Genomic DNA, 219610 nt, shown 5'->3' on the forward strand with positions numbered 1-219610 from the left:
GTCCGGGGCTCCACGTTTCCTCCCCTCCTCCTCTTTTACCTTTTCCTCCTCCGCTTCTTTCCGCCTCTTGCCCTCGATCCGCTCCCCCTGCCCCCGCCCCGCGGGCGCAGCCCCCCGACGCCGCGGCCGGCCCGGGCGGTGCTCGGCGGGGCCGCGGGAGGGAGTGGCCGGGCATCTCCCGGCAGGGAGACGGGGTCTGGGGCTGGCAGCCTGTCCGTGCGTGTGCGCCGGGGGGGAGGGAGGCATGGGGCCGGGGGGTGCCGGAGGAGGGACTATGGGGAGAGGAAGGTATAAGAAGGGATGCGGGCAGGAGAGGGGGGTGATGGAAGGAGGGGGTGCGGGGCCGAGGGGCAGGCGCTGACAGCTGCTTTCCCCGCACCCGCAGTCCCCTCCCCCGGTGCCGCCGTGGGGTGGGACTCCCCGGAGGGCCACCGTCTCCCGAACTGCTCCCCCCCCCCCACCCGCCCCCGCTGCTGCCCGGCGCCGGGGGTCGGTGCCGGGGGCGGCCGGGCTCCGCCACCCGACGGCGCGTCCGGGACGCTGCCCCGCAGCCGGCGGCACCCCCGGGACCATGGCCCGGCTCGGCGGGGGCTGCCCGGCGGTGCCGCGCCCCGTCCCGGCCGCCGCCTTCTTCCTCCTCCTGCTGCTGGGTGCCCCGTGCCGCCGCGGGGCGCTGGGGTCCTCCCTGCTCACAGGTAAGGGGGCGCGGGGCTGCGTGGGGCTCACCTGCCGCGGGGCTGCCCGGCCGCCACGGGGCGCGGGGGGTGGCGGCTGGAGGTGCAACGGCGTGCGCTGGGCAGGTGAACACACGAACCACCCCCCACCACCACCCCCTGCCTTCCCCCCCCCCCCATCCCCCCCCCCCCCCGCTTTCCCTCGACGGTTATATTTTCCTGTTATCTGGGGCACGGAGGGAAACGCTGAATCGATTTCTAGCACGAGCAAGGAGCCATTAGATTTCGAGAAGAGATTCCAACATGACACAATACCGGCTCATAAGCGCTAGGGCCGTAAAGGGATTTCTAATTTGATTCCGTCTGACAGTCAGCCTGCTAATTTTGACTCCTTTGCCAATTGGCTGTCGCCCGTTAAAAGGATGCTTGGGTCTGGGCTCATGCTGTACTCCTGGTCCAAGCCCTCGGAGCGTAGCAGACAGCTTTCTGCTGATTTCAGTGAGCTCTGGGTCTACCGTTATAAAAGCATTCTGCTTTGCGTGGAGTACTCGTTATTCTCCACACGTCATCTGAGAAGAGGAAAAGCGTCCTTCTTTGCCGTAATCGGGGCACAAAGAAAGTCGAGGTTTGTGTGGCAATAAAAGGCCAGTCATTTCCCTGTTCCCTTTGGAATCTTGCAGAAACACTGAACATCCCTGCTTGCTTAAAGAGGGCAAATTAAGGCAAGATTTGAAATCAAAGGCTAGGAATGGAGCAGGGGTTAAACGTGAGTGCGATGAGGATGGTTTCCAAAACCAGCTGGGGGAATTGAAACATGTCAGTATTTTCAATTTTCTATTTCAGGATCCGTTGCAAAATGTGAAAATGAAGGGGAAATTCTGCAGATACCATTTATCACAGACAACCCTTGTATAATGTGTGTTTGCCTGGTAAGTTTGGATTTCAGATTGTAAGAACATTCAAGCCTGTACTAAAAGTAACTGCACAGAAAGGGGAATATTTCACATAATCAAATCTTGGGTGCTACTGTCACCTTTTGTGTAACACAAGGTTATCTCAGAGCTGAGCTAATGGAAAGTAATCCAACCCACGATCTGGCAATCGTTTTCTTTGACTTTAAAACTCTCAGGCACAAAGTTGTACATGACTTTAACGTGACATTGTGAAAGCACATTTACCGTGTGAATTTGGAGGGAGAACTGTTTTCACAAAGTCAGGGTGCAAACAAAAAGTCTTTGCTTGTAGCTCAGCAAAGAGAGCGAAAGGTAATGTTTGGAAACGCCGCTGCTTCGAGCTCCCATGTGCTTTAGTTGCACACAGCCGCGGTGCAGGGTGAAGGCTGCAACGTGACTATACATGCTGGAATAAGACGACAGTGAAAGCACAAGCGATGCTTTCATCAGAGCGCTTTGTTCCAGGGATGACACTGCCTGCTGTGCTGGGAATTCAGTGGTTAATAACGTTACTAGCTGATACACATTTTGGGGAGAAACATTCCCTTTCCTTGTAACTCTGCTTCGGAGTTAAGCATTTTTGGGAGCAATTCAGCTGGACAAGCCAAGGCTTAGGAGATATTGAAAATCAGTTGTTCTAAATAGAATTTCCTACAATGTATTTAAAAGAAAGCCATAAACCTTAATTTTCTGTTGAATGCAAAGAAAAGCATAGACCAGAAAGCACTACGTTTTGCGTTTTGGAAGTTGTAAAGTAGCTGAATGCTCAAAATGTGCTTTGCTTTAGGACTGAAACACCAAGACAGCCTCTCCCTCCCTTCTATTATTGCTATTAATATTATTAGCATTAGCCAGCATTATTATAAGTCTATAAAAGACTTAAAGAATTGTTTCAGGCTGCCTTTTAGAAGGCAGTTTTGGCAGCTGTGGGACCCTGATCTTGAGCCCCCTGAGGCTGATGTATATTGCTGCAGAGTTCAATAGATTTTAAGTGAAAGTGATAACTTTCCAGCTAATAGTGATAAAGAATAAGTTATTGATTTTTCTGAGTAGAGGGGGCTGGAGAAAGGAGAAGCATGGGATGTGGTGAGTAAAGAAATCAAAAGGAAAACAAAAAAAAAAAAAAAAAAAGAGATGAAGCTGTGTTTTATCATGGATCACCTTCCCAAATATGTCTGCCACCACTCTTGCTAATGGAAGTTGGTGTTAACCAGCAAGGAAGCAATTTATCTGTGAAGGAGCAGAAGTTCAGTCTTGGGCATCAGGGCAATAATGCATCAGGGTAAAATACTTGTATTTATAGATCTCTCTAGACCTTGGCTTTATTAAATCAATGAGCACCCTTTTAGTGCGTGAACATGAAGAACTGCAAAAACCCTTGGATGTAAAAACTCTAGATCTCTGCCATTTGTAGAGCTTACCTTAGTGACATGGCAACTGGGGGCATTTGGCTTCCTTCTGTGCAAGGGGGACACTGATTTATTAAGAGTGCAGATGCCTAGCAATTTGCTGCAGTTACCTGCACTGGACGCGCTCGGTTTTACTTCTGCCAATGGAAAAATGTGATCCCTGTTTTGTGAGTTGGAAGCTGGGAGACCTGGTAGAGGAGAAGGAAACCGGTCTGGAGATACTGACTTTAATGCTGTGCAGCATCCAAAGCAATGACTTATTGGACAGCCTGTTGCGGAAATCTTCGTTCAGGCCTGCCACAAGGGAAAAGATCAATTTTAAGAGGTCTGGGGAGAACAGAAACAAAAGAAACCATGTGGTGATTTGTGACCAGGAGGGAAGAAAGAACCAGGTATCCTTACATCCAACTAGAAATATTGATTGTTTAATAGCAGTTCAGTGAGGAACTTTCTCTGGAAGACTGATCTTATGCTTCAAGGGCAAACCTGATGGATGTTCATATCATAAGAAGTGAACAACTAAAAAGAGAGCTTAATCAGCTGTTCCAGGAAGGAACCTATTGCTGTTCATGAGAGGACAGAAAACTCAACAGAGGGCACTTGTGTTAAAAACACCAGTAAAGCGAGTAACTGAAATATTGGAGTACAGCAGGTCTCCCCTAGCAGTGATACATTCCCATGCCTGCAAGCTGCCATAAATAACTGCACAAGTTACAGAACTCTGAACAGCTCTGCAAAGAAGAGGAATATCTAAATAACTCCCTTCCAGGATTTTCCCCATCTCACAAACGAGAGGAGACAGAATTGAAATGCGAGAACCGAATGATCAGGTGTTTGACAGAACCGACTCTGTGGGTTGTATCCTGCTGGAGCATGGGGATGCATCCTAGCATGGGGGAAAGAGGGAGGCAGGGTAAGCAAAGCCATCTCCAGCTTCCTCTTAACAAGCTAAATCAGTTGGGAGGGCAAAGCAACAGGTAGTACTCTAAGAGGAAATGTGGTAAAAACTGGAAACTCATAGGTTATGAGTAAGTTGCAATAATGCAACAAAGACTGCGAAGAGCAGTTGCAGATTCAATTCCATATACACCACTGAGAAGTCTTAGCAGGAAGACCAAAAACAAAAGTCGTCTTTTCTCATTTATTAGTGGAGACAGGGCAGATTGCTTTTCATGATAGGGACATGAATAGGACCAAGGCAGATAGTGCAGGGACTGGCTTTGGACAGGGGGTGCTGCTGTAGTAGAGCTTCTAGCTCTTGTTTTAGAGTTATTGGTGATGCAACCCCCTGAATCTTGAATACAAAAGGGAAGCTGTTGGGGATATCCTAGAGGCAGCCAAGTCTAGCTACCAAACAAAATGAGTTAATTCTTGACCATCTGCTGTAACATGTGGAAAGAGAAGTCGTGGTGACAGGGGAATTCAGATGGGGGGGCGTGCTGGAGGTTTTGAATACAGTACACAGTAAGCTATTCACTTCTAAAGTATAGGTAACACTTTTCTAATAAAAAGCCATTGCACCCACCATGAGATAATTCTGTTTTGGGCTTCCCTGCTTGTAGAAATGAAATGTGGTGGAGTGCACGGCACAGCACTGATGCTTGCCCTTAATAGAAGGGAACAGGTAAGACTAAGAGTGTGTGTGTAAACGTACAGTGTAGCTCTGTATGTGAGAACTACCAGCTGAACAAGCCACAATTGGCTAAAATCTAGAGTTCCCTGATTTGTGATTTATACATCTCTGCTTTATGGTCTTAGTAATACCCATTAAAAATGGTCATTTTTAACATCTGTAAGACAATAGTTTCAATGTGAGCTTTTACAGTTACAACACACTAGCAGTGGTCTATTGCTGTCCAACTAATAATCTCTAAGTACTTAATAAACAAGGATGAATTTGATCTCCAAAGAACATCATTAATTACTGCAAGATTTGTAACAATACAAAAGCTGACTGCAAGAATTAGCCATTTTAATTTTTTTTAAAAAGACAAACATCAAAGTCAAAGAAAGATTGTGGTTTATCCACAAGGAATTTCTTGTAGGACTGTGCTGAAAGCTCAGGTCACCTAACTGCTGGTGTAATGGTTTGACTACAAAGCCATCCCTTCTCACTTTATGCTCGTCCACTTTACAAGTGGATGTGGGTGGTACAGTCACAGTATGAACACACTCATCATCTTCTTTGTCTCTCTGTCAACAGGCAGGCTGCAGAGATGCCAGGTTTTTGGCATGTCTGATCTCCAGTGCGTGATCTGTAGCATGGATGGGCAAAGGCAAATTAAAGCTGACTTCACAATCCAGCGGTTTTGAGAACTTTGATTTATGGCTTGCTGTTTCTATCTGCAAAATGCTGTTAGAGCTAGTGCGCCTTGGGCTTCTGCACACTTCCACCTTGAATGGCTGTGGTTCCGCATCTCTGAGAAGATACACTCTCCCCAGAAAGCTGCCACGCCACCTGGCTTTCCATAGGGTTCAAGGTACTGGAAGAGCACAAAGCAGGCAGCAGGCAACTGAAAGTACCTGCTTTCTTGTGCGTTCGCCTTACACGCTGTTAAACACAGCAACTGGAGGAAGCACTGGCACCCTTAGTGCTTAGGGCTAATGGGTAAAGCAGATACACAGAAGCTACACAGGAAAAATTGTTATTCTAGGTCACGTAAAAAGTGCAGGGTGGCCTACTGGTGCGGTGTCATGGCTGAGCCTCCCATTGCAGCCCTGTTTATAGCTAAATACTCCTCTGATGAAAGGATGGAAAATGCTCTAAGCTGCAGCGAGCTCTGTGTCAGAGGAGGGGGAAGAACAGAAAGTGATGGATGTGATGGGCAGTACCAAGGACTAAGTCAGTCAGCTTTGTGAAGAAAAAATATTGTTGTCAAAAAAGGTAAATTATTATTTCAGATAATGATGTGGCCCTTGACAGTACCAGAAAAAAAAAAGAAAAAGATAGAGAGCATTTGACTGTGAAATTATTTTATGCTTAGTGATAAGTAGTAAGAAAACCTCACGTCCTGCTGGCTTCTGAAAATCAAAGTGATGAAACTGGGTTATAAAGCTGACTGAAAAAAGCTTGCGTTTTAAAGAACTTGTCTGAATTGGCAATGATGTTTATAGGTAAAAACACATAATCTTGATGGTATCCATAATGGAATTATTTTTATTTGGTTTGAGAAATCGAGTCTTTTATTCCAGTTATTAAATGTTTTAAGACCACAAGCGTACATATATATATAACTACACTACCTAATGCGAAGATTCTCTTCTAAAATTTTCTCCCACATCTGTGGAAAAACAAGTTTATTTAAATCCCTATGAGTATTTCCCATACCTCGTGCAGTTTGAGGAACTCAAACATATCATGTATGACAGATTCAGATCTTTATATTTGAAATGTGAAAGTTTTGGGCTGAGGGTAGTGGGGGCATGAGTAAATTTCTGTTAGTACAAACAAACTTCATAAACATGAAAACTTCCCACAGTTTGGTAAGTTTTTTGTTATCTGTATACTGATGATTTCAAAATGTTAGGGGAAAAATGCTATTAACAGAATACTGGGAGAACTTTCGATTAGATTTCTTTTATATGGGTGTCAGGATATAAAATAGGCATGGAATATTTAAGCTCAACTCTGGTACAAGTACGGTAAACGATCAAGTGTAGCAGGGTTTTTGTTGGTACAGCTTTCTGGCTGGAAGGCATCTAAAACTCAAAATAGAAGTAGGCTCGCACCTGATATTATGGCATTTGCTTTCAAGAAATATGTACTTCAACACACATGTGGAAAAGACATAAAAATGCTACAGTCCATCGGAAATAGGTGAGATGAGAATCTGTGCATAATTATAGGACAAGAATTTAAAAAATCACAGAATTAACTTCGCTTGAATTAAACCTCTGAGTGCTGAGTTTTTGAAGGTGAGATGAGCTCAGCAGTGACAACGATGACAGGTGGTGGTGCCAGTGGTGGCGGTGCTGAGAGCCACGTCATTTTATGCTCATTTATCATCATCTGCATGGACTCTGAGCACCTTGCCAGAACAAAGCAGAGGGCCAAGAATAACCTGTCCGTTGGCCAGTGGTGTATATATTTTTAAAACCCAAAAATGCCAGCTGAAAGGGACAGGTGAGAAGCCAGGAACTGCAAGGGAATAGATAAGTATACCTCAGCTAAGAGTGGTCTTCAAATTGCAAAAGTGTGGTGGTTTTTGGGGTTTTTTTTTGGTTTTGTTTTTTTTCCCAGAGAATGAAAGGTTTTATTCTCATTGTTCTTTGTGGGGAGAACAGGTCTTTCACTTTTTTTTTTTTCATTTTTCCAAAATAATTTAGAACAATGTGAGTTGTATCAAGAAACAGCTGATAAAAGCCAGTAGTGATCTTGACAAACCACATCTAAACCAGTACCATTTCCCCTGCCTCTTTTCCAACCCCCTTCCATCAAGCCTGCACCTCAAACGTGCCAACTGCACCTGAGGAGTGGTAATCATATGTCTCAACCTTTTATCACCTAAATCCAGAACAGAAGGAAATAAATGCGAGCCACAAAGTGTAACCAAGTGTCGGAAACCTGAGAAAAGTTTGGAGACAGGAGCTCAGGAAACTAGAAATCAGAGCTTTGCTTGGCGTAACTTTTATTCAGCATGAAACATCATTCTGTAGTTTAAATTTCCACTTTTAAATCCAAATGTGCAATGTAGAATTTGACCTTTGCTCATAAAAAAATTATGTTAAATTCATCATTATAAGACCTAGTGTTCTACCTAGCTTGAACCAACAGAGCAATGAAACCAGTGCAAGCAAACCACAAAGTGGAAGAAATAACCTCAACCCTTGTCCCCGACCTCCTTAAAAAAAAAAAGCAACAAACCATCTCCGTATTGCAGACTAAAGCAAGAAAGCTACTAGATTTGCTGGGATTCTTTACCTATAGCATGGTTGGTTTCTGTGGCCAATGCACAAGCACACAGTTAGCCTGAGAGCAAGTGCTTGACACGTGTTCAGTGGAGATGGCAGTGTTTTAGTACAGCAGGATTCAATTGTTGTTGCGTCAAGGTATAATGCATCCCAGATGGCTTTTAGTGGAGTAGTGCATATTAAAAAAAAAAATAAAAAAAAAATTCATCAAACAATTCTTTCATACCTATTTGATTTAATTTAATTTCGATAGTTTACATATATCAACTACAGAATCTTCCAAGACCGCATCTTCTTTCAATTTAAATATTCTTGGTCTTTATTACTGTATAATATAATCAGCTTTCTCTTCACCCACAAAAATAACAAACAAAGAGACAACAAAGTCTATGATACAGTAGTGTACTGGTAGTTTTCACCCTCATGTTACTGCAAAAGAGAATGTTGTTTTGATCCGTGTATGAAGGGTTCCTGGAACACAAACATGCTCCAACATGATGAAAGCTTTATTAGTTTTTATCCAGTTTAAAAAAGATACAGATGTATATGCCCTCTCTTAAACGAAAAACAACCCAACACCCTACACCCCAAAAACAAACCCTGAAAGCAAAACCCAGTCATAACGCCATGTCTGGCATGGTACAGCTGGGTGTCCCACGTGTGCTTTGTAATGGAGACTGAAGAACAATGTGTGTGTTTGAATACGTTTATGAAGATGTTTTTGCAAGTGCAAAGCGAGTTGCATGAAGAGCCTAGAGATGGTTAAATGACCTGTTGTGGAGGTGATTGCTTTGGTAGACTCTCCTGAAGGACAATTCAGGCACGTTCAGTTGTACTTGCTCTTAGTTCATGCAACACCTGTAAGAAAAGGCTTTGGCTTGCCTAAGAGTGAAACAGAAACTGTCTAGGGTAGAAGATGGTGACTCTAGCTTGATTCTCAAAGTTTCCAGCAGCAGTGTTGAGGCAGTGTTCAAGTCAGTTTAGTCCCATATACAGGTATGGCCCCCCTGGCCAAGTACTACCTTGTGCAACATCTCATCTAATTTTCTCCGCTGAGGGCTGAGTACAGATTGTATAGCTGGGTGCTGTGTCTGTGCCATCTGTGGACCTTCTGAAGTCCACTTTCTGCACTTCGCTTCACATTCCAGAGCTGCCTCATTGTGGCACATTGCTGTGCAGGCACATTTGCCTTCAGTTCGCTATGCTTTATTGTGACATCTAGTTTGGAGACATGATGCACAGTCATATGTGACTTATGATTATGATGAGGCCTTTCTGGAAATCTGCAGGCTTGAAGGAGCCGTTTCATGTTGTTCTCGAACCACATGGGATAGTGAAGAGTTCACCACTTGCACATTTCTAACATAGAAGCAGCTGCATTGAGCGAATGTACGTATGCACACAGTGCTGAACTGATTATAGGTCTTGGCAAAACCTCCTTGGAAGACAGCTGGTGATATGTCACTGTAATGATGATGAAGATCCTATCCATCAGGTATGGAAATGAGATTCTTTTTGGCATAAATAAAGGATTAGAGAACTTGAATACAAAAGAACATATTTAAAATGTATAAATAATATGTGGAAAAATATGAAGGGCACAAAAATGCCGTAAACTAAATGGAAAAATGTAATATTAGTTGCAAATGTCCTTGGAATGTGTCTACAATAAGTGCAAAATGGATCAGTCTAGGTTAAGGCACTTTTTTATTGCCAATAAGAAAAACATTATTAAAGAACTGGTCCAATATCAAAATGGCATTTTAAAAGCATACAGTTACCTGTATATAGTTTTTATTAGCTTTCAAGTTTCTTCCGTTGACTTGTTAATGGTCTTTTTAAGAATTATGATCCTGTAAGTGAATGGCTTACAGTGTCAGTACTTCTGCTGTTCTGCTTTGTGCTGCTATATAGAAATAGATATTTTTTTCCTCACCAAATATCTGGTTTTATTTCCCCATCACGTTTTAACAGAAATTTTTGAGGTAAGAAAAATATTAAGCAACAACCAAAAAATCAAATGAAAATGCAACCTTTTTATATTGAGCTTATGGTCAAATAAAAGGCGGTTGTGAAGAAAAGACAGTATTGTATAAAAGCTTTTACCTGTAATACTACTATTAAAATGGCTGTCATACCAGTGCTTGCTCATATTGTACCTAATAACTGCTGTAATTACTTCCTCTGAATCTTACCATCTTATGCATTAAGCTGCAGATAAAAAATTCCTGGTCTGACCTTTTGTCCGACTGGGCTCTGTGCAGCATTTTGCATCCAGGTGAATTCAGTGCTGAGCCCCCTGGTGCCAAGCACAGTGTGGACCCCAGCCCTTCTCATCCCCAGGAGCTGACCTTGAGACCTGAGTATCATATACTTTTTTTTTTTATCTCTCCCATATATTTGTTAGACTTTCTTCCTGCTTTTTTTTCCCCTCCATTTTCCCCTTGCGCCTGGAATCCACTTGCTCTAGGTAGTGGTCCAAAATGGGATGTTAAACTAGAGCCATGTACCACCGCCTGACTGAAAAAATAACATGTCTTCATGCGTTGTCTATGATTTGCATCCTCTTTACTTGTTTCCTTATCCGTTCCACACACATCAACCTCCTGGCTGTCATTTTCATTTTCTGTATCGTATCTTAGATCTTCCAGAGAGGGAAGCATTGTATGTTTGTGCTGTGAAGTGCTATGGCAAAAGGCTATACTATGAAATAGTGTTAGAGTTGGAGATCTACCTGTGCTTGTAAGCACAAAAGATGGAAATGTGATAAAATGCCATGAAAATGATGGAAAAGATGATGTTTTCCCTGACAAACTGAGGTCCCAGTTTTTCTGAGTCCCTGTTTTAAGCAAACCTTTTTGCAAAGCTTCAGTGTTAAGGGTTGAATCAGGCTGTCTTTAGCTCTGCCTTAGAGCTATGATTACATTGCATTTTGCTCCAGAGCAGGTCTAGTTCATATAGGGCATCTGCAGTCGGTTGCACGGTAGCAGTGCTGCCTTATGTATGCATAAACCCCAACCTGCAGTGTTGAAATTTTCTGTAAATCAGATATTTAGTGCAAATTCCTCAATTATGTAAACACTTCCATTTCAGTTTTAAGTTTCTCTGTGCTGAGCACTGCGTTGGCTTCAGTGTCCAGAGCTGTGCCGGACTTGAGAAGTTGAAGTCTGCCGTTTCTACTTCACACTGAAAACCCCAGGTACTGCTCATCCCTGGGCTGCTAAGGTGCTCAGCATCACCTCAGCTCCCCTGCTGGCTACAGCAGTTGCCAGTTGCCCCTCTCCCCAGACAGCCGTGGTATGGCTCGCCTCCTCTTCTGTAACTAAACATCTCGCTTGAGCCATGAAAACAGCAGCTCTGCACTCCTCCTTACCCAGGGGGATGCAAGCCAAGGTGTCATAGACCCCTGGCTGGGACAATCAGATTTCTGATAGCTCATAGCCTAAACATTGTGTGTTTGGGGGTTTGTTTTCTTGTTTTGCTTTTTTTAGCTATTCTGACATCTTTATATTCAATTATATTAAGTGGCTTCAATGGGAATTGGATCTTCCTCAAGATTTGGAACCGTCAAAATGCATTCTGATGGCCAGCTAGAGGCATACATTTGCATCTGTTTTTCTGGTTTGCCTTATGATTTATTAGTGGCTGAAGAATAACAGAGCTTGATTGCCCTGAGGTTGTCTCCTCCTCCTTTTTTTTTGTCTGGGCGGTGATGTGCCGTTGGGGCATGGTTTGGGAGAGATGGGGAAGAGCTGATAAACGGCTGCTCTAAGGCTCTGTAGTGGTTATGATCCGATTGTGCCAGTTAGTGAAACACCTCGAGGTTGTGCCGCTTGGAAATCGTTAGGGCAGGAAGGAGCCAGGCAGGGTGGCTGGGCTGGAGATAAGGCTATTAGCTGAAGGATTGCCTGTGGGACCTAACATACTGATAAGAGCAGCAGGCTCTCCTACTACTGTTGATCATTTTCTTGTGACAGAGAGTAAGAGAATAATTGTTTTCTGTTCTGTATATGGCAGTGCACAGTTGATCATTTTCATATTTAGCAGTTGTTTCCCTCCCCCCCATCCCTACAAATACTCTGTTCTGGGGGGAGCAGTTACTTGGGTTAGGTGGATTGGTGTGCAACCTGGCAAATGCTTTTGATTACAATAAATGAATAAAATTATGTTGGCAGGTAGACTGCATAACATGCAGGCTTTTTAGCCTGTAAACCAAAGGGTGTTGGATGGGTTGTTTGTAAAAGCAGTGGATAAAAAAATGCTGGACAATTAAAATCATTATACATTAAAATGTTGACGGTGTGGTAGTGCAAGAAAACTTTTTAACAGATGCATGCTTGAGGCTTAGTTTGTGATCTAAAGGGATTAAGCATTTCTGGAGAAATTTGCTGATGTGGACATGTAAGATGCAGCATAGTGCACTGATGCTGAACCAGAGATTGTTTAACATGAAAATGCCGAGGAAACAGAAAAAACGTGCAATTTGTGTAGCTTCTGGAAAAATGTGTGTGTCCAGTTTAACTTGGGAAGGTTTCCAATTCCCAAGCAAAAACTCTTTGGCCCAAAAATTAATCTGAAGTGGAATTTTAAAAAATATCTAGAACTCTAGGCTGTGGTAGTAAGAAGTTTGATTGCTTTTATGTATTTGTTACACGAAGGGTACATATTCAGTGCCTAAAATTATGTGTAATCATTTTATTGTAAAAGGAGTATCTTTGATGCCATCAGGTTTCTTGGCATAATTAAATCAATCCACATATGGAAACATACAAAGGTGGGAGCCAAAAAGGAGAACAGAAAGCCAATTGCCTACAAGAAAAGGGAGGGTTGCTGGAAGGCGGTCATCTCCAGGGATGGGTAGGCAGCTCCAGGCTGTTCACTGGGCAGTGCCTCTTACATACAAGACAGCACAAAACCCACTGGTGAGACAGAGCTTTAGTTGAGAGGATGTGGATGTGATGTGACTCAAGGAAACCCATGTTTGACTCTGGAACCAGAGGTCTAAAAGGGTTTAAAGCACCTTCTAGAGACTTATTGTTACTACTGTGTGTTTGTGGACAACTTGTGACTGTGGCCATAAGGTAGTTGCCATCAAAGGATTTAGGTTAACTCACTGAGCAGTGCTGTGGTTGGGCTGTTGGACCAAGCAGCCCGTGATAAATCTCTGGTCTCCTCCATTGAGAAGAAAACTCAGAACAGGAATTCCTTACAGCTGGCGTGCCAAGTAGAGCTGACAGCAGTTGCTGGCTATAAGCCCTTACCCTAAACTTCACTCTCTCTCTGTTTTGGGGCCGAGTGCCTCACGCTGTTCCACTCGGGGTTCACTGCTCTGACCTGGGAGACAGGAGCACCTCCTCTTGTGTCATACAGCTTCGCAGCTGGCAGCTGTGGAAGAAAAGCAGTTTATTGTCAAGTGTATCGAGAGTCATTGATGCAGAGATTAGTGATTTCGTCTTGGTCAGGAGATTCTCCTCTGGGCTAGAGAAGTGCGTTTCAACTGCCCATGTAAAACTCAGCGGTGTGGACAGGCTGGATGAAATGCTGTTCCTTTTCCAACCCAGATCGGGCAGTGACTTGGCAATGAGGGCTTTCTCTAATTGCAGAAGAAGGTACAGTTAATAAAACCCTAAGTTTCCAAGACCTCAAGTGGATACTTCTTAGTTTTCTTCAATTTAGTCCCAGGTTCTCATTTGTACATAGCACTTGAGTCTCTCATCACAAAGAGCCCTTCCTATGCTAAAGGTGTGAAACCTTTGGATTTCAGGCTGGCTTTCCACCTCTCCTGTGTTTTGCCCCCAGCTGCCCGGGTAGCAGCGTTGCTGCCTGAGATCTTGCTCTTCAAAGAGAACAGTGCTATCCCACACAGTGAAATCACCTCTGGCTGCCTGGTGAGCGCTGTGGACTTCGAGCCAGGCATAATCCCTTTCCTGACATTTGAATCTCATTAATTGGGTTAACAAGATGCTATCTGCGCTCCATACTTATGTAAATATAACCTGCTAGCAAAGATCTTAATAGCACCTGATCTGTCACGTTGCCTTTACAACTATCAAGAGGTACCACTGCAGGAGTCACTTCCAAAAGCAGGTTGTGTTCGTGGTCCCATGGGTCCCTTTATAAGCTGTAAGAAATGCTGGTGGTCAAGGCCAACTGTTCAGATGTCTTTAAAGTGTCCCACTGGTGACCGAAAATCACTTTGTCAAGATGACAAATGGCTCGCGCATACCCCGTTCACCTCAGAGCTTCAATCTAACGTCAGCTCCATTTACTTGTCAGAAACAGGTATTTTTTTTACTTCCAGCAGAGCAAGTGGGGCAGGGGAGAGGAAGGAGCGAAGGGAACACAGGCTGAGGAAAAATCTGCTTGTATGGCTTCTATTCAATGTATTATTGTAGTTGAGATTTGCAGGCTTTGGACATAGCAGAATCTGTTTGTTTGTACATGTGCAAAACAGAAAGAAGGGAATTTGCTGTTCAGAAGTGAGAACTGTCCCTGCAGGGCTACGATTATGCAAAAACTTGTTTTAACCACTGGATTTTTCAAGCAGAAAGTGGTTGTGCATTGTGAGTTTCTTATTTTGGACAGTAGACTTCTTTCCAGAGCAACATTGAAGAATAACTGTTTAATTAACTGGGTCTACGCAGTGCATGGGGCATTGTGCATGTGTCTGCGCTGCAGAGCTCGGCTCAAACCTCTGAACTCGCGTGGGTGGTTTCATTGACTGCAAGGGTATTGTCATGTGGCGAAGCGATCAGGGCTGCAAGTGAGGGCTTCTACATCTCACCCAGAAGCAGCGAGGGCCAGGCCACAAAGTACGGTCAAAGTCAGCTTGAGAACTGTGAAAGCAACTTTGACAGCTTTGGCTTTAAGTTTCCTCTTAGTGACTTCCATATCACTTTTGCTTAGCTCACGAGTCAAAATAAGCTTTTTCTCCTAGTAGCTCTAGCGTTGGCTCAAGTTTTGAAAGTCACAGTCTAACTTCATTTGGCAATGCAGTTGATCGCAACAAAGGAAAGCTTATTCCACCTTCCCCCTCTGCATCTGATGGAAGCTTTGCATCTGTCAGAAGTGTGAGTAGACACGAAGCATAAACACATAGAAATGAGATGTGTCAAATAAAACATGATAGTGGCATACATTTTTTGGACTAAATTCTCCCATGATCTTGAGCTTCTCTCGCTGGCACCAACTGGATGAAGCCCATTTGAGGATAACTGCTGCCACGAGCCATCCACGAGTCAGGATTCCCGGCTGCCCCTTGAGATTTTACTAGCACGGAGCAGTTGCAGCAGAAAGGAGTGAGCCCCTGCAAGTTGAAGGCAGCGTTAAAAGACCATAAAAGCTCTTGCCCCCTTGAAGGAGTCCTCCCTGAAATGCTCTTGATCCTTGTTTCTTCCCCCTTTTCTCTATACAGAGCAACAAGCTGGGGGCTGCCCCTTCTCTCTGCAGACTGCTGTGAGTGGCCTCTGCTTTTTTTTTTGCTAATACCACTGTGTAGCACAGGCAAGATCACGTAAGAAAACAAATGCAAGGTCAGCGCTCAGTTTTCTTGCAAGTTCATTAAACCAGCAGTGTCTGGAGGCGTCTTCCCTAAATAATTTTGTAATAGAAAACAGACTCTTGTTGCTTTCTTTTGGGCTACTATTTTTATTTGGTTGTTGTTCCTCAAGCATTTTGGTCCCATTTCAAAACTTGCTTCAATTAAATGAAGAGGGGTTTTTTTGGTGCTTTCCAGTTTAAAAGCTGTGCTACTACTGCAAAACTTCTAGGAGTCCTCTGGATTATGAAGCTAGGATTGACAGGGATTTTCCTGACAAAGTAACATTAAAAAAAAACCATGTAGATTAAAAATTTGGAAGAAAATAAGAAAACCCTCCCCCTTCCCTCCCCCAGCCGAGGTCTCCTGTTGCTGCTTCTGGCATGCATCACATCTTTGAGGATACAGTATCATGAGAAAACTGTCACTTGGTGATGTATTAGGGTAATATATCATGAGAGCATCGTTTCTTTAGAGGATATGGGCAGTAAAAGACATGATTCTGGCCAGACAGAGCAGCAGGGGACCTTGCTTTTTTTTCTTCCCGTTTCTTTAATCTAGCTCTGTTTTTGTGTTGTACAGAAGTGAGTTTCTTCATGGGATATGACTTGTTGCAGAGTAAGTTAGGAGGCCCATTGGGCTTTTTAAACTCTTGAAGAAGTACATGGCCTCAAGGGCTGCTTTGTTCAAAGTTTTTAGAACAGGCTCAAGCCCAAAACTAGAGCATTTGCCACTGCCTAAATCTCCAGTGTAAGGGTTGAGTAAGCAGACTTCAGATAGAGAAGGCAATAAAGATGCAACAATTGTTTGGATAATATATTTGTAGATTTAGCCCATCAAAATGTGATGAAATTATATTTATAAAAAAAAAAACAAACACCAAACAACAATAACCAAACAGTCAATGCATCTCTTTTAAATAAATGCCAGATTAAGTTTTTTAATTCACATAAGTAGAAGAAATATAACTATTGGTCAGTATTCACTCTGTAATAGAAGATATAGTTATCTCATCCAAAAACCAGGAACTCTGAAGTGACGGACTCAGTTTTAGGTGTTCTTTTATTGTTTTCATGGTTTTGTTTTTCTCTCATTGGCAACATCTGCAGGAAAATAAGCTGAACACGGTCTATAGGGCTAGGATGGCAGTAGTGAAGAAGCAAAAGTGTTGTTAGGACACTCTCGATGGGACTGAGTTAATTTTTGAGATGGGCTAGAACGTGGCACAGTGGCTTCATCTAAAAAGTGTTGAATTCAAATGATTTAATAAGTTATTTTAAACCTTTGGCACAATCTTCTTTACCTTCTATGAACTTGGCTTGATAATACTTCAGTCCCTTCATCAACAATTTTTTGGGGCTGTCGCTTACTCTGAGTCAGAATTTTCTTAGATTGTTTTCAGACCAGTTTGGCTGGGGGATAATATGAGGCAACTTCTCCTCCAACCCGTCCTATGGCCCGTAAGGGGGATCAGCAGAGCAGCGTGCTCCAGGAGCTAACGCACCCAGGGCACAGATGCTCTTCCACATCTACTGACTTCAGCTGTGTGTGGATGGCTTCTGGATCAGCCTGAGGCAGAGGAAGATTTTACGGCCCTCAGCTGCCTGTTCACTTCTCTGGGAGAATGAATTCTGCCCCGTCAGCTTCGGTCAGGGTAAACCAGGCTAAGCTGCACTACGCTTTTAAGACACTCATTTAACTTAAAATAAATTGGGCAGTGATGATCTGAAAAGTTTTGCTGGCTGATCTGAATGACTGGGAACATCTAGCAAGGGGGAGATCGTAAGCTCATAGGGTTGAGTCAGTGAGCCATAGCCTCTTCTAGCGGCACGGGTACAGGTTTGCACACTTGGCTTCAGATCGACAGGTATTGCCTGTGACTACTGTTTTCTTAGGCATTGGCATCAGATTTGGGTGACTGATAATTAATACGAATGCTTCATTGACAAAATAGAAAAACTATTAATTTGGGGGTTTTGTTGGTTTAAAAACATATTTAAAATTCACGGGAAAAGCCATGAATTTGAAATGCATGCACCTTGTGAAATGCAAAGGTGTGTTCTCCCACAGTAACCCCGGTGCATACCCTTTCCCTGAAAAGCTGGCTCCTGGATTACTATAGGTAGTTTTTCAAACTACAGTATGAACTACTGTGAAACACGTGAAGAACCTATCTCTTATTCCTAGAAGACTATCCTGCTATTCTGGTGATGGGTAAAGAGTTTTGCCTTTAACTTTACAGCTGAAGAACTCTAATGCGAAGTGGCACTTGGAGGTTGAGGTGGAGGCAGGGAGATGGAGAGCTGAGCAATCTGGATCCTGCTCTGGCTTTCTCACTAAGTTAATCTGCAGTTACGGTCATTGCGTCTGGCTGCGTCTACTTTGCCGTAAGCTCACCGGAGCAGGCATGTACTCCTTGCACGTGCTTATACAACGTCTGATGTAATGGGACCTTGATCCCAGCTGCAGCCTTAGCAGTTACATTAACGGAAACAAATATTAAGAGGAAGAAAGCGCTTGCTTTGCACCACATAGCAGTGCAGCGGGCTGCTGTTGGGGAGCGTTGGGATTGCAGCAGGCCACCGAGGTCACTTTCCTCATGCTGGTGAACATCATTAAGCACAGTGAAAAAAAGAAAGAAAAAAAATATCTGTTCAGTCTATAAGGGGTTGTGAGTGATGTGTCCTGAATGACTTGCGCATACTCATGCCTTCCTCGCAGCGGTGGGGAATACCCGTCTGCAGTGAAAATTGGTGTCATCTTTCAGCGGGGCCTTTGTTTTAATCATCTTTCCTGGGGAGCAGGGAGAGCTTGAATTATGAAGGGGATGGCTGATGCTGGCTGAGCACCACCACAGGGAGAGGCCAGATAAGCTAAAGAGATTACGGGGATGAGGGGATAAATCGGAGGCTACCAAGTGCTCTGCTCAAAAAAAACAAAAGGAAAGAAAGACTCCGTGAACTGACCTGGCATGTTTTGTTCCTTATGAAATACTGTCATTTGCATCGAATGCAATTCATTCTGAAAGCACGGTCATGTTGTGCCACGGGCAAGGATCTAATGCTGAAAGTACTGAAGCATATGTTTGGCTTCACTCCCATCGAAACTGAAGACATGCTTAAAATCATAGGGCTTTTCTCTCTGAGGGGAGAAGCATATGCCTTGGTGTTTGTAGGTTTATGTGGGTAAACAGAGAGAACTGTATCATTTTGCAGAGAACAGACATTGTTTCATAGGGAAATATTTTTTCCACCTTGAATTTAAAAACACACCTACTGTGCTAAACCATTTTTGTTTGCTTTTGCAAGGAAAAAAGTACTACCAGATAATTGGAGGGGAACAAGGGAAATGAGACCTTTTGCTCATCTCCCTTAACAGTGGTTCGAAATGTCTGCAAACATCTCTTCTTCGGGAGTGGTGTCTCCTCCCTGAAGCCAAATCATGTGGCTCTTGCTCAGGCAGAGAAAGGCTGATGGAAGACAGCAGCCCCCCAGTATGAGCAAGGGTGGCTTGCTTGCATCAGCTCCACCCGCTAAAGGAAGGTTTGTAGGTCAGACCCGAGACACTGAGTTCCAGGCAGGAGTGCCAAGGGAGCGAGGGTGTTATTTTCAGAAAACACCTCAGGATTTGTCTAGACCATGACTTACGCACATGCCTGAGCCTGTTCTCCATAAGCGTAGGTGCAGCACACGCTTGGGAGCCTGAGGCTCCTGAGCTTTGCTGAGGGACAGAGCCTGTGGCCAGCGCTGGCCCAAACCTTTGCTCCTGTGGCCTGCATGGGCTAAGCATGGCTCCAGGCACACTCAAGAGGATGCTCTGGCCACGTGTGACATCTGGCAGAGAGCCAGCAGGGTGGCCGGAGAACGTGTGGGTCATGGCATGCAGCGTGAGCCTGCCCTATGCCTTTGCAGTGGAAATGTTGCCTATGTGACTCGAGTGCACTTGTTTCATTAATTTTAAATGGCTTTTTCTTCTCCTGAGGTCATATGTGCATATTTGAAAGCCGCATCCCAAATTCCCTGGGGGTAGCTTTTGCCATTGTTTGCAAATTTTTATTGTTTTGGTGGATGATCCCACAGGCTTCTCCTGGCAGAAACCTAAGGACACTCTGAACTACTTGGTGGGGAGTCCTGTTAGAGTTACTAGTGGGACTGTGATGAACAATGGTAAAAACCAAAAGTTTCCAGGATTAGCCATTAGTGGTAGTTTGTATTTCTACCTAATCTGTCTCTGTTGCTTTTATTATTTTTCTCTACACAGCCTTTTTTCGTTAAATGAAAGTTTAAACAACATTTTTTCCTATTCAATATAAATAGTTAATAACTTCAGGGTACCAGAAATGCAGTGCAAGCCTCTAAAAGCATTTTCAATGCATTAAAAAAGAAAAAAAAAAATCGGACTCTCACCATAGAAATCCAGCCCTCTGAGAACCTGCATCTGCAAGGTCTTCAGCAGCCAGCTGTGACAGCACCACAGCGGGCTCAGGGTACTGCTGATAGAGGCACTCCTTGGTACAGCCCTGAAGAAATGAACTCCGGATTTTACTTTTTTTTTCCCCTTCCAAGCCAAATCCAGGTTGAAAAGAGCCATCCTCCTGGTGGCTGCTGTGAACCGGCAGGAGCCCAGTGGGGAACCCTGTAGAAAGTTGGCTGTGGCTTCCAAGCTGTGGTTTGGCACACGTCCTCTCCAAGACCTCTGCCAAATATTCAGATTTCTTTTTAGTGGTTTTTTTCTTTTTCTTTTTTTTTTTTTTCCTTTTCATGTTGGTATTTTATTTAACTGTACCACATGAGCTTAGGGCCGTTAGCTTGATATACTTTGTCACCAGAATGGGCGATTTTGTGTGGAGTTCTTTGATGGAAGGTAAAAATATGAGGTGTATGTAGAAGGTGAACAAATTGCGTTGAGAGGAGGTTGTAGTAAAGGTAACACGAAGCAGTAACACTGCTATTAGGTCTGGTTAGTGTATCTCTCCTGTATGGGAATCTGACATCACCTTTACGTGCCAAGTTAAAGAGACCTCTGGTTCCCACTGGCAAAGCGTGGGAGAGGGGAGAAACACTGGCACCCAACAAAATGTTCTGATCTTTCCCCAAACGCATTAAAAAGCAAGTTCTCCAGCAGTCGGGCTCGGTGAGCACAGGAGAGGAGTCCAAGGTGATCCTCCAGCACTTCTTTAAATTTTCCTTTCCAAGGGAGTCTGGGATTCCAGTGTAAACCCTTCGCCGAGCGGAGCGCTGGCTGGGGAGTTGCGTCAGCTGTGGCAGCATTGTTCTGGAGCAGCCTGACCTCTTTAAAAAAAATACGTATTTTTCCAACACTAATAAAAACCTTAGCTGAGGTTCTGTCCCTTTTTGTGTGTGTGCCTGAGCACTAAATTAAAAAAAAAAAACAACAACCCAGATGTGAATCTATAAACCATCTGTTTAAAATAACTATTGTGCAGGACTGTAATTAAAAGTTATTTATTATGAATCTTGGGATCCTATTATGGATTTGACTGACTCCCAGGTTTCTGATTTAGCAAACGGTTTATGTATTTATGAGCCATGTGTCTCTTCCGCACTTCTTGGTGCCAGAGTGCATGTCCTTTAAACAAAAGAAAAAAAAATCCCCTACCCTCCCATAACTGTTGGCTTCTGAATGTTGCCGTCTAAGAAGTTTTCTCTTAAGAACAGCAAAAATCAAAGTATCTGAGAGCTTTCAACAACTCCAGAGACGCTGTTGACAACACAGATGGAGGTTTGGTAATACAGCTCTCCTGCATGCAGCTACTTAGCGACTTTTTAAATGTATGGCTGGGACAAGTAATGAAATGTTACGATGACTGGGGGCAGGAGCAGAAATATTTGGAAGGAAAGGATTTGTTGCTGAAGTGCATTTGCTCTCCCCCTCTGCCTTGCCCTTGTGAAATGGGTGGGAAGGAGGCAGCAAAATCGAAACAAGCAGGTGGACAAGTAGACATTAGAAGCAGTGATTTGGGCAACCAAGCGAAGGCAAAAAAACTAAGAAAAAAAAAAAAAAAAGCAAGCTCCTAATGACAATTGCTCTTTGTTTTATCTTTGTACTTTTACACCCAGTGGGCCCAGGAGATCTGCACTGGATAATGCCTGACTCCAACAGACTAAACAATGATTTACCAGCCCTGTTTTATCTGCTGCTGTCCTATGATTGATCAGCATGGTACATTAACCCTTTCCTCCACATCTGCTGGCCTAGTTTTCCGCAACATATAGCACTGCGATAAAACAACAGGGTTTTTTGAAAGAATTTTGCAATTAAATCCGGTCCTAGAAGCAGCAAGAGGCAATTGGATGTGTTTCTCCACAGCTACACCCATCTCTTCATAGGACACGAGAGATTTTGCTGTGAAGGCTACGCCAGGGCAGTGTGTTGCAATTGTGGCTCTACCATATATCTGTTCAGCAGAAAGCTCCAAAAGGAGCAGTGCTGGGCTGTGCTGTGCGTCGCACCCTGAAGAGCATCCCAGCCCCGATGGGCAGGGACTTAGGCATCTCAGGGTGGCATCTGAAACAACTGGTTTTGGAGCTGGCTGGGGCTTGCCCATAATACCAGCTAGAGAGGGGGAACATCAGCTTTGCAAATCCAGCCCCACCGAAGTGCTTAGCTGCCCTTTTCATGCGGGCAGGGATTAGCTCTGTTTACCTGGGAGACACAGAGCTGTCGCTGCAGACAGGAGGATGCAGCTCCTCCTCCAAGGGACAGAGCTGCTCTTGCTTCTTTTCTTTAAAAAAAGGATGGAGTGGAGGGGCACAGTCAGTGTGGCACCTCCTGCCCGCCTTTTAGCACCATGCTGTAACAACTCACCTTTGAGATTGGGATCCAGGTTTGGTGCCCTCCATGTCCAGAGGCAATTCAAAGATTCATCTCCTCCTTTCCCCACAAGCATCCTCCTGGTCAGGACCGGTGCCTTTTGGGAGCACGAGGAACAAGCCCCTCTGCTGCTGAAGCTGGGCCGCTGAGCAGCAAGTGGTTCAAGGTCCATTGGGATAGAGAAAGGAATTATGATGTGTAGCCTACTGCTTAACACACCCTTCAAGGGGGAAGGACCCTTCATTTCGCATTGCTGCACCATGGGCTGCTAATGTTCTTTATGTGGAACAGCTGCTTAATGTAAAACAGCCCTTGGCACCAGGACATGCACTCCAAAATCTTCCCTCACAGAAAACATGGCTGCTAGGGTGTACAGCCTGGGTCAGTTTTGCTTTCTCTTTCCAGTTACTCCCATCCTCACCGGTAATGCAGGTCCTGAGTTTGGAGTTGGGCTGCCAGCATTGCTGGTGATAAGGGCAGAAAAGCAAGATCCAAATTTTCCTGCCCCCTGGGTTGGCTCAACGGCTCCGAACTCATCACTGGCAGAGAAGATTTCTGGTTTAAGTGATGTGGGGGAAACAGGAGGCTTTTCCTTAGGAATGGTAGCTAGCAAGTATCTCCTGTTTGAAATATGCATGTTGGGGTCGTCCTTAGGAACATTTTGCATCAGCAACAAGAAGCAGCCGTGTCAAGGTATACCTGAGGGCAAAGGGAGGCAGCTGGTGTCAGGGGAGAGGCTTCGAGGCTGCCTGGGATGCTAGGCTGAGCTAGCAAATGAGGCATTTGCCCCAGAAGTCCCCTGGGAATCAGGGAGTGGAAAGAAATACAGAGCTGTGCTCTACTTTTTGTCCCTCTCGCTGCCATCTGCAAGAATTATTTCTTCCTTTGAAGAGGGCGTCCGACAGGTAGCTTCCCACTGGACACCACAGTGTGGGGCCAGCCCAGCTGGCTCGGCCCAGGAGGGCACTGTGCATCTTGCAGGGGTGCAGGATAAGTGCTGTGGCTGGGCAAATCACCTTCTACAAGGAATATACTCCAAACTGGATTCAATCCCCCTTCCTTCAATCCTGCTTTCACCATGCAGATTTTCCCACAGATAAGGTAATGGGGCCGCTGGGCTTATTAAATCTTTCCCTGAGTAAACGCTCATTAAAGAGAATCAGAACTTCACAGAGCCCTTTAAAAGACAGACTGTTTATAGTCGATCTGGTAAATTTGATTCTGCTGCCCTTCAACAGGCTGTACGGAGGCAAAGTCAGGGGCACTGTGTTTGCCTAGAGGGAATCAGGATTTCACCCTGCACTCTAAAAAGAAGTTGTTGGGCTGTGCCATGGCTGCTTTGTGCCACTCCAGAGCTACAGACCTGCTGTAAATTCAGCTTAACTCATCAGTTAAATGGCATTGATGGTTGCTCTGCAATGCTGGAGCGATGCAGAGCTGCCAGCACGTAGCAGTAACCAGCAGTAACCTGGCTTTTTACAGTAGTCATTTGTGTGGCTGCAGCTGCACTTTAGGGCCTGATTCTCATTTGCTGATGTCACACCAGCTTGGCCAGAGCGAGTCCTCATTTACACTGATAAGATTGAAATGCCTTTATAGCTCCCATCAGATCAGGCAGTGACTTTGAAGAAAATAAACGTCTGATTTTAGACAAAGGGCTGGAGTGTAATAAAAGCTGCGTGTTGTCCTTCACAGGCACCTTGAATAAGGCCACAGGGAGCAAAAGAAAAAGACTGGAAAGCACAGCTTCTTTTCCTTGAGTTTTATGATTTACATTTTTCTAGCCCTTTGATTTTTTGGTCTCTAATTAAGTCATAAGATTGGGCGAGGTGGGTGCTTGCATTTAGTAGATGGCCACCTGTGTCACTTAATGAACTGAGCTACTAATTATAGGTGGAGGTGACTTCAGAGGGCTACTCTTAGCCAGGAATTTCAAATAGCAAAATTTTACTGAACAAAACGCCCAAAGTATTTGTTTTCTGCCCTTATTTAAAGGCAGGGTTGACACCACAGGGGCAAGGCAGGCCATAAATTGGACTATTTCTCCTGCCCGCTGTCGCACATCCTCTGTTGACAACCCTTAATGTGGTCAACGTGCTCTTTGGCCTTGGCCATCGCTGGCTCTTTGCCATAGAAAGATGACACTATAATGCACAGTGATTCCAACTGCTTGCGGTGTTTCATTGATTCTCAGCATTTTGGGAAGAAAGATGAATTACGGGAGTCTCTTTTCTAGTATAGTAAATAGTAGCCTCCTTTGAAGGACCTCTAGGTAGCTAAAAATTACTTTCAGCAGTGGCAGAGTTTTATTTACTCTGAGGTTGCCACCTCCTCCTCAGCCGTCTGTCCTTTTGTCACCCTGAGAAATGGTTCCTGAGCTGTGTGGTTCATGGGGCAGCACCTCAAGACCCCGAGGGTATTTTAACAAGCACATTGTGTAGCTAGTTGTTCGTTTCAGTGAAGCGCATCTCTTCAGTGGGGCATGTTTTCTGTACCATGATGGGTAGCGGTCATGAATTACCATCTAAGTGGAGTTTAAACAACGTTTACTTGGCCTCCTGGATAATTCAGAGACCATTTGTTTTCCACTGCATTCCTTGAAAGGGAGAAAGATGTTTTGAGTCACAAGGACCTCTCCTAATTGAAAGAGTAGGTTGCTAGCCTCATGTTTTATTTCTCAATCGCAAGAAATGGTAGCCGTGGATTTGGTTTGCTTGCAATAGCTTTTGTCTGTCTATTTCTTTTTTTTCCAGAATAAGGAAGTGACATGCAAAAGGGAGAAGTGTCCGATGCTCTCCAAGGACTGTGCTCTCGTCATTAAGCAGAGAGGAGCTTGCTGTGAGCGTTGCAAAGGTGCGGCTCCCTTCCTATTGTCTCCCTCTTTTTAAAATGTTATCTTTTCACATTTACGTTGCCAGAGATAGAACAAAGTCAGGAGCTTCTCAGCTGGGACTTGGCTGTCATCAGAGGCTAGAAAAGGGCAGTAACCATAATTAAAATAAATATGTTTACAGAGCTGGTGGGGATGCATAAATTCACATATTTGTCCAGTAATTATTAGTTCTTGCACAGCGATAATCCTTTAGAAAGACATCTTTATTGTACTTCATGGGTATATTGTCAGTCTTTGGAGAGATATCTCCTGCTCTGACTTTATCAGAATTATTTTAGGTCAACGTCAATCCACTAGTAGTCACTGGTCAATAGGAATTCCTTAAATTTTTTGTGTGGTTGGACAGAATACAAGTAATGTTTCTGAGTAATAAAGAGCAGAGTAATGATCCATGACTATTTCTATTTCTTCTCATACTGCAAACAAACCAACCAAATTGTATTCATTTTACTAAATATCTCTGGATTCAAGTAATAATATTGTAATAATATTTTTATTAAAGCCAAAATGGAAAAAAATCTGAACATTATACATTTATTTATTGACTAGCATTCTTCCAAGCTTTTTAGAATGAAATTATTATAAAATATATATTAAAACAATTAATTGTGTAAGCATGTATGGCTTGTAACTACCATGCTTACCCACATGAAAAATGTACAAGTAGATGAAAGTGAAAGCTACTCTTTTTCTTTTTTTTTAATATATATTGGGGTACTAAGTAATACGCTTTAAAAGACTACTTTTGCTGAGGCACTGCTGATGCAGTCAATGAGGTGGAGAATATCAGATTCAGACAGCTTTTCTTTTCTTTATTTTAATCTGATGTTTAATTCCCCAGTGGTGATAGAGTGGTTTTGAGAGGCAGATAGGGTAGGATAAATTGTTGGGAAATGCAAGCATTTATTGTCTTCTCAGAGGAAATACAAATTCGGATAGAAGAGACGTATGTTGGATATGTGTTTTTTTCTGGATGGCTGCAGAGGTGTGTTAGCTGCTGCGTTCATGATTTGCTTCTATGCTGCAACTTTGGAAGAGGCTTGGCAAGCCCAAATTCGAGGATTTTTCTAAAAGTCTGACAAAAGAAAAGGAAATTAACTGGGAAAAAAATTGTAGCATTACTGAAACAGTAAGAATTTGTAGTTGCAGGTTTCACACAAATTAAATATAATTTATTTCCTTTGTCAAATTGTGTTTAGTGTCAGCTTTAGAGCAAAAGATTCCTAAGTGTTAGTTAGGCTGGAGGTTGATTTTTCATTTCCATAATGGGATATATTGTTGGTTAACGGTCTGAAAATTTTATATGTGTAGATAGGCGTATGTGCGTGCATGCATACAAAATAATTCTACACTAGAAGAAAATTAGTGTTTCAAAGTTGATGATACACATATTATTTTAATACATTACTTTAATTCAGACTTCTTGTAAGATTTTTCTGTTTAACCTGGATTGGGGTGATTTTTGTCTTGGTAAGTTTTTGTTCTAGACAGATGCTTTTGCATCCATCCCATCCACAGGACATTATTAACAGGCTTGGGCCTTGCTCTGCAGACAGGTATGCCTGAAAGTGTCTAATAGGAAAATTAACAGGAACTGTTCAAGCATGGAAGTAGGAGCCACATGGATAATCGTGATATAAGGAAAAGGAGTTGTGCATTACAGAGATGTTAGAATCCTTTGGATGTATCAGTTAAGTGTATGGACGGAGAGATCCAACAAGATCCCTCACCCAAAACTACTAAAGAAACTAAGCACCCCTGATTTGTAGAGAAACTCTTTTCATCAACAAATAACTAACAGGTGGTGACAAGGAATGGTTATTTTCATAATGGGAAAAGATTACCAGCAGATCCTTGCAAAGATCTCAACTTGCCAACATGCTCAGAAATGATCTCGAAAAGGGTGAAAAAGGGCAGAAAGGTTGCTGCTGCTGCCCTGATCTCTTTAGCGCAGTAAAGGAGGAGGGCTGCCTGCGGGGAGCTGCAGGAGGTTCTTAGGACACTGAACAACTGATGACAAAATGGCAAAGGGAGTTAACGTGGATGGGAATAAATGGGTGCAGGCAGGCCGAAATGGTCCTAACTTTGCAAATATAATACTGGGTCCTGAGCTGACAATTAGCCATTAAGAACTGTTTCTCAGTGTTATAAAAGTTACTTTTGTGGCAGGATCAGCTCAGCCCCCAGTAGCTCTCCAAAGGGAAAACTGAACGTTGAGGGTATTAGGAAAGGAGTAGGGTACCAAACAACGTGCCCCATTATCACTCTGTGTGAGTCCATGGTGTGCCCACTGAGGGAGTACCAGGCAGGCTGCGTATTTTTGCTCCTCTGGAGGCTAAAGTAGAGCTAAAGAACTTGCCCTGTATTTTTCCCTTTTCCCTAGGTGTCTGTTATTGGCCGTTGTCAGAGAGAAGATATTAGCCTAGAAGGACATTTGGTCTGATCTAAGATGTCAGCTCCTATGTGCTTAAGATGCAAGAACAGCTTTAAATTTCAGAATTAAAAAAAAAAAAAAAAAAAAAAAGGGCTCTCAAGGGCTTAATTTTCAAAGTGAGTGTGAAATTTCTGAATAAGGTCTTCTGCTCTTTCTGAAAGGGAAAGCAAAATATGCAGCCATATAACTACAGCAGTCCCGACACCACACATTGTCACTGGGTTGTCCTGGTGCCAGGGGAAGAGGCTGATGGAGACACCTCTGCCCCCGGGGAGGCTGCTTGCTCTCCTGCCACTCCGAGCACTGCTGAAGCTCCTGCTCTGTTCTGTGCAAAATCCCAAATTAGTGTCCTGTGGGAAGTATTTGGGGAATCAAGGGTGCAAACAGCAACCTGGCTGGGTAAAATTTCAGCTACTCCCTTTGGTGTCCCAGCGGCTCCTCGGCACTCCCTGCGCGGAGCTGGGCTGCAGCCGGCACTTGGCCCTGCAGCGCTTGTTCTCAGTTGCTATTTTGTCAGGCTGCCAGAGTGCCTATAGGGAATGCAAGCGGGAAAAGGGAAACAGGGATTTTTTTTTTTTTTAACTGGTTGCATTTCATTCAAACGTGAACAAAATGTTAGGATGAAAAGACATCAGAACCTGATGGCTTTTTTTTTTTTCTTGGCTTCATCCCCAAAACCTAGAAGAGCTTAATCAGGCTTTATGGGCTCTCGCCAGCTCTTTTTGAGAGCTTCACATCTTCCTACCTCATGAAGGAATGAATGAATGAATGAATGAATGAATGGCTTCTGTCATTTGAGTACATCGGGAGGATAACATCAAGACCAAAGGGTACATTTCCAGAATTGGCTTGTGTAGGGAAGGAAACCACCACTCATGAGTCATTTGTGACATTGCTGCCAGGATATTTGATTCTGTTCTGAGGAGTGCGTGAGGGCTGGGTATGTAGGCCCAGTATCTCCGATAGCAAAGAAATCATCTGAAATGCAGAAATACTGTGTGCCTGCTATGGTGCATCCAGCCGAACTCCCGTATTTAGAGCCCTGCGTACAGGAGAAATGGAATTGTTAGTAGAAGATTTTTCCTGCAAATGATTGTGTGCTGAGTGTAACCCCCTTCCTTCCATCTGGGTATTTGTATGCTATTTAGGTAATTCCTAGCACTTTTTTTCATTTTTCTTAATAAACCAAAAAGTAAGAAACAGCAGCAAGTACAGCTTTTGCAATCAGAACATCCACTGTGGTGGAAACAATATGTTATCCCTAATGAATTAAAAACCTGGGCTTTACTTAAGATCTTAATCCAGACTAGTAATGTGTTTTAATACTATTCTTGACTTCAGGCCTGTAGGACCTTGAATAGTAAGGTTGGTGGGGCAAGGCTCTTGATGGGTGTTTGCACAAAGTCTGGAGCAGAGAAACGTAGGCTCCCTGCTACAAGGAGAGTGCAAACAACTAAGTGTAATAGTTAAGATTTTTGGTGAGATTATTCTTCTGTCAGGTACTGTAGTTTATGAAACATACCATATACCTCTAACATACTATTAATTTTGAAAATATAAAAAAATTAAGCCCTCTTATTACTTTAGCATAGGCTAAATAGGCCACTTTTCATCTTTCGTTTTCTTTAATATGTTTAATGAAAACATATGAGATCATTGAGATTATAGAAATAGATTTGGCAATGTTTTCTCATTTAGTTGGACGGAGACCTGTCACTTGGATATAGAGCTCTCCGCACCTCTAATAATAAGTTATTTGCTCTCTGAGTCAGTGGTATTACAGGCTCAGGGCTGCATAAAGTTTGCTTTTTAAAATGGTGCACCATATTCTACTCTCTTATCCTAAGAATCTGAATCTTCTATGGACGTACAAAGACAAAATTGGTGGGTATTTGTTACAACAGATAAGATTTGTTAAGTTTCTTCCACCTCCCGTGTGCAATTTTGCTTTTTCTGCCTTTGTTAACTTCCGAGAGTTACTGGGGGTGGGGGGGTGGGGGTGGGGGGTTGTTGTGTGTTTTTTAAAAAATTAATTTAGTGATCTTAGAGGTTCATGTGCTATGCTTCATTGATCTGGAGTCTACCAGAGAATGGAATCACAGCCCAGGCAACAGCAGCGCTAGTTCCCCTGAATAGTGAATATCCAAAGCTATTGTAGTTAATTGCACATTTCTTGGAAAGAATATACAATATTATGGTGGAGGATTGCAGCCAATTTCAACTATTAGGCCTGGCTTAAAAAGGAAGTTAGAGGGAGGTTATGAGTTTATCAGTGATCTGGCTATTCTACGGACGCCTTGCAGGAGCCATACACACATTTGGTGCCTTGTTGACCTGTGGACGCCCCTAGTGTGAGATAGCTGGTACCAGTTTGGTGCCCTCCTGTGAGACTGGCCAGGTGGGTATTTGTGGGGGCCCTGATTGGGGCACCATGCCTTGCCACCCATCCTCACATGCTCTAAGGCAAGCTGTCAGAGGCAAGGGTGCGACCTAATACGTGAATGGGGGGGGTGGATGGGGGTGGGCTGGGAAGATGGTTATGTATTTTCCTGCTAAAACCTTTTTCACCTTCATCTGAATAATCTAGTCCTGGCATCTGTCAGAGACTGCTTATGGAAAAAAATAGTCTGGGGACATAATAAAGACTTTTCTCTTGGCTTTTCTCACTGCCTCTCAGTCTTCTGATAACTTGCTCCAGCTCTGAACCAGGAGGCCTGTTTGTTGAGGCTGGAGATACAGGTTGTTCTCAACGTTCATTCAGTTTCTAGCTTTGTTTTTCAAGTAAAGGCAGAAATTTTGAAGCAGTGACTTACAGATGCTAAGGACAGTGTCATCTGGTACCATCACAGTGGCAGCTTTGATTACTTCTGGTTATGCCTAGGAAAAGGTCTCTATCTCTCCATCCTTCGAGTTAACTCTTCTTACAAAGGCCTTAGCAGATACATTTCACATCCCTTGAACATCTGGTGTATACTATCGAGTTCAATAGCACCTCAAATTTCAGTTTTTCTTATTACCTTGGCTAATACACTTCTCCATTTATGTAAGAAGCTTTTAATGAACTGTCTTGTCATGTTGTCATAAATACTTTTGCAAACACCAGTCTGCAAACATCAAACATCGGTTACCCAGACTTTTATGATCACAGGGAAGTCCTTGAGGATGCTCATGTTAGAAAACAGCACAAGACCTCCATGCTGATATGTTGATGCACTTGTACCTTGTGTGTGGACATTGTGTCCAGTGCAGCATAATCAAAGGAAACTGAAGACCAGGATGGAGGCTTCATGCAACATCCACATGTAACGTTTCTCTGGAACAACATGATAAACATCTTAGGACACTTAATACAGGAATAAGAATTTCTTTCACTGTTTGAAACTGTGAGCTGTACTGATCATGAATGATTTTTCTGGTGTGAGGAGATTGGGTATAAATGGCAAGTAATTGTGTCACCAAGCAACATCATTCATGACACCCCTCATAACCATGAGACGTCACAGTTCTCCAGCTGCCAGGCTTGGCAAGCACATCCAGTATCAGCTCAAGATTCAATGGCAGCTCTAACTTCGTGGCATTTTGGATCGCCAGGATCTTATGGATCCCACAGAGCAACTTCCCCCCCATATATATTGTGAAACACAAGACATTTGAGAAGGTGAAATTCAGTCCCAGTGGGGTGCAGGGGGCAAGAACAGCACTGGGAGGAGCTGATTGTTCCTGCTACTATTTGGTCAGTGAGTATGAGCTGCTTTGCATCATGTGCCTGTGAACTGTGCAGTTCTGGCACAGTTTCACCCCATGGTCACCTTGCTGTGCTGTGCTGCGCGCCCTTTCCGTGGCCCCTGCGCCTTGTGTCCCCTGGGTATTGTAACTGCGATGGTGCAGCTGCAAATAGGTTTGGTTGTGCTCAGTTATAAAGGAAAGAGCTGGATTTTCACTGCTTAGAGTTACACTCAATAAGCATGGGAGATTTGGTATATATTTTCATGCTTCTGTGTTGACAAATGAAGACCAACGTTACCCAATAGGAAGTTTAATTTTCTAGCAGCTGTCAATGGCTTTACCATCATTAAAACATGTAAAAGTATATTTCATAATAGGTGTATGTATGATTCACAGTTCTTTTATTTTGGCCAACAGTTTTCATGCCAGGGAAATACTGCAGAATGTGCAAATTATTGGTGGGTGGGTTTTTTTTTTGTTTGGGGTATTTGGATTTTTTTGTTGGGCTTTTTTTTTTTTTTTTGTACTTTATTTTATTTGATTTTTGGTGTGGTTTTGGGTGTTGTTTTTTGGTTTTTTGTTTGTGTTTTGTTTTTTTTTTTTTTCTAGAACTGCTATTTAGTGTTAGCATGCCTGAATACCTCCCTGAGGATTAATTTATCAAACACTAAATAAAACATGTCTTCTGACTGTTTTCTTTTTCCTAATGTTTATTTTCCATGCCAATAGAGAGGTTACTTTTCTAAATAGAAAGTGGAGGGAAACCAAGAGAAAGACTTAATAGGAGAAGAAAGATCCTGAAGAAATGAGGGATGGGGAGCCAGTCTATTGTGCACCAATCTATCACTTTCTCTTGGGAGAAAAAGGAAATGACTTGTCTATAAAATTCTCATTAGCCTAAAATAAGCAAAAATCTCTTCTGGAATCTTATTAGGCAATGTCAAATTGAGTAATAAAGGCTTGTTTTTAATGAACTCCTGAGGACACTGGTTGAGCTTTAGCGCTACTAAACTGTCTCTCACAGTCAATTTCCCTATCGTCATGATACTGCTTGGTGCTGGGGTGTCTGGAGTAAGAAAAAAAAAGGGTCATTTAACAATGTTATTGGATTTGGAAAGACAAATGACTTCCTGATTGCCAGCTTGTCCACATGCCAATAACAAAATCTGCTATCATTTGCCTTTTTTGTTATTCCAGTCCAATTCCACGTGAAGATGCTTTTTTTGGAATTAAATTGCTCTCTTTCAAACTAAATTGGCCAAAGGTTGATTTATTATGTTTCCAACTAAGGCACTCGAGTAAGGTATGCACAATTTTGAAACAAAGTAGCTCAGTTCGTAAATTAGAAGTGATTTAACTATTTTATTGTCATTTTTTGTGCAGTAATGACTCAGTTCTAGAGGATCATTTTGCCTTTATGAGGTGACTAGAAGGTAATTAGCAACTTCCATGGCATATACAACAGTTGACCAACTTAAAAGTATTCAGTGGTTTGGTTTGATTCAGATAAGCAACTTTCAGCTTACTTGTTTATCCAGGACTTATCTGAACTATTTGGCTTGAAGTAGGTAGTAGGAACAAAACCTGCAGCTAACTGAAAGTTAATATGTTACATTAATAAAACACCAACTATTCTTAAAGAAAGAAACAGGAAAGACTAAAAAATTAGGACACACTCCTTGAGTGATATCAATCACCTTAGCTCTGTGAAAATTCATATAGACCACTGCTATTTAACTTCCTTCTGTGTGTAGAAATCTAAAGGTTTTCTTTACAGGGTATATGTCACGGGGTCAAATTTACCTATTAATGTCAAATCTGTTACTTTTCATGTACTCCTTAGAATATTCTCAGGCTTTTTGGATTCCCCTCTTGAAAACCTCCTCTGTAGCCCTTTCTTTTAAAGTTTTCTTTAAAGTGTGTATTCAGGCAGAAGTAAGTGGGTGGCATTTGTGACTATGCTAAGCTCTGATCTTTCTTGATTTATTCTTTTCTCCTGCTCTCCCTTTCAAATGGTGGATGGAGACAGTAAGTTAATGTCATAACAATTCCTAAGGGAATTAAAATGGCTTTTAGGAACCTGAAGTATGTTCCGCCATACATCAGGGACTTTGCTGATGCCTTTGGACATGTGATATTCAGTGACTGCTACTTTCCAAACTGAATGTGGTGGACCTTTAACCATGGGCAAGCTAGATCAGCTCAACTGAGTTGGCACATGGAGCGAGGCAGGTTTCACTCAGCTGAGTTTAGGTGAGGCTCGTGAACTTCCATGCTATGAGTAGGTGGGTTAGGAGAGTCCGGGTATATGTTTGTGGGTGTCAGCTGAGAGATTTGTACATTGAAAGTGAGGTTCAGAAAAACTTAGCTGGTATGTGGGCTTTATTTTGTTTCCCTTTTGAAGAGTGAGTGGTGAGTGTAGCTCTGCAGCATCCAGAGGGCAAAGCGTCAGGGCATGCCTCATCAGAGACAGGCTAAAATCTCACCTGGAGATTGTAAAGCCCTTGCTTTCTTGCCCTCTCTTCGGTTTGCCTGATGTTCAGCCTTCCCCCAGCTCTCACCAAGCCTGCTTGCATTACTGGCTAACTCTCCCCTTCCTTTGTGCCGTTTTCCTTAACTGAGCATCTGCTGAAATCCAGCTCCCACCGTGCCTCATGCTGGTGCTTGCATGGTACTGCTCCATCTCCCTTATCCAACTGCTGGCCTGTGCCAAAGCTCAGGAGCGATCTTAGTATTTCCAATGCTTCCACAGACTTCTCCATCGTGCTGTCCATTTCCAAATTTCCCTTTTCTCGCCTGCAAGCTCTCCCTGCTGTGGTTACATCTGGTGTGCTGTCCCCCAGCGCTGGCTACCGGTGACAGAAATGGCTTGTGGGTAGGTGGAGCTGGGCTTCCCCCTTGCTCCCTTGCTGCTTTCCACAGGGGCAATGGCTGGTGCTGCAGGGCAGAGGATTTTGTAGCATACCTCAGTTATGCACCTCAAGGGAGAGCAGTGGTGACTGCACAGATGCACCACCTTCATGCTTTCTTGACCAGACTAATCCTTGAACTGAAAATTTCAGTTTAATGTGCACAGCGATGCATGCAGATTAGCCCAGGGTAATTAGCTTTCTTACAGAGGAAACATTTAAAATGAAAGAACATAATTGGTGAGCAAATATGCAAGGTATTTTGCAGCTGCTAGTTTCCAACATAGCCCTTGATTCTGTATAGTGCTGAAGATACCAGCCCCATCTGGTAAACCACATTTAACATTTATTTGGGTATTTAACAACACAGCTCGTTCCATCTGGAGTGTCCAGCACACATGTAAACTCTTTCTCAGACTGGGACCAGTATGTTAGTATGGCCTTGGCTACTGCAACTTGAGGATGCTAAAACACGTTGAGCAGGCTCTTGACATATATTAGGGTTTGCACTGAGCAGAGAGACTGTGCTACAGGCTTAGCCCGGTGTTTTTCAGAATGGGACTTCAAAATGTATGAAGGGAGTATATGGCTTCGTGCTCGAGTATATGGCTTCATCCTCCTCCCTTGACATGTTGGCCTGTGCATGTCAAGAGCTCCCACAGAACTGTAATATGCTGAGCATCTGAACATTTCTTCATTATTCAGAATTGCTTCATAGGCACTTTGCTACTTAAAAAAAATGCATGCTTTGTGCCTTTCAACATTTGTCAAAGACTGTTATCACAGCCAGCTCTTAGACTACTGACCAACTCTTTAAAAGACATACCTGTTACAGCTTAGGGAAATGAAATGGCCACAGCATCTGCAAAATTTCTCCTGTGTTGCTCTGCATTTAGCTTGGAAAAATTTCTGAATACTGCAGATCCTGAAGTACAGGTCTTCTGTTGTTTAAGATCTGAACTGGAGGCAGTTAACACATTTGTACATGATCTTTATATATCAGGTTTCCTTTACATTTTGGGTTGCATTCAAGATGGTTTTTGTGGGGATTTGAAGTTACTCAGCAGTTCACAGCTGTGACCCTCAAGTTTTCTTGTACAGTGGGCTGAAAGGTTTGCTGTTGTGAGGCTGATAACTTGCATTTGTTTTCAGAAGGGCATAAAGTGTAGCCCAAGGCAGTTCAGGACAGTGCAGCCGACACAGCAGAGAATGACCCAGGGCAGCTGCTGAGGCAGGGTGTGGAAGGAGAGTGGTGCTTGCGGCATTGTTTGACCAATCATAGTTTTCTACTTGGTGACTCTATGTATATGATATTTTTTCAAAGTCTTTGGCAAGACTCCTGTTGATTTCTTGGGCTCTTTGATCAGGCCCATTTTGAATAAAATAGACTAGGAAAAAAAACCTCGAAGCAGTAAATGGAAAATGGGCATTTTTCCTGCAGAAAACTGGGGTATGTGTTCCTTCTAATTTTTTTCCAGAAACACTTTAAGTCGCCAAAGAATTAATTTTTTATTGAAACAATTTTGCATTAATAAACTAACTCTTTTAAAACAAGTATTTTATTTCTGCTTAATATGTCTTTTGTAGTTTTGTTTTTCCCATGAGTTATGCTTCTCGTTTTGTTCCTTTTTGCTTTTCCCTTTTGCAAGATACCAGAAAACAACTAAAGAATGGGAAGGGAAACTAGTAGGAACATGTAATAAAAAATGTGAAAATTAACGTTTGGGTTTTTGGTTGTTTTCCAAATGGCTCAACGGAACTTCATTTTGCGCAAAAAGTGTGTGCTGATCCTATGCATGGGCAAACCAACCTATTTTTCTGTGTACAAAGCTGTCATATAGCACACAAAGATACATAAAGCCAACCTGTGGGACTCTAATATGTCCTGCTCAGAGCTTCACCACCCACACAGAAGAGCTTGATGGCTTTTAGTTTATGTGGATGTTGATCTCTTCTGTCATGAAAGTGAAAAGGTATAAAGGAGGGGTAGCTCTGCCAATGTCACTTGGTCCATGCCAAGCTGTGCTGGCTGAGAGCTGTCCTGGGGGTTTTGGTTAATGGGTGAGGATAGCATGGCCAGGCTGGATGATGAATGTTTGCAGCTTTTCTCTTACCGTTTCTCCTCCCTCCCTTCACTCCAGTGCATGAGTGGCTGAGTGGCTCCTGAACAGGCTGCGGAATAAGCATCGACATCCATTTTTAGTTAAATTGTTACTGATTCAGGTTTGTCTTGAGCGGTGGTAGTAAGGAGTTTGGCCAACCATGCATCAGCAGCAGATGTCTGGGGTAGTGATGGTGCCAGCCCTCCCAGGACATGGTCCTTCAGGTCTGTTCCAGCTCCCAGCTCTACCTCTTCCCTTAACGGGGGGAAGAGGATGGGTTGTATTTGGCGTGGTGCTTTGTGATCCTCAGCAGCAGCCTCCCTCAAGATCATTGCGTTCGGCTGAGCTGACCAACTTGTCTCTTCCTCTAGATTGCAGTTTTGGAGGAAACACGTACAACAGCTCCATGAAATGGCACCTCCCTAGTAACCCCTGTGTTACATACCAGTGCCAGGTAAGGCTGTCATCAGCGTCGCGCTAATTGAGTTGTGAGCTTTACTCATGAAATTCTGAGCCTTGTTTTATCCAATTCAAATCAGCTGAAACATTTTATACCCAAAGCACAATAGGGACCTTGCATTTAAAGTAGTTTGAATCCACTCAGACGTGGCCAGCTATAACCAGACATTCAGAAGGGTAGGTGTTATCTGGCTTGAGTACTGTGATACTGAGAGATTGCTGAAGGAGGGGTACGCAGCCATGCCATTTCATGCTGCCTTGACCTTGAAATAAGTCCTCCTTTTTTTCAGCATGCTAAGCCTTTTGTGAGATACAAACTATTACTGTAATAATCAGACACTTATGTGTGTATGTGTCCACAGGTTTTACCTGGGATGTTCTTTAAGAGAAACCCACAACCATATCTTCTTTTCCTAGGCTCCTGTGCTGTTACCACTGTGGTATTTTTGGTAGTTTGCCTGTTTGCAACCACAACGTTTGCAAGATTGTCCATTTTCAGGCACAAACCAAGTAATTACATAAGGAATTTTAGGTTCTGTCTGTGAACAGGTCTGCCATTTTTGCTGACAGTTGGATCCGGTTTTAGTAATAACACTCAGGCAGCTACTAAGAATTGCAGCTGTTGGAAAGAGGAGAGATGGATGAGTATGAAGACCTGCTACAAACAGGAGAAAAGAGGTTCAAGATTTTTTCTGTGATACTTCTGTTCTATGAAATTCACCTGCATTTTTAAAGTAAACTACGCAGAATGAAGTTGTAGCAGCAGTACTCTGTATCCTTGCACTTAATGAAAAGATACAATGTGAATTTAGATACTCTTATTGCTACTAGCTACTCATGGAATGAGCAATTCTTTATTGCCTGCTTCAGTGTCTAAATGCAGTACTGGGTGATCCTCTTTACCTTAGATCCACACATTTGAAACCAGGTTTCCCCGTCCTTCAACTGCAAAGCTGCAAGCATTAAAAAAAAAAAAAAAAAAAAAAAAAAAAAGAAAAAGTAACAGCCTTTTGTGCACAGAACCTCACACCCAGATTTGTTCAGGAGGACTCTTGACTTCTGGGACAAGAAGTACAGGAAATGTTAATTTACTAATACTTATCAGGCAAAGCATCAAAGATAAGTGTCTCCCCTCTACAGAACAAGATGCTTTTATCTGCTTTCTAAGTCTTTTTTTTTCCTCCAATGGGAAAAGGACAAGAATGCCTCACGACCTGCCTGTTTTCACCAGAGCCACATGGCAGATTACTGAGCCTAAGAATTCCTGATAAAGAAGGATTCCTTTTCCTAAGAAGGTGCTTGGTTTGTTACCTGATGCATTTTAAGGCAAAGCCTGTGTCTGGAGTCAGGGAGACTCAAGTGGATCTTTTGACTGTGGATTAACCTGAATTCTGATAGCAGGCAGCAGGTACAGACAGAAAAGATGTTTTGAAATCCAGTGCTCCACACCATGTGCCGGGCTTTAATTGCACTGCTAGTAATTGTGGATTTTTGCCTGTTAAAGCAACCACAACGCTAACAACGAACATGTCTGATCTGCATCTTTTTCAGGAAGGAGTGATAGTAGAGTCGGAGGTACAGTGCGTTGTTCATTGCAAAAACCCTTCCAAACTCACAGGAATGTGTTGTCCTGTGTGTCCAGGTGAGATTTCATGGGAAGATGCTGTTCCATATGTGCAACTGTATTTCTGATGATAAATATCATTACCTGGGAGGTTGCCTCTAACTTCTCCGTTATGCTTGACAAGTTACTAAAATGGGGGCCAGTGGCTCACAATGTACCAAATGACAGAAGAAGAGAGTGCTTAATATTTTTTAGTAGAGGGCATGCAGACTAGGGGATTCATGGGCAATAGCCTGTGATGATATCCACAGATGTATTTACATAATTTTTCAGAGGTTCTGTCAGCTCCTTTTGCCCGGCTGATGACTGGGATTTTGTTAGAAGGGGAAGTATAAGGGTAATCCTGAAAAAAAATTAAAGAGAATCATTTCTGGAAGGGGAGTGGGAATAGGTTACCTTTGTGAAGCATGGTAGCAAACTAACATGATTTTATAGATTAATCTGATTTTTAACAGAGGTTTTGTAAGCAAGCACTGCTCCAGTTGTGATCGAATGGGTTTATTATATTCTAATAGGTTATAATTTTTGCCCACATCTAATATAAACTCAGGGAGTAAGAACGATTAGTAAAAAGCAAACAGCTTGTTGCAAAGCCACTTTTGATGGAAGACCTGGCAGCCTTGACTTCACTAGTGCAAATTTATCTGCTGTAGAAGGATGCTTGCTTTCCCCCAAAAGATACTGAGGGGTTCTCAAGCCTTTGAAGGCTTCCAAAGTGATTTGTATCAGAGAGGATGGTACCATTTACTTTCCATGTTGTCCTATGGTGGGGTGTATTATAGAGAAAAGACAGTCTTCTATCCTGAGCTAAACTTATTCAAATGCTGTTTTCCAGGTTGTATATTTGAAGGGAGACTTTACAATGAAGGAGAAGAATTTAGGCCTGAAGGAAATAAATGTACCAAGTGTTCTTGTATTGTAAGTATTTGCCTTTTGGCATTGCATCTCCCTGTATGAACTTCAAAAGCCACATTATTATTGCCATAACAAAGCAAAAAATATAAGGAATTCAACACTGTTATGCATTCTTCTCTTGGAGTTCAGGTTTCTGTTGAAGATTTCACTGCGCTAATACATTTTATCACTCATATTTTGAATTTAGCACCTTTTCTGTGACTTTACGCTGTAGGCAGAGCAGGTTATTTGAGGGTCAATGTGTTACATTAGAGATGCTTTTTTGTGATGGGATCATGCAAGAAGAGACAGAAAGCTTTTCGGGCTTCATCTATTGATCAACACTACTTATTAGATGTTTCCTTAAACCGATCTTTCACAAGGATTCCTTTCAGCTGTATGCAGCAACGGTCTTTGCTCTGAATTACTGAGTGAAAGGATGAAGGGTAGCCTACTTAGGCTGTACCAGGTGGATGTTGGCTTGATGTTTAATGAAAAGGTCATATCCTGGATTTTATTCTTGACTAGCAACAATAGAGAGAGGAAGTAATAATTGCATCCTTTGGGTAATGAGCACAGGCTTCTCATTCACTTCCATTAAGGCAAAAGATAATGCTGTGTGAGTTGGGGCAGATAACTTGGGCTTCATTGGTGTGATCTGTGAGACTGGTAAAATGCAAAGTTCAAACCACTACTTTTGTTACAATCGATGGGCTGGTTGTCAGCAGATAATGCAAGGCTGGGGAACTCTGCATTTCAGTAGAATGCCAAGAGTTCTGTCAGTACCAGACACAGCTCTCCTGCATCATGAAAATAAAATAAAACAGGGGAGAGAGAAGGGTGGAATTCAAAAATTAATAAGTTTATACACAGACACATATGCACATTTAATGAAACTACTGCAGAGAACTTGGACTGGTTTGTGGGAGAAAAAACCTGGTAATCTGCAAAATTAATTTACGTTAAATCATTACTTCTCCTGTAGAGAATCGGGCTACTCAGGTTGTTCTGTTTCATTTGGTTTTTTAAAGTTTTAATCCTGTAATAGTGAAAATATGCTGTCACTCATGTCACAGAGATATATGCCCTGGGCTTCTGCTCTGCTGAATGCCTCATGTCCCAGGCTGAGGAACATTGCTCCCTTTGTACTTGGTGGGTCCCCCTCTCAGTTCAGCTTCAGCTGCAAAGCAGTAGCTTTATGCTCCAGCTTTCCTTAGTCATGTTCCTCAGGGGAAGGCAGGTCTGAATGGTTGAGAAGTCTGTGGAGACATGCTTGAGTCTTCTCGGGCTGCACTCTGCTCTTTCGTAAGTACTGTACAGATGTTGCCTATTGCCTAGTTGTTGGTGTGCCAATATTTCCTTGATCAACTTTCCTTTGTTCCCTAAACAGCAAAAGCAACTGTGCTGAGAAAAGCATGGGAGGTGGGAGATACTTGAAGAGAGCTATATAAAGAAATATAGGAGTATAGGGTCAGACCTGAGGGTCTTTCCTGGACAGCACACATCAGCAGACCTCGGCTGCAGAGCCCAGTCTTTGGAAAGCTCTCTGGGAGTTCAAGTTTGTGGGATTTTCAGCTCCAAGTGGTGCCTACTAGATACTGTTGAGCTTCTAAAGAATGCAAATTGGGTGTTAAGATGGGTGTTTTTTGTTGTTTTTAACATGCATTGCTTGTGCAAATGAGGAAAAAATGGGCATCTTGGGAGCTGGGGATCCCGGTCTCCATGGAGCAGGCTGGCTGGCTGCGGGGCTTCCCTTGCGCTCCGAAGGGTGGGGGAAGCCAGGGCACAGTTGCATGGGGGCGATGCGCTCAGTCCTTACCTGCTGTGCATCCATTAATATGGTTTCTGCTTAACACCCCTTGTGGTTCTGGTTATTGTCACTGCAAACCGGACCTAACCCACCCAACTGATTTCATGGAGGTCACCCAAACAGCCGTTAGCTAATAACTTTTGGGTTGCTACTGAGCCAGGCAATGCCGGCAGCAGTGAGACAGAGATGAAAGGCCCTGTATTCCATTACCAGTCTCCTAAGCAAGCCGCTCCTTGGGGCGACTAAGATTTCGCGCTGAAAATGAAAATGTATCACCTCTCACTCAATGCATATTGCCTGTCAGGAGCGAACGAGCTGGCTTTTAATGACTCGGTTTCTCTGGGGAGAGGCATTTGTGTAAGGAAGGTGGACGGGATAATAGGGATCTCCTCGCACCCCGGCTGAAACCCAGCTGTCTCGCAGTAATTCATCTGTCTGGCCCATTCCTGCTTTTCGTGATAGGCCAGCAGCCTGTTCTAGAGAAACTTTGGATATTTTCCCTGCCATAAGCACCTACTTAAATGAAGGACTGGCTGCTTTAATCAAGTGTTATTTCTCAGATACTACTTTTATGAGGTCGAGAGTGTGTTTCTGCTTGAACAGTGAGAGCACTTGGCTTACATGTTTCCTTTCCTACAGCCGGCATTAAAATAGTCAGACTGTGATTATCTTAAATGTTTTCATTTTCTCTTTTGATGTAGCACGTTTTGGGGGGAGCAAAAAATACTGGAGGGGGAAGGAAAGCGAGCCAAGGAAGGAGGAGAGGAGGTTTGGCAGGAAAGTGACCTTGCGTGAGAGTGGTAACCATGGAGAAGCTTATCTTTAAATGGTAGTATCCAAACTCATAACTAGCCCCTTTTGACTCACACCGCTGTTACCCAGAGCATGGGCGCTGCGCGTTTTGGCATGTGAGGCATGCGGCGGTACGAGGTACCACCATGCTGAGAGCCAGCAGCGCTATGGAGACGCCGCAGCCCAGGACCTCTCTTCCTCCACACCCCCACGGAAAGAAGGCAAGCAGACCTTCTCAGGAAAGGGTTGGAGGCTGGGTTATGGCATTGCCGGGATGGCCAAGGGCCAGGAGAGGGAAGGGTCGCATGGTCTGTCTGTACTGCAGGGAGGCATGTCATGGGGATGATTGTCAGCAGGGTGTCCACACAAGTTTGGTCCCCAGGCAGCATCGTTTCACAAATGCAACACCGGCTTCTTAGCTGCTCTTCCAAATGAAGCAAATAAACCCCAAATGGCTGGAAGCAGAGCGTGGGGATTCGGGGCCCTTGGAGAGCAGAATTTAAAAGCATCCTCTGCTGGATTTCCTTTGCAACACTGGGGGCTTTTGTACACCACTGCTCGGGCATGCTCAGAGGGACTCAAGAGGCACACAGCTCCTGGTCTGCAGTTATATTTGTGGGTCTGTGAAGGAGATACCTTGTCACTTATGTTCCTGAGAGTTAAGGTGCAAAAACTGCATAATGAAAGTTTTGCATAATGAAAGTTTTGCACAAAGAAAAGGAAATCACACTGAGAAAATCTGTTTCAAAATCAATGAGTAGCAGGCGTTGCAACTGTGATAAGTAATGAGAAACTACATATGTTAGTGTTTTGGACACTGAGGATGGAATTCATCTCGTCTAGGTCCAGCCAGTCAGAAGTAATGTGTCTGGTCTGAACTACTTACTGGAGCTCCTTTTCAGTTAATGGAGAGAGAGAGGTGGGATGGATTACTCTCTGCAGATGCCTATCTTCCTCTGCTAACTACAGGGGGAGTCTGCCCGGCTCCCTAGCCTCTGTGGTGCTGAGGATGGCTGAGGTGGGTCCCGCCTGTGCAGTCAGCAGGGTGATAAAGCACTCTGATACTGCTTTGAAGGCCTAGCTTTAGCAGGTACCACGAGCTGCCGAAATACGTTCCCACCACAACAGGCTGGGGGGCAGATACTCCAGCCTACTGGGAAACTCAGGGGAACACGCATCCTGAGGAAATGTATCCTCAGTGAAGGCTGGTAGCAGAAGCTATGTCCAAATTCAAATTGCCATCCTCAGTGCAGTGCCAAATGCTGATCTTCCCAAATTTCCCTGTACTCCAGCAGCTTTGATTCAGCTCCAAACTGCAGCAGACACTGTCTGCCCCCACTCTGGGGGCTCAGGAATAGAGACGAAGGGTTGTAGTCTGGGGTGAAAAAGCAAAGACTCGGTAGGAGGAGTGTTTGCTTTCTGAAAGTTAGTGGCATAAGTAGAAGTGGTTGGCTTGTGGGTGGATGCAAATGGAAATTAGTAATACTTCAGAAATATGGGATATGGAGGGGTTGTCACTGTGTCTCTTTAAGACACAACCCCTCACCCCACCCCCCACCCCAAATTTTGCCTGCAGATTTTTTGCAAGGCTAGAAAGTCTGATTTTCTGACTAGCCTAATAAAAACACAGTCTTCCAGGCAGGTGAAGAAGTATGGCTGTGCAGGTAGGTGTGGAAGAGCAAGGACTTGGTATGTGCTGAACTTCAGCAATAAAAATAATGCAGCAGAGAGACATAGTGTCCTGTTAGTTATTCTTTCTTTATCTGATTTTCTTCAGACTTAAAAAAACATACCCGCTTCTGTGGAGATGGTGCACTACATGTGCCATGTCTGAAATATTAAATTCCTTTCATTTTGGAAATATCAAAGTTTAAAAAAATATTTTGACATTTTAAAAAAAAATGTTGGTTAGAAAACAAAGTGAGGCTTTTTCTTTCCTCTCATTGACATGCCTAGCCATTTTTAATGTTGGTTTGTTTTTTTTTTATTTCTCCCCAAAAATGAAAAAAAAATCTCAAAACATGTGCCTGTGAAGAAGTTAAAAACAATTTTAATAAAAGTCTTGGAGTAAAGTTAAAAATAAAATCAATCACAGTTTTTCTGAAATACAATTAACTCTGGAATAGCAATGCAAGTGGGCGTAATTCAGAGTAATTATTCAGTGTAAATGATCCGTATTCATAACCACTTCAAATCTCAGACTTTGGAAAGTATCTTTCTGTGGCAAGCTCTCATTTCCTCCCTCTGTGGACATTTGAATTTCATCCTAGATCTTTCCTATCTGCAGAGCATCCTAGCTCACCTAGTCCAAGTGTGTTCCCAGCTCATGCTGCAGAAACCCTTTCTCACACTTTTACTTTTGGTGAGGATCAAAGGGGTCTTTCTATGCAGCAAAAGACTGCCCAGTTCGGGCACCTTTCCAGGGGAGCAGAGAGATGACTCTTTAAGCGTCATGGGTCCAGAACATGCAGCATCTTTCTCATATCCCTTCCTTCCTAAGCACCTTTTGCTCACCCCTCCTACCCTTCAGGGTTCGGTTCAGATTTGCTTTCCATGCATCAGCATAGCCCGTGCTCCTCTGGCCCTGCAGTCAGAGGGGTCTGCGCCAGCTGTGCTTCCTTCTCCTCCATCGTTCCGCAGAGGTAGTGCTACCCAGTTGTTTTTATTTCTGAGAAGGCATCTATGGCACCCAGTCAATGTATGAGTGCCTGTTGTGCTTCATATCATAAGGACATGTATTTCTGTCCCCAAGAGAAGAGAACATGGAAGAAGAATGTGAAGAAAGATAAAAGTGGGATTTGGCAGATTTCTGTGGGGAATTTTTCCTGCTGGAAAGGGAGGGTGGAAATGCCGAGGAATTGGAGGAAGGAGCTCTGCCTTTATAAGGCTCTTGTTTAGGCAGCGACTGTCTTTCTGGTTTGATGATCCAAGACAGCATTGTGATAATTAATGAATTAAGCAATACTAGAAGCCGTGAAAGACTTAAAACTTCCTGGGTACCTGAAGGGCCTTAAGTAAATGCTGATAAACACCACCCCGACTGTGTGTTGCATGAGCAACCTCTTGTGTACAGAGAAAAAGTGTCCAGGACTTTCTATCATTTAAAAGAAATGAATGCACAGAGCAGGATCTATTTTGCATTCCTAAAGCATATAAAGAAAAAAATAGTGCAGATCGACCACATTTAAATGGTGATAATAAAGGCTTATACCTTGAGTGTAGGTTGCTGTCACTTTTGAGAGGAAAGGAACAGAGCTTATGCTGTCAGGTGTCTGTCCTCTGTTGCGTTAAACTTTCCCTAATTAACAGGCTGAGATTGATTGTTCTTATTGACAAAGAAGAATTAAGTACACAGAGCTTTAACAATAAAGGAGAGCAGTTAAAAGGCAGCCGCTGATGAGGGGACTATTTTTATTGGCGTTGGGCTGCAATGAAGACTACAAAATTCTCTGCTGTAACTCACTCCTTGCAAAGGCAAGTAACTGTCTTGGAGGGAAAACAAAGAACCTGGTTAAAGTAAGCAAACAAATAAACAAAAAAAGGACCTGCTGGCCAGCAGGGGATGAAAGGGTTGCACGTGGTTTCCGAAGCGCCCTGCCAAGACAAAGGTTTTATGTGAGAAATGTCTGTAGCACTTCTGGTAAGTGGCTTCAAATGGGAATGCGTGTGGCATCTCGTGGGAACGCTTGTGTGCAGAATTGATTTGGGTCTAAAAGATTCCCACAAGTGGTGGTAGGAAGCAGTAAAAGCAATAGCTTGTCAATTAACAGGGCTTTTGTTTGCCAAATATTTTATGGGGAGTCCGAGACCCTTCTGGCTGGTGTTACAATGAAGGAAAGGCTGAGAAGAGGAGGAGTGCTTGGCTTTCATGTTTGTCACCCTTTGGGTTTAAATAAACTTGGATGTCACAGGTTTGGGTCTTGTTATCAGGTAACAATGGTTAATGATTTTAAACTTGCGCACAGCCCTCTGTGTCCTGAGACAAGATGTTGTAGTATGCACAGGCCTGCTAAATGAATTTACACAGGAGACCTTCATCAACTGCATAACACCTACTGGTTTTCCTTTTTCAAAAGCAAAAAAGAAAAAAATAATTAAAGGTTAGAGAGAATACACTGTTACCTGCAGGTCTTTGGGTTTTGTTTTTTCCCCTCTCTCTTAAGTCTGAGATCACTTTGGATCGTGCATTTTTTTAGTTAATTGTTCTGAGCTGTCGACTTTGTTCATATTGAATGTCTTTTGTAGAAGACGTAAAGTGAAACTTGGGATCATCAAATCTGAATTGCTGTTGAGCTCTCGTGTGATTGCCAAATTCCATCTTGACTCACTATCAGTCTGCCTAAATTCTCCTTGCTCTTTCCACTGCATCCTACAGCTTCACTTTTGTTTTCTGCCCTGGAAGCATTTTGTGTGTTGATAAGGTAGCAAGTTTCCAACCCTGCCTGATAAACTGTTCTCCAGCTGGCATATGTGATGAATTAACATTTCTTGCAACAAACCAGTCATATAGAAAGGCTAGTCAAAGCTCCTTGGATTCCATCAACTTTTAAAATGTTAATGAACATAGTTATTACTTTTGTTGCCTTATTTAATGATGAGAGACAAGCACATTGGATAGTCAAGGGGAGGAAAAAAATACCCAGCAAATTATTTTCAGGACTGTGACAGGCTGTAACTTTTCTATACAAGCCATCCTCTTAGGCTGAGTGCAGGATAGGCAGGATAATTCTTTGGCTGTCAAAATAGACATGGGAAACAGAAAAGGGGGGAAATAAGTACTTTGAGACATGACAGTGATTTACTTATTCTGCCTTTAAGCTGTCAGAAATAAAATTTGACTAGGAGCCAAACTATCATAACATCTTTGGCACTCTTCTGTGGGTACATCAACCTGAAGGAAAGCTGCAGAAATCCTTGCGGGCAACTTGGGGCTGGGGTCAGCAGTGGGATGAAAGCTTCCAGCTTGTACTGTAGGTGCTTGAATACGGAAGGTGAGTCCTTAAAAAAGCAAAAAGCTTTCTAACTCTAGTGATAGAAATTGCCTGGATGTCTTAACTTTCTCCCAGGAAGTCACACTCCCATGGTACCTAAACTTCTGTCCCAAACATGACTGGAACACCATTGAACATGACAATCCTGAGCTTCATTGAAAACCAAAGAAGTTTTCAGCTCTCTGCCAGAAGCTTTGTAACGAAGCCTTGAGATTTTCTTCAGAATGCAGATGTGTGTGGGGGTTGGTTTGGTTTGGTTTGGTTTTTTAAACTGGAGTTTAGAGGCATTACTCAATATTTTGTGCTCTAATCATTGAAATGGAAATTTCTTTATCGCCTCTACTTGGGTGTCAGAGCCAATGCAATTGAAAGTGCAAAGTCCAGATTTCCAGCAGGCTCAGATCTGATGTTTGAGGCGTCTAAGCCCAAAAGGATTTGAGTGGCTCGCATGCTTTGTCTGGTTTCTTTTCCCTTTTTTCTTTCTCCAGAACACAGCACCAGGAGAGTAGAACAGAAGCTAATGTGCCAATAGTGTCTTTCTTCACAGGAAGAAGCAGAGCTGGCCTCAGCACTGAGAGCATAGCAATGAGGAGAGTCTTGTTCCTTTTACTATCCTCTGCTTTGCACCCAAGTATTCAACATGCTGAGTAAAAATTTGAAAATGAGAAAATAATTAATTCCAAGCAGTCTAAGGATTTTGTGCTTTTCAGCACTCCGTCTGCTCTCTTCCTCCCTCTCCTAGTTGCAGCATAACTTTCCTTCCCCTGGATGCAGCTGAATAGCAATTCTTCCTCACAATCCCAGTTGCTGATGCACTATTTATTCTTTCAGCAGGCAGCTGAACTGCCCTGCTCTCTGTCTTTTGAGGTCAGGGATTTTTTTTAATTCCCCAAGGTTCCTGCAATTACCATTCCTCCCCCATCTAGGTTTTTTAGTGCTGCACTTAAGCAAGTATGGGTATGTACAGGGCATCATGCAAGGAGGGAAAATCCTATGTTTATTATATCTTCTACTACCTGCTGCTCTTTGTAGTTGACGCGCACACGTAATGTCTCTTATGCATAGTACTTGGCCGGCATCTGCTACTATGACTTTGTCTTTGTGACTGTGAACCTGATTCTAACGCAGTGAGTATTTTATGAAGTAGCTAAAAGGGAATAGGACCCATAAAAGTTGACACCTGGTGGAAAGCAAGCCAGGGAGGCATTTTCTTTCCCTGTGGTGTTGTTACATTCCTTGTGGTCAGCAGTAATAGCTCTGCCTCTTGAAGTATGGGCTGTGGGGTTTTGTGCCATGTTCAAATGGACATCGCTCGAAGCTTTAGCATTTATGGTGTTTGGAGGACACGTTCTCACTTCCTGAGTATTTAGTAGAGCAGAGGTAACAGCAAGCAATTATATGAAATGAGAAGAAAGTTACAGGCTGATTTGAGGGCTGAGGGGCATGGAGGGGGAAGAAACATGCCTGTACATCAACAGAAATATCGTCAACCTGTGTAGCATGCTTGCTGTTGTTCCCCTGAGACTGTTTTTGCAGTATTTCTCTGAGTCAGATAGGAGGCTAATAAGGATACTATTAATACGCCTAATGACCGAAAGTACTTTTTGCAGCTGTCATGAGCGCCTTTGTTTCTATTTCTAAATACCTTATGTGGCTGCCTCTCATTGCTGTCAGTCTCTGGGAAATCCTTTATCTCAAACTTTCTTCAGTCTTATGGGAAGAGAAGGTGGCAAAGTTCCCAAAGCAGACATGGATTTTGCTTGCTTGTTCCCTGATGCTGCTCTTCAGGCTTTAGTGAGAAGCCCAGTATGCTCCGATTACAATGCATTTTTGATTCCTTGTCTAATATTTAATGTGGGGCAATGGGTTTCAAACAGAGAGGATGCTCCCTTCCCAGGATGTGACGAGGTTTAGCAGAGGGGAGCCAAGTCAAGCTCAGGGATTAAGTTTTTTCCTTCATGATGTAGTGGTTGCAAAACAATGTGTAAAGTGCTTGTTGCTCCAGGGGAAGCAAGCAGGGCTCACTGGGACCCTGGAGCTGCTGCAGCAAGGAAAGGTGCCAGCTTGCCCAGGAAAACCCAGGAGTATCCAGGTGGTACAGAGATAAAAATCTGCCATTTCCAGCTCCCCACAAATTCCTTCATCTCTCCTTCATTTTGAACTCTACCTTTTTCTAAATACTGACATTTATTAAAGTGGGGAAGCACACAGAAGACGTGGCCTGCAAGTGGGCAGATGAAAGCAAAGGCAAAACAAGAATAAATAATTTCTGTTATACAGGATTTATACAGTATTTGTGCTCCTGCACGCAAAGTAAGCCAGTTATACTGGGAGTAGGAGTTTTAAAGTCAGTATGACAAAAATAATTTCTCAAATCTTATTTGAAATTCATATCAACTTTTATCAGATGGAAGACTTTCTCTTAGGGGTGATACTTGCCCACAGAAGGAAAACTAAAATAAGATGTAGCATACCACACATGCCCAGTCAGAATAGCCTGAAATATTCATATCTAGAATGTCAACCAGCATATTTGTGGTTTGACTATAGAATAAATACCATTTAATATTGTTAATTAAAAATCATTTAAGCACACAATCCCTGGATTAGCATATAATATTGAATGCATTAAACTCAGCTTCCCCACTTTCCCAATACTGAACAGTAATTTGGATGAAATTCTATAATAGCTTGCAAAATTACTGGTTTAATAAATCAGAATCAATACATTGAAAATGTGTAGGAGTGTGAACAATTTGTCTTCAGCAGCTGGAACACCAGAATGAGGACATGTCAGCCCTATGAAATATTATCAAGATGTTTCTTCCCAGCCTGTTGACAGAAATTTTTATTTTTTTTTTGAGGACTCAGAGTTTCAATGTTTCAGTGTCAAAAGGAAAGCAACGGAAAGAAACAAGATGGAAATTTTCAAACGTGGTAGCTTATGATTGTGGTCTTAGTTTTGACTTTTGGTGCCAAAATCTAAATGGCCTCAGATAAGACAGTGCTGAATATCACCACCTTGTACTTGAGTAAGAAAGTCTTAGCAGCACTGGCTTTGAAACCCTGGCCCTAGGGCAGGAGGTTGGTTTAGCCCTTTTAAACACCATTTCATTTAGACCTGATGTCTCCTCCTTTTTCAAACAATGCCAAACGTAAAAGGTTACAAATATTAAAATGAATGTGGTTTTCTGTGATGAAGCTGAGGTAACTGTATTGATAAAAATGGAATCCAGGAGCTGCGTTGAGTGTTATAAAAATGAGGAACTAATTATGCCCACTGAATAATTTTATCACCTATTGCTAGAGCACTGTCAAAAACAGGAGAGTGCCGTCTTTGGAGAGGGTGATGTGCTGTCTCTAATTTTTGGAAAATAAAGCTGTTTTTCTTGCAATCCCACGCAGCCGCTGCTTTCCTGGCTCAGCCGTGTTCATTTCAGTGGTGTTAGCTCGGGACGGACCGCGTCCTGCATTTGCAATTTACACTGTTGATACTCAAGACCAAATACAGGCAACCTTCGTAGTGACATCTCACGTAATGGCTTGGAGGCTGAATGGAAAATTTAGTCTAAATGGATTTTTTTTTGCCATATTGCAAAAAAAGTGATGTGGTGGTGGTGGGGAGAGATGGTGCTTTTTTCTTCTTTTTTTTCTTTTCTTTTTTCTTTCTTTCTTTTTTCTCTTATTTTTTTCTTTTCTTTTTTTCTTTTCTTCTTTTTTCTTTTTTCTTTCTTTTTTCTCTTTCTTTTTTCTTTTTTATTTTATTTTTATTTTCTTTTTTTTTAAAAAAAAAAAACAAACACAAAACAAAACACCTGGAACGCCCCCAGTGAGACGGGAGAAGTGGTGCCTGGGTGGGTACCTCTATAGGCGCGCGTGTGCGTGCGAGTGTCCCTGGGTGCGGGTACCTCTGCGGGGCCGTGTTTGGGTGCACGCGTGCTCCTGCGGGGCCGTGCGCGCGCGCCCCCGCCCGTCCCCGCGCCGGGTGCGCGGGTGCTGCGCGCTGCTGCCCAGCGCCACCTGGCGGCGGCGGCGGGGATAAGGTCTCCCCGCTCCGTCTTCCCGGCTCTTTTGAAGTTAAACGCTGTGGAGGTAGGTTTGTAACTGCAGACTTTGTAAGAAGACCAGGAGCCACAAAGCGTGGAAGGCGGTGGGAGCGCTAAAACTTCTTCAGGGGACCAGGAACTGCTGCATGGCCGCGCCGAAGGTCGGCAGCTGGCGGGGTTACCTCAGCTGTGCGCCGGTGGGTGCAGCGGGCGTTTGGCCCCCTGCCCCTCAGCCCGGCCCGGGGGCGCTTGCCCACCTGTTTCCAGCAACACATGGGCTGCAGAAAGGGGAATTCAGTGATAAAAAGGGAGAAGTCAACCCCATGTGGAGGTGACGGCACTGAAGGGGCTGTCCCAGAGTTCGGCAGCTCCTAAGCAGGGAAGCAGCCGCTATGACTGCCTGGAGAGCTAATAACAGACGCTTAATGAGCGGCACGTTTGAGATTCCAGCAGCTCCGTTGAGATTCCAGCAGCTCCGTTTCCGCGTGCAGTGACCCCCCAGTTTAAACACAATTCCCTAGAACCTGAATGAGCATGACCCCGTTTTGTGTTTGAGCTGCCTTCCTAGTTGGTGGTGTTACTGGGCATGAAGTTCTATGTATTTATTGAGGCCTTTTACTAGTGCTCCTGTTCTCTGCTTTCGTCTCTCCTCGTAATCCTTTCCCTGGTAATAAAACTCTGGTCAGCAGGGTAAAACCGTTGGATTTCATTTCTGGTGACAGTGCTGTTTTTAAATAAACCTTTGCCTAGATAAACTGATAAAAATATGCAATACTGGAATGACTGGCATTAATAGACGGAGATGGCTCTTGGGGTTCAGCCTAATGAAAATGATAGGAAAATACAAAAGAAGGAAATCTCAACAGTTGTGCTCCGCTGGGGAGTTAAAAAAGGCTGTATTGAACTGGAGTCTAGTCAGCTGCAAGTGCTAAGTTTAAGTTGTTATTTATTATCAGAATGACCATAAATGAAATCACCAATCATTAGCTCATAATGTGTAAAGAGCTCTGAAATGTCTTTGCAGGCCCAGCAGACTCCCAGACGGCCGCTGCAGCTAGCTCAGCCTCTCGGCCTCCTTGCAGCAGTTCGCAGGATGCAGTGGCTTTGCTGCAGGGTTATCCACACTCCACTTACTTTCTCCTCAGTTAATTTGATGTGGAAGGCCTGCCCACACAGTGAAGCAAGCTGACAACAGCATGGGACAAGCGGGCTACTGTGCAGGGTGCTTTACTTAGGAGGTGATGGCTCATCAGTAGCCATGGCCCTGCATGGGTTAGCCACTCAGTGTTCATATCGCCACCGAAGTCAGCATGTAGGGGACAAATTAAAGTTGCAATGTTAAACTTGCTAACGCTTACTCTTTGGCAAGGCTGGGAAGGAAGAAAGGGACTGGAGATGCTCGTAACCACCCCGGTAAACAGAAAATAGGTTCTCAGGTGATGTGCCTTCCTCTTTGAGATCTAAGGGGCAGCAGGGCCAGGAGGCATCTGCCTCTCTCATTCTTTTAGGCTGGCTAGGAGGAGGATCCAGCCCATGAAGTAAATAATTAGGAGGGCCTGCGCAAAATACTATTACAATTTAGAAGGAGAAGCAATCTATGCCCTAATAATTCCCATTCACGTTTTATTTCCCTTATGTCTGAAAGGAAGGGCCTGGGGATGGTGTCATAGTTGCGTAGAATAAAATGTAGATGTTTTGTCACTTTTTTCCCATTGCTTTCTCTCCTTTTGCCGCTAGCAGATGATGACTTGCTAATCCTGGGAAGAATCTACTCACCTGGGTTTCTGTTGGGGCAACCCTGGCTGTCCTGTGCTTTACTTCTCATAGGGAGACGAGAGGGTTTTCCTTGAGCCATCACTGGTTCTCTCACAGTTGACTATTTAAAAAGAAATATCTTGGGCTACTTAAGCAGTGTCTTTGCGTTCACTAGGACTCTGATGGATGCCTTTCTATTAAGCATGTCGCTACATTAACCTGTTTAAGTGCTTTGTATATCTGAATCCTCTGTTTCCTTGTTCAGGCATAACGATCTGTAGACTGAGGCAGAAGAAAGGTTCATCTGGGCAAGTGTCTTGTCTCCAGCACTTGGTATAAGGAGACGTTAATATTCCTCCTAATACAATACATAATGTTTTACCACAATCTCTTCAGAAAACTGTAAGAGATGCTGAGGCCAGGAATGTGCTAATTAAAAAGTGTAGTAGAAAGATCAACTACAAAACCTTGGGTAGGTCATATTGACTTAATCCCTGTGGTGTTATGTACAGCCCCATCACGCAGAAGTCAGAGGGTCAAAGGCATTTTAGCTTTCTGTGTAGTTAGAAGTGTCACAGGTTTTGCTCTGGCCTTCCTGCTCCTCTGAGAGGGCACGGTGGAGAGGTGGAGGCCAGTACTGTCTCAGGCAGCAGAAGCTACAGTCTTCAGGTTGCAGAGCTAGACTAGCTTAATTTAGAAGTGGAAGATGCCTGAGATGTTGGGGCAGCTGAGGGGGATAATTTGTTATTTACTAAAAGCTTAATCATGCATTTGGATTACTTTTTAATGCATTTTTACTCCACTAGTGCTAGTCTGTGCTTTTAAGTAAACATGCTCTCTTTAATCTTTGTTTTCTCTTGCTGATAAGGCTGTTCTTAGTGACATGGCACACGTTTACTGTAAAGTGGGGGATCCTTTAGCTGGGATAATGGGTTGCTCTCAGTACGTGCCAGCTCTCCGATGAGCTACTGCATGTTAGCCAGAGCCTGGCAGCGTTTTCCTCTGCAGCACCTTCTTGGGTCATTTACAGAGATGACGTTCCAAAAACTAGAAGAATAAGAAATGTCTTCCAGTGACTAGCAATAATTGAGAAAACTCTGGCATATGGCAGACTTTGAAAAGCACTTATGGTTTTAAGGAGAGAATGTGACATACAGATGTTGGACTAGTGTTAAACAGCTACAAATGAAAACTGGACAAACAGAACAAGTTCTGGGAGTTTGCATCCTGTGAGCAGAGCATTGCCTCATGTTGAAGGAAATGTCCTAGCAGATATACCAGTTGCAAGAGAAACAGGATTAAAAAATGATATCTGAATTTTCTTGAGTGAGTTTAACTGTGGATGGTGGAACACATTATTTGTAGCTGTTAAAAATGAGATAAATGTTTTTGTGTTACTTTAGCGATAGCCCTAATGAAGAAGAATTTTAGGAAGTAGGGAAAGGTCCATATGACTTCAACTACAGCTATATCCCTGGACTAATAACACCTTCTCTGGACAAAATGGGCATGTGGCCAGCCAAGCTTAAGTATGAGCTCACCTTCCACGGGGACTGCCTGTCCTGCTTTCTTGAAAGGCATCTGTATGCAGGGCTTATTTGCAGTGCTCTTTCCTTGGTTGTGGCTTGTCCTGTTGGAGACAGAAGAGGAAGCTTGATCTGGCTTCACACCTTATCCTTTCTCCCCACATGAAGGCAGGCAAAGAGCCAGCAGGAGAGCAGTGAAATATATTTCATGCTGGAACATTTAATCTCTATGCATTTTCCCAGGGACCGTGGCTTTCCCCTTTTCTTGCATGGTATTTTCACGATACTGAATGTTGTCTATTAATCTGATATCCTTGAGAACTGTCAAAAATAGAAGACTCATGTGAGTTGCAGGATTTATTTACCTTCCTCTAAAACACAGAAAAATCTCAAAACACAGGAAATGTATTAGAAGAACAAATCGTTATGCTGAGGAATTTAGTAAAAGAATGGTTACTTTTGTCCCTGCTGCACCTCCTGCAATACAGACCATCAGGAGCAGGAGCAGAGATGTATTTAGCCAAGCATGGAAAAAAAAACAGAGCACAAATGTGTTTATCTTCCCATGTTGGTAGAAAGCACATCATTTCTATGTAATTTGCAGTAGTGGGAAGGGAATTGAGAGATGCCCTGAGCTGTGCTGTACTGAGCTGGAGGGGAGGCAGAGCAGGCAGGAGGTGAACAGGCAGCAGTGCATTTGCTTGGCAAGCTGAACGGGATTTGGTAGAAGTAGTAGTGAAGCAGCCAGAGAGCGAAGTAACTTCTTGTTATTATCAGGCAGGAATTCCCACTCCAGGCACAGTTCTTTGAAAATTTTGTTGGCTAATAAGAGCAAGACCGTCTCTTGTCGATGTCACGAGAACAGGAGAACCTAAAGATATCACCAGTAGGAATGTGTGAGTTGGAGTAAAATAGGAATTGATTGCACCTCGGAGTGAAATAAACTACTGTGAGAGACAGGCAGCGTTAGTGGTGATTTCATGCTGGGTGAAGCTAGCAGTGCCTGGGAGGCATGAGAACAGGATATTTCCAGACCAAAAAGATTCCCGATAAACACTGGGTGGTAACGTTTCCCTCCCTCCTGACACTGCTCTTGCTGTAGCAGCACTGTAACATGGTTTGCATTCTGGGGCAGGATTGGCGTGAGAGTTAATATCTGCTCTGAGGCTCTGAATTTCCTAAATCTGGAATCCTCCGTGTGTTAACAAATGTCCTTCGACTGCGGTAGCATTTCCTTCTGCTTGATGCATGGGTCAATGCAGATGGGGCGTACATGACACTGTTATCTGGGTCTAAGAGGCTTGCCAAATCTTCGATGGTGCTTCAGAGGGGGCCCCAGATGGTTCATAAACAAAGGCTTTGCCTGCATATGGGAGAGCTGCTTGACAACTTACTTAATTACTGGGTGGAAAAAAGTTTAAACATTAAGAACTGAACCATGTGTCATGTTCCTTAGGAAAGAAAGTAGTCTGAGGGAATTGCATCATTATTATCCAACATACATGTAGTACTGGTCATGGTAAAAAATCACAGAGTATCCTCTTTGGTGCTGCTTCCTCTCAGTTTTTCTGTGGCTCATTTACACAAAAACTTGTAATAGACAAGTTAGGTGTGATTGACACTGCAGTATACTTGAATTAGCTTTGATAGCCAGAGCGATCTATTCGTGGCCACACAGACCATTGCATGGGCTAATTTACACTGTAAACAAACTTAACCACAGACAAGGTATTTTCTTAGTGAGGGAGCAGACACTTGAATTGTCTGCAGATGAGCCTGTGGGAGAGAGCGTTTTCCTTTGCAAAAGAAGACCTGGGCAACAGACAGATGTTCACTTTGCCGGCAGCTGTGCTGTTTAAGATGTTACCATCCCCAGATGTTTGATATTCCCATCTTGCATACATTCCTGTTTCCTGAGTTCTGCCAGTGGAAGGGAGCCAGAAGGCACTTGTTAAATGGGCTTCAGGCAAAGTCAGCTGCATAAACTCAAGCAGCTGATATAGGTGGCTTGAGATAACCTGACTGCCCTTCTCATGCAACCCTTCTTGGCAAACCTCAGAGTATGGGATAGCCCCCAGTTGCCAATGCTAAGAACTGGAAGGTAATGATCAGCTGGTGGTCTTAAAGTCACCACTGCTGCCCTTATTCATGCTTATTTCTTGCCTTGTGTTGGTCAGGAATGAAGTAAATGTGTTTTAAACCATCTTTATGGTCCTTAGGTTTTTGAATTGCTGGAGGCCCTGTTCAGGTAACAAACCTCACTCAGGGCTTCTCCAAGTTATTCCCTGTTCCTTAAGCCCCTCTGTAAGATTAAAATTAGGTTCCTGTTTTGTTCCTTACTTCCAGCACTGAAAGCAAACCTTGGCTTGGAAACACCAAGCAGCCCAGTTCTGAGCGTGGAGGACCTTGTAGCGATGGGTCCTTGGAGGGGCTGGTTTTGCTGGCAGTGTTTGGCGTTGTGAACTCTCCACCTGCGTGACGTGCAATCCAAACTTGCCCGTGCTCACCCTCCCCTCAAGCAGAGTAGGTAGCTGCCTCCTGGAAAAGATTGGGCAGGTTACCAGATTTTGGTTCATTGCCATAGGCGTTTGGAAGTTCCCAGCAGAAATCTCCTGTGCACAGGGAAAGCGTTTTTCTAATTAAACCTACAGATTTCAGCCACCTCCGTGAAGCTGTCTAGCCGTCTTGCCTAATTTGGCTCCTGGGGAACAGGCAGCTGAGTGAAAGAAAACAGAGGTCTGCTGTGGCATCGCAGTGGGAGGACTCAGCTGGGGCTGGCTTGTGGAGCTGTGTGTGGCTCCATTCCCAGCCGTACTTTTGCTGAGGAAAGCTCCCCGGGAACCCACCAGTGAGAGCCCTGCCGTGATGCCGCCGCCAGACACGATGCTGCTTCTGTGGGCTCACTGATGGATGAACAGCTTTGTAGTGTGTGTAGTGCAACTGCATGGCTGGGAAGACAAGCCAACTGAGGTGATCGGATCTGTGACAGGAGATAAAAACAGCAATTTACAGAAGAAATTTATTTCTGTGAAAAACACAAGTCCCCAAAGATGGGAAGGAGGAGAGAAAAGGCCCAGATACTGAGAGAGGGAAAAGGAGAGAATCACGGCATCGTAGTCGGTGTTGAAGTCGTGTCACCTTGATGAATCACAGCTTTCAGGTGTCCATGCAGTGCCACCACAGCCCTGTGTTCCTGCTCAGGTTGTTGTTCTTTACCAGCGTATGTGATCTGTGTGAGCTTTGTGTCACTCCTGTGTGTCTGTGAGCTGTGCTCTCAGGACTGTGCATGGGAGGCAGAATTTCTCCTTCCACATCTGCAGTGGTGAGGGGTCTTTATGGCCTTTGGATTTCCAAGAGGGATCAGAGAAATGGAAGGGTTCATTAGCAATTCTCTTTTCAGCTAAGAGAAAAGCAGCAAGGATGAATCAGAGAGGGATTTTTGCCAGTGCCACAGATTCCTAAGGAAGTGCCACACAGGCTGTTCGGCAACAGATTCCCAATAGCGTGTCTCAATTCAACTCTTTGGTTTTAAATTTCAAGTCCAAATAAACACTATTTAGAGAAGAGCTTATCGGGGGCTTTCCATCCTTCCCATTCCATTTATTTCACTTCCACCTGATGAAATGCTCCGAATAAAAGAATTATTTTTTAAACAGTCTTTGTGGATTAGAAACATGGAGAAGTGGAAGTTGCAGATTTCTTTTTGAGCATTACTGGTGGGAGCAAGAAAAGGGAGGAACTGCTTTTTTCCTTTGAAATTTCACAAGCGAAACGTTGCTTTAAATACATGTTAACTGTTGATTTTATGGTGCTCTTGGTTCTTCTGATTTTTGATGGAGAAGGGGCTTTAGTAATTCTCTTCAACATATACTGCAGGCAAAATTTTTCCCTTGTTTTGCTGCATTTAAAAATAGCTACAGATACTGGATTTCTGTTTCATTAAATGTCACTCTAATACCACTCTGAAACCCTGCTTGTAATTAAAAATTTTCACTCTGGGGGGAAATAAGTGCTTTCTCTTTCTCTCTCTTAATGAAATTGAAAATGGGACAAATGTATGGTGCAATCTGCAAAGAATTTACACCAAAATAGAAGAATCAATCTTTATGAGTGTCTGACATCTGTATAGGTTCTTTTCTCCCTCCCTCTCTTTCATTCTTTTAGGAACAACGAGTGAATAATTACTTTAGAAAAAGAATCCATTAAAATAATTTCTGTCAAATTCAGCTTTGGGATAAGTAGTTCTATTTCACTGTGTTCAAATTTTCTTCACTAGAGTGGCATTACCTTATGTCATGTGTAAATCTGGCTGTAAAACCTTACCTGACTACTCTGAAAAGCTCCCAGACCTCTGCTGAGAAATCCTTGCATTAGGAAATATCCTGCCCATGGTCTTGCTTACACAGAGTCCATTGTATCTATGTAAGAGCTTTGGTGCTTTTGAAAATCTAAGTTAAATTTTTTTGAGCTCTGCAGTAAAGCTGGAAAAAAAGGAAGAAAAAAGAAACATAATTCAGATGTGTCTTGACTGATTGAGATTATTATGGAATAGATTGATTCCTTTAGTATTTGCCAGAAAAAAATGAGAAGGGGTAAAAGAAATCTACATTAAAAAAACACAAAAACCAAAAACCAAAAGAAAAACCAAATGTAGCATCTATCAAGTTAGTACTATGTATAAAAATTACAAGCGGAGTCCAGAGTTTGCCTCGGATGCCGTTAGTTGCCTCATACTCTAGGGTGATAACGTGACTGATCATCCTTCCTTGTTTCCTCTTAGAAAGAGGGGGAGAAAAAGAAAAAGAGAGAGTAGTAATATATCTTCTGTTGCTCATGCTGATATGCAATCTAAAGGGATTTGAGCCAACTTGGAGAGCTCTTTGAAAACAGCAGTAAAATTAATTAAGAAAGTTTGAGAGGGCTATGGGTGGAAGGGATAATACAGAGAAGATTTCATTTAGCTTTGAAGTGGAGCCCTTCCTAAGCAAGTGTTTCACATTTGGGAGGGGGGCTGGGAGGAGGACAAAATTGCAAGATAATCCCTTTTTCTTTACATTTATTCATTCTGTTTAAAACAGAAGTGAGTTGAGGGGGAAGGTCTCTCACACACACAAATCATAGTGTTGTTATCTAGAGAGTGATGTATTTTCTTCTGTGTCTTCTCTTCACTTGAAAGACAATTCTCTTGCTTCTGGTGCATGTACCTTCTTAAATGACATGGAAAGAGTAGGCAGTATTTTGAGGGATGCTCCCAGTAGGATTTTATCTTCATTCTTCTTTTGCTGCTTCTATTTTATTTATCTCTAAGGAATAAACTGTGCCAGACCAAGAGCCCTATGCTGCCTCTCCTAGGACACCTCTCTTGCTTATGCCACCTGCAGAATACCTTGCACACAGTATTTGGTGGCCATCCTCAGCCACTGGAAATGTCTGCTAAGCTTTCCTTCCTTGAAAAGCAGAGTAGACTTCTAAGTAGATTTGGTTTATTTTTCCCTTTGCAAAAGTCCTAATTAGTGCTGGCGAAGACAGTTTGCATTGCAGATTGCCATCTGGACAACCTTATTGCATGATTTTTACAGAGGTCTTGGGAGAAATGGAAGTCTCAAAGTCAAAAATAACAGTTTTGTCTAATCTTCTGAAAGTACAATGTTTTGCAAATCCTAACCAGGACTTAAAAGTGTACAGGATTTGGTGAGTTGTGCTCACACTTGCAAAAAACTCAAATCCTATCTTTTTCTGCAGGCTGAAAATGCATAAGAGGAAAAAACATTTTCTCCTAAAGAAATCGTAAAATTATTTTGAAAATAAAGTCCCTGTAGAGTCTTTGAACTACAAACAAAATGGAGTTGCCAATCAGAGTCCCCTGGTGTTATTGAAAAAATACCAGATTAATGTCAGTCAGAATAACTTCTTTTTAAATTAAATGCTTGAGTGATCCTAAAAATTAAGAGTTCATTAATATTAAGCATAGCTAATTGAAGTACTTGTCACCCACAGAAAAGAGAAAAATAGAAAGCCTTTAGCAATGGCTGCTTTAATATCAATTTAACTTGGACACAGAACGAAGAGACCTCATGCAGGCTCACTTGGCAACACTGACGTTCTTTGGTCCTCTGTTTCTATCATCCATTGCTATTTTTAGCCCCATCTGTAAAAATATGTTTTTGCCAAGGAGCAAAGGCAGGATAAATTGCAGAAAGCATGTAAGCAAACAGAGAAATTACAAATCTTACAGGGCAGTCACTGTTGCAGTTTTGTTAAGCTGCTTCCCATTCGTTCCCTGGTTTTGTGTTACCTATTTAGATAACAAAGCTGCTCAGGCAAGAACTTGGTCTTTCAGCTTTTTTGTTTATGCTTGAAGCCCACAGCACATTGTTTGTACCTATGTGTATACAATACTTACTCTTACAGGAGAAGATCTGCACTGCCCCACTGCCAGGAAAACTGGGAGAATTTTGTCGTTTAGCAGCAGCACTTCATACAAGCACCTATAATGGATGTAGGCAGCTTTAAGGTCTCAGCTGATGGTGTGCCTTTTCTGGGATGTATTACCTAGGTACAGTGCCATGCTGAGAGGTCAGTGCGGCCTGCAGGCAAGACAGGAGTGGTGTCTCATCTCTGGCCAGCTCAAAATGGTGAAATAAGATCTGTCAGCACCTCTATGTGCAGCCATGCTGGAGAGGTCTCACTGTCACTAAAACATGTAGGGTAACAACCTGAGCATAGTATGAAGCAAAAATAGCCAGCTGTGGAGAAGAGCTGCCATTTGGGGTAGGAGAGGTTTTGGTTATTCAGCGTGGTTATTAATTTTTGTACCATTGAGTAGCGTACCTGGCTGCTTGCTGGTGGGCCAGGAAGGTATGGGCCTGCCAGTGCCATGCAAATGTCTTAGGTGGTCACTGGGTCTGAGATGGCACAGGATAGTGTCAGGTTTGTGAATTTTGCCCAGAGGGAAAACTTAGCTAGTGCGGTCCATTCTTACAGCTCTAATTTGCTCTAACTGGTCACTAACTGGAAGATGGTTTGTCTTGAATTGCTGATGGTTAGCAGCCACCTTCTCAGTGCTGTTTGTCCATTTGTCTGCTCGTGGTTTGTTTGTACGTAATTACCCTTGAGTGATATTTTCTTTTGGCATGCATTTCTCTGGGAGGCAATGGGAGTACTGCAGAGCTCCTCTGTCAGGGAGGGTGAAGGTGTAGGAGGTGTTCTTTGTGCATATGTAGTGAGTAAGGTATAGGGCTTCCTCTGCCGTATCTACTAACAGTACTATGTGCATGATAAAAAGAACAACAATTACTCTACTAAATACATGGAAATGAATTATAGCATGCTAGCTGTGTGAGCCAGAAAGCTGGATTCCTTCTTGAATTCAGTAGAAAATGTTTCTTTGTGGTTTTTTTCATCTCTTTCTCTCCAGTAACCCCAGGAACTACATACAGCACTTTTGTACAGCACCTTGTAACTTTAGCAAATACTGATTCACAGAAGTGGAACAGTCAGGTGGAAAATTCCTTTCAGGGAAGAAGGCAAGCCTTCCTCATCCCGCAAGGAATGGGCTGTGGAAACCAGCCACTCTCTATACCTAATCAGACCTAACACGTGTAGCATCAATGACATGCTAATAAAACTGTCAGGCCTCGGGACCGGTAATTTACACCCATGTTTTTAGATTCTCTGTAAGAAAAAAGAAATTCTCTTAGTGGATGAAAAATGATGCGTGAATCTGTAAGGCTATGCAGAAAAGAAGCAGATGCTGACATTTCTAGAGTTAATATTTTTCCCTTAAAAACACATCTGTCATCAGCCTCCGCTTATAAGAGTGGAGGAGCACTTATCTAAATAAACATGGCAGCTGTTTTACATGATGGGTCTGTTTTTTGAAATAGTAAAAAATATCGTATCATTTTGAAAGGTATAGCTACCATTAGTGGTAACTTACAATAATTAATAGGTTGGAGTGTGTAGCTGTTCCCTGCTATGGAATAATTTTAAATGACACTTTCTCACATTATCAGCGAACCTCCCTGCAAGGCCAGCATGAGTAGAGGGAAGGTTAATAACTGGAAGTGCGTGCAGCTAAGAATACTGCAAATGCTGAAAACTTGCTGAGGAGAGAGTTGTAGATTGTAATCTCAGGAGCATGTTTAAAAAAATGAAGAGTAGGGAAAAAAAGACAAGAACTTTTTGAGAAGCAAATTATCAAAGTGCCTGTGGGATGAGGGTTACAATATAAATAATTCACATTTTTTTCCAATGTCTTTGCTCTGCTAATTAACTTAACTTCTTTCCAGTTACTCAACAAATCCTACACATAAAAATGTATGATTCTGTTTCCTATGGGAATCTTTAATGAGTCACTTTACACTGATTTTAAGACCATTTTACATCATTAGACAGGTACAAAGGAGACTTAACAGGGCCGAGGAGAGACCTACCCTTGCAACCAAACCCAAATTTTATTTGCTTGCTTATTATCTCTCTTAGGGACTACTAAAGGCTTTTGATGATAAAGCAGAAAGCCAAATACAAGAATGCATTGTAATTTGCATTTCCAATTGCTTGTGGTGTGACCCCCATTTTTAGTCTTAATATGAAGTAAGTATTTGAAAAATTCTTCCTTTGTGGTATGTGCCCTCTTCATTAGGTTCTAGAAACATAATCCTTCTTTCTAGACGACCTAATACTTTCATATGTATCTTTTCCTTTTTGACTGCTCGGTGGTGTTGCTTTATAAAGAGTGCCTTTGCTTTGGGCTGCACCTCTATTCTGAAGTGCTTTCGTTAGCAGGATGCTATTGGAAAGGTAGATAGAAGTGTTTCCAACTCCTGCAGCAGTTTTTTTGAATGAGGTTGCCCATGTGCTATGGCCTGACCATGGCCTATACATATGGCCTTTACAAAGATCTGAGGTATAAGACCGTCCAGTTTGTGAAATGTCATGTGAGCTTAGCTCAGAGAGAAGTGCCAAGCTGGTTGGCTTGCCATAACAGCTCTGATCCAGAGGAAGAAGAGCACAGGCCTTTAGGCAGGTGCCAGAAGAGCTGGCCTGGCCAAAATATAGCCAGCCCTGGCATGCTATAGCTGCCTAAATGGTTAAACCCATATTTCTGTAGGTTCTACATCATGCCTAAGCTGTCCCTGAGGAACCTATGATCTTTATAGATCTGGGCATCAGCCCTTTACAGATGCATTGCTGCCAACGAGAAGCCAGTAATTAGCAACAGGATCTCAGCCATAAATTAATAGCAGTAGCTGGATATGAACTTTATTGGGGAAAAAGTTGGAAGAAAAGACAGGGGAGACCTGAGTGTATGTCATGGGCAGTGCAGGGCTGTGAAGAAGGAACTGACTTCTTATGATTTCATCCACCCTCTGTCCATGCATATGCAGATGGTTTGCAAGCTAGGAAGGAGGGAAGAACCTTATTCCCCTACGAGTCTTGCTAGTCAGGTCTGGGAAGTGTCAGAATTTGCTGCTGATGCTTCTGTAAGTCATTACCCGTGGAGAAATGAGGAAGCAGTAGAAGAACTGTAATTTGTAAATGGTTCCTAATCAAAGTGCTTCCCAAGGCTATTCCTGGAAAGCCGCAGATTCCTCAGCACTCCTTGCTCTGGCTTGTGTTTAAGACTAAAATTTGTTACTTTCCCGTGATCACAGGTTGGAGTGTGCCCTACCTTTGAGTAAAGCCAAACCGTATCTCTGGGGAGAGACAGCTCTAGATAGTACAAAGCAGTGGAATCATACACTGTGGTATTAGGAATGTTACTAGGGCTAAGTAGTGTTGGCCTACAGTGAGTCTCATCCTACACCACTGTAGGTAGACTGAGCTACCCTTGTGACTGTTTCAGTGTCGACACAGTTTCACAACCTGCTGGTTTCATAAAAATAGCCTAGTTTTCCTAAAACTTTACTTCCAAGAAGTACTCTGAATGAGCTGCAGTTTAGCACTTTCTCTTCCTAAAGTCTGCATAACACTTCAAAGTGTATTTTTAACTCTCTTTGCTAAGTGCTTAGGACAAACAGGATCTCCTGTTAATGAAAACCTTTGATGGATGCATTAAGGAAGCAGTGTGTATGTAATCCTATATTTCCTGAGGTTACCTCAGCAGTATACTTGAAGCATAACATTTAAGGAGGGTATGCGCATGCATAAAGGTCTTGTAAAAAGCTAGTAGTGTCCTTACTACTACTACAACAGTATGATTTATTTTACTATAAATTTCTACAGATATCTGCGTGTTTTATTATCAGACCTTCAGGCAAGGGCATCCATAAACCATAGAAACAGCCAGCAAAGGAATAAGTCTCAATCTCTCCAATACCTCATTGCTCTGAATCACTGAAGGAGATTTGTTCTTTTTGTTTGTGAATAGAACAGTGACTTGGTGTGGTCTATTCTGGTAGGTTTTGACCTAATAACAGTTTTTCCAAATTCAGGTGTGTAGGCACCTTCTTCAAAATTGTGTGGTTTTTTCCTCTTCCAAGAACGACCCTGGTTGGCTTTATTCATGACCTTGTTTATACATTTGCACTTCCAAAAAAATGAAGCTTCAAGCCATGCAATGAAATGACATTCATATTGTCTACAAGAAAGATCCATACCGTTGAAAATTAAGCCTTTATTTTGTATCTAAATGCCAGATGTCAGGATTTGGGCATTTGGAAATTTAATTCACTGGAGTCTTGCAATTTAGTCCTGTAGATAACTCAAGGCGAATTATTTAAAACTAATGCTCTAAGGCAAAGCTGTGCGGATACATCTGTACAGTTTCTTGTCGTGACCAAGTATTTTAAAGAATGATGATGAAGTGAGAGTCAGAATTGTCACCTTTCTCAGGACCACAATGGTACTAGTATTCTGTGTGTGCAAGAAACATTCTGGGGACACTGGCGGGATTTAATAACTGTGTATCTCTCTGAACGAACTGTTCTGAAGGAAAAGCTGTTCTTAGAAGGGAGGCCAGTACTGCACTGTAATGTGGGAATTGGAAGCGGGGGTGAAGGTAGTTCACCGATACTGCCGAAGTGTGGGGTTTATAGAAGTACCATTTACTGTAGGACATAGCAAGAAGAGCTTGTAAGATAGTATCACAAAGCTTATGCTGCACAAAAAGAGAAGAAAAAAAGAAAAAAAAAGGAAAACCTTTGAGCAAGTTTGTCTTATGAAAAGCAAGTGCTATTTATATATATAAATATACTGTGGCAGTGACTATCATTTTGCAGGCATTGGGTTAGGACTTTGAAACATTATGCAAATGCACTGGTGGTGTATAAACAACCGTACACCCACTGGACTGTGCTTCATGTGTTCTTGATGCCAGTGAAAACAAAGCAGCCTCCAACTGATTCAGGGGAAAAGTCATGGCTGCAAGAAGCCAGGACCTGCTTTACAGAGCTACTGCTCTGCTTCTAATAACTGAAGTTAGGAAAGTCCCTTGGATTTAACCCTAAATTTGTTATTATCTGGGATGGGACATGAATAGGCTGAAGAAGCCTGTTAGTGGTTTTTAATAGGTTTTCTGGCCACAGACAGTTTCCAGCATAACATGTCTTATTGCCATTTTTCATAGAAACAGTTCTTTTGAGAAAAGAAATAAATGATCATGCGGGTCACAGCAAAACATCCATAGTCACTGGAGACCTCTGGTGTAACAGCTAAATTAGTCACAAATAGCTGAACTCTCTCCTGCAGTGGCATGCCAGAATCGTTTCCTTGCCAATGTCTTTGCTTCCCTTCTGCTGTCCCCCAGAAGCTGCTGCACTTTATTCCCAAGGTGGAGGAGAGCTCTGCCCCTTCCTGCAGTGTGGGGCTGCCCTCCTGGCCCCTTCCTGCTTACACGGTTATCTTGGCTCCGTTTCACCATTTTTCACCATTGCCCTGGGCAACTTCTGGGACTTTTGTTCAAAATGCTGTCATCCAAAGTGGACTGAAAATCAATGGAAAGACTCCAACTGATTTGTATGACCTTTGACGCAGTCCTTGCCTACATCCTGCTTTTAAATCCACCTCTTCCACCAGGTGTGTGTCTTCTAACCTCCAGCATTATAGAATGGCATTGTGCTATAGTGAGGGCTGTACAGCCCTACATCCCTACCCCTGTTTTCCATAGCAGTGTTCGTAGAGATGACTTGGCATGTTTGAGTGTGCCCTGTGCAGCAACTGGCAGGGGAAGCATAGCCTGTAGAAGGATGTCTAGTTTATAGAAAACACCAAGACGTGTGGAGGGTACATGCAGTTGTACCGTGAGTGCAGCATTTCTGTTAAGTAGCTCTCTGTTAATAAAAAGCTGGTTTTAACTTCAGGAGTCTGAACCCTTTGGATACTGCTACCCAGCATGGACTATATAAGGTGCATTGGCAGTAATCAGTTTAATGTGAGCTGCAGCAAAGAAGAGAGTTTGATTAGTAAGTGTGTGAAATGGCAGCAAGTAATGGAGGTGATGTGAAAGGATTCAGACTAGAGGAAAAGCTGGATTTGAGATGCTGGCCAATAATCTGCATGCTGAAAGCAAGAACTAACCCGCTATGAGCATTAGGCATCGCTGGTAAAATTGAGAAAATGAAGATAACTTTCTAGATGCTCTTTTGCTGGGAAAAATATTCTGAGAAGTGATGCTCTGCTGCTGGGAACAGTGCCTGGGAGAATTAAGCAGCCCACAGGGGTGTTTGAGGTGTAGCATGAATCCAGGCATCTCTGAGCTATGGAAAGATACTGTTGATTTTTTTAACTCACTATCAGCTAGCAGAAGAAGGAGTAGGCACTTATATTAGAGTTGAAAGCTTTGCCTTTCTGCATGTAACTTTAGAGATGTTAAGGAGTACCTAACGAAAGACAAAATAATTTGTGGGACACATTATGTCTGCTTGCAGGAGAGATTTATTGAGAGAAACAGGTCTATCCCTGGAAAAGCCTGAGTTCTTGAGGAGTCCAGGAGAAGGATTAATAAGATAAAAGTTTCCAAAGCAGAATAAGTATGTAGGCTCCAGCTGAAAGCATCCAGCACTCAGGGTAGTTACAGGCCAGTCTGGAACACAGGTATCTTGAATCTGCATAGGTACTGGGAAAAAAAAACAAAACAGGAAAGTGAGGAAGAAAAATGCCTCATCTCATGGGAATGGTGCAATGGGTATGGGACACAGATCTGTTTTATGTCCCATTGCCCCTGCTAACCTAGGAATAGAGATATTGTTCCAGGAGCAGCAGAAGTAATGAAGTTCTGTTTCTATGGATGTGTGGCCCTTGCTCCTTTATCTGCCCTAACTGCAATAATCTGAGTTTTCCTGCAGTGCACATGACACAAGCACCAAGCAAAAGGCAGGAGGTGTGGGAGATGTTGCCTGGACCAGCTGCTGCCTGACACTGCGATGCTTTCCGGTGTCCTTTCTGGGAAAGAAACTGGGCCCTGCTGTCTGCAGCAGTCTGGTTTTGACAAAACTTGCAGGAACTTCATGTCCTTGAGATCTCAATGCTATTTCAATTTTTGCTATTTTATGTCTATATACCTTTTTCAGAGGAGTCCCTCGATCATCTGTGGCTGAGGCTGATGAGGGATTCACAAGCCACAGGTGTGCCCAGTTTGTGCCTGCATAAGCCTTCTTTCCTTAGGAAATCAGCCTGAAAGGGAAAAATCACACCGTGATTAAACCTTTCATGGCTTCCAGGTGAAGAGGGGCTATTTACAACATCACTTTCAACAGAGCCAAGAGCTCACTGCATAAGCCCTGGAGCCCAGAGGGTTTCTGGCTGTTCAGCTGCTCGACTCTGTAGCTAGGCTGGTGGGTCAGCAAGAGATTTGATTTCAGCCGGATTGTGAGGCCAGATGCAATATAATCCCAGCAATCCTTCTGCAAAGCGCTATTAGACAGGAGAAATATGACCAAGTGCTGGTTGCACTGAGTCCCCTGGCTGAGAGCAGAGCACCACCTGACCTTCCCCAAGGAGCCCTGCTGCAGTTCCAGCAACTGTGAAATTTTAGGAGCAGTGTCTCTGCCTGTGCATACTTAAAGCAAGCTACTGTGCAACCTAACATTTCATTTTCCAGAATGTTCCCTGTCACCCAAGGCCAAAAAATACACTGGTTCTCCACCTCCTCTTACAGGAGAGTTGGTGCAAATTGTGTTTCAAAACTTGAAAGAACCAGGACCAGCAGCTCCCCAGCAGTCCAGTTTCAAAGTGGAGAGCTATACCCCAGCACAGTGTACTTCACTCTCTAGGAGGATGCTGTGATATTTCAGCAAATGCAGCACACCACTTCCTTCTGGAAAAGAGAAAAATTCTTTCCTTCATCTAAGCAATTCCAGGAAATGTGGCTCTTGAGAAGAGGAATAGATGGCAAGACTGGATTGGCTTGGCACTTAAGACGAGTCACTTTGTACACATGGTATTTGGTTGATGGAAAGCATGACAGTATTTAGAAGCTTCATCCTACCATAAATTACTAACTAATGGATAATTTAGTTAATTCCTCTGCAGCTGGATACAACCACATACGGATTAACTTCCAAAAGAATGAGGTTCCTGGTTTTAGGTCAAGATGTTCTAACTGTGACACTTTGTAACCATGCTTGCAACTTGCTAGGAGCTTGGGGACATTAATTTACATTAATTATTACATTAACAATAAGTTACATTAATCAAGCTTTCTTATTAATACAGCTTGTTTATGACATAAAGAGTACACCTAACTACTTGTATCATAAGGATGCACATGGAGGAAGAGGTGTAGAGTCAAACTTTTACCTGCTAGAAACTGGTGGAGTTTTTAAGCCTCCTCTTGGCTGTATCAAGGAATGCTTTTGTAGCAGACTTGAGAGAAATCAATGGGAAACGATAGTTTAAGAATTGTGCCTTTGCTTTGCCCAGAGTTTTGCTCTAGAAATTTATTCATAAGAGTCTTTCATCTTATCATATGTAATCTATATACATTTTGGGTAATTTTTATAACATTTAAGACAGTAATTTGTATCCACACCGATCTGCATGATCTGGTATTAAAATGAAGGTGAGCTCTTTAGAGTATTTGCTGCCCATGTGGTTCTTAGGACACCACTTTAGACTGTCACTAGGACCGCTTTCTAAAGCCTTCCTATATCAGTGATATCTCAGCAAATAGGATTTGAGATCTAGATCGGCATTTAAAAATCTAACACACACGAGGCAGTATAAATACCTGCAGTTTTGAAATGAAGCTCAAGACTTCCCTATTCTGAATTTTATCCAATACTTTCCAAAGAGGCATTTTAAAATCCTAGTCTAGACAACAGATCACGGTGCAGGGATGTGGGAAGCTCTGGCTTGTCCGTCTGTCTGTTTGCTGAACTGATTGATGTGCTCTTTGCTTTTATGCTGAGAACTGTTTTACTACTTTGTGCATTTCCTAAAAACCTTCTCCCTCCCATGACCCTTTCAGGGAACTCTCACTGTATATGACACCACTGTTTCGGGGACCCTCAAATACTGTGTAAGGGTGAGGTTACTTCCAGAGGCTGTCTGCCACGCACTGTATCTGCATTCTTACATGAATCAGAGTGTCTTTCATTTGATTTGGGAGGGAACACCTATTTTATTTCCAGATTAAACCCACACTCTAAATACAGTGTCCTCTCATTTTTGTCCCTGAAGTCTACTTCCATGATACATGAGGGATTGTACAATTGATTGTAAACTCAAGGTATGGGTTTACAAGTGTGTGATTTCAGGAGCATTTTGAAGATGTTTGCATAGCACATGTTTCTGACCTCTTTTGTGTATTTAGCACATGTCTGGGAGTTTGTGGAAGTCTTTACTATCACACAGTAGTTAATATATTAGGCAGAATTCCTGTTGACCAACAACTGTATGCAAGCCCATACACTACCCAGTTTACGCAGGAAGCCTTACACACATCAGCGAATGTGGTGGAGTGAAATAGGAGTCCTAGTATGCTTTAATCTTTTTTTTTTCCAGACTGATAATATTCATCATTACATGGATCTCGAATGATATGTCTCTCTCTTTATCAGCAGATTTCTATTCATTGCCTTTATGCCATAGCTGTCACAAAAATTATAATGTCTCTTAATATGTCCATGGTGTCTGTAGTCACCTCCACTTGCACTAGAGCAGCTGAAGACAAACAGTCATAGAGTTTTGTTGTTTATTTGGCTTCTTTTGCACTGGCATGGGGCAGACTTGCTCAGTAGTGACCCTGTTGAACTTCCAAAGGTATTTGTCATGCTGGTGGTGTAAAATCTTTATTCATAGCTGGAGACATCCTTGAACATCTGTCTTAGTTCTTACAGCAACCCCTGCTGAGGTGACAGTATGTGTCTGACCTTGCTCTAAATATCTGGAATATGTATCCTGCAGTTGAGAGAAATGAAATTTTGATATTTCTTTATGGTTTGGTTTTGTTTTGTTTTGTTTTGTTCTTTCCTCTATAAGGATAGCCTCACTGGCGACAAATAAAACCTTTCACACTTCTTCTAGAATGAAAGTTAAAAGTAAATGCCTACAATCCACTGTGGGCTGAATCCTAATGCCAGAACTTAGACAAAATATTCTGCAAAATCAATGGAAATTTTACTTCTGTTGGAGGATTAGCAGAGTCTTTCAAGCACAAGGTGAACATAAGGCAAAACTAGGGAGGAATCTTTTTCAGATGATTTATAGTTTCACTAAAGCACAGAGATAAATCCTGAAAGTAATATGGAAAATGAGATGCCCACAAGAAACATGGTTCTTGATAATACTGAAGTTAACCTTTAGCATTAAATAACATACACATAAAATATTATTAAGTTTAGATATGCTCATTGTCAGTAGCAAACAAATTGGGAGTATGGAAACCTCTGTTCTGAGATTTCCTAAGTGCTTTCAAAATCTGCTTATGGCAAGGACAGCTCTGTTGTTGATGGTCACTGTTCTCACCCTAATGGTAGATGAAGCTCAAGGCTCTTGAAGATGAGTTGCAGCAGGCTGCCAGCCTTTGGAGAGTTTTTGGACAGACAGTTTTTTCTGCAGACATTTTTCCCTCCGTCTGCCCTAGCACACAGGCTGCATACGTGCTGTGCACCAGGCATGTGGGTAGCCTGCCCAGAAACTGCGCTCTGTCCCTCATCCAGTGTCTCCAGTGAAGTCAGCCACAGCCTGGATGGGCGCGTCTCTCAACTCTGCCAAGTTTCTTGTATCCTTATTGAACAGTGAAGTATCATAGTCAAGGTAGGAGCTTAGCAGAAGTGGATGGGCGGGTAGCTAGACCAGCTCGATGCTTTAATTTTAGGGGAGACTCATTATCTGTCTTTCTCAAAGATGGACCTTTCATGGGAGAGTTAGAGAGTGCTATTTCTCTTTTCCATCTCTTGAGGAAGCTGCTGAGATGAGACAACACCTCAGCCCATAACACCCTCTGAGCCGATGCCGGGGAGCCTCTTTCTCTGTTTTGCAGCTACAAAGTGGTGGCAGAAGTTTCAGCGGTTTTGTTTGTCTCTGAGGTGAAAAGTGAATCTTTTCATTGTAGGCTGTAGCTTTCTTACAAATCTGTTACCTCCAGAGGACTGTGGACTGCAGCAGCATCCCCTGATTAAGGCTTCACGTTAGCTATTGCTCAAGGATTTATTTGCTTAGCTCTTGAATAGCATTTCTCACAGGAAGCAGATGTCATTTGTACTTTATTGGTCTGTGCTGGCTTCCAGTTCAGGTTTGATTTTACTGGAAGGTGCTGCTTTGGACCTGGAATATTCTGGCTGCCTGGGAGATGTTATGCTTAACAGGGAAATGTGAGCTAAAAGCTGTAGATGTAATTGGGAGGTGGAGGAGGCAAGGTGTTTACTGTGCAGTTCCCACCCTGGCTTAGGCCATCCAGAGCCAATCTTTTTGCTCTCCAGAGTTATTTTTTCCCTTGATTTTTTTGTTGAACTTTTGTTGCACTGTTTTTTCTACACAGCTCTATTCCATGCAATTTAAAGCACTGGCAGCACTAGTTAATACTGCTTTGAAAGCTGGTATTCTGAATGCGTTGTGTGGTTTGAATTGCAATGACTGAGGCTTTTAAGAAAACAGGAATATTGTGTAGGTTTTGATATTTCCTTATAGTGCCCAATAAGCTCTCTGTCTAAGCTCTGTGGGGCAAGTGGAATTACTCTTATTTAAATGCTGCAGGTTGATTTGTTTCAGACTGTCTTTGAACTTGCACCCTAGCATGATATTCAAGCCTGGAAGCACCTATCTGGGACAGCAGCAAGTTAGATAATAGTTTGGTGTTAAAAAGCACTGCTACAGCTGGAAGCAGGAGTAGCAGTAGGCTAAAGAGAGAGATGCAACTATACTAGTTTGTTTTGTGCAGAGGAGAGGCCAATAGAAGAGGTAAAAAAGAAGGTATAAACAAAAGGCTGAAATGAAGAAATATTTTACATTATCCATGGCATTTTGTATTTTAAAAAATATCTGTACAACAGGCTGCAAAGGCAACGTCTCAATAACGTGCTAATCCTGAGCTTTGATTTAATCTGTCAGAGAACCCAGACTCCAGAGCAGTTCCACAGAGGCATAGGATATGTGAGTCTTAAATACAGAAGCAAGGTTGCAAGAAAGGACTGGTGGTTTATCTTCCACGGTTGTAACCCTGATCCTGTCACCAGGTTGTCTGAGGTCTCCATGCCCTACTTTCCCATTTGTTGAATTGTCACCGAAGTTTGAACTTTGTCTTCTCTTAGCCTTTTTCCCTGGGCTGAATGACGGCACTGCTTCAGAGAGCCCTCTTTGGTATTTTCTCTTTCATTCTGCACCTGTGTCTCCTCTCACAGAGCTATTCCCTGAGCATCATAAGGAACATCAGTGAAGAATTCATTTAGTTTTGTCAAGTTGCTGGTCTGACCCTTAATTTAGAGCAGTCATTTCAGCCTACAATAAACTCTGTGTTCCTGCATGCTGCAGTGAAAGAATTACGAGCAGTCCTTAGCCATGTGCATTCAGGATGCTTTGGTAGCCCCACGGGACAGGTACACTTCAGTGCCTGAAAACTCATTGTAGAATGGGGGTACAGTCAGTATGTTGTTTTCTGTATAATAGTGTTATGCAGGTCTGCCTGTGTGTAAAAGCTTTTACATGATTCACTGAGGCCATTAGGAGTGGAATGGCATACCATCATTTTAGGCACAGAGCTCTTCAAAATGAACGGCTTTTTCCATCTTTCCCCAGGGAGCCCTGAGAGGCATCCAGCGTGTAGGTGGGAGGAGACTGTTCATAAGTCTTCCATCACGGCATCCAGGAACACAAAGCTTATTGTTGGGATGAGCCTGCAGCTCTGAGTGATAAACAAGGCAGGCAGTTGGATGAAAAGGGCTGACTTCCCTTGTTGAGACAAAGGCAGACTGATTTTTAAAGTTTAACAACCTGGACCTCTCATAAGCATATGCATCACATGTTGGCAGAGGGTCCAGAGCTTAACACAGTATTCTATAAGCACAGTGAAGTAATCAGGCAACAGAGCAGAATGAGAACAAAGATCACTTGCCTGATTTAATCTTAGACGTACATATATTGTGCTTTCCTCTTTGCTGTGCTTTTTGCCTCTCTCTTTCTGATATTTATTGATACACTAGGATATATCCTGTCCAGGTTGCTTATTTTTTTCTGTTTTCCCCCCACATTCATTCTCAAAATTTCATATGCCCTCTTGGTTTTCAGTCTTCTGAAGAAAGCAGACCTTCCGGGTTTACATAGTTGGACTCTAAGGCTAACAAGAATGTGCTTTCTTAAGTGATTTTGGCTTATTTGGTTTCTGAGGTCACGAGCATAGTGGAAGAACACCTGCTCTCATCTTGCTTCAGCACTTAATCCCTGTCCCAGACAAGCCTAGAAGGGCATGGCACAGGAGGTGAAGAATAATGTAAAAAATTGCTCAATAACTTGTTTGAACATCCGGAAGGGTTCATGGATAATGATTTTATTCTCCCTGGTTTTCTCATATCCACCAAGAAATATTGTTTCTTCAGCTATTACATTCATTGCTTGAAGGAATTAAAAAATATGAATAATCCAAGGTCTCTGCAAGCAATATAGAAAGTGTTGAAGGACAGTTGTACACATTCCTTTTATGCCTGATGCAAGCAGAAATTTCTGTTGGCAAATACTGCTTTGGCTAAGGCTTTTCAAGTCTTGTTACCCGTCTGTGTGGGTGTGTGCATGTCTACTTGACATTTTGCTTTGTTTTTTTTTCTAACTGAGCCTATTTTCCTTCAGGGTGGAAGGACACAGTGCATCCAAGAAGTCTGCCCCATTCTTTCATGTCCCCAGCACCTCAGTCACATTCCTGCTGGACAGTGTTGCCCCAAATGCTTAGGTGAGTGGGTTTTTTTCCTGGGAATTTTGTAATTAATATGGTATGTTTCTGTGTAGCATCTCTTATACCAGTATTTTACAATACTGGTAAATTCTGGGAGGTGGAAGAGACAGTATTGCTGAGTGGAGTTTATAATCTACAGGTTTTAACAGGTACTCGGTGTCAGTGTGCAGGGTTGTGATGGGTGGTACTAAACAAGCACCTGCAGAGAAGCATTTGAACAGAGACTTGCTGGCTGGCTTAGAAAGACAAATATAGAGATGTTTCCCACCTTCACTGCATATTTTACAAAGAATGTTGAGGTGGGAGGAAATATTTTGCTGGAGTTTGCCACAAGAAAAAGGCCTCACCAGCTCATATTTTTATTCAAGTGTGCATTTGCATTCTTGTTTTTGAGGAAATGCAAGTCAGAGGAAACTTCTGGACTGAAACTGCATTCTTAGATGCTGTTTACAGAGAGGCCAGGGACCCAGGAGTCTGCTTCATGGTTGCCTTCTTAAGGTGGAATCACAGTTTCAGCCAGGAATATTTTCAATTACGTCTTTCCAACACATTTTAAAGGATTAAGTCACTGACCTCTAAGAAGGGCAAGTTCTTCCAAGCCATGCCAAGGAAGGCAGTGACTTATGACCTTATTTCGCTCTTCCCAAGTCCACAGATCCCACAGGTTAACATTCCTCAGCATGTATCCCTCTCATCCTACCAAGTACCTTAGTTTTAATTTGGTCTATGAAGTTGTAACTCACTCTGGAAAATTTTCAGAGCTGATAGCTCCCAGTTTTTCAAGAGAAACATTTTGTCCTTTTAACTATATCTTTACTAATACCCAAATCCTATTTCCAGAGCCAGGTTAGGGGAACAGAGAGGTCTAGCTTTGGAAACAGCAAGCCATAGAGAGTTCCAGCTTCTCATAATACTTCAACATTTTTAACTGCTTGAAACAAACCTGAATTTATTTAGTTAGTTAGTTATTTTGTAATTGAGGCATGCTATAGATAAATATCTGCCTGGAACATTTAACCACATCACCAGAGAGTAATACAGGAGAGGAATTAAATGGAGAGGAGAACAATCCAAACATCAAGCTTCTATTTTGGCTGAAGGCATTTTTCCTTTCCTTCTGTAAACTACGCTTGTCCTCTCTACTCTGTGCTTTCCCAACTGGGCCTTCACCTCCTTGATCTGGGCATTCAAAACCCAGCTTTAATTTTTCACTGCTTCATGGGGATTTTTCTACAGATTCTTTTTTTCCTCTTGGAAATGTCTGTAAATGCATTTACTATATAATAATGATTTCTATTTTATGTGGTCTTTGCTCTGAAGTATGTCATGTATCTGTGAATAGATAATGTCTCTTCACAGGGAAGTGTTGAAAGTTTTGGAGTGGAGGTAGAGCCAAGGGAGGTGTAGAACACTGCATGGCAATTGGGAAAGAGAAACACTTTCAGGGATGCTGAGGCATGGTTTTTAAAGTATCATATGGAGGACCTCCCTGCAATTGAATTCCTGATGCTCAGCATATATAGCTCAGAAGAATGATGTGGACTCTACTGGGACTTGAGTTATTAGTTTAGCTAGTGTTTGTGAGCCAGAAAAGCTGACCATTAAGCCAATATCTTTACCACCACGTCTTTTAAAGTGGTAGCTCCTTTCTCAGTGTTTTTTTTACCAGCTATTTGAACCGGGTTGGCCACCTGGAATTGTGCTGGGTGGTTTGCAAGGCATGGCAAGAGGCTGTAAGACAGAACTGGGCTTTTGTTCACTTGTTGATGTAAGTTATGCAATTGAAGTCCTGGCCCCACATATAGCAATAGAAGTGTTATTACAGGCAGGACTACAGCTAGGCTTTGCCCATAAGTGATGCACGTATGTAGACCAGTTCCTTTTAGGGCTACTGAGCATCCTCAACTGATTTCATATGTCAGTCCTGCAAGACAAATTAAACCTTTTCAGAAAGATGCACATAAAAGGAAGGCTGGTTGTGCAAGCACAGATTAGTCCAAGGTAGTTAATTTGCAAGAGAGAGATGTTCAAATTGTCTTTAACTGAACAATAGCAATTATTTCTTAACTTCTGTTTAATAGTTAATTTAACATTAATTTGTAAAAACTCAATGCTAATCCAATGGATTTTGTTGTGTGCATATCCTTTTTTTTTGCTTGTATCTCAAAGTAAAATGGAACCATTATCTTTTAAGCTGTTCTACAGCTACTTACAGTGGCCATTCCCTACCTTGGAATTGATGCCTATTTAACATCAGACCTCAGAAATTATAAGCTGGGAGACTGGCAGCCACTCATAAAATAACTTATTAGCTGGCTGCCACCAAGAGTAAACAAGGGAGGGTATTCAAAACCAGGAAGATAAATACAGTGTTTTTATGAAGAGCTCATGTTCATGTGTCATAACGGTCACTTGTGTAAAATAACCTGCTGGGAAAGAAGCTGAGGAATAACAAAAGCTTGCAGAACTGCCAAGTGTGTTGCAGCTTGGATTTGAAAGTGCTTGCAGGATTGCAGGACTTCAGGAAGGATTTGATATTGGTGCTGCCTTCCCTGTGTAGTGTTCTAAACCTTGCCTCACTCCCATGAAACCCAAATATTTTATGGGTTATGGAAACTAAATATCTTGTGTTGCCCTCAATCTGCTCATAAACGATGCAAATGCATGTATTTCTTGCAGCCTTGTGTAAAAACAGTACACCAAGCTATCTTAAAGAGACCAGACAACACCTGTGGCTTTTTTGCATCAGTGTCACTGATTTGCTTTAGTTTGGCTGCTGTGAACCCCTGAGGTAGATACACTAAAACCAGTTAAGGCTGCTTTATTTGATAAGTTATTGCATTAAGTTAAAGGCTGTTTAAACTAGTCTAAGTGTACCTACCCTAAGAGTTTGCAGTGCTTAGCTTTTATGCCTTTAGCTGCACTGTGCACTTTATGGTGAGAAGGAGAAGTAAGATTTTTGCAATATAAGCATGCCATAAATCATATTTATTTTCCCTCCCACGGTAGAATTTGTACAGATGAATGTGTGCTAGAAGAACAGTCAACTGTTAAAAGTACCTATTTTTTTCACACCAAAATGGAAATACATAGCAAATGACACATTGCACATTAATTTGGTCTGGTGACAATAAGCCCTACTATTCTTGTTGACGATATGGCATCTTTTCAACCACATTCTGTTTCTATTACTGTTTATTTATATTCAGGACAGAGGAAAGTGTTTGACCTCCCATTTGGAAGCTGCCTCTTTCACAGCAACGTGTACGATAACGAATCCTCATTTATTTATGACAATTGCACAATGTGTACATGTAAGGTAAGTCCATAATTGCTTTGGTATTGTGTGCTGCTGGTTCTCTGGCTTAGCAGTAGTTTGTAGGCTGTGGAACTGTAAGCCCCAATACTGTTCTTCTTTGGCATCTTGTGTGGTCCTTGAGAATCTGATCTGAAGAGCACTTGCACTAGGAAAGTTTAAAAAGTTACTGACTGCCGCAGCTGAGACATGGCACCTGACTGTGTGATGCAAAATGAAGTTACTCAGATTGCATGATCCTCCTTAAGTTTGCATTACGGTGCAAGATTTTCTAAATGGTGAATTACCACGTCTCTGCTGAAAGGCAGTGATTTCTTTCACTGTGACCACTTGCACTTTTGCATCTAGGCAGAAAAATTAGCGTCACCAAATCAGTCAGATTTTGCAGGCCAACAGAAGTAAGAGCTGGGCTTTAGCCTCACAAACCATGGAAGATTCCATAAATCTGGTAAATAATTTTTATTTTCTCTGAGCTGACCTGTTCACAGCAGCTGGGCCATAGCTTGGGCGGATGCAGTAACTGAGCAAGCAGAAATGTTATGGTAGGGACACACAAGAACACAGACATCTTGGTGACGATTTAATGATTTCCTTTTGTCCTTTTGCCTAGGATTCAACAGTGCTGTGTAAGAAGAGGTGCTTACTTCCCGGTGAATGCAATAAAAAAAAAGACCACTGCTGCAAGGAGTGTGTCTCCTATATCTTTCCTGAGGAAGTGAAAGTGTGCAAGTTTGGCAATAAGATCTTCCAGGTAAAGTGTCAGGTGGCTCAAGAATAGATGCCATTGTAACAGCTGAAACAACACGAGTTTACTGTAAATTAGTATTGTGGCTTTTTTAGCAGAATCCTCACCAACCTGGTTGATGATGGAACAACTCAGAGCCAAAGTTTTTCAAAATTTGCCATCTGCTGGGGTTTTTTTTGTGAGTTAGTGTAAATTCTGTTGATACACAGCAGTTAAAGATAAGTTGCTCCTTCATGTGACATGTTTTCTCCTTCTCTGCTTGCAGAGATTCAAGCTGCTGTTTCATGACAAGTAATGCATTTTTAGTAAGAGGTAGTAATGCTCTGCTTTCCCAAACAAACACTGAAATTCATGGAGAAGATATTCTGAGTAGTACATAGGCTTTATCTGCTGATCCAGAGTCTCTTCCACAGCTGAGCCAAGAGGAGCTTTGTGGAGTTCATCTTGGCTGCAAGTTACACATCTTGATTTACTACATTTCATGTCTCTGCTAAGGACAGCACCCCTGACATCTTATATGTAATAACTGTTATCTCCTGCACTCTCACCCAATGTTTTCAAATCACAAGGGATTCCCTGCAGAACACTTCTGCTATTGCTGAGACCCTGTTTGTTTTTCCAAGTGGTGCGGCTTTTTTCACACTGGGTCAGAAAAAGATTCTGTCACCTCCTGGGCCATCTGTGAATTAAGAGACCCTTGAATCAGATCAAATGTTAAATCCTTTGCAAATACTTGGTTTGCTCAGCCAGAATTGCTTTCCATTTATTCCATCTTTTGTGTACATAGCCAAAGTGTTTATTCTGGAAATTACATGTGAACGTACTGTATGCTGAGACTATACTCCATCTGATTGGCACTTTCACACTGGTGCTATTGTGCTTCAGGAACAAATGCCTGCTTCTTAGGCACCCAACTAAAATATTCTGCTTCTTGTGAAGATTTTATTATATTACTAAGTATTATATGGAGTGAGAAAAAGTAACGAGACAGTACACCCATTTCTGGCCTTGTGTGCAAAAAGGCAAATCCAGCATCGCTCTGTCGAAGTTAATGGTCTAACACAGGTAGGACGGGCACAGCGAATGTGTTTTTGTACTCCTGCGCAAAAACAGCTGTGAGACGAAAAAATCAAGGTAGCTGCATGCAGTCAGCTGGGATATATTCTGTTACCGTAGCAGTCATTAGAGGCCCACAAGAACATGTGCTCCATCAGGAACACCAGGCAATTGTAACATGGCCTGGAAACAAAAGGCAGGGGAGAGACACGGCCTTCGACCAAGCACGCTGTGCTGAATAAGTTAGGCTCCTTGGTATTTCAGATTTAGTCTGTTTTTCTCCCTGGTCAGAACGTCATGTTGAGGTGGGCACATAATTGTTCACAGCTGTCTGGTTGGACTGCCTGTTCCTGTCAGGTCTATCCTCACCCTTCTTTCATAGCAGCCCTCTAAACAGAAAACATGCACGTTTTGGCTCTAAGCGGGCTAGCACAAGACTGTAAGTGGGTGAGACAGAATGTTTTAGGAACCACACTTGGCAAACGCAACACTGTAAAAAGGATCCAGGGCAGTTCCACAAGCAATCCTTCCCAAGTAAGTGGGGACAAGACTATGAGGCATATTTTGCTCTGCACCTAATACTTTAAGAGCAATATGTAGACTGTCTTACCTGCTTTGCATTGGAGAAGTTCCACACTGTCTTCTAAACATTTTCAGATGTTTAGCATATCAAGTATCTATGAAAATGCTGTAAGTAATCTAAATTAGAATTCATTTTTCAGCCATTCCTGTCCTAAGTCAAAATGATGCTGCATCTGGGAATAAATTCACTATATGCTGACATCTTAATCAAATACTTTCACGTGCAACAACTTAAAGACGTCACTCAACCCAATGAAGCAGGTTTTTCTAATTATGTGAGCTTAAATGAAAATTCGTGGTAGGTGTGATCACATCTCAGACACATACTGGAGAGAAAACAATGCAAATAATCAGGACACTGCAAATATGCAAATATGATTTGGTTAGCCTTGGAAAAATTAATTTCTGACCTAGAGGACCAAAGGGAAGAAAACCTGGCTGAATTTGATCTTTGTCTTTAATCTGACTGGCCATGGACAGACACCTCAAAATAATTTAGACTAAACAATGACACAGTGCCAACAGGGAAAGTCATCCTTTCTTGTGCAATGATACATTGCTGAAATAGCTTCCTGTTGCCACCCCAGCTGATACTATATCATGTTCCCTCTTGCAGGATGGAGAGATGTGGTCCTCTGTGAACTGCACCATCTGTGCTTGTGTGAAAGGCAAGACAGAGTGTCGCAAGAAACAGTGCATTCCAGTCAGCAGCTGTCCTCAAGTGAGTTTTTTAAAAGAACAGAGCTTTCTTCTCTTTTTTTCTCCACCATTATCTTTTTCAGTGTTTCTTGGAAGTGTGGGCATGGCACTGGGAAATGCAGACTGGAAAGCAGGGATCCTCTGGCATATTAATTTAAGCTGATGTTCCCCAAGTATGCTACTGCTACCTTGAATACAGGCTTCCCACCGCTTACCTTGCTCTGAAGGCTCTGTGCTTCTTTTCTCCTCCTCCCTTTCACTTTCTTTGTGCTGAGTATCTGCACTGGAACATCTCTTTCACATATTTAATAGCTTTATAGAGTGGTGAGATGACTATGTTAATATTTTGAGAGCATGTATATTGTCGAGGCAAGCCACAGGAAGTTGTTGTACTTGCATTTCTCAGTGCATATGAACCTTAATACTTGGTTGAAAATGTAAATTAGACAAAGCAATGCAAATTGATTTCAATCAAGCGATGCCACTTTCTCTAAGGTTGCAGCCTGAGTATTTTGTATTTGAAAATCTGAAAAGAACCCAAGGAGTGGTGTAATTGTAACTTTACCTAATTGCTTCAAAAATCAGCATGACTTGAAACCTTAAGCTAAAGTCAGCCTTGGTTTCTTGGATTTCTGTAACTGACAAATTATTTTGTTTTAATTGCTTAAGCTTTCAGAAGAGGGAGCTCTAAATAGCACACCATGTAGGGGCAGATCTTTGAACAGAACTGCGTAAGAGAAAGCCAAGTCGTTAGCATTACACCTCAGTGTTTCCTTCGCCATCCTGGAAGCCAGTGGGGAAAACATGAGTCACAGACACCTAGGTTTTAAATGACAAACTCTAGTTTGTAAAATTTTATACGTGTAAACTTCTGACAGCCAGAAGCAGTGGTAGAATAGAGAGTCTGTACCTTGGTGTTCCCTGTTATGCTGTGACGGTGGGCTGCTAGAGCGATGCTTGCATCCTCAGAAGAGGGGACATCCTTCTCCTGTCACCGTGGCACTCACTGCAGAGGGCAGTTCTCCTGTTAATGGGCCTCACATGAGATGTTGCATACCTCTAACCAAGTGTGAACTAATAGAGCTGCTCTGGGAACCTGATGTGGCTTGTGGCAGTCAGGTTTGCTCCATTCAGGCCATTCACAGTATAAGCAGGAGGTGGAAGCTTAGACTCCTAAGATGTCTCCAAATTATTTGTTAGCTGAGAACCTGGCACACCTTGCATCTCATTTATATTTTCCCTGTGCTGATGCGTTTCAGAACTTTAAGATGCTTCCGAGACTAAATAACTAATATGACTTAATATAGATCTTGAGTGAAATACACCACTTCAGCAGTACACATATATATAAATTTGAGCATTGAAATGATCAGTTGAAGTGGTTTCTGAAATTAAAATAGTAGTGGGCAAAAATTCACCATCCACAGTCCTGTGGCAGCATAACCGAAAGACGAATGCAGTCAGTGCTGCTATGCAATCTGCTCCAAGGTTAATGTGAAGTCCTAAATAGCCCTGGATGTCTGGGTTGCGTCCTCAGACAAGGTCCAGTTCCTCAGGGGTGAAAAGACCAGTTTTGTTACCCTGCATCACCATTACCTCCAGTATCTAACCAGTCACCCTGCTCCCCTCCATAAAACGGAGTTGACAGCCAGCTGCATGCAAACCCACCCTCCTCCACAGGTACACATTATATTCTGCTCTTTCTAAAGCTAAATTGGAAGGACAAACAGGCGAAAGAATTTATTCTTTGAGATTTATTTTCCTATTCCACGTGGGTATCAAGTAATTTTAAAGCAAAATGTGTATGCTAATGGATTTAAATCTTCTAATTTTCATCTGTGCTCTGCTCTCTTTGATAAAGTATCCTGTCACAAAACTATAAACATTAATTAAGCAAACCACATTATTCAAGATAAAGATATACTAGTGATTCTGATACTGAAAGTCTGGATATCATGCATAGAGTTATGCTGCTGTCTCTGCAGACTGTAGGGATGTGAACTCCATTTCTTTTCTCTCTTCACAATATTTCTGGCAGTAAGCGATCTCTACTGACTGCTGAAGACTGCTGTGGAATAAAATGCTTTTCAGTGTCCCTCAGGGTGTCGAGGCAGATAAAGTTATCTTATTAAAGCTGTGTTACGATACACACAACTGAGTGTGAGAGGATTGAAGATTCACAAGGAACTTACAATATTATTCCTTGACTTAAATGCTTTACCATGCAGTCTTAATACTCTTTGCATGGCGTTGTGTGTGCGGTTTTTTGCTTTGTTTTTTTTTTTTTTTTTAATGGAATATTATTTAATTGATCAATATAGATTTTGGTCAATTATTTCTTGATAGGTTGGGTTTCAAAGCAGTAATTCTGCAGAAATTTCCAATACCATGCAACCATTTGTATTATTCAATGTGCTGGCAGCAGGCTGACGTATTTTCTAAGACTGTTTCTGCCATTTCTTTCATTTTCTTCATAGGGCTAGGCACATTTTTCTGTTTCTTTTATTCTTTTCTTTTTGGAGCAGTTAACCCTGAATCAGTAACTACAGGAAGTGTCTTTCTTAGCTTCTTTTCATCTGCAGTGGAGGCAATACATCTCGCTTCTGTCAAATTTATAGTAAAATCGGTCCTCCTTGGGCTTCTAGTGAGCCTTGTGGCTTGTGGTTTCTGTTTCTTACTTTCTGACCACTGACTCCACGTATATATCCCCTCTCTCAGTTACCTGAAGTTTCAGCCTGCAAGGTGTGGTACACACTGGCCCCCATCCAGCAAAGCTATTAAGCATGTGTCCAGTCCTGCTGAAGGTAGTAGGCCCTCCATGTGTGCTTAAACTTAAACACATGCTTGAATACTTTATAGAAAGGGAGTAATCTCAACACATGGCAAGACTGAGTTTCAGAGACCCTTTAGACCTTTTCTTACCTAATTTGCTATTCACTTGCCCTAGCTAGCCCTGCTCCAGCCTCTTTCTTGCCTTGTGCCATCTCCTTTCCAATTACCCTTCCTTATCATTTTCCACCTCACCTCCTCTCCTTATGCCTTTGCATTCCCCACTAACAATGCAAGCCTGTGGTAGTGGTCAGTGGTCATGGACATGTCTCTTTTTGTACTGATAAGAGGAGACCCTGGTGAATTTTACAGCATACAGCCTTCTCTGAGTTCCAGGGCTGTGCAACATTTAATAGAATTAAATTCACGGCATGTGAAGACATTTGCAGAGTTCGATTTTGTGGGTAAATTTTGAACCCGTGAACTTCAAGTGAGTTGAAAATTTATTCAGAACACGTTCTCCCATCTCTAGCACAGACTGCATTTAATGTTATACACATCTGTTATTATTACAAACAAAAAGTTGCTGTTTTTACTCTAGTGCCAAATGAGGAACAAAAAAACAACAGCTGTTGCTATTGCACAACCAAACAACCCCTTCCCCCCACAATTAGTCTTGCCTTAAAAAAATAGAAAATAAAAACCTCAGACATAAAATTGAAAACCTCATAAAAAAGAAGAAAAATCCCCCAAAATAAATAGACTCAAATGTGGTCTGCTTATAAATATTCATAGGGAAAAATGGGATCACATCACTTAGCCCACTCCTAAGGGAACCCTGAATGCTAACGAACTCTTGCAGCACATGTTAGCAATAATGGGTTTCCTTATTCTACAAGACAAAAACAGGATCTCAGGCCAACATGGTGGCTCAAGTAACCAGCCTCAGCAGGCTGCTTTGGAGATTCCAATTTCACTTGAATTCTTGCCACTTCCAGCTCGGCTGATGATTTCAACTCTTACTGAAACGGAGAGGTAAGGCTGTGCAGTGTAGTGTGTGGCATTCAGCTGCACGTCTTCTGTTCATACAAATATGTGTTGCCAAGCTCCCTATTTCTGTGCAGTTTTAACGGTTCCTCCTTTAAAGGATTTTGTCCTAGCAGGTGCTTGGTACGTCTCCCTGTTGCAGCCTGGTCCTCAGGTGTTCTATTTGCTCTGGGGCCTGGTGGTCACACAAATATCTAAGCACTGCCCACACTGCCATAGAAACCGATCCAGCCCTTTTCTCATGTCCAGATGTGCCTCGGGTCTGTCCACATGCAGTTGTACATTCAAAGACAAGCTTACAGTGAACTTCGGTGCCTTGTGGGTGATGAGCCCAAGGACACTCATCACCAGGCTCTCATTCATGCCGTCTGGGTACATCAGGCACAAGCAGGACAGAGTGCGCTCTGCTCCAGTCTGCCAGCAGATACTTGCAGCTCATTTCTCCCCATGCACATTGTCAGAGCTTGGCAGTGCTGTAGGCAGAAAGCAAAGCACACAGCAATAGGCTTGCTGCCTGTGCTCACTTCCCCACTCTCTGCATAGACCTGCCGCCTATCTCTTGTCTGTTTTCATGAGCTTTTCTGCACCGTCGTGTGGGCAGAATAGCACAGCTCCATTTGCTCACTCTTGCTGGCTGCTCCTTGCTCACCTGCTTGGTGGGGAACCGAAGCAGTGGTCCCACAAAGGGGACTTCCTCTGTGTTCAGCTACTGTTAGAGCAAACAGTCAGTGCTGGAGAGGAGCACAGCTCCATATGCCTCTTCCTACCCTGTATGGGAATGCAGGTGAGCTCCAACAGTACCACAAGTTCTGTTATAATCCGTGCCAGTTGTGTTTGGAAAAACACATTGTTCAGTCTGAAATTTTGCAGGCTTATCCTCTAGCTTGATGGTTAGCTTTAGGGAATTTAAGTAAAATCAAATAGAGCGCCTTTTAATTTGATGATGACTAAAAAGGAGCATGAATGTACATACACAGAGGTATGCCTCCTGCTTCTGGCCAGCCTTGTACAAGACACAACCATTAATAAAGTTGATGTGGGCCAAATGATAGATAAAGACTCAAACCTTTTGACCATATTACTATGAGAAGACCAAATTGTTTGCTTTTAGATGTTGCACATCCTTGGATGCATGCCCGTTTACTTCACTGGGGAGACTGGTCTGTGCTTGGTAATATGATTTGGTGAGAGGTACCACAAGATCTAACTGTGAAAGAAATCTGGTCAAACTAGATCTCTACCCATGCCTCCTTTCCTTCTTCCTTTTTGTAGGAAAAGTGAATGATTTGGGGCGAATTGTGGGAGTGTGTGTGGAGCAGATTGCCTCTGTGTGGCCACTAAAAGGGTGTACATAGGAAATGTATGTATTTTGGGAGGTGCACAAGAAGGTAGTGATCTTGTTAACTCAATGACTAGTCTGCTTTCGATATCCGTGAATACATGAGTCCAAAACAGTCTCACACTCTCTCTAAAGAGAGAAGTGGTAACAGAGAACCCTTTTAGTATTTCATTTCTTATACGACTGCCAGGAAGCTCTTTGAATAGTTCTGTCTGTTTTTAGCACCTGATATTTGAAGCTGTAACCAGGGCATTGAGTTCAAACACAACCTGAACTATTTTCAAAAGCTTATCCAGCCTTACAACATGACACAGTCATTGCTTCAAAACCTTTTTCATTAAATCAGCCTGTCTTTCTCCCAATTAGGGTAAAATCCTGAACAGAAAAGGATGCTGTCCTATTTGCACTGAAAGTAAGTTCTTTCTTCACATTCTTTAAATTCTTTTTTATTCTTTCAGAGAAAACAAATATAGTAGAAGTATGTTTGCTTTTTCTGCCTTCTTTTTAGAGGTGGCTAAAGGGCAGGTGATTATTGCTGGCCACAGATTTTGCCTCCTATAAATCTGTAAATTTAGAATCAAATGCCTGAGTACTTTGTTTTCATTTTATTTTATTTTTTCCAAATGACACTATTTTTGTCAAATCTGAGGTGCTGCTTTTTGAAGGATATAGTTGGCCTGTGAAATTTATAGGTAATAAAATAAGCAAATGAATAGAGTTGTAACTTTTAGGACTGGGTACCTTTTATACCTGCCCAGCCCAGCTATGTGTAGATATAATCCCACATCTTTGCAGATGAATTGTGAGAGTTAAAAAAGGGTGTCAGAAATCTGAGATACAGTCTGGGGCAGCAGTGGAAAGTACAATAGAAAGGTGTCTTTCTGTCTGTGTGATGTTTAGCTCAACCATCACCTTTTTATCCCTTTACTCTTCACTTTAGGAATGATCAACTTTATGATATCACTTGTGTTCTCTCCTAATCGGCAAAGCACTTAAATACTTATCTTTAAACTTGTCCTATTTAAATCAACAGGGAGACCTGTCTTCACTGAAGTTGACAGGACACAATTACTTATTTCCTTCATGACATGTTTAAGTATTTTACCAAATAGGGACAGACTGCTAAAATGGGGGTTTATGATTTATAGGAAGGCTTCTGAAAGAAGGAACAGGTTTTTAGGAGAGTGTTTCCTATTCTTTTGTTTAAAATCAAATTGGTTTTGCTGATCAGCCCAGTTCTGGGTACTCTTGGCTTTCACAGATTCCATATGCTAAATACCTGTTTTTCCACTCTGCAGCTCAAGTATTTTGAAACATGTAACTTGTGACAAAATAAATCTAGTTTGCAAGTCTTCAGTATCAAAATGAAATTAAATACAAGTGGCAGCCTCAGAAACACTTGAAATAATACTGAGCAGAGGGAGAAATGAAAGAGGATTCAACTGACCAGCAGTTGATTTCATGTTAGCTCAGCTTCAAGGGAGAATAAATTTGCATAGACCCCTGCTCGCACATGACATGTCATTAGTGTCACAAATTTATCAATCTCTGTCTTGCTTCTGTTCTTATATTTCAGTCTCATTTAACCATTCTCACGTGTTCTTTTGTAACATGAGAGGGTGAGGAACATAATGGGGCCAGCCATTCCCTCAAAGCACTGGAGACTCTCTACTGTATGGGGTCAGAAAGAAGACAGTACAGTGACTCCTTCAGAAATGCTGCCAGAGAATGATGACTTGTAAAAATTGTTTCATGGGACAAAGAGGCAAAACCCAGATTTCTTCAAAGTAAAAATAACTCGCCTAGGAACCAGGTTACCTAAAATGACAGAACTTCTTGATGATATAAGAAGGGAATGGTCATGACTACAAGACATGAAATTAAGGGCCGCTTATTGTTACTTGTCCTCCTGCCATGCAGACCTACGAAAAGCATGGCTCCATCTTCCCAATAACCTCCTTCTAGGTACTGGCAGACAGCTCTTAGGTCTCCCTGAAGCCTTCAGAATAAAAACCCCTTATTCCCTTAGCCTCTTCTTATGGGTCCTGTCTGCACTGCCCTGGCTGTATGTGAGGCTGGGAGGCTCATGGCATCATCCTGCAGTGGCACGCTTTTCTGCTGCACATGAAAGAGAAGCGTCCTTTTTTTGGAGAGGTGTCTCGCTGTGGACCCATTTAGTATTTGGAGAGCTGATGCTGAGCTGACTCTAAGCTCTTATGATTAAAAGACTGTTCATAGCTTTTATCAGGTAATGTAATCAGAAAGCTTAAATACCCACTGTCATACAGCAGTGGTGGCTCTCACTAGCTGTTCTAACATTAACGTTTTAACAGTTGCCATTTGCAAGGAACTAATTCCACCTTTCTGCCAGAAGTGCTGTAAATCTCATCATGACGTAAGACAGGCAAAAGGCAAAAGGATTTCAGTGATGATCACTATCTCAGATAGTTATTAGAAACCCTGCTAATTCAGCCAATTTCTGATGAGATAAGATGTACATTTACATCCCTTTCCCTCACCCACCCACTCATGTTGAACCTCTCTCCACATATTAACACACCAAACGTTTCTGGCGGTACAGCAGATATTAATTTTCCAAAGTAAAAACAACATAGGAGGTACAAGAACATACTGTACACAGGAGAGCTTTGAGTGCCGTTTAAATGCAGCCAATTTCTATGAAATGGGTCAAAAACAGTCATGTTGTTAAAGGATACACTTTAAACTGGAAAAAAAATATCAAAGGATTATTTTCAAAGTAGTTTGTTACAGAGAGAAAAAGTACCTCGTCTCCTAAAGGGTTGGAGAGTCTCTTTTGTCTACTGTTGCTGAAGTTAACTATGGTTAGTTTTGGCATGTTGCTGCTTAAGCTCCATGGCTGGCGTACAGTTATCACTAATTAAACACAGTGGTCATACCAGTGGAAAATTCAACAGTTTAGTTTATGCTGCTGTAAAAATGTAATGAAATGTACTCTTTTGGGCTTGATCTAGAAAAATCACCACTGACGTCAATTCCATAAATTAGTAATCCTATGTTAGACCACGGTCATTTTCATATGAAAAAAAGAAAACACTAAACCTGAGTTCAAATAACATTAACAGGCTGCCCTAAACCCCAGACAAAGATGGGAATTTGCAGTGGAGGTTAAATCTTTGTTCTTGGCAAAAAAAAAGAGTTGATAGGCCTTGCTGAAATTGCAGCATGCAGTACGAAAGCTTCCTACTGCAGCTGTGTAGATGTATTTCAGTCATGATCAATAATCCTAACACAGTCTTACCCAAGTCATTGTGAGGCTTTATGGATGAAGTTTTTTCAAAGTGGACTGCAATCATCTAGGTCTAGCAGTAGGCATGATTAATTTCGCAGTAAAGGCCTCTTTTGGGGCAGAAAATTTTGTTCATCGCAAATCATTCTGCAGCTTTTTTAGTTGACCAAATGACCAATGGAGCTAAACCAAATTCAAGGGCATATGGACGCAGCCTTAGGCGTAAAAGGTTGGTACTTTTACCTGGTCCTGCATTCTTTGTATGTGTTTTTAGAGAAATACTGTAAAAAGTGCTGACTCTCCAAAGAAAAGAAAAGAAAAAAAAAAAAAAAAGAAGAAGAAAAAAGGTGGGGTTATGCATTGTAGGTACCGGTGAGAGCAAAGAGTGGGACTGAAGGACCACATAGGACCCTGCTGGTCCTGTTTTTTGTGTTATTTCCTTGCCATGGAGAAAAACATCAACAAAAAGGCTGCAATTGTTTATTCATAATGGAATGCTGTTCATTATTTACCTCCTCAGACTTTTCAGCTGTGATGGTCTACTGTATAAATATGTATTTGGACAAATTGGAATAGCTTCTTTGTTTATGAAATAGACCATAAAGACTCCTGTGGACTTTTTGACACCACACCTTGTAACATGTATTATATCAAGCTGCACTATGCAGCAGTTATGAGGAAAGTACTCTATGGCTATGCATTTTTAACAGAAAAACTAATGAAATTCTATTATGCGTGTTCTGTAGCTAGTTTTCAAAAGTTAATAATGTGTTCTGTTTGATTTAGGGCTTAATTCAGCATATGGGCTAATTGCATTCAAAGTTTCAGTTTATTTTGAAAAAGCTGAGATCTTTTTGAATTATAGATGTACAACCAGAACACCCTTAACTGGTAAACTTGTATTTTTTCCTCCCTCTCTTTACTTAGAAAGTGTCCAAACCAATTTTAGTTATAATTTAAAGTATATTTTTCTTGGCCACTCTTAACTACCTACAAGCCCAGAAGAGTGTGACCAGACATCTGGACATCTTGGACTTCAATTGACTGCTCTGATCTCCTGAAAAAATAAAACAAGCTATTCCATGAGCACCAGAGCTAACACAGCCTGGTTTCCTATGGATTTGTGTCCCATTTCCTTTATATCCCAACAAATAATAAACCCAGCTAGAGACAATATATCCTCTGGCTGCTCTGGAGCTACAAGTGTGCTAACTGCCCAGCCAATATGCTCTGCTCTCTGGCTGGTCGGGATGTGTGTGCTGATGGTCTGTCTGGCCGCCACCAAGCAGTGTATCTATCTCGCCTTTCTAGGAAGGGTAGATACTGTCGAGGGGGTGTGTGTTGGGCGGGAGGAGGCATTGGGTGGAAGGCAGAAAGATACTCTGTGGCAAGCACTTATTTCAACAATTTGTTGGTACCTTTACTCAGCATACTACTGACTAGAAATGAGTTGTCTTTCAGACTGTTATGCTTCTGTATTAGGCAAAACAGGTCGTGGTTTCATAAACTTTTCTTTCCTTATAACAGTATGTTAAAAATCTGGGAATCCTAAAATATTCTTTTCTTTGCTGTTGCTTTTTCAGCTTTCTTTGTACAGATAAAAGTGTTTTCAGAAATGGTATTCCTTGCCCAAAGTTACCTTCCTTGTTACCTTTTCTAATGAAAGTCATTATTTTATTTGAATTAGGCACATGATTTGTAAATGCAAGGAAAACATGCCAAGAGTTCTATAGTATTCACTTTAGCACCTAAATACTATTATTATTAGTTTGCAAGTAAGCTGTAGAGCCTTAGGTGGGAGCTGAGCAAACTGCATGAATCATACATGTAGTTTAAGATTGTTAAATGTAAAAGCGTCCGTATTTAAAAGTCCATATTTAGTTGCTTAAAAAACAAATGTGAAAACTGCTGAGCTCCCAAAAGCTTTTATGAAAGCCAGAAGTTTTGAATACTGATTTGGGAGCCTAAATGAAGGATTTCCAAAAGAGGTTTAGAGGTGTTTGCAGCCAGCTCCCAATAATGTCTAATCAGAGGTGAGTGCCTAAGGTGCTTTGAAAATCACAGTCTCCTGAACATAGCTCTGAAAAATCTATGATTTTCAGGGACAGAGAGGGAATGGGTATATTTGCCTTGATGTGTATGTGTAGATGAGTAAAAGATAGCAAAGAACATGAATGCCAGATTCAAAACAAGCAAGAGGCAGTGGTCTTCATGTGTTTTGCCCAAGGATGTTGTGGATGTTAAAAACATTTTTGGGTTCAAGGGGAGACTTGGCAAATTCACAGAAAAGAAGTCTGTCAAAGGTTAATCAATGAAGAGATACCACGTCTAGCTCAGAAAGTCCCTAAAATGAAAATAGCTCAATCCTGACAGAGTCTTAGAAGGAGGTATTGTATATAATTGCCCTTTTCTAACTCTACCCTAGACAGCTGGTAGAGACAAGGAGTATCTGCAATAAGCCAAGAAAATTCACTGTAGGAAAAAAAAAAAAAAAAAGGAAGGCTCTTCACCTATGACCCTATATGCCTCGTTAGCCCAAGCTTGTAAAATCCGTATTCCGGTGTTGGAGAATGCAGCTTTGGTGAGGCAGCAACACCTCTCCATCCGTTATGCCCCAACAGAGGAGCAAGTCACACACGATCCTAAGTAGAGAACTGGTACTTCCAATAGATTTCAAAAACAGCCAAGCAGAAAGACTGGTTTGTTTCAGAAGGAAGGGGGGGTGGGGGGTGGGGGGGTGGGGAAGAAAAGAAAGAGAAAAAAAAAGCAGCAAACCATAAACCATGCTGTGATTGAAAGCTCCCAGAAGGAAATAAACAACCCAAAACCTAAAAATGGCAGGAGCTCTTTACATGTTGCCTGTCTTTTGCAGCCTTGTTACACCCAGTATTTAAGGTTTATTTCTAGGCCAGCCAGTTCTTCCTACTGGCAGTGCCTGAGTTACTGCACACACTCTTGCAGGGTGCGGACTTTTTTTTTTTTTAAACACCACAATTTTAGCAAACCTTTCAAGAATGTTTTACACAGTGATATCAGAGAATCAATTATTCAGGCTGGTTTTAGGTAGATTTTCCCTCCTCCATTTCCTCGGTTATTAAAGAAAACAGTGAAATTTGGATCAGACATTCAGCTATCCAGTCCAAAATACATTCTTTTTTTATGTTAACTGCACTGCATCAAGTTGACATATGATGTGACACGATGTAACATAACATAAACCAACATTACTCTGTATAACACATTAGAAATTAAAAAAAAATATTTCCTTTGGATCCCATTGGTACTATCAATTTTACTTGCACATCTCTAAATTATGTTTGTTCCTCTCATGTCTTGCCTCTTAGACACTTGCTTAGGTGAAGAACCAGCCTCCCCTTCCCAATATGTTAGTTATAACATGTATAACGTGTCCATGTTCTTGGCCTCTAGAAATGCAGACAAAACACCAGTTTTCTCCTCTAAATTCTTCACTGACGTTTGGGTTGATTTTTTTGTTGATAGTTTCCTTGTTTTCATAAAAGTTGTCATTATGTTTAAAGAAAAATTAAAGCCTGAAAAAATGAAATAGAATCTGAGCAGGTAATAAAATGTTTTTGATATTCATTATGCAGATAATTACATGAGTATGTAAGGAAATCAGAAACATGTCAGTATGATTAGGAATGGTAAAGTCAGATGGTCTCCATATAACATCTAGGGTTTTCTTCTTTCCTGTTGGTGATTAAATACTATATGGTTCCTGCCAATTTATGGAGATTCAGTCTTTTTATGGCCTTTGAAAAACAGTTATTGATATCCTCATTGGTGCTCATTTTAAAAAGCAGTCTCTTATCTAAGTGTCTTGGTTTTCAGGCTCTGCTTAAAGTCTCTTGGGCCTGATTTCCAGAGGTGTTGATCAAATGTCTTTCACTGTGACTTCTAATGAAGCTGTTGACATGATGTCCTTGAAAACGTCAACTTTTTGGTCCCTAGTTGCCAGACGCAGGCATAATAACAATGCCAAGACTAGTTAGTGGCTTAGCTAAAGAAGCATGCATGTGGCACTTTAGGTGAAAAGTACCGATCTCCCAGGTACCAGCTCCGTGATGGCACTGCACCATGCGGTGAGGGAGACAGAAGTTAGACTTCAGGAAAACCTTACTCACAGCGAGGACAGCTGAGCACTGCAGTAGGTTGCTGGAGGTGTCCATAGGGTTGCTGTTGCTACTGCTTTTTAAGGGCAGGTTAGAGGAACGTCTGTCAGGAAGAAAACAGGTACAGGTGATTCTACATTACAGCTGGAGAAGGAAAGGTAATGTCTCCTGGGGTCCCCTTCAGCCCCATTTTCTGTGTCTCCATGTAGGTATCCTTGGATGCTCTTTAACTACAGCTAGTAATGCCAGAATTATAGCTGCTTTAGCATAGTGCTCTGCCTAGGCTGAAGAAACCTGCTGAGAAAAGTGTATTGCCTAGTCAGAGCTGTATTGCATTCTACTGAAGGAATTCTCTACCTCTTCTCCACAACACCTATGTCTCCTTCTTTTTTGTAGGTTTAAATTTGCCTTTTTTTAGCTGCCTTTTCAGGCGAGCCATTGTTAGTGGGATAATATCTTTTTTTCAGTGACTAAATTGTATTCCTTGTTACTCTCCCCTCCTTTGTTGGCTTTTGGGTTTTTCGGGTTTTTTTGACTGATGCTGTTCACAGCTCTCTGATTACTGAGTCAAATTCTGTTACTGCACCAAGCCCTCTCCCTAAAACAGGCATCATCTTTCAAAAGCAGCCTCAGCCCATGGGTATCCAGCTGGCAGTGGCAGTGTGCATTTGTCTGCTTTGAGGCTCCTTCTTCCAGGAACAGCAGCAATGAGATGTGGTTAGGACCTATTGTTATACCAGAAGGCTGCAATGCAAATAAATTTGCTGCTTGCTTTGATTGTGAGGCAACTCAATCAATCATTGGGTAACTGCAGGGTAACTCAGCGTCATTGACATGAGTGTGGAAACGTGTCCTGCCTTTGAGCTGTGGCTTCGCTGACCAGCATATGGCTGGAAATATCAGTAAGAAATCTCCCTTCGTTTGCGATGGTGCACATGGTTGGTAGAGATGCTGTACCCTTAGTCACTGCATTATGTTAGTCACATCCTACTGACTTTAAGCTGATAGCATGATAACAATAACTACTCAAGTCTGCTGTGTATAAGCAACATATATGATAGCTTGTAACACTGAATAAAGATGCTCGTTCTACCTAATATGGGAAAACCCCATAAATATACCTAGTTTATAAATGTACAATAATTATAAGTAAGTGTGCTTATTTAAAATACGGACAGAATCAGGTCCTGCTAAAGTGGTCTGATGGCTTTTAATTTCAGAGGATCACCCCTGCCTAATGGAGGGCATTAAAATTAGCTTCAAAAATATACATGCGATGTTTTGAATTCTGCTTCTGTTAGTGGATTAGGCTTTGCTCCCACAACACAACTTAAGGGTGGGCGCTCATCCCAGGGGAGCTTAACTGTCTGAGAGGAATGCCTGTAGTCTTAGATACTTGTTTGTGCTCCCAGAGCTAGCAGCAGTGAGACAGGCTCCTCCAGAGAGTAATTCCCCCACATATTAAGAGAAATGTCTAAAACTGGTGAGATGAAAGACTTTCTAGTCATGTCTGTTTCTCTCTGTCAGTAAGAGGGAGACTGGATGAGTTGCTTAGACTAGACATTTCATGTTTGGAAAGCTGAAGCTAGGTGGGAAGGCTCCCGTCACACATCTCCAGAGACATGTGGGCTCTGCAAGCCCAGGGCTCTGCCTGCCCTGATATCATGACTAAGGCTTGTATTTTCTGGAAATGAAATAATTTGGAAAATTTCACAGGCACCGTAATACCCTAAGCTGTTCAGATGGCACAGTATGTTTATGGGACAGACATATAGGTTGGAAGACGTGTCTTTGGTTCCTAGCTACAGGTTAGCATTCCTGTGCTGCCCCAAGGATCAGTTGGCCTTTGGTTCCCACCTGCTTTGGGAAAGACTTCCACTAAAGCCATAAAGCCCCTGTCTTTCAAAAACATATATTCGTAGTGGATGTCAGCCAAATCCATAGGGCAGATAGATGAGGTCCTCTAAGTTCTTATCAACTGCTTTTTTCAAACTTTGATTGATCCTGATATGGTGCTTTTGTTTCTCACTCACCTGCAGAGCCTGGAGTTTGCACTGTATTTGGAGACCCTCACTACAACACTTTTGATGGACGGACATTTAACTTTCAGGGAACATGTCAGTACGTTTTGACAAAAGACTGCTCCTCCTCTGCCTCACCCTTTCAGGTGCTGGTAAAAAACGATGCCCGCCGGACCCGTTCTTTCTCCTGGACAAAGTCAGTGGACCTTGTGTTGGGCAGAAGCACTATCAGCCTCCAGCAGCACCTCACAGTGAAGTGGAATGGGACCCGCATCTCACTACCTTGCGAGACACCACAATTTCAGATCGATTTGGATGGTTATTTGCTGAAAGTGACGACCAAAGCAGGTAGGGCAGGAGTGTGTGTGTGTGTGCGTGTGTTTCTCCTCCAGTGCAACATGAACAGCAGTCAGTAAAAAAGCGTGATAGTGGCAATATATGTAGTTAAGTAAAAGAAAATCAGAAGCTTCAGAGAATCTGATACCTTATTTGTTGAAACAGGGAACGGAGATGACTTACGTTTGTTTTGGTAAACTGTTCTGAAACTATAGTATCCTTGCATAGATAAATACTGAGGGGAAGTTTAAAACTTTCTCATTAGCATGTGTTAGGTACTACTGTAGTCCTGAGAGATTTCACTTACACAGTGAAGTACTGTTTCAGCAAGAATACTATTTACTGTTAATTCAATTAAATGCCATGTGAAAGCAGTGAAACAAATCTTTCTTATGGAGTGATATGGTCACAGGCGTGACGCATAGTCATACTTATTATCTAGCATCTTTTTTTTTTTTTCAAGGGGGACACTAGCACCCACTGTTGAGCTGAGAATTTAGACACCTGTTCATATAGCCCCTGGAAGTGTAAGTCTGCATAATGTGGGTCCCAGCTCTGGGCTCATTCCTCAAAGTGGCAATGCAGATTTTTGTGGCTGTCTGTAAAATGCACACAAGCTGACCATTATTCACAACTTCTAATTAAAAGCATCTTGAAGGTTTCTCTTTGCAGCCAGCTGAACACTATGAATTCTGGCGATGTGGATTTCATTAGCCAACCACAGGCCAAAGAAAGGTTTTCAACTGAAGATGAATGACAGCTAATCCTGCTGCTATTCCATTTGTCTGTGGTGCAAGCCTAATAAATGACTACACACATCCTTGTCCATGTGTTGGCAGAGGGAGTGCAAACATGGCATATGACAACATACCAAACAGTGTGTAATCACTACAAATTATAGCCTAAATAATTCCTCCCCTTAACAGAGCCGGATCAGGTTTCTCTCGCTGAATGCAGCATGATGGGCCAAGTCCTCTTTTCCTCAGCACGTAAGGCCTGGAAAGCAGCAGAACAGCATAGCTCCATTTTGCTGGGAGAGGACAAGCAGCAGAGAGGCTGTAGAGAAGAGGAATGTCCTGAGTAGAACTAGTTTAAAGACAAACCTGTTGTTCCACAGGAAATTCTGAGTGCTGGGTGGGAAAAAAACTGGAGAATTTTCTCTGTTTCAGGATGAAACATGGATTTTTCAAGAAATATATGCTTTCCCGGTGTAGGGTGAAAGAAGAGGTGGAGGGAGGAAGGAATGAAAAATAAGCAAAACCACTGCACTAGAAGCAAAATTCAAGTAAAATTGGGCTGGGAAGTGCAGGGGCTGGTGCTTACAGCTCGGTCAGCATTCCCACAGCTTTTGGGTTTTCTTTTTGCAGAGCTGTGAGCTTCAGGAAGCCTTGTGGTCCCTGGCTATGGGGCAATCTTCATGGCAGGGCTGTCCTGGAGTTGCATACCCTGAAAGTCCAGGTTTCCAGGCAGCCCACCAGGCGAGCTGGCAGGAAACCAGCTTGGACCCTTGCCTGTGCTGTCTTGGAAGTTCGCTGAATTCGATATGTCCCCTGAAGCATTTCAGTTTTGATGAATTGGCATTTTCCAGTGAAAACCTGTTTTGTTGCTAAATTCCTCACCAGCTGTAGCCCTGGATGCCATGCAGCAGCAATTCTGGCACCCTGCACTTCCAGATATTTCATCATGGGTGTGGTTGGGGTGGTGTTGAGTCCTAGTCTAAAATTTGTATGTTAAAAAGATGAGAGAGCAGAGGGTCACAGGGCTGGTGTTACTTATCTGTCCCTCTAGTGCAGGAGCATTTTTGTTGTTGTTTCTGTGCTGATCTTTTGCACGAAGCCGCTTTGCTGAGGTTTTCTGTACCACTTTGGCACTAAATCTTTAGGGAATAGTGGTCTGCCAGGTCTGGAGGATGCCTTTACCATGAAAAATCATGCAGAACAATTGATGGGAGTTCCCAGCATGGGGAACTCAGTATGTGATGTGCATAAATCCAGAAGGATTTTTTTTTTTTTTCAAATGCAGTAGAGCTGATCGTGTGGCAATTTAAGAAATCAAGTAACAACTTGGTTAAGCATCCTTCAAAGAAAGAGGAAAACTGGGAAACTCTAAGAAGTAACTCAGGGAATATTCCTTTCTGCACATCCCCACATGGGACAGATGCTGCATCCTTTGACTTCACGTTTCTTGGATTTTGATCCTTGTCCAAGTGAATGGGAAATCATTCATTTTGGGGGCAGGGGGGAAGGTAAGGGCAGTATAGGCACCAAGAAACTCTTCCAAACAATTTCTGTCTGCCAAGGAGACCGTTTCAAACATCACTCCATAGCATAACCCTGTCTGTCACAGCTTTTGTTGGTTTACAGAAACGAACAGAACTTTCTGCTTGTGAACAAACAAAAAGGCACACACTACACAGTACAATCAGGCTTCAACAAAATTATCATGTGTGTACGAGTAAATACCCTTCCTAGTTATCCCAAGACGGAATAAGCTCCATTATGGACAAAAAACCTTTAGGCTGTTCATGAAAGCAAGAAACTACCCTTCCATCTGGCAGTTACAGCAGAATATAGTATAATTAAACAATATGCAGCTAGAGGAAAGTACCTTCTTTTGTGGTAGTTAAAGTCTGAGTCTCTTGAATCAAATCCAGTAATCAAAGCAGGACTCCCTGGATTTCAAAATGTGCATTTTTACATGCTGAGATGAAAAGTCATAGTTTTGTGTTATTCTTGTTTGTATTACCTAGAGTTCACAGAGCAATGTAACAAGTAGGTTAACTCTCACAAAGGACACATAAATATAGAGGATAATTTTAGAGTTAACCTTTTATAATGAATGTGAGTGGTTTCATTGAAAGCCAGTTGTAGAAGGAAGATTAAGATAGAATCATTAGCCAATCTTTTGTAACTCTGCTTAAAGTCAGCAGCTTCTGAGGGAGCTCATTTAGGGAAGAAGTTAAACACTGCCTTAAAAACTGGAGTTGATTTCTGAAGAGAACTGTCTGAGAATTTGGATCTTGATGCTTCAAGCTTTGAGAAAGTTTATATGATTCTCAAGTCTGAAGAAATCTTAGTTTATAAGTCAATGGCCAGGTTCTTCTAAAAGCCAGCAGAGCAGTATTAATCTGGTGTCTGCAAATCAAGCTGTGTTTTGTTTTGTTCAGTGTTGTCAGAGGCAAAGACAGCTGGAATTTGAATTTGTCCAGCAATGATAATGTATGAAGCAGCTTAAAAGGGAGCCTTCCCCCTTGCCACTGTGCTGGCCTCGTTAACAGTTGTAGTCTTGCACAATTTCTCAGTTGGCTGGGTGTACAGTGCCTTTGGAGGAGGATACAGTGGCCATATCCATGCTGGGTTTATTGGATAATTTGAAACTACTTTCAGGTGTATCAGCTCAGGACATATTTGTGCTATCATTGCTAACCTACACTGATAAGAAAACATGATGCACTAGACTGTAGTGGCCAGTGATACAGAATTATCTGCACAGCCTGGGTGGGTAAATCATTCCCAGACCCCTTAGTGACACTGTGTGAACCACACAAGCAGCAGGACAGTACGTACCGATGGCAAAGCACCCCTTCTATAGTCATAATTGCTCTTTGAGCCTCACCCTGTTTCTCTGCAGTGTGGGTAGGAATTGTCATAGGAGACAATGGGATGTGTCGCTAACGGAAAGGTTCCAGCTTTGAACTGAGTCACTGGTATGTTAATTACTTACATGAGGATAGGGCAGACTTTGGATCGCACAGTGACAAGCACTGATTTACAAGAGGAAAGGGTGGTGCTAAGCCAGCCCACACAGCAAATGTAGAAAGCTGGAGCGAAGCCCTGGTCATACACTGCGGAGTGAGGCTGTTTGGTATTCTTGGCCAGGCAGGGAGAAGACGGTAAAATCTGGATTACCCTGTTTAAAAGCAGGTTCCTGTGTTTATCCTTAACTAACCACTGCACACTGGTACTTTATGGGAATAAATTAACATCAGCAAAATGATTTGTGATCTTCAGATGCAGGGTTACTGCAGAGATATGATGTAGTAGCATTCATCAGACATTAGAAATAATTAAAAGAAAGGCTATTTTTGGGTAGAAGTTAAGCAGCAGTGATTCTTGGTGTTGTTTTTATCCCCCACGATACCAAAATTGCTTTCCCTTCTGAGAAACATGTTTACTTCTCGAAGGATGGAATTAATTTAATCTACAATCACCCAGGTAAAAACTAGAATTTTAGTCTCCACGCAGTCTCTGGGCCCCCTAGAGTATCACTGGAAACAGAAAGGCATTCAGAATGTAGTTTATTCCCTCTGCATTAGACACCCACATTGTGACCCAGAGCTGCCTATTTCTCTCCATCAAAGAGAAGGCCCAGACAGCTCAGCTAACTTAAGCGAGACACCAAGCTTTTAGATGGGTACAGAAAGATAAAATGGATTTCGCTCACAGAAAGCTATTTTGATTTTGATGTACTAGAGTGCAAGTCCTCACGGTAAACCAGATTGTAGCAGAGCACTTACATCTTGCCACTAGATGGAGGTTAGATGTTTACCGTCATCCCTCAGTGTTGCTGACTTATGGAGACAGCTTCAAAATTCCAGTAATTGACACCTTTTGAATGAACAGTTTGAATCCTGTTCAGAATGCCTTCTTACAACAGTTTTACCCATCTCCCATCTTTGGGGTCATCTTTTTAACTCTCTTTACCCACACAAAATATGGTACTTGTATTGGAACAGTTGTATTCACCCAAATAACTGATCAGTCTCAGCTTTGCGGGCAAGAAAAGGGTGTTTTCCATAAGGTGATCACTGGTGGAGTCTCATGGGGCATGGACGCCATTATATGCCCACGACCTGTGCCATGGATGACAATGGCTAAAATTCTGGGCTGCCTGTGAAATTGGCTAGAAATCTGCCCTAGCAAATTCAATTTGCAGAATTTTGAAAAAGCCCTTTTTTGAAGTTAAGAACAGTTCTGCCTTGGCTTCAGACTTTTTAGGATAGCCCCATTTGTTAGTGAGGAGGAACAAAAATAAACAGAGACAGGCATGAATGTATTGTAATTGACTATGATTTAAGAAACACTGCACTTGCCAGAGGCACTTACTGGGCGGTATAGAGAAATCTAAACATTATCAGAAGGAAGCCAATGGCTTTGTTTGGGTTCCCTGTTTAACAAACATAAGGCATAGTTTGTTATCCTCAATTTCTTTTTTTTTTTTTTTTTTTCTTCTTCTTTGTGTGTGTGTGTGCGCATGTTTTTATCTCATCTACTAGGCTTGGAAATCTCATGGGATGGAGACAGTTTTGTGGAGGTCATGGCTGCGCCACATCTGAAAGGCAAACTCTGTGGTCTGTGTGGCAATTACAACGGGCACAAGCGAGATGACCTGATTGGGGGTGACGGGAATTTTAAGTTTGACGTGGACGACTTTGCCGAATCCTGGCGCGTGGAGTCCAACGAGTTCTGCAGCCGCCCGCAGAGAAATCCTGTGCCTGAGCTGTGTCATGGGACGGTCCGGGTAAAACTCCGAGCTCACCGGGAATGCCAGAAACTCAAAGCATGGGAGTTTCAGAGCTGTCATTCAACAGTGGATTACACCACATTTTACCGGTAAGTGTGACTTGCTGTGGAAGGAGATAGTAAGTTACTGTGTGAGCAGAAAACCCACACAGCTGGCCCAGTTTCTAGTAGCATCTGAGCACATGCTTTGAGCTGCTTGTGCTAAGTATTAATACACAGGCTTAGAGTTGCAGTAGGATGAGCTTTTCTGAGTCAGGGATCAGAAGATAGTCCTGAGCTAATAAAAACCTGAGCAGCCAACACTGAGAAAGGCAGGCAGGCATGTGATCACCCAGAGGAAAAGTACTTCTGGAGACTGAGGAGAGAGGGGAAAGAGACTTCAAAACATGTTGTTAAGCTCCTGATTTCAAAGTCAGCTGTAAAGTTGAGGCTGGCTTTAACTGTCGTTGCTTGTGGTCCAGAGAAGTGTGTCTTCGCAGAAGCATTTTGAAAATGACTTTATTAAAGCAGGGATATTAAATATTATGAGTGCCCCTTGGATGCAGCAGTTTGTGGGTTGAAAGTCTGAAAGGAGAGAGTTAAAAAAAGTTAAGTGCATGCCCATCCTGCCCTGGGAGCAAAGGAAGACAGATGAGGATCTAGAAGCCCTGTCTGAGTGAATTATTTAAGATTTTTTATCTTTAAAATGCTTCCAGTCTAAACCACAGAGACATCATTTCTGTTCTTTAATTGGCATGAGTTTATTTGCCCCTCACTCAGTAAATAAAATTGGCTTTTCTTTTGATTGCTTGACATAAAAGATAAAAGCAAGCCGAGTTACAGTTGTATGATGGCGGATGGAGCTGCCTGATCTCTGCGCTCCCAGCTTTCCCCACTTGCACACATCTGCTGAACTATTGGGCTTATTAGGAAAAGCTTTCTAAAATGACTCCATTTCCCTTACGAATTGCCTTTCCTCTTCTTTTATAATGAGACAGAAGGACTTTTATCTACCCCAGCAGAATACTTCTGGGACTGGGAAATTCTAGAAGACACACAGCTCGGCTCATAGTCTATGTGTTTCTGCATTTAGTTTGCTATGGTGTTTCCCTGTGCTAGGAGCCTGGCAAAGAGTGACAATTATATTCTGTGCAGGTTAGAATACTGCATCTTTTCCAATGGCTGAAAGTAGAGCACAGAGCACTAGAGATGCTAACACATATAGGGTCTGTTGAATGCGTTTCAGCAACATTCCCATCTCACTTCCATCGTCCTCTAAAGGTAAGTGATGACAATGCAAATGGAAAACAGGCACAGAGAGATTTGTTTCATTTTGCAGTGGATTTTTTGTCCCTTTTTAAAAGTAGCTTGTGATTAATTTAGTGCAATACACTTCCTGACACCAGAACAGAAAATGATTTATATTTTGGCTACAGCAGCCAGAAGAAAAAATCTCTACATGCCTGCATACAAGAATTACCGTAGAACATTTCTGTTTCTTTAAAATTATGTCTTCTATTTGTCCTGGAAAGACAATGAAATCAAGCAAGTATTTAATTTGATTATGTCCTTTTGTATAACAGTCTATTTTTCTCTGAGAAAAATTTATGTTGAAATGACTGTCATATTCTGTGAGAAGCAGCTATTTGTTTGTTTCCATTTAGAAGTTGCTAGCTGTTAGAGTGCTCAGCTCCCAATACAGGAATCAAAGATGAAATATAAGTATGAATTAAATAATGGTATTTAGCAGAGTGCTACTTCTTGTTAGAAACTGACAGAGTTATAGCAAGCAATTTATTCAATGACCATAGCCATTTTTCATACTAGGATGTTCCCACAAGAAGGTAACGATTATGGGACACACATTCAAGAAAGTTCTGAGAACCTTTCTAACAAATCTTTGTATAAATAAATATGCACGTGCATGTGTGTGTGTGTATATTAGTATGCATATGAGTACTTAAAAGACTGGCATTTTTTAATGAATGTTTTTCAAAGAATCCATTGCTGGTGAGGTACTTTTGCAGAAAAATTAAAATACCATTAAAAGAAGTTTAAATTAACATGTAAAGCTTTTTACTGAAGTCTTTTAGAAAAGCATATTTAGTCGATGTTTTCTAATTTCAGGGTAGGTTTAACTAAAATTTATCCAATTCCTCTTTTCTAACTATGAACAAGCTCCTAGCAGTAAGGGAAATGAAGAAGCAGAATGGTAGGGTCAGATTCTTTCATTTTTCTATTCATCTTCTCTTTGAATTGAATAGCTTCTCAGTTTCTACCCTCCAATATTACGTATTATGGAAATTTTCCATTTGAAATACTGCATTCTCAAGGGTTAAACTTTCTTGGTCATTCTTGCCTGTATTATCAACATTGCCTCATTTTCATTATGCTGCTCTGGCAGTGACCTGCTGTTAATAAGAATTCTCAGAAATAGAAATAGAAATAAACTCAGCAGGAACATTATGAATGAGGGTGTGTTTTCTCCAAATACCAAAACAGGCAGTGAACAATGCATTACAAACTTTTGTCTGATTTTGTGTTACTGAGATTTCTGTGAAGGCTTCTCAAATTTGTTTTAAGTCTCTTTCTTTTTACAACTCTAGTTTCTCCATTTGTTAGCTGTCCAAAAAATATACACGGCAAGATTGTCGCAATTGTTAGGTGACAAGGATATGGTTAATGTAGAGTAGAGCTAGCTGCATGGTTGTGGGGTGAAGAACAGCTAACTCATGAGCTTGACCTTGATAGATCTGTGACACCTTAGCAGAATGGTTGTGCACCTTGCCCTTAACCCTTTTTTTGATGTTGTGACTTTGGTGACTCGTGTTTCTCTGCAAAGTGCATGGTAGAAGAAAGCACAATATAAGTGCACAAGAGAGGATTTTTAAATAATCCAGACTGCAAACTAACAATTTTAGCATCTAATTTTATACCAGTCTTTTAATTCTTTGTTTTGTAACTAGACATGTTTTATGGGCTTTTAATTGTGGTTTGTTTTGTTTAGTTTTGGGTTGATATTTTTTGTTTGTCTTTAATACATTGCTAGTTGTTCAGTACTCATGAGTAATACTCTAAAAATAAACCTTAGGGCTGAACTTTATGGAGGCAAGTTCATTAAGCAGGGAAATGATTTTGAATTTCCAGGAGATATTGATAAATTCTGGGTGAAGATGAGATCACCGTTCCATCACCGTCCAAATCGTCACCATTGCCACTTGTTTATTTTGATATTTTAACAAGCATCCTGGATTAGTCCTGGCCAAAAAGAAGTTGTTACTAAGGTCACTCAGTAGCAGGTTTTTAGATTGGATACTTTAACCATGTATGCAATAAAGCTTGCACTCATATTCCTGAAGCTGCTCTTGAGTATAAGCAGCACTAAAAATAGGTGATGCCATCTGTATTTCTCATGCTGCTGTTACCAGAAAAAGCTCTATCACATTATCAAGAAATATTATGGTACTATTTAAGTTCTTGGATGAGGATTTGGGGAGCTTAGGGAACTTGAGGAAGGAGAAGAGAACTTTCTGTGCTCACCAAGCCCTTGCCCATGGCTGATCTCATTGTGTGTCTTCGAGCTGTGCTGGAGCAGGGGCCTGGAGGTGACTCCAGCCCTGGTGAGGCCAGGGAGGAGCACGGCATAGGGGGCAGGTCCCCTGTGGGCCCCCATGCTTGCTTTGCTCAGCCGCGGCTGATGCCTCTTGGGAGCCTCCTTGGGAGGCCTGGGAGCAGGCAGCCCCAGACAGGGTGTGGGGGCTGCAGTGAGGGGGGCACGGCAATGCTGCTCAACGGGGGGACAAGCTGGGCTGCAGGAGACACTGTAAAGGCAGGCATAGGACTAATACTCCCAGTGGCACCTGGCCTCGCTGACATTCATGGCTTTCCAGTAGGTTTTTTTGGTAGTTCGGTAGCACCAACAGATTTGGAACACGACAACATGATACCAGGATATCACCCGTCTCTAATACACCTACACAACAGGTGAGTTCATAAATTATTAGTTAGACATTGCTCAAGACTCTCACTAGTGCCATAACTTTGGAAAAGTATTCAGTGTCTTGCTTTTGCCATGCAGTAGATTTCCCCCCTTTGAGATTGGAAAATTTGTGCCCCTAGCTCTTGAGAGAAGTGTTTTTATTGCTCTTACCCCTCCTATTATTACTATAATTTTTGTTATTGTTGCTATTATTATTATTATTACATTTTTAACAGACAACAGCACACCAAATGATTAGTTACTCTTTTCCTCTTTGGTAATTGTCCTAAGAGGTATGTTTTTCTCTCAGACACTTGAATTCAATGTTATTCAGTATTTTATAGGAAGCAGTAATTAACAGAGTAATAACCTCACTTCTTTGAATCTGTTAATCAAATACATTCAGGAATTGCAAATCTACTTTATTGCAGTTCTTGTCTTAAATATTCCTTGTGGCTGTGGTGACATTACTTCATCTTAGCTCTCAGTTAACCAGTTAATGAGTTTCTCTTTCAGTTAACCAATTAACTTTATCCAGTTAACTGCTGCAGTCTTGCAGTTTTTCTGAAAATTTCCACTTAACTAGAGAAAATATTATTGTTTAGAGTTAAAGCACAAATTGCAATGTTGTGTAGTCCATCAGCTCCCTGTTGATATGCCATGAATGACTTCAGAGAGCATGTGAGCCGTAGCTTTGCTAAGTTAATTACGAGCTCTATTTAAAAGATGGGTAAGAAGGGTCTGTGGCTTTGAAGCAGAAGGTTTGAAGGTTTTTTTCCCCTGTTAACAATGATGTCCTACAGCTGTAAAATTCATGTGGTTATGCCCCGATGTTTGCTCAGCAGGATGGTGCAAAAGAAATGTAGGCTGAAGAATGACTTCAGAAAAAGCCTGCTTCAAGTGTTAAAGGGGAGGGTGGAACCGGGATCTCTGGAGCCCTCCATTTGCTGTCAAGGGTGCGTGTATTACAAAATTCTGCCTGCAAGGTTTTCTGGTCCTGGCTGTGCATGTGGGCACAGCAGCTGCCTGCACCGCTCCAGCCAAGGCCGGCTGCTCCAGGGCTCGTCTGTAGTGTCAGTGACGGGCGGCTGTAGCTCTGATTGCTCACGAGTGTGACCCCTCTCCTGGCTCCTTTCCTGCACCAGCCTCCACATCTGCCTTTCCACCCACCCCAGTGCAGAGCTGGCCTGTCCCTCCCTTCAAGACAAGCCGGTGGTGTTGGCTCAAGAAGAGGACTACTGGCACGAAGCCGTGCCTGGTCCCCTCGCCGAGCTGGCATGGAACAGGGGCTGTTGCTTGCACTCACTCTCGTGCTGAGGTAGGGGTGTTCCTGCGCCTGTCAGACCGCCTGCCCAAAGCTGGCCCTCAGCCTGGGCACTAGCAGCAGTGTAACCACAACAGAGAAGAGCTCAGGATGAAACAATTTACTGAGCTTCTTGGGCAAATTGTCACTGAGCAGCTGTACGGCCGGGGGAGCTTCTGGTTAGAAAGGCATTTAAGAATATTTGAAATAATAATTGTATTTTTTTAAGCAAATCTGCACCAGGTCTCGAGTTTCCTGTGAGCTAGATGCTCCACTTTCCAGTCCGCTCTGTTCATCATCTTCGAGTCTTCCATTTGAAATCAGCACTGGAGCTTTAGTTGCTTGCATTGTTAAGCGCTTAACAGTTCAGGCTTTCTGTACAGAAATACTCTGCCTTATATCATTCTACTTATACGTGGTGATCCTTTGCAGATCTTCATTGGAGAAAGGTGCAAAAGACTAAGCCTAAATGCGTAGGCACTGGGAGAGCTGGAGTTCCTAACCCTTACAAGAGCACTGCTGCTTGGGAACATGTTCTCCACGCATATCTGGCTGGGCTGCCTCCTGCCTTTACTCTACGCCCTTATACAAATTGACATTATTCCTCAAACTACTTCTAAATGCCAGCCTGTGCATCTTTTGTAAGGCCATGATGAACTCACTGACTTACAGGTAAGAGGCACCGTGTCTGACGCTGCCAGTGACTGACAGTGCTAACAAACGGGAGAAAATGGACTTTGCAGTGTCCGATGCACTTTGGGATTTCTAGCAACAAGCAAGCATCAAAATTTGCTACCTATATACTGACGGCAAGGAGTACCACAAAAATGCCGCATATATTTCAGTTTATAGATCACCACTGCTTTAAGCTTCCTCCTTAAGGATTTTTCATCTGATATAGCCAAGAGGGAGTGCAAGCTGCCAGAAAAATACTGTTTAGATTTAAGGCTTAGAAGTTTGGATTTCGACAAAATGGGTTGAGTGGTCAGAAAAGATAAATCTGAAGCCAAGCCGAGCTCAACTATCTGCAGATCATGATTCCTCTTCATCTTTCCCCAGACCCCTGCCCCTGGTGGGGTATTTTTCATGTAACCAAGCCCCATCCACTTGTGTCTGTTTAGAAAAGTACCTCAGGAATTTGGGGCTAGGAAACATTCTTCTCTTTGTATCAGTGGTTATTACAGCTGTAAAACATTGAAGCAGTGCCAGAGGATTCACAGATGTCTCCTTTCCTGTTGAGGTATTGGGGACAGGGGGGATGAGGGTGGAGAGGGCTCCAAAATCTGACAGGACAGTGGTGTTGGACAGACACCGTTCACCTGGGACTGTCCCTGGCTTGCTCCCAGCTGAGAAGTGCATGCTTTGCTTCCCCAACGACCCGCTTTGTGCTTCCCTATATGGAAAGTTAATGATTTTTTTTTTTTTTTTTAACAAGGAAAGATGTTTTTTTTATAGGAAAACCAGATGAAGCAGCATACTGCTGTGTGATTAAAACCTGGGGAAGTTTCCTTTCCTTCAAAGGATGGCATGCCTGGAATGTGTTTGTTTTGCTTACCTAACTACATGATCACAACCCTACCTGATGCAGTCCCTTTACACTGAATGAGATGTTATTTCCTACTGGTTGCAAGTGCAATATGAGGATTCTTTTCTCTTTTCAAAAAAAGAACTCTATTTGTGATTATCACGCATGCAGGTATATAGAGACTTATTACAAAAACCTGCTTCTGCCTAGTAAAACTTTATTTCTTTCTGGTTTATTACCTGGCTCAATGAAATTCAAGTCAGGTGTTTCATAACCAAATACTGTCTTCCTCATTGCTCAGTGTCTGACAGATGTGAGACACTAATGTGAAAATGTAAGGTTAGTTTGAGACAAAAATGATCCTGAAGGATGGTGGGAACTATGGGGAAGAGAGGAGCGGGGGGGACTTCTAACAGCAAAGCAGGGCACCATAAATGCCCTTCTCATTTGTCAGTATGGACTGCATCCTCAGAACTTGTTGCTGGACTACCTTTAACAGAGGCTTGGTAGGGTGTTTTTTGGGTTTTTTTTTTGTTTTTCTATACTGCCTTGGAATCATGGGATAAAATCCTGATTCATTGAAGTCAATGGGAATTTCTCTATATTTGGCCAACTCATTTTGTGTCTGTTTTTCATCATGTCTGTTCCTGTCCCATGCAGGTTTATGTCACTAATCTCTTGCATAAGTTAGCAATACTTGGTTAGCCTTCCCACCATTTGCTGTACCACAGACAACTTATGAAAGCTTCATCTGGTTCAGACACAGTGGGTCCATCTTTTACTGGCATAGACAAAATGAAACTTATTTAGATCAGGGCTCCCAGATCCTACCTCCTTGCCACTTTTTTCCTAGGGGCAATCTGAGGGGTACCTTCCCAAGGCAGAAGACCTAATTATTCTGGCCACAGGCAACTGAGAGATCATTTCTGCATTTCACTAACTAAGTTCACTTGTGTTTTTTTCTTCTTAGCTGTAAGAAATTTGTAGAAAAAGCCTGCAATGCTAGGTCTGCTGTCCCTCACATTTTTCAAAGCTTATCTGATAGGCTTTTAAACATGCCCTAAGTATAACTTCTTTAATAAAGAGTTCCTCATCTCAAATATCCTTATTAAAGCTGCAATCTTAAAATGCCACTATTTCACAGTAAGCATGAGTGTGCCCTAGGACTACCATGGCAAAATGCAAGCACATCCCTGTTGTATACAGTAATAAGTATTTTTTGGAAAGGGTCCTTTCACATTCTGGAAAACACCCCTGATGTTTCAGTAATATAGTACAATGCATGATTTTTAAAAAGAAGAGGAAAGCAGGTGTGGGAAGGAACTGGCAGAAAAGCAGAGTGACATTCTCCCTTGTGGAGATGGTTTAAAAGATGCCACCTGCGTTTTGGTGCAACTTGATCCACTGCCAAACCAAAAACACTTGCTACACTGAAGTATTATTTTTAGTTGCAAAAATAAATACCCTTTTTTTTTGAGAGAGATGCTATTCAGAAAAGCTGTCAGCATCGTCACAGGAAACCACCTTATGTCTCTGTCAGGTACCGCAGAATTTTAACTACAGTGGCTACAAAATCCAAGACGTCTGTTTGATCTCATTTTAATTAACCTCTAAGACAGGTTCACAGCAGGGCTTTCTTTGCTAGTTTGTTTTAATTTTAATTTCAGCTTTCTATGTTTTAAGCTTTATTGCAGTATTGATTTTAAATAAAATCCAGAGATGCTTAGCTGATGGTAACATGCCTATTTCCATGAATAAATAATTCAAGAAACCAACCCATCGGATCTCATATTCTGCCTTGGGCAGACACTAATAAGTGTTGCAAGGAAGAGGAAACCCACCCATACTGTAGCTGGCCAACCGTGCCATGTCATATATGGTGGAGAAATCCCTTTCAGGCCCCTGAGATGATCAGTTTACATCTCATAGCATGAAATTTTAATTACCTTTCCTTTAACATGCGTAACTGCAGAGCTACTATATTTCATCTCCTATTTTAAGCCACCTGCAGTATATCCTGCCTAATTAGACACACAGCAAAGATGAACGAGGGTGTTTATAAGCAGGCAAATGAGACGAATTTGTGGGAAACATTTTAAAAATAAGCTTAACCTAATCCTCCTGTTATTCTTATGAGTTCATTTATGCTTCTGGCAGGATAACCAGACAAAGCAGGACATGAGCTGTGACCAGCACGAAAAACTTTTCTGTAGAAAGTTTGCCTTAGAAAGGTTTTGACAGCTCCGAGCAACTTATCGAGCTTGCTCTCGCTGTCATTTGGAGAGCTGTCTTGCCGCATGTGAGAGTTCCATGCTGGAGACTTTATATCGATTTGATTTAACTGCAAGCTTTCTTGTGGGTCTTTTTTAATAGCTGAAGGGTTTTCCTCCATTTTTCCTGTTGTTTCCTAAATCTCACAGGGTATCCAAAAAAGCTGGGGTGTTCTCGGTTCTGGAGACCTCCAGGAACCTTTGCATTATGTCAGCTTTTTTGTAGCTGTCTGTGACACAAAGTAGAGATCCGGGGTAAAAGCAAATCTGCTCCTCCCCTTTTCGTCCCTGTAAGGGCTTGCTGTATCAATAGCGCAGAGTGCCAGAGCGTAAAGCGATTAGTTTCTGCTGATTGCTCAAGCCTCATTTTTCCTTCAGTCTTCACAGTGCATGAAGGGACCAGCATCTCACATTACTGGTGATTTATGCAGCCTCGCAAACAAGCACAGCACAAGCTCTTTCAGGAGGTCTCTACTGCTGCTGTTCAGCTGCAGAATGTTTGCTCCCTGGGCAGCGCCGCACTGAGAGCGAGAGCCGATCAAGCGCCAGGTGCCGGCGGTGTGATGAGAGGCAGGTGCAGCACTTGTTTAACTGCAGACACCCGGGGTCTACGCAGCCGTATGCAGCAGGGCCAGTGCTGATGAGGGCTTGTGGCATGACAGCAAAAGCTCGTGACACCCCTCCCCCATGGCAAACCTTGGCACCTAAGGATTATTGTAGCCTAGGGCATCGCAACACCAGAGCAAAGAGCAGACTCTGGGGAAGTAAGGCAAGAATGGGTGGAGGCCCTTGTGCTTATACAGGAATATGTATTTATCCATCGCAAATATTTACCATCAGAATACCTAATTTTGGGTAAGGTACGTGGCACAGGCTGGATGCACGGGTATGTGTGTCAGGTTCACCCACCTTTAAAACTGTTGAGATGCCACTTAGAAACACACCATGTGTGGCTCTACTGTTGTAATTAACTCTGTCCCAGGTGGATTCATCAGAGCAAGCATAGACTTATGCTAACATGGTGAGGTCTCAAGACTGGAGATTGCCAGTGCCATCCTGAAGCAGAGGTAGAACTAAAATGCCACTGGATCCAAAATACACCATAAAGAGACCCTTTCTTACCCAAAGGGAGTGGTAGGGTTATATCTTCGCTCAAATGGAGGGCTCTGCATATGTGAGAACAGGTGCTGTGATTTCACTTCTTCATCATGACATGCAAAGGATGAGAGTATTTAAGTCTCTCCCTGACTCCTCCACTTAAGCCAGTTGAAATTAAAATTGGTGGGGAATGTGCTGGGAATACTGAAGGGAGTTAGAGCCATATGTTTTCTTGCGTTCCTGGGTACTCCTACAACTAACATTCTGTTTATATAATAGTCCTGAAACATAAAAGCTAAAATAAATCCAGCATGTGAAAATTAATAACAAGTCATTTCTCTTATGATCAGTCCAGAGGAAGATGTCGTAAGCGTTAAGGTATTCAGACAGCTGATTTTTGTACATCAGCTCTCAAGTGAGGTATGTAGTTTACAAAGAGTGAGTGCTTAAGGTTATGTAGTCTATGAGTACATGAAGTAAGAGGCTGTTGAGGATGGTGGATACCATAGCAGCAAGAAAAAAGTTTACAAAGTTCATTTCCTAAGTGCTCCTTCTTAGCACTTTACATTTTCAAATTGCAGTGTAAACATTTAATTCTCACTGCACCCTGGTTTAGAGTTGTTGAAATGAAGAAAGAGTTCTTTGCTGTGCAGGAAGCCAAGAGCAGATCTGAGATTAAAATGTGAAAGTGTCTGGTTCCTGGCCTCAAGCTCAAGTCCTTCTGATGGGATTTAAGAGGTTTCACATGCACAAGAAGTGTATTGTCTTACTCTTGTCAAAGCACAAATCCTTCTCAAACTTTCAGAAGAAAGCATTGCTAGTCTTTTTAAGAAGGTACTAAATCTCTTCTGCTCCTGTAAGGCCCTGTTAGATGACAACCTCATTAATACTCTGTGCAGCAATGTGTCTTTGGCAAGTAAGAAACTTAAAACAAGTCAAAACCTAGTAATGGACTGAGACTTGCTTTTGGAGTAGGAGGAGCTGATACGCAAGAAAACCCCATACTCTGTTTTCAGATATTAAGAATTTGGCTGAGGCTTGGAAGCCCGTTTTTGTTGTTCTGCTCATCTGTCTGTCTACATGGTTCTTCTCTGTTGTATTGATTTCTCAGCCCATTGTTCATGAAACAAAAAAATCCATACTCTCCAGAGGGATATGTTTCATCATGGCAAGGTGATTACATAGATCATAGATGTCCTAGATATCCTCAGAGGATGACATAAACTCTCAATGATTTCAAGATTTTCTGTGGGTACAGAAAACTTTTTCAAAAAAGGCTTATAGACTGTGTGGCATGGGGAATACACTTCTTGGTCTTGTTTCCAAAGGCAAAGGTGATTCGCTGACAATATAGAGAAGGATCACCAAGATACCACCTGAAGGTGTTGAAGATTGTTCTGTAATCACATAACTATACAGATCCCACAAACAAGTGGCTATTTTATCTGCCGTTGGGGTTGTTAACACGCCCTCGGATTCCATACATTAATTAGGCTGTGTTTTGCCAGCATCTGAAATATGTAGTTTCCACTATTTGCATCATGATTCCTCACTTCACAGAATGCCCAGGTCTTCACTGTAACCCCTAGCAGCAAATGTCTGATTTCAAAAATACCCACGAGCACAAAATTGAAATACAGTACACAGGCCTTTCAGCCCATTAGTAAGGAATATTTGGTTCATCTTCCAGCTCTCCTTTATCTCACCTGTACTGACCCCTGGATAGTTTGTCTCTCTGGTTATTTTGGTCTCTATACAATCATTTCAAACTGGTGTCCATCCATCCTCCCTGGCAGATGAAGAAGGTAGTTGGCAAGCACCTGTGAATGCGTTCTCAGCATGGCTGTGTGAGATCATATGAAACACAGTGGCAGGGAGGCAATGAGGGAACAAACCCCTTCAGCAGGGCTTTCTCTCATGAGCCCATGCGTTGTCCCAGGACACCTAGACTTCTGCCTGACTTGACATAATCTGTTCCATAGCCACAGCCTGGGTTACAGGGTAGCCAGGCGATATCCTTGGCCAGGATTCCCATCTGGTTTTTAAGGTGAGGAATTCACACTGTGTGGTTCTCCATCAGCTGCATGCAAACTGTGTGCTGTCTTGTACCCCACAGAATTCCCTTCACCTGCCTCTTCTATTTTTCTTTGTCTCTCAGTGGTGTTCATATTTCTTTCCAAGTGATAAATGGCCAGGAACACTTTGTAGTTATGGAATACCACAGAGATTTTTGTCAACGTTCCCCATCAATGGAAGTTACAGTTTTATATGGGCAGAGGAAATTTGACTGTGGCACTGGAAATAATAACTCTTGCGACATAAAAAGATGCTGTTTATTATCTTCACTGTTCTTGCAGCAGATGCAGACACCGGGTTCAAAGGCATGCCAAGGTTAAAGATGCTGTGTACATGCTCAGAGAATTGTTGGTGGAGTATGTTTTAGTTCCACAACCATGATGGGCCTGATCGACAGCGGTTTATGCTGAATGTTTAAAAGCTTTTCCATATGACTAGGAAGTCAGGAGTTGACAAATTTCCTCAGTGTTTATAATTAAAACCCAGAAGAAGATATTAAACAGTTATTGGTTTCTGTGTTGTGGTCAATATTAAGATTTATTGATTTGAGAAGCAATATTGACTGAGGGGAAACCAAGCTGATTTTTTTCCCCTAAGGCCTACCAAATCTGGATGCTGACTGAAAACAGAAGGTTGCATGGAATAGGCATCCAACAGAAACCTTTTCCAAGGACAGGAGCTTGTTTCTTTGACTTTCAGAATGAGACCAAAGTTTGTTATAACGCTTTACAGAAATTAGCATTACAGTGTTGCTTTAAAGAGCCTTTTAATTGTGGATATGCCCCTTGGACGTACAAATGCTGGGGTTATGCAGAGTGCATGAAAATGCTGGATTGGTAGCCTAAGGGAGGGTGCATTGTGTGTTGAATGGGTACAATATGAATAGCAACAACAGGAGCTTCTTGTGGTGTGCTACTGTTATGTTTCCATCTCAGGCTGTGACAGCACAGCTTGCTGAAGTCCATGGTTAGTATCATCCCTGTATCTATCCAGTCCTTGACTGTCTCAGAATTATGGCAAACAATCTGGTGACTTTTATGACATGAACTGCTCCTTCCTGGGGAGGAAGAAAATGCAGCTGAACTCATTCCAGGTCACCACTACTCTTGCTTTTGAGTTAGAAGTTTTATCATTTAAAAACATCAGGTGCCTGAAAGAAGAAAGTTTTGAGCCAGGAAAGTCAGAAATCAGAGCCTGATCTCAGAAACCAACATATTACGTGACTATCACTCCTACATATACAGCATATGTATTTTTGCCTGCTTCTGACTGTTGCCTGAATTATATACATTGCTAAAGATCTGAACACTGCTATTTTTTTAACAGTCTCTATGAAATTAATCTCTTGCAGATGCTGGCTCGAGGCTAGCAGCATCCTTCTTTTTCAAGCTTAAGGTACTAATAAAATTCTTAAGTCTGCTTTCCATTCAGATGTGAGAAAACCTTCCAGTTTGACATGAACTAACTCTTTGATTCAACTTTTGTCAGTGGGAAGAGTGAGGCTAGTTCAGCTCTCAGCACTCTAGGCAGTATTGTATTTCACAAAGGAGCCTGATAACCCGCTCAACAGTTAGACCCAGAGAAGTAGTTTACACAGGAGTTTTTGACACATCCCTTCCTTGGCAGCTTGGAGCCTGTCAAATTACACGGTCAGAACAAATTCAGGCTTCTTGGTGTCTCAGTAAAAAGATTGTGTTTTGAGCTGAGCATGGAATGACTAAGAGAGGATTACTATGCTTATGTGCAATAGGAACAGAAACAATTTTTGTAATATTGCGTGTCAACTGAAAGAAAACCAGCTTTTTCTTAAGATTAATGACATTTCTGAAAGCTGGCAAAGAGACATGCCGTTTAGTTTTCAAGGACTGCATTGGTTTTGTCCTCCCCTCTTGTACTGTCCACTGCCTGCTTTGAATGGGAATGTTCTGTAAGCTCAGTTGCACCTTACTTGTCCTTTTAGCTCAGGAAAATGCATTATGCCCTGGTAGCTAGTGTTTCCAGATAACAGTAATAACTTCTTACAGTCTACCAGAAGCCATTTGCCTCAATGTTAAAAATGTTTAATGTTCCCTTTTATCTCTTGTAAACATGAATGCTTTCTGTGCAGTAATCTACGTGAAAGTGTGAAAGAATATATATTTTTTTATTTGTTTGTTTACCCTTTATTTTCCCCTTTTGCAGTACAGGTGTGACAGTGATGGAGGAACACATTTACAAGTCATGGGGACTGCTGGAAAAAAGATCCCTTGCAGGGCTGTTCACAAAGTGAATCATTAGCCTGATTGTAACAATAAATACCACCACAGAGGACATGCAAGGATTTATCCAAAGGTCACATTCACCCAGAAGGTTTCTCTGCTGAAAGAAGCTCACAGCTGTGTTAAGATTAAAGAGTGTCAGAGAACCATAATGTGTGCAATTTTTTCACTCTGAGTAAAATATGAGCTGTTTGTCTAACAGCCCCAGCTGAGGGATGCTAGTGTCAGACTGCCTTGGGGCTGTCATATATATTTCCAGTGGGTTTTTAGTGTTCAGGAATAATCTCCTCTTTGATGCATTTATCTGACACATCCTAAGCTCCTGCGATGCCCAGAAGATCTTCCTCCTGCTATTCTGAGAACTTTGATAGTCACTCAGAAAAGGGAAGCTTAATGGGAACAGCCCAGACAAATGACTGAGGTCAGACTCATGTCCCAGAAATGGAAGCAGCCCGAACGACTCACTTGTCTTCTCACTTGAATGTGCTTAACACGTGGTGGGTCAGGCTATGATGTGATAAGCACGTTATCTGCAGCAACAGGCAGCTGCTTGGGTGAGTGGTTGCTGATGGACTTCAGTCAAAACCCTGATGTGAGTTTTTACGCGTGCGTGTAAGGATGCAGTCATGTAGTTCAGTGTGTGGCAACATCTCTGTGGCTAATCTTGTCAACCTGCTTTTTCCTTTCAATGGTAATATTTTTTAAATCAGGAGCCGTGTCATGAGTTTAACACCGATTTAAAACCGAAACCAGAAGCAAGAGTCTTGCATTTAGCCGCACAGGGTGCGCTGTAGCCCATGGTTGCATTATGTCTCTCTTGGTCTCTTTCTAGCAGATAGCCTGGGTTTTCTCCTCCCCTACCAACAGCAGGCCTGGCTGTCTGAGCTGAGGCAGGGCACCTTGTGCTTTCAGGACTGCACGCTGGTGTTCTCAGTGGTGGGAGTCTCCAGTAGATGCTGTGGAAAAATGCTGTGGTGGCAGAGAGGGACCTGGAGTATTGCTGTACTGAATGTTCCTTGGGAAGCAATTGTGGTTATTGTTGCATCTGTGGACAGTAAACAAATTAATCTTCTGACATTTGTGTTGCAGGAAACACCAGAGAAAAGCCATGAGAAAGTTTAATATAATTTTAATTACCCTTTGTCATTTCCTACCCACAAGTCATTTAATTTTTTATCAGAGGACTCCACACTAGAGGTGCACATGTGGGGGGTATGAGGGAGCCGAGTTCTGCTGGTCTTTTCCCTGGGTTTCCATTTTGAGTTGAATTTTTCTGAAAACACTCGGTGGTGTGTTTTTGCTCTGTATTTTAGAGAAGCTTCAACTGATCACCTCGTGAGAAGTGGACCCTGCTAGGGACTACACAACAGGTTATAGGCAAACATTTTGACAGCCCAGCAAGAACTCTTTAGCAGCCACAGCAGATGATGTATTTACAATCAGTGGGATTAGAAGTGACTTTCAGATTGACAGCTCAGCAGTGGAGCTATGCTGGTTGAGTTGGATCATGTCTGAACCTGGTTTCTGTCGCTGTGAGTCCACACGGTTCTTACGTTGGCTTGGTCTGGAGAGTCACCTAAATGACTGTGGGTTGTTATGAGATGGGTTTCCATGTGTGATAGCCTTCAAATATGGAAAGCTGCCATGAAACAACATAAGAGGAGAGGAAAACAACTGGGGCTGAACTGGTGTCATGTTTCTATTTTACTTCCAAAAAACCTAAGTCTATATCCAAATTGCACAAGGTAAAATACCTTAAATCTGTTGTCTTAGCTTGTGCAGAACTACTAGAGGATTTTAGTCAAAGTTAGAGCACACTGCTTTTGGCAGAAAATCCAGAGGTGGTTTTTTTTGTGTGTGTGTGTGGTTTTTTTCTTTTATTGTTTAATACAAAGGTGACCCAGTCCTAATGAAGAAGAGCAGTACCCACTTTGATATACTATTTCTCTGTGTTATTATGACACTAAATAGAAAACCTGCAAGTGATGCAATGATATACTCAGCTGTAGCCCAGTTAGATACAGAAGAATACCAGAGTCCCATTGCAAGGAAGTAATCAGTTTTCTTCAGGTGGCCAAGTGCTTTCGTTTTGAATCTCCAAAGTTTTTTAGTAAGCATAAAATTTTTTTGACACCTTCAGGAGGTAGCTGGCATTTTGGAGCTGGGTGAATGGAAGGTGTGAGGTTTCATCCCAGTTCTGCCCTGTGTCACATATGAACCAGCCCAGAAACACCTCAACCAGAATCTTAATATGTGAGTACTCAAGATAAAGCCTCCAAATCCAGAGAGAGCTCTCTAAATGTTGTCACGTGGTACTGTAGACTTTGTCCAACTCCACCAACCTTATGGCGCAGGTGGGTTATCAGCTGTGCAGAACATGGGCAGACATTTAAACCACTTCCATGCTCATCTTTGCAGCGTTTTGCAGAGGTACACATTGTAGCAAAGGCTGAAAACATGTGCCTGAACCACCCAGCCAAAAGTACTTAAAAATTTATTTCTCATCTTTTATACATCCACCCTTCTTCTCTGTTTCTCTCCCATACTCTAGCTCTACTGATGCATGCTTGCAAAAGAAAAAGCATAACAAAATCTCTCTTTAGAAAGAGATTTTGAAGCAATGACCTTCTGAACTTTACGTCATGTTTTCAATTGCCTGTCATGCTTGGAACAGCTTGAAATTTCCTGGTGGCTTATCCACTGGCTCAGCACCAGGGTTTTCACTTTGTCTTTGTTGCCCAGTTAGTGGGCAAAGAGCAGAAACGTGCTTGTGGAGAGGCTCTGCTGGTTTTAGGTCTCCAATGAACCCAACAGCTTTGCTAATGTCAATGTTCTCTGTTGAGCTTATGGCAGCATTGCTGGGGAGCGTGTTTTATGGATGACAAGTTGGAGAGGCAGGCTGTAGAGGTTAGGTTTGGCACCTTTTTCAGCTTGATGGCTGGAGTGGTAACATTAGCACCAGATTTCAGAGTCTATGAGCTGGGGAGAGAGTCCAGTGCTGAGGGCAGCAGCTGGGTGCTTGATCTGTGACTCACAAGTGAAAGGTATTTGCTACATAGCTGATCTCAGGTGTCTGCATTTTCTGACTGGTGTTCTGTGTGATTCCAGTGATGGGTGATGGCTGGAAACAGCAATAAAAGTGGATTTAGAATGCAAAGTTCAGTTCTGCCATGTGGTCTTTTAGTGTGCCATGGGTTTTCCCATAGATTTCTGGGAAAAGGGCTGCTCCAGGGGCCAGAGGTGTTTGCTTCATGTTGTAGGAATTCGCACTCCAACCAGAATATGAAGCAGTTGGAAGTCCCCTGGAGATAAGACCGTGAGTGTGACTGACAATGCCAATAGGATATCTAAATGGAGAAATTTATTTTGACTGTTTCTGTGTAAATGGATGTCTTTATGGGGAATATCCCTTTGTGGTGCAGTACATGCAGAGAGCTAGAACGACGCATTGCCAGTTGTTACAGGCTCCAGGGGATGCTCTCAGTACAAGCCTGTGGTGTGGTAATTTCTATAGCTCTTCTCCACTTCACATCAACTCAGGGTCAGACCTTAATGGCACAGTTTTCATCTGTCTCACTGCAGGTGAGATGATTTGCTTGAGGCCACCCCAGGAAATTGTACGTGCAGGTTCACATGTCTATTCAGGATTAATAGAGAAGTGTGTTTTAAGCCTACCCTAGAGTGCTGTGCAACTGCACACAATGAATCATAGGGCTGCAACTTATGCTGCATGAAATAATAGAGGTATTTTGTTTGGTAATACAATAATATTAACAATAATTATAAATAATTGTAACAGTAAAGAAGCATTGCTCCTAGCCAAGTTTTTCTTTTCAGACTTTAACCTGACATTTCCCTATTTCTTTCATGAATGGAAAAACATCTCTGGTTACTTTGTTGCATAGAAAACAGGAGAAAAAAAATATGTGCTGGGATTGTCATCATGACTGATGGAGTTTAGTCAGTTTAACGGATTTTTCACAAAGTTGCTGGAAATCTGCTCCTGTTTTATTTCAGATTATAATATGGAACAGCACTTCATTCTTCTGTTGTTAAGACAAACTCCCCATTTTGAATGTCACCCCTCATGACCCTGTTTTTGACCTGCATAGCTCAGGCCTGATTAATCTGAAACGATGCAGCCAAGACCTTCGGCCAGGAAAGCGTATGCCTAGAAAATCTGGTAAATACTAGACAAGTAATACGATAATAGCAATGAGGCAGGGGCATCTTCCACCTCTGCGCATATTCCCCACCACTTTTGGACATCAGATGCAGCAGACTGTGAGCTATGCTTGCCCTTGCGGAAGGTTGGGATTTGGAAATGCCGGATAGCAAATGTCTGCTGTGCTCCAGGCAGCATCAGAGGAAGCCCTAGGAAGCATGTGTATCCCAGAAACACAATTTATATATCACTCTGTGGTCACAGGGTGTGATCTGTACATTTTGTTCATCCTCAGGAATGCACTGGAAGTAAAAATAAAAAGTGAGAGAGAGGCTCTGCCTACCACGCAGTGACGGTCTGAGGCACAGGCTCAATGGAGATGAAGCGCATGGGGAGGTTGGCAGGTAGGGTCAGAAGCCAGTTCTGTCATTCTCCCCCTGCTGAAGCCATGATTTGCGTGTTATGTGGGACAAATCAGTTCCCAAATTGTTGCTGTTCGCATGCCTCTCCATAACTGGGTCCCTAAGGGGAAGGTAGAGGTCTCTTGGTTGGATCTGCCCATTGTCTTGAACATGCAAAGAGCAAACTTAAGACTTGGCATCATTTCTCTCTTCCATCCCCAGAGAAGTGAGATCTGACCATCAATGCAAATAATTTAACAACTGCCTCTGGTTTGAATCGAGCCTGGGGCTGAAAGCCGTTTGCATTCAGGGAGCAGTACACAAGTTGCATTAAATGAGTTGGTGACTTCCCTCTGTTATTAGACATTAGATAAATAATTAGCAGCATAGCAGTATCTTCAGCAGAAGCTATGTAAAGATGCTGGAGTCTTTCCCCACCTGTACAGCAGGATCACTATTGGTACTCTGTGGAAATACATTGTTTCGCTTAATTTCTTTTTAAATAGATTTTAGTGCCAGGACTTTCACCCTGCCAGTGTTTTGTAAATACAGAATTTAGGATTTTTCAGAAGTTAAAAAGCACACAAGCTGCACAAGCTTAGCAGGACACATGCAGGGAAAAATGACATTTCAAGCTACTTTGAATTTAAAAATATTTACTGTATTAGCATATGAATGTAGTTATGCTTTGGGGCTGTAAATATGTTTTACAGTGCATTGGCTTGTGCTATGCATTCACTTTCGAGGCTCCAAATTGCCCATGTACTTGTGTGTGAAATGAAGTATGAAAACAGACCATGGGAAAATGAAATGTTTGTGAGGTTTACCTGCTGATCTCAGGCATTCAGGGCTGCTTGCTATCATTAACAGCTTCTGACTGGCATAAAAAAACCACCAAGTGGTAGGTTGACTATTATCCTCATGGAGTTCATGGTGCAAAACAGCAATGTGTTTGTGGGTGACCAACTCCCTCCCCACCTTGCAGTCTGCAATCTCCAGAGCACATCAGCAATGTATTTATGTTTTCGTCAGCTTTTGGATTCTAATTGAATGTAAAGAGGAGGGAGAAGAACACTTTCTGAAGTGGAAGGGGCAGCTGAGGCACGAAGAGGGCAGGGGGACTCCTTTATCTGGCATCACCCCAAAAGCAGCTGAGTCAAGGCCTGAGGTTAGTTAGCTGTGAGACCACTGTGGCTCCCTGCTGAGCCTCCCAAACTGACCGACTGGCTGCCTAGCTGGAAGATCCTTCAACCCAAGCTCCTTGATGCTGCTAGGCCAAGCTGCTCCACAGCTGGGCAGCAAGGGACTGGGTTCGGCCACACAGGCAGGCAGGCTCATGGGCTCCAGTGATCCCAGAGCAAAGGTTCAACCTTGCTGTCCTTCAGAGCTCTTCTTGTTCCTCTTGCTACCGTATTTCTAAAATGGTGGGCATTCAAAGCAGAGCTGGTAAAAGTCATGGTTTTCATGGGATTTCTGAAGATGGATACAAGGACCAGATATAGAGGGGTTAGGGAGAACAATCTCATAAATTGTCACTGGTGAGACTATGATTGTATGTGATATTATTCCACTGCTGAAAAAAAAAAAATATAATGTATTACTGCAGAGCCAGATTTGGGGCTAGGAATGTTGGGTAGAGATCCTTGCCTGGGGCTCTCTGTGCTTCTCCACTCTTTCTAGTGAAACTGGACTGATTTATGGTTGTGTCTGGAAACTAGAAGTGGCCTAACATGGATCCAGATCCAGAGGCAAATGTCCTTAAAATTGAGTATTCCATTGTGCGTATGTGCGGATATGTGTATGGGGGATGGAGAATGATTTTAGTTTGTTACTAAATTGGAACAGATGTTGGATCTGGAATTCGAGATGTTGGTTCTTCTTGTCTTGTGGAAACAATGCAATGCTATCTTTTCAACTGGTGAGTTGGAGCTGGTGTGCGGCTTAGGTCTCAGCTTTGTTACCCTCCAAGCTCTGAGGTTTATCCGAACTGAGAAACAAAATACAATTCAAATGTTATGTTCTCAGAAAACAGAAATGGAGTAGATGTCGGTAAAAAATGTTGGTACTCCTATGGACAGAAACCTTTCAAAGTCCCTCACACTTTACTACTGTTGTTCTAAGTGGGTCAGACTCAAGGCAGCTCAAGATCACATATCAAGAAGTGGATGAACTGCTTAATTTACTTGTGATAGAACTGAAAATAAAATATTTTTTCAATTTTTTTTTTTTAAATTTAAGACTTAATCCTCCTATTCACTATTTTGAAATACAGCTAAGGAAAACCCTATATGAAACAAATGGACAGAACCAGCATGCAAGAGAAAAACTAATGAACATACACACTGAAAGGGAACATTTTATTCTCCCCAAGTAATTCATGCCATTTTATGGTTTATTTGAAATGAAGTAGTCAGTCCTGGCAGGATAGTGAGCAACTTGGCACATGTGTTTGGTTGCATCCATGGAGAAAAGAAACAGCTCTTTCTGGAGAAAAGTCAGTATGTGAGTCTGAGGGAACTTTTTCAGAGCTGGTTGTGTAGGATGAGACGTCAGAAGCAGTTGGTGCTGGCCAAACATACCTGGCATTACAGACAAACAGAATTTTACCCTGGGCTGCAACAGGGACAGAGTTATACCAGCACCAAGTATTTCTGGAAAATCTTAACCATGAAAGAGCCTTCTTTTCTCAAGCCAGGCTGTGTCCTCCTGTAACCAGCTTTTTGGGAGAAAAGAGAAGTTGGCCTGAGGTTAACCACCACATGCCCAGCTGAGACCAGCTCAAAGACAGTGAATGTAGAAATGCTTAAAATATACTCCTTAACCAAAGCTAGAGCTATTTGCTTAATATCCCAACAACCCTAACAATTTCTTAGAAATACAATTAGTCATTTCCAAGTCCTAGCTACTCTCTGTATTTAACCATAGCATCAAAAAACCTTACTCACAGGCTAAGATCCTAGGGTGCTAGTGTCAAGCACAGGTCAGAATCTCATTGCTGCCCTCAAGAAGTTTAACTTTTAAAGATATATGTTTGTATAGATTCTTTGAGTTCAGGACAGTCTGTCTCATACAGTATTATATGTTGTTCTGCCAGTACCAAGCTTAATTTGATAAAGAACCAGCCTGCTTTGCTGCTCCAGCTTCCCCATCAAACTGCTTCCTCCGCTAACATTTCAGTGGGATTGAAAAGTGGGTGTGTTAAGAAGCAGCGAGAGGAAATCATAATGGGGTGTCTGTAATATTTCCTATCTTCAAGTGTCATGTTCTCCAGCCTTTCTTCTTGCTCTTGAGAATCCTACAGTCAGATCTCACTAACTCAGCAGAGCCAGGTCAGAACGTTGCTTACATGGAGTACCCTGTGGGGTTGAAAGCACACACAGCAAGAAGTTTGTTTTAGGACTTACTAAACGGCATGCTGCCTTGGAAGGCAGTGCTGTAGTATAATCATCAGGATGCCTTATAAAAACAGATATGAAGGAGTACAAAGGAAAGCTATTTGCAATGCACAGCAATACATTTTATTGAGCATACGCAATGAAGAAAGGCATTTTTCTGTACTTCTGAGCACATCTGTAGACACTCCTACAAGTATATACTCGAGGAAGTTCTCTCTTTCCAATGTGAAATAAAGACCAAAGAGTAACAGCATGTGGGCATAAAAACTAATGTGACAGTTTGCATAAAAAGTAAAAGTTGGTGGTGGGGGTAATACTCTGTTTTTCTGAGTTTCATTTCTAAACATTTAATTCTGACCACCTCAAGGCTTCCTGCACTTTAACTTAACTACTGCCTTTTTGTCACTTCCCATCGTGAAAATTGTACAACATTTCTGTGAGGTGATAAACAGGTGTTACTTTTCATTCCAGCAGCAACAGCATTTTGGTGCAGGATGAAATAATCTTACCATTAAATAAGAAGCTCACACAGTGGTGTTGTGAAGCTTAATTTGTTTGGAAAATGCTTTGCAGTATTCAGATGAAAGGCACTCTGGATATTCAAACTATTATTACTGCACAGCTGGTGGTCTACACGCTGCAGATGTTTCTTCCATGCTGTTGCATGGTTACTTAAGTGGCTTCTTAGTGCAGATGTTCACAAGTGAGCATGCACAACCTCCTCTGCCTATTTTTTCTGACACGGATTTTATTGCTGCTCGACTTTTGATCTTGAAAAGAATATTCCTCTACTGGTAAGGATTGAGTTTTTCTCTCTCTCTTTTTTTTTTTTTTTTTTTTTTTAAGGCTAGTAGGTGCTATGCATTGCGTGTGTATGACTACGTCCCTGTTCCACCCCCATTACAAATGACAGCATCTGCAGATATTTACTGTGGGCCTTTCTCTTTAGCCTCTATTTCCTTCTGTGGCTTTTACTCATTCCCACAGTGTTTGACTCTGGGGACTCTGCCTCTTCTGTTAATACTCTATCACCATCACTCTCTTCAGGCAGACGTGATGATTCCCTTTGTACTCTTTGCCCAGATGGGATCAAGAACTTTGTTGCCTCTTCATTCTCTTTCCATGGCTGCTGCTACTGTTACATAAAGGGGTCTCTAAGAACTTCTGGGCTTGCCATTCACAATAATTTAATGTCTCTGAGAAGATTTCAAGATAAGGCAAAATTCTAATTTCTGCATGTATGGTGCTATTCTTTCTGTATAAGTGGAGAGAGGTAAGGTTTGAGTGCTGCTGACATCCATGTGGAGTGTGCTGAACATGTGCAAATCTCCACGGAGGTGCTATATGATTTCATCAACCTATTTGGCAAGAGAACCAATGTTGAAATTTAAGTTCCTCTTGTTTTGCTGTAATTCCAGCAAATGGCAAGATACCCGATGCAATACAAGAGCAACTGGGTAAACAAGACTTTTGTCTAACCTGAAGCGCAATGCATAGCCTATTGCATTACTGACCTAAGAGCAGAAAAGAAGCAAAGCTGTATACACACATGTGCACACACAGGGCAAGAGGGAAGTGCCACAGAAAGGCACTGGTTCTGGTTAGAACTGATCTGATTTACAAGATTCACAAAGAAGACAGAGAGCATTTGGTACAATATACTGGAGTGTTTCTTTTGAAGTATTTTGAAGAAAAGATCTCTCTTGACACATGTCCAAGAGCCACCATCTTGCAACTCAGAGGAATGAGTCGTGGCCACGTATCTCTGGGGGACACTGTGAGAAAACAGAAGCTTTAAAGCTGACTACATCCAGACAAATAACTTCAGAGAGCAAGAAGAAATCACATCACTTTCTGTGGCACTTTCTGCAGAATTTATCATGGATCAAAGCAGAAGCCTTTACCCAGGAAAGTTAGGTCTGAAGGTGAGACACCTTGAGAAGACTAAACCCTGGCTACATTGTGAGGTGAACTGCACCCTAAAGACTTGGTAATTTCCCCTGATTTTTAAGTGTGTAATAATTTGCCAGTGCTCATGACTCTTCTAAATGGCATCCTTGGAGACCGTAGCTACTTTTAATACACAGAACTGAGATGGCTTATGCAGATATATACAAGCCTCTTTACACTCCTGTGATTCTTCTGAAATGTCCCATACTTCCTCTGGGTTCAACTTGGTAGGCATAGCTTTCATTCTGGCTCCCTAAAGTCTCAGAACTGTAAAAATTGCTACAGATATGTGTAACAGGATTTACTCCACCTTACTTCCCCACCATTGCCTACTCCAAGGGGACAGACTATGGTACTGCCACTTCTCCAGATCCCCACCTTTTTTATTCCTGACTGCTGACACTGCAGTTATTAATCTTCTTTCAGTGCAGCTTTTTCTAATATTCATGTGCTCTGCATCACTGAAATGGGAGAGGGAGCAGGGAGGAGGGAAGGGAGGAATGAGGGAGGGAGGGAAGGAAGAGCTTCTCATATTCTGGCATTACTCAGTTCATCTCCCCTGATTCATGACCATTGTCCGCCCCTGATATATTCCTTTGCTCATTCTGGTTAGGCGTCTCAGCTGAAATCTAGTCATCGTATGGGTAACATTCGGATGTATATCATCTCATTCATTACGATGTGATCATTTGTGATTTACTATTGCTTGGTAACAAAATTTTCTTTTGCAGATGATAAAAATTGTATTAAATCATTGGCCCCAGAACAGTGGCTAAAGATCAATCAGGAGGGGTTTTTACTCCTGCCACTTTGGCTTGAGATTGAAACGTTTCATACAGTAGCTCTGCTAGGAGTAAGCTGCGCTTCCTTACTAACATAATAAAATGCAGACCATCCTAAGGGGATGAGGGAGTTGCATTCCAAAACTTGCACTGCAAGCGACCAAAGTTTAATGGAAAACTGTGAAAAGATTCTATTAAAAAACAATTTTCCTTCTATATATCATATGTTCTATTTTATGCTTTCCCTGCTCCCTCCTTTTTTCCTTACTGGCACGAAAACAGGATCTTTGTTTTGACAGACCTAATCCGCTCATGCTTTCTTATGGGCCCTCAGGCTCCCCACCTGTGGAAAGATCCATGGGAGCAGAAAAGCTATTGAGCGGGTGCCACTTGTTCACCTCAAAGGGAAGAAATCAGTGGCCTCCCAGAGGTATGGACTGCAAACACTGTGGTTCCAGAGGACCTATGGAGAACATGAACTATGAATCCTGTGTAACCTCCAGCAACACCTTTTCCTTCGGTATTGTCTTCTGGGATTTCTGTCTCCTGTCAGCTGCGCTTCTTCAGAAGACATGCTGTATGGGTTGCTTCACCGCAGCTGTGCCGCCTCCCTCTTCCCAAAGATCGAAAGGCACGCTCTGTGCTGACAATTTCTACCACTTCGCTGGTAAGAAAGGTTTTAAGTAGCTTACAGCCACTGCCAAGTTTGACAGCAAGCTTCATAAACTGGTACAGCTCCGAGATCTCTCTGCTGCTTCTGTAGGGAGGCCAGGGAAGATTTTATGGAGTGAAAAGTGATAGAGAGAGGCTTAGTAGCTCCATCAAGCAGCACGCTCAAGGTGGCTAACACTGGGCACTGATCTGCTCCGTAGATTCTCTTCCTAGCCAACATAAAGAGGCAGAGTCAAAATCAGATGTTTAGAACTTTGTATACAAGACTAAGTCCAGAATTTATCTTAGCATCTTTGCCACTGGGTATCGCCCACAGATGAGCAGGAAAATACCCCATCATCGTGATCGTTCTGTGATAGGGAGAGTTTGCTCATGCTTATGGCTGGCATCTCTCTTTAAAGACTGCTGATTCACATCATCAGAGCTGTCTTTGTATCTACCAAAGTAAAAGACTGTGCCCAAACCAACACACTGAAAGGTAAGTTTGTCACGAAGAAGAACAAACCTTGGCTCTGTCTACTCGTATCATCTCATCCCACCTCACCCAGGATTAGGTCATTCTGACTTTATAACATCCATGTGGGTTCCTGTGGCTCCCAGGCCAGGCTGATATGTCATGGAGTCGCTATGTCTAGTACGGGAAATTTTAATACATAGCATTTTAATTCAGGAAGCTTGAATTTAATGTTTAGTTGTGTTGTGAAAGAGTCTGGATCCTTCAAAGCCTTGAAGTACAGAACCAAAAAAAAAAAAAGACACTTCTGAGTCTTGGCTCCTCTGTTGTCAGTAGGAAAATCCCCATCCATTTTACTGGAGCCAGTGTTTCATCCACTGTATTTTCAGGTTCTGTACAGTGTTTTGCAGTTCAGGTCTTGTACTTAGGTAAGTTAAAGAACGGTGGTAGTATGTGGAGCATCTCTTATCCAAAGCTTTCTGCGTATGAAGCAGCAGGCTAAGTCAAACTGACCAAGAGATGAGAAACCAGGTCTCTGCCTCCTGGCTGAGTCCTCTATCACTATCAAACTGTTATGCTCACTGTTATGCTCACCCTCTCTCTCTGGTCTGTTAAACCTCAACCAGGACCACAGCAGCCCTCCCTGGTGAGCAGGAGGACCCCACTGTTGGGGAGCCGGCCAGGTTTCTGCCTGCCAATGCCCATGCAGTCCTGAGCACATGCAGAGCAAAACCAGAGGTGCCTGAGGAAATGTAAAGGCAGGAACTAGGCACCCAGCATGATAAGGTCAGCATTGCCAAGGGCAGGGCAACCACGCCAGGACCGCAGTTTTGCATTTGGGTGTTTGAATCCCTCCTAAATCATACTTTATGTACCTATGTCTTTGTATGCCCAGGTCCACAGTTTTGCGTTTGGGTGATTGAATCCTGCCTACATCGTACTTTATGTGCCTATGTCTTTGTATAGGTCTGGGCCAGGACCACATGGGAAGCCATAAAACCAGGAACAGAGTGGGTTTTTGAGTTTTTCAATTTGGGTAGGCTGGCTCTTATGCCACTTTTTGCAAGTCCTATTTTTAGCAATTATCTTTGATAAAGACCAAACAGGGAGATGTCTGAGATGAAATGCACTGTGAGCACGCGGCAGGCTGGAAGGTGGCATTAGTGAGCCTGGCTTTGCTGAAATGAGATTTTGGCTCTTGGTTTGTGAGGGGAGCAAGATGAAGAAGAAGGCTGTATTCTAAGTAGTGGTCTCGTATCTGCTCTTTCCCTTGCTCTCTTTCTTTCATATTCCATCTGGAGCCAGCAACTTTTTAAATGCTCTGCAGCCACCTAGAGGAAAAATATGCTTGATTGAAGTTAATTTTATATTGGTTAATCCAGGGAGTGGGCTCTGCAGAGTTTAAGAATGTGAGTTTCTAAACTTGCCAGCCTGTTTATTATTATATCATAAGACCTCTTTGGAAATATACACAGTGGATCGTCATCTAAAGCTGAAGATAACTTCAGTTTATGTTTTAACTTCTAGAAATATTTCCTGCTTTGTGTTCTCATTATGCTTGTTATTAGATATGACATATTTTTGCGACAGATAGATAGCATAGCAGGGCCATGATATGTTTTGTCGGTAGAGAGAAGATGATCTGTTTTGAATTTTTATTTTAGAAGATTTAAATCTTGTATTATTTTATATGTTTATCATGGCTATGGCAATATGCTACTGGTGTGCCTATGTGATTTATTTTCTGTAGGGCTATGACTCCAAAACCTCTCAATAATTTTTGAGGTTCCACCTAGCATGTTTATAAGCTTCTGAAAATCCTCTGACATTTCTCAGATGAGACAGTCACACAGAATACACTAATGGCCCCTCTGTCTACTAGAGTGAAAGTTAATGCAGTCATATTAGATTCATTTAGCCTATGCCATGTTCATTTGCACTGATTGAAACATAATAACAAAGTTTAGCTGTTGATTGAAAGTACCACTTGAATGGTATAAAGCTAGATATTAAAACTTGCCTGTCTTTCTGAAATTAAATTGAAATGACTGTTTTTTCCTCTAGATAAGATATGACAGTTCAGGTTCCGCTTGTGCCTGAAGAACTGGAGACTGGGTGGACTCTTCTTTAAAGATCAAGTCTAGACATGGAGAAAAAAAAAAAAAAAAGTAAATTACATAATGCAAAACCTCAAAACTATGATGGATTTTCCATGGTAGCTATGCCAGAGGATACTGAAAATTCCATTACGATGGGAGTGTCTCTGTCGTAAAGGTGAATTCATATTAGCAGTGTAAGTGCTAAGCAAAGTGTGTGCATGCAGTGAATGGAAATGCAGAATACTAGTATGGATATTGAGAAGATCCACTAAATCATCTTCCATTTCTTTTCCTCTCATAAGAAAGATATACACAGCAGATGCGGTCAATTGAAGTAGTGTGAATACTGCTGCATTATGTCAGAACAGGATCTGCAGTAAGGAATCTTATTGGCTTAAGAAATTAAAGCCAGAAAATTATGAAATTTAGGAATTTTTCTAGGCTGTGGGCTCTGAAGGGAAATGATGGGGTTCTGGAGACACAAGTAGGTCAATTTGTCCAAAACACTGTGCCATATGAAATCAGTGATGAACTCATAGGCTGTAGACCTCAGGCCACTGCAGTTATGAAAGATGGGGTTTTTGGTAGAAAAGCCCTTAGGAGGAGACTTTCTTTTCTGAACATTAAACCCATAGAGCACCTAGAGGGTTTTTTTCACCAGAAAACTTTGCATAAATGTATAATAAACCATACCAGGTAGCATTAGACATAACGGTACTGTAACATTTACCAAGTATGTGATGGATATTTCCAGGTGGATGACTGTGGATATTAGTTAACTAAAGAAATATCTGTCTTCAGAAACCAAGTTCTAGCTTTTGAACCTTCAGTGTCAGGTTCCAGGTGATTCTCTTAAATTTGCCTCTGTATCTTTTTGTTGGTCTAAACCTTTTACTGCAAATGACCTCTTTATAATATTATAGAGTTTGGTAACTCGGTCCATTCTAGAACAGAGTTATTATGGTCCTTGTATTTTCCAGCCAGATATACAAACCAGAGATGATACAACAGACAGGCAGCCAAATCCTTTATGCAGTAATCTCACCCAAGAAGGTGAAACAAATTGTATGTGTACTGCTCACATAAGCAAGTAAAAGAGATCATGCTTTGATAGACACATTTCAGTGTGGTATTGGGCACTTTTTTGAAATGGGTTAAGAAACTTACAGTGTGTGTCCTCCTTATTCCAATAATTCTGTATATAAAGTTGTGTGTAATGTGCACAAAGAAGTGTTTTTTAACTGTTTCACTTCAAGGTATATGCTACATATGAACTCAAACTCAAACCACTTGAGTTCACGTGTATACAGATACTTATTTCAAATGCCAGGACTTTAAAGGTTAAGTTCTGCGTGGCACAGCACAACTGAAACAGAAGAACAGGAGGTGAAAACTCTCTCCCACTTCCTGAAAGTGAGTAGAAGTGCAAGGGTCAACTCTTCCAGGACTGTGGGTGGCGTTTCTATATTCAGTTGGAGTTTCTTGAGCAAAAATCCACTCTCTCTAAAGGTGGCAAGTCAGCTGCTCAACTGTAGTGTAACCTTCAACTCTAGGAAATACTCTGAGTCATGCCAGATGCTTCTCGGAGCCCAGCATGGGACTTCATTGTCTTCCTCAGTCATGGTTCAGCTATTTCCCCACAGAGGGATTTTAGCCAACCTTTCCGTTCTCAGGACCAGAAAGAACATTTAAAGCCACAGACGCCTGTAAGGATCCAAGCATAAGATACAAAAAGCCTACTTGACACATTAGTAGGAGAATTATCTTGAAGAAAGAAGTAGGGAAGGCTGCTGTGCTGTTTTGGTCTTTATTTGGTTCTTCCTCCTTCCCTCCTTTGAAGTGCCTTTACCACTGCTACTACATATTCAGAGAGATTATAAATAGGTGTCAGGGTAGTGCTGTCCTGAGAACTTTAATTTTATGCAATTTCAGAAAATGTTTCAGAACGTTTCATTGTTCATTTTACCATATTCTTGTGGGTAATGTTGGTTAAGGCAATAAAACGCAATTCTGGCACAGCATGCTCTTTATATAAAGGTTAAAAATACACATAGAACACTCTTTTTGGCTTTATCCAAAGGCTTTTGGATAATACTTTTAGCAGCACATAGTATAGACTTGTGGTGATATTGTGCAGCACAGTATGCTTTTTCAGAGGTCTACACGGACCTTCATTTATTCAGTGTCTGGAAAATACCATTTTTGCTTACCATTTGTGAGGAAATACGGGTTCTGCCTTTTTTTTTTTAAGGATCTGGATATGAAAAGAAATCAAAATTGAATTGCTGTCTGTCTCTGCTGTGTTGGAAATTACCAACTGTAATTACCACTCGCATTTAAAGTATCCTTTTCCCAAGTTGACTGAACTCCTCTAAATAACTGCTTTGGAAGGGTGCCTTGGCAAGGCAGGGATGGATGTGGATATCTTTTGTGATTCTGTTTAATTACCTCTGAGTGCCAAGTCTATATCTGGAGCAGGAACAATGGCACTCAGAGTTAAATTAGGACTCTTTAATGTGTGTGTAGTACGACTGCTCCGCCCTAAGAATCTTAGATCACACGCAGCTTATGCCCGTTGGTGGAGTTGCGTATCTTATAATTTCTTTCTGCTTGATGGCTGGCTCAAAGTTGCACAAAAATCAGGGATCAGGATGAAATTTGAATACATGATTCAACTGCCTACTTCTGCAAACTCCTCCTCCGCAATCTGCCAAAACCAGCTACGGTATTCTCAAGCATTATAGCCAACGCTCTCTTTATAGAAATAAGATTTCCCCATGGAAAGCATATGCCTGCAGTAGATTTGCTATGCACTGCTCGCCAAAGATGAGCTGTGAGTTCCCTTTCTGCTCCCACATTTTTAGGGTATTTTTGGAGCCAGTTCAGCCGTGTGGGAGTTCTTGTACCATGGGGGAGTCTCCAGTACAAAGCACATGTATTCTGCCTGCTACTTTTTCTGGGCACTTTCCCACTTACCAGAACAAAGGGTCAGGGCACTGATGATTTACCTTTGTTACGGATGCCTTTATCAGATCCCTAATTTAAGGCAATGTCACCATTGTTATGATGTGTGGGAAAAGCACAGGGGGAGTGCAGATATAGTTACCTGGTCTTGGAAGAAATGATCCTTGAAAATGACTGCCTTTGCTGCATGAAAGAGTCTGTTCCCCAGGCAAGTGCTTTGAATGGATACTCAATAGATGTAAGGGCTTCTGTGTTTTCAGCAGCCTCCAGAATTACCTCCCTCATGAGTTATTTGCTGCTTTTGCATTAATATTAGTAAATTCTGGGGAAAGAGAGAATGATCTCAAGCCTCTGATCTCAATCCTCAAAGCCATAAAATGTCTTCAGCTCTACATGCTAAGCTTCAATACTTCAGTAAGATTAAACATGCACATAAAGACAACAGAAAGCTTGTGACAGCAACAGCATAAGCTTTTCCATTACACGTCGAAATGTGGTTCATCTTCTCGTCTTCTTACCTTGTCAAATAGCTTCTCTAGCTGGGGCCATAAATAATGGCAGCTCATTGAAACTTTGCAGGAAAACCAGCCCAAACAAACTTTCTCGTAACAATGTAACTACTGAAAGAAGCCATTGGCTTTTATTTTTTCTGTAAAGGAAGAGAAAGGAGGTCTAATTCTGGATCAGGAAAAATGAATCCTGAGTGTTGCTGCTGAATTGTGAGCACTTTGGTGTGATTATGGGAATCCAAGCTGGCTGTCAGGCAGAGTATAGCTGCGTTCATAACCAGCGCTAAATTAGGCCAAGCTTGCACTAGAACTCTGACTTGGCATACGCAGTAAAAAGTTATCCCAAGAAGTCTGTCTCACAGGATGGTGGGACTGGAAATCGATCCTCCTCTCTAGGCAGATGATCCTTCAGGCTTTGGAGTTTGCAAGTGTACAGCTTATCCCAGGTATAGAGGACAAACCCCTTCACTGTCTGATGCCTTCACATACATAAAATGGATGTAGTGATGCACTATCTCTAATTTCTTTTGTAAAGTCTGTTGAGACCTACTGGTGGAAAGAGGAAGATGCTAGTGTCTTCCGTGTCGAGCCACTCCTTGAAGGTACCAAAAGCTTTGAAAAATGCACTGTGTCATGCTCCTGTTGTGAAATGTGGCGGGTGGTGGTGCAAAAAGGAATCACCCATCCTAAAATAGCTGGCTCTGATTTTGGATTTCTGTGTATTGCAAAGGAAAAGGAACTGCTCATATCCCGCAAGTGAACATCTGCAATTTCAATCCCGTGTGGCACGGACTAAGGCTGTAGGCTTCGTTGCTGTGATCTTTTCTTCTTCCTTTTCATTAGTGCATGTAGCACAGGACTCAGTTCTTTGCCCTTTGTGGGACTTGGAGACTTTCCACGGTTTAATGTGAAAAAGGGCTGTTGCTGAAGGAGTGTACTCATCCCATTCACTTTGAAGATGTGGCAGCTGAGTGTGTGTGTGTTTGTCTCCTTCAAGGGTGTGTCCCACAGCTGCCGGATGCCTACACTTTCATGGATTTCCCCTTGCAACAGTTTGTGATTATACACACTCAATTAGCGCCATCTCTGACACACACCCTGCAGGCAGCAGAGACAGCATCAAAAGGAATCACAGTGAGGCACTTGGTACCAGTTGAGGCCTGAGAGGTTAGCTGTGCTACAGCGCTTACTCCGAGCAGGGACTCCAGATCAAGTGCGCCATCACAGCCAAATATACTTTAGAAATGTAAATATGTCCTTAAAAGAAATGTAGTTTTCTTTTGGAGCACAACATCATTGCATCTCTGTTATGATTTCACTGAGGGCAGAGCTAAGGCTGCCTGAACTATCTTGTGTGTATTTCCATAGCTGGTAAAATGGCTTCATTTTATAAGTAACTTGCCCTACAGTCTTCTTGTGGGATTATTTCTATGTGAATGTAATGTATTGATGTTTAAGCTTCTGATATGTTTTTACTTCACTTAAGCAAATGTTTTGGTCTTGGTAAAGCATCACAATGCCTTTGAAGGCCCAAAGTCTCCGTTAGCATGCAGTATGACAGCTTGTCAGTACAGCTTCATTACTGGCACAATTCCAGAGTTTTACTAAAAGTGGGGTTTTCTGTTGTTTGAAGAGTCCCGTCAGATTAAGAGTACAGATAAGCCTCTGCATACCTGCAGTTAGTGTCATCGAATCTATTTATCAGATTCAAAGGAGGAATGAAGAGGAGGCAGAATCTGGGGTAGCAGAGAATAATTTTTGAAATGTATCAATCACTGGTAAGGATGAAAAAAAAGAAACTATGGGCGTACCAAAGACTTTTGCAAGGGGAAAGGATTAGGGTAGCACACAAGAACCCATTTTAAAATTTAGCTATTGAAGCATCCCATAATAACCCTTTAATACGACTGTAACAATAACTGTAAGAAATGTAATTAAATGCAAGAAGTAAACACAGTCTGAAAAAAATACAGACCCCAAACTCAAAGCTTGCCTATGGGCCACCAGCAGTTCTCCCTTACTAGCCAGCCCCCAGAGGACAGACATCTGCTTCCGTGTCCTTTCCCAGAAATGCCCCGTCACTCCTGCAGTGGCTATCGAGCCGTGTACCTGCTCCCTGCTGATTTCAGAAGCGATACAAAAAGACCCCTCTCCCCTGACTGCCAATCCATCTAACTACAATTAATATTAATGCATTAAACTTGCCAGCAAGGAATTTCATTAGGAAAACAAGAAGGTTGTTTGGGGTTTTTTTTGATTGACTAGGTTTGGCAGCTGTGGATATAGTTTCGTTTACTCCTCATTTCTCATTCAACCTTAATTAATTAATTAAACATTACAAATAATTAACAATTGTCATTCATTAATAAAACTGCCACAATCTGATGACTGCTCCTCAGCCAAGCCTAGGGCTTGAGCCTAGCAGCTGTCATCAGGATTAAACACCTCAGGAAAATAAAAATTACACAAGCAATTAGGTGGGTAATGAATCAGAGGATTGTTTGTGCTGCACGTGGCATGCCACCTTCCTTTGTGGACACCCATGCCAAACACTGTAGCAAACAGTGCTGATCCCAGCCAAAGCGGAGATGTTTCACTCTGGAGCCCATCTGGATGCCCAAAATCATTTCAGTGCCAAGAGTTAACAGTGGAGTGTCGCTCATGTGTACATAGGGGCAAAATTCTCTGCACCCTGAAAGAGTGTGGCTGCCCTCCTGCAGGCTGGGAACAGTGCCCCGGCCTCCCTAATCCCCCAGACCATGCCCAGGCTTTGCCAGGGTGAGTGTTAGCCTTGCCACAAAGATGTTAATGATTAAAAAAGACTGGGAGATTGCCTGACCTGATGCAGCTGTAGGTGCACTGACTCAGTGCAGGAGGTTGTGTCTCCCTCTGAGCAACGGTAAAAAAACGTATTTATGCTCTAAAAAGCAGAGAAAGTACCTCAGGTTTAGGATTTTATAATTTCTAAGGCAGGAAATTGGTGAACACGTAGCCAGCCTGGGACAGGCGAGTGTCCCTAAACACTGCGGGCATTAATAATAACTAAATTTGAGTGGAAAGCAGGAAAATGTGATTGACAAAGGAGGCTAGCACAGAAACAGAAAGATGGTGAAGTGGTGTCTTGATAATGGACTCTCTCCGTGGAGATTATTACAGACTGTCTTTGTGATAATAATTTGCTGCAAACAAGCATCTCCTTCGCTGCAGAATGAGACATACACCTCCTAAATGGCACGGGGTCTATGGAGCAGTGCCTGCTGCAGGGATGCTAGCAAGAGATGACAAACATGTTGCGGCCAAAGGAAACAGTGTAAAGTTAGTGTGCCACATGAAAAGGTGACCCTTTGCCAGCTAACAACATCAAACAATGCCAGGGATGTTGTGCTAATCTGTTCCTTGCAGCCTATCACCTCTGATACCCATACTGCGGCATCTGTTACTGGGAAAAATGTAAAGGGACCTACTGCAGAACTGAAGTGAAATAAAATTACATTGTCCCTAGAAAGTAATTTCAAATGAAAACCACTGGTCTCTAAATATGAACGTGTTATATATTTGATTCAAACCAATTTTGTTTATCCACAGTACGTGTGTCTCAGTAAATGCAGGACAGGTAACGTTTTTACATTAGCACTTACGTTGCTTATTTGTCACAGTGAATTTTTAGGTAAGTTCTTGTTGGGCGTCCACTGAGAGTGAACAGGTTAAAAGCTCATGGAAATATCAAGCAGAACTGTCAGGTTTAAGCATATGAATCATCACTGAATCAGTCAGCGACTTTGGCAAGGGGAAATACTTCTCTTTAAGGGGCACTGTTGGAAATGCAGAAACAAGCTTGTCTGTGTTTGAAGATTCCTCTCTTCTAGTTTTGAATAAGGGATTCCAAATGACTCTAAAGCATTGTATGGGTATCAGGGCTCCTGATTACTTTGACTGAGGCGCTTGCATCTTTTCCAATCTGTTACCTATTCAGCTCTGGAGAAAGTTTCTGGAAAATTAAGCCTATATCCGTTCTTTTCTTATAGACAACTGAATTTTTGGTCCACAGCAAAAGCAATTAACATGGAAAGCTCATTTTTTACTTCAGCCCTTGGTCTTTCTGGAGGATTTGTGTCTCTCACAAACATTGTCTTGCCCTGTCAGGAATGGAGAAGTCCCTGAACATGCCTGGAGCAGGGGGCTCTTCCCATTGATGCCCAAGGTGCACACACAGAGCACCCTCAGTGGAAAGCAGAGGGCCAAATGTGTCTTCCATGTACCTTGTCCGTCTTCTAATGATTCCACTTGGGGCAGTAGGTACTCAGCACTTCTGATTTTGCATTGCTGCGTCTGCAGAAGCATCTAAGCATTTTGCATATGCAGAAACTGCTGACTGCAAATCCACTGGCTCTTGCCAGTTGTATTTTAGGTCTGTGCCAAATGGGCACACATTCTGGATGAGCTAACTTGAAATATAGTGGTGACACACACAGTAGCAGTTTCATTTAGGGCCGTGTTAGCAGCTTTGCTCCCTGACATGTTTTGTGGTGATTCCACCTTATGCAATGGAAGAAGATGGTGGTATTAACAAGTGCCTGGGGGACTTCCTAGCATGAAAACTGCTCGGTTATGCTGCCTCGCTCCTGCTCCTTTGGAGGGTCTTGAAGTCTGGCATGTGGTAGTGGCACTGCTGAGAAAAGAGGCATATAGGTATTTTTGGGTCTTCGAAGTGGGAGGAGGCTGGAGGTAACCTGGAGAGAAGGCACAATTTCTCATCCGTTGCATGGAAGGACACATGCTCATCACCTGCAGAAGTCATCCACTTAACACTGCAGGTATTATTACTAGTAAAAATACTAAATTATTACTTTCCAGAGAATAAGAAAGAAGTCTTTAACTTGGGTTGACACAAAATCATTGCAAAAATGGAGTCTGCCTTCTCCCACTGTGGTCTTGGTCCTCTCTGCATGAAGTTTCTTGGGTCTTCTTCTCACCTCCCTGTTCCTGCATGGGTCTCTCCCTGGTACTCCAGAGACTGCTCAGCATCAGAGCAGCACATCAAAAAAGAGATAAGCCTCTGAGTGACAGCAGAGATGGGTTTAACTTTCTTGCCATTTAGCATAGGTTGCTGCAGTACTGTGCTCCATGGGACAACTCCAAATCTTAGACAGATACCTGCCAAAGCTTTCCTTGCTGATTTGTTTTGGGACTTTGTTCTGCAGGTCCTGTGTGACGGACATGTGTGAGTGCCCGGTCCACAAAAACTGCTACTGTGAGTCATTCCTGGCGTACGCCCGAGCCTGTCAGAGGGAAGGGCTGAAAGTCCAGTGGGTCCCTGAGCAGACCTGTGCAGGTAAGCGTATTGGGACTGCTTCTTTGTAAGCCAGTGCATAGGCTAATAATCTGCTATCCTTCTACTGGATCAAAAATGAACCGACTGGGATTGCACCAGCAGGAAAGTTGCATTCCAAGTTGTGGAGAAACACCTTGCCAGGAAAGATTTTCAACCATCAAATATTAGAAATGTTTATTTCACTGCAAAACTTTTCACTTCTAATGATGCCAATCTTAATTTTATGTACTTCCAGGAAGAAGCACATGCTTTCTTCTTTCAGGATATGTAAACAGTTGATTACAGATAATGTTGAAATTCCTTTGACCTCCTGTTAAAGCACAGTTACATTTCCAGAGACAACATGCATCATGCATACATGATTGCAGTAAGTTCAACCTGGGAAAAAGAGAGGATTTATTTAATGGGAATATTAAAATGCAAACCTGTGTTGATTTTGGTATTTGGACCAGATTCCCTGTGTGATTAGGACTGCATTAATTGCAAGTAATTGTAATTGTTTCCATGAGAACTGGTGGCCTGTGGTCATGGGCAATTGAATGCAATATTGGGGATTAGTATTTCCCCAGATGATGGTCTCATTAGTTTAGGACATTCTATAATGGCATTGGTTTGCCTGGAAATGTATTCAGATTTATGTAAAGCAATTGACAGTAGTTGGGGGGGGGGGGGGGGCGGGGGAGAGAGACGGATACTCAGTGCTGGTCAAAGAGCTATTACTTTGTGGTCCATTTCAGTGATTGTGTGTGGCTCAGGGTCTACTGTCTCAACTTCAATTTCCTTTTCTGTTGAAGGTATGATAGCAGGGGTGGGTGACTGACAGAGCAAATTACATTTGATTGACTGTTCCCAAAAGGCTAATTTTTTTTCTTCCAAAGCAACAGACAATCCAAACAGGGTGTCATTAAGTGAAAGCCCTATTCAGGAATGTGGTCTCAGACAGTTCTAATAACATATGTAATTTTAATCTATTGATCTGGTAGCAGATCCATGTAGAACCTGAAGCATCCTGACTTTTTTTTTTTTTTAACCAAAGCACCTCAGAGTGGCAGATGCTGTAAAAATAATAAAAAATCCAGTACCTGCCTTATGAAGTTTATACAAGTGTTGGCATATCATGACTTAACTAACTGAGGCTTCTTTTCACAGTTTTTTTCTAGCATTTTACCAAAGACAAGAAAAGTTTCTAAGGCAAAAACATTCCTTGAGAGAACATTATGAAGGAATTTAAATACACATCTTCCATTAAAGCTAATGAGAGAAGTGTTTAAATCTACCCAAGTTTTTTAATCTCAGTGCAGACTTCTAGAGGAAAGGGGAAATCTTGTTAAGCAGAAAATATGGATAAGCTGTATATGGTCAAGTACCCTCAAAACACTTAAACATCCAGTGTCAAACAAGTAGCACTATCTTCTACAGTAAATTGTATGGCAAGCATTAAATTGCAGTGCATCTACTGCACTTCATATGTTACCAATGGCCAGCATCAAGATTTTAATCTTTAACTTACTTTTTTCCCCAAAAAACGTGTAGTTACAATTATTGTGTTCTAATTATGGATAAAAGTTCCTGGGTATGAAACAATATATCCGTAATAAAACTTTAGCATTCTGTGACTTTCATTTCCTGCTTGACATTTCATAGCCGGTGGGATACTTGGAAGAGCTGTGTTCTGATGAAAATGGAGTATACTTATTAGTAAAGTCAGGTTTTAATTATTCTTTTGTGTGTTATAAAACCAGATCTTGTGTAGTTGCCAGTTCCTCTACCCTGACTGCTGTACACTTAGCTCGTTTTTATATTCTTTAGAAAGCTTGTGTTGTCTGGAAGGCCAGCCAAACAGGATGCTCGGGAGGCAGAATTACATGCCCTGTTCCCTACATGCTCTTCTTCCTCCCGCAGTGTGGCAGCGTATCCTCCTCTCGGTTCAGCAAATACTGCTGCTCAAAGTTTGCTGCCCTTTGACGTTGGCTTGGTAAGGGGAATGTCAGCAGTCATTTAACCAGAGGGGTGAAGAGAAGCAGCTAACGCGGAAGGAAAATGGTTAGGATAGGAAAGGTTTGATGAGATCCGTGTGGGAACTGGGAGGGTTTGGAAAGGAATATGGGTTTCTGCGGGAAGTTGTGGGAAGTGAGACCTGTTAGGATGGGCAGAGGAAGAAATATGATGTGTAAAGGAGAAAAAGAAAACCCAGGAGAGCCAGCGTGAGGGAAAGAAGAAGTAAAAGTGATACGTGTGAGAGGGAAAAGAAAGGGTACAAATGGAAGGAAGAAGTCTGAAAAGAAAAGGAGCTGTTGTTTTTTTTTTTCTTCAGACAAAGAAAGGCTAAGCAAGCAGTTTGTAAAGTACAATTAAGTAAACTGAAGTGGTGAAAGGCCTTGGCCCACAGTAATTTAAAATTGAATTTCTGAGGGCACTGAGAGAAAGAAGACCCAAGCATGGCAAATGGCAGTAACTCCCTGCCATGGGCATGACTATACAGGCAAGAAGAAAAAGCAGATATGTACCACAATAAAGTGCAAAGCACCGATGTGCTGACATGCTCCAACAGCCTCATAAAAACCAAACAATTTTCTCTTTTTCCTATGTGATTGGTTGAACTAGAGGAAGATGAGTATCTGACTTTGACTCTTCTCTCCTGGGTTCTCTGCTGTGGAATTTTCTGGCCAAAGTCACTCTTTTCCCCTGTCATGTTACTTTCCCTTAATCTCTTTATTCCATGTGAATATGTATCAGAAGGCCATTCTGCCTTTTCAGTGGAAAGTCGTTAAAAACTGAAAGGTGAAGAGATTAGCATGAGTGTATAAGTAGGTCAGTGCCCAGATCTATTGCCTTCTACTATGTTAGAAGGAGATGTGAATTACAAGCACCATGAATGACATTCAGTTTGAAGGTCCTACAAAACACCTCGAAAGCTCAAACTGTGCAACACCAACAGAAGAAGCAGCAGGACGATTCATTGATGCACAATTATTAGCTCAGAAATTTCTGTGGAATCAGATTTACCAGATATCACCCACCAAGGGAATTCTTCAGCAGTTCCATGTTAGGTATTCTGGCTTTTGTGTTGGGGAAGAACAAGAATTCCTCCTAAATAATTACGGCCATGTCTACCAAGACAGGCACAGACAGATACGAGCCATCCCTGTGAAACTGCCAAACTGGCTGGAATAAACCAGCTCTGGTCTGAAAACTGTACAGCCTTATTAGGCAGGGTTTATTAGCTCAGGCACAGTGCTGTATTTATGTGACTATATGGCTTCTGGACTGGAGCTGGCTATCATCCCGCCAGCTCAGAAAGCGATCTGAGGAAGCTCACATCTGTCATGCCAAACACATGTTCTAGAAGAAAAGTGGAAAATTCCTGTTGGGACTGGTAACATTGCAAAATGCAGTATTATTAGTAACTTCTGTACTTTGGGGTTGGGTTTTTTATTTTTTATTTTTGCTAGTGCACTAAGGAAGTTATTACTAACAGAGCTCGGTTCTTTAAGACAGGAATTTGCCTTAAAAGACGGGTGCAAAGGCATCACTTCTGTTTTCCATGTTTACATGGTACTGATTCATTTCAGCAGTCCCTGGGAAGCCTACTGCAGATTGTCTTTATTTTTATTTTTTAAACAGTTGATGAAGTGGAATGTTCTGGATCAATCACACCACATGTTAACAACTAGAGCACTCAACAATAAAAGCCATCCAGGGAACTTAAACAGCAGCCATTGTACTTTCCTGATTTTCCCCTTGACAGCAAGTTAGTAATGCCATTATAGGCTGCCTACAGCAGAAAATAAGGTCATCATATCTTCTGTATGGCATCATCTGAAGGAGAAGGAGGTGTTTTGACATACCACATGCACGTGGGGTAGAGCAGAGCTGGGGAGTACTTACAGATGCCACGGCTGCCAAGGGCAGGCTGTAATAGACCCTCGTTTGCTCTGGGGCAGAGATGAGGAAATGGAAAGGAGACCCTGGCCAGCTTTCCTCAAACCCACCAGCTGAGGCACCAAACAGAGCCCAGGTGGAATGAATGGGCTGGCTAGTACTGCTCTAAATCTTTGTGGGATGAAACCTGTGCAGCCTGAAAACTGAACCAGTTTGTGGTTGGTCAATTAGAGATCCTTTGAAAGGAACCTAATTTTCAGAGAGCAGGGACAAAAGCTTCTAGTAAATGGCTTCCTTCAGATAATTCATGTTGTGTGTGGACAATCACTGTCTGTCCTTGAACATCTTGGTCTGCTTTCCTAGACAGTTAATACATTGTTTGCAAAGCTCCTGGGAGCTCCACACACTTTCGTTTCCCCTCTTATAGAGATTCAACCTCTATTCTTAACAAGCTATGTAAGTGCAGAGTTGTTGTGAACTAACGTTTTACTGTACGCTCAGTATTGCTTGCAGGTCTTTCCTACCTTCTAAATTTCCTGTTTCACTTAAATTTCATTTTAGTTATTCTTTTTCTTCTTTTTTTTTTTGTCTTCTTTTTTTTTTTTCCTGTTCCTTCTTCAATATGCATGAAAGTTATTATGCACACCAAGACAGAAAGTTAAAACTGGAAAAACCATCTCAATATATCTATGCTTACAAGCTGAATAAGCCTATCTTGAACACTGCTGAAAGATGTTTTTTCAAACCTATACTAAAATGATGTTCAATAAAAGATGTCTCACATAGTTTTTAGGTAGCTTGCTCCAGCACTTTCTCATGTTTAAAGCTGGAAAGCTTTTATCCTCTCTAATGTCTACCTAATATCTACTATCTATCTGATATTCAGCTGTTGATTCTCTGTAACTCCAACTTTCTGCTGTGCTACCAAATTTTTCCAATTTTTTATTTGCTTACTTGTTCTCTGTCCTGAGAACTTTGTAAGTATCCTTGCCAGAATTCCTTCTTCAGGGCTGCTTTTCAAATATGTATAGATGCCATAAAATGCATTTTGTAATGCAGAGCATGGAAGTCTTGGTGTTAAGGCATCGTAAATTTAAGGGGTTCCTCTTCACCAGTAACAAAGTGATCTTCAAAACAGCATCAGCTTCTTGCAAGTTTTACTTACGTAAAATGCATAAAAGCTGATGCTGTTCTGAAGATCACTTTGTTACTGGTGAAGAGGAACCCCTTAAATTTACGATGCCTTAACACCAAGACTTCCATGCTCTGTGACACTCTCTTATACACATTTTATCAATTTATTTCTGCCTGTTTTCTCTTTATGGATAATAACAGTACTGTAATAGCAATTTAAGGCAATCCTCAGAACAAAATAGCATTTTTCTGTCCATAACAGAACTGTTCTTTAAAAAATCTGGACCTTCAATCTCTCTCAAAATGGAAGAAACCTTCTTAATGCAGCCACCTCTCTGTAAATAGCAAGAGATGATTTTGGATGCTTGAGAGTCCCTTACCATCTATAAACTATTTGATCAGTACTTGTTTTTGCCATCAGCACAGCCGTTAGAAAGAATAACAGACTTTCATTTGCTATCGAACCATGTATTATTCTCCATACTAAAAAGGCAGGATATAAAATGTTAAGAGTTTAAATATTGATCTGGAGGGGGTATAGTGCTTTTAGCTGAGCTCTCCTTGGTCTCTTATGTTGCAAATGCATTGAACTGTCAACTACATAAATCAATGAATAGATATTGGAATCATTAAGTGCAAGAATCCTCATTCTCGGTGATCCCTTGGTAAAATAGCATAAAACATGGAAATAATTGATTTTTTTTTTTTTGGTAGAAACGGTGCTGCTGAATGACAGCACTGTTTTGATTTCCTGGAATATGCAATATTGAAAGTATTGTCTCAGGAGTAGGAAGCCTGACGTGGTAAATGACTCTCTCTTCTTCTTTCTGTAGGAGTGGGACTGATAATAATTATCTGTCCTTGTAAACATTTCAGGAATCTTTGATAAAAGGTATTGTAACAAATAAATAACATTAAGCCTTAAATATAAAGCACAGATGGCCTTACAGATAGAAACCTTGCCAAAGCTTTATATACCATCAGCTGTGTTAAAATGCTCGAGAAGTTCAAGAGTGCTTGGAGCTTGATACCCTTTTGATAAGGAATTTTGCTACCTTTATGTTTGTGATGTAAAGTAATGTTGCATTTAATATAGTGGAATCTCTTCACAAGTAACTTTTTCCTCTAGGTGATAGTCATGCCAAAATGTGCTTTTTGATATCTGCAGTAGAAACCAAGCAAACGCATATGTAACTTGCCTTGTAAGACTCTGTGTAATATGCGTATTTTGTTCTTTTTAACTGCCTTTCAGCAACCCAGTGTAAACACGGTGCAGTTTATGATACCTGTGGTCCAGGATGTGTCAAAACATGTGACAATTGGAACGAGATTGGCCCATGCAACAAGCCCTGCATTGCAGGGTGCCACTGTCCGGCAAATTTAGTTCTTCACAAAGGAAGATGCATCAAGCCAGTCCTGTGCCCACAGCGATGACATTTGTTCTCTTTCCATGGACGCTAATGCGGGTGGTCACTGATGCCTCTGATGGTCACAGCCAGTAAAGGACTCCAGCTGTTTGTGTGCTGATTCTGCAAAGTACATGTCTACTCACAGACTGTAAATATGCTCCTGTGTGTGTATTTATGTGTGTTTATGTATACACACATGGCACCTAGAAAGATATATAAATGTATACTGTGTGTATGTAGACACACATATCTATATACACAAGTGCCCTGAACGTAAGTACAACCCATATATTTATATATATGTCCACACACACAAATATACATCATTTCTATATATCATAGAAGGATGAATTGTTATATGTATATTTTTTGCTATAAAGTTTATGTATTATTATTATTTCTAGGACCCTGATCTGTAAGTCATTGTATAAATAAACCAGGTGGTTTTAATATAATATAGTGGCATGAAAAGATTGGATGACTTTGCCATTGCATAAGTTTGTTGTTTCCAAGGAAACTTTTCTAGGGCCATAGCACTGCCAGACTGGATTAGTTTCAACACAGAACCTGGATTTACAGTTGTACAGGAAACTCATTTCTCTGGAGATGGAGGATTTATCTAGGAATATTTCATGCGTACCTTAGAGCTGCATAGTGATTGGTGACAGTGCTTAATCAGGCAGAGAAAGCTGGGGATTGGCTTTTATGCTTTACTGAAATAACTGTGCAAAATTATTTCCAAAGCTGGTTGGCCAACTGCCAGCATAGAGATATTTCTTTCTGGAACGGCACCAAAGAGTCAGGGGCCAGATTTTCAAAAGTGTTTGGCACCCAGCAGCTCGCTTTGAAAATTTGACCACTTCCCATTTCATATCCTAATGCCCCGTCTCTGTTGTTGTGTTTGGCAGTAGCTGTGAATACACAATAAGGAGCTTGAAGAAAATATTCATGTACATATTAGCCCCTTTAACATGTTGGAAATTGCTGGGTTTATTTCATATTTCCCCCAAATATTATGCAGAAAGCAAATCCTACTATGAATTGGAGTGTTTGATTTCAGTGTGCCTTAAAACATGAAATAATGCCAGGTTTAGTAACTCATTTCATTTATCAGCATGGTTTAGAAGAAAGACAAATTCACCCCACCAAAAAAACAGTAGAGAATGTCAAATGCTAATTGGAAAACTGCAATTTATTTCCTCACTGATCTTTTGCTTGAGGTTTATGAACATGTGGGCTCTGTGAAGTTTGCATGACTTTTGAAGTCTCCCAGGGGAGAAGCAATAATATGGGATTTCATTAGAAACTGTTAAAAAAGCCATACAACTTTCTCAAGCCTGAAGGAAGGGGGGGGGGGGGGCAGGCAGGCTATTTTTCTTACACTGGAAAACCTCTTGTACAGCCTGATGGAACACTCTCTGGAGATGGCAGGAATCTTTGGGCATCTGATTTAGGTTTATAGTGGAGTAATACCCTCCCACACAGCTACTTCCATTATGCCTTGCATTGAAATTGCACATTTTAATGCTCTGAACAATTTTCTCCTTTAATTCTTCACTCTCCAGGAAGTTTTGCAGGGTCTGAATTTACGGTGAGTGGGTGCAACAAACTTGGTTTATACAACCTGTCTGTGATCCTGTCCTGGAGGAAGATGCTGAGAGAGCCTGGTTAGCTTAGACACCACACTGTCCAAAATGCTGCACCACCACGGTGTTAAAAAGAGCTGGGCAAATAATGCCAGGAGCATTCTGTGGATGTTTATCTAAAACTTAAATAAACTCAGCTTGATCTTTTTATGTCCCCTTTGTGTTCGTTTTATCGGAACAATCAAATAATTCGGTTTTACTGGCAGAGACAGTTTTGAAGCTGCATACACAAGTGCACTGGAAAGCAGAGTTGCAAATGTGCAGATCCTATCAGAGCAGGAAACTAGGAGTTTTATGTGGCTCATGATAATTGAATGGTGAAGCTGAAATTTAGAACAATTGCAATTGGTCCAAGGAGTTAAAAAATAAAATGGTAGTCATTAAAATAATTTAAAGCATGTTAGACTGAGGAGCATTTCAGCCTGTGAGCTTTCAATGCTGAGATATGGGATCTAAACCATTAAAAAGGTTATTTGCCTAGCTCTAGTTTAGGATATATTTTCATTACTGATAGATTTTCATTACTTACTGCTCAGTGTTTTCAAAATAAAAATACAGGCAAAGTGAATTGCATAGATGAACAACGCATAGAACTGTTCTTGCCTCTTCTTCTCCTGACCGATGAAGGTGAGTGAAAGGTGAAAGGAAAGCTCTCCGGCTCTCTCAGTCCACTGATCACATTCAAGCAATGCTTAATTGATGCCAGGTGAAGAGGTGACTCAGTCTATCTGTAGGACGAACTCTTATTTTTAAATCTTAAAGTGGTTCAGGTTGAAACCCGACCTACAGGTCATCTCGAAATGAGGACTCATTCCTTAATTTAGCTTTTTTACATCTGCCTAATTATGGCTAGCCCCCTGCTTTTTGCTTTAATGTATTCTGATGACAAAAGTGGTTTTACCTCTATAAGCTGTCCGTTTGTGCCCTTACAGTGCTGTAAAGCTTTTTCCTCCAAACTCCACAGTTTTTAAGGCAACAGTGAGGGCTATCGTCTGCTCAGTTCACATGTACAGTCTAAGGTAAAGGAGTTCTGCTTTTCTAGAAATTGCCCCCAAGGTTCATCTTGCACAGGTTTCATATCTGTATCTGCAGTTACCCTGTGCCCAGCTCAGCTATTCAGATCAGTCCCAGCTGGGGCTGTCTCACTCTGCTCTCCTGTTTGCCTCTCTTCTTCCAGGCTATCCAAAAGTTGAAAGCCTAGCCCAATAACATCAATAACAGCATTACCACTGGCCTCATTGAGTTTGGGTTGCAGCCCATCTTCCTCCTTAGTGCAGCATTCTTTCTAATTCTGCTGTCTTGGCTCATGAAATATTACCCCTATGATGTTAGGGCTCATAAATTATTACCCCTAGGATACCGGAGCTGGAAACTTCCTGCATATCACTGGGGATTTTTTTTTTTTTGACAAATTCACTGATAATCCAACTTTAGTATGCTAAATGTGTTTAGTATGAAATAATGTGTTTTTTAATAATAGCATAAGGTTGATAATCCGTATGGTATATTCACCATGCAAAACTGATGGCTGTGTAAGTTTTGGTCTTGACTATGCTCGTGTCAATCTGTGCATATAACTTCTTGCCAATTTGTAAGGTGAAATATATTTGAAGGAGCAGATGTTCCAACCAAAGAATGCTCCAAAAGGAGAGTCTGAGAAACAGCTCTGTAATCTGATGGATGGAATCAAGGAAAGACTTGGATCAATAGCTTCACCATTAACCTGCTGTGTGTTCCCTGGCAAGTCATTTAAAATTCTGTACTTCGTTGGGGAAATGAGGCTCTGGGTTTATGCATCTTTTTTAAGTTTATGGATAGAAAATGTTCTAAAATGCCATACATCACCAGGGGAACATCAGCTGGTATTTTACCAATCTACTCAGGTCTGCTTTGCATCAGGTTGCCCCATATCTCCCAGATCGTCATCGCTTCAACGTCAGCTTTTAGTTGGCATTTGTGGAGCTCAAATACATTTACTTCCTCCTCATTTACTTTTAACTGTGTCTATTTTTGTCACATATATTGAGTTTTATAAACCACAGAGACAAACCATAGCCAAGCAGAGCAATTTGAGTTGTAGCCCAACTCAGTAGGTACTCCCACCTCTTCCAAGAACACCTTTCTTCTATTGAGTAAGGTATGCACTTGGAGCAAAAAATTAAAAGATTCTTAATATCCTACCCAAATGTGACCCCATCCTTGCATGGTGTAAGTAGTTTCCAGTAAGTAACCTAAAAGAGGTAAGTTCTTCTCAGCAGAGGCTTTTCTGCTTTTTTGAACACAGGATTCAAATACAGTTTGGCACTGCTTGACTTCCCCCTGACAGAACCCGACATTTGCAATAGCTGGACCGATCTGGAGAAACTGTATGGGGGTACATTTTTTTTTTTTTTTTTTTTTACCTTCATCAAAAGTGGACAAGGGTATATCAGAGCTAACAGATATGACAATAACAGCCCACGCATTTGCAGCTGGACAGGCTGGAAAGAGAGGCAGTCAACCGCATTTAGCACTGAATTGGTGAGATGCGGGTATTTCAGGACCAGACACGATTTAAGGGGCCATTACGCCAAGGTCTCCATACTTGACAAACAGAACTTTACATTATATAATTTGGATCAAATGCTGGTTCTCCTATCCCTGATTTTACCATTTTAGAAAGTTTTGTGATGAGAAAGATGCTTCTTCTTCCTTACAGAGACATTTCTAGTCTACAACTGCAAATTTTTCAAGCTAAAGGCCCAACCATGGTGCCGTTAGAGAATTCCTTCTCTCTCCCTCTGTGCAAAGGTTACTGCACAGATTAGTATTTCTAATGCAATAATCACGTGACACCTGAGCACAGAGTCTGTAACAACAAAATAAAGTTCTCCTATGAACACGAGGTAGTTCTTGATCCCTCAGACGGCCACAGCACTGTGTTTGAATGAAGGTGATACAATAGTGTAAAGAAATAAAAAGGCAGGATGGTGGAAGAAGGATAAGAGGAAAATGAGAAAGGAGAAAGTAGTAACAGGATTATTTTTTTTCTGTGTGGATATTTTTCCTCTAAATGGTAGGAAACTCAAAGGGTTCTCTGACAAAGGCAAAGTACATCCATACTCCCTGAGCAAAAAATAACCCCAACAACCACCCAAAAAACCCAGACCAACCACAGCAGAATCGTATGTTCAGCTCTGAATAGAACAGGCGTATATTGGTAGGTATAGAAATCCATAATTAAAATAAGGTTATGAGCTTCTATTCCTACTTTTCTCACAATCCTTAAATCACAGTAGAAGTCACCATCATTGTTAATGAAAGGGATCTTATTTGCTGGGCTGAGATGCGGCAAACGTCTGTAGAATTTGATTCTTGTGCTTCCACTAGCCCAACAAACCTGTTCTGGTTACCTCCAGGATATGTGTTTTAGTGAACACACATCATCTCCCACTCTACAACTGTCAGAAAAAAGGCTGCAAATGCATGTTTATAACTAGTCTGGGTCCTGGTTTTAAGATAAAATGGCAAGTTCTACTTACTACCAAGAGGTCACAGGTTTTCTTTTTGACAACATTGTTTTTACCAGGCAGCAACATTGCTCAGCATCAAGCAGCGTCTTAGAAACGTGAAGCAATGTGAAATATGACATGTAGCATTTGCTATTTGCATGACTTTATCCTTTTCGTTGCGAGTTATGAGTTAATGCTAGCCCTGCACACAGGAGGAAGTTGGCTCTAATGGAGTGTGTCTCTGGTGGGAGAGGGGTGATTGTATAATTACCATTACCATTGGAAGCGTTTTTTATTTCTTTAAGTGATGCTTATAGCTGGGCATCAATATAATTTGGGTTTGCACATGAAAGTGAAATGATAGGAATTTAGGAATTTCCTGCCCAGACAGACCCACACATTTTTTCTTATCCAGTGGTAAAGAAATGCTTCAAAGAGCAGTATATAAGCCTCATAATGGACAGCGGTGCAACAACCTGTTCATAGCGGTAACTTAGCCTTATACTCTGGCAGTAAGTGGTTGCTACTTTAATGACCTAGTCGTTCAAAGCACTTAACTATGTGCTCAAACTTTGAATAACCTCATTTGCTTCAATGGGGCAACATACATGCTGACTTCCAACCACATGCTTAAATGGTTTGCTGGGTCAGGGCCAGAGAGTTCAGCATCTGGCAGGATCAAATACTAAACCTCATGATATTTCGTATTTCTTCATGATTTCTATACATAGATCTATTTTATGATCATGCTGCTATCTACTGCTAGAATATCACAGAAGTCAAGGCTTTCTGAAGCTTTTTGTTTTAAGACTTCAGAAGATTGGAGATTTTTTTTCTATTGATTTCCAATTTCAGCATAGTAATTTCTTATGTCACATTGTAATTTCCTACCCTACTTTGTTATTGTTAAAAGAAAGGGACATACTGGATTTGAATTTTTCTCTTGCATTCATAAAAGTAGGGAACAATTTCAGTGACTTACTGTTGCAAGCTACACTAGTTTGAAACCGATTTGAGATCATACTAGCACAATCCTGGCTTTATAGCTGCAGAACAAACCCATGATCCTGGTGTGGCTGCCCCCAGTTATTAAGCCTCTAACTGCTGCTAGCTATAGTTCATTATAAAACTCTGATAACACTGTATTAGAATAAAAGCATCTGCATCCCAAATCAGTATAAATAATTTGCTACAAGAGATCACAGTTTATAAATGAAGGGGGTGGAGAAAGTAATTTGTTGTACTTATGTTCACAATATTTTTTATAAATGGTATTATTAAGGAAAAAGGAAGAATGAATATAGAAACTGATGAAGACAAGTTCAGAAACTAAAGATTATTTTTTTTATATATTTACTGCAAGTATTCAGCTTCTTTAATGAGTATCATTGGCATTCAAAACCCATAGAAAAAACCTGACTGGGTTTGACAGAATATGGACCAAACCCCAGAAGTGGGTATGTGCCAGCACAGTTCTACAGTTAAAAATTTCACTGTGTCTCAAAGGGAGGGAAATAAATTAGTAGAGTTTGGCAGAAATTATTTCTCCCATCTTAGGCACCTGAATATTTGTTTGGTACTTTGGGGTGTAAATATGCAAGTGTTTGAACCCCACCATGTCTGACATACAGTCCTGACCATATTGGTGTGCAACAAGAGTAACTCTAGAGGAACCCACAGAACTAGAGGAACCTTATGTCAAAAGACAATATATGGTTTGGGTGTTTTTTTCCCTTTTTTTCTTTCTTGTTCATTATAATTAACTGTTACCCTGCAAATGATCAAGGGGAAGAGAAGCTGCAGGGAAAATTACAGTGTGTATCACATATAGTAGATGTTTGAAGCCATTAATGTATGGATGGGTTACTTGAAATATTTTATATGCAATTTGTGGAGAATGCTCTGTAGTGTCAAGAGCATCACTGCAGAATGTTTACATTTTAATGTTTAGAATTGCTTTACTTACTCATGCGAAATTTTTAACAGATTTCACCTGAGGTGCATTCATGTAAATATGAAATCTATTTAAAATTTTACTAAATTTCTGACTTCGGTATGTCTCACTTTATACCTTTGTTGAATTTTAGAATTATTATGTAGTTTAATGTAAAATGGTGCAGTAACATTGACATGGCTTGTCTTTGAGTGTCTATGCAGTTTTGCAAGTATATTGTACTAATATAATTTTGTAAAAGTCGGATTGTGATGAGTATGTTTGTAAAGACATTATTTATTCCCTTATAAACCTAATATCTACTATCTTTATGCAGATAAATATTGATGCCTGATTATTTCATAGCTATCCGTGAAAACTGCTGCTCTGATTTGCAAAGTCTGACTCAGAAAAGCAACATCTCCCACACGGTGACAGATACTGTGGTTGTCCTAAGAACTGGTGTTCAATACCGTTACTTGTTGGGAGGGGAGGTAAGAGCCGTGCAAAAGGTTTTCCTTTACTTTTACCTGTGGTTTGGGAGCTGGGATTTTGGGACTCTTTGTTCAGCTGGTGACTTGTTCATGTGGCATCACTTCACCAGGTTACTTCACTGCCATTTGCCTTAGTTTTCCCATTGGTGGAACAGCAATTATAATGCTTTAGAAAAATTACAGAAACTTTAGGAACAATGAATTTGTTAGAAATCCACTGATCTGTGTTTGGGCAAGGCTCCTGTTAATGTCCATTGGGCTCCAGATCAGGCCTCACAATTGCCAAATATTTTTTATTTTATTTTATTTTTTGCAAAGAGGAACCTGCCCTACTTCTGAAAGGGTGAGTAGATCATGAACCCAGAAGTCCAGGGCTGAGAGCAGGCCTTACTCTGCGTTGAGCGAGACCAAGACCTTCTTTGGCAGATTTCTCCCTCCTGGAGTGAGACAAGAAGAGCATGGCTGGTAAGAGATTTGGGACTGATTTTTCTTCAGATTCATAGGTCTACTGGTACTGCGTGCTCTGTAACTGTGGGACTCCGTGCTTGGTGTGAACTAAGTATATTGATGTGATAACCGCAGTGACAGGCTGCTCCAGTATCGTCAGACACTGAATGTTCATTTTGGGGAGGGCAGGCTCGTCTTACCAGTCTTTGTTCCGTTACTGAGAGGCGAGGGCAATGCAGAGATGGCAAGGGCTTGGGTGATCAGGCCCTGCCTGCTAGTGTACCTGGTGACTGCTTGCATGGTCACACATAACTTTTACCCCAAATAATCACTGAGTGGTCACAATTATTCCGTATTATTTTTCCTACCCATTTTGGATGCAGCCTTCTCAACTCCTGCTGCAGTATTAATACTCCTCTCAAGCGGTGTGCGGTTACAGACTCTACCCTCACTTGGCCCTTGGTGAGATTAAGCAAAAAAACAGTCAACATTTTGTCTGCCCAACATAAGGCTTTAGAGACTGACCTTTTTCACAGTACTTGTACTGTTCATGGAGGCAGAGTATAGGTCCCACTGGTACCTCTAGCAGCTCTAGTACACCTAGCATAGGTCCCATGGGCATCTCTTGCAGAGCACTTGAGGTGCTCTGACCCCGAGTGTCGAGGACATAGTACCAAACGGTGAACACCACGAATAATGAAGATGTCCAGCTTTACACAGGAAACCCCTGTAAAAGACCAGGCTACAATCGACAGCTTCGGGGTGGCACTCAGCCTCAAACCCTGAAATGCCACCTCTGGCATTCCCTGCCTCACCCACTGCCCTCTCCAACATGTGGTTTATGGTCCTGCTGGTGATGGCCTCCAACCTATGAGGCTCACATTCACTGCTGGGTAGATCCAGCTGGGCAATAAATGCCCTGAGATGGAAACAAAGGTGCAAAATGAGAAACTCTCTAAAGGCATGACGGGCAGAGGGCTGCAAGGGCAATGAGGAAGGGGACAGGGAGAACAGGAAAAGAGGATAAGGAGCTCCAGCATAGCACCTCTGATGCTCAAGCTCCTCCAGTTCTCCTGTCTTGTTCATTTGGGCAGCCTGTGCCTTGCACGGCACAGCAGCAATCCTCCCCGCCCTGCTCCTGTGTGACCCATTCCAAGCTGGACAGCTTCTGACACTCATTTTGTTTCACTGAAATGCTCAAAGAGAAAAATATGGAAGAAAGGCCTTACATGGAGGCTGAGAAAAAATTCTCGTGGCTGTTTTTCATTTAAACAATCTCTAGGTTTATTTACACATTCAGGCTATTCACTTAATTCAGGCTAATAATTGGAGTACTTTTCTGCATCACTTACAGTTCACTGTCAATAGAGTTGTGATATTTGGGACTCCTGGTAATTGTTCTGCTATTTAAACCATACTGAAAAGCTAATAATCCTCATTTAGGGTTTTTTAACTGATGCATAGCTTCTGGTTTTATCATCATATCCTGTGGTTACCACACATTAAATTTGTCCTTGAAAGACAATGCTTTGTCTCCAGTTGTATTCATCCTGTTTTACTTAGCACATCTGGAAATCAGGCTCAACATTGCTATTACTTCCCCATCTCCTTCCACTGTCCTGTTCTAGGACATGGTGGTTTGTAATGCAGTTTCTCCCCCAAGTGTCCGTCCCACTCTGTGGTCTCTATGTAACTGTACATTGATAGATAATGCAACTGGAGGATTCTATAAAAGCAGTTTTAACATTCCAGAGCTGAAATTATGTATTTGATAGACAGAACTTAAATAATTTTGATTTGATTTAAAAGCTGGAAAGAGAATAGCAATTTTGGTTGCTATTTTCTGAATGTACAGCAGATGGTGCTTAACAAATATGCTTTACAACCGATGTCTGAAAAAAGCAAAGCCTGGCAATTTGAATTTTAATCATGCTTCCTGGTCTTTTCTAACTGAAAAAAACATCGATTTGAATGGAGGGCCCCCAACAGAATTGACTTCAGTATCCACAATGTGCACAGTGTTTGAAAGATAGGGATACAACAACAGTTCTTCAAAACCAGCCTCTTGTGTGCTATAAGGAACTATACATTTGGAAAGGAATTAGGCATTAGCAGGATCGTTTCTCTTTTGATTGTTGCTCCTTCCCTCCAGGCTCATCAAGGCTCACTTAACTAATGGGAAAGGTCCAAGATCCCAAGTACTACTTTCCACATGCACAGAAGACTATGAAGAAAATAATGTGATGAGACCCAGTCTGATGTTCCTGAACTCTCATTTGTATACATGTCAGTGAAAGGAAGTTTTTTTTTTGTTGCTGACACCAACAGATGAGCCTGTGCTGTGGCTCTGGGCAACTCTTTCCCAGAGTGGGTGAGATCTGTCTCAGGACTAAACCAGAACTTGAGTCGCTGTTTCCCCTCTTGGTATCTTATTAGTGAGATAAGAAAGGTGCTGCAGCTCTGAGGTGCTGTTTACATTCTGCAGTGTCAAAACCTCAAGATTTATCTCTTACAAGGCAGCTGTCATCGTACAGAAGCACAAGCTACCATGAGCCAAGGGAATAATATTGAAGGGGGGCAATGAGTCAGAAAGCTAAAGAGAATTTACTGACATGATTAGTAAAGTTTTAACTAAGGTTTATTCTTTTTAAAGCCTGGTTGGTTTTTTTTCAAGAAAGCGTAATTTCTTTTTATTCAGAAGTGCGTTTTTTTTCATTACTGATGAAAAGACTCACAATGAACATCTCGGAGAGGGAAATTCCTCCTGCACAAACATTGCTAAGGTATGAACAGCAGGGATACAAACATTCACACCAGCCTTCTTCAGTAGACCTGTCAACCCCAACCTTGTTGGATATTTTCTTAACCCCTAAGGGTACTTTAGCTGCAGACTGTAAACTGTAGTGACATCCATGCAAAACCCATTGGGAAGACCTTTCATGCCCACATAACTGGCCTAAAATCCTTGGATTAAAAGGCGTAAAAAGAATGAAGCATTTTTAGATTTAGCTTGCCTGCTAAATAGCCAGTCATGCCACAGGGCTGCCCCGGTTTCTCTAATTTAGAGTCAAAACTTGATTCTCTACTAGCACTGAGACAATTGGCCATCTGTGGAATGGGATGCAGAACCCATACATCTTAGCAGCAGCTGTGGGGGATGCAGTCCTCATCCTTGCCTGCAGCAGTTTCAAAGACAAGCCAACCTTTTAAAGGCAAGTTAATGCAGCTGCAGGCCTAGTGCCGGTGTTAAGACTCCTTTAAGAGCTTGAACACGTGAATTGGATGCTTTTCCACCACATCTGCATAGGGATGCACATGATGACCTGCCAGTTGGACTTGGATATAGAAGTCTCACATCTGCAGTAGATTAACTGGGATTCAAAACCAGAGCGATTTCAAATATGGTCCTGATCAGATTAACTTTGAAAATACATGGTGCCATGAGATGTTATGAATCATACCTACTAGTCCCAATAGGGAAAAAGCCCACATCAGCTTTGCTGATTAAACCAAGCCAGAGTCCAGGTTTTGAAGGAAAGGTGAGCGGTCCATTAATGACTCAGAGCCCCCGAGACCTGAGTGGAAAAGCTGCCACCAATTCAGCAAAGAGGTTGAAGATCTACCAGGATCTCACATGTGCAAGCTGTGTGAAAAGGCCCTTGTTCCTCGCTCTGGAACTGAAGAGGGAATGAGAATACATCTCTCTGGCATATGACGGCATGATTGTTTATGGGCAATGGGAAACGATGTGAATTTATCTGAGGTGTAGCCAAAGAGAAATGGCCAAATTCTCTCTGAAACCATTACAACAACAGACAATTAAAAGAGCCTCTGTTTAATGATCCTAAGAACATTTTGAGGAGTAAGCAATTACAGCCAAGATCGTTGGGAGCCTCTGTGCAACTGAGTGTCTGTTTAACCACCATCTGCAGTTGTTGGCCCACCTTCTCCCTTTGTTTAAATTTCTATTCTCCACAGGCTCCTGCGAGCAGACCACAGCACTGCTGAGGCAATAATCAATACTGCTCCCATTTTGCACTGAGGCAATAATCAATATTGCTCTCATTTTAACTCGCTTGCCACTGAGAAAGCCAAGTTTAATCTCCAAGTTTTTAAAAAGAAACTTCAGCAACAGACTGTGTTAAGTTGCAACTTCATTACAATTATAAAGCTGTAGGAAAAAGATTCATTTATATAGTAATCTGTCACAAATGTATAACATCTACTTTCCTTTCATCAGTCTCATTTTGCAAAGTACTGGGAAAATGTCAAAGCAGACTGCAAAAAAAATCTTTTATAGGATGCAGTAAGAAAGCACAATTTATCTAAGTCTTGAAAAGGGTGTGCTCTCAGGCATGGAGTCAGATCAGCCAGAGTGGGCACGCATGTTATATGTTGGATGTGTGTACGCAGGTGTGCTGCGGGGAAGGCACAGAAGAAGTAGGATCGCTATGTTGGTATCATATGAGGCAGAATACATTGTTCATCTTAAAGGTGAAGGCAATTTCTCCTTTCCTCCCAAAATCAGAATATCCCTTTCTGGTATGGAGAATTGCAGTGTTTTTCTACTTGGAGTCTTCCCAAGGCAACCAGGAGAGAGTCACACAATGAGCCAAAGTTTTCCTCCCTACTTCTGTCCCCACCACAGTCACTAATGTCTTACTGGGAGCTGAACAGAAACGTAGATCTGGCCCTCCACACACCCGCTTCAAGGGATGGTTAAGACTAAAATAACATTAGAAGAAACGCTGAGCATATCCCCGATGAAGCTGAAAGGAGCACATTTTACTGCTGATCCACCAGTGCCTGATCAGAACTTGTGCTCTAAAAGTTCGTATTTGCGGAATTTCAAAGCTGCCATCCATCCAAAGGGAGGTGTATTCAGTGCCACAGTTTCCAGTGAAAAAAAAATGCAAAATTGAAAATGAAACGAAGCTAGGTTGTAGCTTCACTTCTAGCCTAAAACTTGTCCCCTTAGCCAGGGACTGGTATGTTCAAACACGGTGAGAGGAGAAACTGCTTGGCTGCAAGTGAAATTTAGAAAGGAGGTATAAAAGGAGTTTTGTTATTTAGAAGGTCGGTCTCTGTTACGCTTGCCTAAATATAGCTAGATTTCACAAGTTTACCCTATTTTCTCAAAAGTAAAAATATAACTTCGAGTTGGGTACAATAAGGGTGTCCCCAGGAGCAGAAGGTATTGTGCTGTATCATTTAAAGACTTAAGAGTTGCTGTTTCTTATCTTTGGGTTTACCTCTACCACTGTGAACTGCCCCAATCAAACTGAAAGCAAGCAGCTTCAGAAAAGTTATGCAAGTGTAAGCTCCAGCTAGCTTGCAGACATAATACAGAAATAAATTCTTACATCTACTCTACTACTACAAACACTGAACTGGCTCTTGAGGTGTCCCGTAAGGCTGTGGGTGGTTGCCATTCAATCCACATCCAAGCTCGCTCCCACTAACACTAACAGGTATGCCACATGCTTCTTATTCAGAGGAAACAGAAAGGCAATTACACATCTTTGTTTAACATCAACTCGATCAACAGAAACCACTGTCCCAAGGCATGGAGCAGCATGACAAAGGTCTGAGCAGGAACTCTGCCATGGGTCCTTGCAAACTGGCAGCAAGGACAGGCGCTGGGGCACTGGTTTCATTGTGGTTGTGTGTGACAGGAATCTGAAAGTGAGTTAACAGCAAGTGAGGGCAGTGTGAGAGTGAGACTGAAGAGGAGCAAGAAAAGCTTGTGGTGCTCAAGGTGCCTGGGAAGACTTTATCCATGCTCACTGAATTGTGTTTAGAAAAACTGCTTTCTGGTGTCTTTGCGTGTAAACAGGATTACAGTATTGAAAACAGTAACTCCTTACTCCAGCCAGACAAATGTGACCCACACAACCAACTTTGAAGAAGCAAAGCTTCTTTTTATGGCTAACTGCCTAAGGACTAATACTTAAACAAACAAAAAAAAAAAAAAAGAAAAAAAGCAGGTTTTAGACTAGAAGCGTAGTAGCATGAATTCGCATAATTTACTTCTAGCATAGCTCCAGTGAAATACTAGAAACCCTGCCAGTCTGTATCAGCTAACATAGTCCTTCAGCTCCTTTCATTACTGGCCAACAAACCATCTAGGGCCCTGTCAACATCTCATAAATGCACCTGACCCATGAAAACAATAATCTCCTTGTAAGGGGTACATTATGGTCAGGAATCACTAGAAGAACCAGTTTCAGAGCTCTGATGTTCCACAGGTGTCCTCTGCAACCCTCCCAAGCACAGCATTTCACTTCACAGGCCCTAACCCACCACCTCCTTTTGCATGGTCTCTCACCAGTTCCCACCGCTGTGACTTCGTGTTTTGGGTGTACTGGCTGCAACTCAGTTTGAGAGGAGGAAGATAGAAGACAACCTAGCTAGCTCACAGTTCTGTCTCAGATCAATGCTACGGTAGTGTCCATTGTGAGGCAGACGTGATGGCTTTTTATCAACACTTTCTGAAAAGTCTATGAAGAAACTTTTCCAGACCCTTCCTTCATGATCATCTATCAGTAGGGCAATCAACAGGATAGAAACAAAAGCCTTTAAGGTTACTTTTCAAAAAGAAAAGGCCTCCAGTTTTTGGTAGAATCACAGCTATTAGTCAAATAATCTATTTGCCTAAGTCAGTATTACTTCTGTAAAGCAGTAGTGAGTAGTCTTGAAGCAGTATTGACCACTCCTGACATTTCCTAGTTTAAGGAGCAGCATTCCATTTGGATGGAAAGCAGATACAAATTTGTCTTTAAAGAAGCCCAAACAACTGTGCCAGATCTGGACACCATTATGATGAGAACTTAATGGAAAAATCGAGCTCCCTACAGTTTCTATATGAAGCTCTGAAACAGAACCAGGAAGCTGAGATTCGGCTCCAAAGTCACTCTCTTAATGTGTCCATTTGCTTTTTAATACCCTGCTGCTACACCACAGACAAGCAAAACACAAAACTCAAGATTCCTCTGAAAGCTGAGCCCTTTATTAAAAATACTAACCTATAAGCCATAAAAAAAAAAATAGTCTACAGCAAGTGTACAGTATTGCAGTACCTCCCAACAGCCATACTCAGTTATTTTAACTCCTGAGCCTGTTCCAGACAGTCTAAAGTCTGCTTCTAGATGGCCTAGAAAATCAGCCCCTACTGAAAGAAGGGACAAAAGGCTTTTCACAGTTCAGGGTAAATCCATGAGAAGAGATTTCTGAAGTTTATTAGAAGCAATGACTAAAAACTAAGACAATGCTAAAAGTTCATCTCCATAGCGGAACGAATAATGATTATGTCATCAGAGTGATATGAAATATTGACTACAAACACCTTACAGATGTATTTCCTCCTGTAATTGTATGGGCAAGTTTAACCGCAATTCTGAACAGCAGTGACACTTTTGGTAAGAATTTGTAACCATACTCTTCTTATGGAACTTCTAATAAATCACCTATACTAGTGGAAGGTAAACCACAATTTTCAGTTGGGCTGTAAGACACCAATTTCTAAAAAGCTGTATCAATTGTTTACAGCATTTAAAACAATAATTAAAGGTCTTTTTGCTTATTTTGAAGACAACAACTTGGCAAAATACACTTTGCACATTGTTTTCATTAGCTGTAGACAAATCACATATAAACATTTCACACCCACCCATTTAATTGTACGAAAGTTTGACCAGAGTAGGGTAAAAGTGCATTTTTAGAACACAGTGCCTCCATGAATTTGGTTTTAAGGATTCCTCTACTCATTAGATAGAAAAACCAACACAAGTAAAATTGTAGATTGGTATGTTTGAACAACCGTATCTATGCAAACCATCTTTATTAGCTGTAAACTCTCGGAGATTTTGCTCTGAATACTAAAAGGCAAATTAAATTCTTCATAAGCCCATTAGTTCTCAGCAAGCGGTAACAGTCAAGCGGGAAAAGTTGCAATGTCTGCTAACAGATTAAGGCCTGACTCTTCTGGGGATTTTTTGGTGAACGTCTTCATGCACCTGAGGTGAATACAGGAAAGGGTTTTGCTTTGAAGGTACTAAGCTGAAGGGAATCTATTTTGAAGCTTGTATCCTCAGCTATATATCAAGTGCACAAGTTGTTTGGTATCGTAGTGTTTTGGTTTTGGTTTGGTTTTGGTTGTTGGGGGTTTCTTTGAGGCCTGTCGGGTGCAACGCGGCAGCTCGACTTGGCGCACACTTCACCTCAGGGCTCGCCTCCAGCCGGCGGAGGGACACTGCGGGCTGTGCCGCAAGGCAGATCTGCCCCCTCCCGCCCGAGCCCTGAGGCGGGGGCTCTCTGCGGCCGCGCCGCGCCCCTTCCCCACGCCAGCTGCTGGTGACAGGCGCCGCGACCCCCACTTTGGCGGTGCGAGGCCGGGGCCCGCCTCAGCCAGGGCGCCGGCGCGGCGGGCGGGCTGCGGGGTGATGGCGCCGCCTGTAACCGGTGCCGAGCAGCGGCGTGGAGCGCAGCACCTGCCCGGGCCGCAGCACCTGCCCGGGCCGCAGCACCCCCACGAGCGCCTCGACACCTCCGCGGGAGGGCGCACCGCTCGGGCGCGGAAGGGGCGGGCAGAGGCGGCGCTGCGCTCAGCAGCCGCCACGGCGACTCGTCGAGGGGCGAACGGGGCGCCCGCAGCTGGTAGCGGCCCGCCATGGCACCTTTCCCCCGCCGGGGCTGGGCTGCGAGCTCCCGGGGCGGTCTGGGCCAGCCCGGCGGGCCGGGGCCGCTGGCTGGGCCGTGGGGTGGCGGCGCGGGCAGGGGGCCTGGGGGACCCTGGGGCGGCCGGCGGCGAGGCCGGGTGAAACACCCACGCAGAAGAAACCGCGGGGGCTGGTTTTGCCGGTAGCCCAGTACAAAGCAATTTGTGCGTCCACTGCCGTTCGGTACAGAGCTGCACCTTTCTGCTGTGCTAATGCTGCTCGCTCTTTTTTTTTTCTACCCCCTTTTCTCAGAGCTAAAATTCATCATCTCTCTTGATTATTACGATCTCCTTTGCTGCGATCTCCGACAGGGTGTGCAAAGTAATTACCGAGCTCGTTTTCACGTGCTGGTCTGAAAATCCAAGCAGTTTCTCCCAGCTTGCTCAGGATGCCTCTGTCATGTGGAGCTCTGCCAATTTTATTTGAAGGCCCAGGCATGACATTAACAAAGCCTCCCTCACCCAAATTTTCAGCCGGAGGGAATATTTTAAAAATTCTGCTTATGTTGACTGAAACTCTGTCTTAATTCATCAATAAGGTTTTATTTCCCCCTGTATTCAGAGGCTTCGTGGTCTGCTTTTCCAGCTGTCTCTGTGGGTTTGTGCTGCTGGTGAGGTTTGGAATTTGGAGCTTGAGTGGACACCTCACAGGGGAGAAGATTGAGCCTCTACCCAGACAGACAGTGTACTTGCAGTTTTAGTTTTGGAGTGTTTTGACCAGCAGTTGTAAATCTACCGGCTGCAGCATATGTTCATTTTCTTTTAGCTCGGGGTCACTGTGAATATATATCATGATGTGAGTTGCTGAATGTTGTTGTTCTTAAGGGAGAAAAGAAAAGGTTGTGTTATACAGATGGAAAAATTTTGTGAAAGTGCTTCCATAGACGTGGAGGAATGTTGCAGCATTTCTATGTGACTATAATTTTGTTTTCAGTCAAAAGCTTCCAGCAAGGTGGGCTGCTATGGCAAAATGGCTGAAGTAGAAGAAAAAAAATGGTTTCCAGAATGAAATGGTTACTGTGTATGCATTTATTTTTATGTATTTATTTATTTTGGCAAATGCATGTGTGTCAAGGAAGGGCCTTTGTTAGGGATGGCTTCTCTGAACCATGTTCCAGTAATGATTTCTTAGTGCCTTGCTACAGTTTTTTCTTCAGCTGTAATAATGCTTGCAGTAAAGTCTCCTGCAAAGCCAGTTGAGGTTTTCTCTGGTTTAGCAGTACAATGACCCTCCCCACCAGTGGAGGAAAGTGGTATCACAGAAACTGTAGCTTTAAGTGGCAATTAAGTTCACGAGTTCATGAAGTATAGCTAAAAAATCTTGTCAGCGGTAACTGGCTCAACTTGGCTGTAGTTAGTTAGTTTGGCCTTACAAGTCTTGTCTGACTTGCTTACCATTGTAAACAAAACATTCCTTATAAATTGTTCCTGTTTGATACAAAGCCATTGGAATATGTACGGTTGGTGTGTACACATGTAGTACATGTGAAAACATAACAAGTGTTCCCTATAAATACTAGAGCACCTAAATATTAAACCACTCATCACTGTTAAAAGAACACAAGAAATTCACAGTCCGGAATTACAGTTTATTTGTGATCAGCAAAGAAGGACCCAGTACAACCTATTTCACTTAGTGCAGAATAAATTTTCATTTTGGATTAATCTCTCTGGGAATAGGTTTTTTAATTCTTCTTAGCATCCGTGATTTGCATTAATATATGCAAAGCATTGTAACAGCATACTTTTTCCAAAAGCTGATCTCTTCAAAATTAAATGCACCATTTTGATAAGGGAAGTATCTTTTGTTTTAAAAAAATATCCCTAAACGTGAAACTTTTTTTAACCCACAGCTTTTACAGCAAAATGCACAAAGCATTTACAAATGCCAGTTTAAAGGGTTTAATTTTGTCTGTTATTAAACTGGATAATTCCTTCACAATATATGCATATATATGCTGGTTACACTGGAGTGTCTGCAGTCCTAAAACTGTGAGTGTGTATACATGTGTGTATGAATATACATACATATGTATTTTCTGCCTATTCTGTGTAAGTGGCAGATCATGATATTCTTTCCTTCAGTGCAACAGGTTTTCAATCCTGAGTTACTACTCAGACCTTTTATTTAGGACAATTTCCTACTGATTTCACTGAGAGTTTTTCTCAGTTACAGTCTGAATAGGAATTTAATGGTATCTTCATATTTTGGTGCAGTACAGTCTGAATAGGAATTTAATGGTGTCTTCACGTTTTGGTACAGAGTTAATTCTCAGTGACTGTGATTTGTTTCTTGTGGGCTTCAGAGACCTGGAAGCCCACACGTGGTCCTGTTTGTTGGGAAACCCTTCCAGGTCATCTTTTTTCAGATGTCAGCATATAGTCAGATTGTATTTCGCTGTGAATTACTGGATCATGAAGAAGAATTAAAAAACTATTCAAAGACCTGGTGGAGATTGTGCCCTGCTTCTGTTTTGTCTGTTTAACTTTTTTTTTCAGTCTTGAATCTTTCTTACCTGCATAGGTGTTTTTAAAAGGTCAGAAGAATGGTCATTTGGAAAGGTAAAAAGCTGTATCACTTTTCTTTACATCTTTCTGATCGTTCAGTTTGTTTTCTGTGACTGAATGCCTCAAAGTGATTTCAGCGTTTCCCACACTTAGCTTCATAAAAGAGCCCCATGGCCTGTAATTAATGAGATATGCTATAAATGTCACCACTTTGCTCATGAAACAGTTCTATTTTTACTTGATTCTTGACATTCAGGCTTGTTAGCATGCTGACGTGTGTTTTACAACATTTCACTAACTTATCATCTCAACTGTGCAGGCTAAATGGCAAATACATTTTCATAGCTTGGAGAAATGCAGCTTGGAAAAGGATTGTTAATGGTCTTCTCACATTTTCTTTGTTATTAGGTTGCTGGGGCTTTTTTAGTCACTTTTAAGAGTTTAGAGTACCTCCCTCTTCTGGTGTCACAGTTGCTGGAACTCTGTGACAGCCATCAGGTCAGTTCTCTGTGGTTTTGAACGTTGGTACAGCAGCACCTTCCTCTTGCAGGTGAGAGGTGCAGCAGGCCCTGTAGCCTCTGGAGAGTAAAAAGTCTGGTATTCTAAACCATTTTCTTGTTCCTAGCTCAACATAGGCAGGTATCTGTACCACAGAATCTGAGAAGCCCTGGTACAAACAGGTAATAGTTTCTGTGTCTTTCAGCATTGAATTGTAGGTCTCGAAAAGTAATAAAAAAATATCTAGGTATTATGGTAATGATCTGATCACTAATGAAGGATAAATACTTAGATAATTAGGATAATTAAAAAGTGAAATATGAATTTGATATTAGAAATCATTCACATTGAAAATTGTTCGTCCCCATGAGTTTTTTTCTTATGTTTAGTTACTTAGTTTCTCTCTTAAAGGTTTTAATTGCCTGTTTTGCCATTTTACCTGCAGTTTATATGTAATATAAACAAACAGCTGCTTTCTGCAACAGTTCATGGTAGATCTTCCCTTTGTTTTGTATGCCTGACTATTTCCTGTGTGGGCCCATCAGCTTTATAAAGTGAAGGTTTTTGGGTTTGCCTTTTAATTTTGTTGTCCTCCCATTTTACATGGCCAGATAAACTGTGCTGTTTTTTCCTTAAGGATCACTGGAAGAGAAAGATTACACATATTTGAAATTGTAGCAGAGGCAGCCTTGTTAGCAGCTCACCAGCAATGAAGATATCTACACTTGGAGTTTTGTCATCCCATTTTTAGAAAAAGGAAATGTGACGAAAGTTCCAGTACCAGTGCCTTTTTTGGGGTCTTACCTAATGTAATGGGCCTGTGGCTGTGCAAACAATACTATTAAATACTGAGTCCTTAAAGGTGAGCAGATAGGTGCAAGGTAAACAAAAAAGAGACTAGTAGCAGCCCAGAGAAAACAAGATATTTTCCTGATCAATACATTCAGACTTGGGGTTTTTTCCACAAAAAAACTTTGAATGGGATCTAAAGATGCTTAATTGCACAAACATACAAGCTTTTTGAACATTCTGCTTTAGTTTTTAAGTGGCTTTTCTGTGATGAGATAGTGACATGCTAGCCCTGAAATGTAAAACATGAGTATGTTCTTGACATGGCTATTTTTTTTGAAAGTAGCCTATAATTTTTCCTATTCTGAAACTATGTATTAAACCCTCTTAAACTGAGCATCTTTTAGAGCTGGCATTTCAGACTATTCAATCAGCTGGAAAGATGTTTTCAACAGAACTTTGGTCTAAGCCATAGTTCTACAATACATGGGAATAATGCAGTGTATTCATAAATAACTGCTGCCATTGCTTCATCTGGTAGTGATGCAGAAGCTCTCTGTTAGTGGTATGCTTTTCTAATCCTTTTCCTATTAGAGGAGGAAAAAAGCTAAATTTTTCCTCAGTGTATAAAATGATCACACAAATCAATACTGTGCTTCCAATTAGTCGTTCTAGTTTTGTATCGCTTTTCTCGTCGTTTGCTCTTAATGAGAAAACAAAGATTTCAGCAAGAGTTTTGTTATTTACTCTGGTCAGTTAAGCCAGTCAGAATTTAATCCATGAAATCTGGTGAAAGAATAGTGCTTGCTGATCATCCTGGGTATGGTGAGAGAAGATGGTGGTTGTTTTCCCCCAAAATCTCCCACCTTCAGATTTTGGCACAGGGAATTTTCTAATATTTTCCATCCATCTCTGTTTTTGATGTTACATCAGTAAAATAGAAAATAAACCAAAAGGCAAGCCAAAGCACTTGCTTCCTCAGTTGTTTGGGAGGGACCAAGGCAGGGAGGAGTGTGTGCGTGTGCATGAGGAAGAGGAGAACTGACTGCTATGTGAAGGGCTGTGCAGGGATGCAGGATGCACATCCGAAGGAAAGCGATGTCTGTGAGTTTTGCTCCTTGTGGAAGTGGTTTTCTGTATCTGGCTTGCTCCTACCGGTTCCAGGAAAAGTCTAGTATAGTTTGATGCTGGTCCCCTGCAACTTCTAAGCACATTAAAAGTCCTGAGATACTCAGTAACACCCTGTTTTGTGATGGCTGCAAATGCTTATATGCTTAATTTCAGAGTAAATTTATCAATAATATTTTCTTCAGAAGTCAGCAGGGACTATTTGCTTCATTTAGGACACCCACTAGAGGGAGCAGTGATAATGTTTTAACGTTGAAGACTACACAAATTGCATTAGTAGCGCTCGTGTAAATCTGGGGCACTAAGAAAAGGCTTGGGTTCCTGCCTCTCCTGAAAGCCCTGTCATGTACTAAATCAGTAATCAGAGGGTTTCCAGTGCTCTGGAAACACGCTGGATAAAAAGGTTTTGAAGAAAGGCTGATGCTTCTTTTCTAACTTACGTAACTGCATTGTTGAAAGACTGTGCTGAAGGGCATTTTCAATGATAAGACAAGCTTTACTTGCTCTCAGGAATGACTTAGGGATGGAGTGTAAGGGATTTTTTTTTTCTTTAATAGGTAAGATTTGTTAGCAGAAGTGTTGTCCTTTCGATCTTCAGAAGCAGCTTTTAGGAGAGACCTTTAAGATCATCAAGTCCAACCTTTAACCCAGGACTTCCAAGTCCATCACTAAACCATGTCCCTGAGAACACACCTGCACATTTTGTAAACACCTCCAGGGATGGTGATTCCACCCCCTCCCTGGGCAGCCTGTTCCAGTGCCGGACCACCCTTTCCACGAGGAAATGTTTCCTAACATCCAGTCTCAGCCTCCACTGGCACAACCTGAGGGCTTTTCCTCTTGTCCTGTCCCTTGTTACCTGGGAGCAGAGACCGACACACACCCACACACACACCCCCCCCACCCCCTCCCTGCCTACAGGCTCCCCTCAGGCAGCTGTAGAGAGCAACAAGGTCCCCCCTGAGCCTCCTCCTCTCCAGGCTGAACCACCCCAGTGCCCTCAGCCACCCCTCATCAGACCTGAGCTCCAGACCCTTCCCCAGCCCCGTTGCCCATCTCTGGACACGCTGCAGCACCTCAACGTCCCTCTTGTAGCGAGGGGCCCAAAACTGAACACAGGATTTGAGGTGCAACCTCACCAGTGCCCACTGCAGGGGGATGGTCACTGTCCTGGTCCTGCTGGCCACACTGTTTCTCATACAAGCCAGGATGCTGTTGGCTGCCTTATATTACTGTGCTGTCGGTGAAAGAGCTGGGCAGCTTCTGAAGAGTGCCTAGGCTGATGGAGGGACTTAGGTGTTGCAGGGCCTGAGTATGTACGATGGTTACGTGTTCAATCCAGCCCTGTGGTAAAGCTGACAGTTTGGTGTGGGGTACCTACACTCTACATATGGCTAGGGGAAGAAGTGATGCATCCAAACAGGATCTGTAAAAATTCAGGCACTGAGTAGGAACCACTTAGCACAGGTAGTCATCTGGGCAGTGCTGGTGGGAAGGCATATGAGTAGCTGTCACAATACTTCTTTTTTCACTTTGTCAAAAACCTCATAGTAAACATCTTCGGGAAGAGTTATTTTTGTGAAACAATTTTTATTTCACTCCTCCACTTCTTTCCCCTCCCTCTCTCTTTTGGTATTTGTGTAAGTGTGAATCTTACATACCCACAGCTATAACACAAATTGAAGTGTTTTCTGTTCTTTCTTTTTCTCTCTTTTTATAATCCCAACCTTCTGAATTATGACTTTATTAGTATAATGCTGAGCCTGAGTAATAGCAATAAATTATTTCACAGGGTAGACTTTGGGTACCTTTTTTGGCAGTTCTTCTACAGCTAGCAGACTGGGAACTGTGTAAGTAGTGATTTACCAGTATGGAACTCTCTCTTTAATCTGTTTAAGTGATTTCCCTTCACCTCTCCCCAGCTTCTCTTTCTCTCTTAGGATTCTGCCTCTGGCGGTGTGCAGGCAGGATGAAGGCGATGTGGTGCTACTCGTGCAATCCTCAGCCTGGCAGACAGGGTGGACATTCGGTGGTGTTTGGAGATGGGGCCACAAACCCTATATCCCACACTGGTTTCAGAACAATCCCCAACCCCTGAAATTTGAAGACAGCATCACAACATAGAAGTAGACATGACACAGATTTTCACAGGCAGTGAAAGGGCAAAAGTGAGAAAGTGTTTTTCTTAACGTTTTTTGTACTTAAATTCATGAAGTGTTTTATTCTGAGATACAGGGCAACTTTTACATAGTTACAGGTTTATTTCTAACCTTGTATCATAAGCTACTGGTGCTGAATGTTGTAGATGGCAACAATAAGTATTTCTTCATACCAAGCAGCTTCACCTTCTTGGCTAGAGATGGGAACAGCATTTTCTTGCTTTTGAGACTTGTTTCTTTGCAGAATTTTAATCCCTCAAGTTTACTTCTGTCAGGGTTGAACATGGCCCAGTCAGCAGATCTGCAAAGCATTGCAGGAACCTTATAAAAGTCCAGGTTGGCAGGGACCTCTGAACATTGTATGGTCCAACTCTTTGTTGAAAGCAGGGCCTTAAACTGAGTTGTCCAGGTCCCTGTCAATTCTTGATATTTCCAGCGAAGGAGATCCCATAGGACAACCTATTCCAATGTTTATTTTATCCTCACGCTGCACATTTTTTCCTTATCCATATGGGATTTCTTCTAAAGCTGTTTGCACCCATTGCTTCTTTTCTGTCACTGTGTATCCTTGCAAAGAGAGTTCCTGCCTCTCCTTTGTAATTACTTTTCAAGTATTGGAAAAGTGTGATTAGATCCCCCCGAGCCTCCTCTAAGCTGAAAAAAACCAGTTACTTCAATCTTTCTTCTTCTGTCAAGCTCTCCGACCCTCTCATCGTCTTGGTGGCCCTTCAGTGGACCCTCTCCAATTTTTTAGTGTCTCCCCTGACCTGGGGAGACCAAACCTAGACCAAATATTAGAGGTATGCCCTAACGAGTGCTAAATGGACTGGAATAATCACAGCTGTACTCTTGATGCAGTCCACGGTAAGGTTTGCCTTCAGCGCTGCAAGGGCGCACTGCTGGAAGACATTCAGATTGCCATCCATCACGGCCCTCCAGGCTGCGCCCCGGGCGGTCAGGCATCCCCTCTAGTGCTGTGTGGGAATCCTGCATCCCAGGAGCAGGATTTAACATTCATCTTTGTTAAACATCACGCAGGTCTTGTTGGCCTGCTCTTTCAAGCTGTCGAGGTGTCCCTTGGACAGGGCTCTTTCCTCCAGCAGGTCTGTCTCCTCTCCCAGTGTGGTGGTATTTCTGCACTTTGCAACATATGAGTTGTGCATCATAGTGTGGTATATGTATACATACCCCAGCAGGCGGGTGTCTGGGTGGCTCACAGATAAAAAGGTTCTGTTTGAGTGAACAGGCAATACTCAACTGGGTCAGACAAGAGCTGTGTCAGGTGGTACTCAAGTGTGAGTTCAATGCTCAACTTCCATGGGAAATGGGAGAAGGAAGACAGCACTGTGATGAAGGTCTGAGTAGTCAAGTACATATTTTATTTTCAAATCTGATCTAAAATGACTCAGTTTTGTAAAACCAAAACACTATTTGATAATTCTGTCTTGGACTGCGAAATATATTAGCATAGCTTTCAAAAAAACATATGAATGGATGCCATTTTGCAGGTGCCTTTGTACATAACATCATTCCTACGTCAAAAACTCATAATTATAAACGAAGAGAACATACTAGGTGGGGAAACCGGCACTTAGGCATAGTTATAATTTGAAGACATGGAAAAAAGTCACTGGCATGAATTGATTGTGTGCCCAGAACGGTCCTAATAAGTTAAAATTGAATTTAAAAAAGGATCCCATAACCGAACGTATGTTTTTGCAACTAGATCTAAATTTTGACGCAAAAAAAAAATGTTGTAGAATTAAATGGCGTAATAGCATTAAAAGTAAAGTGTTACTTTTCACAGTTCTTGAAGGGAACAAGAGAAAATGAGTCTATATATTCAAGCCTGCTTGTGTCAGTAATTGTTCTCTGATTGTAAATCCTATCTGAGGTGAAGGGACCTATCTGGGTGTCAGCTCTGTGTTTTGTCAGAATTACTGTATCTGTTTCAGAAGTGGAGTCCTTTTTGGAGTCTTACCTGCTGTGTTGTCATTATAGGCTGAGCATACCTTGGCAACCTGAACACAGGCTGCTGTTAATGTATGGCTTCTTGAAGTATCTGCCATTTAAGCTGCAGATAGATAGCTTGGCTTTTTTCAATTTTATTTTATTTTATTTTTTTCCAGTTTGGGTGATGTGTGTGGACGGCAAGCAGGCTGTTGTATTGCCAGATGGCATCTGACTCCCTAGTTTCTTATCAGTACAGGAAGACTGTAACTTTGGTAGGTGAAAGAAACTGGTTTAAAGGAAAGGGAATTATGTATTTGGAGAAATAAAACAAGTTTAAATACAGTAGAACCATGCCATAATTATTGAACTAATGATGCAATAAAATTTCTCTGAGAAATCTTCGGAATGGGAGAAAAGAGTTCCTAGGACGTCAGGAGTTTAATATGGAGTGAGAAACACTAATATGTAGTAATTGTTCTGCAGCCATCTGTGCATAAGCTATATTTTTAAGCATGAATTTATTTGCTGTGGGACTAGTCATGCACGAAAACACTCCCTCTCATCTATTTTCAGAACAAAACCCTGAGACTTATCAAATGTTTAACACTGATGCTTTGTGCTTAAACTAAAAATTCCTGCTATTGCTTTCTTCTTTCCCAGCAGATTTCATTGCTGTTTTCCACTTCTCCTTCTGGAGGAATGTTTTAAAGGGTTTTGGTTGCTTGAAGAGGCTTGCTGTTCTAACAATAATTTGTTAGTCATGGTCTCCCTGAAGTTTTGAATGCTTTTGAATAAAAATGGATTTGAAGCTGGTATGGGATGAAAAACTCTTGTTAAACGTAATGATTTTGATGAAGTAAAGATGCAGTCTGAATTATTGAGTGTATTAGCGAATGTTCAAATAGTCTAGCAGCCTGCAAAATCTTCTTCGTTCATCCTCATAGGCACACAAGCGGCGGCTCTGTTTTTCTCCCCCAGATTTCTCTGCAGCCCTTCATAATGCTTCTCTCCATTCCAAAGCGTTCCAGCCAGAGCAGCTTTCTGCCCAGCCGGAGGACGTCTGCCCCGCAGATGAACTGTGGCATCTCTGGAAATGTACATAATGTGTTTGTCTTTCTCACAAAATACATATTTCTTACCGTTGCAGTTTCTTGCTAGAGGAAGCTCAGAAGCCTGCTTCTCACCTCATACATGCAAATATGTTTAAACTGTTTAAGGGCAGTGATATCTATCTGTTACGCCATGAGACTGGAGTTTTGAGTTTGTAGAATAAAGCAGTAAAATTCTGCCAAATGCTAGTTTGACATTTTTCAGCTGTCTTAATTTAAGAATAGACCATTTTTTTTAAGGCATAGTAAAATATCCCGTAGACAGTAGTGGAACGTATAAACTGTGCTGTGTGTGGTGTTGAGATGGGGTAGTAAATATATCTTAGGTAAGTGTTAGATCTTTTCCTCTATCTCCTTTTGTCTCCAACGGTACTTTAATGGTAACAAAGTGACAAAAATGAATACTAAAAAACTTTACAGATCTGTCAAATTCCCATTGACTTTCATACTGTACATCATGTAGATTTAACGCCAGTGAGATGAGGATTAGTTGTACTACAGTGTTTCTTTACTGCCTGATCCTTTCGCAATCAGTAATAATGTGTAACACAGGGGACACATGCAGCTTTCCTTTGTGTTTACTGGCTACAGCTTAGTCCCTGCTGCTTTGTAGAAAATTTACCAGTATAAAGGAATATATATATATATAATATATATATATGAACTGAATGTATATCTGACCAGCTCTAGATGTTTGTTGGGTTTTTTTTACCTTTGGGTGGAGTAATAGACTGACAAATCACCTGAAAGGCAGTATAATAACCATGCTGGAAGGAAAAAGGTCGCTGACTTTTTTTTACATGTACAAGCATAAGTTTATTACAGGATATTGAAGGCCACATGCTCCACAATTTGATGTCTCCATATAATTTCAGAAGCTGAACAAGAACATTTACCTTTTGCTTAATAGAAAGTTTGTGTGTGTGTGTGACTTCGGCAGTTTCGGTGGTTACTCTTGACATGTGTGCATGTTAATTAGAGGATAGCTAATACAATAGTTCTTGCTCAAGGGTTTCTGTGAGCTATTAATATAACCTTGCATGCAAGTAGAAGTAAGTGGAAGCAGACTGGTTTTCTGTGTTGCACTTGGAAAGGGCTTTGTCCGTAGCACCAGCGTGTCTGCCTCAAGCTCGCCACTTGCGAGGACTTGTGGTACAGCTAGCACTGAGAGCATAAGAAAGCACCGTTGAATTGTGCTGCAGAGCACTGCCTGAAAAACCAAATTCATTTGCCTAGGAGGAGTCTGCTGGCAGTACTCAGGGCTACATGAGCTTATGCCAGATGTGGAGGGTGCATAGTTTATTGTTCTGTTAAATTGCACTGGCTCATCATGGGAGCAGAGATAGCTTGATCCTACAAGGTTGTTAATGAGCTCAGACTAAGAGGGGATGGAAAAATAAGATTTTATTATTATTATTTGTGTAGTTTTAGATGTTAAGTGCAGAGGAATTCTGAGGTCTGTCCAGAAGACTAAATGGCTTACCAGAGGCTTAATAGGGTACCTACAGTTAAACTGGGGAATTGCCATGTACTGACCGGAAACATAAAAAATCTTTGTATTTGCTAAGGTCATCCATTATTATCGTCTTCCCCTAATAGTGTCTTGAATAAAAGAAGTCACTATTAAAGAAAGAAAAAAAAAAAAAAAAGATGACAGTACTACATCTCCTGTTTTCTGTTAGACACATTTGAGGAGGGAAAGATGTTAATAATTAGGTAGATCAGAGGATGATTTATTTTAATATGGACCTTTGGCAATTAAGGGAGTGACATACCTCCTTTCATAGAAGGTGAAGACATGCCCCAGACTTACTCCCCTCTCCCCTGTGAGCTGAACTTGAGGTTCCCATTACAGGTCTGTTAAATGTCATATGGAAGAGGTTCTGTGTCCTGCTCTACGGGAGCACAGCTGTTTGTTCTCTAGAAAACTGGATGGGGATCAGAGAGGATGAGACCTGCTGGACATGGAAGGAGAGTTCTCAGTGTTAGAGCCGTCTTCCTATCTAAGGGCTTGGTAACTGCTAACACCTGAGACATATTAGGAAGGAGTAAATAGGTGTTGTGATGGGGACTTTTAAAGGTGTCATCGGGTTGGATATCCCCCTTTACTACCTGAACGGTTAGCAAAACTTAGCCATCAAACCATGGGAGAACCCCTCTCCAGGGCAAGTGATGAATTTCCTGTCAGCTTCACTGGTTCCTTATTAACAAAGCAGATCTGGAAAACTTACTTCAAGGAGAGGGGTTGAAACTTGATCTATATTGTCAAATTTTACTGGAAAAATAAGTTAAGGTAAAGTTTGTTTTATAAAACATTGATAAAATGCCCACAGGAGACTTTTTGGCCCTGTATTCAAAGGCATCATGAACATGATTTTTGGAGACATAAATTAACTGAAAGGGACCTTTAGTGAAAACTGTGGTAGAGTCAATACAATAGTTCTAAAACTGCTGGTCATCTCTTACAAGATAAATATGATCTAACCCAGAAGCTGCAGATTTATTTTGTGTTCAGACACTGATCAAGTGTCAAAAGAAGGAGAATGGTTACCAGTGCATAGTGCCAGGGCTTAGTCCTGGGCAATGCAGACTGACTGTGGTACTGTCAAATTCTTAGGAATGTCCTTGACAGCTACTGGTGGCAAGCAGAGCTCTCCCAAAGAATTCCTGAGCAAGGGCCAGAGTAGGCAGTTTAGATGGGGCTGCCTTGTTTTGGAGGGTAGGAGAGATCAAGAGTATAAATGCAGACTGCTCTGCGTTAATTGACCTTATTGCCAGAGGGTGCTCCTGTGCACATTTGATCTAATAATACTTGAAAACAGCTGACTTTCTGCCAATTTTCCTTGTGCAACGCCACAGGCTTCGCTGGATTTTTGCAGACCTGGGAAAAGACAAGTGTCTCTTCTGACAAGATGTTGGAGCCAAGCATATGTTCACTTTTATCTTGGATAATACTAATACTAAATAGTAACAACAATAGCAACATTTATTATTTATTTTTATTATTTTTATTTAATATGAATAAACCACAATGTAAATTTTCATGACATTGTAATTCCTTATGTTTTTTCTCTTACACGTAAGAAATGCTGTTTCTAATCACAAACCAGTCCATGTTCTTTCGTTCATTTCTTTGTTCTGGCATTACACCTGCACTGCAATCTTTAGGGAATTGCTTCCTCCCCTCAAGCAGCTTATTGAAATGCTGTGTGGTGGCTTCCAAAAATAATGCAGTATTTGGGTAAAAAATATATCTTATCAAGAAGTAGTTTTGCTACCAGTGAGTTGCAGGGAGTTGTTGTCCTGTTCACTGACAGCTGGTTTCACAGGGTTGAGCATTAACATTTTTCTGCATGAACAGATGTTGGATTTTTTTCTTTGTTAATAGAGATTGTGCACGTGATTTGACACACAAAAATTCTGAAGTGAAGACTTTGCTTTTGCCCTCAAACTTTTTCACTATTTTTGTTCTTGAATTTGGTGTCAAGGCCTCATTAGGTGCTTCTGCAGACAAATGAGGTGCCCTTCTTGTACCCTTGTGAATCATTGTAGCATACAGGTTTTTTTTCCTCCTGGCTTTCATGTACCCGCTAAAAAAAGGTTTGTTGAAAGAAAAAATCTAAATGTTCTGAAATAATGATCAGTGTAAGTATCTCTCAGTTCTCTAGAGGTTAAAAGATTCTCTCTGTGTTGCTAAGCTTTCAGTAGCCAGCTGTCTGTAATGTACCAACTTTTCATATCCAGAAATCAATTTAATAGAGAACAGTTACAGGGAACTCTTATGTGGGCTTCCTTCTCACTTTCGAGTGAATTCTTTATTCTTCCTGCAATTACCTTACTATTCAATCGAACTGTCATTTTTTTGTGTGTGTGTCCTATCTTTTCTGGTATTTGTGAAGGTTAAATAAACTGTAGGGTGCCCTCATAATGAAAATATCTTGCAGATGATTTTTAATCGGCATTTAAGGTGGTGATAACTTCTAGTCTGCCTGACTAGACTAGTATGCCGGACTAGTGTTCTTTGGAGCAATGTGTGATGTGAAAGTTGGTCTACGCTAAAGTTTCCATGTCTTTTCGTTTTTGTGCAACCTGAATGTTATCTGAGACAGGGAAAGAAACAATAATAATAGCCAGGCAAGAAGGACATATGCATTGAATGCATCTTTTTAGGTGAGAAAATACTGCTTACCAGAGCTGTAACATTTTGACAGCAAGAGCATTTCTACCTACTGCTCTTCTTATGGTGAGAACTTTTTATAATGTTCATTTTTCTGACTTTTCCTGTCATACATAATCTCAGCTAGATTCTCATGCCATCTCAAAAATGTGTATAATCCTTCATTTACTGGCTCTGGGACATAGAAAGAGCTCTCTGTCATACCTATGGTATTAACGTGCCAAAGGTCCAACAGGCGGTACTGAAAGGGTACTGTGCCAAAGATGATTAGCAAGGTCATTTCACTGTGTGTCCACAAATACATGAGGCCATTCGGCACAGACAAAATAGGCAGCTGCCTCAAAGGATCTCCCAGGCTGTGGGAGCAGCAAGCCCAGCAGCATCTGGCTCGTATAGAAGTAGTATCCTTCAATCAGCTACTTGAGTGTTTTATATTATTATCTGTGAAGTGGGTGATCAGCGCATATAAACGTGTACTCTGAGTAGCAAAACTGTAATGATAATTACTGCTTTCGTAGATCTGTGATTTCTGTAATTGGAGATTTAATCTGAAATATAAGAAACCCTAAACTGTAGAAAGTCTGTGCCTATTGGAGAGGCAGACATTGGGCAAGGAGGAAGGATGCTGTAGCTGTTGAACTGCATTCCCTTCCTTTCCATTCACTGCTACTGTATTTTATATATATATATATATATATATAATTTTAAATAGAAAAAAATTGTGTTGGGTGGATTTTTCACAACTGACAGCAGAAATTTGGCAGTTGACAGCATGCTGGTATTTTTAATTGATCTTCTAGCACCAGGTGCACAGCCTCCAGTTGACAAGTTGAATGGTTGCCAAGAAATACAGCTGGAAGGTACCTGCTGTTACAGTGCTGCATGTGCAAAAACAGATGGGGACATGCGCTTTTGGAAATGAGTGTCTCTGAGCCCACTCGTTATTTACTGCTAGCCACCACAGGCAACTTCTGGGTGGCATCTCACTGTTTGCAAGTCTGGCTACTGCCAATTTCACTTTTTTCTTCTCTGTGGTGGTGTCTTGATTGCCTATCTCCTGTCAAATTCAACAGGAGATGAGTTAGGCTTTTTAAGACTCAAGTTCCTGTCAGAATGGGACAGTTCTTAGAGAGAAAATGTCATCTGTCTGTGCTTCGCTATCATTGACTTTTCCAGAAAGCCCCAAGGCATGTCTGCTTATCACCTGCAAAATCCTAATTATAAGGCTTTTAATACTCAGTGACTATTCTAACAGTGCACACATTCACCAAACATTTAATTAGAACTGATTTAGTGCAAATCCTTTGCTCAGAAAGAATTCTAATGATCCTTGGCAAATTAGAAAAAACCCATTATATTTTGCAAATATGGGAATATGACTGAAGCCCCTTCTAGAAATGAAACAGGGAAGGCCCATGTATGTTTTATTACGGTATCTGTATTTTAAGATACAGTATTTTTTTACCATCAAATTCTAACTTGAGAAATTGTTAATAACATGCAGTTTTGCAGAATGTTAATTCCTGAAGCTTTGAAAACAATTATATGTAGTGTAAGTTTATATCTTTCCACTCTACTGATCTCAGAACGCATCCATAAACATTTCAGGTGACAGTTATGTATGCAAACATCGATTAACCACTACAGTCAGGGTCTGTGCATTTTACTGTCATTATTGCCTTACTCTTATGTACAGTGTTAAAGTGCCTGACACACCAAATGAGAGCATATAATCATAGAATGGTTTGGGTTGGAAGGGACCTTAAAGGTCATATAGTTCCACCCCCTGCCATGGGCAGGGACAACTTCCACTAGCCCAGGTTGCTCCAAGCCCCATCCAGCCTGGCCTGGAACACTGCCAGGGATGGATCATCTGAATTTCTTTGGGCAACCTGTTCCAGTGTCTTGCCACCTTCACACAGTAAAGAATTTCTTCCTAATATCTAATCTAAATCTACCCTCTTTCAGTTTAAAGCCATTGCCCCTTGTCCTATTGTCTGTCCCCATCTTTCTTAGAAGCCCCCATTAGGTACTGGAAGGCTGCAGTAAGGTCTCCCTAGAGATTTTTGGGGGTGGATAAAGAAACTCCTTGACCTTCGTGAAATCACTCTGTGATGCTGTCATTAAACAACACAAGTGTTGCTATACAGCCTTTCAAATAAGTAGATCTGGGCTTGAGTAATTCAGCAGTTCTTTGGTTTGAATTGAGTGTGCTGGAGCTTCTATTTCATTTTACGTAGCTATACCATTTTAATTGCCTTAACACTGCAGTACAACATTCTGGACAGAAATGTGTGTTGGATCTGTGTCTTGCGCAGGTTTGACAAAGCTTGAGCTTGACAGAGAAACATTTTTGATCAAACTTCGATCAATCTTTTGTAGTAGCTTTTTGTATTGGCTTCAACTAGGAAATCATAGAAAAAAGTTTACAGCTGAAGGTGTTAATGACTGAATAATTGATAATCCAGTTTGTAATAGAAACATGTCTTTCTGTGTAGGTATGCATGTACGTATATGCGTGTGTATAGATACCTGTGTATAGATACAGGTATCTCAGTACCTTGTGTTCCTACTATGGTACTGTGAAGTAAGCGTACGCTTCTCCATGCCTAGTTAATGTGCGTCCTGCAGATAGCATGACATCCTGCAGGGCTGTTCTTCAGAGAGGGATCTTCTAAAACCATAAACCCGCAAAACAATGTCTCCCTCTAACCCACAGATACAAAAGGACAAAAAGACATAGACACCAGGTGGAAGCAAGATTATCAAGGGCGGGTTGCTTTTCTCACCTACTTCTCATGGGGCCATGGAATAGCAACCTCCATTTGCACTCCAGATGGGGAAAGCTGTAAAATCCATGGACTCCTGCTGTACCTCTTGCTCACCCACTGACAGCTCTCTCCTTTGGTTAGTGTTGGTTTTCCTTGGGATTCACAGCTTCCAAAACAGACAGGTGTGAGGAAAGATTGCATTGTGCAGGAGGCTGAGATATGAATTTAGTTTTGAACACAAAAAGGCCTGGCACAAGTCTAATACCTTTTTGCTGCAGTTTACCATCTGAAAAAGCCAGGAGATTGTGTTCTCTTGTTTTTGCTCTTTTGTTTATTTGCTTGGTTTAAGGGGATTTATATATATCCTTTTAAGGAATGATCTGCCTGATTTTTATTATTTGAGAAACACACAGCTACCTCCATGCATGTGGTAGGGTTGGTTCTATGACTCTCAAGAAGCCCCTAAAGTCCCACTTTTGCTGTTCCATGACTGTATTACATCTCACTGCCTTCACCGTCAGGGGACTTCCACCCACGTGGCAAATGGCACCGGAATCTCCTGTGCTTTCTGTGTGCCTTCTGCAAGGCACACGGCAAGCTTCTGAGCTGAGGTGAAAGGAAATGTGCCACCTGTTTTCTCCAGTGTCTTCTCAAACAGGGGCTGTGCAGTCCTGCAAGGTGCTGAGCGCCTTCTGATCATTGTGAGGCTGCTGGATGCTGTGAGCACTTGGAGGTACTGAGACATGGGTGGCATCAAATCAATTCGGCTTCGTGAGACGTATGGGAAGGAGACCAACCGATCAGAGCCTCTGTTCATGTGATCTTCAGCTTTGATTGCTGCAGATGCAGACGTAGTTTTTCTTTTTCCACTTTGAATTTCTTACTGGTTTAGAATTTCAGTTGAAAGTCAGTGCTTCAGGAGAAGCTCCAAGTTTCTCATGACGTTGGCATTTGCACAATAAACCGGTGTAGGCTCTGAATTCTGCAGAGTCCCAGAGGAAATTCTGGAGTGGCACACAGCTAAAGGATGTACAGACTGCTAGTTTGCAGATATAATTTTTGCACAGCAAGAATCAAAGTGCCACTGTTGAGAAATTGGGCAGGAAAGTCATTACCAGGTACTGTGATAATCATACTCCCTTTGGTAGTATTCATCTCAGCTTTTAAATTGGTATGAAACTAGTGGGGGACCTACTGCATTATTGGTGACGTTCAAAATAATATTTTCAGCTACGGTCCTTGCCTGAAGCTGGTTCCTACGGCATCTGAGTTTGCACAATGGCATATGAGACTGGAGTGCTGGATTTGTAACACTTGACAGTCAAAATCCCATTGCCACTGCCACCTGTAATGACACCCCCTGTCAGTCCCTCTTTGTGCTGTTCCATTGTCTCGGGCATTAATTGCAGAAGACCCCATCAGTGCTCGCTGGCACAGGATGAGAGTGATAAAATGGTCAGTGCTGTTTGCAGCCAGACTGGCTTGTCGCATGTGCCACACTGTTGGGAAGAGCTGCGTTTGCTCCTGGAAGGGCCTGGGGAGCGGCAGAGCTGCGGCTGGGGAGGAAGAGGGGCTGCGTGGGCAGGCACGGGAGGTGACGAGCCAGAGTGCGATGAAGGGGACACAGCGCCATTCCCTTTGGGCAGCAGGAGCCCCTGCCCTGGCTCTGCTGCCCATCGAGCCCTGGCCTGGAGGGCTGTAACAAGCACCTGGGTCCTGCAAGGCAGATAGGAGGGCTGTGTGGCCCAAGTGGGAAGCAAAGGGCCTTTCAAGCAGCAGTAGGTATTTAATGGCATTAATTCACTCAGCCAGTGGTCTGGAACTTCCCCTACATTTTCCCTAGGCTCAGACTATGTCATTATCTTAAATAAAACAGGCCTGCAACGACCCAGAGCTCAACTCGAATGAGCAGGGCTCTCTCTGTTTTCCGTAGCAGGAAATCTGTGTCCCTGGTTCCTAATATGTGTATGTACACAGCACAGACATCTGTCAACTGCGTATTCATTATCTCACTGTGTCACATCTGTCAGGCAGATTCAGTTAAGTGAACATGCTTCCAGCTCCAGTGAGACACTCTGTGCATGCAAAATGCATCAAACCCCAAATACCGTTTCAGTAATCAGAAAACCGAACAGAGTAAACTAGGGGGAAAGCGGGAATTAAGCGGTGTTGGTTAGTATTTCCAGGTTTGCTACCCCAAAGACTGTGTCCCCCTGTTCTGGGAATGCTTGCAAATATCAGGTTGTACAGTGTCATGCGAAGAGAGGATGCTGGAGGGTGATCGGACATTTGGAAGCGTTTCATTGCTTATTATCAGCTATTTCCTTCTTTTGGTGATTCTTTAAAGAAATGCAGTTTAATCTTAGAAGTTTGCTCTATTAATCATTAAATCCTCTCCATCTTTTTGAAGCCTGAAGTACAGGCACAGTTTTGCGTGCTTGTGTGTGTTTGCTTTTTATGCTTCACAGCTCATTGTTTTTACAAACCCATCATTAATGTACGAGGTTGTGCTCCGTCTCCAGAAGCCTTTTCCAGATGGCACAAAAGTACGAACAGCCTTCTCTACCTTGCAGGGAAATACATTGCGGGAATGAGGTCCCCTCCTCTTGAACCACCTTCGACTGAAAAGGTAATACAAGAAACTTTAGTATCTGACTGAGAAATAATCACTGGAGGATCATCGCGGGGGTGTGAATGAGACACGCCAGCACACACAGGCTACGTGCGATGGGCAGCGATGCAGAAGTGGCTCTCGGCGCCTTCGACGAGCTCCCTGCTGCTGGGGGTGGCCAGCGGTGCTGACCCCTGGTGCAGGTCACAGCAGCCTGGGACCACTCTAGATTGTAGCAGGTAGGTAATGTAATGCCTCAATTTCTTACTAAATTAACTTCTGCCTTGAATTCTGAAAAGAAGGAAAGGCGACACTGAATGTTTGAGGAAGCAAATGAACTAACAGGAGTTGCACACCCAGCTCCTGGGTGGATTTTACCTGTTTTGAATATTTGCCTGTGCCCAGCGTAATCGCTTTAGACCTTGAATCCTCGCAGTAAAGCAATTCAGGGTAGCAATCCGTGATAAGGACTGACCCAGACCTGGAGAGAATAGAAAAGCAGACTGTTTGTATTAGGAGCTTCTGGAAAAGACTTTGCGTTATCAGTCATAGACTAATTTAACTCTGCTGAAGTCCAACAGTTTGCATAGGTGCAGTAATAACATAATGGGAAGGATCAGCCCTAAACTGACTTGTATTCATGCTGATTTAAATACATTCCTTGACTTGGCTTCTATATGAACAAGATAAAGGTGCCATATTTCATTAATTTTTACATTACATTTATTTGAAATGTCAGTGATGGGGATTTTGTGTGTTGACCAGTCTAACTCAAATATAGATGTGCTGAAACTCTTTTGTAAAACTCAATTTAAGATCTAGAACTGCCAGGAGTTTCTGAATGCAGGAAAAAGGACTTTGTGGCAGCTGATTATAACGCAAACTTAATGTCCTTTCTGGACTAGATAACAATTCAGTGTTTGACACAGGAACTTAATTGAACAGATTTTCCCAGTGGATCAGTCATGAAAAAGTTGCTAATATCCAGCAGAAACATCTCTTTTGAAGAAGAAATTTCATCTGGCACATTCTTACCAAGAAAATTCTGCACTTGGGCAGGACTGGGGACTGAAGGGCCCCTGACAGGGTCTCCTGATACAGTGGCAGTGGACCCAACCAGTGTAGCCTATGGTGAACTGGCTTGGGTCTCTTTTTTAAAATTTTTAGTCTTGTGGTATTGGGTATAGTATTTCTTGATGTCATTTTTAAAGTTCTAGCAGCTGAACTTGTGTTATTACATGAAAATCACAATTACAGATGAAGTAACATGCCGATTTTTAGTATTATGATAAAATTTGGAGTCTGAAAATGAGACCAGGGACCTAACATCATTACCTGAACCAGAGACTAACAACTGCATTCCTTTCCCAGATTTTACCATTTCCAAATGTTCCCTTTTTCCAGAGCTCTGTGAAGTTTTATGTAAAAAAAAGAAAAAGAAAGGGAAAAAAAGTCTTAAAAAATAATGAGAATTTAGCAGTACTACTGATTTTATCTCACTCAAATCGCAGTGGGCAGAGTTCCCAAACATATGTAGGGTTATGGTTCTTACCTCTGCTTTGTTTATTATAGCACAAAGATAATTTCACTAGACTGTCCACCTGCCAAAAAGCTCAGAAACATTGAAGTCTGAAAGGAAACAAAACCACGGAACAAACCTGTCCATGGCCCACCTGTGTCGTGGCTGGTCCCTGGTAACTCTTGTCCTGCTCATCCCTGTCTCTGCCTGCCACAAAGCTCTTCTGAAAGTCCACGGGGGCTTTTAAAAATAGGTCAGTGCCCCTGAGTGGCTCCATTGTCATCAGAAGAAGGAGATGACCCATCTTCAGCTGTGGTTTTTAAGTTGGCTTAATGTTCATCAGGAGAAGGAGATGACCCATCTTCAGCTGTGATTTTTATGTGTTCAATGTATTACTAGGTAATTTCAGAACAAATTTAACAGGTGCTTGAAATTAAGTAGCTGCCACAATTTGAGCTAAGGTGTTTTGATGTGTCTCTCTGCTTCTTGTGTGCCTTCACGAGTTTCAGATATAAACCCCAAATGTTTGTTTGTTGTAGGAAAATGCATGCATTGTACATATGCCGATGCTTTTATGTTTGCAGCTGCAGCCCCATGTAAACTGCTGTTTCTTGAAGTCTTCCATTCACGGTCATGGTGGTAGATTATACATTTCCTTTCCGGAGGGCTAATTAATGTCATCCAAATTCTAAACAGTTAATTTGTAGGTAATCTTGAGGCAGCTGCAATATCTATAACCAAAGAAACACTCTTCACTTGAATAAATGGCCTGTATACTCTTAATATTTTATCAAGCCAACGTGGGAAAGGCAGATGCTTAACACTCAGATACTCTTGTCTTGAATGGGGTTCATCTGGTCCCTGCTGAAATCAAGAGGGTTCACCTTAATTTGCGAAAATGTGAGATTAAAGTCACAGGAGGAGGTAAGTGAGCCAGTCAACCCAATATTTTTCTGGCAGAGCCCTTCTCTGGTGATGGTTGTTCTTGCTGCATGCATGGGGGGGAAAGGAGTCGTGTGTCCGAGCAGTTAAGGGATGCTGACAGCCTTTGTAGGCACCTGTAGTGTCTGGCTTTAGCACTTGGATCTCTGTGGCTGCTCCAGACTAGGGAAGTGGACCTCTGGTCAGAGACTTCAGCTAGACGTCAGCTCTCTTTTTCCATTTTTAAATCTACCTTTTGGGAGAGGGTTTCCACAGCTCGTTTCCTTTGGCAAATTATTTGCTTCAGTGGAACAGCTGCATCATTGCAGGCGAAATAAAAGATTAACAGATGCACGTTTAGTGTTCAGATTTAATTTTAAAGTTTTTAAAATGTGTATTTTTTTATGAATCCTGTTGGGATGCTGTCTGTCATCAGATTCCTCTCTTTATTTCAGCACTCTCTTTATTTCATACTCTTCACTTGACAACTGTGAAATACCTGCTCTTTCTCCAGCTTGGCAGACCATCATACTTTTATTTTCTCTCCCTCAATCAGTATTGTCATGGAATAAACAGGCAACAAGGACATGGCCAAGCTGCCAAGTGGCCTTCCTTCTAGTAGGTAGTTTCATTCCTGGTTTTTTCCAGCACTGCAGCTGAGAGAGATGCCTGGTAGCCATTCCTTTCTTTAGCTGTCCTGGCAGCTATGAGTTGCTGTGAATCCAAGGAACAGACTAATCTTCTTCAGCTTAGCGTTTAAAAGCTAGGTGTCCGCTTTGAGTTGTCATCTAGACTCTCTCCCTTGGCTAGGCAGGGAAAGGCAATTTCAAGGGTGATCCAGTATGTCCTAGAGGAGGGGGGGGAATTTTCTATGAAACTTCTTTTCCCTCTACTGAAAACCAGCTGAATGACCAGTTTTCTCAGTCTAGAGGTTTCACTTCTCATGCAGCTAGAATTAAGCAGGATGAATGTTTGTTCTGCTCAGAAGCCAGCATCTCCTGGAAATGGAAGTGTTCAGTTCCTGCAGTTCTCAAGCAAGGCTAGAACTGTCATAGCTGAAAGCAAAAGAGAAACAAGTGAGACTACTTCATTTACCTCATTAGTGGTAAAAGAAGCGTTACATCAAAGCGTGGCAGAACAAAGGAATGTTTATGATTTTCAGTTCAGGTTTCTCTTGAACTTGCACCACTACCTTCATTGCTGACATCAAAAGAGAAGTTTGTATAAACTCATCAGCAACAGCATCTCAAAAATCCCTGCACCTCAGTGCTCTCAGCCTTGCCCTTTCCTTATTGAAATGGGGTTATTAGAAGTCAATTATTACCACTATTTTTTGGTGTTGATACACTTCAACAACGCTTGCACTTTCAAACAAAGTATATTAGAGATGACAAATCCACTGGACAAGATTTCTTTTTTTTTTTTTTTCCCCCCAGAAGTTTTCTTCTGTACAATATAAACAATTTTAGGCAGTATTGATATGTTGAAGTGCTACCTGAATACAGTGTAAGGATGGGATTTCCTGACTGGGATACCTGCAAGGAAGGAGATAGATTGCTTGAGACTGAGAAGGTGTTAAACAACAATGTGTAAAGGATTAAAATAGTAAGTCTGATAGGCTGCTTTACAGAGCTCTGGAGATAATTGCATCCTGACACCGAAGGTCTTGGCTGTGAAGACATAAAAATAAGTAGTTCAGTCAAATCAACAGACTTCCATATGATGAGGCAGGGCTATGGGGCAGGAAAACAGGGATTGATTTAAATGCAGAACTGACACAGAAAGAGTGCTTATTCAGCCCTCATCTCTCTGGCAGATAAATGTTGCTCTCTCCAGGTGCTTGCATGGTGGAGGTTTGGGTCCCGGCCACCTCAGAGGTGAAGAGATGAATGCTGAGTTCACCTCGAGACCTAGTTTTCTTTCTGCAGTTCATTTTTTGGATCTCAGCATTTGGTTTCAGCTCAAACTTTTTTTCTGGGTAGAAGACACTGTAGCAATTAGTGGTTGCATTGCAGTCATGGTTCTAAGAAAGGTTTACATGAACAGGTGAAGAAGGAAAAAAGTGAAAAGGACTTTTAGGCACACAAGCCCTTCTTTTGCTCTTAAAGTCACAAATTTCAGGCTAAGCTATTATATGAGAAGATGCTTGGGAATAATTTGCTTCTGGCAGGAAAGCTGCGGACGTACCTGGCGCTGGTAAAGCAGGAGTGTTAGCAGGGGAAGAGTGGAAGTCTTGAGACCGATGGGGTAAAAGAAGATACAAAGAATTTATAAGTATAGATCAGCTGGAGATCTGTACAAGCAGAGGTGCAGGTGTGTGATGAGTAGTTGTATAGCACTTTCAGTTCCCTGATATGCTGCAGATTCCTACTGTGCAGCACAAGAATACTTTTATCTGTCTATATGTTGGTCCTCCACATGTAAATGGGAGATAGTTTATACATCCCTCCAAGAGGTGCGAGTTTGGACTCACTAAAGGCTGTGAGCTGTGTGCATTGGAATGTCTCAGATGGGGTATTTTTAAAAGCCAAGGTAAATGCAGAAGTAGTCAAGTAAGCTGCTAAGTCTCTGAAAAGAAACATATGCTCATTTTATGTATTTGTTTTTCTGAATCTGGTGAAGTCATGCTTTGTTTTGCATTGCAGCTTACACTGCGGCATATGCTTTACTGATTACAGGAAGCTGAGCTTGTAAAATTCATTACCTAATGAAGGAAAGATATTCACAGCAAAGGTAAGAAAACTGGGACGGAGGGAGAGACACCAGATTAGTTTTAAATTTGTCTCGCTGCAAGATTAAGTTGATTGGGAAGTTCAGAGAACAAACCTGAACCTACTTATTAGCAAATCCATTCCAAAGTTTGAGATTATTTTTTTAAGAATCCGGTCTCAAAGCTCTTTGTTAGGAAGTAGAGCTGTGCAAATATTGGAGATACTTAGTGCTTCTCAGGACTCGGTGAGCTGATCCTTTACCAGCTAGACTATCCATAACGATCCTGCAGTGAGAAAGCTTTAACCTGGATACGTGCATCTAACAACCACAGCAGTATATTGTTGGTAACTGTTAGGAAGTAAGAATATTGCGGCCATTTGTGTGAGCTCTTGAGTTTGCTGAGTTTCTGAGCCACAAGTAAGTGTTTGGTGCCGAACTATTTGCTTATTAAAAATGGTAGTGTTCTCTTGATGTCAGGGCAGGCAGGAGAGGAAGCTTTTTGGCAATAGCTCAGGAAGGTAAACTTATATTTTTTCCAAGACCAACTCCCTACAAAATTTACAGTGCCTATAGGCCATTATGGCATAGCTGGAGGTGCTGTGCGGAGGCAGCACAGTGTGCCTCTAGAGCAGTAGCTGCCACGGGCAGCAAACATCTGCAAACCGAGCTCTTGGCTCCTTAAAGAAAGATTAAAACTTCTCTTTCCTTTCTAAACAGTGTGATTAACCTATTAACATCTTGTACTCGGGCTATTTTTAAATGAGGTAATATGAACATTGTGCAGTATTTGCCTTCTTCTGGGTCAGCCTAGAAAGATGGACCTCTAGAAATTAGTATAGCCCTGGGGACGAGGTGTATTACCAACATTTAGATGTTACAAGCAACCCCACTGAAACCTTCTTGCAGCAAGGTGTTTGTTCATTAGAAATAAACACAATTCTGCCAACTGAAAAAAAAGGTTTTCCTCTTCCTTTGTCAGGGCTGTATGCTGGTGTAATTAAGCATAGGTAAATTAGAAGTAAATTACCTTTCTTAAGTCATCTGTCTGTAATTTCATCCAAGAATCTGAAACTATATGTCTGTGCTGGTGATTAGATACATGGGCACCATTAATAAGACTGTTGGTGGAGTCCAGGCAATCTGCCCCACTTCAGACATCAGAAGCATACCCCCAGCAGGTTATAGAACTCTGGACCGTGGGTTAGGGTTCAGATGACACCCCAGAACGTCACAGGGCTGTGGCAGGCAGGATGATGAGGCAGGGGTAAAGGTCTGACCTCTCTGCCTTCTTTGCCAATTGCTGCCGGACTTGGGCCAGGGCAAAATTCATCAGGCAAGTTTTTGGTGCTGTTCCATCCCACCTTCACAGCACTAATTTAGAACTGCTGTTCCTGGCATTTGGTCACTGAAAAGACCGATGGGATCAACAGAAATAGCATCACTTTAATTAAAAAATAAAACCAGTGCTTGGCAGGAAATGTGGATGACTTGTGTTCTCTTCAGCACAGATTTTAAAAGTGGTTACGTGCTTAAAGATACAGTTAGGTACTTGGAAGATTTTTCCAAAGTAGCTATATGCTCAACTCCAATTATTTTTAATGAGACTTATGTGCCTCCTTATTTCAAAGAAAGGCGCCTGATAGAAACATGTGTGAGAGTTAAAGCACTGGAGGGCCTTTACAAATCTGCTGCTGTGTCACTATTGAAAATGAGCCTTCATTATTTAAGCATTACAAGACTGGTTTGATATTAAAATGATCTGTAGGTTGTATTGGTGCCTTTGACCTTTTAGTGGGCTTATGGCATTCAACACTGAGCGGCCAATCTGGAAAAAAAAAATGGTATTTTCTAGTTCATCAGAAGAAATGTTACAGCTATGGGCTGGAGTAACGCAACTGTGAAAGTGCTAGGGAGGAGGAAGGGACGTGCATGCGTATTGTTGCGCATACAACAGTTCTGAGATCCTACAGGGAGCACCTGTGCTTTCACGCTGCTGTCAGAGGAGATGTGGACCTCAGGTTTCAAGAGTCTTCTCTCAGTGGCCTGAAGGTAACACTGGCTAATGTGACCCAGCACCATGGGGCTTGGCAGCAGGAGAACCAAACTCCTGCCTGAGCACCTGAGTTGGCACACAGCCACTGGTACCCTGCTCCTCTTTGCTGGTCCATCACCTCCCTTGGAAGGTGTTTTGAGATCTCCCAGTGCATGAAGATACTAGCAAAGAGTCACCTTCACGTGGTGAGCTGTGTCCCACAAATACGTGGACCCAAGTGTGTATGGGTTGGGAGCAAGAGCAGTCGATGGGAACAGGCACGCTGGAAACCGAAGCGAGCAGAGAGGTCTGGCTGTCCCTGTGACCAGGGGCTGTGAGAAGTTTGCCTGTGCTCGCCCATATTTATGGTTCATTTTATTCTCTCACACACAGAGAGATACACACACATCTTTTTCTCTCCCCAGGGAGCTCCCTTGCATATCGTATTTTCACTACTGTAAATATGAATTTTAATGCACAGACAAAAAGCTGTGCTGATAATGACGCCAGTAAGTGCTATGGCTTCTTAAAAGTGTAAGTGTTTTTTTCAAATGATAAATAAGAAGTTATGGAAATGGGGAGGAAAAGTAGTTAAAAGCAAACTGTACTGATAGAAGATTAAAGCATGAGCATACATAGAAAATGGCTTGCATTAGTTTGGTTTGAATCCTTTTGGAAGGAGACACTGAAAAAGTACTGAAATCTGAAACTGAGACAAACATCAAGGTACAGCTGAATAATAACACAAATGGTTACAAAGAGCATGTTGATAATGGCAATTAATGAGATCATAGCCGTGATGGCAATAATTTCTTTGATTACTTATTAGTTCTGATGTGACTCTGAAACCACCTGCCAGGTTTTGACCTTAAAAATCTCCATTTTCCCTAACACAGGGAGGAGAGGGACTGTAATATTGTAGCACTTCAGCTAATTACTTAGCTGCTAGGTTGCCACGGGTGCAAGATGTGCTCCCAAAGAAGTGGCAAGGTCTGTGGTATTGGTGTGTTAGCACCATATGTGTCTGTATGGAGTTTGGTGAAAATTTTGGGACAAGTAGCCTTTTTATTTTAAAAGAAGTGTGCTTTCAGGCTGTCTTAAAGAATTTGTGCAGAAGTCAATTAATAGTTTTAGCAATAAGCAAAAGAAAAATGAAAGCAGAACAACTGTGGATTTTTTAAAATCAAAGCATTGAAATACTTTGTTTCAAAATTGCATTCTTCAGAGCCTGTCCTAGTATGCACTTAAAAAACAGGGCAAGACACAGACCCCCCGGGTCATTAGTTAAACATTTTGGGTTTGTATGAAACAAAACATGAATAATAGTAATATATTTTTTTACAATTTTCTGTCTTGACCAAAGCACAGAAATCAGGGCTCTGTATGCCAGTGTGTGCATGTAGGCAATAGCTGAACAAAACCAAAATAATACAGAGGAGCAGTTTTGAAAAGGACGATAGCAAGAGTAGAAGCTCATGATGATTTAGCTGATGCCTTTTGTGTTTTGATTCCTTTTTGACATTTACTACAGACCAAACATAGGAATTAGCTATTCCTGGTTTGCTCTTTTTGTCTGTTATCTCACAGGGACTGTCAATATATCCCTTTGAAATACTAAAATGTAGAAAATAATTTTCTATTTTTTCAGCTTGCTTTTTGTGTTCGTGTAATTGACATTTACAAGAAATGCAAAATGTTTCCATGACAAGTCAGGTGCATCTCTTTAATTCCAAGCACAAGAGCAGATCTTTTTCCATTTCCAAAGGAGCACTGCAACAAATAATTAATGAAAAGTTGGGGGTTTTCTACATATACATATATAGCAGTTAATAGGTTTCCATATAGTTAAAAACTGAGAATCTGGGCATTTGAAAACAGGTGGGACACTGGAGATGAGTTAATCTTCAGGCAGTATTGTTTAAACACACTACGAGATAGTGCAGGTCACTGATCTGCTGTGTGCTGCTCTCAAAGTTAACAGATCTGTGGTAGTTTGCAGTTTATAAGGAAAGGCATTTGCATGTTCACAGGATAGTAGAGTTGTTCCTAAAGACGGTAATCTCTGCTGCTTGGTAAACTGGAGCAATAAATTGTGTAGCAAGAGGTGTGTGTCCAAAATTGGAGTTGAACCCATGATCTATATGCCAGAGAAAGGGGCAGGCAGTGACTTTTGAAATGTGGAGGCTTCTGTCTGGCGCTGCTGCTCCGAGTGTCCTTAATACTCATCCAGGCAGGATGCAAACCCACCGCCCTTCTGCTCTGAAAGCAGAAAATCTGCCTCCTTCTGCATGGGGTGAACAGTCTCTTGTGGCCTTTGCCGGCTTTGGGATCTGATGTGGTCCTCATGGAACAGGGAGGGACTTTCTGGTGGCAGTCTAGCACTGTAGGCAGCAAGTCAGGCGATTTCCTCTAGAAAATAATTGGATTTCACCTGAAAATCTGTCTCCTGGGTTCTGCTGGAAACTAGTTCCACATTTCCCATTCCCCGATGATTATAAATCTCTTGTTTTTCCAGACTGTGTTTACTCGCTGCCATTTTGTGTCCTTTTGCTCTCATTCCGATGTAATCTTTTACTTTAAAAGCTTTTCATTCTGGTGGAGAGTTAGATGCCCCTTTCCTCCAGTGTGATTACCAAAAGTAATCTTATTCCCTCCTGGCTGTGCCCTGACAGTCTTCAAATGCTTGAAATTGGGTGTGATTTTTCTGTGTAAAGCACAACCAATACTCGATGTAGTAAATGACAAGAAAAAAAAGTTGGACAGCTCAGTGGAAGAAAAGATATATGGTACTGTTACGACCTGTTTGATTAGTTCTTCAGTTCTTGGCAGGAAGATTTTCAAGTTGGCCCGACTTCTAAGTAGATTCCTCTTTTCCATCCTCTCTCTCCTGTACCCTTTCTCCCCCGTCACACTGTGTATCATGGACTAAAGCTGCGTTTATGGTAACATCTATTAAACACTGAGTGTGCACTTAGATTCATGTTTTCATTTGGATCAGAGTACAGGTTTGAAGTGAACCTCCTGGTTGCTTGCACTTTGTGCACTTTGTTTAGTACCATAGATTGGCCTCAGAGCTCATGAGCTGTGTTGTTTTAAGAGGAAATTAAAGTGGAAGATGTGCCTGAGTGCAGCACTTCAGCCGCAAGTGGGCATCTGGGCCAGCAGGCTGGTCTAGAAATAGTCTGAAAATAAAAACAAGCACAAGTACAGTTTGGAAATCAGGTCCTCAGCACCACGTGTTCCCCTCTACGGGTCTGTCCCCATGGTTTACATTACTTGCTATTGCAAACGCAGGCTCAGCCTTCTGCCCCTGTTTCCTGGCTGTCTGAGGGGGTGGTATAGGTTGATCACACCCGTGTGAAGCTTTCCATTGCCCTTATAATACCTTTGCATTCATGTGTATCGCTTTGAATCTCCTACAGAGTGTTTATCCTACCTTTAGGCAAACGGATGAAACTACCTAGCGAAGAGCAGAGCATCTGTTCCTCCCATGTACGGATGCAGTCTCACAGAACCACATCGCTGGTAATCGAGATTAGGAACCAACAACATGTTCACCTCCTTGGAACAGATTCCTTTGGATGGTATCCCTTGGTAACCTACATACCATAAATATCAATTTAGGGATAAAGAAGGCTATTGTACTAGCAAAACACACACTGCGATAGGTAGATTAATATTTAAAGGCTTGAGTTAATATGGCAGGTTTAAACCCTGCATTTGCATATATTGACTTTTGTTTCCTTGGTGCTGTAAGCAAGATTTGTCTTTAAATCTTGCCTATTAGCTTAAAAATGCTGTCTTTTAATGGAAAGAATAACATACAAACTGGTTATCTGCCTTCTAGTCAGGTACATTTACCAGAGCTTGGAGCAGGAGCAGGTCACATTTTTGATGATTGTTCATCCCATTCCAGGTGAGCTGTGGCTGCAGCCCCTCCGTTTGGAGAGGCGCAGAACCGGGCTCGTCTGACTGCGGTGCTCAGGACCTGATCCTGCGCCTACTGTACGTGAGCTGCTCTGACTCAAGAAAGAAGGGCTGCATTTTGAAGGAATATTTGAAAGAAAGAATACTTATATTAGCAGCTGATTAATTAGTCTAACCCAAGCCATGGCATGTGCCTCTAGGCCTGTGAGTTTATCAGCTTGCTTTTCCTCTGCCTGCCTGAAGGATTTGTAAGGCAGAGTTTAAATGGAGATTTGAGATCTCAGTGTGTGGGCAGGAGCTGGAGTTCCTGTAGCAGTAATTGCAGGATTGTTCCTGGTGTTAATACAACAGTGAAGACAGGCCTGAAGCAATAACATTTTGTATTTTGCTTAATCTCGCTTCATTGTGGAATGACCACCACTTCCAATGAAAATGAATCCCAAGTGCAGTACATTGTTGGTTGAGTGCAAAACTGTATTATGCTAAATCAGTCCTTCTTTCTTTCAGTTTATTAAGTTTATGGACTTGGTTATGAGAGGGGAATGAGTGATTATGGAGAATATGAACAAGGAAGTTGTATATCCCTGTTCCTGTGACTTCTGTGAACGTAATTCATCCTCGCATGCAGAGAACATAAGCTGGATGATTGTATGGCGCTCTGTAAAGTATCTTAGTTACGATTATTGCCCAAGGTAACATCAGAGTTAATTTTTAGACTCCTGTTGGACAGTGTGTTCTGTTTGGCACACTAAATCTTTGCAGTTTTGATTTCATTGTTAATGACACTTTGTACAGGAAGAGGTATACCCTCACTGTCATCATGTTCATTGGAGGGGCTTGTGACAAAGACTGATAAACATCTCTTGAAGAGCTCGACTCAAAGTGGGTTTAAAAAATAATGCATCAAACACAGAGAGCATCTGATTGGTAATCCTTGAGATACTGTGTCTTTCAACTACTTGATCTAAAGCTTAGGTATCCTGCCTTGGGTGAGTGGTTTCACCTTTGTGTAAATCCTGAATTATTTGTAAAACTTTATGTGAATGTGAATGCATTGAATGCCGTAGGGATGGTATTCTTGCTTGGCTGATGTACTCCTCCCCGAGCACCAGTTTGCAGAGCTTGCTGATACCCAGAGCCCGGAAGATGGGCCCATAGGAAGGGCAGTGCTGGCTGGCATGGTGCTTCAGGAGCCTTTTGCCTCCTATGGCTCCAGAGCACGAGCATCAGTACTCAGTGCTGAAGGGAAGGCAAGGGGAAGAGGGCACTGGTGCGACCCTGTTCCCTCCTCATCCCCAGGACAGGAGGGGGCCAGGCTGGTGGGTGCTGTGTAGGTCTCTCCACACTCTCATGTGTTGGCTTGGAAGTTGGACACGAACGAGGAGGGATGTGGGAAAAGAAAATTTTCTCCAGTTGCCTGTGCCTGGTCCTTATCCAGTTTGGAATGGCTTCATGAGAGCTGAATGGGGTTGTTAAAGCAGAGACTGGCACACTTTCCCCAGGATACAGTTCTGGTTTAAGCTAAATTTCTCTCTTTCTTGTATGCTTTTTAGTGCAGACATTGTTAATCTGGAGACAGCTCTTTCATGAAATGTTTCTCCTCTTTCCGTTTAAAGACTCCTTTTCAGCTACTATAATCCTGCCAGATACTGGCAGTTCAAAGGACACTTATTTCCTTCCCTGCAGAATAGGCTGATGGATATATCCTTCAGGGGTACTGCTAGGAACTCCCTGAGAAAAGCAGGCGGGGGGTGGGGGGTGGGAGGTGGTGGTGGTGCTGGAGGAGAAAGCCAAGTGACACGTTGGAGGTGGTGCCTCCCACAGATGCTAGCTGTCCATGGGCGTTTGGCTACCTCTGCATCGAGGCTTCAGACTTGGCATGGGAAAAGTCCCCTTGTTTCTCTCACCCAACTGCCATTGCTTTGATACTCAGCAGTTTAAAATCTTCTCATAAAGACCTACCTATAATATTTTTTTTTGCCTGATGACATGCATTAATTATGACAGCGGAATTGTGGAGAGCATTGGCTAAATATAAATTCTGAGAGAATTAAGTACAGGCTGGCTGGGCTTTGATTCTGAAAAAAGTCTTTCAATGTGTTCATCTGTTTCCCCACTTACCAAACCTAATAATTTGATCCTAAGCTATGTGTTTTCTTGGAGTGCATCCTACTGCAGACTTTGTAGAAAGCTTTAATTTGTGGCAAAACTCATGCAGCATCCTGGCAGACATCCTTTTATTTGAAATTAATACAAATGGACAGCCTTTACTGAGCCATCATTTTAGTAGCGTTACTCAGTGACCCTACCTTTGTCTCACTGAGTTCTGGAACTGTGCATGGTCACTCTTATGTTATTATTTGCAAAAATATTAGGCAGCCTGAAAAAAAATATAATTAAAATAATGGTTCTTCCATCCAGAGGGTAAATTTGCTTGTGTCCCCTATGTGGTTACTGTTCTGAAGTTCAGACATCAACCCCAGCACTTTCAGAACTGATGAGTGCTTTCTGAATGATGTGGGTTGCGTTTGGGTTGACATCTTAAAAGGACCTAATTCTCAATGTTTGTCAACGCTTCTTGAAGAGTTAGGCTGTTCTTAAGTAGCTCAGGCTGAACAGGGAACACAGAAGTATGTGGTTTCCTACAGGTTTTTCAGACTGACATCCAAATTTTGTTTGATCAGAGCTTTCCTCTCCCTTTTGCAGTGGCTTCGGAAATGTAAGAGAGACATTTTAATTTCTTCAGTCTTTTGGATGCTTATTTTCAGCTGGATGATATTGAGTTGGACCCAGTGCCTTGAATTCAACTTATGTTTTTATTTGTGTTTGCAATGTTTTGTAAACAAATCCATGCATTTCTTTTTAGCACAGCTATTTTAAGAAATTTTATCATGTGCTGCCCAAAGGGACACACGGCCCTGCTGTGCAAGTAATCTTGCAAAGATGTACTGGCAAATGCATTTATAGTAGTGGTATTTATGGAGGACCTTGAGAGGGAGCAGAATTCATCTGTATGAACCACCTGGAGCAAGTCCCTGACTGTGAGGGACAAGTGCTGGATGCAGCAGTGGTCCCAATGTGCTGCTGGGGCATCACAGGGGCTCCAGCCTGGGGCATCGGGCACCTCCATGGGGATGGGGAGGGCTGGGGGCTGGCTGGGACATCAACCCACGGGTAGGGGACAGGATCAGCAGATCCTGTGGCTGGGCGGGGAAGGGCTGTGGGGAGCTGGAGACTGGCACTGCTGCACACTGGGGCATGGGGTAAAATAGGGTCCTGGGCCATGGGCAGGCATAGGGTTGTCCCCAGGTGAGGTCAGGCAGGGACATAAAGGGCTGCTCATGCCCTCAAAGCCCTGCAAGCAGCTCTAATGTTAGCAAGACTCACAGGGCCATCAGTAGTTTGGGATTTATGGAGGTTTGTGGGGAACATACTGGCAGTAAATGAGGCTGAAATTTGCTAAAGAAGTTGGCCATTATTAATAACTTCCCTCGATCAAATTAATGTATTTCAGGATGATAGCGCATGGTAATCTCTCCTTGGAGACCATTTTTGGCAGAGGATAGATGCATGTAGCTGTAGTCTGTGTGTGTGTGTGTGACGGGGCAGGATGAAATAATAGCGGTGATCTGCTTATATGTGCTTATATTTGTTTTCCCTTGCTTAAATGAATAAGCCCTTCTGCTTTGAATTTGGCACACTGGTGGTATTTAAAGTGCCTTATAATGCTGCCTTTCTGAGTCTTTCTTCTAAGGATTATCAAGCTGTACTGCTTGCTCCCAGCTGTTGGTTTTTGCTGTATGCTACTAAGCTGCTGTACTGCTTCACCCCAGGAAGTGCTGCTCATCGATCTCTGATAAAAGTGTCCCTTGCCACGGTGTTACACCCACCAGACCATACATTCATCCCTCTGAGCCTTGTGGTCCAAAAGGCAACACCAGCACAACCCAAAAGGATGCTCAGAATTATCTATAAATAAATTGGCTGACTTAATAGACACAGTCTTCTCATAATTTGAAGGCTTTAGGCTGGTCTTTAGCAGGGCACGGCCATGTATTTTTCAGCTAGGGCCAGAACATGAGCAGGCTTATACATCTCCAGCTTCACTGTGCATTATGATTCGTTCTAGCCAAAGAGTCACGTTGTAGTTGATTGAGGGATGTTAGTTGTTTCTGTTTTATTGCTTTGTGTTTATTCCTTTTCCTCATTGGTTTCCAGCCAGGTGTGGAAGAAGAATTGCTCAAACTGCAGAAGAGTCTGCATTATGTTACCTCCAGCAAAACCACCACATTTCTGGCAAGTGAGTAAATACATACAATATTTGTAGCCCCATTTTGCTGCCTTAAGAGGCACAGATGTGTTTGAAGATTTTTTTAATTTTTTTTCAGCACAGCTGAATTCGAGCCCTGAAACTTCTGAAAGTTCACAGCAATGAAACTAAGCAGTAGAAGGAGGTGCCTGAGAAGCACAACATCTGGGTTGACCCAGGCTGTCCGCCTGCATTGGGAAGTACGGTGGACCAGTAGGAGTGGATCTGTAAACAAAACAGCTGGCACTGATAGACCCAGCATCCAAGATGCACACATTTCCAGGGGAATTTACTTTGGATTATTCTAGTCTGGTCCTGTGGAGTCCACATCTGTCAGTGACTGGAGTGCCACAGGCGCAGTCGTGGAAAGCTTCTTCCAGATAAGTTTCATTTGAAAGGCATCCCGTTTGTGTTCTCTAGGACTGCTCAGCCATGTGAACCAAAACGTGGTAAGTGGCGACAATCTGGAGGTTCATTTCAAAAGGGCGCTCTTGATCTGAACTAAAAGGCTAACAGATGCACCTATAATCTTTCCCACTCTGTCCTGGATCTCTAGGAAGTAGTTTGGGAAACTGCTCCAGAAATCTGAAAGCTCTAACAGAGGGCTCACCTTTATTTCTTAGCACAGTGCTAGCAAAGGTAGTATTTTTCCCAAGCTCAATGTCCACTTATGACTCAAGTACTTTATTTAACTGGTGGTAAAACCTATTATTTATGCAGGTTTTTTTTAAAAAGGCCAGTTTGCTGCAATCTAGCAGGCCACAAAGGCTGGTTTAAAGCCAGATTACTGGTGTTATTAAAGTATCATTAAGGGCATGTGAAAACTGAAGGAATTTCTTAAGACACATGGAGAAGAGAATCTGCATTTAATGAAATTTGCCAGAGGAACAAAATTACGGCTTATGTTTTCTGTGGCACTGTTTCTGCAATGAAATTGCTGAGGGGGTCTTGGGGAACTGTGATCCAGAAGCAAATGGATCAGCTTTAATTGCGTTTTCCTGTGAAGCAGAAGCATAAGCTCAAACACCTACCAGTGTTTCTTGACTGAAAATTTAATCTGTTTTTTACTGCGAGGCTTTTTTTCCCCAGCTGAAGGTGAATAGATGTGAAAAACAGTCTTTCAAATGTGTCAGAGCTGAGGGAGGTGAACAGGATGCAAGGGTGAATGAGTGTTTTTGTGCCGAGCTTGCTGGAGTTTTATGCATAATTACAGAAGTTGTGTTCCTTGAGTGTTGTGATCTGGGGGTTGGAAGGAAGTTGAAGTCACCGATCAGGACTCAGAACGTGAAATCATTTCCCTACTGGAAGTTCAACTGGGTTTTGCTAAAGACACATGTAAAGCTAGGATCTGATGCAGAAAATGTAGATGGTTCTGTCACCCTATGATGACTTGAAAAAAGGTTAAGTTAGCTGGGGAAAAAAGCCCCTGAGATAATTTGTCTAGTTTCAGGGATGGCTTTTCAACAAAGGCAGGAAAGGAGCCTGGGTCATAGGACAATATGCTCTAAAACCTTACCTGGACAACTGTGTAAACTTCCAATCCTGAAAGACAAAGTCAGACTGGGACAGTCACAGAGGGGTGGTAAGGGGAACAGGGAGCCTAATGTCTGTGTTGAGGGCATTAAAAGAGCATGGTTTGGTTAGCCAAATGAAATAAAAACTTTGTGGAACATGATGGCTGTATACTCTCAAGAGTACTAACTTCCCAGTCAGAAGAACAAATCTTAAGTGAAGTGACAACAATGGCACATGAACAAATGGATATTAAAACCCCATGAATAAATTTAACATGCAAATTGGATTATCAATCATCAGAAGCATGAGGTTCTGGACTGGCTTTCTGACAGTAGCGGGGGAAAAAAACATGTCTAAGACAGACCTGGGTAATATTTTATAAAGGAATAGTATGATGTGCCCGCAAGAAGAGAGGACAGGATACAATGACCCTTCAGGTTATACCTTCAAGTTTTATGTTCTCATACAGAGTTCTTGGAACACGCTAAAGAAAACAAAGGGAAAATTCAACTCATGTAAAAGCAGATATTTGTATAAATAGATAAGTAAATACATTTGTGTTCTTCCTTACGATCGTGTTATAAATGACAAGTACCATCGAAGTGTTGTATTCTTTACTGACAGAAGTGCATTATCCCATACAGCATCAAGTGATGATTATGTTCTTGCCTGTGCATTAGTTTTGCATATATTGCACCTGTTTTTACTTGCCTGGAATTTTGCTTGAGATATTTACATGCTGTAGGAATGATACACATGCCTGTAAACAGGAAGGCTAATTATTATAGCAATCTGGGTGAGGTAATGGAGCGTGACTTCCAGGAGTGCAACTGGTAAAGTGGCAGATAACAGACTAATGACCCAGATTTTGTAGCCTGTCAGAAAACCAAGTTTCTCTATGTGAGAAGCCTGCAGTATTGTGCGCTGGGGATGTGAAGGCTGGAAATGGCCAAATATAGCAAGCAAAGACACATGGTTTAAGTTGAACACATGCTGATAGTAATGACTGAGGCTCAACTGTGTGCTTAATGAAACGAACCATTTTAACCAACAGGAAAGTAAAGGATGCAGTGTTTGAAGATTTGGTTAAATATATGCAGACAGGAGCTATGATCTAGCTGGCTAGCTACAGCTGGATCCTCCTAGATGCTGTCTGATCAACCAAGCATGCTAGATGCTGTCCAGTCAAGGTCTTGCAGGTGAAGACGGTCTTGAAGGAAGACTGGTTAAAGGGGACCGAGGATGTCAGATCCCTTGTCAGTGAGAGAGACAGATAATTAGTCTGCTAGTTGTAGCTAGTGGGTAAACCCTCATGGAACAGCCTGTTATGCAGCTTCGGTGGCTCCAAGGGCTCCAAGAGACACTGTGGAAGAGAAATACACATTATGAAGGATAACTTCATATGCATGTAGTTTAGTAAGAGTAGATTACTATAAAAGATGGCTTTCCTTGCCCCTCAAGATACCTGCTGTGTCATGCACTCTTAGCATCTTAAGGGAAGACTAACTCAAAACACATGTACAGTGCAGAGGTTGTACAATATTGATCTATATTGGAGAGGTCTTTCCATGATCACTACCATGGAAAAAGTTAAAAAACAACTTTTTGAAGCAGGATAATAGCCTTTATGTCTAACACTAGACGAAACAGTCTAGCATGTTACACTGCTCACAGGTAAAATTTGAATGATTTAAGCACAACACAAACCAACTCAGTGAACTTGTTAATGAAATCACTCCTTTGATTAAAATTGCTCAGTAAAGTGATCATGTGGAAAATTTATAAGGCATCATGGATTGTAAAAAGCAAATAAAAAGGTGCAAAGCTTTTGGCAGGTATTGGTTTCAGATTAGTATAGTATATATAGTATTAGTGTACTATTATTAGTAGTATAGTATTTATAGATAGATAGATAGATAGATAGATAGACAGATACAGATACAGGACCTCAACAGATACCACTTTGAGTGTGGTGGCATTGTTCCAGTAGGGCCAGTGCAGCTGTTGGACTTGGACAATATTAGTATTGCAGTGGTCTTGTGTCTGGAGGACGTTCCCTGAAGCAGGGGGGCAGAAGTCCCCTGAGGGAGTGTATTCCCAGAAGGTTGCTGGAGGAGCCAGAGAGAGGAGAGAACAGCTGGAGAAAAATCCAGCTGGGAACAGATGGGACTGTACCAAGCGCCTCTGGGCTAGGAGGAATATTGCAGCAGAGCTGTCAAGTGCATTGCCTGGGGAGGCTTCTGCGAGCTGCCTCAACCCCAAAGGGCACGCAGGCTTGCCAAGGACAGGGGGCAGATGAAGGTGAGTGTTTGTGGGTCCTCAGCAGGGCAAAAGTGGAGTGCTACCTCTATCCTGTGTGCTCATGGGATTCCAGGTCCCTCTGGGAAACTGCAGTGCTGCAGAGCTATAGATGCCTCTGTGAGCAGGCTGGTGGAAAGAGTCTAGGCTGTCCTTTAAGGAAGGTGAAAGTGAGGGCTGCTTAGGCAGAAAACCTGAATATATACTGCCAGCATAGCAGGTCAGATGCTGCGTGGCTTAGTAAGTGGTGAATTTGGAGCGCCGCAGTTTAATGTGGCACTGAGCAAGCTGCCTGCAGGGCTCCCACGTGCCCGGGGAGGAGGCGGTTGCTCACCTGTGATAACCTTGGTAAGGCTGCTGAAATTAAAGACCAACCCTTTATCCAGGGCTCAGTGAGTCACGGCATTAGAAGTCGTTATCAAATGTTCCTGAGCTTACTATCCAGCAAGGGGTTAATGCAGAAAATCAGCAGGAATACATGCTTTCCCTTGAACCATGGCAGATCTACCAAATCCAAACCAGAAAGACACAGTATGTGTGTGTGTGTGGAGGAAAGAAACTCACAGGTACATTAAAAAAAAAAACCCTCAAAACTATCTCATGCTTGAAAGTGGGTATTAGCAAGTTTTTCGGGTTTTTTTTTTTTTCTTCTTTTTTTCTCTAATGACATCTAGTAAAGGGTGCTTTATACATCTATGCTAGGAGTGACAGATGGAATAGAGTTGATATAGAAAAGCATATGGTCACTATTTGCCATTTGCGGGCAGTGGGTTGAGCATTTTTTGCTCAATCCACTTCTTGCCATGCAAGTGTAGGAGAAATCTTATGTAGAGCACTGGATTTTGAAGTGGAATGACCATGCACAGATCAAGACCGCTGTGCAGCATCTCAGAGCTCTCGCTGTTGTTTGTAAAAAAACCCCCACATTTCTATCCTTAACTCAATTCTCTGAAAATGTACACAGGCATCTCTCCTGCCTCTGATTAATTCATAAAATGATACTTGCAGTGTGTGTTACAGCAACAGTTGAGCTGCAGTCAGGGAGAGAATGAAAAGAAAAAAAACACTCCCCAGAATGTTCTTTGAGATATGCCAGTGCTGAAGTAAAGAAACAGAGGGAACCAGAGCAGCAGTCTGCCAGTGAAGACTCACTCAAAAACATCAACCTGAGAAATCTGCTGCACTTGTGTTTCTTTCAAATCCTAGGTAACTTCTTCCTTCAACAACACATTCTCAGTTAATTCCGTATTCAAGAAGGCTACTGCAACACAAGGTTTGTGTTTTGTGGTCACATCTTTGTATTTTGTAGTCACTGCTACAAAAAGTGCAGCGAATAACCTTCTGTGTCCTCTTCTAGATTCAATCACTCTTAAGTGTTTACAAATGAGTATCCTGCAAAATAATTGACCCTATACTGTTAGGACCTGAAACTTTGACAAAATGCTGAAATTACTAAGACTTGAGATGTTAAGAATGGTGGCGATAGTCATTACCATCAACAAAAACGAGGGAAAGACAATTTTTGCTGGTTTAGCATTTTGCCTCAAGACCAGAAGGAATAAATGTGTTGTTGCAGGACAGAATGTTCTCTGGGTAATAAAAGTGATGCATTTGAAAGAAGAGGAAGGTGTTTTTCCTTTATTTTCCAAAGTTAAAATCAGTGTAATCTCTCCTATAATTCTTTAGTCACAGTATTTATGTCTCCTTAAACAATTGTGAAATACCATACTGTATTTGCTAGTGGTCTCCTATGTTCCCAACCTGTCTTTGTGCACGTTTGGGTGGGTGGAAGCAACCATGTGCAATAGATGGTTTGTGCATTTTGGTGGTTGTACCACACATTTCGGTGGCTTCTGCATGTGCATGCCTGTGTGTATATATTGGATGGCCTGTTGTTCCCCAGGAAAATGGAAAATCATTCCAGAAAAAAAGCATTCTTCATTGTGAGTCCTTTGTAGTGTCACCAGTGCTTTCTACACCTGATATTCATGAAGTTGTAGGATCTTCACGTCTTGGACACATCCAGCACTCTACCGCATATGATTAAGGGGAGTTGGAAAGATAGTGTGATTACATAGGTTTTGTTTTCTTAGAACGGCAGGCTTAAAGCCAGCTTAGTTTGTCCTACCAAATGACATTCCAATTAAAGTATGTTTAAGCAACTCTTTGAGACCATGGATTTCTGCCAGCTTATAAACCATCTGACTGCCACATAAAATAACCTGAAGTATTTATTGAAACAGAAATGAGCATGTGATACCACTGAAGGAATTACGATAGTGCTGAAGCCTGCTAAGACAACAACAAAGACCTTCCAATATGAAGAGTGCTATGGGGAACCTCGTGGTATTTTATTAAAAGGTCAACTATAACCATTGGGTTGTTTCTTCTCCTGAAGCTTTATAAATGTCATTGCAAAAAAAGATGAAGAGCAAACACAGTATGAATATTTCCTCAGGTGTGTCTAGTGGTCACAGATAGTAGCCCTACTCTCAGATTTGGGCAATGGTTGCATCAAGTTTTGTCTAAGACACCATAAATGAAGAGAGACATTTGCTCGGAAAACAAAAATAATGACGTCACAGAATCAACATTAAAAATACTTGACCTTGAAAGTACAGATAAAGAACTGGAATTTATTCCAATTTTAAGATGTCATGAACTATACAGAGATCTGGATGGAGGAATACTCTGAAGAAGAATCCTATGAATGCATTGGAGATGGACCTAGTCTCAATAAACAGGAAACACAGTAAGTCTCTAGGGCATCACTGAAATGATATGAGTTGGCTGTATGAACTAGCAAAAATGGTTCTGTCTAGTCCAACTATGTAAATACATGTTGCTGGCATCTGGTGTTATCAGTCCTTCTGAGGTCTCAAACAACTGAGCAAATAAATAAATAAATAAAAAAGATTGTATCAGGCTACTTAATTAATCTATGAATTTCTCAAATACATTTTTAGTTGCAAAAGTCTTGTAACTCATGAAACTTAAAAACAGTCAAAAACCCTCTAGTATTTCTATTTTAAGTTCCATCACTCTTTGTTGGTGTGTTGAATGAGTACTGAACCTGAACCCATTAAATATGAATGAACCAAAACCTGAGTTGAACATAAATAATGGCTGAACTCTTTCCTCCCTTCTGAGAGGCTAAGCCATATTTTACAAGCCCAGCCTTTGAATATCCTGGCTCAAGATGTCCCGACATCTATCACTCTCCAGTGGAAACTCATTGCATCATTGACTTCAGTAGAGGTAAGGTGTCTCCTGTGACTTGCACTGATATAGTGCCACCGTACAAAGCTCTCAGAGCACCTAACAAGCCCTGCATAAATTTCACAGAGGCCTTGCCCTTGTCACAGGACACTTAAACATGTCTTTGCATTTTCGTTGAAGCCAGTGGGACTTTGTGTATTTTGAGATTCCATATATGTAAGTTCATTGCTCAATCATAACCAAAACTCCTCTGTGTGAAAGGGTTTTGGTTTTCCTTTTTTTTTTTTTTTTTTTTTATTTTTTTGAAATCTAGGCTTGCCTATGGCCCTTAGGTTGGAAAGCTGTAGAGCTCTGCAGCCCAGGGTGAAATCCTGTACCCTTCTCTCCAACGTCATTGTACATTGGGGAGCTTGGAGATGTTTTCCCTCTTAGCACCTGAGACAAGTGACTTAAAATTCACACAGCCCTGAGTCAGGTATGCACAACTAGTTTAATAGATTGTGACAGGAGAAGGAAGGAAACTCTTGGAAGGCCTGACTCCAGGTTCTTCCAGCTGATTAGGGAGCAACATGCCAAAACATTGGACTGAGAGTTGTAACTGCTGACTTAGTGTTAAAGAAACGAGGACAGACCGCTTAGTGTTCAAGGAGTGGTGATAGACCAGCAAACATTTTTATCACACTCTTTTGCCTATAGTAGGTTGGGAGGGGAAAGAAACAGAGGAAAATAGGAGGTATAAAGCAATATTCCATTGCAGAAAAATGATGAAAAGGTTGTGTTTGCATCTATGCAACTTATTTCAAGATTGATGACTAGCTGGAGGGGAGCTGTTGACTTATGGCAGTATTTGACTATTGCACTGAATTTATGTTACTTGGCAACGGTAACACGCATTAAGTAGGAGTACAGCACAGCTCCCGGCTGGTCCAGCCTGCATCCCTTCAATCATGCAGACCAATACACGAGGCAGAGGTTGTACCTGTGGCCTCTACCAAATTCCTTGTAAAATGTAAGTGCAGCTGCTTCTCACAAAATTGAAGGTTATTTTAACTATATTTCTTTTCTGAAAATACTTGTCATAACATGGGGAGGACCCTTGCTTGTCTTTCAGGGCCATGAAATGCTTAGCACATCTGGTTTTATTACAACTCTCTGCAGGGCACAAGGCACTGTGTTACACAAACTCTGTCAGGATGGAGATGGCAATTGATGTGCTTTTGCTGCCTTCCAGGAATTTGTCCTTTCCATCACAGGTGGGGAGCCAAATGTTTCTCTTGGTGTTAAGGGACACTCATATATGTACAAAGTAAATCACAAAAAAGAAAAATAAATAGCGCTAACAAGAAAGAATTAATCCTTACCAGTTTGTTCAAAAGGTTTGTTCAATGAACTTGCCCATTTTTGTTTGACCATTTTTCTTAGATTATATCTTTTTGAAGTCACTGTCTAAAGAAATGAACAGCAAGCAAGCTAAGTTTTAAAAGACCCTCCAGCACATTTGCAGCTTTACCAGGGACTGCTCGGGGCAAAAACGAGAAAAGGAGACCCACACATCTCTAGATGACTCCAGGATCCCTCCACCACTCCTCCATTCTGCTGCCTACCTGCAGTGGGTTGAACTTGGCTGCCTGCCAGTTGCCCACCAAGCCGCTGGCTTATTCACCATCCTCAGTGGAACGGGAGAAAATATAATGGAAAAGCTCATGGGTCAAGGTAAGGACAAGGAGATCGCTTACCAGCCACTGCCACAGGTAAAATGGACTCAGCTTGGGGAAAGGTAATTTAATTTATTGCCAATTAATAACAGAGGAGGATAGTGAGAAATAACTAGAACCGCCTTCCCCCCACTCCCCAACCTATTCTTTCCAGGGCCAACTTCACTTCCAACGCTTCCACCTCCCCTTGTACTCCCCAAGTGGCACATGGGAATAGGGGTCAGAAGTTGTGGTCAGTTGATAAACCTTCTCTCTGATGCTCCATCCTCCTCACACGTTTCTCCTGCTCCAGCGTGGAATCCCACCGACGGGAGATTGTCCATCATGAACTGCTCCAAAGTGGGCCCTTCCACAGGCTGCAGTTCTTCAAGAACTGCTCTAGCGTGGATCCTTTTCACAGGGTCCAGTCCTTCAGGAACAAACTGCTCCAGCTTGGTGGGTCCCCCATGGGCTGCATGTCCTGTCAGAATACCCTCCAAGAGTGGTTCCAGAAAATGTTTATCAATATGGTGATAGGTGTTTTACATATATAAATATATAAAAAAATTCACCTTGACCAGAGCTGAGTGTTGACTTGATTGCAAGGGAGTGACAACCCGTACTTAGAAACAGCCCTGGCTAAGCTGTTGGAAGGACATGCCCTCCTGTCTCTCTGCCACTGGTGGGAATGTGCTGCTTGAAAGGACAAATGAGTCACATCTGTCACTTCAGATGAGTTCAGTGTGGTGGTTAGGGCTGTATTAAAAACTCGTCCCCTTGAACAAAAGAGGAGATAAAATTCAGGAACTTTAAGCAGTGGCAATTTCAGCAGTTGAGGGTGTCCGTGTCAGAAGTTTAAGATAAGCGAGCAGAGGAAATAAATACCTGAAAAGCTTCCATGAGAGGAAGCGAAGGGGTACCTTGCCTCTCAAGCAATCCTCATTTGAAAACATCCAAAAACTCGTGTAGTTGTGAGCTAAAAAGACAAGAACTGCAGTTGAAATGTAGCAAGGAGAGCAGTGTATTAGCATTTCTCTCTATAGCCATTCCATGAACACATAAATAAACAACCTGCTGACTGATTACCTTATATCAGTGAATTTGGAGAAAAGAAGAGAATGACAAAACATTTATTTTGCATTTGGTTTACAAAATGAGAAAATTATCTAACAGTTTAATACGACATTGTTTCAGTTGTAATTAGGCATGACAATACAATGCAACTTGAATGCTCTGCATATACCTTAAACATTTCATGAGAAGATCAACTTTTAAGCAGCTAAGGTCTAAAGCTCTACAGTTACACCAAAGTTGCAATGCCAAGGCTACTCAGTTGTAAGTTTTCTGAATGTCATTCCTATTATTCATCAATAAACATTGCCTTTCATTAGAAGCAGAACTGAGTGAATCACTTAAGAAAACAGAAATCTGGTGATTCAATCTGAGGGACTGAAGTCTCAGAATTTTCTGAATATTGCTTGGGTTTACCACAAGGCAGGTGGGATATGTCAGTTTAACTTAGAAAATAAACTTTTTTTTTTTTTTTTTTAATAAAGGATAAATATTTGCAATTCATTTCTGGGTGTTTGACTTTATGAAAATGCTCAGTAGGTAAAACAATAGGAGACACTTGCTGTGAAATACTGGTTTAAAAAAAAGAAAAGTGTTTTTTTTTTTTCTCCCTTGAGTGAACCAGGGATACAGTGAGAAAGATAGAAGAAAGGGAAAACAAAATGCCTCGAAAACTAATGTAACAGTAAAAACCTGAAAGTAAAAGGTGCTTTTATATGGTCTTAACCCAACACAGCAGGTGGAACAAGCCTTTGTTTGAAAAAATGCTGGAAATATAATGTGATTAGACAGAGTCCACACGCTTTTTTCTGTTTCTTTGCTGCAGGAGGGTACTACTATATAGATTTTCCTTAAAATTGGTTTCTAGTTCCAAGCTTCCGAAGAAACTTATTAAAAGGAACTGGTCAGGAAGACTACTGAAAAGATGGTGCTTCATGATGTTAGATTTAGAATAAATTTTAAAATTATAACCGCGCAGTTTTTAAATTGATGGCAGAAATGCAGTTCTACTTTAAAAACACAGTGCCTTTTTCTGCCCAAACTGTTTTCTTTGTGCTCTTTTATACTCTTTCTCTGCCTTTTCAGAAAGGAAAGGAGAACAAAATAGGAAAATGGAAGCTGAAAACCAGTACATCATCTTCTTTGTGAAAGGTAAGCGTGAAAAGTTAATACACTGGCTACAAAGATGGGCAGAGTAAAATTGTCAGGAACATGCAAAAATCTGTTGAAAAATATTTTTTTTTATTTTAAGAATTTAAACAATTTAGTAAATGCTATAAAAATGCTCAAACATTTTTTATTGGGTTTTTTTTGTTTTGTTTTTTGTTGTTTTTCTTTTTTTAAATTGCCAGTATGTGATACTTTGTAATTGTATGATTGCTTATTATGATGGCAATTGCACACCAACAGAAGATTGCAGAATATATACTGGTGGTGTAACAGCATTGGTAGTGGGTATCATGGCAAATGGAAGGTTTTTGCTGAAGAGCTCTGCAACTTATACAGTGGAGGTTGAGTTCTGGGGAAAGCAAAATACTATTGAAATTTCCTTTCCCCAGTCAAAAACCTGTGTCTGCCTACTTGTCCTGCTTTTGTGGAAAACTGTCTTTGGCCACTGACAACTGTACAATAATGACATTATGGCAGAGCAAGGGTTAAGAAGTTAAGGCTTTCTGATGTCCATGCGAAGATGTTTGGATGTGGGATGTGCCCACACTAGGGATAATGGATGCCAATGCAGCAGCATGTAAAGGTCTTTCAGGGGCTCCAGAGTATGTGGTCACCCTTAGGAAAAAAAAGTGAGGTAGCAGGTCAGACAATAAGGATGCCTCTTACAGTTTTCCAGATACAGAAAGAAGGGATTCCCTGTATCATCAGGGAAGGCGTTGCATTTTGTTATTCCTGTATAGTAACGGTACCAGGTGGAGGTGGAAGAGGGAAGCAGCGACATGCACAGCTGTTGCTGTAAACAGGACACTAACTAGTATTAAATGGTGCTTCCAAATATTTTAATGGTGGATTTTGTTTGGTTTCTGGCATGGGAATTAATGTTTCTCTGACCACTGCCTGTTACTGTTTTAAGTTAAAATAATATGTACATGGAGATGTGAAGAAAGATATATATGCCTAAAATTTGGGACTGTTCATGGATCCAAACCAGTACTAGAAAATCTGCTGTTCTTTGAAGGCTGAAATTGTTACCCCACTGAATTTGGTAGGAGATTTTCCATAGATTTCAGATGGACCTTTACATTTTTTTGTTATTAGAAGACAATTCATGGTTTTATTCCAGATCTTCTGCAGTATGGAAATAAGGAAAACAAAAAAGTCCCCAAACCCTACCCATGAAAAGACCCAGAAGAAGGATGGGGCAGTTTACTTAAAGAGAAAAAATCTAGATGGTGCCATGGATTAAAACAGCTTTTTATTTTTTAAAAAAAGAAGGAAAGGAAGTTGTTATGAAGGTGATTTGCTATAGCATAAAACACAGATTGAAAAATGGAGAATTTAAGACTAGATTTTATGGCTTGGATATGAACATGGAGATTTGTTCCATTTAGATTCTGACTCGATATATGAAAGGAAAAGCTCTAAATTCAGAAATTTGAAGTAAATCCCTAAACAGGGAAGGGGGGTTAGGAAAGCACGTCCCCCTCGGTGAAAGACAGATAAATTCAATAAATTATCAGTAGCGTATTGTATCTTTGCTATCAACAACATTCCCTCTGAAAATTAAATACTTCTATAATAATCCATAGTATTTCTGTGCTGCGTCTGGGTGGTAAAAGTCAAACAGGTACATAGGTGGTGACATTTAAATAAAATGACACCACATATAAAATGTATCGTGAGATATAGCTGGAGGTAATTACTGTAACATTTTTCCTACTGGAAAATAAAACACAATTTATTAAATTAAAATCAGGATGCATCAGATATGCCCTACTTACAGGAAGGTCAGCTGCTGAGAACAGTGTCACTTCACATAGATCCTGCTAGGACTGCCAAGCACAGATCATTTTTACAGCTTGGTATAAATAATAAATGGGTGGTTAAAAGCCCCAGATGAGAATATGGCAAATCACATTGTCTTCTCTTAGCAGTGTGTTGTTTTGTGCAGCTGTTCAAGGCATGTAAAAATAGCTATCATGCAGTCCTGGCTGTGTTTGACATCGCTTAAGTAGCACTGGTGTAATGGACTGATCAAAGCACCAACGGGTGGAGACGTAATATCTGATAGTGGAACTGTGGACTTCTCTGTTCCTTGCAAAAGCCCTTCTGAATGCTGCATTGGATTATTTCTGGTTACAGACAAAATTCCAGGCATTGGTGGCCAGATTCCTATAGATTCACACACTGAATTAAGCAAACTTTGCTGAAATAATTTTTAAAATGGGCTAATTGTAATTGCAGCTGGAATGAGTTACTAGATAAGTACTTAGCATAGAGCAAATGTGCAGAATTGGCCAGTATTTATTCACAGAATCACAGAATGGTTGGGGATAGAAGGGGCCTCTGGAGACCATCTAGTCCAACCCCTGCTAAGGCAGGTTCTCCCAGAGCAGGTTGCAGAGTCACGTCCAGGCGGGTTTTGGATGTCTCCAGAGAAGGAGACCCCACGGCCTCTCTGGGCAGCCTGTGCCAGGGCTCGGTCACCCTCAAGGCACAGAGGGTTTCCCTCACGTTCAGACGGAACTGCCTGTGCTGCAGTTTGTGCCCGTTGCCCCTTGCCCTGTGGCTGGCACCACCGAACAGAGCCCGGCCCCGGCCCCCTGGCACCCGCCCTTAGGACATTTGCAGACACCGATAAGATCCGCTCCCAGCCTTCCCTTCCCCGGGCTGAACAGCCCCAGCTCCCTCAGCCCTTCCTCACAGGGGAGATGCTCCAGCCCCTCATCTCTTCGTAGCCTCCGCTGGGCCCTCCCCAGCAGTTCCCCGTCTCTCTCAAAGCGGGGAGCCCAGCACTGGGCCCAGCACCCCAGACGTGCCTCACCAGGGCCGAGCAGAGGGGCAGGATCCCCTCCCTCGCCCTGCTGGCCACGCTCCTCCTGAGGCACCCCAGGGTCCCACCCGCCTTCCTGGCCACAGGGCACACTGCTGGCCCACGGGCAACTTGCCGCCCCCCGGCCCCCCCGGGCCCTTCCCCGCAGAGCTGCCCCCCAGCGGGTCAGCCCCAGCCCGTGCTGGTGCGGGGCTTGTTCCTCCCTGGCGCAGGACCCGGCACGGGCCTCTGTTGGGCTCCATGAGGTCCCTCTGCCCAGCTCTCCGGCCTGCCCAGGCCTCGCTGAGCGGCAGCGCAGCCCCTGGGGCAGCAGCCGCTGCTCCCGGTCTGTACCGCCGGCAAACCTGCTGAGGTGCCTCTGTCCCTGCATCCAGGTCACCGGTGGATGAGCTGACCAGGACCGAGCCGGCACCGAGCCCTGGGGAGCACCGCGAGCCGCAGGCCTCCAGCTGGGCTCTGCGCCGCGGGTCACAGCCCTCTGAGCTCTGCCATCAGCCAGTTCTCAGCCCACCTCACTGTCCGCTCAGCTCGTCCGCACCTCCTGAGTCTACGTATGAGGGCGTGAGGTGAGACAGCGTCAAAAGCCTTGCTGAGGTCAGGGTAGACAACATCCACTGCTCTCCCCTCATCTACCCAGCCAGTCATTCCATCACAGAAGGCTATCAGGTTGGTCAGGCATGACTTCCCCTTGGTGCATCCATGTTGACTATTCCTGATGACCACCTTTTCCTCCACACGCTTCAAGATAACCTCCAGGATGAGCTGTTCCATCAGCTTTTCAGGGATGGAGGTGAGGCTGTGGATTCCTGTGGTTTTCCTTCTTCTCACCTTTTTTGAAGACTGGAGTGACACTGGCTTTTCTGCAGTCCTCAGGCACCTCTCCTGTTCTCCATGACCTTTTAAAGATGATGGAGAGTGGCTTGACAGTAACATCTGCCATCTCCCTAAGGGAGCACCCCATCAGAGCCCATGGATTTGTGGGTGTCAGGTTTTCTGAAGTGCTCTCTAACCTAATCATCCTCAACCAACGGCAAGTCTTCCTTTCTATAGACTTTTTCTTGCCTCCAGGGTCTGGGAAACTGGAGGAGGACCAGCCTTGGCAGTGAAGACTGAAGCAAAGAAGACATTCAATAATGCCACCTTCTCTGTGTCTTTCATCACCAGGGCACCCACCTCATTCAGCAGCAGGCCCACATTTTCCCTAGTCATCCTTTTCCTGCTCAAGTACTTGAAGAAGCCCTTCTTGTTGACCTTGACCTCTCTCACCAGATTAATTCCAAATGGACCTTAGCCTTTCTCATCTCATCCCTGCATACTCTGTCAATGTTTCTATATTCTTATACTCTAATGGTAGCACTTTATTGGTCTTTAGCTATTTGTTCACAGAAAACCGGAAACATGCTAAGACTTCATTGAGTGGTCTTTATTCCTTGTTAATATCAGTATCATTGACTTCATACTGGAACAGTAGCCTAAAAACCTTCTGAAATTAATTTAGTATGAAGACATTGGAAAAGCCATCAATAGAAACCTTACTTTGAGCCTATTTCTGCTCTGAAATACTCATGTTCTTATATCCTTTCGTGTTATGTCTTTGAGAGGAGAAGGTTGCTTATTTTAGATTATTTACAGAAGGCAGGATGCACTTTCCTATACTGAAACCAGAACAGCTAGGTAATTACAAACATGTTCTTGCAGGCTTGTGAAGAATATAATTGTTATTCCCTTTTAAACTTCACTGGATTCAGGTAATTCACATATGCTTGTGTTTTTCAACTTCTAAGGGATCAGTGAGAGTACTAAGCAAAGCCAAGCAGCTATCAGCAGAGGTTTAAATTCACTGAAGACAATACACAGCTTCACTAGAAAACTTTTACGGGGTCTTCAAACTGAGAAAGACCAATGACTTACATCAAAGACTAGAAAACAGTTTTCTCCTTCTGGCCATTTCTCATTTGATTCACAAAGTTCTGCTTTATTTCTGTGCAAAGGAGGCTATATGCTTGGTTTCATTACATAACTGAGTTTGAAACTCATTTTATGACTCACACTTTGATGTTGACCTCTGCAGCTGCACAGATTCTCAGTATTTAGAGAATGAGTCAAATGGTTTTCATTGCGAAGACACTGTCACATTATTATAGACTCAGGCTGAAACTCATTTAATGATTGAGGATGCCCTCTGTTTGTACCAAAGATTGCTTCCCATGGCCAGATATATTACCTTACATCACCACAGACCAACAGCAGGAGCTAGTTTTGCTAAGGCAAAGCATGTACATGAAACATATATGCAAATGGGAAGGAAATCTATGGTCCCTCTTGAGCAAAGAGCAAACCACCACTAAGAAAGAAGAGGTGCATCTACATTTATCTTAATAAATGGAAATGACCTGGTGGCTGTAGATGTCTTTCACCTGTGGGAAATGTCTCAGCCTCTGCCAGCCCCATGGGACATTTTGTAGACTTTAGGGCACCTGGGCAGCTGATTCCTACTGCTGAGGTGAGAAAAATTTGCACATCATAAAAGGGTATTGTGGGGAGCCACAACTGTACAAGAGCAACGTAGCATCTGACCCTTCACTCTGGCATAGAGAAAGTAGAATGATTTCTCCTCGGTTTTCTCTTTCTCTAATACTTTCTACTTAGCTTTTACCCTAGAATTAGAAAAAATATGGATGAACAACATGTCAAGAGATCTGTCTCCTACCCTCGTGGCAAGACAAATTTATTCCTAAACCCTTCTTGATGGATGTTTCATTAAGCAAACTAGAGGGGCCCCTGGGATGGGCTTCCACTACATCCCCAGGCAATCTGTTTCAGAGATTTCCCTTGCATTAGAATTAGAGAATTTTTTTTTGTTCCTAATGTCCACCTTAAAATCCTTGCTGCGATTTATGTCCATCATGTCTTGTCCCATCCCATGTTGATAGATTTGAAGATTGGTTCCATGTCTTTCTTCACTCATTTCCTCTCCTGATTTAACAGTTCTTTCGTATCTTTGCACAGGCCACATACCCTAAGGTTTTGATCATTTTTACTATAACAGCTTTTTGTTGTAAATAAGTGGAAAAATAATTATTTGAATAAAATAATTGTGCTAAATATTGGAAAGACCAAATCCTAATGGCTTGATGAACAGTGCTTTTTTAATGAAAGTGCTGAATATGGACATTTCTTTAGATGAAGGTTTAAATTGTTATTTAAATATGTAAGACAGCTCTGTGCACACACACACACGTATACACATCCTAAAAAAATCTCACATATATGAAAACCATAATGCAGTGTTTCATTCATTAATTTCTTGAATTGTTGCCCTAGTGTTGCATGAAAATGATGGGTAAAGAAGAAAGGTTTACCTGTAACAGCTCCTAAATGTATTTCAGCCTCCTAAAGCAGTTTTTCAGGAGCAAAAGCACTTTAGTGAAAGGCGAAAAATGAACGCTTACAGGAATGCCACTAATTCAGTCTGAAATTAACGCTAATAAAGTTTATTCTGTCAGTGATATTTGTTGGTATCGACTGAGATGTGCCTATGTGTACGATGGTTTTATGAATTTCCCTGAAAACATTGTTTATCCTGTAGACTTGGATGGAAGTCATCGTAAATGTCACTCTCCTTTTAGACCGACTCAGCACAACAGTTAAGAATATACTTAATTTTGAATAAAAGCTTCAATTTCCCTACTTCAGTAAAGAAATAAGCACATTTAAAGCACTTAGCACTAAGCACATTTAAAGGGTTTTTGCTAAATCACATTATTTTCAGGTGCTTTCCTGTTCTTTAGCATTCAACAATTCAGTGCTGTCTGATTTATTGCTTGTTACAATGCATCTTTCACCGCTACCTTTCATGCTCCTTTGTTGTTCAGATGTGCACTGCTGCTATAAATAATGCTGTTGCGTGAGTATGAAAGAACAGTTGCCTCCAGCAAATGTCATTGTGTGTTGTGGCTACATTTGTGAAGGTTAAAGATTAATGCTTAAATAAGGTACTTAATAATGTTCACATTATATATCATATATCTTCTATTCACTGGCATTATTTTTTTCCTCTTTTACTAAAGGGAGAGATGTTACTGAATAAGAATGACTGCAATAGCTATTTGAAAACACTGAAAAGGGAAGTTGCTTTATAGCTGCAAATACTTCAGACTTTTAAAGTTTGAACCTTTTGCTGAAGAGATGATGGGCTTGTGTTGCTTTGCTCCTATCACATAGCTTTTCTGGTTGGAGAACTCATCTTGCTGTGTGGAAATAGAAAAGGGGTTGAAAATTTTAATTTTCTTGCAGCTGAGAAAACTGAGAAAGCTGAGAAAAGTGAGGTTTTAAGCAACACGGTGTTTCTTGTTAGTTAGATTGAGTGTTCCCTCATTTCACTTGTCAACTTTTAAGATCTTTGCTCTAAGCACCACCTGACTCTTCTGGCTCATTGTGGAGCCTGCCTGCCTAAATCAGTGCGACCTGCTGTGCTAGTTGGTTATCATATAGGGTGACGGAGAACAGCAGCACACAGCCTAAGTCCTCCTGTGAATTCATAATTGCCCCGACAAAGTTGGTTTATTGCTGCACTGAGTAGGATCTATAGAGGAGCAGATGGTACCAGTAAACCCCTGATTTAGAAGACTGCTTTTTATGGCATTGACATGTTATGGATAGTAAAAAGGATTATTACTGAGTGAGAGGCAGAACTTGAAAAAACAGCTGCTGGTGAAGTAAGGGCAGGATTCTCTTATCCAAAGGCAGTGATTTATTTGGAGTGCTGGATCTCACCCACATCAGGCTTAGTGTGTTCTTTCTGAATCCCAGACAGCTCCTGCAGAACCAAAGCTTGCAGTGTCTCTGAGTTTAGGAAACAGAAAGCTCATGAAATGTTGGCCCTTAGCAGGCAGCTGTTCAGAGAAGAACCCTTTCAGCCCTTTGGCTTGTCAACATCTACAAAAGTTTGGAAAGGCAAAGTGGAAGAATGGGGATTGTGGGGGTGAAGGGAAGAAAGTTGCCATGAGCTAGAAATCCTGCTTTGTAACTTCCTCCATTTCAAGGTAGGATAATGAAACATGTTTGTGCAGCAGCTGGGAATACTTGAAGGTGTAGGTATGCTCAGGGATATCAGACAACGGAAAAATACAGAACTGTGCAGTAGTGTGACTAATACTGTGGTGAGCTTTAAGTAATTTATAATAAGTAACTTGTACCCTTTCTCCAACTTTTTACTGGAACCATGTGGGCAGGACTGGTGTGTCAGTCACCTGTAATCACCTTGAGAAACCCATCCCACTACCTCCTGTATCTGTAGGGAGTTTTCTGCTGGTTCCAATGGGCAGCAGGGGGGGCTCCTGCTGGAGATGCTGGGGTCTGGCTAGGTAAGTTCTGTTGCTATTTTTAAACATCAGCATAATTAATTTTCATTTCTCTTTTTTCACAGGCTCCAGCAGTAAGAGTCACAGAGTAACAGCTCTTCCTCAAGATCCTCTCTGCTGTCACTGATGCTCTGTCAAGCCCCTATGAACTTCGCAAGGCAACCCATAAAAGTTTTGCTGGATTTTAAATGCTGGCTTTGTCCTCAAACTTTCACCTGGGTTTGGGAACAATTGTGATGCCTCATGTACAGGCAGCAGCTGATTCCTGCCTTTTAAAGTCTAGGCCCTGCACCATTAACTTTATTTTCAGAGAATGCATGGAGTTAAACGTGGTCTTTGAAACACTATTTGGGGAAAAAACATATCATGATACAGCAAAATGCTGGAATCTGATCAGCCGCTTGCAAGGTGCTATATTCAAGGTTTCTTATACCTGATTGTGGCAGTGTGCTTCTGGAGAAGTCACTGGGTTTTGTAGTATCAATATACTTTATGAAAAAGGCATGCCATTGAACAGCTGTGCTATTGATTTTTTTAATATAGTTACGGGACAACTATTGGATGCAAGTGAAATTTCGTCTTGTCTCTTCAGGCTGGGGATCAAACTGAGCTTTCACTGTGAGCTAGGGAAAAAAATCACGTTTGCTTTGGTCTCCAGAAGAAAGTTAAAAGTCAAGGGGTGCAAGGCTTTATTTTAAAGTCACACAGTCCTGCCTTTTCCCCACTGCACAGATACACAGGGTACACTGGGGCAAGCTTTACCTCCATGAGCAGTTTTGGTTTGCTCAGACCTCCAAGCAAGTTCCCCGTCCCCAGAGGGGCTGCCCTGCTGCAGCTGGAACCCTGTCAGCAGCAATCAAATGCAAACACATTCATTAATGAGGCATCGTTATGGAGGTAAGTACATCATCAGGATGTGGCCACTCTGGCAGTGCTGTCACTTCATAAGCTGGCTACTCTAGCACCTATTACTTTGGGTGGCCTTCAGGGCGCTCCCATGCTGTGAAATTAACTGTTGCTCACCTTTTCATTTTAATTGTTGGTGTTAAATTGTCAGGTTAACTCTTCCGTTTGAAAGGCAGCAGTAAAGGCACAGAAACCACAGATAGCTGAACACATTATTTATCCACTTTATAGCGTTCAGGAGGGACAGTCTAATGCAGTTTAATGGTCTATCCCATAAAAAAAGCATTTAAAACCCCAGGCACTATGTTTATCTGCAGGTGGTTGTCAAAAGCCTTAACCTACCAGCCACTGCATCCCTAACCCTGCATGACTGTGTTCCCTAAGCTGGAAAACTGGAACTTGCTGGGGGACACCCATGACTGGAGGTGAGTCCTTTTATGCTGTGAGTGAAGGAGCTGAGCGCAGGTGAGGAAGGCGGGAGGATGCTCCCCTCTCCGTTGTTCAGCTCTTCTTACCCACTAGCTGGGCTGACACTAGGAACAGAGAGGAGGAGGAAAATTAAACTGCTTGTGTTGAGCTGAAGGGTGGTCAATGCCGCACAACTAAGATCTGGGTTCAACTGCAAGCAAACCACTAAGAACCAGTAAGAGGCCAGCACGGTAAAGCCTTATGGCTTTTTGCCTTCACAAAGTAGTGTTCAACATAACAAAGATTTTCAGCTAAAAGAACAGGTCAGAGAAATTACCACTTCAGCACTTTTCCTGTGGTATATTCAATTTTCCTTTTTTAAGTCTTGAAATATTATAGCTTCATCTATGCTTAATTAAACTAAAAAACCAGCTACCTGACATGAAGCAAAAAAGCTGAAATATTCAGTTCTCATTCATTGCATTAGTAGTGAGCTCACACCTCCCCTTCTCATCATTTACCAGCATAGTTCCAAAACACAGCGTAGGAGAAGAGGCATAAAAGGTGTTACACGTACCCAGTCTCAGCTAGACTAAGCTATGGGTACATTATAATGTGGTACAGTCTCACGTTAATTTTTTTACAAGTACCCCAAATATTTCACTATAACATCTTTAATGTAATTGCTGACCAAAGACTGAGTATCTAGAGAGTCTGGGATGAATTAATAAAACATGCATTCTTCTTTTTTTTTTTTTTCCAATTACAAAAATTGAACAAGAAATTGTACATATATATTATAGGTATGTATAATTTACTGTTCAGTCTTTGAACTTTAATTCATTTGGCAGCCTGGAACAGTGATTTTAAATTCACCTATTCCTAATTATTTGATCTGTTCCCTTGACTATCTTAACCTTCATCAAACAGAAGAGATTTATCTTTGGAGCATGTTAGGATTTGAACAGAACAAATCCGATGCTGATACAACTTTTTTTTAGTATAATTAAAATGCATGACCAAGTCACACTTCCATACCTTTAAAAAAGCATTTTATTACATTAAATATTTAATCAGGGACAGTTAATCCATATTTATTTTACAAGACCATGGCAGTGACTGTAAAATTGCAGGCCATCGATCCTTTCTTGAACTCCTATAATAAAATTATGGGCTAAGATCACCTTATAAATTTCAGGCAAATACTCCTTGAAGTTAGGTGGTGTTTAAATCAGTAGACCAGATCATCCGATACGTGCTGCATTCCATCCAAGAGATGCTGGTTACTGGCCTGCTAACCACTTGGCAATTCCTTGAGCGTTCTCCTCAGTAGGAATATTGCCTGCTTTTTTTGTTCTTAGCTGTGTTGTGCTGCAGGACAGAGATGTCAGCCACCTGAGCAAGGGACAGCCTTTGCCTTAACGCAGGGGTCCTCAAACTTTTTAACCAGGGGGCCGGCGCGTGGATGAAGTGGCAGGCAGTCATCTGTGCTGCTTGGTTTCCCCCCCAGCCCCCGGCGAGGGGGTTCTGTAAGTACGGGGAGCCGGATTGAGGACCCTGGGGGGCTGTATCCGGCCCGCGGGCCATAGTTTGAGGACCCCTGCCTTAAGGCATCTGCACTTTGGGAGTGAAGAAATGAGCCAGATGCAAGGCATGAAAATCCAAATGAGGTCCCAGGCTTTTATGGGGAGAAGCTATACAGGCAAGTTTGTAAAGTTCATTAGAGCCTTTGCACTTGATTGCCTCTTCAGATCTTACCCTCAGTCTGTCATTCATCACATCTTACCCTTCTGGTATGGGATATGAGTCACTTCACAGACTTTTTTTTTTTTTTAAATAAACAACAAACAACTAACTCTGCTTTCCCATATCCATTTCCTGGGTGTCAAATGAATATGCCAGAAGTTCTGAAATTTGGCCTGAGCCATTTAACTATCTTTTATTATATATATATATATATGTGTGTGTATATATATCTCTCTCTCTACATATCTACACAAACATGTGTGTGTGTATAATGTAAATTTAAGTATAAAATTTGCAGATATTAATCTAAAAGTAGGTACAGTTTAAGGATTGCTGGTGTTGAGCTCTTCATTAAAAGGAAGGTGTTACAAGAGTAATAAAAAAGAATATTTGCAAGCATCGTAATAAATTATTCTTGTAAAATTGCTTTCATAGAAATGTTTGTTTGGTTTGAATAAAATTAGTT

General features: G+C 42.1%; 1 protein-coding gene and 1 long non-coding RNA gene across 3 annotated transcripts; both read left to right on the forward strand.

Annotated features, from left to right (window-relative positions):
• Nucleotides 1-344: 344 nt before the first annotated feature.
• On the forward strand, nt 345-145526 carry BMPER (BMP binding endothelial regulator). 2 transcript variants are annotated; one of them, XM_037387200.1, is made up of 15 exons: nt 345-695; nt 1518-1603; nt 25072-25171; nt 36754-36836; nt 38393-38483; nt 39301-39383; nt 74500-74599; nt 77812-77921; nt 78529-78669; nt 80918-81022; nt 86522-86567; nt 95596-95925; nt 101189-101525; nt 138516-138646; nt 144915-145526. In XM_037387200.1, the coding sequence occupies exons 1-15, from the start codon at nt 572-574 to the stop codon at nt 145094-145096; spliced, it is 2049 nt and encodes a 682-aa protein (XP_037243097.1). In that variant the 5' UTR covers nt 345-571; the 3' UTR covers nt 145097-145526. The 2 variants fall into 2 exon arrangements, with proteins under 2 accessions (XP_037243097.1, XP_037243098.1); XM_037387201.1 differs by lacking the exon at nt 86522-86567 and having other exon boundaries at nt 95724-95925.
• Nucleotides 145527-181436: 35910 nt separating this feature from the next.
• Nucleotides 181437-201318, forward strand: LOC119147880. The gene is made up of 3 exons (XR_005104181.1): nt 181437-181740; nt 196831-196912; nt 197006-201318. It is a non-coding gene; the product is annotated as an uncharacterized LOC119147880 (long non-coding RNA).
• Nucleotides 201319-219610: the final 18292 nt, after the last annotated feature.

Source organism: Falco rusticolus, chromosome 4, assembly GCF_015220075.1.
Source record: "Falco rusticolus isolate bFalRus1 chromosome 4, bFalRus1.pri, whole genome shotgun sequence".
Lineage (NCBI taxonomy): Eukaryota > Metazoa > Chordata > Aves > Falconiformes > Falconidae > Falco > Falco rusticolus.

Excerpts from the sequence above, each read along its gene's own strand:
- BMPER (XM_037387200.1), top strand. The coding sequence starts at position 572 with ATGGCCCGGCTCGGCGGGGGCTGCCCGGCGGTGCCGCGCCCCGTCCCG. Across the intron at positions 38,484-39,300 it reads GTGTTGTCCTGTGTGTCCAG|GTTGTATATTTGAAGGGAGA; the intron begins GTGAGATTTCAT and ends GCTGTTTTCCAG. Across the intron at positions 86,568-95,595 it reads CTGTCCTATTTGCACTGAAA|AGCCTGGAGTTTGCACTGTA; the intron begins GTAAGTTCTTTC and ends ACTCACCTGCAG.